At 35.3% G+C, this 278,576-nt stretch overlaps 5 protein-coding genes across 10 annotated transcripts; 1 reads left to right on the plus strand and 4 right to left on the minus strand.

The window, feature by feature from the left end:
* Window positions 1-7,769: 7,769 nt before the first annotated feature.
* Window positions 7,770-21,833, minus strand: LOC124364888 (divergent protein kinase domain 2A-like). The gene is made up of 4 exons (XM_046820686.1): window positions 21,302-21,833; window positions 12,270-12,558; window positions 9,377-9,507; window positions 7,770-7,956 (listed from the first exon to the last, which is right to left on the minus strand). Exons 1-4 carry the CDS (start codon window positions 21,320-21,322, stop codon window positions 7,789-7,791), a joined length of 609 nt encoding a protein of 202 aa, XP_046676642.1. The 5' UTR covers window positions 21,323-21,833; the 3' UTR covers window positions 7,770-7,788.
* Window positions 21,834-26,297: 4,464 nt separating this feature from the next.
* On the plus strand, window positions 26,298-35,829 carry LOC124364889 (probable signal peptidase complex subunit 2). Of its 2 annotated transcripts, XM_046820688.1 has the most exons (5): window positions 26,298-26,439; window positions 30,221-30,295; window positions 31,228-31,361; window positions 32,476-32,637; window positions 35,370-35,829. In XM_046820688.1, exons 1-5 carry the CDS (start codon window positions 26,413-26,415, stop codon window positions 35,554-35,556), a joined length of 585 nt encoding a protein of 194 aa, XP_046676644.1. In that variant the 5' UTR covers window positions 26,298-26,412; the 3' UTR covers window positions 35,557-35,829. The 2 variants fall into 2 exon arrangements, with proteins under 2 accessions (XP_046676644.1, XP_046676643.1); XM_046820687.1 differs by lacking the exons at window positions 26,298-26,439; window positions 30,221-30,295; window positions 31,228-31,361 and adding an exon at window positions 31,613-31,889.
* Window positions 35,830-42,049: 6,220 nt separating this feature from the next.
* On the minus strand, window positions 42,050-223,621 carry LOC124364890 (fibronectin type-III domain-containing protein 3a). Of its 5 annotated transcripts, none has more exons than XM_046820690.1 (19): window positions 223,448-223,621; window positions 202,224-202,537; window positions 79,377-79,546; window positions 64,244-64,376; window positions 63,563-63,700; window positions 61,491-61,639; window positions 59,844-60,016; window positions 57,105-57,458; window positions 56,733-56,979; window positions 55,332-55,536; window positions 54,534-54,752; window positions 52,532-52,704; window positions 51,837-52,103; window positions 51,338-51,585; window positions 50,073-50,276; window positions 48,633-48,805; window positions 47,006-47,133; window positions 46,457-46,648; window positions 42,050-43,788 (listed from the first exon to the last, which is right to left on the minus strand). In XM_046820690.1, exons 2-19 carry the CDS (start codon window positions 202,516-202,518, stop codon window positions 43,678-43,680), a joined length of 3,579 nt encoding a protein of 1,192 aa, XP_046676646.1. In that variant the 5' UTR covers window positions 202,519-202,537; window positions 223,448-223,621; the 3' UTR covers window positions 42,050-43,677. The 5 variants fall into 5 exon arrangements, with proteins under 5 accessions (XP_046676646.1, XP_046676645.1, XP_046676649.1 ...); XM_046820689.1 differs by having other exon boundaries at window positions 202,224-202,541; XM_046820693.1 differs by lacking the exons at window positions 202,224-202,537; window positions 223,448-223,621 and adding exons at window positions 94,155-94,311; window positions 141,710-141,792.
* An 8,110-nt stretch (window positions 223,622-231,731) lies between these two features.
* LOC124364891 (tubulin alpha-1 chain-like) lies at window positions 231,732-243,728 on the minus strand. The gene is made up of 5 exons (XM_046820695.1): window positions 243,603-243,728; window positions 241,551-241,773; window positions 238,055-238,356; window positions 236,284-236,811; window positions 231,732-232,327 (listed from the first exon to the last, which is right to left on the minus strand). Exons 1-5 carry the CDS (start codon window positions 243,603-243,605, stop codon window positions 232,034-232,036), a joined length of 1,350 nt encoding a protein of 449 aa, XP_046676651.1. The 5' UTR covers window positions 243,606-243,728; the 3' UTR covers window positions 231,732-232,033.
* A 9,630-nt stretch (window positions 243,729-253,358) lies between these two features.
* On the minus strand, window positions 253,359-273,766 carry LOC124364892 (vesicular glutamate transporter 1-like). Its single transcript, XM_046820696.1, has 10 exons — window positions 273,617-273,766; window positions 268,107-268,275; window positions 265,651-265,884; window positions 265,150-265,324; window positions 263,829-263,962; window positions 262,108-262,228; window positions 258,052-258,185; window positions 256,008-256,150; window positions 255,090-255,210; window positions 253,359-253,559 (listed from the first exon to the last, which is right to left on the minus strand). Exons 1-10 carry the CDS (start codon window positions 273,700-273,702, stop codon window positions 253,359-253,361), a joined length of 1,518 nt encoding a protein of 505 aa, XP_046676652.1. The 5' UTR covers window positions 273,703-273,766.
* Window positions 273,767-278,576: the final 4,810 nt, after the last annotated feature.

A 278,576-nucleotide genomic window follows, 5' to 3' on the forward strand; every position in this document is an offset into this window, starting at 1 on the left:
AGCGGGTCATGACGTACATCTCTACAGAGCAAGAAAATGAGATGGTAGATTTCGTGAACAAGAAAAAAAAAAAAAAAAAAAAAAAAAAAAAAAAAAAAAATACTAAAGCCTCTCCCCATTTGAAAATATAATGCATTTGTGAGTGGAGTTAATAGAGCTGATCAAATGCTCAGTTACTACCCAATGACAGAAAGTCAATGCGATGCGATGGTACAACAAAATTGTCATCCGTATTACACAAATTTGTTGTTGAATGCACATGGCTTACACAATATGTACAGACTGAAGAAGACATGAAGACATTATATGATTTTAGATTAGAAGTCATTAGATCATTAATGTCGGCACAAGTAGAACTGGTAGAATCTCCAGCACAAAAGAGACCACGTCAAACTGAGCATAAGATTAAGAAAGACACTGATCGAGACAATAGAAACCAGCTAAAAAGGAAAATATGTCGCGTATGCTGGAAAGATGGAAAAAGGGTAAATACCATACTACTGTGAGACCTGCCCTGAACAACCTAGTATGTGTGGTTAAGGGGGTTGTTAATAATATTTTGTAATATGTAGTATTTGTTATAAATGTGTGTAAAATAAACATTAATAAAGGCGGTTTTTAATAAGAAACAACAAAACTGTGACTGACACGGCAGTGGAGCGGGGTTACACACCGGCCGTTAACAAACCAAAACATCCGGTATCAAAAGAAAGACCACTGCAACTTCAAAATGGGTCCATATTCTGATTTTCAGAACATTTACAGTATGTTTTTATGATTTTGTATTTTTCCATTCTCTTTAACGTTTATTCCTGCAGCGAATGTTTTGAAGAAACCACAATTGCACTGAGAATATAATATGTTCAATGTGTTTCATAATATGAAGTAATATATCCTATTAATGTTATAAATGCAAAAGTTTTGTGAAGACACACAAAATCTAGTGGGACAGATTAAGATGAAATTTATATGTATTTGTGTTTGAATATGGGAATAGATATATTTTCATTTTAAAATAATACTTATTAGAAAAATCCAGAGAATTTGTAATGGCAAAATATCTTTTATATTTTGCTGCAAATAGTTATGACAGTAATAATATATAACTTTAACTATAGACGGCAGCAGTGATGAATCAGACTATTTTGTTTATTTTGAATAATCAAATTGGTTTCCTTTGACATTATGAGACGGCATATTTACAGTAGCCGAAGGAATAAAAATGGGGGGGCTGGATAGAAATATAATTTAATGAACCACTCGCCCTTTGACTACAATTTGATAAAACAAATGATGACAGTGAGTCTGTGACCATAGTAAATGGAATCACAAAGCAATGGACAATTTTTAATGCAGGAAACGATTTCAGGACAGTGTAAGATAAGATGTGATACTGATTAGGTATATAAAAATGTATGTAATAACTAAGACTTAACCAAGAATATAGGATGAAATAGAGAATGTAATAAATTATGTCTTTAAAATTTTAAACTTTAATTCCTTTGTATGCTTATTATTTGTTATATGTTTTTACTAAGTAATTGATTATTTTATCTTAACACAAATTGCCAGTAGCTATATTGTTACATTTACAATATAGTAAAACGTTTTGTCCACTATTTGGGAATAATTTTATTACTAAAAAAACGTTTCATGTTACATTTTTATTCCTTTTTTTGTAATAAAATTCTTTTTGTGGAGCTTTCTGAAATTATTGTTCCCTACTTATTGTAACGTTTCTGTGTTTAGAAATAAACCATTAACAAAACAAATACCTTTAACTTATTGTCACTTCCAACATTTCTATTAGTGAAACTGCGTCTCGTATTAGTATTTTGCCTTTTAGTAACATCTGCTAGCTTGTCAACTAGTTAATGAGATAAACAATGCTCATGCAGAAGAAATTTTAAAATTTACATTCATCCTCTTTCAGTTTGTCTAAAATTCTAATCAAATTCCCTATCCAGTCTATTACTAGACGGAAACAAAAACTGATACGCCGAATAAATAAGCACAACAATTTTCTTATTTATGTACTGCCTTGTCTATCTTAAATAACAGATAATGTCAGACTGAGCTTAGCAAGTATATAGAAGGTGATACAGCTGGTACAGATCACCGTAATTTCACTCGTGTAAATTAACCACATTTGGTAAATGAAATCGCACTGAGGCTGATTGCAACGCAATTTACTATAAAAGCTCTTATTTTCAAGAATGAAAATAAATTATACTTATTTTCCTAATTACTTCCTGTGCTTATAATAACTGAGGATTTTTTTTTTTAAAGGAGAAGCCGATTCCCTTTTAAGCCTTATTCTACACGTCCTCATGGGCCACTGGCCTGTGTGATGATCGTATCAAACAGAATAAGGGGAGAGTCGATACAGTACAAGGTCGATGGTACTGATAAAAAGTGCAAGGGTCACAGACAGGATTCAAACCTACGCTATCTCTAACTCAGAGTCTAAGACCAACGTCTTAGACCACTCGGCCATTGGCACTCCCAAACTTGGTTTAATCTTTCAAATTATCAATAAAAATCCTAAAATTTTTAGATAATACTCGATTACATGAAACAATAAATACATGGTAGATCAGGATGTACGTTAAGTTAACAGCCCACTGTTGGTTGCCGTATGTCATTGTTTAATTATTTGTCTCACATTGTTGATGCCATGTGTTGAAACTCGTGTGATGTATCGGATGAAGATCATGTCATTCATTTAATGCTCCAAAGGTTGATCATACCACGTAGTGATGTGTACATAACCAAAGTGTGTGTCAGTCCATATAGGCCTAGCACAACTATATTCTAGTATATTTACCACCTTTTATATATACTTTTGGTATTTTAAAAGTTATCTGCACTTGAAATTTATTCTCACACAAATAATAGGTGCATGTAGTTCAAACGCACCAGTTTTTAATTTTTTCACAAGTTACCATTTATCACAAATAGAATTCACGTACACAGTTTGTAACTTTAAATCACTACGTATTTAACAAATTTGAATTCAACTAAATCATGTGCTCTTTCCTAAAAAGACCAAGAAACGTCGTTCCTCTATGATGTCCAAACCAAGAAAGAGACCGGGCAATCTCCCGCAGGGGTCATTGACAATGCTGGAAATCATTAGTTTAGCCTCTAACCCAAACTACTACATTTGAATTTAATGTTTGTTAATACCACTTATAGATTATGATTTTTTAGTAGCTATTGCAATTAAATAATTTGAATCCATTCCAATGTAAAGTTGACATCTCTTTCTTTATTAATTATTTTAATCTTACATGTAATCAAGCATTTGTAATAGACAATTATATTTCTGCTTATTGATCTTGCCGCAAACTGTTTGAAAATTGCATTTGAATGAAACTGATCTGTTACACTCTTTATAGAATAGAATAGAATATATTTTATTGCGTTGACAATATATATTACATTGTATTGCAATAGTCAATAATACCAATTTTTTACGATATTTATCTTAAAAACTAAATCCATTCACTCGACTTTCCATACAGTTGCACGCAGGCACACATTCATACACATACAAAAAAACAAAATTCATAATTCGTGGGATCAACCCCCAGGATTGCAACACCGCCGCGAGTATCAATCCCAAGTGTGCTCCATAAACTCGCCAACTGAGTAAAAAGCACAAGACACCAGGTAGTGTTTTAATTGGGTTTTAAATTTTTTTGGATTTGTTTCTAAATTTAGTGTTTCAGGGAGATTGTTAATGAATTTGATCCCAGCTTGAGAAGGGAGGCGTTCAAATGCTGCTGTTCTATGCTGTCGGGCTCGAAAGCGCCCCCGAGCTCTTGTCTCGTATTTGTGTATATCACTGCCCTGCATCAATATACACTGTAATCGACAGTAAAATGAAGTCTCTAGAATATACAAGCTGGGTAGAGTTAGCAAGTTGAGCTCCCTGAAGGCACTTCGACATGACTCTCTGTTGTTCAATTTTGCGATGATTCGAACAGCTTTTTTCTGCAGTCTGAATACTCTTTCCAAGTTTGATATGGCACAACTGCCCCACAGAGAAATTCCGTACGACAGGTATGGAAATATTAATCCATAGTAAGCCATCATTAAGACATCAGACGTACAAAACTTTGATAAATTTCGAAGGACAAAAATTCCAGTTGCCAATTTAGCACATACACTTTCAATGTGAACTTTCCAGGTTAACCCTTTATCTAGGTGTATTCCTAGAAATTTAGCAGAATCAGTTTCTTCCAGAACAATGTTATCCATCATTACAGTTGGGGTTTCATAAGTATTCAACCCACGTAAACAGAAGTTGATGTAATTTGTCTTTTCATGATTAGTTTTGAGATTATTTACCAGAAAATTTTGAATGCAGGAATTAAGATCAATGAAGGTTTGAATCTCCAATGAAGTTAGAGAATCAGCCCGGAAACAGAGAGTCGTGTCATCTGCGTATTGAATGATTTTCCCATATAAGGCTGACGCATGGATATTATTCACATAAATCAAGAAAAGAACAGGACCCAAGATTGATCCCTGTGGGACTCCTTGGTATATTCTAATAGTACTTGATACTGCATTCTGGACCTGAACACATTGACTTCTACTGCTCAAGTATGAGTGGAGCCACTGGTGTGCTGTCCCTCGTACACCACAGCCTTCCAGCTTGTGTAGCAATATACCATGATTAACAGTATCAAACGCTTTTGAGAGATCAAGAAAGACACTGAGCGTTCTTTGGTGTGTCTCAAAGCCTTCCACAATAAAGTCTACAAGTTGTGTGATTGCTCCAAAAGTTGATCTTCCTGGTCTGAAAGCAAATTGTAGATCAGACAAAATTTTGTGTTTGTCAAGAAAATTAAGAAGTCGGTCCAGGAACAGTTTTTCTAAAATTTTGCTAAAAACAGGTAAAATTGAAATTGGTCGATAGTTATCCGCTAACTTTGGATCGCCTTTTTTGAAAACAGGTACGACTTTTACCAATTGGAGTGCGGATGGGAATGTGCCAGTTTCGAAAGAAACATTTATGATTTTTGTCAATGGGCTTAATATGTGCTGATAACATTGTTTTATAAGCCACATTGATATGCCATTTATGTCATTGGAAGTTTTAGCTGAAAAACTTCTTACAATACGTCCCACTTCATCCTCACACACAGGGGCCAGAACCATAGATGAAGCAGGGGTATGTGTGGTGACTGTATCCAGTTCCAATTCACGGTCAGCATCAAGAGAACCAGCCACTGAGGAGAAAAATCTATTAAATTCCAAAGCTATTGCATTTGGATCGGTTAATTTTATCCCATCAGCATCAAGCTGAATGGATTTTGAAGATGCTTTATTTGTTGAGTTTTTTATAATGTTCCAAGCTGTCTTAGAAAAGTTAGATGACTGTTTTAGTTTATTGTTTATTTCGTATGATTTTGCAGCAGTTATTACTTTTTTATAAATTCTTTTGTAATTTCTATAGAAGGATTTGAATCTATAATCATTAGTGTTCCTGAATATTTCATTATAGAATTTTAGTTTATTTCTAGAAATCAGAATTCCAGGTGTTATCCAAGAATTCTTCTGAACTTTACCTTTTGTTTTTATTTTCCTAAGGGGACAGCAAACATTTAAGTGGAACATGAAACAACTGTTGAAGGAGTCGAATATTGTGTCTGCAGAAGTAAAAGAATCTAAAAAAATCCAATTTTCATCTGCCAGACATTTATTTAAAAGATTTATATTATGTGGATGGACATTTCTCCTTAAAATAATGTTGTGGGATTCTTGGCTCACTGAACATCCACGGATCACCACCTCCTGTGCGTAATGGTCGGATATAGCAGTGTTCAGCACTGACATAGAACTATTGGGTACGTTTGTTATGACATTATCAATGGCAGTGCTCGATGTCGCTGTCACACGAGTTGGCGAGTTCACAGACCAGCTAAGACTAAAAGATTTGAGCAAGTCTCTAAGCTGTTGAGTTTGCTTATCATTCATATTTTAAACATTAATATTGATATCCCCCATTATAACAAAATATTTAAAATTATTGAGGAGATAGTTTAGAAGCCGCTCAAGTCTCTCGAAAAAAAACACCAAATTGGCCATTTGGTGATCTGTACAAACCAACTACAGCAATTCTCCCGAGAGAACTCAAGCAGACCTCAACTCCAGCCATCTCAAAATCTAATTCAATACCTACATTAAACCTCAGTGGCTCAGACTTGATTCGATCTCGAACTAAAATTGCTACTCCACCTCCCTTATAAAATTGACGCTGAAAGGATTGGGCCAGATCAAAGTTAATAATTTTGAAAAAATTTATTGTTTCGTTTGTAAATCCGTGTTCCGAAACTATGAAGATGTCTTGTTTTAGTTCCTCACATAGAAGAGAAAGTTCATCTAACTTATTTGTTGCAGTTTGAGCATTTTGGTGGACTATGCTGAACGTAGAATTTGTTAACAAAGTTTTATGTCTGTGTTTTACTTTTTGGAAGAGGTTTAAGTTCTGTGTTGCAACTCTGGGGGTGGAACCTGTGTCCCTAAAAAATCATCTGTACAAGTTTTGTTGTCAAGTTTTGTTATAGTTGTGGTAAACACTGGCACTGGACTGTCTCTTTCCTCATGTGACTGCAGCACTTCTGATGTAGTTGAGGTGGTGAACTCTGCTTCTCCTCCAGGTATATCAGTGATCCCTTTGACAGCATCCACGTATGTCTCATGGGGAAGTGTAATTAGTTCACTCTCAGTAGCTTGTGGAATGACGTAACCTCGTATATTTTTGGATATATGATTCTTAATTCCAAGACAAATTTGGTTTGAGAGTTTAATTTTACCGCTTGCATTAAAGTGCAGGCCATGTTTGGTATGATCATGCAAGGTATATTTAGTATTTGGAACAATGACAAAGTTGAGGTTATCAAGTTTTGAGACTGTTATGTATTCGATCAGTTTGATATTGGATCTTTTAATAGCATCATTGGTGTTGAACCCCAACTTATCAAATCTATGTGGAATTCCAGGTATAACTACATTGGTTTTACGGGCTACTTGTTTTATTAAATCAAACCGAAAATCTAAATCTGGTGTTCTATTGTTGAAATTGTTTGTTCCTGCTAAGACAATAACATAATCCCCATTCTGGTAGGATTCTGTTAGCTCTTCAATATTTTCAATTACATCATTAAAATTTGCATTGGGTTTGATTATTGAAGTAACCACAAACATTCTACCAAGTCGGTCCCTGATGTGTTCACCACAGCCTCTCCCATGACTATCTGCCAGAATAAGGATTTTATTTTTGTTTATTGTTCCAGACTCCATTGAAGGTCTCGTTGTCACATGCATATTTTGTTTAACGGTATGTGTAGCAGTATGACGTTGGTTTTTACTTTTTGTTTTATTTTGTCTTGTAGATTTAAAAAAAATTGATTTATTTTTGTTAATTTGTTTCCTGTTATATTTTATAACTCTGTAATATTTTACAACTTAAAGACCAAGATGATTTTTTGCTATTTTAAATACCAGTGGGGCATAGCCCAGAGGGATTTTTAAAATCAGAATAAACCTATATTCATACCAGGGATCCTAAGAATATTCATGTAATATTTTAATACAATCGGTGGAATAATTCATGCGTGAAAGCAAAAAAAAGGGGCCTTCGCATGTATCATATTATTACGATATATATATATATATAAATCTGAAAACAAATCTGAATTTACTCTACTGATTTTATATGAGTCAAAGGTTGAAACAAAAGAAATGAATCAATGTAAATTTTAGTTACTGATTTTATCTTACATCTAACACTTCAATTATCGACTGAGCTATATCAAATCTAGTTTTCCCTGTAGGAGGCGAGACACACTCTCTGATCATTCTTGTAATGTCTAGCATGTGCTGGGGAGGTGAATGTAAGAGTCCACCATCTAACAAGTCTGATTTCTCTGACAAGATTCCCTGGAAACAAGAAAATGCAGATTACTCAACTGACATAAAACAAGTTAATGGATGCCTTTAATGGAAGTCTAGCCAAAAACTGCTGGACAAGTTATGAATTGTGAACTGGAGGGTTTTCATATATCGTTCTATGTTATATGAGCTTCTTTCCTGATATATTCAACAACTAATCGATTTAGTTTATAATGATGGACAGAATTAACTAATACCTCAGTTAAGATTTTTAAATCCACAATTCATTGAATCTATATTCTTAACAATTAACACTTTTAGTCCCCCCCGTACTCAGTATTTCAGATGCTCAAATACCTGACTATGACAACCGTTTGCAATTAAATTTTTCCTGCCTTTTTTAGTATCATATGTTTTATCAAAATGCTCATAATATATTGATACAGAGCTAAAAAGTAGTAATCGTTTAGTTTTTATTTATCAAATAATCCAAATATAGATACACTGAAAGGTTCACAGATGTTTATCATAGTAAATCTGCTTTTACAGATGAAATTATGGATTGCGAAGTTGAAGAAAATTCGATATTCCTATCCTTATTTGATTTTGAAACACAATGTGTTCAGTTAGTTATCCACCTGAGGAAGAGATCAGTTGCAGATCTTGAAGCTTTAGTGTTACTGATTTTATTGTGTCACTGAACTATGACTAATGTTAAAAAAAGCCTGTTATCTTCACTAAATCACAGTCTAAATCCAAAATCTAGCACAAAGTTGGAAGGGAATAGTGATGTCATTTCAAAATTGTACCCGAAAAATGTGGTACTATAGTTTACTCAGCAATTCTTGTCTCAATTTTGATGATTTTAGCACAAAATGTTAATGAATAGTCAACCTTAGATAGTAATAAGACTTCACAGAGAACATACATAGCAATTCTTCTTATCTATATTTATTACTTCTTGACTTTTGTTTTAGTGCACAGTTACAATACTCACTGCTGCTACTAACAACTCAATGTATATATATTTGTGAATTAAAGTCATTACTTGATTATGTTGTTTATTGTTACATAAAAGAGGGCTTATCTTGAGTTTCAACAATTTACGTAGTTATTAATTTTGGATATATAAATAAGAAAATTGATTTTAAACTATTCCAGCTTTTCTAAAATCAGTATGTGACTCGTGTCGCAGTGAAGGTGTGGACAACATATTCTGTAGCTAGAGATGTACCATGTTTTAAAATATTGACTGCGGTGGATGCACCTTACTATTATTCGGCTATCTTAAAGTCTGTACATGACTCTTGTCACATTTAGTGAAGGTATTTAAGAGCTTATATATCTCTTAACAAGAACACAAATGTTGATAATTCAGCTATGGTGGTTGATGTGTTATCAGTTTATATGGCCTACATCCATTTCTTATTATTAATACCTCTGACACTACATGCAAGTTTAGACCTACCTGACATATTGAATATATGTTCATGTCACTTGTTTGGTGAGAGCAGATTTCTTGTGTGGAGAAGGCAAATCCGTTCACTGATTCATCATGAAAACTTTGATGCTGGACTTTCCAATTTGCTGGAGGATCTGCTGGAAAATCAAGAGTCAATTAGTAGCAATAATTCTTTAAAATCTCCTCTGTTAATTTTACAATGGAAATTACTTTGGTTCTACTAAACAGCGCAAAGACAGTGTGATATTTTACTTATGATTTTCAGAATGAAGGTGATCCTAAATTTCCTCTAACTAATTACAATAATAATACGACTATTTAATATAAAGTTGATTTTAGTGTTTACATTAGAATTATTGTGTATTAAACGCTAGTTTGGAAACTTTGAGTAACTATTAAGAAATTTACTAGGGTGCATTTCTAAAGATAAAACTTAGTATGCAGGGTGCAAGTATCCATGGGAAATATTTACAATAGGCATGTAATCAAACTATACGAGGTATGGCTATTAAATAACGGGACTGATATTGTAAAAAAATGTATTTTCATTTTAAACATAATTACTTATTATCACCTTCAATATACACCCCTTCTCTATCCCTGCAACGCTCCATGCGAATTTTCCATTGTTGGAAACAATGCTGAAAGTCATCTTCTGTCAACTCTTTCAGGAGTCTTGCCGCTTTTTCTTGAACAGCTTCTACGGATTCAAATCTCGTACCTTTACATGCAGATTTCACCTTAGGGAAAAGATAAAAGTCGCATGGTGCTAGGTCTGGCGAGTAAGGTGGATGTTCTAACACTGGGATGCTGTACTTGGTCAGGAACCGCTTGACAGATAACGCGGAATGAGCTGGCGCACTGTCTTGGTGCAAAATCCATGATTTGTCCTTCCACATTTCGGGTCGTTTTTTTCTTACTCTTTCACGTAGTTTATTAAGTACCTCAAGATAGTAATGTTGATTAATTGTTTGACCTTCAGGAACCCAGTGAAGGTACACAATCCTACGAATGTCGAAAAAAACAATCATCATTGCTTTAAATTTTGACTTGCTCATTCTTGCTTTTTTGGCTCTCGGTGAAGTTGAGGTCTTCCAATGCATGGATTGGCGCTTCGTTTCCGGATCATAAGTAAAAAACCACAATTCATCACAGGTTATTATTCTTTCCAATAAATTTGGGTCATTTTCAATGTCATTCAAAGTGTCAGTACAAACATTTTTACGAGCTGCTTGTTGATCAATCGTAAGAATTTTTGGTACCATTTTTGCATACACTTTTCACATCTTTAAATTGTCATGTAAAATTTGCCGTACACATTCTTTATCAATGCCTACAGATTCAGCAACTGCACGAATGCTTAATCGTCGGTCAGACCGAATCAAATTAGCAACTTTTTCGACATTGTCTTCCGTTTTTGATGTTGAAGGACGACCTGGCCGCAAATCATCTTCCACGTCTTGTTGACCATCTTGAAAACGTTTAAACCATTCAAAAACAAGAGTCCGCGATAAACATTCACTGACATACACTTCTTTTAGTAAATTATAGGTTTCGGTAGCGGTTTTTCCAAGTTTAACGTGAAATTTAATAACAATTCGTTGCTCTATTATTACGCTAAACATTTTTCCGGCAAAACAAAATAACAGCACTTACATAAATGAAGGTTATGACACAACAATGTTGTTTACAGAAACGAGACTAACTGCATTCTGAAGAGGAAGTCTCAAACTACACAGCTGTTGGTCATTGTTGGTTGGCGCATGCGCACTCGTTCCACTGCAGCTTCAGTCCCATTATTTAATAGCCATACCTCGTATATCGTATTAAAGGTCATGATAAGGCAGAAACAATTATGCTATAGCCTTGGAAAGTATGATAGTTCTTTAAAGTTTTTGAACATTGGATACAAAATATATCATTTCCATACCAGTAAAATAAATTCTTCAGAAACAAACATAAAAATTAATACAGATAAAGAGGACAAATCTATAAACATACGAAAAAAAATCAAGTCACAAGTGAAATTTACTACAAAGTAACCTTTTTTCCTCCAGAGTTACCACTCCTCTCTAAGCAATCAAACATAACAGTAATTTTTGAAGTCCCATTCTTGATACATAATTTATATTTCTTCATATTTTATTTGATTTTTCACATCTTGTATAAAATAATAGTCAATTTAGTATCATTGTTTTAGTAACAATATAAACAACAATCAACCGCATCGGGCGCATGACTGCCCATTACAGAAGCCCACTGTGTACCCAATCAGGTACATGACGGCAATTGTAAAAGATGGTGTGTACCTAATTAGTTTTTTTTTTTTTAATTCAGTATATTAAATACATTCAAAAATTGGATTATTGTAAATAAAATTAACTTTTTAATTTATAAATTAAAGGGTATAATTGTGATTAAATAAAATAATTTCAATTAAGGTAGTCTAATAAAACAACGCAGTAAAAATAATCATCATACAATTCTAATTGTTAGCCGTGAAGTGGGAGAAAAAACTGAATATGTGCTTAAGTTATTGGTAATGGAAGAGTTTATCTTTCTTCAACACGCAGAATAACTACCAGTAAAAGAATTAAACACTACAATTCATTCTTGCAACTATGAAAAACACTCTTTCAGTAAATGCTATTCATTGTTGTGCGACTTTTCTTGATGACGATTACAGTGTAATAGTCTGTAACCACTGTTACCATAGTTCAAGGTACGCAAGGGACATGGTTTCAGAACAGCAATAATTACATTCTGAATTAATAACTGTGGATGGTAGATTGATATTGTCTGCCATGCATGTGTATTATCACCTTCATATACCCACACATTTCTTTTATACGTTGCTTCAGTCACTTTAGGGCCAGTAAATAAAAATAAACTTACTTACCTTCTGGATATTTATCGACAACAATGACATGTTCAAGATCAACAAGTCGTACTTTGCCGTCGGAAGAGACTGCAAAATTGTCTGGAGACATGTCGGTGAAATAAAATGCAAATTGGGGGTGGCTGAAGGTAGCATTGAATGCAAACTGTAGCAGCTGTACAGCAACTGAAGACCTTGTCATCCAGTCTAGTTGAGGTATCACCCAGGTGAGAGTGTATCCACAGTATCTTGATACAGTGAAGTCTCCACAGCCGCCTAGGTACTCGGCCACTGCCCAGTCTTTGGTCACCTGTAAAAACAACTATATTTTCTATTCAGTTCGTAAGTGATTTATATCTAGTGATAAATTTAAAAAATAGAGATTACATATAAAAAAAGTAAAGGTAATGTGCAACATTATGAATCTGTCTCTAAAATTTTGTTAAACTAAGTTACAGTATTTTTAGTAGTGTTTTTAATGACAATTGAATTGAATTGAAACATCTTTATTCATATAATATACAGTGGTATACATTGAATGGCGTCGTTATGTTAAATTAAACTAGCTGCATCTAAGTAACAGTATTTACAGTTTTCTCCATAACAAATCAAACTACACCTACTACCAGGTTCAACATAAGTTAAGGATAGTTGTCAAAGTTCATCAAATTTATATAATGGGTTGTTTATCAAATAACTTTTTAATTTTTTCTTAAATGATTTAATATTGTATATACTTCTTAATTCCACAGGTAGTCTTAGTAAAAACTTTGCACCTGCATAAGATGTTTTTTTGGTATAAAATTCTAGCCTATGGGAATTAATAGCAATTTGATTTCGATTTCTTGTGAAATATGAATGACTGTCACCTAGTTTCGGAACCAATTTATTTATGCTTAGTTTTTTTTTACATGGAGTATTCAGAGTATTGATCGGAAAACATATAAACTATAAACAGTCATTATTCCTAAATCAGTAAAATGTTGACGAACAGAGTCATCAAATTTTAGATTTAACATGGTTCGTATTGCCCTCTTTTGGAGAAGGAGAATTCTATCCAAATTCTGTTTTGACGTACCCCCATATATTTCAATACCAAAACTTATTGATGATTCTATAAGAGAGAAATAAATTATTTTTAAAGTATTTAATGAGCAAATTTAGACATCCTATACAAAGCATACAATCCAGAAGTAATTTTATTAACTATGTGTTCAGTATGGAGATTCCATGTCAAATTTTCATCTAAGATTAAACCCAAAAATTTTGTGGAACTTACTTTTTCCAAAGAGTGGTTGTTTATTTTTATTCCCGGATTTACTGGATTTCCTTTTTCCTGAATTGAAAACAATAAAATTAGTTTTGCTGGTATTTAATAATAGTTTATGATTATTAGAGAAATTATTTATGTCCAATAAACTAGAAGAAACATTATTTTCCAAATTATTTAATATACTGCTACTAATTTTTAAACTTGCATCGTCAGCATACAGACAAAGTGTTTTTGTTGGACTGTTTTGAAAAGAGAGCGGAATACCTTTTACATAACAGAGAAACAGCAGTGGGCCAAGGATTGATCCTTGCGGAACACCATGCTGAATCTGTGCTAGTGAAGAATTATTGGTGACTATTTGATTCTTAATGCTACTTTTTATTTCAACAAATTGTTTTCTATTGATTAAGTATGAACTGAACCAATTTAGAGTAATGCCATTGATTCCCAGGCCTTCAATCTTGTTTAATAGAATTTTGTGTGAAACGCTATCAAAAGCTCTGCTTAGGTCCAAGAAAATACCTATTGTTTTCTCTCCTTTATCTACAGAGTCAATGACGGAATTAATGAAATCTATGCCAGCAGTAACCACAGATCGATTTGGTCTAAAGCCATGTTCTTCCTTATCATGCAAACAATGGGTTTCAAGAAAATTTACTAATTGATTATAGGCTGCTCTTTCAAAAATTTTTGAAAAAGTAGGTAGCAACGATAATGGTCTGTAGTGTGATGGGTGTTTTGAATCTCCTTTTTTCAAAATCGGGATTACTTTGGCTATTTTGAGTTTTGACGGAAAGATTCCACTAATAAAGGAAGAATTGATTAAGTGGACTAAGGGTTTAATTAGTTGATTGCCGGCTAACTTAATCACAGTCATTGGAACCTCATCATAACCAGTTGAAAACTTATTGGGAAAAGATTTCAAAATTTTTAGAATTTCACGTTCTAATACTGGACTGAATTAAAAATTTTTGTTTGTCAAATTATTAAAACAAAGCAGAGAATCATTGTCATTCTGGTGAAAGTGATATGCAGAAAAATTGTTATACATGTAGTGCTAATTTTACCAGTCAAGGATAAAGAAAAAACTACATTTTTATTCAGAACAGATATGAAAAGGGTGTAGGCACACCCTCTGTGTTCACCAAATAAACTTGTGTCCAGTATATAAAAATAAAAGCTTTTCCAGTTAAATTTTGTTTGGCTGTTGTTTAAGTGACCTTTTATTATAAAAACACTTAAATTTAATTATTTTAGTTCGTTTTAAAATATGTATATCTTAGTAAGTTATAAAAAATTAAAATTTCACTATTTTCATTAAAACAAAAAATCTATTGTATCATAAAGTAAACATGCAAACAATAAAATGATTCATTTTGCATTATATAATTGTTTATGGTTTAATTACTTGACTGTGTTTTTAGAATTGTGTAATAATAATGCAAGCTAGCAAGCTATTGTATGTTCCATTCACTTACAATATTTCTATATCTAAAGTTTTAATTAAAAAAAATTAAAATCATTCCAAAACTTTATAAGATTTCTTGTAAATGTTGAATGTTACTAATTATTTATATATATATATATATATGTTCTGGTTACATACTTAACTAAAAAGAGAAATTGTAAATATATCTCCACAAATTAATCTACAGAACAGTTTCTAAATAAAAAAGCCTTATTTCACTGTGGAGCTTCTCAATAGACCACGGCACTAAGCAGTTGGTGCTCAAAGGTGTAAGTTAACATCATCTGCCAATATTTAACCCCTAACTTACTTTGGGGGACCCCGCAGCAAGACATGACAAGGGGTGTCGAGAACCGTCCAAATATGTAAGCACAGAAGAAGTTATTAAAGGTCCATGTTGTCTACACCAAAACATCATCTTTGGAGGATACCGTAAGCCCTTTTTACAAAAGTATCCGATTTTGACCAAATTTTGTTCTGAAGAACTTGTTTTAATGTCTGTTTTCGGGAAAACCAACTGAAAATTTTACTACTTATACTTGTGCCTAAAAGTGAACCTGTACAAATATGGGTATCAGTGCGGTTCATGGTCGGAATAGCCAATAAAAAATGTATAAAAAAATGTGCACATCATAATGTTCCAAATTTTATCCACACTGAGGGATCTTGGAAACTGTAAGTGATACAGCAAAGAGTAAATGGACAAAGTTTTGCATAGTAACAAGACCAACAAATTAATGTAGTCTTTTTGATTATTGATTATGTTGTTCACTTGCTGTGCTCAAAAAACTGTTTTTGGTCCAAATTTTCAAATCAAATCAAATCATTTATTGTCAGGACACTACAAAAGTGTATAACAACGTCAACAAGTTATAACATGTGAAACTAGTTAAAGAAGCATACTATTACTAGCATTGTAAAATTCATTTACACTATATATACACTTCTTAAGCAACATGTTTTTTATGGAGGTTTCAAACCTAGGCCTAGATAATATTTTTATATGTTCAGGTAAAGCATTGTACAATTTGATTCCCAGATACCTAAAGCTACTTTGCGTGCTTATGTATTTACACTTCATCAGCAACAGATCATTCCTATTTCTCGTAAAATAGTTATGGTTATCACTAAGGCTAACAAGGTCATTCAAGTTATCTTTAACATACATCAAAACACTTAATACATAAACGGATGGCAGGGTTAAAATATTAAACTTTGCAAACCAAGCTTTACAGTGATCTCTGTTAGATACACCAGCAATCAATCTAACAGCCCTTTTTTGCAGAATAAAAAGTTTTGATGCATACTGTGTATTGCCCCATAAGGTGATTCCATAAGTGATAAAGCTATGAACATAAGCATAGTATACAAACAATAAATAATCAGTTGAAATTGTGCCCTTTAATGCCCTAATTAAGAAAACACCTTTAGCAACTCGAGAGGCCATATAGTTAATATGATCATGCCACTTGAGATTCGACTGAACATATATTCCAAGAAACTTAATACTATTTTCGCTACTTCTACTGTACAAATTAAGAGGTAGGTCTTGAACTTTTCCAATGTTTATGCAAAGTTTATTTGCAGAACACCAGTCCAAGACAGTAGAATTCTTATCGCTAAGTTTATTTACACTATCCAAGGCTGATTCAGTACTAACCAATAGCCCCAAGTCATCTGCAAAGAGATAAGTATTTACACAGCTGTCATTTAGATTTCCTGGGAGGTCATTTATATAAAGAATAAATAATGTTGGCCCCAGTATTGAGCCTTGCGGCACTCCAAAGTTAACAGGTTTAGTTACTGAATATGAGCCATTTAAATATACACATTGTAACCTATTTGTCAGATAAGAGTTAAAAAAATCTAAAACTAATTGATTAAAACCATAAAATTTCAATTTATTGACTAGAATACTATGTTCAACAGTATCAAAGGCCTTTGAAAGGTCATAACTTCTAAAATTAACAACATTTTTTTGTTCAAGGCCATCAAAACAAGCACTTACAAGAGCCTGTACCGCTTTTATGGTACTGCGATTAGAACGGAAACCAAACTGACAGTCACTGAATAACTTATTTGACTCTAAATAAGCCACAATCTGCCCATGTACCAACCGCTCAAAGACCTTCGACACAGCTGGAATAATAGAAATAGGTCTATAGTTGCAATGCTTGTCCATAGGACCTTTCTTATGAACAGGAATAACCTTACTAATCTTAAATATATCAGGATAAGTTCCACTATTAATACATTCATTAAACAAGTAAGTCAAGACCTCACAAATATGTTCGGCAGCAGCTTTTAGTACATGTGCATTGATACCAAAAACATCCAAACATGTGCTATTGCTTAGGCTAAGAATAGCTCCATAGGTTTCCTCCACCTTAATTTCCTTAAAACTAAAGTTAAAATTTATAGTCTCTGAGTTACAGGAGTTGTCAAGATAATAAAAATAATCATAGGTACTATTACCAATGTTTTTACAAGTATCTTCCACAGAAGAGACAAAAAAATCATTAAAAGTGTCAGGACTGAGAAAATGAGACTTGGGAACTGGCCTGCTGTTGACTTTGGCTGACTTTTTTTATTATGCCCCAAGCAGCTTTGCTTTTATTTTTGGATCTATCTATTACACTATTGTTATAACAAAGTTTAGCTCTGTTTATCTCACGTTTGTACACTGCTTTGAGACTTCTATATTTTGCCATTACATCCTTCTTATCCTTAATTGTATTTTGAGTAATAAAATATAACCTATCCAGCTCAGACTTAAGTTTAACAAGACCATCATGATACCATCTAGTACATGAACTTTTAGCTTTTAATTTCAAGTTTTTAATTGGAGCAGCACAATTTAAGGCCCATAAAAAAAGGTCAAGAAACATTTTAAACTTTAAATTGATACTTAAATTAAGGCTATATACATCTAATCAGTTAATTTGGCTAAGATAAGGCACAAAAAAGGATACCCCAGACAAGCTCAAAGGTCTAGTTAAGTGTTTTAATATGAGACTACTTCCCGTCGATCCATCAGTCTCGATATCCGCAACAAAGAAGATGATGTTGTGATCAGAAGCAGGATTATGGAGCACCGACGATTGTCCTCTATCAGGATGTAGGGAAGTTAGTAGGTTATCAATGCAGCTACCCGCAGTTCCACAAGAGTTGGTATTTGGCCTCGTGATACCCGACACAGTCACATTTAATCCAAAACTATCAATTAAGTTTAATAGTTCATGGGTCTCTTCATTGTCTGCCATAAAGTTTACATTGAAGTCCCCAACTACAATAATGTTCATTTTGATGCAGTATAAAAAAGCAAAAACATCATGCAACTTTTCATAAAAAGAGGCTAGACTACCTGCAGGAGATCTATAAACCGCAACAACAACCGTCTTTAACACAGGGAGCACAACAGCTGCCAACTCACAAGTCATCTCCTTCGAGAAGCCAAGAACTTGGTCCAAGATGGAGAACTCGATACCTTGCTTGACACAAATAAGCACTCCACCGTGCAAGTGATGTTCCCTTGCAAAATAGCTTGCAACACTATACTCTGGAATTACCAAATGCTGGACCTCAGAGGAAGCTGTCACAGCTCTTTTATTAGTAGCTATATTGGACTGTTTTGTACATGAAATCTACATAACATTTCTTCTAATTAATTCTATTTTAAATATAATATTGAAGAATATTTCAAAACAAGTAAGCAGGAGCTGTAGGGTTCGAGACATTTTTTTAATGCAATGAACCATTTTTTACCTAATCAGAAGAAAGTAAATTTTGTAATGATCTCAAAAATACCATACACGTTATACTTTCCTTGTGATTTATTAAATTATTTATTCATAAAAACCAGTTTTTATGGTTGTTAGAAGGGAATTTTTATTTTACTATATAGATAGTTGGTACACCTGACTGATATTTCACTGCACAGATTGTTGGAATCAGCTGTTTAGTAAAACATAGAAATTATCAGACAAGGTCAGTCTAAAAATGACTTACTGACTTTTTCGTAATTCTTATTAGCCAAATAGAATGTTAGTTTCAAATTATATCATATTTAATAATTGTGTAAAAAAATAAAAATCATCATATAAAAATAATTAAACAACCTAATTATAAGTGATTTATTCCCAAATAAAATATATGTAATCTTGCCACATCTAGTGAACATGTGGGCCAGTGGACTTTTTTTAGTAAGAGTAAAAATAAGCTGTGTTCAATTTAATTAGGTTGTTTAATTTTTTACATGAAATTTCTTCTAGTTTCTAAATGTTATAATGAAATATTTTTCCACAAGCAAGCAGGAGCTGTAGTAGGGTATGAATATTTGTTTTTATACGACCCATTTTTTTTTTGTGTGTAGGGAATTTTTATTCTACTATAAGGATAGTTGATATACACTGCACAGATTGTTGGAATAAGTTGTTTAGTAAATTATCAAAACAGGACAGCCTCTAAATTATCAGAACAGGACAGCCTCAAAATGACTGTTACTGACATTTTTGGAATTCTTGATTAGCCAAATGGCATGTTAGTTTCAAACCAAATCGTAATTTATAATTAATTAGAGGGTGGAAATCACAAATATCTTTTTTTTGTAATATTTGAAATGTAAATGTATATTTCAGTACTGTATTTCTTGTTATCTATGATTTTCAGCTTTATCTGCTCCCCTCCCGATAGCATATCTGAGTATTCTGTGGTCGGAATAGCTTAATTGAGTAACTTCAATCGTCTCGTGCAATACCTTTCACTGCCTCTTCAATAGTATCTATTATAGAATTGTAGTGTGTTAAGTCAATACAGTTAAATAGTTTTGAAAGTTATTTACGTGTTTCATTGCGGATTATGTGAGCAGTTAAAATATTAGGAAATTAATTTATTCCTTTGTAGTTAGTCATCAGTTTTTGCTGTACCTAGTGTGGGTGCATTAACTGGAAGGTATAAACCAGCCAGAAGTGAATCCTCCAGGCTAGGAGGTTGACTTATGATCATAACAAGACTGCATGATGCCAATAGAACAATGAAATGAATTACTCTGTGCGAGAAAAGTAGATCTACTTTTAATGTTCAATAACTTTGTTATCTTTCATTTTCACCCATTTAAACCTCGTATTATTTTGGTGAAGATGATAGCCAAGGCCATACTCAGCTATGGCGGACTCCGGAAAAGATATTCGGCCAGGACCCATCATGTCCTGCCACCACTTTTTGTCGACACGGCCCCATCAAATACACTTGTGGCGGGCCCACTGAAGGCCCAGGCCCTGGTATAACAGTCCAATAAAACCGGTCTGACTAAGGGTCGGATAATAGCAATAGGTTAATAACGAGAAACTTATATTTTGCTATTCCGGCTGTTAAGTTTACAATTACCCAAATATGTAAGCATTCAAGAAGTCATTAACACATTTACTGCGGGTGACGACAATTGTCATGTAATATTGGCGCACCAAGCGGATAACAACAATAGCAGACATCTGCTCGCTTGGCCACCATTGCCTCAGTGTGAGCCTAGCAGTTGCCGTGGAACGTTAAGCCGTTTTCCTTGTGTTGTGTCTGTTTCATACGTTGTTTATTCACAATTTTCATTCACTGGTTATGCTGTACTGTTTATTTTGTGTAGTCTATGGTGTCTGTGTATGTGAGTTTATTATTGTATTTAGGCAATATGGAGGACGACAATGAACTAGTGGAAGACTTTATGAGTGAACAGGATGATTCCGATTCAAGTTCAGAGAGTTCTGCCGATATGAGTTCAGCCCATGTTTATGGACTTTTCAATTTTTTACACAAAACAATTTTTTTCACTATTTGCACAATGGACAATGTCTTCCGCGAGTGACAGTGCCATTCGGGACCCAGTTCCTGCGGTACTGACTAAGCAGGGACCGGTGCAAGGTGCGGCTGATAGCAATTGTTGTCACAGTTATAACGTCACCAAATCTATCAGTAGGATTACCTGGACAACCTTTTTGGCTGCTCTGACTTCATTTTGGTTTAAGTTAAAAAAAAAAAAAATTTTCCCGCATTTACCATGACTGATCAAATTTTTTTCAGCAGCGAATGTGTTAGGTACACAAGATAACCTACCTTTGAGAAGATATCGAAATCCCTTCTTTTATAAAAGTTTTCCAATTTCAACCTTATTTGTTTTAGCACAATTATTTAAGCATTTTCACTATAAGAAAAATCAATAAATTATTGAAGTGGCTAAAGTCAATATTTCCTAAAGGAATTTTTTTTATAGAAGTTGTTATAGTAACTTAATACCCTACTTGATCTCAAATTAACATGACTTACCTGTTGAATAATTGGCTCCATGTTTGTGAGAGCTATGAAAAACAAGTTAAGATAAACTTCAGAAACATTATTTTCCTTTTTGACGACATTTTCAAAGAAATGTGTAACTAGTTTTCTGTGTGAAGAACAAAATGTAAATTTGTTATTGATATCAAGAGGTTGTTTTAAGGATGTTTGTTCTAATGACTCCAATAACACAGTAAAATCAACAATTCGAGAAAGATTTACATTATTTTGGCTATAGTTAATAGGGCGCTTCTTAACTACGATCAAGTCCTCCCCGCACTTTCCAAAAATAATATGATTTTTATGACTACATATACTTAACACATTTATTAAAAAATGATTCCAGTTCAATGTAAAGTGTTCTCTGCTTAAACAACTGCACAATTCTCTTCCAAAGCACAACGGGCAATTGTTCACTTTACTTATAGAAGGAAGATCTAAAACTATAATGTTATATACAGGAATCAATACAATGCTCACTAGTAAGATAAATAAGCTTAAAAGACCGAAAATGTTATTCTGCAACACGTACATTATGATGATTTATAAAGTTTTAACTCAAATGTTTAAGACACCACGTTACATTAATAATTATTATTGGCTGCAGCTTAGTACGCGGTCAGTAATCAGTGCAGGGTAATAAGCACAACCTTATTTTTATCAAGTGACATTCGTTTAGTGTTATTATTAAACCTTACGTAGCTAAAATAATGTATAGGTTATGAATCTGTTTGTAAACAAACACTTGTATGACAGTACAGTAACAGTAACAAGAAATGAAGCCACCTGCTACATCTTCTGTTACAGTCCAGTGCCATTAGAGAGTCATTTACATAGAGTAAAGAGTCAAAAATATAGCGTAGAAATTCATGTATGTGGACAGTCAAGAGTCCATGTTAAAAGTTGGTTCTAAAATGTGGTATTCTCAAGTTTTAGTCATCTACATGATATAGCTGTTGGTTCTTTAAAGTTTGTATTATTGAACTGCTGTATATTAATTTATTTTTATTGTCATAATTATTCATATTTTATTTTATGTATAATTACCCATGTTATTATGTTACATAAATTTGTTTGCTATAATCTCTTATCTTACAACACTATGTTACATGGCAGTGAGTAAAGGTAATCAAAAATCAATGACCAAGCAAGCAACTGATTGATTGATATGTTTTGAATCCTACAGTAACGTATATTGAAATCAAATTATCATTTTGTAAGTTCTTATTAGAAATATTACGTTGATAAATTTTCAATTCATACCATGTGAAAATCGTATACACCCGGTGAGTTTAGGAGAGGTATTCCACCACGCAATAACGCTGATAATAAAAGTTTTGGAACCAACTTTTAACATGGACTTTAAAAATAGCGGAAGTACATTCTGGAATAGTAAGCGAACGGGGCGAATCGAGGCAATGGGAACACAGTCGCCGCGTTAACGTTATTCCTAACACTTCTGAGGGCTATTGAAGTGCTTCTCTCATTTAAACTCACATAAGTGTTGATTAATACGGTTTCCTTCAATTTTTACACACATCTATCATCCAATAAGTTAGGAGTGTCGTTTGGAGGATTTCTTTAGTTTGATTAAGTTGTTTAGTGTTGGTTGTTTCAATACTACAATACTGCATAGCTTAAACAGCCAAAACTTCTTACATTTGCCTGAAAAAAGTTATTTTATTGAGAAAAGTGTATAGGAAATTATGTGCATAGTGCTAGATGCGTGCCACATAATCGAATTACATTAGCTAAAAAAATACCTCCTGTAATGTAATGGTAAAGTAATAGGATTTTAATTTTAAGAAAATATATTGTCACTGCTGACAATTCATTTGGAGGAGGGAAATTAATATAAAAAATTAATGTTCTTTTATGTTCTTTTTAAAACAATAAAAATCATATACCTGTTTAAACATTAGGTACCAGCGTAGTTGATGCCTTATATTTCATAACATAATACCTAGGTTTTAATGGATTTGTAGAGACTATAAAAATTTACTAAAGTTTCTGATAGGGGATTTGTGATTACTTAATTTGATTAAGTTACTATGAAGAAAAGGCTGTTGTTTTTGAATGGATCAAGAAAATGTACAGTTAAAAAAATAATCCAAACCTAAATAAGAGTTTTCTGAATATGATATAAATAAAACCACTCTATAAATGAGGCTAAAGTTGCTAAAAATGTTGATCACGTTCAAAGTAGAAAAAACAAATGTAAAGCTACCTGGGAGGTAATCAACAAATAAAATATAACAAATAGCAAACAACATATTTATCATATTTAGACAGGTGTGTTAAATATATTTTTCTTAAAGATTTTTAATCACAGTTTTACTTTTAATGCTTTTATAGTTTTAAGTTCTGAAAACGGTTTAATACACTTTAAGTGGTCAATAGTAACTACAAATGATATTCTAAAGACTGTCAAAGATATGAGAGGTTATGATACTTTAGACACATATAGTAGGTCTAAAAATTGACTGAAAAGTATTATTGTTGGCGTAGCTGAATCTCTGGAAAAATCTCAGGAGTATGCCCAACTTTTAATGGAGCCCTAAGGACCAACCTCAAAGCTATTGCCCAATTTCTGTAACACCTGTACTAAGTAAATTAATTGAATCATTAGTTTGTAAGCAAGTAACTCTTTCTTGGAAAGTAATAGCCTTTTAAATCCTTTACAATTTGTGTTTAGAAAGGTTAAATCAACTTTTAACGATTTAGTTCAGTTGGTTCACTCATCTTTTGATGATAAAGGCTTTGCTCAGGCTACTTTCTGTGACCTAAGCAGATCCTTTGATTGTGTAAAATTTTAATTTTTAAATTAAAATGTTAACAGTTTCCGAACCTAAACTAAATTTCCTTGAATCGTATCGCAATAATTGCAAGTAATTGGTTTACAGTAATGCTAAATGGTGGGAAGAAGCTCTTATGGAGTGTGACTTCCACAGGGCTCCGTCCTAGACCCCCACTCTTTTTAACCTATATCAGTGATTTACTGTTATCTGTTAACCCAAAAGCCATATTATATACAGATTATACTACACGTTTTAATGTCAAAGTGTGCATTATCTGGAAATGTTAGGAAACGATACATTAGAAAATGAATCAAATTGGCTGTATGCAAATGGTTTTTGTTAAATAAGGACAAAAAACTTATTTACTTTTATGCATAGTTTTAGTTCATTGGATGAAGGCTTTTCTGCCACAGAACACATTTTGGGTACCGTGCCAATCTTGATAACAATTTGTCGTGGGCAACACACATTGATTGTCTAAATTAATGTCTCTCCAGATATTTATCTTTTGAGTAGACTAAACGATATTGTACCAATAAATTACATAAAAGCCGCATATTTTGCCCTTTTTCAATCAATTTTACGACATGGGTTAGTTTTACATAGTAGGATTTAAGAAATATTACTATTACAAAACAAGGTAATTAGGGCTCTTAAACATTGACTCCAGACAGCATAAAAACCTCACTTTATAAGTTTTCGTTTCTGTAATAAATTTGTATGTATGATAATTAATTTACATACATAAAAATCCAAACTTCCTAAATTTAAAAAAATCTGGAACACAACACTCGTAATCGAAACAATGGTGAAATTGAACTTTATCGTTTATGTAAACACCATAACAAGTCCTATTGTAGTGTATTAAAAAAATATTTTTGGAGAAAACGATTTTCTTATATCCCTTAAATATTAAAATGCAAGTTCTATTCCTGTTTGTTAGAAAAACAATTTTACAATTTAAATTAACTCCACAATTATGGATTTTTAATTATTAATGATTTATTGAAGACCTTTTGTAACTACTTTCTTTTTTGTACTTTTTTACTTAGTGACGGCGATATTGATAAGCTTGTATACTATGACTTAATGACTCAAGAATGTTGTATATTTTTATGGCAAATAAAGAAAATCATTATTATTATTTCAAGGGATTCTTTTCTTTAATTTAAGAAACCTATGAAAAGCATCTAATAACCTAAGAAGATGTAAAGAAAAACTTATGTGAATGAATACTTAAGTTTGTTAAAAATTATAGATAGCATAAATATTTTAAATACCAATGTATAATATTTATTGTTGTCTATTTTGTATCCATAGGAAAACTGCGCAATGTACCAGAAGGTGCTTGTATTGTGTTAAGTTATATTATAGTGTTTTTGTGTCGGTACTCCTCATTTGTGTATATAGAACGCTCTGTTAAAAATTTCAAGAGAGTTAGTTTCTCCACATTAGTAATAATCAATTTTTTGACCGCAGTCATGCTATTAATCTAATCTAATTAAAGAATGATGTATTTTTTAAATCCATTTGTTATTTATAGGAGCAATAATAATTAACTGTTCAGTTATCTGTACTTCTCATCTGTTCACAAAAAGAAATTAATTATGTAGCATGACTAAAAATATTTGATGTATTTGGCTTGTAGTATATTAACTGTATGGTGTTGCTTATTTTTAAGTATAAATAAATAATAATAATAATAGTTTATGTCTAGGTAGGCTTTAAAGATTTATAGCTTTAATTATATTTATACCTTATATGCTTAGAGCGTTTTATATGGTATACAATTTAACAGTGAACTCATTCTATGTAAGGTTTCAATGCAGGCTAGTACGTCCACGCCACACTAGCCACTAGTGGGGACAGTCAAAGTTGGTGGTCTAGGTAGAGTATTTGCTGTCAGACAAAATTACCGCGTTGGAGTTATACTTCCAATAGTTTATATGGCCTATATGTACACCCAATTTTCGAGTGCATAATTTATCACAGAATTTGATATATATATATATGTGTGTGTGTGTGTGTGTGTGTGTGTGTGTGTGTGTGTGTATCATTTTAATTTAATTTAAATTGATTTTACTCGTATGTATCTTTGATTGTATGTGCATCATTATACACATTTAACATTAAATCTTTCTTGCCTCTTTGGACGCTGGAGTACGTGTACCTTTTCTTTGTATGACGTCTCATAGATACACGATAGCAAGCATAGCACTACGAGCCTATTGGTTGGTGAGGGCTGTGTTGTGTTATATTTGTGTCAATTGCCACAGTGGCTAGTTGTACAAAATATTATTTCTAAACATGTCAAAAAATTCTAAAGATAATGCTGTAAGTTTTCTTAGTTATATTTCTAATTATCTTTAGGGATAGTAAAATGTGTTTCATAAAAATTCAATTAGGTTGCAATTCGATATAGAGGTTAAAACCGGTAATGTGGTTAATGTGTTAAAAGTTAATTTACTGTCGGTCATAAATAATAGTTTACAATCCTACCTTATAAAAAGTCAAGTTAAGTTATTAATTTTAGTAGGAGTAGTTCTTATACATAGCATTAAATATACTTTTTTCACATTACTAATTTAAAGGATTTGTTGTTTTTCCAATGGGAAATGTTTAGAAAGAGAATAGAATAACAGAAAACAATTCAGAACAAAACCTCCAGAATTAAAAAAAAAATATTGTAAAAGGAAACTAGGCCTAGTAATTGAATTGGTGGGTAGACACACCAATAAGAATAAGCGGCCTATACACTACACACTCAATATTCTGTTGTTTTTATTGAATGGTTTGTCATTTTTAACTGAAAGAATAATTCAATATTACAATTTATTTAACTTAGCATGTAATTTAAACTTATTAGTTATAGTAATTTTAATGTAAACAATAAATAAGTAGAAGTAACTAATATTTTGAGACAAAATGGCAAAGAATATGAGGAAAATATGTGAGATATTTCACACAAGTGATGTGATTTTGTTAAGTGGTTTAAACATGTGGGTTTGGCTCTTGGTAACCCATAGGGAGAATTCTTTCCTCCATTTTTCAAAAGTGGTTACTTATTGGTATAAAGCTGGATAAGTTATAAATATTTGTAAGGTTTCTTTGATGTCTAAGTCTAGGTCATAGTTGGTTTTGTTGTTTTGTAATGTTAGTGTTAAATTTATGTTTTTAAAATTGTAATGTATGAGATTCTTGTTACGGTAATTTATTAAAACTCTTATTGTGCACGATTTTTACATATCAAAGTTGGAGGATGTATCGAATTGTTCAATAAAAATAACCGAATAACGAGTGTAGGTCGCTTATTAACCCTTTAAGGAGTGTGTCTAAATTCTATGACGTATATTCCTATAGTGGCCCAAAAGAGAACGGACTTCATATGACGTCTAGCCTCTGTATTTTTGTATTATCGTAAATGCAACGCTATTACTGATTGCCTTTAAGTATATTTGTCTGCAAAGTTGTTCCATCTATCGGCAACATACTTAACTTCAATATTTGTGCTTACATTCATTTGTAATCTGATTTTACCACCAGATCGCAGTAGCCACCTGGTAGAAGCCACTGACTCAAGGTCGTGTGGCGCGCGCATCACTTTGTTGTCAGAATATACCGCCACATTATACTAGCCATTCCTTGTATACTGCATACTGTGGCCATATTTATCTTGTGAGAGTGACTTATATTTGTTGATCAACCATCTATAAGTTACTGTTGTCCAAATGGCAGACAATATTGATCGAGTCTTTCGTAGTGAGGAAATAAGACATTTGATTTTGAAAAAGTACTGAAATATTGACTTGTGGAACATGTAGTCCTTTTTATTAAGCATTCAAATGTAAATAAACATTTTTCAAGAGATTTTAAAGTTTTATATTTTTTATTTCTTTTGGTAATTTTTTGGATTCCATCCTTTACTCATTTTAGCCTATCAAAAAAAGACGTCATATGACGTCCATACTCCTTAAAGTGTTAAAGCCTCCCCGAATAGGTTGATGGTAATGCCTCAAATTGTCAGTGAGAGATATTCTAGTCATCCTCTTGAAACAATATATTTGATTTTAGGGGTTGCTAATCACAAATAACTATGTTTTTTATTATTGTAATATAAATGGTGGGTAAAGTGTGATAAGCGGACATGGTTTGTATATCATTTATTATAATCATCAATACTTAATATTCATATATATCGAATACGAGTCTATCTATCATATCAACATATCTATAGTCATTATACCAATCCTATTTGTAATTTAAATATTTAATACTAAATACATAGTCATCTCATAAATAATAAAGGAGCTATAAAGATCCAACCCAACAATTAGAACTGAAATTAGGGAAAAATCATAAATAATAACTAAATGACAAACATTTATAACAGAATATACGAAATATATGTATACGAATATATTTATGTGTTCCTCTGGGTAGCAATGATTAACCGCTTTCAAGAAGTTATTGAAAACATCCTCTCTAGAAAACCGCACTTCTCTTTTGTACAAATAATCACATAGATTACTTGTAAGTAGGTTGGCTGATATGCCACTTTTAAAACTTCGTTTCACAGTCCTTCACGAGCTTTTGACTGTGTTATTGTCTATAAAAGACAATACATGAATTGAGACAAGACAATGAAAAAGTTGATACAAGTTAGTTATTGTGCAAAAGTCATTTTCGGACCATTGTATCGATAGTTATACTTAAATAATATCGTTTTTCAATATCAATATAAAAATCGGATCCACTTATTGTACTCTAGCCTAAATGGTTAATGTTGTTATATTTGTGTACTAGGCTTGTTGTTATCTGTGATTTTCAACATTAGCCTATCTGCTCCCGATAGCTTATGTTCTGTGGTCAGAATAATAATTTAGGCTGCAATATAATAAGCTACCTCAACCACAATAAAATCGTGATTATCAATTCGAAATATGGAAACATTTGACCTATAGATATTCATAATTAATCATTGCCAGCTGTTTTTATCTCATTTACGTACTCAGTTGGGAAGGGATGTCTCAGTAGGGATGTCGGCAAGAACAATTGTGATAAACTGGCAATTATTGTTTCAAAATGTATTTTTAGACATTGAACAATGTTTTAAATGGTTACAACATAATGACCTTGCTTCTTTAAATCCTAAGTACCATTTTGTATTGAGGAGGTGAAATCTAGAAATAAAGGTGGAAATCAAATAGTGTTTCACTGCAAGAAAAATTAGAACAAACACAATGTTTTTGCACATGAGAAGACTTTTCTTCTCAAATTTAAAATGTTCAAATTCTAAATTTGATATTACGAATATATTGAAAATCATGTAATATTTTAGTTGGAACTAAAAACAAACTATAACTTTTTAATTAATGAATGTAGTTGTGACGGCTTCAGTACCTGCAGAAATACCATTTCAAATTAGCAAAAGTAATTGTAAGTACTACGCTACTCAAATATAGTTTAAATAAGGTTTAGTTATTTTAAACGACAGTTTTTTTTAACATTCAATGATTGTGGTAGTGGCCGCTTATTAAACATGCATAAACCAACAAAAAATATAACTATACTAAAAAAATTTCTATTTGAAGTGGTGGGACTGCATTTGGCAGTGTGATGATATAATAAATATTAGAATCTGAGATAGCCAATTTATTCTTCATTTTATCTAGTTTCAAAATTATATAGTAGTATCTCGTCTCAAAGTACAGAAAAATAATATTTTAGGACAGTTATTTTAATCTCCCAGCATTATGTTAGTGGGTGATTTTGTGCATAGTTCTGTTGTTATGAAATGTTGTATATGTACATTATGGTAAAAACAAGTAATAAAACAATATTTTTACTTCTATTTTTAACTCAATATTTGTTGGTACTAAACAATGTTCGAACTCATGTATTGTCAAAAATAAAATGACCCTGTAACTAAGTTGAAATTTAATGCTGTTTTTCTGTAACTTTCCTGTGCAGACTAAGTATCAAATGGTCTTAAGCAAATAGAATATTTTTTTCTAAAAACATATAGGTATATTTTGTCATGTGTATAGTTGAAAGTAATATTTTTCAATTATTTAAAATCGTTAAATTTTTATTATATACTTGTAATTTGTTACAGGATAATAAACCAATTAAAATTAACAAGTGGGATGGAGCAGCAGTCAAAAATGCATTGGATGATGCCGTTAAAGAGGTTTGATAAATTTATTAATTTGCAATATTTACAAAATGTTACTGTATTACTTACTATGTCCATTCACTGGATGAACAGGAAGCAATTTAATCATAGCCACATGATTTGATGTAATGGTTAAGGAGTATAAAATATATTAATTGGGGTAGCATTTCATTTGGTTAATGAAATTACAGAGTTTTTGATTTTATAAAAAAAAATGTTGGTGATGATACTAAAAATTATATTTCTTTAATTATTTTAATCCAGTTTATTAATGAAATTCACTTTTTTATACAATATATATATTAGTATTTCCCTTGCTTTCAAGCTTTTTCAGTCCAGGAGCCTGGAGCTGATTCATATTGTATAAACACAACCTAGTTTCTTTGTGAAATAGAAGAATGACCGCTATGGAAGAAAATTGGTTGACAGACAAATATTCTCCAAGAGATTTAAAATACTCATAGGTCATATTATGTACTGTATAGAGTCCTATATTCTTGCACATCTAATTATAATCTTAGTTATAAATATGATTGTAATTTTGTAAACCTAATTTTAAATAGAATAGGTTATTTACTTTGTTATTTTCAATAAACAACTAAATTTTATGATCTTTGAAATAAAGGATGGAATTAGGGGGGATCATAATATTGTCCCCTTTACTTTCAGCTATATTGTCCGTCTTCCATAAACTACTGCAGGTTTGGTGGTCATTGTAATTAATAATTTTTTTTAGTAAATTTCTGTAATTATCAATCTTTTCACAATGTGACAAGTATTAATGTGGTAACTTTTATTAATTATATTGAATTATAAATGTACTTTTCAATTGCTGTACACCATAAGATAAAAATTTAGGAAGAGTATTTAATTTTAACTTTTTTAAATTTTTTTATGATATGGCTATATTAATTTGTGCTTGCATTGCTAATTTATTTTCATCTCAGGTACTAACTAAGAAGTTCAACTATGTGGAGAACTTTGCTCTGATGGACGGTCGCCTGGTGTTGTGTGGGCTGGCTGTCTCTGTAGCGATGTTTGCTCTGCTGTGGGACTGGCTCTATCCCTTCCCTCTCTCCAGGTAGACCTACTAGACGTAATGGTAACACTAGAAGTAGCATCTCAGGTACTAACTAAGAAGTTCAACTATGTGGAGAACTTTTACGGTCGCCTGGTGTTGTGTGGGCTGGCTGTCTCTGTAGCGATGTTTGCTCTGCTGTGGGACTGGCTCTATCCCTTCCCTCTCTCCAGGTAGACCTACTAGACGTAATGGTAACACTAGAAGTAGCATCTCAGGTACTAACTAAGAAGTTCAACTATGTGAAGAACTTTGCTCTGATGGACGGTCGCCTGGTGTTGTGTGGGCTGGCTGTCTCTGTAGCGATGTTTGCTCTGCTGTGGGACTGGCTCTATCCCTTCCCTCTCTCCAGGTAGACCTACTAGACGTAATGGTAACACTAGAAGTAGCATCTCAGGTACTAACTAAGAAGTTCAACTATGTGGAGAACTTTGCTCTGATGGATGGTCGCCTGGTGTTGTGTGGGCTGGCTGTCTCTGTAGCGATGTTTGCTCTGCTGTGGGACTGGCTCTATCCCTTCCCTCTCTCCAGGTAACACTAGAAGTAGCATAGCCACATACTGATTGTATTCGTACGGTTCATATTATTATCTCACTTTAAAGATGTAAATAACATTTGATTTCGGTCAAACTCAAATGGTTGCAAAGTGGAAAAATCAAAGTTTAAAAAAAATCAGTAATATCTGGGCTTGTAGGGTTTTCTTTAATTTTTAGTTTCCTCCATTGTCCATGTGTCAGCTGACAGACAACAGCTGCCACAGGTAGATCCTTAGAAGTGATTATTTTGGGATTGATTTCGGTGAATATACCCTTGATTGTGAATATAACCTAAATATAGCCTTGATTATGAAGCCTCAATTCTTTCATTTCTATGTATTAAATCTTTGCCTGCCTTTTTTTGTACTATTATCCCATTTTTTTTACATTGTTAGAAAGAAGTAACTAAAATACGTTATGGCAATGTTATCCCTCTTATTTACCGTCTGATGTGGGGTTAATAACGAAATACTGTATTCTAGTTACAGTTTGTATTTTTTTTTAAGATCGCAATATTGCTAAATGTTTTTTTTTCTGAGCCTAATTCTCAAAATACTATTGATGTTTCAATTGTGTTCCAGACCAGTTCTAATAATCTGTGTTAGCTTATATTTCATCATCATGGGTTTGCTCACTCTCTACACCACGTATAAGGAAAAGGGGATATTTGTTGTCTCTATTCAGAAGGACCCTACTGGATTCTCCCCTGACAAGACATGGGAAGCGAGTTCTTACCTGAAAAAGTAAGTACATTTGTAGATACTCTTTGTGCATACTCTAATACATAAAAATTTTTAATTTTACTAAGCCAGCATTTGATTGTCAAAGCATTTTACTCAATGTAAGAGTTTGTGGAGCTATAGTCATCCATAAATTTCCAGCCCAGATTTAGACTCTATATATTTGAAAATAGAAAGGTAAAATTTTATCAGAATTTCAGGTTACTAGAATTCAGTTTCCTATACAAAGTTTCCTAGCTTTACTTCAGTCCTGCTCACATCTTAATAAAGTGCTATGCAATAAGAAGGATAAGTGTGGATGTCATGCAACTCGAAAAGTCTTATTCCAAGATACACTCTAACCTCTAATCATGATCTTCAAGTGGCTGCATTACTGGACTAGGCTGCTGCTTCCAGATATGAATATTTTTTTCCAAGAGGGGCTGGTCTCTTTTTCCTTATTCGTCCTGTCCTCATGGATCATCGACTGTCAATGAGAATCTCATCAAACAAAATAAGGGAGAGTTCAGTCAGTGCAGATAAAGGTTTGTTGAGAGTTCTAATTAAACATTCAATAGACGGGATTTGAATCTGCACTGTCTCTAAGTCAGGCCCAAAGTCGGAAGCTTAGACTACAAAGCCGTTGTTTTACCAGTGTATCATTGGTCCTGACTTTTTCTACTTGTTAAGCTAACTTTTCTAAAGTCACAATATATGTTTCGGCAGTAGGCAATTGTACTGTGTTATATGTACCAGCTACATTACTTTTACTTCTCAATTTAGCTTTATTTGACTTTAGAATAATAAAGGCACTGTAACCTTTCATGCCATCTTTTTGTTGCATCATGTTGGTTTTGCCATTAAAACGGGAAGCAACTAGGAATTTTTTTGGCACATCAGTTACACACTAAAACAATAATCTAGGCAATGAAGGGTCTCTTTATATTCTTCTTTGCAAGCAACATAAACCAAAACGCATTTGTTTCTACCCCACACAAAAAATCACATGTGTTTACATTCTTCATTTAGAAAGTATTGGAAATACAGTAGTCCCTCAATAATCCAACCAGACATTGTCAGCCTTATCCACAAGTGTTTACATTCTTCATTTAGAAAGTATTGGAAATACAGTAGTCCCTCAATAATCCAACCAGACATTGTCAGCCTTATCCACAAGTGTTTTTTTTTTTAGGTAAAAGCCTCCAAAAAGTCCACTTTCGTCGGCATTGGACCAAGTCGTCCAATCTGGTCCGGACCAAGTTTCAAATCACTGACTACTTATAGAAAGTTTTGTTCATAAGGCTGAACTTCTGATTAATAAAAATATAGTAATAAAATGCTGATTCCAATATCAGATATTATTTCAAACCACAAATAAAGTCTCAGTACAGTACAACCTCACTGTGTACTATCATTAAATGTACAGTACAAAATTTATCAACTTTAACACACTACAAATACTAACCATCATAAATTCTAACGACACAATGAGCAAAAAAAATTCATCAAAATATCTCACAAACTTCCTCCACTATATGTACAATATTCAAAAACAGAAAACCAGTGCTGTTAAATACACTGTCGCTATGAGCTGGGATCTCAAATTGACAGCTATGATGACATCCTGCCTTTGTTTACTGGCCGGATTACTGGGGGGCCGGACTATAGATGGACTACTGTAGAAGAGAAAAGTAGTGATGGAAGAGATACTGACACTCACAATACTGACTTACACATTTGGGATGGAATGAAGGCCAGCTTAATTTCCCTTCTGCAACTGGCAGCTTGTTTCATCTGGATGCCTCAAAAATCTTCTTAAGAAATCTGAATGCTGTGGCGTGGTGTGGAAAAAACAATGTGTTAACACAGTACCTTTGTGACAGTCAGCCTGAATGGCTTATAATTGGTTACTTTTGTGACGTTTTTACTCTCAGTGAAAAAGCTGCACTCAATAATCCCTCATCAGAATGGAACAACTGCTCTTATTCTACAATCCAGTCCACACTGGTTAACCCTTTCAGTGTGAAGACTTTCTAAATTATTAATCAAAAGTGCCTAAGATATTATAAGAGGTTTGATCCAAAAATGCCATATCATTTTTAGCAACTCAGGTTCACTTATTAAATATGTGATAATTTTATTATTCATTGGGCAATTTTTATATACATTTGTTCAAAACTGTTTTTTACTTTTTGATTCAAAAATCTTGTAAAATTTGAGGGAAATAAAAAACGGCAAAAAGATTCTGACCATGGTTTTAGTTGTCATTTCATGAAATTGTTATTCTCATTACCCAAAGAACTACACAAAAAAGTCCCAAATTCAGTGAAACAAGCACACTAAAAGAAAACTTTATTTGAAAAATATTTACCTTTTTATAAAATTATCACCAACAAAATTTGAGTTTTTAACATTTCTGGCCATGTTGTTGTTGACTCTCTGCACTGCTTCTGATTGATAAAAATGTGTATGTTAGCCTAAATTGATATTGTGAGTAAAAATTATAAAATATTTTTTATGTCCAGAAAACCGAATATTGGTAGTGAAAGCCATCACCATTTTGTCATGTACAACATTATAACACTATTGCAATCATCATGCGTTCTCACTCTGTATTATTACATACGCAACCGTTCGTAATACTATAGGATAGCAGGTTGAGTGAAATGAGTCAGTTATACTACAAAATGGTGTTCTAACTTGCATGTGAAGTACCAATATTTGGTAGAATTATGCTTGACTGTCGAATGTTGCAGGTATGATGACAAGTATAACCTGGTGCTGAGCTGCCGAGATAGCAAGACAGGAGCTGTACGTGAGTCTCAGTTCCTCAAATCTGTGGCTTGCTTCATCGACGAGAACGGTGTCATTGTTTATGACTTAATAGAACCGGAAGTCAGCAAATTACACAACAGTATTTCTCAAGACCGTAAAGATAAATGATTTGTTACAAAATAGTGTTAATTTTAAGAGAACTTGACATTTGTGCTGCATTTTGTAACTTATTATTTTTTTTTTTACTGAGAGAAAACTACTGGATTTATTTTCATTCCAATAGAAAAGCACACCCTGAGAAAACTGTTAATTCTGTTGCTTATGTTTAAGCACTTATTTTGAGAGGCTGGGTAATGGTAGTCCTTTTTGTAAACTGCTCTGAAAGGTTAATTTTGTTATTTGTTAGTTTACAGATTATTTCAATAAATATTTACAAAACAGCGTTGTTTTTGTTTAATTTGCCTTTACTTTGTTTAATACTTTACACAATCAATATTTTAATGGCTATTTATCATATAAATACAGGGTGGCCACCTGACCAGAAATGAGTTGGGAATCTGTAGAACCAGGAATATCTCAAAAATAATTTTTCTGTTTCTAAGAACTTATGAAATCAAGAAATAATTTTAGTCCTTGAATCAGGACCTGATTAATCTAAAAACATTCTATTTTACATGGTGTGGTCCAGACATATGTTTGCGAGCCTCATTTGACGCCGTTTGGCCCCCCTAGTGAAGTGGAATTATTCTTGGTTAGTTCTTCCCCTGTGTAACAATCCCTTGCGCCCAAACACAGCAATCCATTGGAATTAAATTCAGCCGACCGATCGTCTCGGGCCTCAGCCACTATGCGAGCGGTAGCTGTAAGCAGCAAGGAGGTAATGGACGCAATACAAATGGTAGTTTAGTTTTATTCAGTCACCGAAATGCGTCTCCGAACGAAGTTGTCTAACTCTTATCCTTGAGTGAAAATAGCATTTTCAAAGATGTTTCTTAGATAGATTGCACATTCCTAAAATGTGTACAGTGTTCACACAAAAAACAGACTGGTTTGGTTCAGTGAATATTATCATCTGTTTGGTGGTTGATAAGAGATGCAATCCGGTTTTTTTAGTACACCAGTATATGAGTTGAATTGTTATTATACTGATAAAACACTTTTTGAAGAATAAAATAGTGGATTTTCGACTACAAGTAAACCCAAGAGGGGGGCTTTAGACCTGACATGATGCACAGCAATGAAAGAATGAGCTAAGAGCTGAGTGGCAGGAGAAGAATTTAATGTCTGGAATTGGTGGCGGATCAGCGGCACAGTGGTACTGCCATGCTGTTCACTTCTGTTGTGGCCAGTATTGAACGTTCTGTAAAAGTGCAATTCAAATATTAAACTTTGTTACCCCTCTCGGCCACCGCTTAAGCTTGTATTTGGCAGAGGCCTCAGTTGGTCTATGGACGATTGCTTCTCACACACACGTTCAGATTGTATGTCATATTATATAGATTTAAACAAAGAAAGTGATGTTATGTTTTGATATCACGGTTGCATACAAACCCTGAGTAAACTATCTGCATTTACACTAGCAAAAAGATTTATGTCCGAAAGTAATAATCGCCAGTCCAAACGGGCACACGAGCTCTCGCAACTGTTGCAGCAACAAGTGTCAGACAGCTGTTTGCAAGAACTGGACAGCATTGTCGCCATCAAAATTCCAATTATTAACATTGCCAGACATCACTGCCATGTGTGAACAGACTTTGTATCGATTCCTACAACAACCAGAAATACACCCACAGCAAGTACACTCAACATTTCTCGTGAGTAAAATTGATTATCCTGTTCACATTATGCAACAGTACTTGCACATACTCTCTCGCAACTTAACTTGCCAGTCTGTAGCTGGCCGAATCTACCACGCACGTCAGTTTTTGTTGTCACAGTGGCATTGCCTGGCCGACAGCTGTTAGAAATGCTATCAGTTCTCCTATCAATTATTCATCTGAATAACTTCCCCGCAAACGTGAGGATCAGTCGGACAGTATTCATTCTGTACAACCTATATGAGGTATTTCATTGAAGGAGGAGCTCTTCTTATTGGATAAACAATGACTATAATCTAACGAACACGTGACTTGACCACAGTCTTTCTTGTTTTTATTTACTTTGTAGATAGGGTGATTCTATTCTTGTATTATCTTAAAGGGCAAACTCAAATATACGAGATTTAAGATCCTGTAAATGAAAACATTAATTGTGCTCGTAATCTGGCAGGTATGGAAGGTTCTGTTCTGTACTGGTGTCTACTTATTCAACATATTGGAAATTACTACAATTCGGTAATTTCTATAGCAGATAATTTTCTGATGCATTCTTCATATATTGGCCTGCAGTGGTATATATCTGTAACCACGATACTTTCGTGGGACTGTAATCAGGGCTGCCACCAATAATTATAATTTGGAAAAACTTGAATTATACATAAATTTCGGGCTCCGGGTAACATGTGTAAATTTTTATAATGTCCCTCGAATCTTTACTAGGGACAAATTGATTCTGATACTTAATACCTCAGCTCTTTTCACATGATTCTGATACAAACAGAAGTGCTTAAAATATGTTTCGGAAAATTACGATTTCACAATATTACAACTAGTGATGTGTGGGAACTGAATCTCAAATCCAAATACTGTAAATCTATTTGCGGACGACAGCTGATCGGCAGGTAAGCTACAGAACTTCACACTGCATTAAAACTTCACAGCAACTCCCTGAGTTTTCTGCTGAATTTACAATTTACTTTTAAAATCTTTGAACTGCCACCATTTTGTATTGCATAAATAAAGCTTTGGAAGAGTGGTTTGCAGCATATTTCTTTGGTTGACTAGCCTTTAAAATTATATGGATATCAACATATGCTTACAGTAACAATTTTCTACTGACTCCTCGAGGACTGTTTCCATAGAAGAATAGCAGGACACTGAATACATCTTAAAATAGGTGTTAGTTCATCTTAGAAATCATGTGTGAAGTTTTGTAGCTTCATCTGAAACGGTTACAATAACATTAAGCCATTCTCTTGCGCATAAGATGTAAGAAACTTTCGAGCATTACATTTTGTTTAGGATTACCTCTTGAGGTCTAATTTGCGGCATGATTTTCTATTAATTAAAATCTTTAATATGGTATGCACATCGGACCTATGTTTCTAGTTAAGATTTTCCACCGACTCCTTAAGGGCCATGCCCCTGAGGTGGTGAAAAGCTACTGAGAGCATCAAGAAGTTCAATTTTATACTCTATGTCACTGTACAAAGTTTTATTTTTTTTGTACGTTTATGAGTACAGAAGATATTAGGCGTTTCAAGACTTTTCAGCACCCCTGTTTGTATAAAAAAGAGAGGCCAATCCCCTTTTAAGTCTTGTTCTGTCCATCCTTATGGGCCACTGGTCTGTGTAAGAATATTATCAAACAGAATAAGGTGGAGAGTCGATACACACAAGGGTGAGGGTACTGATAAAATGTGTCAAGGTCACAGACAGGATTTGAACCTTCACTATCTCTAGCTCAGATCCAAAGTACGACGACATTCTTGATCGCTCTGCCAAATTACATGGCACTCTCATTCTAAATTGATTTTTACTCACCTTTGTCTTAATTTCTCAATAAACAAAGAGCTCTGAATTCAGTAATCGCATCATATTGTCAGATAAAGAGTACGTCATAATCAGTATAATTGGAACAGAAAGGGTTATACCACAGTATTTTATTTTCATTAATGCTTCTCCACACTTTTATTCCATACACAGGGTGTTATGTCTGGAAACAATATTTTTTTAATCATAGCATCTTAACTATTTTTTGTGTGTAACAAAGCCATCAGATGCCTACAGTTGGTGGGATGGCCAATAAATTTGATTGTTTTATTAGAGTTCATTACAAGGTATTTTGTTTAGCAGTAGTTCAAGGTTATAGTCTGGGATATAGTTGCAATGTCATGAAGATCATTAATAATAGTCTGACTTTTGGGGGTATTGAAAATGTGTAGTATTTTCATCCGGATTGATTAAGACTGGAAGTAATACGGATAAACCGAGAATACAGTAAAAACAGTAGAATTTAGATATTCAAGAATGTATTTGTTACAAATATAACAGTAAAAAGAGCCAATTTTTATTTTATTTATAGGGATAATTATAAAGGAAATAAACAAGAAATTTTTACTTTGTAGTATAAAAGTATAAGTATGTTATTTCAAGACATAATTTTTGTTTAGTCAGACTGTCGCTTTAAATAAATCATCAGTCAGTCTAACTGCACCTAGGCATCAGAATGAATCATGACGTCTTCTGATTCTTCATCATCAAAATAGTTTCCACTGTCCTTTGTTACTGTAGGTAACAAGCTGCTGATAAATGTTGAGCATATCGATCATCAAATCAATGCTATTATTAATCAAATTATTTACACGTTCTAAATTTACAGTTGTTGGCATACTACAGTACAAAATTGTTAATAGTGCAGTCTAGACCAGCTTAGTTTAGACCGTCATGAGACAAGTTACGTTTACCCTAATGATGAGTCATAGCAATATTGATCATGATCAGAACAAGAAGAACTGTAGGTTATGTTTGGTTCATACAGTTGGTCGAATGGCTAATGGTGCAATTCTACTATAAGTGACATTATGCCTAATTAACAAAATTACTTGAATAGGACATTTGCCCCTTGTGGCGGTTTGAGCACAAGTCCAAGGTCACCACATCGACAGCTCAGTTGATTATGATCATGTCCATGTACTGTTATATGGCTTAACCTAGGTTGACGTCAGAACTCAGAATGGTTCTGTCTGGTGTATGAGTGTTGTTATACAGTATTCTGAACAGAAAACAAATTACACTGGAAATTAAACAAAAATAGTTTATTCCTAAAATATTTTGACAAGAAATTGTTACATTATGAGTAAATTTAAGGAGCAAGCCTCGTGGTAGATATACAAAGCATACTCGGATGCTTGTTTTGTACAAATTTGTATTCACCGTTTTGACCAGATATAGCTGATCCCTCATCGAAGTCATTTCTTTTTAAGCTAATCAAGTTTAACTCATAACTGTTAGTAATTGTTTAGTGCTAAGGCTTTGCCTGGTAGCTCAGTCAGTACTCAAATACAAATTGTGCTCCTTATATAATGTTTCCAATTTCCATAGCAACAAAGCGAACACACAAATACTGTTACTATTTCTGTAACAATATTAGATAAAATGATTCCATTTTGTAACAAAGACGATAGAAATTTGATTTTTCAATATCCATCCAACTTGTCAACTAATAATCTCTTTGAACCTAAATCTCAAAAGTGCTCTGAAATTTTCTCCATTTTTCTGTGTACATACAGAAATAGGTTCAGTACTTCCAGCACCTGTTGTAACATCTCAAAGCAAGCTTTTGCCAACCACTAATATGATGGCTTTAATTACAGGTGTGAAGTTGTATATGAACATTGTTTCACTGTATGCACTCTCAACATAATTCTAGATACCAGATCCAAAGATCTATTTTTCTGATTCTGAAATCTACAGAAAGCTCCCTCTTCTTTTCCAAAATAAACTAGACATGGACATTTACTGCCACTCTGTCTCCACCCACCAGAATCACACATTGTCTTCTACCCAGCCAGTGGTGTGTGAATTGAATAGCCAAAAGCATACACAAGCATGCAAAACCTCATTTTTGGCTCACAAAAATTATTGTGATTTCTTGCTTTTTTAAATTACATTAAAGTTATTATTACGTTTTATTAGCTGAACGTGCTATGTACAAACAATAAACTTTTTTTAAATTTTTCTAGTTTATTCTCGACAATTATAATTTTTTCGGATAATAAGTGGCCTTAGGGGGATGATTGACCATCTCAATTAATTTTACAACTAAAAACAACTAAGTATATTTTGGAACACTAAAAACAATACAGAACATTAATGGATCTAAAGACCGAATCAGTCAAACTTGCTTTCCTAGGTTTATAGTAAATGACAGTCTGTATGTAAATGAGGTTATAAGGTATGTAGTTAAAAATACTGAACTCTCTAAATCAGGATCAATTACCCATGACTATAATAGTCATAAAAAAGTAATAATTGAAACAACACAATCAAATTTTTTTCAGTTCAAATATATATATTAAATTCATCCAGTGTAAAAACTCGCAATAATTTGTTTAATTTTAAAATATTTCAACCTCATATTAATTATTTCTTCCTTTCATATTATTAGTTTCATATTCATATTCAACCTTTATTTATTTGTATGGCTTGGCTCTGATAATCAATTCTGTCCAACTGGTGCTAATGTCCATTACAACTAAGGAGAGGAAAAGGAAGTCCTGTACTTTCTTATTAAAGAAAGGCCAATTTTCCACAAAGCATTGTGACTTTAATATATGTATCAACTCTACATTGATTCAGGTCATATATCTGAAACAGGAAAAGAGAGCGTATGTAAAAACATCCAATGCCAGATATATGGTAATAAATAATCCACACATAGAAATGTCCTAACCTTAAAAAAGTCTATGACTTACATAAGTGTGCAGTTCCCTGTGAAAAGGTGGCCTCGATTTAACAAGAAAGTATAAAAAACACCAGGTACCATTTGAAATAATAGCACGTTTTCGGTTTTAGTGGAAATTGTATTCATTGTGATGATCCACATACATAAAATATAACATATCACTATTTTATATGTATTTATATATATATATTTATTTATTTGTAATAACTTTTTCATATATCTAGTAGAATATTTATAATATATCTCTTGTCATTTACCTGCTTTATAATAACAGCAATGATAAATAAACCTTGCTTTATTAACTGTTATTATAATTACAACAGTAACAATAATAATTCATTTTATTACACCTTGGAAAAAATAAAAATGCACCAATAACAACACTCAAAATACCATAGTGAATATAGTTTTAATTTAATCTATTTTTACAGGAATGGATGGACACGGGGCGTGTCCAGTACAAGTCTCGCTCCACACCCCGAAGTAGTGCTGCGGAAGATCGGTAACTATATAGTATTGCACCTCTTTAAGGCTTACTTCCATTCGCACTTTAGACCCTTTTCTCTTAAACAACGATAAATAATTATAATAATGCACACATTTCGGCAGCTCTGAACATTTAGGCCAACAATAGCACCGAATAATTAAATTACTGCAATTGTAGTAAAGCTACATACTTGTGGTTGAGCGACACACAGTATACAGTCCATAATACATGTTCACATCAAATTAAAATATCATTGGTGTTTTGGTTTTATTTACAATAATATTTAATACAACATTTAGAAAATAAATAAAAATTAAACTGGCTACAAAGTATGCACATATAATAAAATAAACAATTTATAGTATTTATTTGATATATAATCAAAACAATAATATATAAACATCTGATATCATGCATACGAAACAATACCATTTGCTATAATTTATAAATAGTTAAAAACACATAATTTACTAGCAGTTTTTCATTTTGTCACTTGTTTTGTTAATTACTGCAGTTACCATTATAAACTTTTCTTAGACAATTTGTGCTGTTCAATTATAAATAATTTCATGACTTGGAAATGCTGTATAAAAGGAATTTATGAAACTATCTGTAATCGAACTGTTACATAGAAACGTTTTATAAAGGCAACTGAGAATAATAAAGGTGATATGAGAAATAAATACTTCAAGCAACTATCATTCTCATGATTATTTTATAGTGACAATTACAGTACTTATTTAGTTGTAAAATTAAAACATTATTTTATTGGAATTTAATTAGGGTTAGCACATTCATTAATTGATATAATTAAATACTACAATAAATTAACAAAATTACAAAAGCACACACTGCCGAGAACAGAATCAGTCAAGCTAAATACAACAGTCACATTCACATGTAGTAATGTTAACACTTATAGCAGCAGAGACAATGTTCAGAACTGCCAGTGGAGCCAACTGTAGCGGACAAAACATGGAATAGCACCAGCAGATCTCGACTCCGCATCAACATTTAAATAAAAAAAACAAACATTGGTATATTTAACAATTTACAAAACAGCCAGGCATCAGAACAAAAAATTGGAAAAAAAGTGTACAGAAAGTGCACAATACAAAAAGCTGCCTGGGGTTATGTGGAAGACTACAATCACGTACAGTCAGATGTTATCCCAAATCCTACAGTTAAACGTGACAATCAGAAATAAATTACATGGAGCAGAGTGAAGAGAGAGGGGGCTAGTACATGAAGAGCTGCACGATGAACGCAAAGAGAAACGCAAGTATGGCAAAAGCTACCAGGAGTATCAGTGCCCACTGGGTGTCCGTTAGCGGCTTGTGCGTTGTGGCCTGCAAACAGATAAACACGTCACAAGAGTAGATCCATAACAAATGGATAGAGCAATTATAGCTACCAGAAGTAACAGTGGCCATATTGATAAAAGAAACAGAAGTTGTATTGATCAATACAATTTATCAGAAGTAAAATTTATAAAGATATTTGGTGCACTTCTTAAATTTTTTAGAGTTTGTTATTGAAGCTGAATCTCTTATGAATGATTAATTTTGGGGGACACATATTGGTAGTGATTAATGTAATGTTTTTATTGTGATTTCTATATTATGAGAACAAAAATGTCAACACCCGATTTCAATAACTCATCTGCCATAGCCTTCTCCTTGAAAGATATCCTGTCCTCCGTGGATTCTGGTGAATACACATATGGTTTATTTTTTGACAAAGCACAGCTTTTGATGTAGTTGATCATAATATATTGCTAACGAAGCTTTAACAAAATTGTATTAGGGGAATAACCCAGACTGGTTTAAATCTTATTTGATTGGCAGTATCCAGTGCATTGGAAGTCCACAACAATGGCAACATTATCAATCAGATTTTTCAGTATTTGAGACAGGCGTACCTCAGTGCTCAGGGTTGGGACAACTTTTGTTTCTACTTTATATAAATGACCTTCATAATTTTATTTATAACACAATATAATAATGAAGCACTTTCCGTAACCTTCTTTGCAGATGACATCAGTTTATCCCAATACCTAGTTTCCGTAACCTTCTTTGCAGATGACATCAGTTTATCCCAATACCTAGCCCTCCACTTTTGACTTAATTTCGTCCCACCTCCGGGAGTGGTTCAAAACAAATAAACTATTCTTAATATCTCAAAAACTAATTTCATAGAATTTCACTCCCAAAAAACTCTAAATATGCCGAATTACTTTACTTTGAACACTCTCACCCATAACAGGTCATTCTGTACTATTTTTTCAAGGGGTTCATTTAGATTTCAATCTAAAATGGGATTCTCATCTAAACATGTAGGTTAAACATATTGTGTAACATATTGAGGTTAAACATCTCAACAGCAACCTTTGCCTCTAGGGAGACTCAGACTGGGTTACAATGGCTTGTTTGAGTCAAAGATTAGTTACTGTATTTATTTTCTGGAGCTTCTGTAGTGCAAATTTCTTTAACAGAATCTTCTGCATCCAGAAGAGGGCAATGAGGATCGTCTGGGGATTGTACGAGCGGGACAGTTATGACAAGCTCTTTCAATCAAGTTGCACATTCACTCTTGCCCTGCTTGCTAGTTTAACACACAGTAATTGTTGCCTTTCAAAATAAATATGTTTTCATTTCTTGGACACAATTACAATACGAGAGACAAAGAAAATCTTGTAGTGGACAGATATTGACTGTCGTTAACTCTGCAATCAGTTTTCTTTTTTGGACCTACATTATTAGATAAATGCTGTTTTTTTATTTATTTATTTTTCCACTGCTATAAATATGATTCTTAGTAATCCAACTATATTTGAGACTTAAAAAAGAAATCTGTTCAAAGTTCTATTGTGTAAATCTAAAGTGATGTTTATCAATAAATGACAGCAAACAAAATTAAAATACTACAAGTAAAAATGTTAAAATAGTCCAAGTTATGATGATTAATTATTATTATGTAACTTAAGTTTTGTCTTATTTTGTTATAAAGATTTATTCTATATGTCATTTGATGCTATTGTATAATGCGCAAAAGAAGTGTTCCATCCTTAAAACAATAGCATTTATATACAGTTTGGTACTTACAATTTTACGTAGTTTCGTTATTTTTATAAATATAGGAGATCGATCTCTCCTAGAAAAATGGCCCAGCCTGTGATGATGACAATGGGTTGGTAGTTGGTTAGTGTTGGTTTTTTCCTTTTTCTTCCAAATGAAGGAAGAAAATTTCTCCTTTCTATTGTTGTTTTTTTAGTATAAAAATGTATCATGTTGTATTTAGGCATTAACATGTAATATACTCCCAGAATCAAAATTGAGTTTGTGATGGTAAATAATTAAAATAATTGAAAGTCAAGATCAGAAGTTTGCAATAAATGAACAAACAAAAATAAAGTAAAAGATAAATATTACACATTTATAAATATTGAATATTTTTCTATACTAAAAAATTAGCAATATCACATCAGGAGAATTTAGTTTCTTCCTTTGCCACGTGAAATTTAAACCTATCCCCTTCACCAGTGTCTCCGTAGGCAGCACCTGCAATCACATGTACTAGCATCTCATTGTACCAGGACATGTTGCTTAGGACCTTTGTACCATGATAACACAAACCATGATAGTTGTCTTTGTAGTAATAAGACAACTTAAGAATGTAAATATTAAATGAGTACATGGAGTTAAGTTCAAAGCAACTTTGCCTTTGTGTAGAGAACACATAAAGAAATTAAGGTAATAAACAAAAGTCATGCAATCTGAGTGCTTTCTTGGATCAATAGTTAACATGACAGACTGATAACTGATGAGTCTGGAGTTCAGTCTTCAAAATACTTTCTCGTATCAAATAAACTTGCAATTTTCTATAACTGATCAGGTGGGATGAAAACAAAATTTAAATTATACTAGAGGTAAACAATATCACAAGTGCATCAACAAATTGAAATTCTCTGTCGGTCAAGAAACTACGGTATATTTCTGTGTTAAGATTCATACTGACCTGTACTTGGTGAGACTTGGTAGTGTGGGTGGGGGTAGAGTGTGGGGCAGGTGTGGCGAAGGTGGCAGTGGGCGAGAACGCTCCAGCCAGTTCTCCCACCCCCGTCTGACGCACTGCACACACTCTCACACAGTAGTCTGCGCCAGGTTCCAGGTCATGTAGTTGGGTCTTGGTGTCACCTCCTCGGTACACCTACAACAGATACCTCGTCAAGCTTACTAATGAGGGTAAATCTAAAAATAAACACTTTGATTCTGGGAGCCACATAATTCTTCCACTTCCCTCGCCATTATCATGCTGACCACCACAATAGTCCACGTGAACTTTACACTAACAGCGTGTATTAAAAGTCTTATAGGTTTTAAGTCTTTTATAGGTGGAGATAAAATAAAAACTCTCAAATTCCTTGTACTATTGATATGATCAATCTGACCCCTTCATTGTTTAACTGAGTAAAGAAATTAATAGAGAAAGGGATTGTCTAAAAGATTTTAAGATTTAAACACCATTATAAGAAAATCCTAGAATAAATTAAGTGTAATGGCTGACCTGCTTGTAGATCTGGTCACGTAGCCTGGATAGCTGCAGGCAGTACAGCACAGGATCTGAGGCCAGAGGCTTGCAGGGTGGCCATTCTACTGAACATCCCTTGGTGCTGACTTCTGACACTCGAGGTGCTGCAACATGTCACAATAATCTAAAACCCTAATCTTAAAACTTGTCAAAATATTGCATAACTATTTTTATAAATTACTTTTTTACTGTACAACATGATGTTAAAGTTAATATTTCATAAAGTAAAAATGGGTCAGACCATAACAACAACAATAATAATAATAAGTATTTAAATTTTGAGTCAGTGTTAACTAACCATATACAGCAGATCCTTAACCCTTACCGAGCCAATGATGTTACTAGACGTCATGCCTAAACTAACGCTAAAAGCCAACGACGTCCACTGACGCAAAATCAATTTTCTATTTTAATATTATTTAAAAGCATTTCTGGGTAACAAACTTAGTAAAAACTGTCAAACAAGGTTTATCTAAATAAGAGACAATCGTTCGTGTCTATTTTGAACGGCTCTTGTTCGACAAAATAGTGGGTGGCCAGATGTTCATAGTCTCCCACAGAGCCAACGACGTCTACTGATGGGCGCTCAGTCCGCCTGTAGCCTTGCGTAAGGTTAGATGTTTATTCGCCTTTCCATTTTCGATCCGCGTATTTATCTTTTCAATTTTGATGTTAATCAATATTTTTAATCAATTTGCAGTGTAGTTTATGTATTATTATTTTGATGTAGGGCTTTATTGTCAAGTTTTTTTTTAGTTCATTGATTTTATTTAATTTGTTTATATATAAATTTTTACTATATTCTTTATATTTTCTCTAAATACAAATTACTATATGCTTGTTTTTTGTAAAATATAACAATAATTGTGTTCAACTATTGTTAATTTTATATGTGAACACATAGAATGTGAAAATTAAATTTTTTCAGTGAAATTATGATTTTACCATTTTTTGGCTGTAAATTAACAATAAAAAGTGAAAAAAAAAATATTTTGTCGTTTTTTTTTTATCTGTTACGTTATAAGAATTAATAAAAAAACTTGGTTTTGGTATGTGCGAATTTTTTTATTTTTAAGGTGTATGGCTCTTAGGAGTAGTTCTGGTTATTTATTTGTGGCTCGCTAAGGGTTAAAGTGGTAACTTTCCGACAAGTTATCTGACATTGATATAACTTAACTGTTATTTAAGTGTCTAATGGAAGATTTAAGTGAACCAAACTAGGAAAAATATAAACTTAGAAAAAATTGTCATTTAATATTTTTAACCCTTTTGGTACCCTTCCATTTCAACCTTTACTAAAATAAGCATGGCTGGTGATCAATTTCGTTCTTAGAAAAAAATTAATCTATTTTTTGTGTGCTTATACAGCACAAACTGGCTCTCTGGTCCTGGACTATGAGGAGGTAACTTGTCTGTTACAAGAGCTTGTCAGCTTTTTGTTTTGAAAAAAAAAAACTTAATTAGTCAAAAGCTGTTATGTGGTTACTTAAATAGCTTTGTTGTAATAATTTTAGATGATGGGGTACAGTACAGCAACATTGTTTTTTTCAGTAACTGTATACAGAGACGATAACTGGGAAAGTGCTATCAGTTTTTAGATTACCTTTAAGAGATGGTGGAGGAGCGATAGTTGTGGAGAACTCATAGAAGGACGAATCTGGTCCCTGCCCGGCATCGTTGGCAGCTGATATACAGAACCTGTACACTGTCTGCTCCTGTAACCTGTTCACCTTACAACAGTGACTTGTTCCTTGGTACACCACCTGTAGTCCATTCCTGCAGGCAAACACCATTTAGATAATCTTACAGACATGTTACTCTTGATTTTAGTGCAGTAGAACAATGTTTTTAATATTCAATCAACTTTTACAACTATAACTAATAATACTTTGTGGGTTTTCAAACTGCACTATTTAACCTGTTGCGGATAAAGTTGTATGAGCGTACGTGGCTAATCAGATACAAATTTTTCGTCACGGTACAGCGGCTGAAGCGTAAAGTCCGAGTAGCACCACTTCCAGTCTACTCAAAAATACCTTTAAAATTAAATAAATTTTAAACTTGTACCTTTATATTGTAAACTTAAATAAATGTTCATGTATATATGAATACAAATAGAACTAATACACAGATAATATTATAAGCTGAACTAAGCGCTATTCACCTTGAACATAACACTAGTGTGATATGCCTTTGTGTGTATGATCTGTGTGTAACAGTACGCTGTGACGAACTGAGTAAGGCCCGGCCACTGCATGACGAGATATCCACAATGGGTTAAAGTTATGTCTGAAGTATATAATACCTGTATTACATAACTTAGCAGTTTAACTGCCTTCTGAGTGTTGTAAAATGTGAATAGATATTTTTATAGTCAAGCATCTTAATTTAAAACATATTTTGAAAATATTTTGGTTGAACAAAAGAAATTTTATCACAAATATAAAAATAATTTTAGACGAGTAAAAGATAAACCTTTATGGAAACTCACACAATTCTGTGAGAAAGAAATAGTTCAAAACTGTTCTTATATAGCAAAACTCAAGATGGCCACCAGTGCATTTAAACGTCAAAATGTGGTAGTTAAATAATATATCAATAACAGTAACAGAGAATTAATAATAAGTTTACAAAATAAATACTACAAAACAACAATCAAAGACAAATAAATATTCAGTAAATAAAATAGAGGAATGATGGTATTTTAATTATTTTAAATAATAAGTTAAATATGAATGTATGTGTACAAGTAATAATGGTACACAAAAATTACCCCAATAATAATTAATGTGATAGCTACAATAAAGAGAAGACAAACTAAATTGATTACTACACTTTTAATAAGAAAGACTATTCTATGGAACAGCTTGAATGAGCACTTGTTTTGCTAAAATTAGCAGTTCTTCATTGACATCTGAATTTAAGGTTGTGTAATAATGTGCCAAAGAATAAAAAAGTATCACTAAACTCTGGGAACCAATCAATATCGTAGAGTTTTATAATCTCAACTTGCAGTATAGTATTTCAATCTACTTCAACTCACTCGGCAAGCCTGGGGTTTTCCATCTGCACAGTGTACTGTGTGAACTGGGGGTTCTTGCCATCACCCCACTTCAGTTTGAGATAGTTGTGTCCAGCATTGGGGCAAGAGAGCAGGGGTGGAGCGGGAGGAAGGGGGAGGGTGCTGGCTTTCACTGCAGCAGACAATGGTCCAGCACCAACACTGTTCACAGCCTTCAACCGCACCCTGAAAAACCATCACGTCATGAAGATTAACTACTTCTTATTTGGACCAATTCCAATTCTATCCCGACCAATTCTATCTCTAGCAGTAGATAGATCACTTATTTAAAAAGAGGATCTGCAAGATATTTTCATGAAATTTTTAGTAAACATTTTTATAGTATATTTTAAATTAGTAAATACATGAAAAACATGTTTATTTACTTATTATTAGGAACATTATGTATAAATAATTCAGTATGCCAAATTAATTCAAAATAAATATATTTTATTCCTTAGAAGAACACAAAGGATTTCTGTTGTGTTGAGGGAAAGTATAGGTCCTTCACTTCCAATTCCTGTGGAGATAAATCACCAAAACGTTACAAATATCTGAAGCTGATAACGAAACAAAAGTTCCCTGGAATGTGATAAATACTGAAAGGAAGCAAACAATAGAAAACCCATCCTGGAAGCAAAAAAAAAAAAAAATATTGCAGATCCCAAGAAAACAGGTCTTAACACATTATTTAATATTGTAAACACCATCAAAAAAAGTGGACAACAAAGCAAGAATTATGAATATTTCAATACTTTTTAAAAGCTACTAACAGCCATGATATAAAAATAAAATTATCAGCTCCTTAAAATGAAAACTCATAGTAGGATGTGTTGGGATATTCTCTAAATTATTACACATTTGAACAACAACAAAAAACTGATAACTCACTAGGAGATAAGCAATAAATTATATTGTCTTGAGCATGTTCCAGAAGCAGCATAAATTTGCTAAAATCAATAAAACATGTAAACATAGAACACCAAATTTAGCATAAAATTACTGGACCAATATCACTCATATCAATTTTTTCAAAAGTGATTGATAAACAAGTAATATTCAGAATACTTCAATACCTAACAATCAATAATCTTTTACAGCATTGCCAAAAATAAACTTCAAAGTATAGACTTTTGTTATTACTTTCAATGAATTAATTGTGCATTGATTTGAACAAGAACAGAAAAGACTTGAATACCTTTGTTTTATACAAAAAGGTCATTATTTTATGAGTGAAAAGAACTCACTTGTATGTTGTGGCTGGAGCCAGGTTGTCGACTACACAGGATTGTTCCTCGGTGACGATGGAGCGGTCGGCTACCTCGACACAATAATGTGTGACTGGGGAGCCATGGTCAGGGGCACTGCCCCAGCTGAGCTTGAGACTGTTGGGGGTGGCGGTATAGCGGGGAGCGGGCGGTGGGCCGGGCACTGCTGGAGGGGACACCAGCGACGTCACAGGCGAGAAGTCGCTCCACCCCGCCACATTACAAGCCTGGAATTATTATAAAATTTATTCAATATTATTATGGACATACTTTTGGAAAAGTTTTGATGCTTCCTAATCAATTCCTTTGTTTTGCAAATCTATTCTAGAAAGGCACTATCCTCACCCTACCATCCTTTTACCCCGTGTTACTGTAAGAGGAATCATGACTCAAATATTTTTAGAGGATATGTTACTATTTCCAAATAACAATGCAGGACAATAAAATACTGTTTGTTATATTGGTAGACCCGACTGACCTGAAGCCTGAACAGACAGAGGGAGGCAGGAGGAATGGACCGCACATCACAGCTAGTTTGAGCACCCTGGTAGACAGTGGTGAAGGCAGGAGTGGTCCCATGCCCCATCTCCAGGCGGTAGTCAGTAATGGAGGCCCCGTTACAGCGGGGCTCGGGCCAGCAGCACGACACCACATGACCAGGGCGGGGGGTACACTGGGGCGCGGCAGGGGTGTCTGGTGGGGCGTTTCCACTGCGCACCTCCAACGGCTCTGACCATGCCCCTGCCTAAAAACAAATCACTCATTAAATTGGTTTGAGAAATGTACATCTCATTTATTTTTATTCACACCATTAAACTATTTAAACATTTTTTATCAAGTCAAAAGTAGTTCATATTTATTTATCTAAAGAAAATAAAATTATTTATTATGTAAACCACAAATCAAAACTTTTTCAGAATTAGTATTTTTTGGGTTTTGAAACTATGTAAGGGTGTTGTTTGTCTTGTAGTGTTGTATATAAAACAATAAAATGGTTTGTAATGAAAAATTAATATTCTAGATGTAAAATTCAATTATGCTAATTTTTGGTACTGATATTTTTTAGATAATGGTAAGCTTTCTCAGACAGCCATCAGCATAAAAATACGTGAGCATAAAAATGTTTACGATGTTTGATAGCCAAAAATCAATTACAAAACAAAGTTTACTCACCCCTACTCTGTTGTTGGCTCGGAGCAGGAATGTGTAGGAGTGTCCAGGGCTGAGTGAGGACACTGTACACTCAGTGTCCTTGCCCCGGTACGCTATTCTGTCCTCTACGTTTTGTGTTCGGACCAATATCTCGCACTCGCTCACCGGTGCTCCTCCGTCCACCTCTGGATAGTCTGTTAGAAAAATCGCTCACATTAACATACAAAGTTAAAGTAGCAAATTGTTATAGAGGTATCATCCTTGATTCAGACAAAAGATTATTATTGGCTAAGTGATAGCAAAGAGCCCATTCCACAAATTGATAGAAATAGTTATTATTTCCTTTGTTTATAGTCGTATCCATACAATATATGAATCAAACCTTTATTTTGTAAGCATCTCAACACTAATTATTTAATATTTAATAAAACGAGTCAAATATAATCACGCTTTAGAAAAAAGTTTCATTGTTTTTTAGGAATAAAATTGACCCTCTGACAGACAAATCTGATATTACTATAACAATAAAGGAGCAATTATACAATAGTCCTTCTAGTGCAGTGGAAGAAGTAAGTACATTTTGAGACTACAGAAATATTAATAATTTATTTCTTATACATTTTTACATGTAATCAATATCTCAAAACCGTTTGAAATACCAAAAAATTTGTTAATTACAAAAAGTTTAGAAAAAGTTACAAGCATTCCAGAACACTTTTTATTTTTTTTATCTGGACCATAAATAACCATATTGTGAGTATTTTAAAAGTTAAAATGATTGTTATATTGGAATGAAATTGCCAACAAATTTAGCCAAGATATTTATAAGATCAATTTTTACAATAAGTTCCTATTTTTTTAGGCTTTTTTTGGGAGGGAGTCAGTTATCGTTTCTATGAGCAGTGTTATATAACATATATATATATATATAAATTGTAGCACTTAAGGAAACTTTCACATAACTCCATCAAACAAACCCCCAGAGACCCAAAACTAAGGCCCATTCCAAAATATAAATATATCTTGAAAATAAGGAATGCAATGTCCTCTTTGTATAAAGAACAAAGTGATGTAAAATATCGCTGGAAGTAGTTCAAACTAATCCCGTTAGATTGCAAATGCTTATAGTCTGCACTAAACCGTGGCGTTCACGTGAGATCACTGCAGTCAACCTCGTTCGTCGGCCATGACTGTCTCACAAAATCACTTTAAAGGTTAAAAGGATATTAGTCATTATCATTGGAATTTGATTAATAATTTTGAAACCAAGTTACACAAGACAAGAAACAACAAAAGGTACCTTACCTACGAGTTCATCATTTAACTAGAACCTCAACCTCAAATAATAAAGTTTATTCTATACGTACAGGAGATACCAACTGAACCACAATAAATTTCTAGGTTTCAGTCTTTCCAATAATAATCTAAATAAATAAAATTGTATGAAAATAATTAAAAAAATATAATGTAAAACTCCTGCGAGGAAGAAAATGGAGTAGCAAATTTTGAACTAGTGATCGATATGTTAGGATCAACGTTCCTTTTATGTTCTCAGATTATGTTGTGGTCTGAAATGTAATACTCGGTAAATGTGATTTTCAGTAATCAACAGTGTTTAGTGTAAAAATGTTTGAGATTAAAACTTTGATCTTAACTTGTTCTTGAAAAAAATAAAAATTTTAATTCTTAGGCTTATGTGTCTGGTTGCTATCAGTAATCAACAGTGTTTAGTGTAAAAATGTTTGAGATTAAAACTTTGATCTTAACTTGTTCTTGAAAAAAAATAAAAATTTTAATTCTTAGGCTTATGTGTCTGGTGCTATAACTACCTAACATTAAAAGTTTTCCAGTTCACTATGTATAAAAAATCGCTTACAAAATTAAATTTCCTTAATGATTTGGTTTTCAAGAATTTAATTGTGTAAGCAGATCTGATTTGAGAATTGATCAAACGAAGTCAACTGTAGAGCTTAGTTGGGTAAGTTTACTGTGATTAAACAAGTAAAACTAGAGCGACACTTACTCCACCGGAGAGATACGCTGTATGGCCTGGGCTTGCCATGAAGGCGGGGTGGCGCACACTGCCCAGGACATGTGGCCTCGGTGGGCACGATGAGGGAGTCCGAGTACTCACTGACCCCGCCAGCGCCCTCGCAGCAGACCCGCACCTCGTAAACGGTCCCAGGACTTAGGCGGTCCAGCACACACTCGGTCTCCAGTCCACCGTACACACTCACAAACTCTATAGACATGGAACAAAAGTTACAGATTAGGATTCGAGGACCAAAATTCTTTGGAGGTTGCTTCTTAAAAATAGAAAAATATCATGCTGGCTTAACTCTGTGAATACGTGTCTGGCTGATAGCCTAAGCCAGTCAGTTTTGCCATATTTCCTGGTTTTTACAATGCCTCACCGAGTGCAAAAAACTGTCTGGATTGTAATGACAGTTACAGCATTGGGGGTATTTGGACAATGCAAGTGAGTGAAAAAGCATTTTTGGTTTGATCAAAATTCTGATGTTTTAAAATAACTCTTTTGATAGTAACTTTTCTAAAAAAAAATTAGGTCAAACTGAATATTTATGTACTATTTTATTTATAGATGTATAAATAGGCCAATCACCTACCAACTGGCTAAATATTACTGCTACAAATTTGTCAGCCAGTGCAAGAAATCTTAATTTTGGTATCGTACTTTATCAATTTTGTTACTTTGTTTTAGATCAAATTGTTAACTCACAAATAAATTTATTGGAGTCACAGGTTTTACAACCAGTGGTTGTTTATACTATCAAAACAAAACGGTTATCATCCTAATTACCTCCATTTTTCTTGAGCTGGACTGTGTACGCCGTGATGTCCGTGCCTCCTCGGTCTGTAGGTGGCTCCCATTTGACTTTGAAGTAATGGGCATGGACACGGCCCTTGACGAAAGGGCGGGAGGGTGGAGCAGGCCTCCCAGGCAATGTTCGGTAACTCACTTCCTCGCTCCACTGTGACGATCCCTCTTCGTTTTGTGCTCTCAGCTATTGGACAAATATACAAATCTCATCTATTATTCATTTATCTATGCTAGAATATTTTTAAGTGGCCTGGATTTGAACCCAGGTTCTGGGAATGATACCCTAAACTATGTAGTAGTTAACTTATCAGCTACCATGAACTGACCTCTCAACTGAATATTCCACATTAGTATTGAAACTATTTTTCAGTTAATAACATAGCTTAAACAAATGAAATGTCCTAAAGCATTAGCGAAATTCTCAACCACATATCTACTTTTTTGTTTGTTTGTTGATAATAAAACCTGGTTAGTACACAGTAAGGTGATTCATTACAAAAGTTTTATTTCTCATCTGGTTATTAGTGCCAGGAGTTTCCTCCATGAGGGCATTTACATTTCAGCCTAATTGGACAATATCTTCTGTCAGAATCTCAAGCATAAAATTTTGAGTTTTAGACTAATTATGGCTTCAAAAAAAAAAAAATGTTCAGTAATTTTACTTGTCATAGAATTTTGTTTAGATCCGGCCACGAAGTCTGAAATATGTTAGCCCAATTTGACAATATTTACTGCCAAAACTGTACGCTGTTTTTTGAGTCCAAGTTTGAAAACTCATAAATATTGAATGACTAAGCAATTGTAAGGTGGTGTAACTTGAAAAAGTATTTAGTGTTCTCTTAACAGAATATTTCAGCTCAATTAACAAAATATTCATATACAAATATCATCCCCACATTAAATAGTTGTTGAGATTGAGATTTTAACCCGAAAAAAATCTTAATTCAGATCAAATTGGGGTAAGATGAATTTACCCATGGTGGACGTTTTAATAACACTACTTCAAGACTAAAAAAATCACAGGATACCTGCAATTAAAGTTATATTTCCAGTATTTGACTAAAACTGAAAACTTAAAGCTCATATTTCCAACAGAAGATCAAATTGGTTCCCAATTGGTCAAACTTTACGTAGGTAAATTTCCTGTATGTGGTACCTCTTACAGTAGGTATCAATGATTCAAAGTTACAAATTACACAAGTATATAAGACAGTGCAGGAAATCTACAACACATACATTATTAATCTCAATTTCTCTTTCAATTGACATTTCAAGATTTGGAGGGAAAACTGCCAATGAAACTTGAATAACACAATTGTAGAATCCAACAAGTGACATACACGTGATGCTAACAAAAAAATACAATATTAAAACCCTTACCCGGAATTTGTAGGCTGTATGCCTGCGCAGATCATTGCAGACGTGACTCAGATCTTTGCCGTTGTATACTGGTAGGAAACCATGGCCTGTGTCACGGTCGTCCATCTGCAGAGTGAACTCGTCGTCGACCGGCCGCTGTTCCCAGCCGAGGGTGAGGGACGTAACACCAGCCTCTTGCAGTACAGGGGGTGCTGGTGCAGTGGGTGGGCTGTCACTTGTGCAGAACACCACCTCGTCCGACCAATCACTGCCGGTAGTTAAGAAACCAATTATTATGTTTGGATGAGATACTGACAAACTTGCCCTAGGAATATGAACTGGATTCATATAAAATCAAATTCAGTATAATTTATTGAGCATCTATTGACTGACCTCTGGCCACACTCGTTGACTGCGGCCAACCGGAACTTGTAGGTTGTAGCTGGCTGCAGCTTGGAGAGGTTGCTCTGCTTACCCTTGCCGCGGTAAACTTCCACCCACTCTTTCGAACTCTCCTGCCAACTTTGCAGCAGGTAGTGAGTGATCGGACTGCCATTGTCAGCCACGGCGTTCCATCGCAACTGCAGCGATGTGCGAGTGCGGGATACCAGTTTCAGTTTGACCGGAGTGTCAGGCTCGCACGGAGGTGTTCGGAACAGGCTTGGCTCACTCGCACTGCCCATTAGTCCCTCTAACCACCCCGTCACACACACACTGTACTCCACACCGGGCTTCAGGTCCTGGATCCTGCACATTGTGTCACATACTTACTCACTCCCCTGATATTCGTTACAATCACTTTATGAGTATGTTGTAATAATAACATATTTATTGAAGTAATGGTTTAAAAAAATATATTCATCAATTATACAATTTTTACAATCACGCTCTCATATTTTCATAATTTTCAAGTCAAAATTCTCAATATGTAATTTTTCACTCTTAATAAACCAAAAATTAAAAACAACCAGTACAAACACAATTTTAATTAGACTTACGCGGCAAGTGTCATGATTATCATCACGGCTTTCCGTGATGATAGAAACATTGCTGTTACAAATCATATCACTACGCATTTCAGTTTCACTGTGAAGAGCAATCTTCAGTCAATAAGTGTTAGATGAAAACCTGACTTGTGACAGTTTTCGTTTTACTGCAGTTTGAAACAAAAAACCTTGGTGTATCAAGGTTGATATACTACACCAACTTTGATTCATATGCGTATTTAAGGAATTTTTAAACTATTCATCAAATTAATGCGTATTTACACAGTCAAAATATTTTACAGAAACCAGCATTATAATTCAAGCGTCAAAAATATTGTAAAAATTTAAAGAATTATAAAAAACAGAACAGCAAAAATATTATTTTTTAGCATTAAGGCCCGTATTAGACTTGGTCACTTGGCGATGTCACCGGTTGCGTCACCGGTGACTGTACGGGCAGCCAGCCACGACACCAGGAGAGTCACCAGTAGTGAGGCCAACTCCACTCAGTGCTGTCATCTCATCCGGGTAGGACATGCACTGTTTTGTTATCCGTTAACCTTTGACTAAAATGTCTAGCCAACAAGTGAAATGTAAAACGAGTAAAATGTCTAGTGGCGAAAAAGATAAGAAAGGGAAAAAACAAGATGATTCTGTTGAGTCCCAGTCTAGTGCGATGGTTGTCGGAGACAAAAGTTGTGGAAGTGGTATTACAGAGAAAGGAAATAAACAAACTGATAATGCGAATGAATGCCAGTTGCTATTAGAAAAAAAAGTGAACACGGAAGATTTTATTACTGCTGTTGAAGGCCATCCCTCAATTTGGGATGTAAGTTGCGATGATTATAGCAATAAACATGTCAAGTTGAATGCATAGGACGAGATCATTACTTCTTTCATTGAGGATTTTGATGAACGACCTTTGGCCGAAAAGAACACTCTAAGTAAGTAACTCGATTTAAGTTTTTAATTTAATTTTTTAGACCTATTGCCCCCTATCGAGACGTTCTAGAATAGTGAGTCTTTGTTACAGTGTAACGAGTGCAACTGACCCAGTATAAAATCGCCCGGCAACTAAACAGACTTATCGTTTGTTTGTTTACGTCTACGGCCGGATACTAAACATTCAAGTTGAATCCTGCCGCAGGTCATTCGCCGGCAGCGGATGTGACTCATCCTTATCCTTACCAACTGTAGAATAAGTTTGTAATGTTTTACTACAAGAGAAATGTTACTACAGTGTTACAGAATATTTGGATGGCAATTTATAAAGTTCTTTTAATATTTTTTATCAAAAAGTATTATTATATTTTATACTTCAAATCTATGTAAGTTACCAGGTGGCATGGAAGCTAAAGTAATACATTATTGATGTAAAAAACAGGTATTTATTTCCAAAATAAATAAATATTCATAACACTCTTGGAATTCTGAAAATGTCTCGACTTATTCCAATTACAATCAGGACGTATGTAATTATATTCTTCATAAACATTTTATGCTGCAAATATAAAATATTACCTTTTGGGATTCCTAATAACCTATACATTGGTAATCTTGAACAACTTTCATTATAGTTATTTCAAATTTGATAAAGTAAAAAAAAACTAAGGAATTCAGGGCCTATATACAAAGTTTCATTACAAAAATATTAACTGTGCAAACCTCACTTAAAGTTCTTGTCACTCTGGAGGTTTTGATATAAATGGTTAATGCGATGTTACATCCTCCAGTATCTGCCTCAACACGCCCAGTGGTGACGCAACAGCGGTGACTGTGTGTAATAGGTGCCATTTGATTCAATACCCAGCGATAATTCTTGGTCACCAGTGGTGACTCGTCTGGTCACGGGGCAGAGTCACCGGTCAGTCACCAAACGCTGGTGACGCAACCGGTGACCCTAGTGTAATAAGCGCCGTAAGAACTAATGCCCACCGACTAGTCAGGCAACCGGTGACGTCGCCAAGTGACCAAGTCTAATACGGGCCTAATAGTCAACAAAATAGCTGACATATGCACTAGTAAAAAGTAAATGGAAGCCATTTCGAGGATAAACTGTGACCCTTTCATTGCTATATCTGGAAATCAATTATTTCAAGATAGAGGAAAGGATAAAACTGTTTCATGTATGTCATGCATGTTGTACCTGCAAGAGAGCGCTGAGCCACTATAGATGGACTTGTACTTTCCCTCCTTCCCCTTGTCACTTAGCAGCACCTCATAGCTTATGCTGGCCTCGGACACCTCCAGCTCGGGAGTAGTCTTACAGTCCGGAGGCCACCACTGCAGCAGAGCACTGCGACAGTTCAACTCTGTCACCTACAATCACGCACAAAGCTACAGGATAATGCCTGAGACCACAACACGATAGTCTAGTATTGGAGATAGAGCTATTGAGGCCATCACTGCAGCAGAGCACTGCGACAGTTCAACTCTGTCACCTGAAATCACGCCTAAAGCTACATGATAATGCCTGAGAACACAACATGGTAGTCTAGTATTGCAGATAGAGCTATTGAGGCCATCACTGTAGCAGAGCACTGCGACAGTTCAACTCTGTCACCTGCAACCACGCATAAACCTACAGGATAATGCCTGAGAACACAACATCGTAGTCTAGTATTGCAAATAGAGCTATTGAGGCCATCACTGTAGCAGAGCACTGCGACAGTTCAACTCTGTCACCTGCAATCACGCCTAAAACTGCAGGATAATGCCTGAGAACACAACACGATAGTCTAGTATTGCAGATAGAGCTATTGAGGCCATCACAGTAGCAGAGCACTGTGAAATTCCAGTATGGTGACAGAAGTATGTGGACAGCTAAAATGTATATATTTAGAACTACAGTTAGTCTTAAAAGAATCTTAATTACATTCAATTCGCTCATTGCGTCAAATGCTTTACAGTGAAGGAGTTGGGTGTCTGTTCGGTCTCACTCAGTAAAGACCATCAATAAAAGTATTAATAAATGATTAATACACAACACAACTAATTTAAGTTTTATTAACATTTATTGACATAATAGTTCTATTGTTCAATTACCGGAGGAAAATATACCATGATTACTAATTTTGAAATTAATTATTTGAGCAATGAAGTTTCAATCTCAAATATATTGTGCTTATAGTAATTTATCTATATTGAAACTAGATAAAAGATAATAGCACTAAAATTACAATTCACCACATGGGAAATATAATCCTTTAAAGTTACAAAATCTCTTGAACAATAATTTTTCGTTTGATTTGAAAACCGCAATATTATTAATATTATTTAATGTGATACAACTAAACTAAAGGGGTGATACACTGTCGGAGGCTGTGGCTATTTTCTAACAGTGTGTGCTGGAGCTGAAGTTTTAATACACTGAACCTGTTACTTTTTTTGTAAGTAAATAAAAGCTTAATATTATTATTATATATTATTTACTGGACAGTAATATTACCTACAATGACTATACGTAAAGGAAAATGCTCATATTAATTTTATAACAAGAAACCAGTAATAATAGTTGCAACAGATAATTTAATATGATAATATCATACTGCTTTCCAGCTTTACAAATAAACAATGATCTTTGATTATAACTGAATAATCATGACAGACTATAAAGATGTTACTGTACTCTAAATTATACATGTTCTGAGGTATAAGTTCATTTGAACATTTACGCAGCAGTTAAACTACCGTTTCTTGTTGGTGGATGTTAGTCTACCTTTAATGATGGCACTGCAGGAAAACTATTATATCAACTCATACGTTATTTATTTTATATACAATCATACATCACCTGAGGAGCCTTAATAGTGGATAGTAAGTCAATGATGAGGTTGACTTCCTCATCCTCATCCTGGACACTACTGCTCTCCTCCCCGTCCTCTGAAGTGCCGACACTGCTCATGCCACCTTTCTTGCCTCCCCGCGTCCCATTCACCAGGTCTGCCAAATATACAACATCAGTTCTGGTCAATTCCTCTAACTCAATTGTGGTTTTGTCTACATCCCCGATCCTCTTGGACTTAGAACTTGGGTAAGGTAATTTCATCATAAACGGTATCGTTCAACAAGTACTATTAGTATTGCTGTTAGTAAATATCAGCCATTAAAAGAACCTATGGACAGGTTCTGACATAAAAAAAACATTTAAGTACCAACTGCTGGTAACTCACACTGACTAAAGTAATAATGTTGTTTAATTTTTGTTGAATTATATAGACCACTGTATGTTTTGTCACAAAAATACAGATTTTTAAACAAAATTAAATGTTTACAACCATTTACAAAAACAATATTAGCCCATCCTGTCTCAGAAGTGTTACTCTTAAATGGGTTGTTAGACAAGAGAAAATTCTTAATCATTCATTAGCTTTGTGGCAGAGATGGACTGATGACCTATTATCAGTCAGTTGAACGACTGAAGGAAGGAATTACCAAAATAAATTGATACCTACTTCAAAACAACATGAAACTATCAAATATTCATTTTGTAACAACTCAAGAACATAATGACTTTTAAAAGTCTGATGTAATATTTTGCTACATAGAATTTATACAGAGTGTCCCATAGTTATTACTGCAAATTAAAACAAAGTAATAAGAGCCGATATATATCCCATGCAGCTTTCTTTATCATGTGTCCGTCTGATTGTATATTTACCTAACAACAAAAGTCACAAATGGCACTTTGTAAGGTAGGATTATAGAACTGAGTAAAAAAAAAAAAAAACATATCTACACTATCTTTTAAATGGTAGCTGATACTTTTGGATGAAATTTTAAATAAAGAACCTTTAGAAATAAAATTTAAAAAATCGAAATTGTTTGACACTTTATTTCTTGTCTGAATAATAACATATTATAACAATTATTTGCAAGAAAGTTAACATTGGGGTATATGTTTATTTAATAAAAGTACATAACTTATGATATATTTTTCAACTGATTAAATATTAAGGTAGCCTTATTTGGACTAATGTTTTATGTGTTGAATGGACATATCAGTCTACGAACATTTTAATGACAATATTTTTAAATAGCTACCTACCTCTGGAAATATTTTGTACTTTCAATTAGAAGTTCTTTCCCAAAGAAAGTTTAAAAACCTCTGAGGTTGACATATGGTTAGCTTTATATTTTCATAAATGCTCTTTACGACCTTAAAACAGTACCTCAGTAATAATATAGATCTTTACATATATATATAATATTAAATTTGTAGCTTTGATTGTGTTTAAGTTTCTTTTTCTTACTCTTTGTTTTACAAATAAGTTTTATTTCTAATTTTGTACTTTGGAGAAAAGCGAATATTAGTTTTATTAGTACTAATTAATAAGAAATGAACCAATTTCAGGAAAACAGTTGTATTCATAAAAGCAAAACTTTATTTTTATAACATTAAAGTAAAGTTCATGTTATGGCCTATTTGGATATATCTAAAAAGGATTTAAATTTATCTACAACTTGTTAATTACATCCTAACTAATATGGAAATTGTGAGAACTAAAGTATTAATTTTGTTTGAAACATACTTATACTTTTGAACAATTTCAGTTACAAAAAACCATTTCTAGACAGTGTAATAGGGAAATACTTAGTATTTCAAGCATTACATGACATTAGTACAGATATCAGGTCACCAACTTCACAAAGTATGGAGAGTCAATAAATCAGTATTGAAACCAGTATTTGTACTTGGTATTGCCGAAAAACAGTACCTATCAAAAGTATCGGGTACAGCTCCCTACTGATTTAACCCACCTCTATCATTATATAGTAATAATGTAGTTCTACAAATCCTACAGTTGTAAAATATACACAATAATAAACCTATGTTCATGCTTTTTTAAACATAAACACAAATACCTTTCCTAGGAGAAACAGGAGGTGTCCTCTGCTCGTTCAGCTGTAGGCCGAGCTGTTTTTGTTCCAGTTTCTTCTTCAGCTTGATATACTGCTTTTGTGTCCTTTCATCTTTGTGAAAATTGGGCGGCGGAGAATGACCTGGGGGCATTAAATGATTTTAATTAATTTTGTAAAAAATGTAATGATATTAGAGGATAGTCTAGGATTTCAAATACATTTAAAAATATATACTAATATAATACACATAAGCTTTCAGGCATAAATAATGTGATAATCAGATTATAAAAATGTTCAATTATATTGCTTTGGAAAATAATTTTCTTTTATAATATATAGCATGTACAAAAATAATTACACACTTACACAAACACATATATTGCAATTTATGTCAATTAGAGTAAATGTGTAGATCTAAAAAATATCTTTTACTTGGTAATATCCAGAAAACTAAAGATACAATATTCCAAATGGTTGACTAAACTCTTCTCTATTATAGAAGCGTGTTTGAAGTATTGCAAACTTTATATGAACTCAATTCCTACTAAGAAACATATTCATAGTGTAATAATGTTTTACTAAATACTTTGGTACTTTCAATTTAACTATTTTGCTTTTAATCTACAAATATATCTGTATGTGTTTGAATTGTCTGAAAGAATTAACAGAACTGTAACAGCATACCTTGTTGAGGAGGAACATGGCCCAGCATCCCGGGTTGGAGAGGGTTGCCGAATGGTGGGTAGCCTGGGGGTAGGCCCTGAGGGGTGAAAAAGGGTTGAGGGGGTTGATTGGAGCCCGCGGCAGGTCCTGGCCCCTGGACATACAAATTAAAGGTCAACACTACTTCTAACTCTGGTCAAGAATTGGGGAACAACATTACAATTTTAATGTTTCACTAAAAAGACATCAAAGTTCTGTATCACATTCACAAAATGTCTTCGCATATTCACAAAAGTAACTTATAAATCAGGTCCATTGTTATAACAAAGCTGCATTGTCCAAATAGCTGACAGATCATTGTGCCATAAGTATTATATAATACAACAACAAAATTTGACAATATAACAATGCTAAACTACATCATATAAACACTGTACAAAATAAGACACATTTTAATGATTTAGGGACTTATTAATGATTACATGGAATAGAATTATCTGTATCAACTGAAGTGTATACCAAAAACTTTAATTACTTGGAGATAGTCAGCAAACTGTCAGATGTCTCAGGTCAGATTTTGTGGGTCTGCTGAAAGTAAACGATCAGAAATATCAGATTTGTAACTCTGTAGTCCTAACGAGGCTCATGAGTATGAGCATATTAAGTGTTCTAGCAATCATCAGACATCTAATAAATGCTTGTATTAGAAGTCTCACATCTAGAAATCTGCAGTTCTGATAAGGCTCAGGAGTATGAGCATATTAAGTGTTCTAGCAATCATCAGACATCTAATACATGCTTGTATTAGAAGTCTCACATCTAGAAATCTGCAGTTCTGATAAGGCTCAGGAGTATGAGCATATTAAGTGTTCTAGCAATCATCAGACATCTAATACATGCTTGTATTAGAAGTCTCACATCTAGAAATCTGCAGTTCTGATAAGGCTCAGGAGTATGAGCGTTTAAAGTGTTCTAGACATCTACTACATACTTTTTATTAGAATTCCTGAACTTAGAAATCTGCACCTTTGATGAGGCTGAGGAGTAAGAGGATATAAAGTGACCTAACAAGTATCGGACATCTATCACTACACACTGTATTGCTGTTATTATTCAATTTATATTGTCATCATATATTCTTGAATGTAAGCATATACAGTTACCTAGTTATGAATAATTGTATTTAATAAGCTGTGATTATAGTTGTTAGCTGAAACAACTGAGTTGACACAGTATTAAGTAAATATATCACTAATTATGAACAAACCTTTTGATTAGCATAAAAGAAATATAGTTTTTTCAAATAGGATTTTGTCTGTATGATTTGGTCTGAAACTAACTAATTATAAATATATCTAACTGTACCTTTAATGTTATTTTAAAATTTTTTACATTTATTAAAACAAAAGCCAATATTTGAATTATTATCCCTAAAAATAATTCAAAAAACATTATTATTGTTTTATTTGAATTATTATTCAATAAAAGTTTCACATTGTGTTTACATTCTTTAGCAGAGCTAAAATGAAAATGTGAATTGTCACAGTCAAAACAACAAATAAAACGAATGAGAAATCAAAAGTACAAATTACACTTTTGCTCAAAAAACTTACTTAAGGCAAATTAGAAATATAAATAGGTAAATGAAGTATTTAAGTACTCTTCAACAGAGTAAAGTGCCCGGTTTATGAAGTAGCATTTTAAAGAATTTTTAAATGTTTGAATTTAATATAAACCTCTTGCCTGAGACACTTTTGGTTTGCTGCTTTCACACAATTCTAACTTCATAAAAAAGTTAATTTCTAAACTTATAAATGAAATAATGAAAAGGTGTACTAACACAAGCGAACCCTTGTATCACAGCATTAATGTTTTTAGTATCCTCTTAGTCTCAAAATGTTTTCAGTACAACATTTCCTAACACCTGGCTTGATTATATCAACCTGTGTAATAAACAATAACAAACTACATTTGTGGCTTTGATGGCTAAGTCAACTGGATTAATGCCAACTAATGAATCAATTGAAATTAAAATTAATAATCCTCACTGACATACTTTGTATGTATGCATCGATGTAACTTAATCACATTTTTAAGAGTAAGATTAAATTTATGATTTAACTACAACAAAAATATAATTAGCACTTATTTTCTACCCAAAGGTAATTAACTATGAGATAAACCTCTTTTACTAGATAAAAATAAATGTTTAAATTATTTAGACATTACTTACAAAATCAATTTGCAACTGACATTAAACAATGAAGTTGGAACTTCCACAATGATTGTTGACTAATGTTAATGATAATAACCATGTCTATAAATGTCTGCTAATTTCTACTACAATTTCCACTGTATGAAGAAGGGGGCTGAGGGTTGTGGAGGGGGATGAGCTCCTCCAAGAACGAGCGCTTTATTTCAAAATAATCAATTGCCTAATAGTCTATTTTCGACTAAAAACAACATTTATGTTGGAAATATGAAATAAACCACAATAAAATATATAAATTCAAACCTTATAACTATTTTAATTGACGAATACATCGCACTGTACATATAAAAATTCAATTTTGTTCAAAACCCTAAATATTAGAATTTCACAGTCACGCCCCAACTACGAAAGTGAGGTTAGTTCTTATGACGAGCATTTCTATTGGCTTCTACCTGTACCCGGTACCTTCGGTAACCGAGTACAAAATGTAGCCTACTCGTCATGATTTAGATTACATCTAAACCAGTCTGAGTACTTTGTACCAGAGACGGCGGTAAGCGTATACGATATCTGTATCGTAAAAATATCTATCCTATAACAGTAACCTGTAGGGTTACCCCCAACGAGGGGCGCGCAGCGGCTGACAGTGCAGCAACATTCGACTGCATTGTTTTTCAACAAGTGCCACAGTACATATGTACTGCAATAACAGGCTGCCACCAAACATAAAAAATGAGACAGGTGCTTACACTTTTAAAAGTGCTTTATACAAGACATGTAAAATGTTTTTAAATCTTATTCTTACTTTGATGTGTTCAATCGTATTCAAATTAAACAATAAAGTATTACTATTACTGTACCGGGTACTTTCGGTTTGCGGTAACTGTGTACACACGAGTAACCGGTACAAAAAGTATCTTTTGCAGTAGTCCCGGCGTGATCAGTTGTCACAGTAGTTAATGAGTTGCCGAGCTCTGAACAGTTCTGTACTTGGTTGTCATTTGTTGTAACTACGAGGCAACATCGCCCAGGACACACCGGCTATTGAGCGTTAAAACAAATAGTTACCTGTTACGGTTAATTAACAAAACATGTTCAATTTAATCTGTGTTAAAAATTAAACTTTTTAATTAGTGATTCATAAAATTACTCGCTAGACGACTATGACTCCAGAATGTGACCAATGCCGAATTTTGTGGACCACACAGTCAAGAATAAAAGTTAAGATTGTAATTTAGTAACAAAGTTTTTCATGCTGTTCTTAAATTTATCTAGCACAATTATAATTATAATTACGTGTGTGTGTGTGTGTGTAATTACAGCACACGTGTAATATTGTGTATAGACGTTTGGTCTTTATCGGATGACAAGTTTCCGAGTTATGAATTTTCAAAGTTGGAGTTTGGTTGAAATCGCCGAACTCCAGTATTTTGTTAAAATGTATGATTCAATTTTTTAGTTAAATACACTTCATATAAACTGTACTAGTTACAGTAGATTTTAATTATCCCTGTATAAGTTTCTCCTGGTGATTGGTAGTAAAGTAAATTTTATGTTATTCTATGTTATATTATTGCATCAAACAATATATAACATAAATGCAAATATGGGTTTCAGACAACACAACTGCAACAAAACATAATACAAGTAAATAAATATTAATTTGTATGTACTAAAATTCATAATAGCAATTGTACTCAGTGTATCATGCCTTAATATCAGACAAAAGTCCTCTTCATTGTAATATGCCATTATATGTAATATATAGCTTGTTCAAGAGTTTTGTACTGAATATTAAAATAAAGCTAGTGCATATTAGGATAGCATAATAGTTTCGGATTTGGATATTAAAAATGAAATGTTTGAATAATATTTGGTTTCACTGATAATTTGAGAGCCCTATACATACGTAATATTACGTATAAACAGACAAGTCTCTAACTTTTTGACGAATCTGTCCTTAAACAATTTTATGTGCTGAACACAGACAAACAGACATATGGAAACATGTTTAAGACATCAGTCTATATGAAATGTTTTACTGTATTCAGACGTAAATGAAATTCTCGTAGAAATTTCCAATTACTCATTCAGAATTTCCGGTTCCTGTTTGTTAATAAAAGCAAAACATGACAGCTTCAATAAATTAAATGAACTTGAAATAACTAGTGATAAGCTGTATGGGGTAAACAACTAAACTAAGTTTTAAATTACAAGTCTGAATGAAAGACTTGTATAGTTAATAAAGACCAAACAAGTTGTGTTCGATTAATTACATAAATAATCATAGCTTGTAAGAAAGTAATTTTAATGCGATATAAACTAATGGCGATTGCTTACAGATAACACGTTTTAGAAAGTATACTTTGTGGTGTATTGTTAAAAGTGGTGTCCAGTAAGATAAACATTGACGAAAACAATAAAATTATTGAAATGTAATGTTGAAGCGTGGCACATTCCAACAAGTTTGTTGGTTTCGTGGCATGATAGGTTATAGAATATGCTATGGTTGGCAGTAGGTACTTGATAATGCCACGTATAATGGAATCTCAAGGCCATATGGTATTGCTGACGTGAGATGGAGCGGTACGTTCTGCAAATTTGTCTCTCCTGATGCATGCAGGCACAGGAATAATTTTGTTGTTTGTATCTAACAGAGATTCACTACAATTAAATTATAACGATTGGTGAAGCAAGTACACAATTGGTGATTGACACAAAACTAAACACTCAATTACAAAACTTGCGGGGTTTCTTTCTTACCTCTGGCTCCCCACTTCCATCGTTGTCTTCCTTTTCCGACATAAACCGCGGGAAAACACGATCCTGTTTGTTTTGGAAGAGAGCGCGACGACAAAACCACAAAAGTGCTACCAGCAAACAAAAACAAGTTGGCCGAACAGAACAGCTGACGTGACACTAGTTCCACTAGCATCCGCTAACAGCGCTACTGACTACTGACAGCTTCTTATCAACTACTACCACACTCTCATAACAGTCAGAACTGTGTTGGAACGCTCCGTTTCCGTGGCTACCATTAAATGAATACTTATCGATCCACGTGGCAGATATCAGTATGTGGCAATACAGTGCTACTGAATTGTTAAGTTGTATTCTCCGGGCATTATTATATTACTGTGGGATCATGGGACTATCACAAATTACCCAAGCTGGTCTTTCCGAGTTCCCTTGTTTCTTTGGTCTCGACTTTCAGAGAATACATAACGTCAACACAAATTCGGATCCATGAAGATAATCACTTTAGTTTGACATATTAAAAAATGCATTTTAAAATAATATTAATATTCCAAGGTGTAGGCCACTTTTCATTATTGAGCCTCCAGAATCTATCAACATAAATTGTTCAGGATGTCTAACTCGGTTTTCGAGACAGCAATTATTAAGTACTTTTAAAAATTACGAATATAGTAGAAATTACAATATAGAAGCATTGGAAATAATTAGGTGATTCTAATAAAATTTACTACGATTATGTTAGAGTTTTATTGGGTAACATTCTTAATTTCATTTTTATATAGATTTGTTGTTAGAAACTTACTTTTTATATTATGTTATATTCATTAGTTTTAGCATTATGTACGAATGCATATGCCTGTGTGCGTTTGTTTGTTTATATTTGGCTTTAAAGTTATTTTCTTGTTACTTTGTGATAACTAGAAGTGTGTATTGTTGTACACAGTTATAAAACAAGTATTTACAATATGTTAGCTAAAATGAAATAAAATAAACAGAGAGAGACTGGCCCACGAAGTAGGGTAGGTGCCCACTAGCTACCAACAATAAGAGTTACCAGCGTCAGCGGAATGTCCATTCTTCCAAATGGCTGAAACCCCGCCTTGCTTTTCATGGAATATCTCCTTGAACTTTTCCAATATTAAAGTAACTACCACAAGGGTGACAACTGAAAAGATACCCGAGAAAAGCTAAAGAATTCAATGCTGGATTTTAACATACTACGGTAAAATATCTTGTAAAATCAGGTATTCAAAGGTGTACAATTTGGAAGTCACGTCGCTTCAGCCAGAATCCACCATCAAAGCAAAGTTACGTCAACCAAATAAACAACAATCCTGACCAACTAAGTGATAGCAGAAATAAGGTAAAGCAACTCAGTGAGCACAAGAGATATACTAACCATTCAAGCAACATTTCTGACCCACAATGACATACACAAATTTAATACTTAAGGTTGTACAAGACTTGGAAATCGCGCCAGTTTCGACCAGTATCCACCATCAAAGGAACGTCAGCAGTCGGAGATTAGGGAGTCATTTGAGCCCGAGCTTGCCGCTCCTGCACCAGAGGACCGGAAGAGGGAGTGCCAAGTCTGGAATGCCACAAAATGCCCATGTCCGTTGCCCATCACGTCCACCAACCACGAGATGCAATTAATTTACATGCTATAACCACAGATGTATATGCTATAATCCAGTACACGAGAAATGGCAATAATACCTTATGAAGCGTTTGTTTTAACGAAAGAAATTTAAGCTAAGGAGGTGAATTTAACACAATAGTAAACTGTCAATACAGAATTTCCCTGTAGATGATGTTGTTTTGGCCCATCAAGTTATGTTGTGATATTCTGTGGTTACCGGAGTTTAATAGGTAAATCTGTCAATAATAATCTCGGCGTGCAATGACAAAGACCGCTGAAAAATAGTGTCTGAAGTGAACAAGTTGTTATGCGGGACTTTCGTTATCTGACAAAGACTGACGAATTGACCCTTCTGATAAAACGTATGAATTGTCGCGCGTTGGTGATCTTCACACTATATAATAGCCGCTGTTTCACCAATGCCTAAGTTATACTTAAAATCGGCTAATTATTCCCTTAACAAAATTATGACATACTACAGGTCTACGTGGTATACTGTACGGCAGAGCTGTCAGTCATTTCGCTATTCTCGCTACGTGAATATTATTTAAGATCTACACCTTTACCTATTCCTTTCTGACTAAGATTGTAGCTATATTTAATACCAGTCCCGGTAAATTTCGCGAAATAATTATCTCCATTTAAACAAATTCTATTGCTATGGTGTTAAATGTGATTGAATTATTAGTGTATTTATTTTCGCAGTTGTTCTATCAACAGATTTAATGATCTCCACCGAGCTAGTGAAGGTCAGGGGCGTACTTAGAATATTACATGGGGGAGTCAACTGCACAGACGGATTTAAAGTCACTATTATTCATAGTATAGCCTATAGTGTAATTTCCAATTATTACGATTGTAAACTTTTCAGAGGGGGAGAGGCGGTTAATATCCCAAATGCCGCACTGAAAACTTGTATAGTGCATGGGAATCTGTTAAATATAACTATTTCTGTTGAGGGCTCGCACGCAAGGAAGTACATCTACAATCACGGCCACCTGCAGTGTTCGGTGGTTCAATGCCAGTTATACCGTGACTTCTTAACGAATACTCTGTGACTATTTCAGTGTATTATACCTTGTTTGGTATAATATTTAAATTTTTCTTATTATGATGATATCAGACGTATACAACGAGCACCGATCGTTTTTTTTTTTAGAAAATAAACTGTTTCTACAGGTTCTCGTACATTGTAATGAAGTGAGGAGGTAGAGAGACAGACGGCCGAGAATGTGAGTGGCGGCCACCTCGACTGATAACGGCTATCAAGGACTGTGTGGGCTGTGGAGTGCTAGCCACTACTCGTACCACGCTTGCAAGGTGAAAGATGACCCTCATTCCGATAACCGAAACATTGTCTGGGATGATGAAGTGGGGAGGTAGAGAGACAGACGGCCGAGAATGTGAGTGGCGGCCACCTCGACTGATAACGGCTATCAAGGACTGTGTGGGCTGTGGAGTGCTAGCCACTACTCGTACCACGCTTGCAAGGTGAAAGATGACCCTCATTCCGATAACCGAAACATTGTCTGGGATGATGAAGTGGGGAGGTAGAGAGACAGACGGCCGAGAATGTGAGTGGCGGCCACCTCGACTGATAACGGCTATCAAGGACTGTGTGGGCTGTGGAGTGCTAGCCACTACTCGTACCACGCTTGCAAGGTGAAAGATGACCCTCATTCCGATAACCGAAACATTGTCTGGGATGATGAAGTGGGGAGGTAGAGAGACAGACGGCCGAGAATGTGAGTGGCGGCCACCTCGACTGATAACGGCTATCAAGGACTGTGTGGGCTGTGGAGTGCTAGCCACTACTCGTACCACGCTTGCAAGGTGAAAGATGACCCTCATTCCGATAACAGAAACATTATCTGGGATGATGAAGTGGGGAGGTAGAGAGAGACAGACGGCCTAGAATGTGAATGGCGGCCACCTCGACTGATAACAGCTATCAAGGACTGTGGAGTGCTAGCCACTACTCGTACCACGCTTGCAAGGTGAAAGATGACCCTCATTCCGATAACAGAAATAGGTTCATTTATAAGGCGAAAACTGTATGCCAGAACCGGTCTCTACTGAACCCTCCTCGCCGGAAGACACTATTGCAGTGTTGTTGACCCTGTTTTTTAGGGTTAAAATGGAGTGATCTGGCTGTCGAGATAAGTCCTATTGCAGCTACCTTGGGATTAGAAAATTCAATTCAATTTGACATTTACATCCAGGGAATATGTTTGTAGGGTGGTTATTTAGTCTGAATTTTGGGGCTCAGGCAAATGCGATTTAAAAGTAATGTCCAGATTGACGAAATTAAAATGTCTCTTATTAACCCCGCCATACCGCAACTATTATTCAATGCGATATCATAGCAGCGCTTACTTTGAGAACCACTATGTGGGCGAATATTTCGAAAATTCTATTAAAACGTTTCTAAAAACTAATTAAAAGCAATTTATGTATAAATTACATCTATTTGTCTTTGAGTTGGCGAAATCTATAACTCCTTACAATCATAAAGTACCTGTAAACAGTTATTAGCTATTTATTCCTACTGTCAAAATGTGCTCTTGTGGTTGTTCCTGTACTCCGTGCCTTGTTCGGTGTACCAAACTGCCATAACTTGTCGAGATTCAATCATGCTCCATACATTACCGGTTGAGCAAGTAAAGTTTTGATTCATATTACATTAGGTTATCGCTTTTTATACGAACTGGAATAACGTATATAAAATTAAACTGCCAGCACAACCATACGGGTTTTGAGAATCTTCCCATAACATTACTTTGCTAGCAAATGTGCAGACAGGAACTATACAAATGTCAAGCTCCTTGAGTTTCTTTGGTGAACATTTAATGAAAATTTAAGGTTTCAACTATTACGAGTATATTGAAGGTACTCAAATTTGAGAATTGTACGAGCAGATTGCTCTCGAGTTTGAAACAAAACAAAACAGCTTATGTGTCAAAAATAAGTTTTATTACATTTATAAATAGTTGATCATGTTTCTCAGTCCATCAAAACTCTGCAAAGGCAAAGAAGCGTAACATCCCATACGTTTTGGGATACGTTTCTATCTTATCAATTGAACTTCAAGACGATTTATTGTAGATTTTATATTACATGCAGAAATTACATGATTCCATTTCAAACTGGAATTCGCAGCGTTTTCACCGTCGGCACAGGAGAGAGCGGGTGGAAGATCTGGCAGAGAGATGCGGTGCAAGATGGCAGACTGGCAGAGTTGCCTGCACTGAGCGACCGGGTCGTTCACCTGAGAGCGCTCTCCTGCCTCTACTATCTATCCGACGTGGCGTGGCTAGGTTCCCAACACGGACCAGTTCTTGTCTAATTAGGGCCAACCGTAGGCACTTATCAGTTTCCATGAAGTTCTGAAGAATATTATGTACCTTCAGTGGGATTCGGGGCGGTAACAGCCGGTGAGAGCACTTCGATCTGACTAATCGAAAAATAAATAAGAGTTGTCACCTCGTAAATGAAAAACTGTAAGAGATTGTATTCTACGGGAGAGATTAAATTTGGTTTTTTTGTCCGCAAAACTTGTCATTGATCATTCGAAAGAGGCTTGAAAGAAGTATGTCTATTTCCGAAAATGCTGAGACTGACGTCTCTCCTATGAACTGATAACGACGAAAGAAAAACATCCCTAGAGATCGTGCCATCACGTCACGTAAAAATTCCAGGAGGTCTGATTACGAATAATAATAAAGTCGCCTGAGTTCGTAGAAAAGGTTTTAGGGGCAAACAACAAAACATTTACTTGTAAAAATAAATCTAAAAAAATGTTTTGTTGTGGAAGTAGTATCCCTAAGAAATACTAAAATATAGTTTCTCTTTATACAAAAAAAGTAATGAATGAAATAACCAAATATTCCGAAGGTTGTTTTATATTCATTATAATTAGATTCTGGCCGTAACAAATCTTACCCATTACCAGAGTATTCTGTGCGGGCTACATGATTGGAAGCATCCTATTGATACGCTTGTCTTCACGCAAGAACGTAGCCAGGAAAAACATTTGGGGGACAACTGATATTTTCCAGTAGTAGACAGAGAGTATGGCCCCATTTTGTTCCTAAAAAGCTCTTGACCCATTTCATTGTTGAGAACAATTTAGCAGTACATGTAATACCAAATTATTTGAATAATAATAATAATCGTTTACTAAAAAAGTAATTTAATATATATTATATTTATTACGAAAAAGTAATAGAGGAAAATTTTAGGAGGACCCGTTGGATGCCCTCGCTGCTACGTCCTTGTCTTCACGAGATAACAAGATACCGGATATGGATGCTTCTACATTCATGATAAAATAGAAAGAATAATAATACAGAGTATAGAATAATGAAGAGTAATATGTCTCAAAATTGTAAAGATCCATTACAAACTTAAGTAACGAAATGAAAAATGTCTTTAAAAGTTAGGACTTTGCCTCTACAATAATCTTTGACGGTTAGGCTCCGTTATCTTCCATCAAAACTTTAACTTGTATCTAGGATTTGGATGAGATTAGTATCTTACGTGATAGATTATCTGGAGGGACATTTTTCTTCGTCGCTATCGCCAGTGCAAGCCCAAATATGAGCTATGATAAGATAAGATAACATTTCTTAGACAATAGTTAAAAAAAATCCTAATCAAACAAATAAACAGACTGTTTGTCTTTGCATTTCTACGTCAGAAGTTGACGTAGCACAGAAAAAGGTTTTGGGACAGACAGCGGAATTTAGCCTCACTGAATAATCGAATGGAATAATCGGTAATTTCAAGATGACTGTTTAATTTAGTTTACAGCCAAGAGAAAACTAGAAAAGTCAGAAGTTTCTTTTACAACCGTCAGCTCTTCGCCGGTGCTAAAATTACTGTAGTTGTCGATTCAGTGGCAAGTGTGCAGTCTGGCGAACTCTCGCGACAATTCACACAACGATGCACCGGACTGCAGGAGCACGTCTGACATAGAACCGCTAACTCGGTGAATAGTCTGGTATTTGTTTACTAAGATGTTTCGCAGCACGTATGTCCATTACTTTTGACGACAGCATTGAAACGTGTAGTTGTACTACTTCAGGCTAAGGTCAAATAATTGTTATTGAACCGGATTTGGAATCCGGGTTCCCCAGGTGATAAACTGAGACAATAACAGCGAGCGGCAAATCTGCCATCTAAGAAGGGGGGGGAGGGAGGGGTTGCTTGCATACACTTACAGAATATAACGGAAAGATATTCGCCGACGTGAAACTGGCCATAGATTCCATCCATAGAAGGAACGAGTACCCGGACCTACCTAGTTCCTGACTGAATCCTAACCTAGTTCATCAACTTAACCCATACAAAATATAAGTTACATTAATTTAATAACGCCAAGATAAACACTAAAAATAGAGATTTTAAACAAACAAAGGCTACTTTTATGATAATAATCGCCACTGATAGCGGCTATTTTCGGGACTATACTCATTTAACAAGATAAGTTCCGAGAAACCCTATACATGATCCTGTACCTCAAACACATACGAGCCGATTTTGATAAAATTTTTGCATACACATCCATATATTTGTTTTTTCAGCACATAGCCTGTAAAATCGGTGTGGCTCTGAAAATAGGTCTGGCCTAAGAATGAGGGTAGTAATATAATACGGTAGACCGTGTACTGAATGTGTGTAGACAGTTTTATATAAATCCACTCGTACGTTTTTGAGGTACGGTCATTTATAAATTAGGTTTTTTTCTGCATTTGGCCAGTGAAATTGAATTTACTTTGTTCATGAAACCCGGTATTTGTAGTTTTAGAATACCAGTTAAGTAGATTCTACATATTTTGTTTTGTATTTGTTCTTTTTGTCTTCGAATAATAAAATTAATTTAGTTTTGTTAATTGAACTGGTTCAGGAACTAGGTCAGGAGTAGTTCATGAACCAGGTTAGAATTCGTGTCAGAAGATAAGTTCTTTCTGGAATCTATGGGCAGTTTCACACTGCTAGATACAGCGCCGCTTCAAGTCAAGTTCACATTATTTTGTTAAACAAAAATCTTTTTCACTTATACGTTGTAATTATTTCTTGTACGCTTTGGACAAGAAGCCGAGGAAACCTCTCGCTGAAATTCATCTTATGATTTCTTCGAGTAACTGAAAATTTAAGGGTGGGGATAGCGACCGTCTATGTCGAGATCCCATAGTACACCCATTATAAGGAAGCCTACTGGGCAATATTGCACCACCTAGGAAGTAGGGAAAGCTATTTCAGCTTCTACCATTCAAAGTGGACAGGGGAGAACTCTCCCTAGTTTACGTTTGAAACCCCTTTTACCATTGAGGAAACTCCACCAACTCCAATACTCAGTAAACAAAACCTGTAAGTCAACTCTGTCTTAACCCATTGTATATATTTGCCAAGTATTATTTACTCAGGATAAATAATGAAAAGGTGGTGGAATCACGCATAACTTAATGGTACTTTGTGGAAATTTGACTTGAGAAAGGCGTTTCCCCAATATTTTCCATCAATTACACAAATAAACAACATTAACCAACCACCACTTCCCCTATAATCGTATTTACATACAACGAACGCTGCTAGCCGACATTGCTGTTTTGTGGGAATCTATGATGTTGTGTCTTTAAACATGTTTATTACGGTTCAGTATATGTCACTGCAATATTTTGGTCTAAGATGATATCTTTCCCTTTTTATATAATACGAAAACATACACGAAATACGGTCAGTACCAGTTTACCACTGTAAGTTAATTTGCTTGATTGAAAAATCGTGTTACTTTAGACAATTTGAAAATTAACAAAAATGAAGCGCATGAAGAAAAAACTTCAAGAATCAAAGATACGAGCGGTTCGCTGTAAAATTATCGCTAGCCACAGTGGCATGTCAACTGCTGACTGCAGATATTCCGCTTGTTCATGTTATCGCCGAGTGTGCAAGTAAACGCCCCTAGAAACAATGAACCACTGTGAGTGGCGACGGTAGACTCGCCGAGGTGGCAGAAACCATATCGCGTTCTTCTCGTGAAGACTACATACATTTGCTATCACTTCTCAGAAATTGTTGACTGTGTTCTCTAAGACGTCTAAGCTACTTCTGCTGGCATAGCACATCCTTACGTTTCCGAGAAAGGAATTCGTGACAAACTTGTCTTGCTCTTTCTCGCTAGGGCTTTACTTTCCTGAATGAATTAATGCTGCTAAGTGAACTAAAGAAGGATGATGACAAGAGAATCCCGCATCAAAAAATAAGGGTAGATATTTTATCACGTTTCTGAGGGTTGTATAATGGAGCGTGTCGAGATTTGTATTTGAAGTTTCATTCAAGATTTGATTGGGCAAATTTAATTTGAACAAATCCAACCCAAGTTCCATAGCAAGGAAAGAAGAGTGACGTTTGGCTCGAAAGGGTCGTATATACTAACTCTGTTATGTTATTGAGAGGGAATTGCGCTTATCGTACAGAGTCTTTGCCATATCATGAGTCATGAGCCTCTACACGAGAACTCGCTATCCGAAAATCGAGATAAACCCATAATAGCGAGGCGTTGCAATCCTCCGACTAGTTAAAGGATAGATTTTGAGAACGGTTCAAAGACGCATAAGGGGGAACACTCAAGCCCAATCCAGATTTTGAAAGGTGAATATTAAAATCACACTCAATATCGGCAATGACAATTACCAAACAAATCAGCGCTCGTTGATCTCAATAGGCAGGCTTCCTGATTACAGCATTGATATCAGCATCTGATATTTCTGTTAAAAGTCGATTATTTAAAATCTTTTTCATAAATCCAGAAAAACGTAGTTTGTCCCTGCAGTATTTTAGGGGGGAAATGTGTACATTACAAAGACATCCAGATATAAGCAAGAGCTAACGATTTTCTCTCTCTTAAGTGTAGCAGTAGAAAAAGCTAAAAAGCTAAAAACGTAAAGTCGCAAATTTATGTTCATTTCAGATGTATTTGATTGTCACACAGTGCCAAAATAAGGTTCTCGTGGTTATGACTTTAACCAATAGCACAAGTGGTGTTATCACCGTTGATCAACTAGACAATTATTACGAAACAGTCGATCTTTGTAAGAAAGATCTATCTTAAAAGTAAAGTAAAGATGTCTTAATTTACCAGGCGAAAGTTAGGGCTAAGAAGCCCTCTCTAACACTTAACCTGGGGTCCAACGGCTTAAAGGTGACTTCCGAATCACCACCAATGGTCGGCCTGGCGTGCTGCTTACAAGAACAGGATCGCTCAGCGGTCACCAATCCAAGCAGCAACCACGCTCGACGTTGCTTGATCCGGTTATCTTGAGATAACCACTGTACTCGCTACACTATGCCATTGGCATCAAAATCTATCTTACTTCTTGATTTGACGCCATTCTTCGGTCACATAACACATTTATACAGTATTGTAAGCATTTCAAGATAATAATAATAAGTTTTATAACAAACTTAAAAGAATTCAAGAACATACTTTTGTTTTTAAGGCATACTTTGGTAACTATCTCAGCCAAGTGGTGACTACTCACAAAGTGCGTGGGCATGGGCACGATGGGCGGGTGCTGGGGCGACAGGATCACATGCCTCAGTGTACCACTCTCGTCCACGATCTGCTGTACCACGTGACCGTGAGGCACCTGGACCGGCATGGCGATGGGTGGCGAGGAGTTGGTCGATACCATGGGCACAGTCACTGGACCTGGGGACAACAAAAAGTGTCAATCATCTACATCAAGAATCTTTGACAGTTTGGTCTTCGGTCTTTGAAAGTAAACCAGGAGTGAAGTAGATCTATATTCAGCTTCTTAAGGATTTCGCTTTTGATAGTTGGTTGATATTCTAAATAAAATTATGTGGAAAAATCAAAAGCTGCTGCTGCTACTACGAAGTCCTTACCCGGATGAAAACACATCTGCTGAAAATTATAAAAGTTCATAATTTCATAGATTGAACTTTCAAAGTAACTAATATTTTCGCTGTCATCACCGTCTCAGCCATACTGGCAATAAGTAATAAGTACATTATTACGGCGAGTAGAAGAAACTGTATTTTACTGAAATAAATTCAATTACAATCAATAATAATTACTTAACCCACAGTAAAATAGTTGTAACTACTGTAGAAAATTACGTTATAATTGCTTTTTGAGTAATATAAAACGTAAGATATTAAATAACGTTTAACTAAATAAGTTTTAACTCAACGTTTGTTCGATAAACGACGAACAGTTTACACATCTGTACTTTATCCTTGAGACACGCATTCCATATGAGCTCTTGTTAAAAATGTTCTCTAACAGAGAAACTAAGCTTAAATTGATTAGCGCGATCCGACGGCCAAGTCTAGTATTACAAATGACGGGACCTAGTGTAACACTAGTAAATAGACTAGTCTTAGTTATCAACCTCAGTGAGGCAGATTAGGATCATACCTGGTTGACTATCGTTCCCTTTTCTAGCTATGGGCGATTTTAGGTACTACTACGAAAATATCAGTAGCAAAGATACCTTGTTTTTGATAGGTCGAGGGTTAATACCGACATACACTTTCACATTAAACAAAAATTGTTTACCTTAGATTTTGTATCGAATTAATATAATTTTTATAATCATGTACGGTAATAAACAAAACTGCAGCCGAAACAGTTTGAGCGAAACGTCTGTGAGCCAAAATTACAGAAAAACTTGTGATAGAACCAACTATTCAAATTCAGCGCCACTACGTAGCAGATACTACCGTCCCCGTAGATAGGGAAGGTAGCAAGCGCAAGAGTGCGTGGTAGTCGAATTTAGACATATTTTTAGCATGGATTTTTTTTCTTTATTATATGGTTTGAATCGTCTCTATCAGTGATGCCAGTCATCGGCGTAATTAATCCTTGGAACAACGAAAACTTGAATTTCAATGAAGGGACTCTCATCCAGAAATGAGAAAAAGAACAAACTTTAACAATAAAAAAACTCAGTGTTAATTAAACTACAACTTATGTGCGAAAGGGTAAAATGCAAAAAAAAAATATATTCCGGTTCACAGACACAGACTCCAGGAACCATCTTTGGATATTTCACGACATCGTGGTTGGATGAGGAATACTAAATTCAACTAAAATCATCTACTATTGCAACCTGCGTTATATTTCTTCATTGACGAGATCATTGCTATTTTTACGATCGGCAACTCATATTGAGGCTGCTCCTACGTGATAAGGATCACTTGTGAAAAGCTCGCTGAGCCCTGAACATTCCTGGCTCTATCTGCTAGTAACTGCCGCCTTGTCCTGCCATGTCCTCGTACTGCCGCCTGACATCCCCAGACACAATGTCCTCACATCAGCACGCCAGAACACTTTCACTTCCCTTCCCTTCACTTCGGGTCGCCGCCACGCCGCACAGCGCTGCACCGCTACAGCGACTCCAATCTTGCTAACATTTTGCACTGACTTTCTATGAGTTGCATAACGGTAGAAGGTGGTACAGCTTTGCAGAAATTGTGAGCCAATCGTCAGTGTTCGCGGTTGGTGGCAAAAACATATCGTGAATTATGCAGCGGCACTCATCATTTCCTTAGGGTAGTGGTGATAAGCGCAGTGTGGGTAAAATCAACAGACAACCAAAGACTACTTATGGAGCAAATGGATTCTGCGCCGTCTACGAAGACAGAGGGACTCACAGAAGACATACAACAGAAGTCTCACGGGAACACAATTCACAGCGCGATCCAACGGCCAGGCCTAATAACTGGATATAGGCCAACACTAGCGAATTCTGTTGACTGGTCCTGGGTTTGCATTGGTGGCTAAGTAATTCACTTCTTTCTATAAGGAAACGATTTCTACACAACCATTTGCAATATGGATTTTAAAGGCGAATGCGAGTTCAGCTCCAGTTCACCTTTCTCTTGGCGCAACGTCTGGAATCCGACGCTGTCACAGAATTAACTCCTGGAATCTGGAGTCATGTTCGTATGAACGGATAAATAAGAAGTCAAGTCTGTGACAGCTTCGTATCTTAGACGGTGTGCTAAGAGGAAGGTGAACTGGAGCTGAACTCAACATTCACATTGAATCAACCCTTCCTACCACAGTAGGGCCTATTGATGTAGTAGTCGGGCAAAAAATTTCACTAGTTACCTGCAGTGGTTTGGACGCACCAGGGCGTTTGCAACATTTTAAGAGCGTTCGAATTGAAAAAGAAAGCGATTCGAATAATCACAAAAATAAAGTTCAGAGAATCCTGCAAACAAGCTTCCAAAAAATTGCAACTGTTGACTCTGTCGAGTCTCTAGATTTTACAAACAATTTTGTTCCGTAAGTCAAGATGTGCCCTGATAAGGGGCCGAGACATACATGAGTATGAGACTAGAGGCAGAGACAGCTACCGAACTGAAAGACACAGAACGGTTGCTTATGAGCACTTGCCCTCACAGGCTGGTGTTTATTTAATCAACAGATTGCCACATTCCATCAAAAGTGCCCCAACGCCTAAAGCGTTAAAAATTCGCCTCAAACGCTTTTTAGCGTCAAAGGTATTTTATAATGTCGGCGAATTTATGGCACACAACTGGGAGAGCGACTATTTACAAGACTGAACCCGACGTTGGAAGTGGATAGAAATGGCGTATAAATGAGACTGATAGAATGCAAAAACTGTATGTAAGAATGGATATTGCGGGATAAATGACAAAATTATTTTAATTTTAATCTCTAGACGTTTTTTATACATGTTAACATGTTTTCGCAATAAACAATTTGACTTTGACTTAAGGTACATTTATTATTCAAATGTATACAGATAAAAAGTTATGTACCGTTCAAAAAGGCACACCTAACATTTTCATTGAACAGAAAAAATTTGTCGTAGTAAATTAGGGAAGAATCAGTTTGAAAGGATACATCAGTAGTATAATGTATAACAATTTTTCCGTGTCTGTTAAAAGCATATCGTTAGGTTGCAGAATTAGCCAGAACACGGCATTACCCGGCAGTAAGAGCGCCCGAGCGACAGATCTGGCGGTTATGAAGTGCATCCTCCGATTTCAGACCTGCCCTAAACTGCAGGTATGGAGTGAAAGGAGCGGGCCAATAAGCTGTTAATGGCTTATGACATCATTCTATCAACGGTGATATAACGTGTTGCGCAACGCCTCGGCCGGACCTGGAGGTTGCGTAGGGTCACACAATTTGTGCAGATAACACGCGAGACTGGCGCTGGGCAGCTCGTAAACAGATTTGGCTCACCAACAGGCTCTCCATCAACCCAGATTCCGGAGTTGACAGATGACGCCGGCCGGGTGTCAGGGATTGTTTTTGTTCTAGGCCATAATGAGGGTTACCACGGTCATAATACGGGCATTTACTCTATAAATACCACAGACGAATTCTTATATTAACTAATAAATAACTACAAATTAAAAATTAATTACTACTTAAAATATAGGAATTATAAGCCGACTCAACGGAGTCAAAATCAAGTTTTGACGTTTGACCCCAAAATCAATAAAGTTCTTTCTTGGACCAAGATGAACGAATCTATGTATACCTGTGTACGGTACAAAATTTTAAGTCTCTAGGATCGTCCTATTAAGGGTTCTCGCACAGACGTATAAACAAAAACACGATTTTAAAAATGATCATATCTCCCACAATCTGTCTTAAAAAATTAAAAAGGTATACATTATACAGTCCAGCCCTAATTCTGAGAGCATATTGTTACTGAATTGATTTTAAGAAATTGTTTTCTTTAAAACGTTTAAAAACGTCTATATACCAGTAATGATTAATCTGGGATTCTTTAAAACGTTTTTATACCATTAAAGATTAATCTGGAAGATCTGCGAGTGTGTGGAGTGCTCACGTTCGTATCTCCCTTATCTTCGGTCGATAATTATTGATAACACGTTCAGTGTTTTTACTTTGCTATCGATACTAAAGGTTAAAGGACTTATTTCAATTTTAAATACAAGATGATAGTTTTAATTGTAAAAAATCTTGTAATACGATGCGAAATAATAATTCTTCACAGTTAGAGAACTTTAAATATACTTTACTCCTCAATTATTCGTTTTTTTTGTGGGCATGTCCTTAAAATTTCACTGGAATAAATAAACTCCAAAACTCTTTAAAATGTTGAAGGCTTAGGCAAAATTTAATTGACGTTAACAACGATATTGTTCTTAGGTTTTGAGGGAGCCTAGTCTGGTGTTATGCGGATACCACTCTGTCCCTATGTATTAAAAGTTGTTAGGCGATATATTTATGTTATTATACATAAGTTACTGTCAGTACCATTGTTAAATTTAACCTTTACGAGCTCTCAGCTGGTCAGATCTTGAATTTGGATACTATCTCCAGGGATGTTTTGCATTTTCGTCGGAAGTGCGAGAACACCAAAGCCCGCACTAATGGGGCAATTCCGATCTGTACTTTCCCAACCTCAGATCATCCAACGTCATCTGACGTCAGGAAAGAATCCATCGAAAATGTCAGCTCGCACTTGTATCGAAAAGAAAAATATCCTTCGAGAACCTAAATTTAAACTCAGATCGCATGAGCGCTCAATGGTTAACTTTAACTATTTCCATTAACAAAACATAAGTATGACGGTATTAACATACTTAAATCGTACAATACCAAGTAGTAGACATTGACGTAGTGGCCTTCATATTTTAAGTATCAGGAGAGTAAACGATTTTTACAAACAATCTATTTAATCGCCAACACCTGACTTTTTTGCACTATTAAGGAAGGACGCAAGTTTAATCCAGCAAGATGAGATTTCACATTAAAAGCATGGTTCACTGTTAACTGTTTTGTTAACACTGTTTTGAGACGAGGGTGTCCAGTGGCCATGGTGGTAGCATTGCATTAGGTTCTAGAACATTGTACCAAACCTGTTTCTTTTATTTTTTTAAAGAGAAAGACGTATTAATGGTTTATTTAGAACTCCTTATTTTTAACATTTGTAAACACAAATTAGAGTATGGTTTATGGTATTTTTCGTTTGGAAGGGGGTTTATATATTTCAATTCTCAATTAGACTTTTTTAATTTACTAAGACAAACAAATTATGATTTATTTAAAACTCCATACGTGTTGAAAAGTTGAATAGAGTTATATAGATTTCAATGAAATCGTAACTTATGCTATATATAATAGAAGAATGTGTCTTTGTTACGTTTTTGCACACAACAAACCAACCAACCAACCAACTCTACTGAAATTTTATATGGTCATTTTTAGGGTCCCTAATTAACATATAGGCCTATTCTTATTTAAAATATCCCTCCGGGTTACTCCCCATTGTTTTCTAAAGTTGTATTACAGGAAACAAATATTGTTAATATTTATTTTCTTTGTCTGGTTTGTTGTTATTGGAATGTTAATAAACTACAGTAAAATGCCATAGTTTATTACATCATAAGTGTGTTAACTGAAAATCTAAGGACTTCGACCTCGGTCTCCTTGGCTTAAAATTGTCACTGAAATCATTGGAGCTAATCTATAAACTATGACATATTGGGAAGGAATTTGAGAAATTTCAGACGTGCTTATAAAAAGCAGTTTCGTTACACGACTTCAGGAGCCCATCTTTAAACTTAAAATGGATCAAGAGAATGGAATATTTTTCAGTAACTATCACTTGTCTCAGGATTGTTTTGTTTGGAATGTCATTAAACAAGAATGTGTCCATGGTGGGTAACTGCTAGTAATAAAAATATTTTTACCATTTTGATTCACAATATTGAAAATTAATGGGGTTTCTAGTCATTTATATCTGGGTGCAACCATTATTTATGCCTTAAATTGAGCTAATTACTTGGCTCTAGTTTTTATTATGAAATGGTAATGGGTAGAAATACCAGCCATCTTTTACGTTTTCTTTGCGTTTTTAAATAACGTTCGTAATACATATTCTTCCAATCTTCTACACATTTTCTTAAACTGTTATTACTTTTACGAGTGTGGTTTTAAATATCTCGTTGTTAACGTACCTCCATTACGTTCCGATAGATCCTATATGTTCTAAATTCGGCAGATTCGCTCTACAAACTCAATGCAGTATTTCAGGGAAAGTTGGGTAGCAGAGAGGATCAGCAGCCGTCATTCCATCTCCTGTATTTATTGTCGTATGCCAAACATCTGCCCCTGAAATGTACTAAGGCTAGCTCTCGCCTGAAAGGTCAACAAGCGCAGGAACACGCTCATGCAATCTCGGGTTATCGGGTCTAGCTGGCAAGGCGGCTCGGGTCGCATGTTTTCCAGCCCACAGTAAACCGGTGGCGGGCGCCGCCAGAGAGTGAGTGCCATCTCAAGGTCAGTCAATCCACCGCTCTTGCTTCACAATTTCCCACTTACTCTGTGTTACAGTTACAAACTACAATTTTGCAACAATATTTACGCATACATTGTTAATATGGTTGGAATCCATGGTAAAGAAAAACCGAATACACGCTGTAAGTATACAGAAATCAAAAATTGTACAAGCAAATAAATGTTTAAACTGATCATGATTCATTTCCAACTGTCATTCCGTTTTTGTTACATAAATCACAAAAAACAAGTATTTTGTATGAATTTGAAACACAACTGCATTCATATGGTTTAAGAATATATCGGATGACTTCGATAAAAGTGCGAGGGTTGCAACAGTGTTTGTTCCCTTTGAGATTCGGCAAGTAAAACTCGAAGTTAATTGACGTCACTACAACACGCGGCGTATCTACAAAAAGTGTCTCTCTTAACAAAAAATCAGTTTTAAATACAGTGGAGTTTAGTAAACTAAACTTAAAGCTATTATAAAAAGAAAAAAAAACAACAATGTTTGTTCAGAAAACACTGATTGGCTCATGTCTGAACAATCTACATACGCCCATGTGCGGGTCAATTATTTTTTAGCGACACAATATTTACTGACAAGCCCCACAATGGTAAATACCCGCAAACGCCTGGTGATGACATGACACGCGTTGTGTAGTCCACGGCACGCAACTTCGCCGGCGCTGGACTACAGCTAACAACACAATGTTTACTGACAAGCCCCACGTACGCCAGGTGTGAAAGCCTCTCAAACGCGTGGTGATGACGTGGGACGTATTGTGTAGTCCACGGCACAGAACTTCGTCAGCGCTGGACTACAGCTAAAAACACAATATTTACTGACAAGCCTCACATACGCCAGGTGTGAAAGCCTCTCAAACGCGTGGTGATGACGTGGCACGTGTTGTGTAGTCCACGGTATAAAATTTCGTCAGCACTGGACTACAGCTAGCGACACAATATTTACTTACAAGCCTCACGTACGCCAGGTGTGAATGCCCGCGAACCCCTGGTGATGACGTGGCACGTGTTGTGTAGTCCACGGTATAAAATTTCGTCAGCACTGGACTACAGCTAGCGACACAATATTTACTGACAAGCCTCACGTACGCCAGGTTTGAGTGCCCGCGAACCCCTGGTGATGACGTGGCACGTGTTGTGTATTCCACGGTATAAAATTTCGTCAGCACTGGACTACAGCTAGCGACACAATATTTACTTACAAGCCTCACGTACGCCAGGTGTGAATGCCCGCGAACCCCTGGTGATGACGTGGCACGTGTTGTGTAGTCCACGGTATAACAATTTCGTCAGCACTGGACTACAGCTAGCGACACAATATTTACTGACAAGCCTCACGTACGCCAGGTTTGAGTGCCCGCGAACCCCTGGTGATGACGTGGCACGTGTTGTGTAGTCCACGGTATAAAATTTCGTCAGCACTGGACTACAGCTAGCGACACAATATTTACTTACAAGCCTCACGTACGCCAGGTGTGAATGCCCGCGAACCCCTCGTGATGACGTGGCACGTGTTGTGTAGTCCACGGTATAAAATTTCGTCAGCACTGGACTACAGCTAGCGACACAATATTTACTGACAAGCCTCACGTACGCCAGGTTTGAGTGCCCGCGAACCCCTGGTGATGATGTGGCACGTGTTGTGTATTCCACGGTATACAAAATTTCGTCAGCACTGGACTACAGCTAGCGACACAATATTTACTGACAAGCCTCACGTACGCCAGGTTTGAGTGCCCGCGAACCCCTGGTGATGATGTGGCACGTGTTGTGTATTCCACGATACAAAATTTCGTCAGCACTGGACTACAGCTAGCGACACAATATTTACTTACAAGTCTCACGTACGCCAGGTGTGAATGCCCGCGAACCCCTGATGATGACGTGGCACGTGTTGTGTAGTCCACGCCACAGCAAGGTCGCCAGCGCGGCGTCTCTTGGACTACGGCCAGCTCTCGCACATTTGGCCTGGCCGACCTACCTACAGGCCGGAGACAATGCGACTAGCACAATTATATGACCGACTGTTAGAACTGGGAACAAAGTTTATTTTCGCTAAGGTTTTGAATGTTGTACTTATTACCCCATACATCAATGCAATCATAAATACTAACTTGTTGGACTGTTTTCACGGGTTAGTGAATACGACTATATATATATATATATATATATATATATATATATATATATATATATATATATATATATATATATATGGCAGACCATTTTGTCTAAACTAGATGGTGTTGTAATTTCAAAAATAAAATTGTTGCCTTTGTTTATTATTCTTTCCAACCAAATAAGATTTACTTTCTACTAATCCGAAGCTCAAAGTTGAAAATTACATATATCCTCAACGAAACCTCTGTCTTTATCTTTTTCTGACCGACCATAGGGGCTAGCCGAAACTCACCAGAAGATATGAAGGTATACGGTGCGAACTGGCGCCGACCGTACCAAAGTATACAATTTTACTTTGTACAAGTAGTGAGGGTTTCAGTTTTTTAGTTACTCGTGTACTTTAAATTCGATTACAAATGAACCCTATTTCAAATTAAGAATAAGAATAACAGAAGGTCGCTGACTTTATTCTAATTGGAACTGATAACAGAGCCACAACATTCACACGACAACTATCACAAAACAACAGGGTTACTACACAAGTACACACTTGCGCCGCTGGTATGGCCAGTAATCGTTTTGTCAATTCAAAAATACAGGTGAAAATAAGAATAAATCCGAACGGAATTCAAACGAGACTAATTAGTTTAAGACTTTCTGTGAGTTTGAACTACAAAATTTCCAGGCATTTCGAACGAACTATCTTTCATGTGGCTACTAGTATTTTCTTTGATGGTAGAGGCAAAATATAATTGCAATTTTTTGTTCTTAACATCTTCTGTTCTTGTTCTTTTACTGTTTGAATGGGTTTTTGGTTCAGTCAACTGTTTCTAGTTAAAATACTGTATAGTGGCTCCAAAAACAAAATAGTACCTTTATACTAATATTGACGACACAAGCAGTTTGGGTTAACATTTTTTGGATGAAGATGAATCTCCACAGCGAGAATGTGCCAAGATTTGAACGTAAAGGCGTGATTCGGAAAATACAGATGATGACACCTACCGTGTGAGCCTAAAATTTAATCATCCTCAAAGGCATGATGATATACACATTTAAATATATACAAATGTGTGGGTGGGGCCTATCATCATCAGCTTGTACCACAAAACCGTGTGTCTTTCCAAAATCTGCACAGAATGATCGAAAAGTCAGATCAATACTCTCAACTAATTTCTGAATGACAATAAAATGTCAATCCCTCCTTGGCGGTTTATTTGGCCTTATCACTCTTATGGATCAAATCGTTTCAATTTGAATTTGAATCAGAATACATAATTTTAAAATCTTACGAAGTAGGTGATTTGTAACCAAATGTCGAATTGCAACGCATTTTGTAATGATTAACAGCACCGGACTTCCCGTTTCAATACTTGTAATCACGGTAATACATATGTATGCGCTGTAACGGGAACATAAATCGCACTATTTGTAGGCAGGTTACTTGCGAAAGGTTGGAACATGTAAAAGAGTAACTCATGTAAACCTTGATATATAAATCCAGTTTGACACGGGTTTAACATATCGACGGCCAGCTACACGCATATTAGTTACGGTGCGAGCACAATTGAGTTTTATCTTATAATACAAATTGATAAGATGAACATTTCACAGCTTTACAAAAGAACAAAGCCAATTATCAGCAATACTGAATCCAATCAAAATCCCGTTCAATAATGTTTGTGTTTGAGTTCCATTGGTAACATATTTGATCAACGTTTCTGAAAACTCGAGTAATGTTAATAAAATCTGAATTTATAAATGTGTCGCTTTACGTTCCTGAATTTCTGCCAGTCACTTTACATTAAATGTTATACTCCATTTAATACATTTAGGCATATTCGATAAAGCATTTATACAAAAATAAACGTTTACTTTTGTATTTATTCAGACCAATCGACAATTATATAATATAAATAAGAACTGTATAACAACCATAACAGAAACAACAGCTAACGTATAATAACAATAAGTATTAATTAATTATTAAACTATTATCCAGACTTAATGGCAAAAACACTGAAAGATAATCCGTTGATACAATAATGAGCAGCAAAGTGGTTAACATCAACACACCGATGTTGGCTAACCTCAACGTCCTGGTGTTGACAAACATCGATATGTCGATATTTGCTAATATCGACTTGTATACCGATGATTGGTAACTGCTGCAATACAATTTGCATTACAAGAGGGAAATAGAAGGAAATAGGCGCAACTAATAAATACATAGCAGTAGCAGGGAGTAAAAAGCACAATACTCATCTACACGATTAAGTTCATCGAAAATGTTGAATACTCTTAAAATAATATTGAATTTCTAAAACTAAGAAGAGAAGCATATTGGATACCGTTATTTACTCCCTTAACACTTTTTTAGAACCAGTCTACTGTTATATGTTATCACTCACTATAGAACTTCGGTATTTGTACGTAAAATGTACTTTTGAGGTATGTCTTCTGTACATAGTTCCCTGGCTACGTTCTTGACGCAAGGTGTGCTTGGGTCCGAGGGATAATTTCAGTTAGTTTTGACGCTAGGGCTGCACCACATAACTTTGATTGTTATTTACTGTTCAAATATTTGCAAACTGACCTCTCATTCCACAGATGGCAGTCCAAGCGCTCACTTATCCCGTCCCTCGAGTTAAAGCATTTGATGAGTTATCTCTTAATTAAGTAATACAATCAAAGGTAACAACTATGTTGCCTCCCGCAATGATGACATTGGTGTCAAACCGATATGATCTACGATTCGATAGTATAAAATCAGAAACTGGAAATACTTTCTAATCTTGGTTAAATAACAATAATAATAATTCTGTTTATCTAGATTTTCATTGCCATCCTAGTTGTTAAAATATCGTATATTCAGTGAAAGGAATTTTGCCGAGTAGCAAAATTATCCGCAAAAAATATATATTTACAAAATCCCATTGATTGTGTGTATGCAATATAGAAACTATATGTATGTAGCTATAAACTTATCAATGCTGTGTCTAGACAATTTTGTGCATCATTAAGACGAGAATGCTGATTACAGAGTTAATTTCAATTATTTTTGGATCTTTCTAGAAAAGATATTTAAGTTTTGTGTAGATTCTAGATTTTACAAATTTCATTAAAAGTTACACAAACATTAAATCTTAAATATTCGTCTAGTAGCTGGTGTAGAGGTCCAGAATGACCAGCTGTTTTTGACCTGTAACTATTCAAACCACAGCCTACCGGTACTACTAACGATAAGGTAATGTTAGTAAGCGATAAAGTAGTAAGGAGACAAAACCATTTACCAATATATACGGAACTGCTAAAAACTACGATTCACTGTAGTTTGGAACACCAAAGGACATATTGGAGCACTTTCCAAACGTCGCAAAATTTACTCAACTCGGCGTTCCTCATTTCAAACCTCTAATTTATTTTTATCGTTTGTGTTCCTTCAAAAAAATAATGTATTCTATGCAATCACACGATTTGCTGAGAAAGCACAATTAGAGAAAATACATTAGTTCTATGCTGAACTTTATAAATGGACACAAATAAGTCCATTATATATTTCTTTATTTCATTGTGCATCATCAAAAGACGTACAGTCACGATCAGCGCTCAGTACGAACTAGTTTGAACACTTTACTGTGTCCGTGATCCATTTTAATACATATAATAATAATAAACACGGTAATGAATGAAACAACTGAGACGTTCAACAGAAACCTGACCTAGGAGACCCTGACGTACAGCTTGTGTTCCTCATTGTTTGTATTTATCCAACATAATGTACTCATAGACCAAATTTTAAAAGTTCTCGTTCAGATTTCATCATGCATTGAGACAGGCATTGTTACATAGAATTTTGCAATCGAAGACGTTTCACTGGAAATACAAAGGGATGTTACACAAGTTGAATAGTGTAAACCAAGCAAGATGAATGAACGCGATTGGAAACACTGTGTTTTGTGTAATTCATACGTGTGGGTTATCGGTTGGTGGCAATGAACTTGAAACAACAGCTGACACTAGGGCGATAATGACATTAGCATTGTCTAATGCAAATGATCGGTTGTCATAGAGTGCTTCAAAATCGTGTCTTCAAACTATTATCTAATCAAAACAAGCACAAGTCTATTAATATTTATAATAAAGTACTATACAACTTGAATTTTTATACATTTCGGACAACATAATAAACACAATGGTTGTTACTAGAACGTTGAACCATGTTAAAACAACTTAAGACGGGCTATTATAGAGTAGCCCAAAGGTTTCCAAAAGGTTTCTGACTTAAGAGTACAATTGCTAAAAGCGAAAACTAATGATCCAGAATTTAAGATAAATTTAAAACTGTCTGCAAGATTGTAAATAGCACGACGGAAACTGACACTTTTTAGAATTGTAATACATTCTTTACCATCATTAAGGATTCAATACATAAAGGCAAAACTATTACTATCAGTTACCAACAAAACCACAGACCAAGGGTCAGGAAAAATTGCAAATACACGAAATAACAATTCTTTAGGAGTTTTTGATAAACTAATCTTTCAAGATTGCCAAAACACTTCAGCGTTAACACAATTCTTGATATACTTCAACCTCACTACACAACGGCATTTCCGATCAATAGATGTTAAACCGAAAATGCCGATAACTCACAGCCGCCTGCCTACACAGGTGAGTTGAAAGGGCCGGAGCTGTTATTTTGGTTGGCTATAGATTAACTAATCAACGACCAATTTAAAAGCCGTGATCAACATGGCTTGTATGCCAGGGATTTGATAAGCTACCTTCTTTGTGGAAGTTATTATCTTTCTTGATTGTTTCCATGGTTTCTCTCATTATCCTTGGATAGTAATATCGATTTTTCACCCAAGTTTGGTTTGGAACCGTATTTTGCTATTGCTATTCGTTTCTGTACTTTCTGTGTTGTGTGCCTAATATGGCCATTAACTCGTAAATAATAAACGGTTATTATTCCCAAAGTAGACCAGGCAAACGTGGTGGAATTGACCTTTGCTGGTCTCGAATAAAAACAAAACCTGTATTTCTTACATAGTTGTTGAATTTCGTTATCTGCTCCCAAAATGTTTACGGTTTGTTTAGGGACAACGAAATTATTATTCGTATTCAGATCCTCTAAAATTAGAATATATTACGTAATGGGTTAGTACGAAAATCACCTCAAGAACTATCTCGAGAGCTGCTGCAGCACTTTACGCTTCTGCGTTTCCATTCCTATTTCAGTAGCTAAAGTAGTACAGAATAAAAAAAAATTCGGGGACAGATAACGGAATTTAACCGATGTCTTCATCTCCAGCGTTTTCAAGACGTTATAAAAATAGAGCAAGTTGTATTATAAACTGTGGGTTTCCTCTGACCATACGTAACTTATGGTGGGATATTTCACAACGACAACATTGATGAGACATCAGGTTTCGTCAATGAATAATATACTTGCAACTGGATTTATGTTCGACTACAGCAAGGCTGTCTGGGACAAGGTATATATTACAATATTTGACATCTAATCGAACGTTCTTTGTTTAACCAACTACACCTTCCCAGGACGTTTAGGATTATAAACATCTCAAATCGATCGCCAATCGAGAAAAGGAAATGTGTGCCTCCAAGGAAACCCATGAAGAAATAAACGGCGATGTTGAAATCTCTGTACTTAATTAAGGTACCTGATTATTACACATCGTTTATACTCGTACATGATTGATTGGTCACAATTAGTTTTAGAAAATGTGAAGCACATAACAACGGTGTTCCATGACCATTACCGACGCAGAAGGAGGTATTCACGATAAGTTTCCCCGGATCCTCTGAGGACTAGACCGAGACCTACCATAGTCGTAGACGAGATCAGGGCTGCCCTGGCCCGGATAGTGCTGGTAGTCTGGAGGATAGTAGTCGTAGTACATGGTCTCATCGTTGTTAGTCTCCAGAGCCTGTTGTCCACCGGCAACCATGGTTTCTATCATCACTCACAGAGCATGCCACACCTGCAAACAGAACAGTCATCAGATTCGCCATTCATCATCAGAGTTAGGCCTACTCATATCACTAGTATGGAAGATGAAGAGCTCAAATAAGGCCAATTCAGCAAAACTGCTCGAACAAGATTGTTTTAGGAAGCAATTGATCTCACACACTAAATATCAGTATTAAAATAAATTTGCTGGCGATTTTGGAGTACATTTTCTAACCCTAATTATTGAATGTAATATCAATTACAATTACAACTGATAAGAACAAAAAGGAAAAATAATATGGAGTTAGGTTTCGATCAATGTTATTTTTTAGAACCTGCTTAACCATATCCATTATACACTAGGTCTATTTAACTTATGATATAGGCTTTGCATACGGAAATATAAAATTAAACTAGCACTGAATTACTTATACTATGTATGGCAATTGATTATATTCAAGACCAGATTGTGATTCGGTCGTATATCATATCAAACAGAAAGAATTGAGGAAAGGAAATACTCTAAGGTGGAAATTCAATTAAGGAAATCAAATCACTCTCTATATTGTATTTCCATCCAGATGTAAGCCTGGCGGTGGAAGAAGAGAGATTGGTTGTGTTTAATCTTGATATAGTTTATACTTGAGTAAAATCTTGTGAAGTGTGAAGTTTCAATCGATGTCGGCCACCGCCTTCGGGTAACCTTTCACGTATTGCCGCCCCCGCCCCCGCCACCGCCTCACCCCGCCCGATCTCACTGCCACCTCTGCCCTTTGCCCTTTCCTTTCGCGTCTGCTACAATTTCCGAATTGAATTGAATCGGTGGCTTTCACCCAGGCTATCCCTGAGTTACTTCAAAAGGGAATTTTGTAACGAAATTCCGTATCACTCGTACTTTCTTCACATACTGTAGTTCGTATTTTTGAACACATGTAGTTAGAGTAAACCTCTACTGCGATCACTGAAAATGTTTTTGACTTAGTGAAGTTTAACAATTTAAAACCACAACCAGTGGGATTCACACTTTCAGATTTTTCCACGATTCTGACCACAAGAAATGTAGGGATGAACTCTACACAAAAAATATTTAATAATTTAAGTTATTGAAACATAATTACCTCCTAATTAGGTTTCTTTGTATAAATCAGTGATTAAAATCAACCATTATTGGTAAATTCGTAAAATAATGTTATTATAGCCTAATGAAGAAGACAGAATAGTTGCACAATTTAGAAACACATCCAAATTAAATTCAACGAAATAATATAACTCATCCAAATCACTTTGGGATTCTTGCAAATGTAGTTTTTCGAAATTTTACCGTTTTATATATGTTTTTTTTATTCCTTCCTTTAATAAATAGCCATATTAACAGATGACAAGACGAGTGCACAAATACTTGACAAAAAAAAGCTATTTTGTATAACTAGTATTGTTACTGGAGTAAAAGAAAATCAAAATCGCTGCCACTAACCTTGAATATACGATATAATATGAATATACATTATACAAGTATGTGTTTTTGAAAAGGAAATTGTCTTTACTTCTCTAATCTTTTCTTTATACTTTTCTCATCTTTTAAATACTCTTTAAAGCAACGCCCACTCTCGCGTGTATTTATGAGTGCATGAGTCCAAAAACGTACTCAACTTGAAGTGAACAGACCAAAATTCTACATTTTTATAGACATGTAAGCCTACTACTTTCTTCTTTGGATGAGAAAAACTTCCTAACATCGCGTCCTTGATAAAATTTTAGTTTTAAAATATAACTTTCAGTAGCGTGTGAGTGTGTTATTTAAAAATATTATTTTTCTGGATAAATAACAAAGAATATTATTTAAAAACATTTGATACGCTAAAAAACTATCTCATGTAAGGCAATACGTAGGAAATACGTTATATTATTTATCAATGAATTACCTATTTTGTAAGATACACACTCAAGGTCACATCAGTCCAGCCGGAACTGACTGTAGATTTGAGGATTAGACCATAGATTGGAATTAAAATAATCCGCAGTTATTTTTTTATTTTCATTTGGCTTCTGAAAACAATTTTCCTGTCTATTCTTAAAAACAACTATAATTAGCTAGATAATTTTCATTTATTTGATACTTCAGTTAACGAATCGTTAAACACAAGAAAGCAGTACCTATATTAAATTCACATGTGTCAAGTTTTTAGCGCCATGAAACCCTAAACCGTTGCGATAAGGGGTAAGAAACGCCATACGACGTTTCGTATTTCTGAAACGTCAGATAAAGAAGACCTCATGAACAATATTGAACATGCTTGAGCAACAGCTGATCAGAGATCGACAGATCGACAAACGTGGCAGTGGCTGTGCCGCTAGTCGCCTACTCGGTGGCAGTGGTTAGTGGGGGGGGGAGGGAAGGGGCTCCGTTATATTCACATTCCTCGTCTATGACGTCACAAACCGCGGCCTGCCGTGCCGCCAAACTGCTGAGCCGCCACGCCGCCGCCGTTGTTGCACAAATGGCAAGGCAACTGACACACCCCTCGCTTCAACACTACCCCTACCACTACGGCAACTCACCTCACCCCCTTTCCATCCGCTATAATGATAATGATCCACCACAAGTACGTCTACAATAGTATGTCGCAATTAATAATAGTTAAGAAACAAAAACCATATCACTTCCTTATTTTACCACAATTTCGTGAAACACCCCATTTTAAGGGCATTTTTTTTAAACATGCGTTTAAATGATGAATTTTTGATATACACAAGAACTTTGTCTTACATGGTATGGTGCAGGAAGTTAAAATAAAATATTTCGTAATTAGCTTTTGTGAAATAAAATCTCAATATGTTATGCCAATATCAAATTACAAAATAAAAATAGACAACTCCAAAAGTTAAATATAGAAATCTTTTAGACATAAAGAGAAGTCAGAATTCTCTTTGGTAGAAGCACAACCAAAACTAATACACACGTTTAAAAGTAATTTATACTTTAAATTCCAACGAGTACACACTATGTAGGAGCAATGGTTTACAATGTAAAAAATAATTAAAATTAAGTGTTGCAACAATATTTTCACGACAATCGTCTAAGTTTTCCGGTTTCACAAAACAGTTTTAAGGAACTTGAGATATTTTGAACTAGCTTAAAAAATGTGTTTTTGTTCAGTTATGGTAAACCACAATAAAAATGCATACTTCAAAAGTATATTGACTTACAATGATGTCTTTATCAATAAACAGCACTAATTCCAAAATGCCTGTTTTAACACCTATACTGAGGACGAGGTAGTGCTCTTCTATTAAAATTCCAATTCTGTGCATACTATTCCATGCGCCTTTTCGCAATCGCTCCATTCTCGTAGAGACTGATGCAAATAGCCCTGTCCTTAATTTAAACGTCATCATCTCAGGTTTCCAAAAATTATTTTTTCCCACGTTCCATTTTAGTCTTGGGTTTCGACCGGTCCATTTTAGGTGCCCAGTGTGTGTTCCTAATTTGGACCACCAGCGCCGATCACAGTTTTCGTTTCAGTGCTCCCGTTCAAAGGCAGTGCAAAAAGGTTGCACTCATTACAGCCACCAAATGTTGCGCATGGTTAATCTGACAACGGCAATTATCTTCATTAGTCATAACGCTCTAAATGTACACCTACTTAGTGTTATAACTGGCATAACTCCAGAATCAAGTAATAAATATCCTTAAACTGAGAAATGTTGATCGTGGGAAAGCTTTTTGGGATAACAAATTTCATAAAGTGTTGGTGTTTTAGAATTTTTGTAATAAATACTGGCCGCATGTTTTTTTTTTTTTTAATTCTGACAATGGTATAAAATAGAAATTTTGTTTATATACTGATACAATGAAAGAAAACATTGCTCACACCAAAGATTGTGCAACAATTTAATTGAAATATGGCCTCCTTCCAACAGATATAAACCAGGGATAAATTAATAAAGATCGATCATCATTATTCATATTGCACAGTTAATGAAGATGATCTCACGGACTTTCCTGAAGAACTATTTTATTAAATCAAAGCTCTCCAAGGAATTTTCAGTAGAGGAGTCACATCTGCTATTGAAGAAATAGAATTATGTTGTCCCACCGGAGTCCTTAGCTAACGTCTATCTTATGTCTCGTCTTATTCCAAATTACATTAGATGTCTATTCCACGCTTGAATTCATAAGCGTCTATCCTCTACAAATACTCCCACTTCATTCTAATCACATACAAAGTATAAAATGCATTTTTAGTACAAAATTATCTAACACATACTCATAAATTTTAGCTCGAAGGGATTTTGCCATGGGCGATTATGAATATGCTTACACGCATATAAAATCTGGTTATTGTGGATATGACTATCACTAAAACACAGGTAGTCAAAATAATAATCAAAGAAATATTAATACTTAAAAAGTATTTTATACAGTAATTAGAACGTAGAATATCTGTAGCTAACTCAAAAATACTAGTTAAACATAAAAAATATAAATAAAATTTACAGCAGTCCTTCGGTTAAAACAAAGACATATTTATTTTTAACCTGAATTTCCGTATTTGCAGTTTAATTTTTTAAATGAAGTGCCTTGCGAAGTTTTAGTGTATTTCAAACAAATTCTAATAAAAAATAAAAAAAGCACATTGATAGCAATATTTTATTATTCGTTTACTTCCATAATAGTCATTTAATAACATAGCGCAATATAGAGCATGAGTAGGAATTCAATTACTAAACGTCATATATAAACAAAGAGCATGCATGTAACAACTATCTTCAATTATTCTGTTTAAATCGACGTGTCAACCTTTTTGTTACGTTGCATAAACTTTTATAAGTAGATCATAAAAATGTGACAATCTTAAAATCCAGTATTTTTGTTTTTAAACTTATACGCAACTTTGATTGTTATCTTCGAAATATTTTAAACCTGAGATACCTTAGCATCTCACTCCACAGATGGCAGTCCGAGCATTCAATCGTGCCGTGCCTCAATTTTTAGCATTGGATGAGTTATCTCTTGTGTAACCAATAAAGTCGCAGCTATTATAAAACCATTTCAAGTATTTTCTTCACGGTGTATGCAGCAACTTCAAAAAACACTGTCTCAAAGTCACAGAAATAAAAAATTTAACGGAACATGTTCTTCTCTTGGTTTATACGTTTAGGTAGGAAAAATCAAATCTACAGAGAGGTTAAAAATTTACCTAAAAATAAGAAAATATAAAACAACAAATTTAAGTCTGTGTTGATTGGAAGCCGATAAGTGTTAATGCTCGTCCTCGAGGCCGGGAAATAAATTACATTTGTATTTACATTTCTTATATTTATCGCACATATTGGACAAATATTTACCCAATGTATCGCTCTACGACAGATGAAAGCCCATAGCAAACACAAACTGTTCTGCGTAAAGGTCAACGCGATGTTACCATCTTTATTGGAGGCAATAGGAGCAATATTTCATGGTGATAACCTTTTATCATTATGTAATATAAAAGTAAAATATAATAAATAACGAGTAAATAAACACAGAAGCGCTCGTGATAAAAGTTTCTTTCAACATCAACACGGTAATTTCTATTTTTTGCTCTAAGCTAAGCACAAGTTGTGAATGAAGCAGTAACAAATCCAATATTTAAGTTTCAGGGGCTGGAAAAATTTAATATATGACTGGCTGCCTGCACGATATCTCGAAAACGAACCGACCAATATATTTCAAATTTGAAAATTCTATGTAAGCAAAATCGGATTCGATGATGGTGCTTCTCACTACACGGGATTTGGCGGAGCACTAACAAAATGCATATGTCATTTTAACAAATATATGCCACAGTAACATATGCTCAAATAATAAAATTAGCTGTAGAGAAACTTTTATACGTTACTTTGGTATTGCGTACTCCTAAATTGTACTAAAGATAAAGTTTTACGTTAAAACTAAAAAAGTACGAAGTGTAATTTTGGTTTAAAACTCGAGTTTTTAGTAAAAGTACGATTAACTAGAGGACTTTAATGTTTTAATCGGATGATTGGGGAGGGGGAGGCAGATCCTCCTGGTCCCAGAGTCAATCTAAAGAATGATACACAAGCACAAATGAGTGCGCTAAGATGGATAACTTAAGACAGAAATAGTTAGAAATCTAATAGCAAAACACCTGGCTTATTCAGCATCCGTCATCCTTGAATGCCACGCGTGTGGGTGGCGATGCATGCAGTACTGATAACTTTAGTAGATTTATAGCAATATAAACATTACTGTCAGAAATAATTTAATATCTGCTATTGTTGTTGACACGGTCTATGGAAAACAAATACCATTTCACGAATTTATTGTGTTATCGATTGTTCTTAGTTCACACAACAGGTACGTCTTTATCAATTAAACCCACGTAACAATACAGACTAGAGTATTAATAAAATACGGAATTTTATTTATTCATTTAAATAGGTAAAACGCATTCTACAAGAAAAAACAGAATGGCGGGTTGTTATAATATATAACAATAGTTGTATATAAAATACACGATCAATGTTAGTATTGGGGGATATGCGTCTTATTTTTTTTATACCGCTTTTAAATAAGATGAAAACTCTTTTAGGATTATTGCTAGTTTCTTTATAGGAATAGAATCCTTCAAATTCATATTAAGTCAACCTGTCTACTACAATACACACAGTGGTTTCTTTGATTAAAGTTTGTTATTGACGAAGGTTTGAAAGGATAACAGGATTTCGGACATTTGCCGTCGTTATAGGTTATAAAAGGTATAACACAACGTTTCGGGGATTGGAATCTATCCTCTTCGTCAGATGGGGGAGTAATTAATACATACAGAAAAAAGTAAAGTGGGGAAATAAAAGGGTTCAAACATGCCCAAAAGCTGCTTGGAGTCCAGTCCAGGCGTTGTCACTGCACAGGATGCAAGTCCCAAGAACAAATCGAAAGTACGAGGATAACAATCACACACCACACTGTGCTCGGGACTAGCATTCTGTGCAGTAACAACGCTTGGACTGGACTCCAAGCAGCTTTTGGGCATGTTTGAAGCCCTGTATTTCCCTTCTTTACTTCTTTCTGTTCGTTATTTTTGTATGTAGTCTATAAATACCCCACCTGACGAAGAGGATAGATTTCAATCCTCGAAACGTTGTGTTATACCTTTTATAATCTATAACAATGGAAAATTTCCGAAATCCTGCTATCCTTACACACATTAGGTAACAGCCAAATAAACTAAAAACAAAACAGAAATTCAGTAAGGTATATCAAGATAGATATACTTTACAGTAGTAAGCATGGTCGATGATTTGTTAATATGTGTTATTTCCTCAAGCCCCTATGCCCATGCGGTGGAGAATATCACCGGAACAGGAATGCAGAAATCGCGTGTGGGTAGGCCTATACATGATCCGGTCAGCTCACTACCAGAGAAGCAGCGCGTCGTGTTGCGTGATGACCTATTTGTACTTCCGGTATAATTCAGCCTACTCCTACTGCATACCTGCCTGCATGCTATGGTGTGTCTGCGAAGGCACAGTAGCAATTTTAGTTCACACCGCATCGAAATATTATTCACACAATTAAATTGTTGAAATATGTCGTCATCACTGTGGATGGGTTATCATATGTTGATCCGAAACTAGTAATAATATACATCCACCTGTATAGGTAAATACAAAACTGTATTCAGTCAGACTAAAACTGTATCAACAGACCAAGATCTGAATGATAAGGTTCCACTGTACACGCATGGAGTCTTCAATATTCCACGTACAGTGGTTGTGACTCAGACTACATTGGAACATAGTTACAAATCGAAAACGAAACTGATTAAAAACACGAAAAAACAAAAACAAATACTTGCAAAAATATTCCCTACTGCCATAAAAGAATAATAAGAAACATTTGAGAATTAATTAAGAAGGAAAATAAATGGACAGCCGGTGATAAACAAGTCGCTTTGGTCGTTAGTTGGTTAAGCTCCAGCCAATCACGAACACCTCATTCAATTGGTATTGGCGGATGTATATTATTGATAGTTTTCAGTCTAAAATCTGTTCACCCTCTTCAGGCCTCAATATTTCAACAGTTTAACTGTATAAGCAATGTTCCAACACAGTACGAGCTGAAAAACTTACATGTTAGTTTTAAGACTGCACCAATACCCTCTGAGATCTTAATTTATATTTGCTAAATTAATCCTAATTACAAGTAAAGTACGTTATTCAAAAATTAAATACGTCGATACGATACGTTAGTGCATTTCCTTGTCTTTTTCTTCCTAAAAGTGTTTTGACGTAAGTATTTCCTATTCGTTATAAGCTAGCGGAAGAATACTTTCATCGTTAAATGAATTGACCTATTTGTTTCCTATTGGAAGAAACAAATACGACATGCCATGTCGAATGTTTACGAGACATGGTACCAAATAGACATATTTCATATTCTTTGTAGCCTGTAAGGAAAACTTTTTAATTTCATCTAAGATGATAATGAATTATCAAATTCCACACTCTTTATATAATAGAAAAGAAATGTTTGAACCTCATTATAAATGGTGCCCAATTTATAAATTCCACATTAAACAGCGTTTCAGACAGTTCATTGTCGGAAGTGAAGAACAGTACACTATGAACAGTAAAGCCGAACCTTTATCAAGATCAAGCTGACAAGAAGTCATGGAATCAGTAGATAAGTGTAGTAAAAGTCTATTATCTCAGTATTGTGGAGAGAGTCTCTTGTGGTTTGGACGAAAGCTATCCTGTTCATGGACTAAACACCTTCAGAGATCAGTAATTTGTAATACTGTACAAACCAGAAACCCTTTCATGCACAAAACATAATGTTCTTGTGCACGGTTACTTAAAAATAGTTGCATACCAAAACTATAGAAGTTAAAAGTTTCGGTTCAAGGATGAATCCGATGACTTTGTTCCAGATATCCAGGTCACGTGACTGGCGGTGAAGTCATTGAGGCAAATCAGCGGGAGGCTATAGGTTATGTTTCATCATCGGAAGGCGACAGAGACGACTCAATTGAGTTGTCCAGTCAGCCTGTCCGGGACAGAGCTCGTGAGCTGCCAGCAGGCCGAGGCCAGGGCCCCATCAATACTGGCGGAAGGACATCGTTGAGTCATAGGCACCGTTGCGGCCGCGGTCGCCGTCACGCCCTTGACAGCGCAGGCCACATGGACAGGTTTAGACGACGAAGAAGGATAAGCTAAATTATTGCTTATATACGGCATTTCAGACGTAGCTTTAGAAACGAATCCGCATTTCGCTGTCAATGCCATCATCACAAAGCCATCTTTCGGTAATCCGACACATGCAGTTTTTAGTAGCATTAACCAAAAAAAGCGAATCATTTTCATAATTGGAGATACACACGAGTGAAACGGGTGATTTATGAACAATGTAATAATCTTGGATTTCGATTAAATTCGGAAGGCTGAATGTTTCGCACTATAGGAGAAATAAGGAACGGTGTGACTTAATGTTCAATTATTCCCAAATTTTAGGAGAAATTGATAGAGAATCAAATGAAGATGTTCAAATATCCCCCCATTATAGAGAAGGACGATTAAGAAAACGTGTCAATATATCGTAGATTTGTCAACTATTGTCATTTTTTAAGAATATTCTGTGAAGGTGCAATGTTCATTTCCAGCCAAAGACAAAATACAACTGTATGATAACCACCACTCACACAAAACTTGAATAACAATCCCACATTAGTAATTAAAACATCCCCAATCTCATCTCTTCCAACACTGGCAGTTTGTCAGAGGGTTGGAAGAGACGGGAGATCACCTCGGTAAAAGAGATAGCCGAGGTAGAATGTACATTATTAGCTTAAAGTTTGTTATTGGCGGTGGATAATTTGGATGGATAGTATGGTTTCGAATATTTGCCATCGTTATATGTTAAAAAAAGTATACAACTACGTTTCGAGGATTGAAATCTACCTTCTTCTTTAGGTGTTAAACCCCTAATATATTTATCTTATTTATTAAAACAACTTATAAATTAATAAATGCGGCAATGGACTTACAGGCACAACAACGTGCTCTTGGCCACTGTGCAGTGACAGCGCTTGTGTTTATTCTCTTCAGTCTGGATGGATTTCACCTTTGGGTGATATTCAATTGCCATACTTTTTAATTTATAAGTTTTTTATATTAGGCATTTCTAAACCTGAATAATATGCCAAATCTAAATTATAGATCTAAACGTAGAATGTATTTTTTCTTTAAACTTTATTTAATTTTGAATTTAAATTTTTATTTTTTTTGTTAACCACAAATATTGCTTTGCGTCAAATCCACAATGATAGTCTCCCGGAATTGTGGATGCTCGATTGAGTTAGGTGTCGGTATAGTACTAATGTGATTTAACAATACTGTGTTCATTGCGAATTGCAAAATATCAGAAAGAAGGATTGGTTAAAAATACGACGTGTGCCTTCCGGAGAGCAATCCGTAGATGGTGACATGAAACAAAGCCAGGAAAACAATCAGGTCCTTAGTATGAGATATGGGGGCACTCCCTTGCATTTATGATCACTAAGGAAAATGCGCTAGTTTAATACTTTGTACGGATCAGCAGATTTTAAATTTTGTAACAATGCTACATATGATATCCAATCACTCGAAGGGATGCCGAACAGCTAAAAAATGAACTAAAATCATCTTGGAGTTTTTTCATGGGTGAGAAAATAAGAATACTACAAAGTGCCTAAAACAACCACAAAACATTTCTTAATCAAATTCAACTACAGTGACCGTAAAGAACACAAATTAATTTTGGAATCAGACCAAAACAAACACAGGTGCCTTGGTATGAAAGTTGACATCTATAAATAAGACACAGTTTTCGCTTTTACGAAGGTCTGGCGAAAGTGGGAGAGGGATGAAAGCGAAGGGGGGAAAGTAATAACCCCAGCCCTTACATTTTCATTCACGCCCATATCACTCTCGCTGTTTGGCTTCTACTCAGCAATCTGTAGAGTCCATTTTCTAGGACGATAGTGTTTTAGGGTCTCTCAGGACGATCTTGTGGGTAATACAAAACTATGAAAAGAATGTGTAGAGTAAGTATCAAATGATAATTTCCGCTTATACTGCCGGTCAAGTGATAGGCGTATACACTGATGGGAACTCTCTATTCGTCTTCACAAATAGGGGTGAGGGGGCTAAAGTAACGAAGAATGTGACTCGATATTTGCTGTGGTGGTTGTTTATTATACTGATTTTACGAAGAACCCAGAAAGATTTTTTGTGTTTATCCAACTGATGCGGCGAGGTAGAACTTTCCAGCTTTAATACACGTTTCAGAGTATTTATTACAGGGTGTTTGAAAAGTATGGGTACGGCTTAATATTTTAAAAACCATAGGAGATAACAGCTATAAACTTTGCACAGTGTCATATGGCTATGTAAACTATTTTTCCTTACTATTACCATGACATGCCAACCATGGGGGGTCGGCCCACAGAGGAAAACATGGAAATCTTAAATTGAAGCATGGGTCGAGTGATACCTCATTTGAAAGAGCTCACTTAGTAGAGTTGAATGCCGCAAACCGCATCTTAAAAGGTTTATCCAATCAGAAATGGCGGGTTGTTTTAGGTACACATTGTGAAGTACATTATGCGCTGCCATTTCTGACTGGATCGTCGTATTCTGATGCGGTTGGCGGCGTTTCACTCTACTAACCAATGTGTTTTCACTGACTTTTTTTAATTAGCAAATTATGTCATAAATTTATAACACAATAAATAAAACACAATAAATACCGATTTTTTTTAGTTTTATTTATAATGTTATATATAATAGTGTTTATATATGTATATAAAATACACAAAGAGATGTTTTAATCACAATGTCGAGTATAAATGAGTAAACTCGAACTCCATAATTATTTTCGGCCGTCTGCCTAGTAGTAGTGAAGGCAATCGAGAGATTAGAATACCCTTCGTCAAGCAAAATACTACCATTCTTTACTTTTTTTTTTCAATTAATCGATCACATAATTTTTGTCAAGCGTTTATTTATTTTTAACTTTAAAAGAATTTTGTGAGCGGGAATATTGAAGGTGTCGTAGGACACATTTCGTTAAATCTTCGCAGGACCGTCGGATCATCAGACTTCGCAGACTATCCCTTTCTCACTCCTTCCTCGCACCATCCGTACTACAGGTCTGGCGCATGTTGACAACACGATCCCCAATTTTTAAATGAAAAACTGTTGGTACTTTCGTATTATACATAGGCCACTATTACACTAAGGTGGATAAGTTAAATTAGGTTGTCAAAAGAGTATACTAGTATTACAAAGGTTAACGTTATCTTTACGAATCTTCAGTGATCTGAGCGAGGGATGTTTCCCCTCACTCCTTCAAAAGGCGCCACCGAAGCCCGTACCGATCGTCTAGGGCATTTCCGACCGATACTATCCCGACATCAGATCACGTACCAGATCGTCCAACGTGATCTGACGACGAAAAAGAACCGATCGGAAATGCCCCTGGCCATCAGTGCGGGCATCGGTTTGGCGCCACCTCGCACTTCTTCGATGGAGGAAAAACATTGCTCGAGATAGTACCTAAATTAAAGCTCAGATCACGTGAACACTCGTAAAGGTTATCTTTAACTTTTTCTATTTACAATACGTACCTAAGTATGTACCTAGATATATCACGTAATAATGAGAAGTATATCGGGCAAGAGTATAATAGTAGCCTCCTGTAGATTGCAGAAACAACACCATAGATTGCATGCGTCTTGGCGAGGCCTCCGATGCTGATTGAACTATTCTAGTATTTGTATGACACTGATGATTGGTTTTAAAAAGTAACATTCTGTGTGTGGTTGATACGAGAGGTGAGAAGGGTGCCAGTGCTGGGTGTACAGGCTCTGGGAGAGGATGGCTTCAGCACCATCGTCCACTCACCGTGTAGGATTATTTACCGTCGTATCTAGTGGTTTCAAATCATCGTCCTCTTTCTAGGTTCGGTCTAAATCTTAAACAATTCGAGGAATCGAAACTGCGATGTTACCATAAAAATCTTGGTAATTAAAAATCAGACCTATCACGAGGGCTGCAGGAGCTGCACACCAATCGAGCCATCATTGTAAACTAGCGTCTATCCCATAAATCCTTTCCTCTTTTAACAATTATTATTTTATTTTACATTGTGTATAATATATACATAGTGTTTTCCGAGGGGTTGACACAAACTTCCAGGAAATTATGGCAGACACAAGCAAAAAATTCATATATGAACGTAAGTCCTATGTACCTTCGATTCATTGTACAAATATATCCCACTGCGTAACAAAGATTAATCTCAAAAACTTGTGTAAGTCCTGTGTACCTTCGATTCATTGTACAAGTATATCCCACTGCGTAACAAAGATTAATCTCAAAAACTTGTGTAAGTCCTGTGTACCTTCGATTCATTGTACAAGTATATCCCACTGCGTAACAAAGATTAATCTCAAAAAACTTGTGTAAGTCCTGTGTACCTTCGATTCATTGTACAAGTATATCCCACTGCGTAACAAAGATTAATCTCAAAAACTTGTGTAAGTCCTATGTACCTTCGATTCATTGTACAAGTATATCCCACTGCGTAACAAAGATTAATCTCAAAAACTTGTGTAAGTCCTATGTACCTTCGATTCATTGTACAAGTATATCCCACTGCGTAACAAAGATTAATCTCAAAAACTTGTGTAAGTCCTATGTACCTTCGATTCATTGTACAAGTATATCCCACTGCGTAACAAAGATTAATCTCAAAAACGGCTGTATGGAATGAATATTTTCTAAATAACAGTGCATTGACAAAAAAGTAAATAAATCCAACCAATTTCATAATGATGACATTAATATATTTTCAACATCAAATATCTAGAAAAGTGTTGATTCCATAATAAAAAAGCAAGAATAATATTTTATTTGAAGTTTAATGAATCCTACAGTATCATATTTGTTTAAATTACGAAATAACAGAATTTCGGTTCAGCTGTAGGGTGTCCAAGCTATCTTATGTATAAAAAAACAATATAAGGTGCAATTGATAAACTTTTTTGATTATTGGCCTTTGTGTCTTTAATATAGATTTTTAATTGAACATACTATTTCTATTTACAGTATATGGAAATAATTGCCGTAACTATTTCATTTTTGACCAATTTACACAATAAGGTACTCTTTGTTTTCTATTTAATTTCCAACAAAACGTTATTCTTGCAATTATTTTGTATAATTAACGCTCTTCAATATATTTAATTGTGGGAACATGTAAATGCCGTAAATGCCGAAGAGGAAGGTGATATGTATTGCTTTAATGCCTCACCACATATGCTAAGTTTCGAGTTATTCACTATACTCAAAATATTTTTTATACTCAGATTCACTTGATACTCTAAACATTTTTGGAGATGTTGGTTTTTAAAATATAAAGAAACATATTTGGACATATACACATTAAATAAACAGGAACATTATATACATTATCCATATGGACCTGTTTGTTTTACTGTGTACTATTTTGAAGCCACGTAAATCTTTAGCGAAACACCCCGTATACTGATGGAAATGACGATGTTAAAATTATAAAACGCGTCATTAACTTTTAGTAGACTAATTGGATTAATTTGTGTCACTACAGTATTGAGTGTTCTTGATGGAATCGATATCGTTATTAAGAGGCCTGGACGATGAGGGCATACTTAACAGTATCAAGCGGCTAATTGCAGGTGTACCACCTTACTGCAACTAATAGTCCCAAATGCTGCCACATTTACAACATGAATATAACACAGGTACAACAAGAACATGAGTGTAATTTAGTTGTATGCGTTCTTTTTTGAATATTTTAACTGCGCATTTCATCCTACACTAAATTCGTTTTTCAACAACAAACCTGCATTTAATACGGAATTAAACAGCATGATTGAACATTGTTACGGATTGAACTTGAAATTCGGTTGTTGCGCCAACAGCAGAGTTGTTTAGACGTGGCTGAGCGTTTCCTCTAAACTTGTTGACGGCAGCTGTAAGATAGTTTACAACAACGGTGACTGCTGCGTAACTGCCTTCATAGACGGTAGTTAACTTTTTAAACTGCCGCGCCATCACGATATCAGCGCTTGTCCTCTGAGAACTGTTACATCCACGACTGTTACCATTTAGTACTGTTTAAATAATACTTATTGCCTCCAGCTCCGCATTGTTTAAGCGTGTTTTGCTCTGAATGTTTTTTAATTTTAAGATTTGTGCTCAATTTTACTTGGTGGTCCCTAGCTTAAACAAAATGTATACCCTTGTACCAGAAAAATTAAGTAACTTACTATAGCAACTACCATTGAAGAGGGAAGTTAAATGTTTTGATATTAGTGATCGGGATATTAGCTCTTCGTGAAACATATGACTTATTATAAATCTTGTAAAGCCTTTAAAAGTTCTTTAAGTTATCTACAGCATTATCAAAAATGTATGATGTCACTATTTGTGTGTGTTTTACTCAATCAAGTAATAATTACTCGACCTATTATACTGAAAGTTTACATGGTTATTCTTAGGGCCTCTGGGTAAGATATAAACTTATTTCCATTTCGAATATACGCTCCACTGAAAACTATGAATTTGGCTTGATCAGCATAATAGTAAATGTGTTTTAATCACCTGTCAAAGTCAAGAATAATAGGTAGAATAATTTATACAAATTGAAAAAAAAAATACTAGTAAAATGTTTGTTGTGATTCATTTGTCAGTTGCACTCCAAATGTTGTGACTTCGAGTTCCGTCTCCCTGTAAAGTACGGGTTTCTCTCCACTGATCTAAAAAAGTTCGTGTCATTAACATCTTTCAAGCTATTAAAACAGACTATTTTAGAAACATTCGAGAAATTTCAGAGGTACTTATAATAGCCGGTGTATTCTCCACTTCAGGGCCCCCCTCTTTATACTTAAATGTAAAAAGGATCGAGATTGCAATATCTTTCAGTGACTACCTCATTCTCAAGATTATTTGGAATGCCATTTAAAAAGAATATGCTCGTAGTGTCCTTGTTTTTTTTTAAAGTGGAGTTGCGTGCGAATCCGCGGAAATTGCTAGTTGTTTTATAAACCATGATTAGCTGCAGGTGGAGCATAGAGTAAAGTATAAGGTTAATAAATTGATTTTCAATATTTAGATCAGTAATTTAAATCTTTTCTCTTTATATTCAAGTTAAGTTACAAATTAGGGGTTCGATACGTAATCAGTAAGGTTCGATCACGTAAGTGTCGAGATTGAGCATTTAAACATAGCTAGATCCAAGATGGCTTCAATTACTGTAGTGACATTTCCGAAAAAGTTTTAAACACGAATATTCGAGATCATAATATTTGAAACTTGGTAATTTAGATTAGGTGACGTGATTATGTACTACCAGTAGTACTTAAGTTAAAGTCAACCTTCACGAGCTCTCACGTAAATTTCTGAGCTCGGATTTTATACTATCTCGAGGGTTGTTTTTCGTTTTCTACTAGATCTAGAAGTGCGATAAGGCGCCACCGAAGCACGCACTGATGGCCAGGGCATTTCCGATCGGTACTTTCCCGACCTCAGATCACGTCTCATATCGTCCAACGTGATCTGACGTCGGAAAGGTTAAACGATCTGGGAAGTTATCTGAGATCGGAAATGTAACGATCGGAAATGCCCTGGCCATCAGTGCGGCCGTCTATGGTCCGGCATTTCTGGCAAAAAAAAGGAAAACATCCCTAGAAATAACATCCAATTCCAAGCTAAAATTACGTGAACGCTTGTATAGGTTAACTTTAACTGTTTCTACGTACGTATATATTTATAAATATTAATAATATAGATTAATAAAAAAGTAGATAGCGACAGAGTAGCCTCCTAATAATACTTAAGTGCCAAAATTAACGAAATTCATTTGAAGCTAGCTGCGATTGCGTGGCATCCGCACGCGCGCTCGCATATACGCGCAGGTCCCCAAGAGACGTGATTTTGTACCCTGGATATGGCCCAAATTGTACGTTCAGTTCGAGGGCTCAAGAACATAATATGTACAGTATTAGCAAATAGGGAGTATGGCTGAAGGGCCAGAAGGTAGCCTCAAACGCACGCACCCCTACACTCACGAGTGCGGAAGGTTGAGGTTTCCGTCCCGGGTTATTCAGTTATATCTTAGACTCATTACAAAGCAATATTCAACGTATTACACGTTGTTTAGTATAGTTTTTCTCATAATGATATTTACAATCTATACCCACCAATCACTATAGGATCAAATGAATAGGTTGAAATGTAAAAAACCTGGGTTTGATTGGTGAAGTGATCTAGGTCAATAGTGGGGCGGAAATGTGGTCGGCTATACTACCCTGTGGGGGGAATCTCCCTGGGTCTAGCCGCACTCACTATTTGTAATACTAATTTGCTGATAGGCACATGTAGATTTGGCGGCAGTTCGGGCCGCGGCGGAGCGGGGGTGTCGTTAGGCGCGTGCCCCAACCACCCATCCTCAGACAACATTGATAACGATCGAGTCCGTGTGGGGTGGTAGTAGTAGTATACTGTAGTAGGGTAGTACACACCGCTGTGAACCCGGGTAATCTGTGGTGGTGGGGGGGGGGAAGTCGCGCCGCATCGATTGACTTTGCCCCCCCCCCACTACTCCACCCTTACACATAACCACCCCATAACTATTACAACATCATCATAAAACACTCCATCAACCCATTTACTATACGGCCCTTTCGCGGGCACGCCACTGCTACATTACAACAATACATTGTGTTTAGTGTCAAGATTTACCCCAACGGTGATCGTGTTTTTATACGGAGAATAAATAATATCACACTGGAAAATGTGTTTACACTGTTCACCAGCCTGCAGTATTGATGCAAACCTCAATATTTCTGTGATACATACACTGTCAGCAATTGTGATTATTATTACAGATTAATCTATTTTGCATCTCCATTCCAACATAATTTACTCTAGAAGCACAGAGTGATCTGTATTGCACAAATAATGTATTGTAATTATTAAAAGAAAACCAAAACAACACATATTTTTCTGCTGATTGCAAATATTTTTATTACGCTTACGCATTATTTACTCTCTGCAGACATTTTTAGAAGGGACGCATAATGTTATTACAATTGGGAAATATAATGAATACGCAAGGCATTCATATTTTCTCACTTGGTAATCGATAAATATTGATCAATTACGTTCAAGAAACAAAATCAAACTAACTTTATGTATCCAACATAATTTACTCTAGAAGCACAGAGTGATCTGTATTGCACAAATAATGTATTGTAATTATTAAAAGAAAACCAAAACAACACATATTTTTCTGCTGATTGCAAATATTTTTATTACGCTTACGCATTATTTACTCTCTGCAGACATTGTTAAAAGGGACGCATAATGTTATTACAATCGGGAAAATATAATGAATACGCAAGGCATTCATATTTTCTCACTTGGTAATCGATAAATATTGATCAATTACGTTCAAGAAACAAAATCCAACTAACTTTATGTATCAAACACTGTAAACGCATTTCCAACTTAAACGTAATGGTTAAAAGGGGAAACGTTTGATGCGACAACTGCAGGTTAGTTCTAACTTGTCACTTCAACCACTACACTTGTATTAACTTGTCATGACAAGTATTGGAGGTGAGTTAGCCAAACATATCGCGGTTTGCACTGGAGTTTCGACCGATTGCAGTCAAATACGAATTTAGTTTATAAATGTCAAAAAAGAATAATTCGCGCTCAAGGTTATATTCAACGTGTCTAGTGAAACGTCCCGAAAACAAGTGGATACAGTAAACAAGTAATTTGTCAGGCGCACGTAAACACAGGGACAAGACGTACTGGGCGATAGTATGAGGCCATTTCCGATGCATGAATTCAGCGAAGGTGCGGTTTTAAATTGCAAAACGTTTGGCTCCCAACTGACGGTAACCAGGAAGGCAAAAGTGGCATTTCTGGAAGGACTTTCAGGTGAAATCTTCGACTTTTCCACGTATTAAGGAGTGCATGAATAACTTTGCCACAGACACAATACAGAAATATACTTATGTTTGAATGAAACATTTTTTAACAGAAACTCCTCTTGGTTGGGAACAACAAGTGTTTTTCATTAAAATAAAAATGTATACATTTTTATCAATTTTGGTCATAATTCATAAAATAAAGTTTCACATTATTTTGATGTTTAAGAAAACATTCTTGTGTTTGGTTTTGAAGAGTCCAGGATTTTTTTACCTATTGCTCCAAAAACAGGGTACTGCACTACACCTAGTCATTTTCGGTATTGTATTTACCAGGAAGAAATTTCAAGATAGACGTTTGCTGAAGGCCACAGTCGAGTAGCCAGCGGCCAGCGGAGACCAGGCGTGGGCCGGGGGCAAGGTCGGTGCGTATTTGCGGCAGGAAATTGAGCACTTCCGGTCTGATAAGACGGTGACTCCATTCAAGAGTCGCCCACAGGACGGAGTACAACACAGCCCCCCCCCCACCCACCAAACGTCATCTGCCCCACCATCTGTGCGTGAGCCATGAGCCACTGCCACATGTATCACGTTTGTCACCATGAACCACAAGATATCTTGGGGAAACTGAACCGGTAAAAGATTTGCGATTCGGACGTGTCGGTAAGAATACTAAACTACAACAAGAATAAAGACTAAACAATGTTTACCGCTCAACATTGATCTCCTGGAGCTAAAATAAATATGGCAGCCAGTATAGCTATGGTCAAGGCACTTCTACATTCATTTGTGTTGGGAACTCTTTATGGATTGATCTGCAAGATATTATCCATTTTCAGCTATAAAATATTTCCGTTTCGTTCAAAATTATTGATACATATGTCTCTATGATTCAATTGCAAAGAGTACATGTAAAAAAGAATTACATAACAAAACAAAGAATTGCTACGAACTAAATAGATATATAGTTTAGGTTTTGAATAAAATGTGAAATTACTTAATTCCCTGACGTTTTATAGCAAAGGGCACACACAAGTAACCCCAAGCAGGAAATCTACTCGTAACAGGAATACTAATACAGGAAATGCATAAAACCGCGTGAGTAGATAAGGAATAACTTCCGTAACATTCTTTACATAAATCCATTCGCAATTGATAAATAGTTCCTGTACGCCTGGAAGTTCGATAAGATATGCTATCTTGTTTGTTGCTGCAACGTGGACTGATAACTCGGGCAAACAATAGGCGCCAATAAATTACAGCTGTTCAGCCATCTGCAGAAGCTGCACTAAACCAAAAGCAATGAACACAACTTTCTTGAGTTTACTTCAAACATTCACAGTATGCAAGTCCTCGTAACTTTGAAAATATAAGAAAGAATCGGTGAAAAATTTGAATCATTATTGTGTATGTATTGTGTTTATATTTAATCTTTTTTGATGTCACATTTAGGAGGTAAAGATAAAAAGTCATCAGATGTGTATTTTAAACTTTGAGTAATTTTTAAGTGGCACAGAAGTTTGTCGAGGTTTTTGTGTTGATTTGTTTGTACATGTTGGCGGAGACCCCAACACAGGTAATGCTTATGGGGTCCCTATTTTATTTCGTTTTTGTAGTTTTTGCTTTGATGTTATGTTATAACTTTGATATAATTTGTAAACATTTTGTGTATTTTTTTAAAACTCTATATATCTTTGGCGAAATAAAGATTTGTTTGAATTTATTTGATTTTAAGGAACTTAAACCTTCTTATAAAGGCTGTCTTGAAATATTCATCCCACCAACCCAAATATTACAAAATTCCTTTTCTAATGTACGGGGTATATGACAGTGCACAATTTCTGTAGTTTTTAATTTTACACGGATACTTCTAAACTGATTAATTTTTAAAAAAATTTAGTACAAGGGCTTACAAAGGTAACGTCGGACCAGTTTAAAATGGTGGCATATTAAAATATTTTAATTCTTGTAACTCAAAATCGGCTGGAAACACAAACATATACAAGTGTACAATGTTCCACTTGTGTCATCCCAATTTTATTGACAATTTTTTAAATTCTTTTATATTTATATTTTCTAGATTTTGACCTTTCTGTCCCTTCAAAATGCTTTGTTTCTGGGCGTCATCTCTGTGGAAGAGACAGTCTATTCATACATATTCAGTGAGAGGCTACGATTGCACTGCATCGAACTACTGTAATTCTACTTTAAAATTTGTTCATCCTGGAACACTACGAGGAAGGGCCACACAGTCCGAACAAGAATGAGATGGAATCTGTGGTTGAGGTTGGAGCAAAGACGGAACAGAACAGAAGCGATACCGAAGCCCATGTAGGTACACTCACTGGCGCTAAGCTATTCTCGGACATTGCAGACAATATCCAGACCTGCACCACCGCACCGGACATTACTGTATCGGGCGCGTTCGTCAAGAAATCTTTAGCAGTAGGTACACTACTGCACAGGTTTCCGACCGCCAGTGTGTTTGCATTAACGCATTGTCTCAGCGAGTTTGCATGAATCAGTGTTCAAAAATCCATAGTGATGGTTTAATAATTTTGAGATTGTCGAATGATCTGTAAGTTTTTAACATCAAGATCATTGAGGCATGTTTCTGAGACAAGGGAAAACCCTCGTTTCTTAGCGAACACATAAAAACGTAAAAGTTGTGTTGTGTTTTATATTACGTTAACATGCTAGTCTTTTGAGTTATGATCCATTAAATCTTCAATAGCAATCTCATATAGAATATTAAAATTTTAAATATTGGGTATTTTTCAATCTAATCAGAGTATACTCAAAATAATAACAGGTTTAATATTTGCCTGCACTAAAAATCACTGTTCCTTTCGTTTGCCACTACCAAACACGTAACCGATATATTTTAATATTGGGTGAAAAGTCTCCTCATAAGAGTGTTACATAACCAAATATATCAGAAATAAAACTCATAAAATAATTGAAAAATCCATGGAATATGCCTCCCGATGCAAGGCGATGCCTCCTTCCACGAATTAAGTATACGAGGAAAACGTAGCGCAACAACCTCAGCTTCCACGGAGATTATATATTATTACGAGATGTTATATCGCTCGAGGCGTGTAGAAGGTCGCCGAGAAGGAAGTACACTATCATAAGCAAATGGTATCATTATGTAAGATTTTATTCTCGGAATTCTCTGATGCAGTTTTATTATTTTGGATCACTTCTTCCAGGAATTAGATAATAATCAGGACGCTTCACTGTAAAATTTAATCTGTAAACAATTACAGCCTCAACGTTTCATTGTACGCTTTTCCTCCTTAAACGAAAGACTGCAAATTCAAGATTTCTGAGACCAACTTAGGTGGACAACATTTCTGTATATCAAATATAAAATAAAAAGGCTGCTTTACAGGATTCAAGCATCGAGGCGTCAAATCAATAATTTAATTTTCCACAAACGACATTCTATATGTTAACACAACAAAATGTATCCCCACAGCGTTATTAAAATAAAACAGTGTAATACAACTGTACTATTAAAACCATAATTATTATAGGCACAAATTGTGTGAAAATTCTCGCACAATTACAAATCTACCATAGCTTGTTTACTCGCATCGATCGATTTGGAGGTATTCATAGAAGACAACGTATATAATATTAACAAAATACACGATGTTAAAGATGAAAATAGCCACATTTTCTATCATTATTGTTATTAAAAATTGTAATTGTTACATATTCCTCCGATTTCTTGTGCTCACGATTATATCTCGAACTCCATCCGGCACATCCTGAAAGGGAATATCCAGGGAGATTCCATCCAGGCAATATGAAACAATCTGACTCGCGAGTATCCCACGGAGTGAAGGCTGCTTTCACATTCTAATATTCGTTCGCAAACATCACACCGGCAGTTCAACAGAAATAATACAAAGTCGGTATTTCCTTTTTAGCATTCCAAAGAGAAAATATTTTATCGTACACAGTATTAATATAAAACGGTGTTTGAGATTTCGGGACATCTGGTGTAAAACCAATTTGAGTCAGACGGCGAAACTGTTTAATTGCTGCAATTCTGTAATGAATTCCATGTTAACTGAAGTTTGAGGAAGATGCAGGAACGGTTCTCGTACTGCAGCAAACTTGTTGAGCAACTTTTCACATTATGTTTAACGTAACGAAACAGGCCTGGCTAGACAATCCAACTCAGGGCCGTAGCCATGGCGATCTGAAAACAGGAGCATTTCGGGCTCAAATTAAAAAGGTTTGGTTAGAGTAGAAGGGACCACGCCATCCCCTTCAATACCAACAGGCTGGTGATTATCTAGCTTTTTCAGAGCATCTTGATTCCAAGTCTTGGAGTATATGTGGTGTTTGTTAAAAAGAGCATTTCACACGGATATCAAATAATCAAATACCTATTTTCAAACCTTGTTCCAAGTCGAAAAAATCTCAAAGAAGAATTACTGGAAGAGAGAAAAGAAATAACCCCCCTCCCCCCAGGACATTCTCCGGGCACCCGTATCGATAGTTACGGCCCTGGTGTAGCCAGTGCTCTATCATACTTCCAGTTCCAGCACCTCACAATGAGATGACGCACTCTCGGTGGAAAGTAGCTCTTGTACCGCCAGAGAGAGCTGTCTGAGAGCTCACCTGTAGAAACGCCAACTGGTGTTTACTGGCATGAGTTTCTTTCACCTCAAGGTAACTATGGCTGTGTTATATGGATACACGAATATTGTTACTGATTCTTGTTTAGAGTTGGCTCCAAAAAAGATAATAAACTTGTGAAGAAGCAAGTTGCAAAACCACGACGACGCGAGTTGGAAAAAAGAGAAATTATAAAAGCGCTACATTACAGGAGTCATACACAACTTCCATTCCAGAGTTGTTCATCCTACTGTATTCCAATTAACGGATACAATGGAATAAAGAGGGATTATACGGAACGAGTCTTAACCGAACTGACTATAATGTTTTCTCGGACTAAAGTCAAATAGTTTGCTGACCTTAGACCTTCTGACCCCGAGAACTCGTTAAAGTTAATAGGTTTCTTGCTTGGACCGAGGAAACTATATAGACTACTACGTTTCAATTCTGTAGGATCTTCTATCGTACGGAAGGACAGACAACGATAAGAACCAGTCCGGACTTTTTTCAGAACATAATTTTGAATTTTAAGAAGTACGTTCTAATGTACACTTTAATAAACAACAGTTAATTCACTGTAATCGCAGTACAGTATTATGCTCTCGGCGGAAAATAATTCCCCGAAGATGTGACGATAAAAAACAAACAGACTGTTTTCATGAACTTGCTGCAAGAAAGAAAATCTGGCACGTGTGTTCCCAGAAGCCGCTCCATATCTCAGTATTGAAGTGACGGGAATGCCGATCTCTCCGTGGTTCCACGAAACAAACGCAAGGAGATAGACGTGTTTCCCCACCGACCTGTACCGCTCCGTTGTTGGTTCAAAGTGCAACAGAAATAATCTCCGAGTTGTGTTTGACAATAGAGGATAACACCAACTACTAAACCCGTGTAACCACCGACACGTGTTGTGTGTACAAACAGCTCATATTCTTGGAGAAAATTGTTATGTACATTCTCGATTAAAATATGAAACACAGTAATTACATTTAAATAAACAGAAGCATGTATTTAAGCTGAATTTTGCGGTACTAACGTTGAACAAGTAATAAATTCCGTCTTCTTATAAGTCTGCGAAAATATACTTTTTTTACATAAAGAGATTGTTTTAGGGATTCTGATCCTTGATTGGTAATACAGGATATAACAAAACTCTCTACGCAAGCTTTAAGATGTTTTGCATGACCCAAGAGGAGCAAATAATTAAATGCAACCAATGGTATATCTTCTTTAGTTTACCATCTGTCTCTATGTGTTTTGTAGATTTTATTTTTATATTTCAGAAATAAGTTAGATAGAAAACTAAAATTTGGAACAATTAGTTCTTGCAGTATCAAATCAATAGAAAAATTAATATCATATCACGTTTCAAGATTGAGGACAGTTTAAATGTTTAATGCTTCTTAATACTGAAAAAACCCATTACACAACGAACATTTTTTAAAGTTGCTATATCTAATTACAAACATTTTTACACCCAAAACATAAAAATAGTCAAAATAATGTAGATGTAACCTTATTACCGTTGTAATGCAGTGCAAAAACATTATCGTTAACACGTTTACGACATCATTAATCGTGCATTACAGCCGTTAAAAGGTCACAACTACTTTATTTATTGACCAATCGTTACAATCAAGCTGTCAAAATGTTTGTAATTAGATGTATCAACTTCAATTATCCTTTAAAAAGAGTCATTGTGTTATTATATCTTCTTATATTATGCTTTAAAAACGTATGCCATCTTGAAACGTGATAAGATAACAAAATATAGTTTGCCCTTTAATAATAATTTCAGTTTTATATCCTTTCTGGTTTGTGAAATAAAAACTAAAAACACACATATACAGACAAGACCGTAAACGAACGTAGTAGATATATCATTGGTTGTATTTGTTTTTAGCTCTTTTTAGTCCATGGCACAATATCTTAAAGTACGTGTAATTTTGTTACACCCAGTTTGTATAGAAGCTAAGTGGCAGGAAGATCGAACCGATTAAAAAAACCGTTATTCGTCAACTATTCCAAAAACTCAATTATTATTATTTATTACTATCACACCAGCTTCAACATACATTCGATGGTGTTACAGACAAATACGAATTTACGATTAGTTTAACGTAGGAATTTGAAGGTTAAATCGATTGTTTCTTATAATTTCTTTGTGGCAATAAAAAGTACCGCCTTGGTTAGATTGTTACCCTGTTTACATCCAGATTTCAGTCAAATTCCGTCGTCTAAACTTACTTTGTGGATCGCCACTACGGGGTGCCTTGAACACTTTACAAGGCTTTAAGCAATCGAAGGACATCGTGGGGACTTGGAGTGACTCACTAAGCAAATTCAACCCTCATTCACCTTAGTATGAAACCGTCCCCAAAATCGAAACTCCCGAGTCGGTGAACCACGTCCACAGTTATTGCTGCCAGCTGATCATATCGGAGCCTATTTCATTGCCAAGAAGAAGGGTTTAATATCACATCTGGTTCAGATAGTAGGTCTTATGATAATGAACGACTCTCCTAAGAGTGAGGCTGGAGTGGCAGATGACAGAGCCGACCAATAGGGTCAACTATCGTCTAGCTCCTCGAGTTGACCGTATCAAGAGGGGCCGGCAGAGGCCGAGGACACTCGAACGATTGACGCATGAACTCGGAAGTTAAGACACTGGTTTGAATTTGACCTTTGATGTGATGCCACTGTCCATGTCAGACTGCCATCTCCCGCCTTTCACTTCCAAGACTCTTATCTCCGTTCCCCGCATCGCCAGACTCTTGCGCAACACAGTTATTTAGATCGTCTGCCCATTCTAGAACTGACAGGTTGACGTGAACTTGTGCAGTCCAGTCTATTCTCGTTCATATACGTACATCAATAATTCTTTACTTCTTAATAAGCATCTTTAGGACATAATATACCGACATTTATCAAAATATTTCTGATAAGCAATAAGTCTGTAGAAATTGTTGGTTTTGAATAGTTACTTGATTCACATAGTTCGATTGCTGAAAAAGCTTTCCTAATTTATTCATAGATGAGTTTTCCTAATTGCCTTTATTGCGTGTGCAGGTGTTATCGATATTATTTCTGCAGTTGTGTACAAAATATTAGAGTATAATATACCACAACGAAAGGAACAAAAATAACTGAGCGTCGAAGATGAAAAATTAAAAAACGTATTATTGAAAGAGTTAAGCATACTTTAATATGTATTGAAAACGGCAGCAAATCAAAATCCCAATCGGTCAGAATGAAATCGTCTGGAACTAACGATCTCAGTCAGTTTTACATCGTTAGACGAGAGCAGTTTAACGATGGACACGACACGATGCGATAAATTATGTCTGGGAGGAAAGCACAACCCGGGCTATAGAGCCCGATTATCGCAAGAGAACGTGTGAAGCGGCCGCTCGAGTTCTTCACATGACGTAAGCCGCGAGCCGTTGTCCCACAGGCCGGGGTCTGCTATTGTTCTGCTTGTAATGAAGAATTCTGCGACAAGGCTGTCCGAGATAGCTGACTGACTCACCGGTGATTCACCGTAGAAGTACGACTCGATGTCCAGGGTGCAGCGCGGGTGTGGCGTCTAGGTCAAGCCGCCAAGGTGCGTCCTAGTGTTTGAGGTGTAACGGTTACTTTCCCCACACAATCCTTCGTTCTGCTGAAGTGTTTAAAAGTAATAAGTCTACGGTTAGTTTCCAACCGTTTACCCTTTTTCTACGTACAATTTGTAACTTCTAATAAAGTCAAATTTAAGATGTCTAAGAGTATATTCTTGTGACTTGGCCTACTCTGATGTCTAAATGATAAACTCCAAACATCTGGAGGCAATGTAATTTTGGGAAATTTCAGATATACAAGTTTCACTGCCATGTTTTCGTACTGAATGTGGATGGACGTTCGGGTGCCGATTCAATTCAAGCTACCCAATACAGAGAAGTGTGTATCTCCAGATTCGCTAGGACTTCGTCGAGGCTGATAAATCCAGCAACAATACAATACCAGCCAAAGAGAAAATTAAGAGTACAATCTGTGAATCCGACATATAGCAAAGTGTTTTGGAGCACGCACAAAGTTCATTTATCCTTTCTAAGGACCACCTAGCCTTATACAGAAAGAACTAACTACACAGAGCATTCTATAGATAATCTCGTATCCATCCATGATTTGATGTCCATAAGTGGTGAGGAAAGGTTGGTTTTGACTGTTATTATCTTACTACAGTCATTCCGAAACAATTCTTCACTTCAAGAAAACCTGACCATGGCCGATGGAGGAGAGGAGAAACCCACTGAGAACTGAATATGGAAATGAAACCTAGATATGGCTGTACATCTATTTATATTTTGAGTTTGTATAAGTTGCAAATTTACTGAAGAACGAGCCATACAGAGCATTCCAAAACATAAATGGAACTGACTATAATATGACATTATTACACATGGTATATTGATAGGACATATCTGCTCTTGTCCAATAACTCTAATTTTCATTCCTTTGAATATTCTTTAGAACATATAAGATAGGTAAAATGTAGAGCCCGAGTGGTGGGTAGGTAGTGACCGATTGACCGGCAAAGAGGCCAGCTAGTTGAGGCCGCGGCCGCTAGGGTCTGCTGCCAAGGTCGTTGTCGCATTCCAGAAACTTCCAGCCGCGCCGTGCGACTCGCCAACTGGAGACTCCAGGCTGGAGCTGGAGACAGATAATGGTAGGGAGAGGGGGGCAACTCTGTTCTTATATTATGCCAGCTGAGTTGAATCAGGCCTAATCTAATAAGGTTTCACACACTTTGTAGAAACTGGTGCTTTTCTAGGTTATCTCCCTGTACCTCTATTGTCCATGGGAAGTTGAGACTACGTAGTCTGTTAAGGAACCAAGCTGTCACTAATCCATACCATCAGTTTAGTGGTTTATTTTAACCTTAAATCCTTTCTTCTTTCTTTATTCAAATGAGTAAAGAGGTATTTAACAGTAATCCTATCCATGTTAGTTATGATAGAACAAAATATTATCAGGCAAAGAACATTAACGTTTGTTTTCCTGAAGAAGAACACTAAAATGAAACGAATTTGTAAAAACGTTTTCGTCATTTCTCTGAAACAAGTGAGTCTTAAAGGAGTAATGAACAAACCAGATGATAAACAAGCACACATCACTAATAAATGTAAAATTTGAACTGGTGATTACTTATCAAATCAAACCTACGGGAGAAGGCAAATTTCATGCTATCTGATTATCCGTTAGTAAGTTCAGCAATTCAGATTAATCAAAAATAAAAATTCGGATAAATAATGAATATTGTGTACGTAATCTGAAAAAATTAAATAATATTTTTGTATCACCACTAAGAAAAAGTAGACATCGAAGGTACTTAAACTCCTTCAAAACCTCGATGTAACATTAATTACAGAATCGTGACGCTTTTTCAGAGAACGTTCTGTGTGAACCAATTTCCACCTTAAAGACAGATAAAAACACGACCTTGACGAATAGCTTACATTTAGTTTACAAATTTTTCTCCTCAATAAATTTATATCTGTAGTTTAACGGATTAGGAGTAATAAGGTTACGTCCAAGAGAACGAAACAGGTCGGGCCAGAAAATTAAAAAGCCTATTTGCATAGATGACAAAATTCATGATACGTACTTCAATTTCAAAACAGACTTGGTAAATCGTGATCCTCGATCTCTTTGTGGAACAGCAGCGTTATCCGTTACGGAAAACAGGGTATTTGGGCATTTACCTCTGAACAATTGACTTTTATCGAACCAGGAATCTGGGCTGGGGAATTCGTTCCGACTTTCTTCGCATCCCTTTCCTTTCCATCGGTTTCCGGCGATTCATCCCAGTTTCGAATCACTAATGGATATGTAAATTAGTCATCAGTAGGAAACAAGACGCGAAGCAGCTTTCCAAAGGAAAAACTGGTACGAATTTGAATTACAGGATTGAAAACGAGAACATAATACAAAGCAAGAAACTTTAAGTCAAAAATACTTTGTATAGGAAATCGATTAAGCCATATCCTCAAGTGATCGTTTGCGGTTGTTGAAATTTGTAATTCACATACAACTATTATTCTGTTCTGAATGTTTCCTCGTCCATTGTGACAATGGAAAAGCATCGATTACAAAATAATGTAAACTGCATTGCCGACGTGCGCTTGCGTATTGCGGATACAGTGACGCTTGTAACTCACGTAGTCTACCTGCACGAGCAATGTTCCAGGGAATATTGCTCAAGAGTAACGGTTCTGCAACGATTGCGTCTCGGCCAGAAACTACGGACCGATACAGACCGAGACTGACGAGTAAGGTCACTGCGCGGTCATTTATCACGAACTAAAGTTCTTGTTTGGGGCTAAAGTTACGAAAATAAGCATGGTAATGTTATTGCAGCTTCTAATGCCCATGGTAATTCTAGATCCGGGTACGATTTTCATCAGGTTTCAACAAATCCATACTTTACGTGGAATACTGGCCTGATCAAGGTATGCAGAATTATTTATAAAACAGTTCAATGTTTAAAAATAAAAGTTAAGGCTGTAGTAAATTATCTTCTTGTGAAAAATTTCAAAAAGTCTACACTTTAGCAACTAAGTTAATCTGAAAATACGGTTACAAACTAAAATAATTAAATTGGGATCGATCAGTTAATGTTTTAAGTAACCTTTAGAAAAATCGGGGACGCAAAGATGTAGGACAATAAATACCCTTCTAAAGACAAGAAGATTTTTAGATCATCGTGTCGTTTTATCGTTTTAACAATCAGACATCGCTGATATTTTATACAACTTATCCAGGGACAGTTAGATATCGAGAACTTTTAAAACATTCCGACTCGAGGTTATAAAAACAAGGGCTGACTAAATGTTAAGGCTGGTCATAAATGTTCAGCAGACTATGAAGCCCATCTCTTGGCATTCACACCGATTATTCAAGGAACAATGAAAGGTCAATGACGAGGCAGAACTGTTAGAAAGGCAAATTTATTGGCAGTACCGGTTCGTACCATATATATTTCCGTGCAGGATTGCGAAACTAGATAGAATGTTGACGTGGCGAGAGAGGAAAAGTGCGACATGGGCGCGATGATGACTCCTGCAGTTAAGGTTATAGAGTATTGTGTTTGATACGCTACATGGCTACAATTATAGGCGGCACCAGACTGCGACTGGTCGAAGGTCAATCTGGGCACCACAGTCGGGGTAGACCACCAACTTGACATTGACTGTGCAAGTCTTGGACAGTCTGCTCATTTGTACACGTCAGAGCACACTGGCACTCTTGTGCCGAGAACAAAGTGGGCAGAAAATACATGATTTAGATGTAGTTTCCATAATCCCCGCCTTATTCGCTGACTTCAAATTGATCACGCAATGTTAAATTTGATGGTCAGTATTTAGAATTTGATGTACTACTCAAACTATGATCTAATTTAAGATTTCCTTCTGACTCCTCGCGGACCACCCCCTGACATGACAAAAAATGGTATTCGTTAAGGCAAAAGTTAGATTTATAAGTGCAGTAATGATGTACCAAGTTTTTTGCTTTGCCTGTAATCGTTCGGGAATTATCAAGCCAGTGCGGGACTTTTTTAACCCTGTATATTCAAGGTTTGTTACATTGATTCAGGTAATGTAAATGTAACGCAACCGTTAAGTCCTACCACGAAGTATTATGCATTTAAAGTATTATTTTCATCAAGATTATTGAAGCGGTTCAAAGCGACTGGACCGATTCAGAGGCGGTAAGAAACCACAGACAGTTTCATATTATATAATACTCTGGCTGGGACTTGTAGTTCACAGAAATAATTAATATCTAAAATTTAATACAAAACCATAAATATTGTGTGTAGCGTACTAGTAAATTACGAAATTAATCAATTGTATTGTTTGAAAACAATTTAAGTCACTTATTCGTCCGTGTGGACGAACACACATGTACTACACATTATTGTTTATCTTAAGGATCCGACAGATCCTTCTTAAAATCGTATCATTGTCTGTATAGACGTCTATGCTATAACCATTGATAGAAAGCTTCTAGGGTCTTAAAACTTGGCACGAAGGTTCTCCTTGGTCCGAGGTAGACTTTAAATGCTATTATGTTAAAAAAGTATGTAATTTTCGTTGCAATTTTTAATTGCCGCTATAAATATTAATATTATTTCTAATACTCTACAACAAATTTAACACACTTTGATTGTATAATGTGAAAATATTTCACACAGAATGCAATAGCTTCGCTATAAAATACGTGTTGCATTGAAAATAGTTTAATCGTGAAAGTTTCCATAGCGCAATTAGTGTTCAGGAAACTTTACTAGAATAAATCGTTTAATGTAAAATTAACTTAAGGATGTGTGAGTAAACCATGGTGAGTAGCATATTTCAAGTACAAGATTATGAATGAATCCAAGCCGTAGGCACACGAGCAGCACGAGCTAGACTTACTTAGAATGCTAAATGAAACAAACAAAGGAAACGGGTTGCAGATAGAGCTATCGTGTTTGTTAACTCGGCCAGTTCACGATTAGACAGTCGAGGCTGGCTCGTGCAGTCTGATAAACTCGGGATTAGATCTATATACTTGGACCAAATATTTTGTCTTATCACCGGGCGGTCGTAAATTATCAAGCGAAATTCATAAACATTTTGTAGGGCTCAGTCTGGGCGGAGATGAAGTATGGTGGGGCGCCCGACCATGAGCATGACACTGCCTTCTGCGGTACAAAACTCTATTGACGCTGGAAGACCATCTAGATACTGTATTTGAAATAAAAGACCTGTAGTAAAAGGCATTTTAAATTTATAAGAGTTTGTCTAGTGGCAACATCCATAGTATAGGCAACATAGTATAGGTCGAGAGCCAATTTGCATGTTATAAGCACACAGCCTTGGTTTTCTTGAAATCGATTGAGATAAAACTCCTTTCAGGAATGAAATCGACCATTTTGGTGGATGACGGAATGGAAGTGTATCAAAATGGGTTAAAGTACGAAATAATAATTTTTCTCAGATCGTTTAACTTGACATACTTATAACTATCAGCCACGGAAATAAATGTTACATTACCGTCCTAAAATGGTAACTTCTAGTCGCTTTATCTAGTTGTGTGATGGTTCGGGCATCAAACTAGAAAAAAATACAATCTGAGAAAATTTCATGTTTAGAACTCATTTAATATCCTCCCAAATATGTCCTAAACCAAAACTTCTTGGAGAATACCCCCTATCAATTTCAAGTAAATCCAAGTTGTGTGCTAATATAGTGTAAAATTGGTTCCCGGCTCCCACTAGGTTTTAATGGTTATAATTTTTTTTAATTATAAGATACAGTTTTTGTTATTGTTATTTTTTATTTAGCCGATGCTCTACGGCTTTTCAAAAACTGAGAAATATACCTGTACTGAGGAAAATGATCTTAGAACGACTGCTTTCGCCAAATTTTTGAGCGGCTCATAACGCTGTCTATTTTCGACTAGGAAGCATACTGTAAAGGTATCCTGTCCGGTGTACTACGTAATGGGAGGGAAGGATTGTCGACAACTGGAGTGTGCGATGGAGGGGGCGGCACCCTTGCCATTATCGTCAAACAATCGGGAATTCTCCTGTCCTGAGGGTTGTGTGTATTGACCTAGTGAGCGTGACATTGTTCTGTAGGGTAAACAATGAGAGTGGGACCGATCTGGACTTAGATAGATGGTATGCAATATGCTACAATATTTAATCATACATCCCAGGTGATTTTCTCATGGTCTCGCAAACCGTTAGAGAAAAATACATTACATTATGTGGCAAGAGTGAGCTTTCACTAATATCTAAATAACTAAATTAAACTGTACATTTCAAAACAATACCTAAGTTTTATGGGAATATAAAATGATATCGTATAAAGCAATGTCCTGCTCTGATTTATGTCCAATAAATTTGCATTGCTCATTACCAGCCTGACAAAATATTTATTTAAAGAAAACAATCCGTGATCTATTAAATTACACACTCTAGCACTTAAAGTTATAGGTAGAGAGTTAGGAAATGGCGTAGCTCTTTATAAGTTATTTATTACGTAAGTTCTTCTCTGCTACTTCATCTCTGAAAACGGGTATACTACACGCAATAATAAGGCAAACAATTTTACCGTTTTTTGAACCTGTCTCAGGTGCTAATATTTTTTAAATTTATTGTAAAAAAGTTAGGGTTTGAGACTGAAATATATAAATCTTGTCCGAGAGCGGACACTTATTATCATAGCTGTCAAATATTACAGCAATTACCTAAATTCTTAAATTGTTTTGGTTGATAAGAAAAGAATTACCGCATTGCAACATATCGGAGCCCACAGAACAGGGGTAAACGGAAGTCTCTGTTTCTAAAACTGTAATTTTGGCTGAAAACAAAGCCTTTATTTTTTCATCATTTCTATATCATGTATTATACTGATCACTTTACCACTTATTCTTCGACTGAAGCTGCCGTTACTAACGTAATTAGACTACTACAAACTGCTAATTTCCGGCAGGTAGTCTTCGATATTGAATCATTTTTTGAGGATCGTTTCGTTCATCTACAATACGGCACATACGTGTGAATGTGAGTACGCCGTGTAGTCTTGTTACAGTCCAATGGTGACTGGGCCTCGAAACACTCCCTGATCGTCCATGCTAGATACGGACGAGGAAGCGGCCTCCAGTATGGACGTAGCGCCATGATAAATTACTGTCCATTAGCCACAACAAGGAATAGCCATCACAATTTGTACTCGGCAGAAAACTCGCTCGTCTCGAAGGCCGTTCAATACGCGATAGTGAAGAGGAAACATCCGCACTTATTAGCCTAGGGGAATTGCGATTTTGCTTGGGGGAACTCATGCCTCACTTCCCCCCCCCCCAAAAAAAAAAAAAAAAAAACTCACTTCAAAGCGAAACTTGATAAGAACACAGGCTTTGTATTGTCATACTTGGGTCCATTTAAATTCTTTCAGTTGTGTATTAAATTAACTGAAAAAGAGCTTTCCACCCCAAAAATGTTACTTGTTATAAACTAATTACCAATATAACTTTAGAGAGGCCTGATATAACGAGATTTTTTTAAATTATATGAGCACATGTAGCCTAAAAGGTACTTTTGAAGGAACTCCAGAAGCTAGTAGGAAATGTAAGTTAACACGTTCGAGATGTGGAATCCAGAAAATTTAATTTTAATGACAATCGAACTCAACTTAGGAGTTTCCAAGGATTCCCCTAAGTTGTTTTGGAATTATTTCTGTGCATACCGGACAAGCGGTCTAGAGTTTTGCCAAGTGACGGATCCACACAGAGGACTTATCCTGTGCGGTAAAATAATAGAGAATAATTACTCCTGTGACATCTTTGTCGTATAAATATTCACTTCAGGGACGTCCTTTGAGGAAGAATCTGCCAACACAGCTAACTAAACCACTTTGGTTGTGGGAATCGGGAAAATAGAACGTTCATCGGGTAATGGTGGATCCAGGATTTGATTTTGGGGAGGTGGCAAACCCGTTATCTTATCCCAAATCTCAACCGAGGGTGCCCAAGAAAATGGTTAGTTTGAGGTGCACATGACGTCTTTATTAATTCTCGTATTGTACATTAAGAAACTTGTTGTTTGGAAATGGTGGACTAACTAATATTTTGATAGACAGCTGAATAGATCAAACGCCCTTTCCAACAATATTGATGTATCTATCTTGCTTTGCTTAGCGTATGCACTGTGTAGTGGTGACTTAATCCCATCAATGCCACATTTACTCGCTTAACTCTTAGGAGTTGCACCCTCTTTTGTAACTCCTCCTTCCCAACTGTTGTGTAGTTCCATAAAAGTTCATAGACCTAAACGTGCCAAGATGTATTAACAAGCTGGCAATAGATTGTAATAACAAGTTATCACTCATTTACTTTTACAGATTAGCATGTTATGCTAACAAATGCGTTTGTAACAGCAAGAAAGGGGGGTTCGATTAAATATTTAAGTGTAAATAAATTGGAAATTGTCTCACACAAGTATCCACAACTGAAGTACGAGTAAGCATTCAGTTTATACCTACCAGTTGAACCCACCACTGGGCACAGCAAAAACCGATGTGCCACTTCAATCTGGGCAACCTTATGGATGTCCAGTAGCGGCACATCACTAACCGCAAATGTTGAGATTCTGGGGTTCATGGGCAATTCAATAGGTCTAGTCTACTGTGGAAGATGGCTGTTGGAGTTGGTGGGGTTTGTTCCCTTACCTCAGAGGCTCTTGTTAACCTCAACAAGGGTGTGCCCCCCCCCCTGCCTACTTTGACTGGAGAGGCTGGTTCACAGCTGGCCTCCCTTCTTCCGGGATGACTTTGAGATGTAGTGCCCTAATTCTTCCTCATGGATCTCGATAGGAGGCGGTCCCTACTCCCTAACCTTACCCATCCTGAATATCCTATCACTCCGGAAGCAGCGCAAAGGTCCTTACAGGACTAAGTGCAATTTATAAGCCTCTTGTCCTAAGAGAACAAAAAAAACATTCAAGTGCTACCATTCTTAAATCAACACATTCTTAAAACTTAACAGCATGAAAAACGAACAATTTTTTAAAAATGTACTAAGAAAGCACCCTTTTCAAACAAACCAACGTTTAGGGAGTATAAAGCAACTTCCCGGGATCCATCCTGAATACTCCGCCCGTTTCAAGAGGTGAATCGGATTTGGAGATATGGAAAATTCAGGATAAACACATTCAGGAAAGGCTAACAATTCATTGTTTTGTTGCATTATTCCATGAATCATGATGAGTCATAGAAGTTCCAGCAAGCTATATATATATATACACACAACAACCGATGAATGTAAGCTCCAAAACCAAGACTGTCTTGTAAACACAGTCTGGATGCAATAATGACCAATCCCCAATTCAGACCAATAGAACTGGCATGCCATCTTTTTATAAAACACATTTCCATGGAGAGTTATAAACCAACTAATTCATAAAGGTTTTAATCTTGACTTACTTTACAGCCTTTATGCTTTGAAATCTGTTATGATTTAATCAAATGCTTTACACGAATATTTTTTTAATTACATTTAGTTATAGCTTTTACAGTCGACACCTGGACTGTGAAATATTCCTTTTCTTCACTTTACATTTGCTCCAATAATAAACTTGAGGGAAGGATATGATACCGGTCATTGATTAAATGTAAATCTGTATTTATGTAACTTCTATCCCATGATTGTTATTAAGGATCAACAAGGTATTTCTTAAATTGTGTCATTGACTGTATGTCCAACTATGCAATAATAACACCCACAAAACATTGTTCACTTTTGTTCACGGGTCTATTCTTTAGAATACAAAAGAATCTGAAATCAAAATTATAGAAATTACAAGTTTTAACATTATTTCTTTGGCCTTATGGGTAGCATGATGGAAACGATAAAATCATAGAATAAATTAATTTGTACACATATTGAGTAGAATCATACATGTTGTCATGCAAAACCAGTGATGGAGACACAATATTGCACAAGACATGAGTTATGTTATGTCCTGATCCTTTGGCAGTCGTTGTATCCGCTTATCATTAATACATCTCGCAAGTCTGCAACGCTGACCTTGTACTCGTATTGACTTGCATGTGCAGTGCCACATAGCAGACACTTTGCCACGTGTTGAGCTACACATACTCCAACCACGACCGCAGAACTTCCTTGCAGTGTTCATAAGACCTACAACCTCACTTACAGATACTCGCTAGTCTGCAACGCTGACCTTGTACTCGTATTGACTTGCATGTGCAGTGCCACATAGCAGACACTTTACAACGTGTTGAGCTAAACATACTCCAACCACGACCGCAGAACTTCCTTGCAGTGTTCATAAGACCTACAACCTCACTTGCAGATACTCGCTAGTCTGCAACGCTGACCTTGTACTCGTATTGACTTGCATGTGCAGTGCCACATAGCAGACACTTTACAACGTGTTGAGCTAAACATACTCCAACCACGACCGCAGAACTTACTTGCAGTGTTCATTAGACCTACAACCTCACTTGCAGATACTCGCTAGTCTGCAACGCTGACCTTGTACTCGTATTGACTTGCATGTGCAGTGCCACATAGCAGACACTTTACAACGTGTTGAGCTAAACATACTCCAACCACGACCGCAGAACTTACTTGCAGTGTTCATTAGACCTACAACCTCACTTGCAGATACTCGCTAGACTGCAACGCTGACCTTGTACTCGTATTGACTTGCATGTGCAGTGCCACATAGCAGACACTTTGCCACGTGTTGAGCTAAACATACTCCAACCACGACCGCAGAACTTACTTGCAGTGTTCATTAGACCTACAACCTCACTTGCAGATACTCGCTAGTCTGCAACGCTGACCTTGTACTCGTATTGACTTGCATGTGCAGTGCCCCATAGCAGACACTTTGCCACGTGTTGAGCTAAACATACTCCAACCACGACCGCAGAACTTCCTTGCAGTGTTCATAAGACCTACAACCTCACTTGCAGATACTCTCTAGTCTGCAACGCTGACCTTGTACTCGTATTGACTTGCATGTGCAGTGCCACATAGCAGACACTTTGCCACGTGTTGAGCTAAACATACTCCAACCACGACCGCAGAACTTCCTTGCAGTGTTCATAAGACCTACAACCTCACTTGCAGATACTCGCTAGTCTGCAACGCTGACCTTGTACTCGTATTGACTTGCATGTGCAGTGCCACATAACAGACACTTTGCCACGTGTTGAGCTAAACATACTCCAACCACGACCGCAGAACTTCCTTGCAGTGTTCATAAGACCTACAACCTCACTTGCAGATACTCGCTAGTCTGCAACGCTGACCTTGTACTCGTATTGACTTGCATGTGCAGTGCCACATAGCAGACACTTTACAACGTGTTGAGCTAAACATACTCCAACCACGACCGCAGAACTTCCTTGCAGTGTTCATAAGACCTACAACCTCACTTGCAGATACTCTCTAGTCTGCAACGCTGACCTTGTACTCGTATTGACTTGCATGTGCAGTGCCACATAGCAGACACTTTGCCACGTGTTGAGCTAAACATACTCCAACCACGACCGCAGAACTTACTTGCAGTGTTCATAAGACCTACAACCTCACTTGCAGATACTCGCTAGTCTGCAGACTGACCTTGAACTCGTATTGACTTGCATGTGCAGTGCCACATAGCAGACACTTTGCCACGCATAGAGTTGAACATACTACAAACCACGACCGCGAAACTTTGCAGCGTCCTTAAGAGTCAGAACCTTACTTGCAGATCCTATTCCATGTAGATATAAATTCAAACCGAAATTCATAGATTTTAACGCAAAGAAGGACATACTTAACTACATATAACAACAGTGGAAAATATTAATTATCAGATACAAATAATTAACTCTCGAATACCTACTAATGTATACAATTTGTATGATCTACCATTCAAAATAATATACATATAATTGATTTGGTTGCGTTTCCAAATTAATTATAAACCCAAAGGAAAAAGTCCTAATACTGCAGATAACACTGGTTACAAACTATTGTAATAACTTAATAAATCAGCAAAGTATTTTATTGGTTCCTCTCTTTTCATAATAATAATATATAAATTTGTATTTAGACCATAAACACTACTGTTGATGCAATATTTATTTACAACCTTCGTGGATCTCTAAACAGCCATAACAATTGCATTATAACATACAAATTAAATAATGTTGGAGTTACTGGCATTGCTAATAATTTAATGTCAAACATGGGCGTGTTTTTTTTAGATTCCACTTCATTGTTAATATCTTATAAAGATAGAACATTATTAGTAAATCAATACATATATTGATACATGTTTTTTTTTTTGAACGCGTTGATATTTAATGATAGTGAATTAAAAATAAAGGGCACGAAATAGAATAATAAATCAAAAATAAATTTTGAATCGCGTATTCCAACTAGTTCAGACGAAACTAACTAAAGGGATTTGTTGTTTTTATGATTATCCAGTTTTGTGAGACAAGTCCTGCTAATAACAGCGCATGATAGATTAACAGTTCTAAATATTTTATATGATGTAATGATTTGGGAACATATATAAAACAAATATTTCCATTACAAAAACTGTAGTTACAATTTCATTATTGCAGAATCTAGGATTCATTCACTCAAGTATCTGTTTTAAAATAACAAAGTGTTGACATTTTTCTCAATATACATAAATATACGTAATTTAGAACCAAAAATTAAATAATTTTCTACATCACCATACAAATATATTCTTCACCGCCATACAAATATTAGAGACATTGCACACAAACCTGTAAACTTGAAAACACCAACTCTATAAAGTAATAAAATAGCGCAGCAAAATTCCAGAAACAGCAATTAAAGAATTTAAATATTCTCAATAAATTTAAAGTAAAATAAAAATTATTAGAGTAAACAGTAAATCATTGAAGAATTTATATTACAATGAACATTAATATTATTCAAGAATATAATATTTAGACAATTTGTAATGTATGTAATATGTATAATAAGCCTTCACAATGTATAAAAGCATGGCATTCGAATTGATTTGATTTGATTATTTATAAAACAGGTCTTCTGATGGGGAAGGATTTGAATGTGCAATGTCTTTATCCCAACTTATGTCGAGACGCCATATTTAAATATAAGTTTCCTTTTGGAAAATACTGAGATTGGAACGACAATACTGTAACCCTTGTTAGCAATTCATAAGTTTTAATCGTTGTAAACAATTTTTCTTCTGTAATAACCAATGGGTTTCTCCCATGATAAGAATGTTGATGTGCATGTAACCAATAACAACTGCCACGACATTGTCTTCTGACCGTAAAAATAATGTATCCATAAATGCCCTTTACTTGATAAAATATTGTATTATTTATTGGTCTTATTTTTATCTTGTAGTAAGTTACGATATTATTATTAGAATTTGGCAAGTTAGGAGTAAATAGGCTAGATCTAATTGCTTAAGAAAATATTACAAACTTAAAAGTACATACAGTCGTAGTATATTTAAGTTCGATTAGAAAACAAATTTCAAAAAGGAATTCAAACACGCTGATTTATACAGTAAATATAAAATAAGTTAACTGTATTGAAAATAGCAATATAATTTATTAAATTTTACTGATTTATTTAAATACCATTATTACGGCTCCTTTCATCTAATATTAAATTTGACACCCTTTACTTATAATTACTTACAATTATTTATATTAAAGTAAAGTAACTGACGATTTAGAATCTGTCAAACTAAGAAATTTGACTCACAGTCAAACGAAATAAAGCAGATTTTTTTAACTGCAAATTAAATCTTTAGGCAAGGAAACGCTGTAAAACTGTATATATTTAAAACCGGTTATATTTAAACTATTTTAAGTGTAAAATCATAATTGTTTATAAAATTAAATTAATGAAGGTAGTTGGTTAATCTCAATGTTTAAATTAAGGTTTAAAATTTAATGTTGTATGTTCGAGTAAATAAAGTTCTATCGCTTATAAAAATTCCGTTTTTGACGTGTATCATAAAAAGTTTAATAAATTTATGTCTAGAAAAAAGTTATTTCTAAATTAATATTCTCACGTATTTCCCATTAAAAATATGTAAATACATGCATGCAAAGTAGAGAACTAGTTTTAACTTCATATACATTTTAATCCAACTTAATTTACATTTCATTTCGACATTGTGCCACATCACTTGTTGTGGATACCACAATTATAATTTTTAAATATACTTAAGTTGCACTTAGTGGTTATCATGACAGTTTTGTCGTAAGAGGTTATCTAAACTGTCAACGGTGGCTGTTAACGACACCGGAGCAAAGTGCTCTTTAAAGATAAGAAGACTCAATTAATTTCAGTATTGACATGTTCAGTCAAACTAGTCTTCGTGAAAATAAACTAACACCATTTTTCTCCATTCTTAGTTGCAACTCATAACTGGTTTCAATAAGCAGTCAATTCTGGTTAATTAATCTCTTGGCGAGTTACAAATTTATTGAAGCAATGGAATGTAATTAGTAACGTCTTGCTAAATTACTAGTCTGACATACTTACGTTCAGTCGGTAAACAGATAAGAAATCCGAAACTGTTACAATCACTCAACTCTGAATTTGACGTGACAGGCGCACAGCTTGCGCAAAAAGTTCGTATCGCACAAGTTTAATGAACTTTACTTAGAACTCTTTTAAAAGGCTTTGCAAACAAAATCCAACTGGCAAAGTTCGCGGGTACGGTCCGCGGCTCGACTGAGATGGTCGGGTGCCCGAGCTTTGACGTGGCGAGCCGAGCGGTGACGGAGATAACCGAGTCCAGCCGAGAGGGGAAGGTCGGAATCCGAGTCAATGAACCGCTCGCCATCCGCCTCGCACCCCATGAATGGGTCCCTCACTTCCCCCGTGCCTTCTGGGCACACACACACCCTCGCCGCCCTCTAAATTATATTGCGGACAACCGATACGATACCATTCAGTCCTAATAGCGGACAGGTAACAGTGGAAGCTTTCAGGGCGTATGCTTACGCAGCGGCATTCCTTTCCCTTTTGGGACGTTCTTTGGCCAATTTAGAGCGGGCAGTGCATTTATTCGTACAGTAAATATTCGTATAATAAAGTTGAACAGTAAATAAATAAAATATATGAAGAATTGGGTGGGTATAAAATATATTGTTACATGTATGAAGTCAGTATTTATCATTAGGTCAGAGTCTACAGGCTGCAGAGTCCCAAGATAGCTGCGAAATAGAAAATTAAATCAAATCATTATTTCAGACAAAAGTACGAGAAATTGCAAAAGTGATCTCTGACATAAAATTTGACATACACTAGTGGGAATTCAAAATACATAGTTTGGCTATTCATAAAATAACGCATAAGTGCATTAAAGTCAATAAAAATATCTTTAATACCAATAATGGATTTACATAGGTACCATGGAAAAGTTTACTCAATGCGAATGTCCACCTTCCGCTTGGTGCAAAGTCTGTAACAGTTTCAGATCTGTGACGTTATACTGTGTACAATATATTTTTATGCCGTCGTACGAGTTTTCAACATTTATATCTTTGTGTAGGGGAACACTGCAATCAGAAAATGGAGCCCTTTAAAAGCTCGAAAGAGGCAACATTGCGAAATGTGATAACTGTACGGGACTTTAACGCCAGTGAAACGGTGGTATGAAGTCATGGAGTCGGAGTTAGACGCAGTTTTCAAAGGGTGTCACGCGTTCAGTTGAACCAAAAAGAACACTACGCAATAATGATCAGTTTATGGTACAGTCACGCCAGGCCGAGAGTGGTGCCTTGTATGTACCGACTCTGCTGACTTCAGCGCAGGGAACGATCTGTTTGTTTAAACTCAAATCATTTTGATAATCAAAGCTGTTTGTACCAATCAAGCTGTTAGTTTTGTGGCATTATTTATGAATGAACCAAAACCTCATCACAAGATTTGCTTGTGGGTACGCGGACAGGATATGTTGGTAGGTCTAACCAAACTGTGAAATGAAAATTTATTTTACTGTTTAAAATATGAGTTGTGATAAAACATTACTGACGTTGGAGATAAATAAATTTCAATCATATTTCCTTGTATTTTAGTGAGCAATTAGTACTTTAGATTTAGATAACAATTATTACACAATAGTAAGACATCGGAATCGTTTCAAGTTACCGTATTTATTTCTCGAGAGCCAAAATTCTAAAGGTGTTGTTTGAAAGGTATTGTGAAGTAAGCTAGAGCAGGGCAGTAGAATTGACCATCATACATACGCCTTGATATACGACACACATTATGCTGACTACTGTTTAATAGTGCGTTACCTAAAGTGTTATATAATTATGGCTAAATAAGAAAGTATAACACTATAATAGAGAAATCGTTCATAAAACTATTCATAAAATTAAATCGTTCGATAATAGAAGGACAATCAAGAATATTGTATACACCATAGTTAGTAAAAGAGATACAATCCCAAAGCGATGAGGAAAAAACACTTTATTACTTGCATTACACGTGAGTATTTTGCTGCTATTCTATTCTCCACAATTGTCCGTCCACGTTTCGATAACCGACAACTTCTAAAAAGCAACAGTATTCAATTTTTGTCTTACAACTTGAGCGTATTTGATTTTTTTTAAATTTTACAAGCGCTTCCGTAATTTAAGTCAATAAAATGTAAAAATAAAAGAGTCCGTTTTTTATTATTAATAATATTTAATGAATGTATAACCTATTGACTGCATTTTATATCGAGCAATTAATAGACGGATTATTTCAGTTAGTGTATAACTTGAAATATTGAGAGATAATATATTCTAGGTGAATAAGTGTGTTTGATTGAAAAGTGACCACTAATGGGAAAAAATTCTGACCAACGCATCGGTACGGCTAAGGTTGATAGTTTTTAAACTCAAGCCCTGTAACGTTCTATTCTGCATGTTCTTGAATATTGAACCAACTCCATTTTCATTTTATCGGAACTTCCACTAGGGTCTGTGGAGCCAAGCTCTGAGATTCGACACCAGAACCGTTTTCGCGGAGTGACTGCAATTGACTGGAAGGAATGTATTAAAAAACGCGTTTCTAGGTGTTCAGGTTTGACCAGGCACTTATTTGAGTTTTCCAATTATGCGAATTTTAAACGATTAGAATTAATTGTACTGTTATTAATTGTTACCATCATATGTTGCATGAATTACAACGAATGTAGCCTATGCATTTAATAAAAACGAGAGCAACGAAGGAGTAGAAAATTTCACAAGTTATTGATTGATTAATCTTAATAATGCCCCACTGGTATTTATAGTATAAAAAAAATCATATCTTGGTCTCTAAAGTTGCGAATATTATTTGAAAGTGCCTGTTGAATTTAATTAACTGTTCCGTGTAAACACTGTTTTGTGACAGAACAATCCAATTTTTAATAAATTTAACCACTAGTTTACATTTTATGGTGTGTAAATTCTCTAAGGAGTAACCAAAGTGTTTTCACACTGTAGATTTCAGTGATTAGTACAACATCAGATGAAGCAGTCGGGAAGGATTATGCTGGATTAAAGTTCGATGCACTTCTTTTGAACTAAATTAGAAGTTCCACCTCTAAATATTCTAAAGTATTACAAATATTTTACAGTTTATATAGAAAGAAACGTGTAAATAGTGTCATAGTATTAATGTACTATAAACTGTACAGTTTTAGCAAATTAAAAATAAAAGATAAAGTTACTATCTAACTTTTACTATAGATTTGAAGGCTGCCATAAAACCCATCTTGGTTGACTTTTGACAGAAGTAGGCTTCTCTGATCTGTGAATCAAGATCAAAATCAACTATGGAAGAAAAAATACTACGAACAAAGTAAATTGTAATAGTTATAAATATACACTTTTGACATATTTTCTTGATCGTGGTAACGAGGCAAACTCAACATTGGCGTCGGAAATATAATCCACTCCAACCAACAATGCTCATACACGTTGCAAAGCCTACGAAATTGCGGGCGATGCCGCGGGTAACTGCTAGTGTTATTCTATTTTCAATGTGACGAATATGGAACCTATAGGCGTTAACCATCTGTATCAAAATTATAGAGGTATAAAGTGGCATCAAATCATAAATACTACTAAGGAAAGGTGCAGTCATGCAGATAAATGGTCATTTCACAGATATTCTTTGTCTTGTAATAGCAACATTGGTGATTGGAGTTTATAAATCATTAACAGTAGAGAGATAAGTGGTAGCATATCAACGAGCGAGTAAGCAAGGGAACTGGGAAGAGAAGGGAATGTGGGGGTTCTGGCGCAACATACTTGTGCAATAAGCACCAGTCTCTGCACCATGCAGCCAGCGTAACCGTCAGCCCCGTCTACACTGTCACATGGCATACCAGACTAACTCTTAGTGGTTCAAACCCCACGTTAATTCTGTCAACATAGACGGAAACAAGCAAGGACAAGAATGGTGGGAGGAAGACAGGGAAACGTGTACTGGGAAGGTTACCACAATGTTGAGATACTTTTTCATTTTCGTAGGAGATTATTTATACTCCAACAGCATTTTTCATGAGTATTCTGAAGGGTATTTTAGGAGAAAACGGACCAAATCCCATTCAAACATTGTATTAGCTTCCTTCCGAGAATTGAATCTGTGTTTTAAACTTCTTTCCTCAAAATGTTGCTTCCATCCACTAGGAAAAAGTCAAATTAAGACGTTCCTACAATTTAAAATAGGAGGCCTAGTGAAGAGAAAGTAGATTCTTTTAATAACATGTCAAATCCAATTTTCATGGAACAATCCCTGAATTAAAAAAGTAAAAACAAAAGATTATTTAATACTTTTAACAATATGAGGTGGAATAGCGGTATGGCATGAGCAATACTTCAAAGGAAGCACCGCGAATCACAATATCCTATGTATATATATATTGTGTGAGTTTAAAAATATGGCAAAACCTTGAGTAGTAAACGAGACCTACAATAAGTATTTTAACCGTATTCCTTTCCCAAAGAACAAGAAACAGTACGGACAATTTTGTTTTGTGTCTTTCAATTAGAAAACCGAGAAAACTAGAGAACGCCATACATTCCCCTTACGACAAGAAATACTGAGAAAAATCTTACAAATAAATTTATTCCGTTTAGAAAACTATGTGAACCTATTTTTCGCCAACAAGAAACAGTGAGGAAAATCTTCATTAGTATTTTCATAACTTATAAACCCAAACTCATACATGATATATGCAGTAAAATAATAAATAGCCTTGCAATACAGAGGGCACGAAAAACCTAAGGTACCATAAAATTCGACTGACGAAAATGTCGAATATAACATGGGTTTTGTGGTAAACCAGTTCTAAGCTTTTTTAGTCCTAAACAATTTGATAGATTACCTAAAATTTTCAAAATGGAGTCCATACATTTATCAAATTCGGCATCAATGTCTCTAGTAATTGCTGTAATGCTGCAATTTGTAAATGTTCTTAACTTTTAGCCCTTAGGTTATAATAAACCAACCGATCGTTTTTAATTATAATGATGTAACTTTATTAACTTACGAGTTTGGATCTAAAGCACACAAACAATATATACATTACAAACCAACTGATACATATTAAACGGCTACAGATAAATTCATAGTGCTTTAGTATCGCACCCTAATCTTCGGAATCTTAATTTTATTACGATGTATCTATTATTATTTGGTTATGGAGATACTATGAACACATCGCGGTGAAACAGTGAAATTCCTTTCGTAGCTTTTTGTTATGCAATAGAGAGGAATGGAAAAGTAAGTCTGACACAAAAACTATCTCTGCAAGTAAGTATGCTTATAAGCCACTTTAGTAATTTTATTAAAAGTCTACCCTGACTTAATGTATCTAAATATGTTTCAGTTTTAAGGCAGTATATTACTATAACTAAGACATGAGTTCACATGATGCTGAAATAATTTTCACCGAGTAACTATTGTGTACATATATTAACACATCACTCAAAATCAAAATTGTTAATGAAAATGAATTAATAATAAGACGTAACACAATTGTAGCGTGCTACTGTAGTGAGACTCTTGGTTAATGGATGGTCCACGGCACTATGATCGGAAATGTAAAAGACAATTGTGTTTCAGTTCACTCTTGTATGACTACAGAATGTAATTATCTAAAAACTAGGAAGACCAATGAGAGACGCAACTCACTGTGAATTTCGCCCGACTTTGACGCGTGCCTTCAGAAGTCAACAGAGTCGATAGAAGTGTGTTAAGACAACGGAGACTATATCAGTATAATAGGCCATTTAGTTGGTATGCAACAATATGTTGTCTTGATAACGCTACTTACGTTACATAATTAATCCAACCATCATTACAGATGAGAATCCGATTGTCTTTCACTTTGCAGAAAAAAACATCACCCCACTAAAGTTTTGACATAATAAACGGTAATTTTTTAACACTTCAAAGATGTTTTGCTGACGAATCACTCAATTTTACAAGCCATTTTTGTTAAAATAAGCATTATTAAGGATCCGATCGGACTTCTAAAAGTCATGTTGTTGTAAGGCCGCTTGTCCGCGTGTGTGCGATAATTTGATAAAAAGTTCCTACAGACTTCAACATTGGAAGATACGTCCCGATTGGTCCAAAGAAGATCTTCATTGATTTTGGAGTCAAAAGGTGAAAAGGCAGTCCATGTCCATTCTTCTATCTGCCAAAAACATGATAACTCTTTGTAGAAAGGTTTTAGGCACTTAAAAGTTGGCATAGGAGGAGTTGGTCTAAGGAAGAACTAATTGGTTTTGGTGGCTAAAGGTGAAAAGGCAGTCCGTTCTTCTATCTGACACTAGCATGATAACTCTTTGTAGAAAGGTTTTAGGCACTTAAAAGTTGGCATAGGAGGAATTGGTCTAAGGAAGAACAAATTGATTTTGGTGGCTAAAGGTGAAAAGGCAGTCCATGTCCATTCTTCTATCTGCCAATAACATGATAACTCTGTAGAAAGGTTTTAGACACTTAAAAGTTGGCATAGGAGGAGCTGGTCTAAGGAAGAACTAATTGCTTTTGGTGGCTAAAGGTGAAAAGGCAGTCCGTTTTTCTATCTGTCACTAGCATGATAACTCTTGATATGAAGGCTTTAGACACTTGAAAGTTGGCATAGGTTCCTGTTAATCGAAAGAAGAACAAATTGATTGTGGTGGCTACAGGTGAAAAGGCAGTCAGTTCTTTTATATGTCACTAGCATGATAACTCTTGATATGAAGGCTTTAGACACTTGAAAGTTGGCATAGGTTCCTGTTGGTCGAAGGAAGAACAAATTGATTGTGGTGGCTAAAGGCGAAAAGGCAGTCAGTTCTTCTATCTAACACTAGCATGATAACTCTTGATAGAAAGGTTTTAGACACTTGAAAGTTAGTATATACGTTCTTGTTGGTGCAAGGAAGAACTTAATTGATTAACTGATGGCTGAACACACAATATGCAGTCAGTACTACTATTATATTAAGACATGTCATAGTGTAGGCTACACCTGCCAAATTTGGTTAAAATCCTTGTAATAGAAAGTTGCCCAGGACTCTCCGACCATGTTTACCCGTATTCGTATCTTGGTTGTAAGGGACTCTTCATAAGCAAAGTTCCCAAAACAGTGTTGTCGACAATTGTTGTCACCCCGAGGCTCTGCCCCTTAGACACCAAACGAGTATCACTCTTGGGTTAAGACAAATGCTTGGAACGTTCATACCAAATTTGGATAACCTCCGTCCAATAACCAAGGATCCCAATAGATCGGCTGTTTCACTAACCCTAGTGGAAGTCATACTCGATTGATATCTGTCCTTGATCTTGGAATAACTACAGAATCTCAATGTAAATTTTAGTTAAGATATAATTATAGGAATTGGTGAGTATTCTTTTTATAACACGGCTCTAATATTCTCGATCCTATTGAACTGAATAATGAAACTAAATTTAACTTTTTTCAAGGAAAATATTGCTCTAAATTTGGTACAAAAATACAGCCTCTGTAGTGTTTTAAGACAGACAGACAAACATATTATTGTCTGTAAGAGTGTTGTGCTTCAGTACGATTAGTCATACAGGTTTCAAACCTACGGCTACCGGCGATGTTTTGGACTACTCGGTGTTTTCCTCTTCCAGTCCTGATAGTGGAAAGGAAGGAACCTGAGTCATCAGTGTATCTCACAACATTCCGGACGTGTGTGGTCCTCGGGCACATTCCAGGACATGCGGCTCCTCAGGTAGACTTCGGTAAATAACACAAGGTCTTCCGTCACGCCTGTGAGCGATTGACAACCTCCAGGAAACTATAAACGTTGTATCGGGGTGAATTGTTCTCTCCTGGGCCACTCCTGGGCCACGAGGCCTCTACGAATTGAACAATTTATTGCCGTGAAGAGGGCGATGCGACGCGACGTTACAATCCAATTCTCTGTTCTGCCCAAACTTCTGATTCTTTATTAGTAAATATCCTAAGAAACAATAAAATAGTACCATTGTTTCTTAATATTAAAAAAGTTCCTCCATATCCTACTCTCCTATACATTTATTTATATATTAGTATTTAATAAATGAAAAACCTATTATAGATCAATATATGTTATAATGGACTATTATAATTTCTATCGTAGTCATTGGTGCAACCAGTGAAAGCGTTTGCAAGAAAATGAAACGTTTTTGTAAATATGTTTCCCAACAATGTATTGGATTAATAATTGGTGGAGTTGCCGTAAAATGGTGGATTTCCAGCATTTTTTTTGATTAATTGATGTACTGCCATAAAAAGGTGTATCCCCATCAACGTATTGGATTAATTGGTGTATAAATATCGATCAAGGTTTATAGAAGTAATTAATAATTTATTTCTCTAAAAGAAGAATTTATCATTTCGCGAAACGTCCTGCACCAAAACCTTTTACATTGGGTATCAATTAATAAATTAGTTTTAAATATTTTTTATAAACTTGTTGCGTTTGGTTGATGTTGCTGTAAGATATAGGTAACTATTCTTAAATGTGTCTAATTGAAAATAATTTTGTGCAACTCAAAGTGTTGGTCGCCGAACTTGTGGTGTGTTCTAGTGATCAGTTCATATATATCCAGCCTGCCCATGGGTGTTGTTGCCACTTGTTCGAGTGACTCATTTCCCTCATTTTCCTTATAAGAAGTCCATAATAAAACTACTAAAATGTGTCGAACATAAACCTGATAGTAACATGTGTATTTTTCCATTCGCAACAACATCTCATATTTAAAAAACTCATACAATTAATTTACTAATTAAATACACTAGCAAGTCCTATATCACTTGATGAGTACGTGTATATTGATATTACGAAATTCATAAGTACAAGCTGGTAGAATAAGCTTTCAATTTTGTACCGCTATCAATCACAAAACTGTCTGCACAAAACTTTAGACAGCAAATTTAGAAAATCTTTCGAGTACAGAGACATCCTTGTGAAAGTTTAACGACTGAAAGGTATTGGACAGGGATCTTTGTAGATGATCTTCATTCACTTAGTTAGGGACTAACAGAGTAACGAGAGCTGATTATATGGTTGTGTAAACATGGTGAAGGATCTGTCACTCACCATGATAAACCGCAAGTGAATGAAGTAGTGAAGCATGTCTCAGGAAGCGACTGCACCTTACTTGCAGTTCCGGCTTTCACTTGTGCAGCATTTCCCCCTGTAGATCATCGTCAGCACCACGTCGTCCAGCCAGTCTGCAGACCAACAGCTACGGGGCAGATCGACCGATATCTTTGATACCATCGACAGCTTTGCTAACTTCATCTTTCCCACACTCTTTGATAAACACAGTGAAGGGGACTGTATGCTTTATAAAGAATATCGAAATATTTTAATATTTTGAGCATACTATTCATCTATTGTAAACTATCAACGGATTTATCATCTTAAAAAGTGCTTCACGTAAAATTAGATACCAATCGTTTACATTGAAATATTCGATATCCCTACGTACGTTTTTAGAAAATTAGTTATATTTTCAACGATAATGGTCGATAACTCGGACAAGAATAGGGTACTCTGATTGTTGGTATAAACATTCGATAATTTCAACTTAAGTAGAGAGAGATTAGATATCTTTTATGTAAATTTTGAGAAATTAAATACCTTAACGTGTTTCCTTTAAATACTTGATACTCTTACCGTGTTTACAGAGATATTCAACAGCTTCAATGGCCATTTTGAGAGATACGATATCTGTATAATGATCACTGGAAATTTTGACATCTACAAAGAGAGATTTGATGCATTTAACTTTTTAAAGACTTGACACTCTTAGTGATGTTCTTAATAGATTAGAAATCTTCATCACAATAAATAGACTATTTCAACATAAATCATGAAATCAGGTACATTCAACATGAGTTTTAGAGTAGGACGACCACAGATGAAATCTAAAAAGAGATATTTAATTGTGTATCTAATGAGAAAATGGATAAAATACTTGGAAAAAAATGCCTATACATAACAGTTTTCTTCTTGAAAATACTATTTTCATATCGGAGGACCCAGCATCTTTACATCACGAACAATGAGTTATTTTATTACATACTATTATACATTAAGAGATTTTTAAGAGCTGCAGACATATTTGTAATCTATGGGGTTGCCTTTCAAATTCCACCATGTGATCGCTTCTCGGTGAACAGCTGAACCAGGATTTGCCCGACCGGTAACCAACTCCTGGCAGTAGGTTGTGCTGTGGTCGGGCAAGAGGCAGGACGGCGGCGGCGGAATGTGAAAGGTTTCACCTTCAGCAAGAGAAAGTCGGTCCGCTCGGCACAGACAACAACAATAATTGCACTGGAGTAGAAAGGAGATCAGGCTGCTATTGGAATAACAGTGCGGCTGGGCTGGCTTCAGCTGCGGCGACCCACTACCTTATCGCATCCGGGCAGTTCAGCCGCCCTCGCAGCCCTGGGCGAGCGGCCTTGGAGCCGCTTGTGTTCACAATACAATAGTTCCACTGTATCCAGAGAACATCCAAACAGGCATGAAATAGCAGAATGACAGAAATAGCTTAACAAAAGCTACTCTGCTACTTACAGTCAAGAAAGTTACTATAAACCTTAATCTCTGCAGTAGAAAATCACCAACGAGAATACTTGAATCATCACAAATAATGATTTCTGTTGTTGAAGTTCTCCATAAGAAATATCTTCTGTAATTCAAAGCCATCACAATCTGTACCTCCTCTGATGTGGAATTTCACCACAAAGAATAGTCACTGTAGCTTAAAGCCATCACAATCTGTACCTTATATTGCTGAAAGCTACAATAAACTGGCTCCTCTGATGTTGATATTCACAACAAAGAATAGTCTCTGTTACTGAAAGCCATCACGATCTGTACCTCATACTGCTGAAAGCTGCAATAAACTGGCTCCTCTGATGTTGATATTCACAACAAAGAATAGTCTCTGTTACTGAAAGCCATCACGATCTGTACCTCATACTGCTGAAAGCTGCAATAAACTGGCTCCTCTGATGTTGATATTCACAACAAAGAATAGTCTCTGTAGCTGAAAGCCATCACAACCTGTACCGTATACTGCTGTAAAATACAATAAACTGGCTCCTCTGATGTTGATATCCACCACAACAGAATAGTCTCTATAACTGATAGCCATCACAACCTGTTCCGTATACTGCTGTAAACTACAATAAACTGGCTCCTCTGATGTTGATATCCACCACACAGAATAGTCTCTGTAACTGATAGCCATCACAACCTACTGTACCGTATATATTGTACCGTATACTGCTGTAAACTACAATAAAACTGGCTCCTCTGATGTTGATATCCACCACACAGAATAGTCTCTGTAACTGAAAGCCATCACAACCTGTACCTTATATTGCTGAAAGCTACAATAAACTGGCTCCTCTGATGTTGATATCCACCACACAGAATAGTCTCTGTAACTGATAGCCATCACAACCTGTACCTTATACTGCTGAAAGCTACAATAAACTGGCTCCTCTGATGTTGATATCCACCACACAGAATAGTCTCTGTAGCTGATAGCCATCACAATCTGTACCGTATACTGCTGAAAGCTACAATAAACTGGCTCCTCTGATGTTGATATCCACCACACAGAATAGTCTCTGTAACTGATAGCCATCACAACCTGTACCTTATATTGCTGAAAGCTACAATAAACTGGCTCCTCTGATGTTGATATCCACCACACAGAATAGTCTCTGTAGCTGAAAGCCATCACAATCTGTATCTTGTATTACTGAAAGCTACAATAAACTAGTCCTTCTCTTTGTTGATATTCACTACAAAGAATAAATTTTAATAGTCTCTGTTGCTGAAAGCCGTCACAAAGTTGAAAGTCTACGATGAATTGTTACTGAGATTCAGGTATATTTTCTAGTGAGCTGTTCTCTCCTGATCCATCACAATTTTCTTTTTACAATGGTTTCTGGCGTTTAAAGACCACGAGAAATTAAATAATCGGGTTTTAAAAGTGTACTGTTAAAAGTACGGTTATCATAAAATGTTAAAAAACTGTAAAAAAGATTATTACACGTCTCATTCGAAACTGTTTAAAAAATTCATTGACTCTAAGGTTAATACTGAAAATCTGAAAACACAAATGTTCTCTCTCGTTTTGGAATAATTGAATGACAATCAAACTTCACTTCTCATCTTATTGAAATTTCAATTCACTCATCAAGCGCTGAAACATTTATTACAATCTGAAAGGTTTGGATACGTTTTTACTATTGCATAAAAAGGTGAAGACTAGAAAATTATTAGCAAAAACAAATTATTCTACATATTTAATCTGGAATGAATTCGCAATATAACTAAGGTATTTTTGCGATGAAAATATTAATTTAGTAGCAAAAAAGGAAGATTTACGGGTCTGCGCGGAACTCGAATTGCTATATTGTACATCTCAATGCAATTTTCGTCTTAGTTAGGTACTGGGTAATGAAACGCGCCATTCTATCGCCCTTTGGGTTTTAAGGGAGCATTCCAAATCGAACACAGTGCGATGGTGTTAAATATAGAGTACATAATTTAAACAAGAACACACTTCAATGACTTCATCCTCTTAACATGTTCTTCAAAATGTGTTCATCCAAATTCCTACACATTTCAAATAATAGATGCTTTAGAGTGTTTTCTAAACAAATCCAATACATTTTGCAAACTATTTGTGGATAACACTTTTCTATTCATTTAGAAATAAAAAAAACAAACAATAAAATCATGCAGTATTTAAAGTTTTTAACATTTCAAACCATCCACCAATATATGGCCGTGTATATTACGAATTTTGAATTTATTAGGAAAGTGGAATAAATATAACTTTGATTACCTCCCCTTCCCGAGCAGTCATCATACCCATTTCTGAGTAATTTTATGTAAACAACTTGGAGGACACCAACATGCCTGTTGATTTGTTTTCAAGTATGCAAAATCTAATCTAGTTTCATTTATTATTTAAGACTTACAAGTCCCACCGTATTTTCATATTAACTGATGACGTCATCTCTAATGACGATTAACTACATGTAATAATCACAACTGTTTTTAATTCTTTTTTAGTATTGTTATTTTTAGCGGTAACATTTATTTTATATGTTCAAAACTTAATTTAATTCAAAGTTGTATTGGATTACTTAAAAAGATATTGCGAAATTAATACAGATAATTTAAGTTATCACTAAAAAACACTGTCTGTGAATACACGCGTAGTTTACAGATCCTTCCCTTTCTACGGACATTTGTTGCCTTTCTCTTGTTAACTAGAGTTGCCAAAAACATCTTGTTATTTCCTTACACAAAGACAGCTATGGATAATTTAAAGCTTCTAACGCTATCGTTTTGCTGTTATCGTGTGCACATGGGGTCACAGAACCACAGAAACATGCACTTATAACACAAACAACGAAGAACCAGAAACAGAAACCACAGAAGCATGCACTTACCTATAACACAAACAACGAAGAACCAGAAACAGAACCACAGAAACATGCACTTATAACACAAACAACGAAGAACCAGAAACAGAACCACAGAAGCATGCACTTATAACACAAACAACGAAGAACCAGAAACAGAACCACAGAAGCATGCACTTATAACACAAACAACGAAGAACCAGAAACAGAACCACAGAAGCATGCACTTATAACACAAACAACGAAGAACCAGAAACAGAAACCACAGAAACATGCACTTATAACACAAACAACGAAGAACCAGAAACAGAAACACAGAAAGCATGCACTTATAACACAAACAACGAAGAACCAGAAACAGAACCACAGAAAGCATGCACTTATAACACAAACAACGAAGAACCAGAAACAGAACCACAGAAGCATGCACTTATAACACAAACAACGAAGAACCAGAAACAGAACCACAGAAGCATGCACTTATAACACAAACAACGAAGAACCAGAAACAGAACCACAGAAGCATGCACTTATAACACAAACAACGAAGAATCAGAAACAGAACCACAGAAGCATGCACTTATAACACAAACAACGAAGAACCAGAAACAGAACCACAGAAGCATGCACTTATAACACAAACAACGAAGAACCAGACACAGAAACACAGAATTGTCACCGGTTTCCGACAAACCTAGGGCAAAGAAAGCTTTTCACTAACGCTCAGTCATCCATTAAATCCACTAAAATAAAACGCAAATTGGAACTTAAGAGAATAAAATGAACGTTATTTTGGGTGTTTAGCTCAGCAGTAGCTGAATATATAAAGTACAAAACCATTTGAGGTATGTTTAAATAATATGGAATCAACTTTATAGATTTCAAAGTTTTGGGCCAAACTGAAGTCTGAAATTTATCTTGTCACTGTAACCAATAATAAGTCTAATAATAATGTAGAGTCGATCGCACTAATGATTGAATGTCATAATTATTTCACACCCCATATTCCCGCAAATAAGATGTAGAGTACGCGGCCGTCGTCGTCGTATCTTAGAGATCCTGACCTTTTTTGTCACTTCAATCAATACAAGAAGAGGAAATAACCAATGATCATTATTTTTGCTATATATACATTAGATTCAAACTTAATGCAGAACCAATTATAATGGGATAAACACTGTTGAATATAAAGTTATTAGATTAAGTACAACTTCCTTATCGTAAAATAACTTAAATTTATGGTCAATCATCCCGGTATAAATCACACCTTGGATGCAATAGTTTACTGTTGAATATATAAAATCTTAACTGAATTCCGTCACCATGACCGGGTGAGGACATAACTAAAATTGACTAGGTACTCAATAAAATCGAACTCGACTAATGGGATTTTAATTTGAATCGACGAAGATAAAGAAACGGATGAAGGACAAGTATGCGGTTATGTAAGTATCTGCTGGCTGCGGAGTTTCCAGAGAGCGGATCGAGGTAATGGGGCTCGCGAGGAGGTGAATGACACAGTCTCGCAACCTGCTCACGGCCTGACCCAACCTCTACTCTGGCAGAAGGTTCAGACTTGGGGTACTCCGTAGCATAGTCCTGTGCAGTGTTCTGGCGACCGATGCGTGGCAACCTTGTAAATATCCGAAGCCACTCACTCACTCATCACTGATTTCTTCAACCCTTAAAGGTCCTGGCTATTTTTTACCTGCTTGATAAAAACAGCTTTTTGAACGAATATAAGTAATTAGATTTGTAAATACGAAAAGCCGTTACTCTTTGTGAACTTCAAAGACTACTGCTAGCTTGGCTTATACTTTGCTGCCTTCATGATGACTCTTTCAGGCGCAGATGTTCTTTTGTTTGATTTGTCTTGTGGTATTAATAATGTTAGTCTAAGCTATTAGAGTTAAACATTTCGGGGTTGCCACATCCTTGAATATTATTTTACAAGTCCAGATAATCCAGTTGTTTCTGATATGGAAGGAAGTCTTAAAAAAGTCTAACTTGCGTGTGAAGAACATCACTTGTTACAAAGATACCAACTTTCTATTTCTACATGAGAACAATATGAATGTTAATGATGTAAAGATTAAATTTGCAGTTAATTCTCTATGCCATTTTTTTATGTTTGCTTATCCTCTAAGAATTATATTGTTTTAAACTGTTCATCTTATTTCAACCGTCTTGCAATTATTTTAAACACCTGAACTCATACAGGTTCTAACAATCCTACATCACTCAACATTTACTTTCCACCTACGAGTCCTGACCTTGGGTTGCAACACCAAGTCAGCTCAGCTAGCCTGCTATAGTTGCCTCACCGTCTATAAGCCGCTCCATTTAATAGCCCTGACCTTCTGAATCATTCTTGAGAAGGATCTGGTTACTCAGAAGCAAGCCGGAGATGAATATGTGAGCTTTTAGGCAAAAAGCAAAACTAAAGCCTAAGCCCTTCTAAGACCACCTCAAATAAGGTAGTCTGCTGCAATGCCTCATCGCCAAAAAGACCACTGCATACACTGCTCCTCTACTTCCACAGCAAGCCCAAACGTAATGTGGAAGTTTTCCGTTGGTCCCAAACTTTGCGCTCTGGGACGAATACGTTCTGCTATGAACAATAGTGTACGACAAATGGACCATGCTATTAAAGCCAATATTGCACATACAAGACTGAGCAAACATCATAGCCGTGAAAACCATTTAGCGTTCTGACTACTAAGGTCACAGCACATAGATCTAAGGATATCACGAACTCAAGAGACGAGACGCGACTGATGTAACCACCCGGGAAGATGATTTAGAAGCAACTGCCAATCATCAAAGTAAAGGTGGTGAAAGTCAGAGTGGAAACCCCAGTAGTACTTCAGCCACTGCCATTGATGAAATAAAACACGGACGTAACGATCCAACTATAAAGCATAAAGTTCAATGGGTAAGAAGCGCAATAGTTTTTAGTGCTGCTGATACTTCAAAGGGGCCTTCGTTATCCGATCAATATATAGGTAAATGGCCTCAAAAACTTTCTTAGACCTCCACTCCACGTTGAAGTAACACCGTTCTACGGGAGCTGACACCTGGGGAATAAACACGCCTGTTTCTAAGATGAACAAAGATGTGTTTTTAAGTCTGCCGGCCACAACTAGAGATCAAGCCGGATTAAAAGCAGGTCCATGTGCCGCAGCAGATAACTGCTTCAGATGTTACAGACTTCTCTGAAGACCCTGCTTTTATTCATCAGTGACAACAATCAAAAAGAGAAGTTCTAGCAGTAAATCAAACTACCTTAGACAATGGTCAACGTGATAAACTTGCGAATCCTTGTGTGGCACTACAAACAGTCAGTTTAGAGTAGTCACGGCTGCTGAAAACAAAAACGAATATATTCGGGACGCTTTCATTAGGGGATTAACTTTCTGGCAAAGATTTTTGGCAAACTTAAACCTCACCCTTGATGTAGCATATAAAATCAGCAGTTACTTTGGAGGCTGCTGATAATCAAAATCTTTCTTACCACTCAATACTTTGCAATTCTCTCTATCTAAACGGACAACTAAATAGGTTGGAATCAACGATAAATGAATATGAATCGGTGACTGATTTGTCTTCCCATCAAGTGTCCTCACTTAAGAAGAATAAATGTTATTTCTGTGAAAGACCTAGGCATCACGAAACAGAAATCCGCTGAGGATTCGATTTGCAATATTTGTGAAGAAAGGGGGCATTGGGCCACAGTGTGTTCTACAAAGCAATCTGGCAAGAACGACAAACGCTTTCAAAGCAAAAGGACAGAAATAAACTCCGCGACATCATCCACATTGGCTGCATCTCAAAATGTGTTTCCTAAGCAACAGTTCCCCTGGTTATCAATGGAAATCAAGCCGAAGCCTAATCGACACAGGGAGCTCTGATAGTTTTATATCTGATACTGCTGTTAGAAGATACAACACTCATAAATATCCAATGAAGCATCGAACATCTATGAAATCAACCAGTCATGAGTCTTCTACAATCGACCATTGTATTGTTGACATGGAATATAACGGCCATCCATACCCGCAAGCAAAACTCCTAATTCTACCTGATTTATGCGCTGATGTTATGATAGGACCTGATATTATTCACCAACATTCAACTGTAGAGTTAAAGTTTGGTGGAGGACGCCCACCCTTGAATGTATGTAACCTTCTCAGTGCCAAAGTCCAGCCACCGCTACTATTCAGTAATCTATCCAATGGTGTAAAAGAGACATTTCGTGAATGGACGGCGATTCAAATTGATTACAGACTTCGTACACGTTTAACCAAAAGCATAATGGCAAAGTAAAGAATAACAAAATCCTGAAGTGGCTACTGGAGTTGGCACCATACTCTTGTAATATTGTCAACCGATCTGGCAAAGTAAATGATGTAGCAAATGTTTTTTTCTCGCGTTTCTTCTTCTTTTTCAACTTGGGAATCTGAAAATCTTTATCAGGTGCACACAGATATTAAACATCCGGGTATTGTGCAAATGTTTCACTTCTTTAAAAGCAAGAAACTTCCCTACTCTATACTTGGTGTGCGTAGGATGACTGCTACATGCTCCGTATGCGCAGAAATCAAGCCAAGAACTTATCTCGCAAACCTACCAATACATAAGTTAACGCTCTTGGACCTTTTGAGAGACTGAATATTAAATACAAAGGACCGATCCCTCAGTTACACGACAAATACATTCTACCAGCGTCGATGAGTTTTCAAGACATCAATGTGCTAGTCCTTGTTCAGATACATCAGCATCTTCAGTAATCAAAGCTTTGTCGTCGATCTTACCATGTTTGGAATGTCTGCATACATTCATTCAGATCAAGGTTCTGCCTTCATGTCCAGAGAAATAAAGGATGTCTTACATTCAAAAGGAATTGCCACAAGGCGCTCATCACCCTACAATCCCCAGGGTAATTCTCAAGTAGAGCGCTACTACGTAATCATTTGGATAACGATTTCACTTATCCTGAAAAGTAAAGGAATGAAGACAGAACAGTGGGAATATGTTGTTCTAGAAGCTTTGCACTGTTGTTCGTTCCTTATTATGTACAGCCACAAACGAAACTGCACACGAACGCCTTTTTGAATATCTAAGAAGGTCTTTTTATGGGACAATACAACCGCAGTGGCTGATGAATCCTGATCCGATACTGGTCAGAAGACAAGTGCAAAGTAACAAATACGAATCTCTGTTTGAACAGGCACAACTTGTTGAAGTTAACCCGGACTACATTCGTATAAAGTACAACGATGGAAGAGAAGCAGTTATATCAACCCGTCACCTTGCAGCGCTACCAGAAGCTATTCCACAAAATGAGTGACTTTCGATCATACCAGCAACTTCAGTCTCATATGTTGCATCCACAAACACAAATCAAGATTGTAACTCACCTCAAACAAGGAGATTGAGTAGTCATGAATTGAATAATAATCAGCAAGAGGAGGCATCTATTGAAGCTTATGATACTTGACACGTCCTCTGAAACCCCTCTTGAATCTGTAAAAACGTTAGCAATGACAAAGAAATGCAGAACGTCAAACATCTGCAAATGCAGCTTGGCTGACGAAATTGTGACAGTATATGCTTAATTGCAATTGCAGTGGTGCTATGGGTCGAACGTCAACAGGCTGCGCAGAATAGCGACGGAATAGTCCAACAACAAGAATGTTCAGAGAAACCATTAGACCTGGATTAGATGCTGGAACCGAATTCTTTTGGCTACAAGTAAAGCCACCAAGTCCAGGTGCAAATACAAGAGGATCTTAGTAGTGGAGACTATCTAAGTCACCGGATCTCATAGGAAGTACAAACCACTCCAAGATACCGGATAAACCCGCTGGAAGAAAGAGTGGTGGTTAGCGGACAAAGTCTGCTGAATAATAAAGTTTCTCGGAAAACAAACACAAGATGAATGTGGGGACATGCCAACCAACGGAACCCGTTGCTTTGAGTATAGCCGGTTGCAAAACCTACCATCTCGACTTATCTAGCCTGATTTGTTGTTTCATTGTCGGCCAACAGCTCGGTCGACTTTACTGCATGAATTTTATATTCCTAGCCGAAACATTATCTAAAGTTACTCAAGAAGAAGCCCGATGTGAATACCTGGACTTACCAAGTAACAGAGCAAGACTTAAGAGTGTAGAGAGTTGCAACACTAGCTCGACTCAGCTCAGCTAGTCTGTTGCAGTTGCCTCACCGTCAGTTGGCCGCATGGACACGATTCCGTGACAAGACGTCTGGGTCTACGCTCTCCCAGCACCACCACTAGCGATTTTACCTTCGCAACAGACTCTTATTAATATTGTCTTTGTTTCTTTGACGTTGGGTAGTTTCTCTGATGAGAATAACTTATTGAGCTTTTTATTTGTATGAGTACAGTTAATAGATAACTTCCTTTGATCTAACTTTAAAACAAAATTTCTAAAGGTAATTATTAGAATCGTGCTCTGATATAACATTTACATCAAAATTCCGTTCTTTAAACTTGAAAATTCAACACGTTATACATCCACTAAAAAATATGTCTTACAATATTTTGTTATGAACTAGAGAGCGATTGCATTAATAAGTTTTTAATTTTATTGTTCAATAATGCATAATTTACATGCAGTAGCCATTAAGTTTTATTAACTACTTTTTGGTTTTAATTAGCTGTTAAAAACCCTCCGTGGTGGCCATGAAGCAAAGTTTTAAATGATTATGGTTGGTCCCTTTTCATGTAGACCATTCTTTCAAAAGTATAGACTAGAATTGTTGTCCAGGAGGTAGAAATATGGGTTAAAATCGACCAACTGACACTGCAGATGCGTTATTCTTTAACTTTTACTGACAAATCCTTGCCTTGGGAGGTGGAAGATACTAGTGGAAGATCGGGGTGTTTGTTTTTGGAACAACGTGTTATAACTTCTCCAAGGGAAAAAGTATTGTTGGAGATAACAAACTCAACATCATCCCACTGAGGATGTACATGTCCGAACTTCTCTCAACCTTCTGCAGTACAATTTTGCCGTATTAGAAGAAATTTTCTGTATGAAAAGGTATTAACCATTGAAAGTTAGAAGCGCCCCTTGGTTTCTTCACTGTCATCTTTACTTGCTGTACACAAGTTGCCCAAGAGACTCTATTCACGTATGCGAGCAAAAACGTTGAAATTTATATGCTAACAAGTTTGCCAACTGTAGCGTAGGTCGTAATTTATTTAAATATCAGCTAACAAGTTGAGACGCCTGTATACCCCACGTACGTATCTGAAGGCAAATTTGAATGGTAGGTAAATGAGTTTAAATGGGTAGTCTTGTATTTATACGACCACAAGACTCTTACACATTCGCGCGCCCACACGCACACGCACACGTAACATACTTTTTTTCTCTGATCGTACTTTTTTTTAGCTTGACATGATAGGAAATAACCGTCAGACTGGTAAATAAATGTAAAATCATTGACAACTAGCAATATACATACTCTTACAGTGGCGCTTTCAGACTCTATCTAAATATATGACGGTGATGTAATTATTATCTATGTATATGACGATCGGTTTTAAGGGTATAAAAAGAAAGATACGAAAAATTGAATTTGAGAAAAAACTACAGTTTCATATTTTAATGCTGTATATGCCTCAAACATCGACCTCCACCAAAACTAGCGTGGCGGACGATCAATTTCTTTCTTAAGAAAGATTCCTCAACCGATTAAAAATACTTGGTTACGTGCTTTTACAGTGGAAATTGACTATCGCTCCTAGACTCTAAAATGATATTAGGTCACAGTTTTCAAATCAAACATTTGACCCATATCTACAGTAAATACACAAATCAACAATATTGACTCGTAAACTGATCTTCCATTTAAAATATAACACTAAATTAACAAGATCTCAAACAAAATAAGAAATTACTTTACCTTACACTTTCCCGCCAGTGCAAGCCGCACCCACCATACCACCGCACCGACCGCTTACATCATATAATAGATAGATATTATGTTTCAGAATCACCACAAACCGTTCACGGCTCGTAATGGATTGGTGGCGTAGAAGGGGGGGGAGGGAGTTCTATAACCGACGAACCGTTATGTGAAAAAATAACAAATAGTGCAGTCCTTATCTTGCACTTTATTTGGATAGACATTAATAACCATCAGTGAAATGTTTTTGAATGTTAAATGAAGTAGTTTTTGAATATTTGTGTGAATCTTTTCTCCACTCAAACACATGAATAACTATAGTATGATATACCGTAATGTGCTGCTTCCATCTTAACATCGTAATGTATGTAACAGTTTTGACTATTTTAGAGCTTACAGCAACTGTCACATCAATAGTTACAGAGTTTCAATAATCGAATGGCAGAAGAGCAAGAGATTGAGCTGTGTTTTTAACTAATAACCCAATAATGGCAAGCAATGGAGTCCTGGTTGGAAACGGGATCCGAACCATGACTGAATTACTAATTGTTAAATCTCTTCCAAAGCCAAATTTCATTTGTTTCACCTTTCATCCGATAGCCGAGCTCCTCCGAAAGTATTATTGTAGACGAAAGAAACTCTCGATTTAAACACACTCTTGCCCTAAAATCCTAAAAAAGCGACCATAAATAGTTAGTATTAATGAGTTACAAGAATCCGTAACAAGTCCCATACTGCGGACATAGTATAAGGAAGTTACAACTACTACACATCCTAGTAACATAAAAATTTGTTACATTATTTCACACATTAGTAAATAAGTTTTACATCTGCTAGGCGCCAAATTTCAGATTTCACAGTTTCTAACATGTATTAGTAAAATGCAAGAACTAATTTGTATTCAAGAATTCCTTGCCGATTTATCACGGATAGATCAAACCCTGTTACCTGTCCTATCCTATACTTTTCTCCTACTTATACAGACCCTACTTTTCCAGAAGGTCTTACTTAAGATCCGTTTGATCCTGACGCTGATTAGTGGATGGAATCTTTAGAGTTACACCGAATGAAAAGTACTAATTAAGCTAATTAAAGTAAGAAACAGACCAGAGTCTTAAATAAAATGAGATTGAATACATCCTGCAGGCACGTCTTTTTCTTATACGTTTCCTTTAACTTCGAAGCAATCGTTTTCATTTCTTATGACAAGTTTTTATAGGAGGAGACTATTAAAATCTTGTTACTTTTAATACAACTAATTCTAATTTGTAAGAATATAATGACCAGATAAAGTGGCATTGTCATAAAAGTTTTTATTTCGCCAAATTAAGTATTCCCAAAGAAATATTCAATCATGTGTGTGTGTGTGTGTGCGCGCGTGCGCGCGTGTATATACATATGATTGAATTAAAAAATTATAAATGATTATATTCTTTGAGATATAATAAAATATATGTTTTACTGAGAGCAAAAAAGGAAGATGATGAAAATAAAATATATTTTTACTAATTTATAAACAACGAGCGTTCTACATAGAACACCACTGTCGATTTTCATGGCGTAATATACTAACAAAATTCACTAAGAAACGCTAGAAATAGTATTTGTTAAAAGAGGGAAAAAAATGAAAAGATGGATTTTCACTGGAATAATCTGAATAATTAGATCACGAGTTTCCGAATTATCCACTTTCAAAATTGCAGTAGTTGAAAAGCGCGAAAACCCGGTACCAGTTTTCGTTGTTATTGACATAAAGTCTGTAAGTCATTGTTTGTAAAATATTTTTTTTAATATCCATAAACGCACAAATAAACCAGCTAAAGTTTAATATAACTCCCGTTCTATAATTCTCCTAGTTGATTTTGGTAACTTTCAAATTCTGGTTTTTAAGTCACGCAATTTTTGTTATTCTCATCGAAAACATTTAACAATGTGTGTTGTTTGAATGAAAAAAGTCGAGGTTAATACTTATAAAGACCATCGTATAAAAACCAGTAACATGGTTCTCAGTATAAAAAACGCTCTTAAAACTTTACGAGGGTATTTCTACAGTAAATATGTTTAGTACGTACACTTTTTTTAATCATGAAAAATAACATTTTACTGATATAAATGTTACATTTTATGGTGTGTTTACTGGACCGAAGAGGCAGTCATTAATCAATCCCTTGATAGTTTCCAAACACTTTTGACATTATAAATTAATAATATATTACCTCTACAGCATCAAACCAGCTTCTAAATCTTTTTTCAATGTAATTTAAAATATTGAAGTATTTTGAGAAAAACGAGGAAGAAAGGCGAATTGTGTCGTTCGAAAAGAATCCGTGTGTATGTCCGGGACACATCTGGACCACACAGCTGAATGTCCTGATAAGGATGGAGGCGGCTACTTATCACTTCCGTTTCCCGTGAGGATCATACAGTAGTCGACCCACCACCGACCTGACACAGGGCGACGTAAAGTTCGCAAAACTAAATCAGAGTGCTGTCACTTCAGAATATTCTACATTCTACAATAGCGGGTTTAACTTTGACACTAGTCCTACCAGACAAGGTTAGTTGATTAGTTGATCAACCTTACTTTTAGTTGATTTCCATTCTAGGCTAAAATTTCTTTATCCCCTTCTAATGCATTGTTTCGTAAACTCGATAGAGAAAGTTTTCCTAGGAAATCGTTACAAGAGGTAGTTTTGGTTGGGTATGAGAGCACCATAAGATCATATTCACTGGTTATAGTTCTTTTTTTTAATTAGAAACACAAATTAATCTCATAGATGCAAATAAAAGTTATTATAGTGCAAACTCTCGGAGAAATAACATCCCCTTTGCCAAATTTTAGACGAGTCAGTGATTCGTAAAACTTTCCGATTCTGTCATCCACCTAGCCAATACGGCATACGAGTAATTTTTACGACTATTATACAAGTAACCTTTGTCGGAAACAAGACCTTGAGATATTTTGGGGTTTTAATGAGTTTTCAAAGTGATATCAGTTACAAGATGTTTGATGAGCGAGTGCGGTGTAGACTTTTATAGACTGTGTACTGTTTCTTTGCAAGTAGCTAAAATTAGTAACTCAATAACTCAATAACCAATAGCAACCAAGTTTTTCAGTTTTATGTGGAGTAGGAACCACTAAGTTTCTGGGTATATAGGTATAGGAACGAAATTCACCTTTCATTATGAAATTCCACGCCTTCTTCACCCAAAGGTGAAATGGATGCAGTATTTATTCCAAGGCTCAATGTGAGACAGAGGTGACAGGACCTAAAAGTAGCTAGATTACAGGACAAAGCCGTTAGTCATTGCCTAGGGGTTTCTCAATACCACGTCTAAGTAATAGCAAGACAACCAGAACCGTATTAATCATACTAATTGTACAGTAATGTAAACATATACTAACACTAATTGTTCTTGTCCAAATTAGTGTGAACAACGGCAATCATGTAGTCTCTGATAAGCGCTCGCGATTTCATCAGCCATACCACGCAATGATTACAAAAAAAACCACACAATGTCGATTGTGAATTGGGAATTGCTCGGTTCTCAGACATATGGTTTACTGATTAAACCTTAATTACTTATTGGTCTACTATATTACTCTGCGGCCACCACACCCACCACAACAATATCAGTAATGACCTACTTCTAACAGTTCAACTTCATGCACCACTGTTTATCAGTTTTCAATGTTATCTTCAAAGCTGTTTCAATCTTATCTGATCTGTAAATCCTTGCAGTTATCCATCCAGATTTAGTTCTACCTTTATAGATTGTACTAGCTTTCAAAACTAGCTATGATATTGTTATTTACAATTGTTTCGGATACACGACTGTCCAGTGTTTTATCGCTTATCGATATATTTATTCGTGTTCGTGTCCGTGCTTCCTAGAATACAGAAAATGTTTTTCATGCAGGATTATACAAGACTTTGAAATCTGTAGTTTTAAAGTTCGACTTTGCAAATTGACGTAATGTTTAGACTGCGTCTTACTCCATCTTTTTAATCTTAACTACAGTTTTTTTTACTGTTTATTCACAAAGCGTTTCGCTGAAGTTTTCGATTTTGTGATTTCTGGTAAATAATTATTGTATTTTGCTTTACACGAAGCGTTGCAAAAATTCTTAGATACTAAAAGAATTTACCAGCACCAACGGTAATCTATTTATCTTGCGCTGTTGTCCATGCATGTATTCGTAAACAAGGTAATGTGAATCGAACTAGGCCTACTTTTAAGAGTTTAGGATTCGTCTATATAGCAATCTATGTTGTGTCTTTAACACTAGGAAACTGCACAGTACAAAACATATCCGCTTCGCAGGTCGACCACAGTCTCGACTCGCTGTGCTCGCTTCATTCCCAGGTCGGCACTTATCATAAACATCTGGTAAAGCCGATCATTACTCAAGAAGTTAATTTGGTACTAAACACATTCAATGTAACTGTGTTAACTGGGGTATTTCGATATTAATCGTATACAGTAACCTTTAAACTTTGTATATATACTTATTACGTAACGATTAATTGTTTTACTTCCCGAGGTCATCTTCATAAACGGATTTTCCAATTAGTTATGTATCCACTTTTTAAAAATGGATTGTTACATCAGCAAGTGAAGTAAATATTAAATCGTTTAAATGCTAATACGAATTTTTGTTGTTGCTGAATGAAATTTTTATTTCATAATTCTGGCATTGACAATGATTGGCGAATATAAACCCTTTTAACGTGCATTGTAACGATATAAAGCCTGAAATTCACAAGTCTCTTAATGAAATTTTAAAACCTCTCTAAATAAATAAAACTATTACATAGGACTTCGTTTCAGCTGCATACAGCGCATAAAGTGTCAAAATTATAAAATTAAACCTACTATAAGTTACATTACTTTTCATAAAACATGGTCTATGGCCGAACAAGAAACATTTGTTTTTAATTACAACAAATAATAATAATGTCGCATTAACTGTTACTGCTTTTTATTAAAATAAGTGGTGGTGGATTAATTAGCGTGTTATTGTTGACGTGTTATTTTTATGACATTTTACGATTTAAGGTAGCAGTTTCGGTATTTTGATATACTGAATAGACTCCAGGTGAACGTTACTGAAATCGTCAAAACTCTCTCAAAAGAAAAGTTTACATTTTTGAAAACACACATATATTTGTGTTTTGAAAAATCTAAACTTATATATGTAAATATATCAGTAGAAATCGATGTTTATTAAGTTTTAAAATCAGTAAAGTTAATAGTTAAAAAATGCGGGTACGAAGTATTCACAAGATAATCTATATAGTACCAACATATCAGGCGTACACAGAGAACTTTGGTGATAACGAGATATCGACTAAGAATTTATAGAGTAATTTAGAGTAAAAAAAGAAAAATCGTATAATGCAGTATTGCTGTATGATCCCTCTGTGAGAGCAGCATCTCGGGATGATACGTAGGATTCTGAGGTTGGATAGTTGACGGATGCCCTACTCTCTCTAGAAATCGGAAAAGGAATACTCCTTGAGAAAAAAATTAATCATTGAAGTGGATTAAACATGTTAAACTCTGATTTCTCATATCAAATGATTGCAGCTTAACACGTAGTCAGATACATAAATAATAATTATATCAGCATAAGGCGAGGAGTATCTACATGTTGAATTTCATTAATTTATTACCAGTCTCTTATTATCAACTGAAGGTTTTCCGTAAGACTACCCCTTATAGTTGTAGAATTTATGTTTCAACATAAATCTGCCCTGACCTTACAACTTTTATTTCTACACAAAGTAAAGAGAAAGGACGTAGCGTCGGTTATATGTTTATAGCCTTCAGGATGACCACCGTGTAGCGGGTCTCTAATTATACCAGCACAATCACACGTTTTTGCTAAGTCTGCGCTTCTATGAAATGTCATTTAAAAATTCATGCTTGGTTACTAATACATTATTTGTATTTTCTTAAGTAGTTTACTTATGTATAGGATGGAAACAGGATCACGCTCACCACATCCATTCAAAGAATACAAGTTTGTAATATCGTGATTTTGAACTACGTTTGTGAAATTGATCGGCACTAAATAAAAATCATTGTATTGTACGGGTATGACTTCAAGATGACAAAAAGGAGAGATTACGATGTCAATCAGGTCAGTTCACTCAAATGGCGCAAATTGATCCACAAGGCTCTTTGTTGAATTTGTGCTGGCGATGGAATCTCAGTTACCATTTGTATTTCACCGAAAATGACCATCAAATATCAAAACTGTAGTTATCAATTCAACACCTGCAATGTTGGTCCGACTCACCAACTAGAATTTAAATATCAAATTTTTCAAACACGATTTTACGTTGAACTTTTGTTTGCAAATGATAGGTAATTTACCTTTTAATGCTAATCTCATATCTTTTCGAAATTAAACATGTCCTATCATTCTATTGCAAGTAAGTGTGTTCATACCTACTAAAAAAATTCCAAAGCACTAAACAAACTAAAAACACCACGACCTACTTTGCCTTGAATTGTTGCTATTATACACAAATTGTAAAATATGTGTATCACTAGAACAGATTACAAAATTAGATTTGTAGGGTGTTCATTAGGGTATGTACTTTATTTTTTATTACGTGTTGTAAAATCAAGTTAATTGTTTGGTTAATATTATGACTGACGATATTTACGTTCATACTGTTAACACGTTAATATTGTCCCACTATACAAATAACATTAATAATACGGAAAGAATATGTTTTATATCTTAAAATTATTGATAAAAATAGTTTAATTATTAAAAGGTTTTAAAATAGCTTAAATATTAGTTTGGGGATTATTTAAATTACAATACTCAAATTATTATTTGATTACTTAGTGTTATCAATTGTTATAATTTATTATTTTGAATAAAATTATAGCTCTATTTTAATGATCATAATTAAATTAGGTTTCTTTCCAACATACGAGTTTTCCAGTACATTTGTATTGTTTATTGTAGATCTTAACGAGTTGTTCTGGACAAGTCCTGGGATGGCTTACGATGTTTTAGTGCAGGCTGAAAAGTGATCGTGTCCTCGTCAACATATTAATTATACATATAAAACTATCTGAGTTTTTAATTTATGAATGTCATATAATTATCCACTGATTCCCTAGCGATACCCTCCGGCGAGGTGAAAATTTATGGTGACAACCAAGTAGTTTAGGACTCCAGTTGGAGCAGGTTTGATGACCGTGTATGGGAGATTTACTTTTTTTTATTCTCATATAGGGACGCCACTATCCGGAATGTGGCTATCCGAAATTCCCGGTTATCCGGTGTACATTATAATAATTTGTGCTAATAGACTTTGTGCTGTATACACTATTACACTATCAGCTTGCTTTCCGTTAGGACTGATTACATTTTAAATATGTAAATAGGGAATACCGACCAGTGGTATAAGCGGGAAAGTGTGGGCTTGGTGCTCAGATTTTAGGTAACTGTATATATCAGTCGGAAAGATGATTTTAATACCACATCGCCTTACCTAAAATATTGTGATTATTCGAAATAACCATCACTTCGGATAATCGCGTTCCGTGTATTAGGAATTTATTGTTTTTGGTAGTTTATTGTTCATATCCAACCAAGGAGTCCGCACAAAGCCTTGACGATTTCCTCGACATTTGTGTATTCTCAGAAGTTCTGTATTGCGAGTGGCTACGGACGAGTAAGCATAAACAGTGACAGCCAATACGTTATTAATTCTCAGAATCTGGCATTATCAGCCAACTACCGGAATTTTCAGCAGCAAATAACGAGCTTTTATCAGCGCCATCTCATAATAGCATACCGAGCGATCTGGTAATTGGATTCCTGGAACTCTTTTGCAACACTTCTTTCATAGCAGGAGCACAATAACTATTCTGTTTGAACCTCGCTGCAGGGACGTATACGTAAGGGGGGCATTTGGGGACACTTAAGCTGAGAATGTAACAAAGTGGGGCGAGGTTACAGATCAAATCTTCTTTCAGTAGAAGAGAATATATTGTAATTTTCTCTAGATTCCCCGATTTAAAAAACAACCGATTTTGAGAAATATCTGATCACAGTCACGTTCGTATGGTTGACTACGTACTAGGTTACTAGTTTTACAAAACAAATGAACTGGTTTTTATGCAAATTGTATTTATTGTTCGCTTGAATTTGATTAATATCTCGATAGTTATTTTTATATTTTAGAATTGATAAATGATCATTGCTTCAGGAGGTTTCACAGCACTTACCACAGCTGTACTTCTTTACTTATTATACTCTTCGGTACGGTTATACAAGTTACAGTTTTGTCAATGTAAGCAAATAAATCTGTTAAGTACAGACATACACTTACTACATCTGACATTTTGTCTCACATTATAATCTTGAACAAAGTTGCTTACTTCGTGTACAGATATTTTTGACAATAGAAGGATTGTGAAGGCAACATTATTGTTTCCTAAATATACCCTCACTCAGTGACAGAAGAAATACAAATAGCAATACGTTTCGAGATTTTCAATTATCACTATTCCTCAGGTTCATAACCATCCAAGTACATATCTGAAATATAGGTTACAATAACACGGTGTGATTTTTTTTATTTTACTCTAAACTGTAGTTACGTATAATGTTCATTACGTTGTTATGTATTATTTACGATGAAAGATGTCGGACTATAAGTGAACTGTTATAGTTAAAATATCAAAACAAATAAAAACAAAACTGAACTATGATACATGCTTGACTACGAGTATACTTTCAGTTTTCCGCAAGTTAAAATATACCTTGAATATTTGCATCTATTGGAGAGGGGGAATCCCCAGCCCCCCCCTCGATACGTCTATGTCCATATCCCCTATACAACTGATCGTAGATAATTAAGATCCATTTAAAAATATGGTAGATTACAGTGGAGAGGTGAGGCTAGGCTACATTTTTCATCAGTTCCATTTATCCGCGTAAATATTGTGGCTATATTCTATATTTATACAGCCTTACATCAGTTGTATACGCATGGAGAGACGGACAACTGCAGATCCGTCTGAATGTATTGCATTGGATTAGTCAACCATTGTGGTTGATATTCCCACGTCCAGCTCTGATAGTGATGACTATGTACGATGAATATCGTGTCGATGATGAATATCGTCGGTGAGTCATTTTGTTTTGAGTTTTATTGCTAACATAGTTAACAAATCTTTTACATTTCACCAAGGTAGCATAATTCATCAATGAAAAAAAAAAACGATCAATATCAAGTACAAACCCATCTAATTTCAACGTTGATTTTTATGTCAAAGATATCATAAACTAAAGTTAAGTCATTTCTAGAAATATAGTTTCTTAGAAAAAAAACGGCTGCTAAAAATTTACAATCTGTGTTAAAAAGAATGTACACGCGATGTGTTGTTTTAAGCTGATCTGTTTGAGACAGATGTAACACATTCGTTACATTCGATTCAAACATACTATTTAATTTTATATTTTGAGTTAGTGGAATTATTTAGGTTATATCTTTTTTGTTAGTATTAAATTAGGAACGTCACGGAATTCACCCTCAGAGAAGCAAAAGGAGTTCCACAAGGAAGCTGCTTAGGACCTATCCTGATCATACTGTACGTATTTGATATTTCCTACTACCTACAGTATTGCAATCCTAATGTATATTCAGATGATTTGCAGTTGCATTTGTCTTTAGAATTTAAAGTAATTTGTGTTGCGATTTCTAAAATAAACCTTTCTAACATTTCTAATTAGTCAATAAGTAAAAAGTTTAGTAATTCTTTCTAAAAGTAGATGTTAACAAGTATACTTTTCTGTAGATAGTGCCTGTTTACATACGACAACTGGAAAAAGTAACAGCGTGGATAGGTAAAAGAGTTTTATCGTGTGTACAGAAACTGTGTATGTAAAAATCACGTGACATATGATTGTGCAATGTCTGGGTAGATTTAGATTGAGGTTTATGTAGATACAGGTTCAGGTTATGATTGTCAGAAACTGCAAAGGTATAAATGCAGTGACCCATCATTCTGTCGGTATGCTGAACCTATGATAATGCAAGAAAAAGACAGAAGGCTAAACAAAAAAGCAAAATAATAAATGTTATTGCCATGTATCCAGCTGTGGGGTTGATAAATGTCTAATGCCTACTAACATACCCAGTACAGTTTGTACCCATTGAACTGATGTCTGGTTCAACAGTTCTCTCTACCAGAAGCCAACAGCGTGTTGTACTAAATGATTCCCTCTCCGAGAGGAGTTGTTGGAATATGACACAGCAGAACAAAACTATTGTCGTTCCAAGGATTTATATGGAAATTGATAAAGATATCAGTTACTTCAAGCCACGGTTTAACTATAACCTCCCTTCTAATTGAAAACATTGCGAAAATACCTTCTGGGAATAAGAAACACCTATTAATATGACATATTAGCGATGCAAAACCACAAACAGCCTTATAACAATAGCATTGCTAGATTACTATTGCCATAACCAGCCTTATAGCTTGGCAACATAATGACAACTAACCTCATAGTGATGCCTCTGCTGCATGAAAGGCGACACAACAATGGTGAAATCGCTGAAATCACAATGGCAAATCTCACACCGATCGCAATTTTGTTTAATATCGTTGTAACAAACTTTACAACGATCACTCTGGTGGCTGAATACCAATGTAATCAGGCTGACAGAACTGAATAACGTTACAAATAGACGACGATACTGCTGGATGAACAAACGTCATAATCAGCTTACTATAACAATGCCATTGTCGGGTGAAAATAACCACAACTATTGTCAAAGAGATTGCACTACTGGATATAAATCGCCATAACAACGTCATAGAGATGACACTGTTTGCTGAAATAAACATGAGCAACCTCATACTGATCGCAATGTTGTTTAATATTACTCTAAGCAATTTTACAGAGATGGCTCTGATAGCTGCATACCAATGTAATCAGGCTCACAGCATGGTAGCTGCTGTCAGAATATCATCATCGGCAGACACAAAGTCGATGCCTTGCGATTGTCTGCCCTAATAAGTATCGATTGTTAACGCTCCAGCACTGGTAGCGAACACATATCAGCGCTGGTGCTGATGTCTCCGTGACTAGTAGGTAGAAGTGCTATAGAGTTATAAACACTACTTTATAGTGATGGTTCTAACAGCTGATCAACGGTGTACTCAGTTCCAAAGCACGGTAGCTGCTGTCAGAATATCATCATCGACAGACACAAAGTCGATGCCTTGCGATTGTCTGCCCTAATAAGTATCGATTGTTAACGCTCCAGCACTGGTAGCGAACATATCAGCGCTGGTGCTGATGTCTCCGTGACTAGTAGGTAGAGGTGCTGTAGAGTGTTATAAACACTACTTTACAGTGATGGTTCTGACAGCTGATCAACGATGTATTCAGCTCCAAAGCACGGTAGCTGCTGTCAGAATATCATCATCGACAGACACAAAGTCGATGCCTTGCGATTGTCTGCCCTAATAAGTATCGATTGTTAACGCTCCAGCACTGGTAGCGAACACATATCAGCGCTGGTGCTAATGTCTCCGTGACTAGTAGGTAGAGGTACTGTAGAGTTATAAACAGTATTTTACAGTGATGGTTCTAACAGCTGATCAACGGTGTACTCAGTTCCAAAGCACGGTAGCTGCTGTCAGAATATCATCATCGACAGACACAAGGTCGATGCCTTGCGATTGTCTGCCCTGATAATTACCGATCGATTGTTAACGCTCCAGCATTGGTAGCGAACATATCAGCGCTGGCGCTGATGTCTCCGTGACTAGTAGGATAGAGGTGCTATAGAGTTATAAACACTACCTTATAGTGATGGTTCTAACAGCTGATCAACGATGTATTCACCTCCAAAGCACGATAGCTGTTGTCAGAATATTATCATCGACAGACACAAGGTCGATGCCTTGCGATTGTCTGCCCTGATAAGTATCGATTGTTAACGCTCCAGCACTGGTAGCGAACATATCAGCGCTGGTGCTGATGTCTCCGTGACTAGTAGGTAGAGGTACTGTAGAGTTATAAACACTACTTTATAGTGATGGTTCTAACAGCTGATCAACGGTGTACTCAGTTCCAAAGCACGGTAGCTGCTGTCAGAATATCATCATCGACAGACACAAGGTCGATGCCTTGCGATTGTCTGCCCTTAATAAGTACCGATCGATTGTTAACGCTCCAGCACTGGTAGCGAACATATCAGCGCTGGTCCTGATGTCTCCGTGACTAGTAGATAGAGGTGCTATAGAATTATAAACACTACCTTATAGTGATGGTTCTAACAGCTGATCAACGGTGTATTCAGCTCCAAAGCACGATAGCTGCTGTCAGAATATCATCATCGACAGACACAAAGTCGATGCCTTGCGATTGTCTGCCCTAATAAGTATCGATTGTTAACGCTCCAGCACTGGTAGCGAACATATCAGCGCTGGTGCTGATGTCTCCGTGACTAGTAGGTAGAGGTACTGTAGAGTTATAAACACTACTTTATAGTGATAGTTCTAACAGCTGATCAACGGTGTACTCAGTTCCAAAGCACGGTAGCTGCTGTCAGAATATCATCATCGCCAGACACAAGGTCGATACCTTGCGATTGTCTGGCTTAATAATTACCGGTCGATTGTTAACACTCCCGCATTGGTAGCGAACACATCGGCGCTGGCGCTGTTGTCTCCGTGACTAGTAGGTAGAGGTGCTGTAGAGTTATAAACACTACTTTACAGTGATGGTTCTAACAGCTGATCAACGATGTATTCACCTCCAAAGCACGGTAGCTGCTGTCAGAATATCATCATCGACAGACACAAGGTCGATGCCTTGCTATTGTCTGGCCTAACAATTATCTAATTGTTAGCTTCCGCCACGGCTCCAGCATTGATAGCGATATCATCGGGGCTGGCGCCGTTGTCTTTGTGACTTGTAGGTAGAGGGAGCTGTAGAGTTAGTTAGGTACAATATTTTACTGATAAAACCGAAAACGAAAAATGATTTTGAGAGGGAACGATAGACAGGGGGAGGCTAATAAACGGTAAATTTTTAACTGGATTTAGAGACCAACGGAGTCTTATTTACATAAGTTGATTTACATTATTTATAACGAAATTCCTTGACTTATTATTCCAAACTCATATGAGCTTATTCATTATCCAAATCTATTACGCAGAATAAGTTCATAAATAAATGAGTTACTTTTCAAGAAACACCGTAAAATATAGTTTCCAGATTATCTTTACTCAGAACAAATTAACGCATAGTATTAACATACAATTTCCAATATCACTCAAACAATAATTTTTAAATATTATATTTGCTAACATTTAATAAAACCAATTAATTTACTACTGACTCAGTGTTTAATACTGGCACCAGTAATAATTCTGTGTAAGCCAAACTATTAAAATGTTAGTAGTATACACGTACTAATTCCGTAAGGACACTATGTGATTATGAAGCACTAGGAATAGGATGTACAGTAGATTAATGGTTATCAGTATTTTCCGCAATACTTAACATTGTTACAGTAACGCAAATGTGATATAATTGTTACTCTAACCCACTATTAAACTCAAGGAAGCTCTATAGAATAAATCTATGATATGTAGTTTACATTTATTCAGTGAATTATATATAACTTTAAAGTAATAAACATCCATGGGGCGAGCGGGTAAGAGGGAGGCTACTTTATTGAATTGAACTAGACCAATACTCTGGCTATGAGTGACCACCGGAAGACGGCAATAATGGTCTGAACATGTTTTGGAAATTTACTCATCTTTGAGTCAGCAACCTGGTATGTTTATATTTTGTGGCTTAACATCCTTAAACGAAGGAGGGAGTGTGAGGTACTTGGGGAAGTTGTGCTTTAGATACATGATGAACGTCATTGTTTTATTTCGTAATTTCCATTATATTACTTATTGCCACTAAAAAATGTATGTCATTTTAAAATAAAACGAATGTCAATACAAGATTACTGAATTATCAATGGTAATCCCTATCCTATAGATAGAATAGTAGATTCAGTTCCGACAAATGCTATAAGAAAAAAAAAATACATAACCTAACCTAACCTGATGTAACAAACACGCGTTCGGTTCAATGGATTCCGGATAATAGTTCAACAACTCGAAGATAAGATAAGGAGATCAATTATTATGAAGTTTTTATCGATCGTTCTTTTATCAAGGGCGAGCTGTTACTGACAACGTTATATATTATGAAGTGTGATTTGACTGTTGTGTTCTATAGATATTAGAACTACAAATTACGAAGAATAACACAATAGAGATTTCCACGCGTCTACTACTACCGACTATTGCTTAATTGTGGGATAATAGTTATGAGGAAAAACTAATTCCTACATCAGCAGATTTGAATAGAACAATAGAAGGCGTAGACCACAACTGGTTTCTACCACTTTTACTTTAAAAATTCCAAATATTTTTATATTATATTGCGGCTTCATCGTGACAAGTAGCCTACTGTGTTTAGCTTACTTATGTTCCACCTCATTCTGATACAGTTGCATTACCACTTCTATTATTAATACGGCACTCGACATACAGATCTTGACGAGGTTGTGCTTACCATTAATGATTGATGATACAAATCTAATACTAATACAAATCTAATACTAATACAAATCCAAAGCATTCTAGTGTAGGATTCTAGCTGCTTTATTTTTTATTGTACAGTACAATGCAGGATGACTATAAAGTATCTCTTTAGTTAAAAGCAATTGCTGATAGCAAAATGAAACTCGCAGATATTTCTAGGTGTAGCTTCCAACCTTGACGGTATACAAACGTGAACCTGCTATTTCTTTATGTACCCGAATTTACTAATAAAAATTTTTAAAAGAAAAGACATAGCCTACCTATATTCTAAAAGTTACAATAAGGTGTCACAAATAGACGGTAGAACGGTGGAGCTTCCATAAAGCAATAAATACAACTTCCTACTTATATTAAAAATAGTTTTGTTTTGATGTATTCTGTTGGTGATATTTTGTGTTTTATTTTCGAATTGTAGATAACTTTATTTCCATTATGTAGGGATATATGGCTAGTTAGTTTGCCAAAGTATTTGTTATCTCTATTTTGATTGAAATTACGGGTTTTCGTATTCTTGCGTGCAAGTATAACTTTTTTCGTCCTTGACTCCTTCTCTTTACATACAGCATATTTGTTACTTTCGAGGCCAAAACGTGCCCCTTAAAAAACAATGCAAATGTATTGTAGTAAAAGAAAATGCACAGTTGTTCAATACTTTTTAAGTTATTTCACGAGGCCTATTAACAGCAATGATACGGCATCTTACTCCAAGTTTCAGGGACTTACGTTTATAATCACATTGACAAAGTTATTGTTTTCAACAGGCATTGTGAATTTTATATTTGACATTTCAACAGGATTAAAAAAATGTACAACGAAACCCACCCGGTTTTGATATTCAATGTTCAATCGAATGTTCAATGTATAATGTTATTTTGTATTTTACTTTCGATGGTAAATATCAATAAATTATTTTAGTTTGATATTCGATTGTGTTAGTGACCCGATAAGGAATTATTGCAGAAGCTCTATTTGGCCTAGACGTTTATTTGGCACTGTTGAAGACTACAATTATGTATTTAGTCAAACACGTTTTGAAACAAAATGTTATAACAGTAATAATATCACAAATTCTATAGTAAAAATTTATACATTCAAAATGTGTTACCTCCTGTGAAAGCCCTTCCGGCCAAGTGATATTTAACTTTAGCACTGGGTTTTATTAATTTGATATTGATTTTCCATTAGATAGGAGTAAATTAAAAATAGTGTTGGTCGAACTGAAGTTGAAATAAATCAAGTTGAAATAACTATAATCAAAAAAACTATTTATGAAGATGTACATACAAGGCGACTGTAATTTCTACCTGATTATTCTTCTGTGCCAGAGGAAAGTCCATAGCCACAGGATTGCATATAGCATGATGATGTTTGATGTACAACCATGGATAGCTTACAACTCTGTATCCCGTCTTTGGCACATGGTCCGGCACTCGACATGTAAATGTACATACAAGGCGACTGTAATTTCTACCTGATTATCCTTCTGTGCCAGAGGAAAGTCCATAGCCACAGTACTGCATATAGCATGATGATGTTTGATGTACAACCATGGATAGCTTACAACTCTGTATCCCGTCTTTGGCACATGGTCCGGCACTCGACATGTAAATGTACATACAAGGCGACTGTAATTTCTACCTGATTATCCTTCTGTGCCAGAGGAAAGTCCATAGCCACAGGATTGCATATAGCATGATGATGTTTGATGTACAACCATGGATAGCTTACAACTCTGTATCCCGTCTTTGGCACATGGTCCGGCACTCGACATGTAAATGTACATACAAGGCGACTGTAATTTCTACCTGATTATCCTTCTGTGCCAGAGGAAAGTCCATAGCCACAGGATTGCATATAGCATGATGATGTTTGATGTACAACCATGGATAGCTTACAACTCTGTATCCCGTCTTTGGCACATGGTCCGGCACTCGACATGTAAATGTACATACAAGGCGACTGTAATTTCTACCTGATTATTCTTCTGTGCCAGAGGAAAGTCCATAGCCACAGGATTGCATATAGCATGATGATGTTTGATGTACAACCATGGATAGCTTACAACTCTGTATCCCGTCTTTGGCACATGGTCCGGCACTCGACATGTAAATGTACATACAAGGCGACTGTAATTTCTACCTGATTATCCTTCTGTGCCAGAGGAAAGTCCATAGCCACAGGATTGCATATAGCATGATGATGTTTGATGTACAACCATGGATAGCTTACAACTCTGTATCCCGTCTTTGGCACATGGTCCGGCACTCGACATGTAAATGTCGGCTCTTCTCAGTAGCGTAGCCAGAAATTTCGTTCGGGGGGGTCCGAAACCGGGGGATCCGGGGGACGTTTTTGTGTTATTTGCCAATGAATTCACTGGTAAAAGGTAAATACCAAAAATATGGAGCTTTAGTAACTACGCCTTATAGAAAGTGGAAAGAAGTAATAGGCAAATTCAACTCTCCAGCAACTCTAGTACCACACATTGTCTTGTATAGCTACAGAAACTTTACGAAGTTCGATTCTGGCCGAGTAGAAGGCACCAAAGTGATGTTGGATTCAACTGGATAAGAAATAAAAAGAAAAAGAACAAAAACAGAGCTTCACTCAAGCGTATAATTGACTCAACTATATTCTGTGGAGAAAATGAAATACTCCTTCGGGGACATTGGGCCACTGACGGCCGAAAAACCCTTTAGAAAAGAAGGGCGATTTTCGAGCGTTGCTCGGGTACAGATCAAACTAACGGTCGGAAAATGCACCGGAAAAACTCTTACTGATTAGAAGTTCGGCCACTTTGGATTTCACTGATTGGGGTATTTATGAATGAGTTATAATGACGATTTTTTGTATCATTACACTGTAGACGAGTATATAATTATCGGAAAAATCACTTTCGGTCGGAAATAAAATACACCTGAAAAAACTCTAATGATTAGAACTTCAACTACTTCGGACTTCGGTTATTGAGGTAAACGTGGTATTATTTTGATTGAGTTAGGATGACGATATTTTTGTTATCATTAAACTGTACTCGGACTACCTATATAATTATCGAGAAAAAAATCACTTCCGGTCGGTAAATATAAAAGAAAAGCTCTTTACTGATTCGTTTTGACGATTTTGGATTTCACTGGTTGAGGTAAAAGTAGTACTTATAATTATGTTAGGACATTGAATTTAGAGATTAGTTCAACGCCGACTAATAAATAATAATTATCGAGAAAAAAAAAAAAACAAAAATAATCACTTCCAATCGGAATTATACTAAGGAAAATGAAATAATACCTCAGTCAGTGAAATCCAAAGTAGACGGAACTTCTTATCAGTAGAGTCTTTCCGGTGTATTATCTGACCGGAAGCGATTTTTTTCAATTTTTCTTTGATAATTATATAGATATTAGTCGGCGTTCAATTGATACCTAAAATTAATGTTCTAACATAATTCTAAGTACCACTTTTATCTCAACGACTCAACCAGTGAAACCCAAAATCGTCAAAATCTGAATCAGTAGAGCTTTTCCTCGGTATATTCCGACCGGAGGTAATAATAATACTTTTTATTGTGTCAACAATAATAAAAATTGCATACAATCGTCAAATTAAATTATTTAGAAACATGTATATACTATTTTTAAATTGCCCTCATTCTACCCGTTCATAAACAGTCCACACTCATTCCTAAGGACTGATACATACTTACAGCCATACGTTTTTTAAAATCTTCTAAATTTCACCACCAGAAATAGAGGATGATCGAAATTACTTTAAATTTCATCCCAGCGGCTCATCTTAAACTCTTCCACTGAATAAAACACCCTCGACACCAAAAGTGTCTCAATCGAGCTTTAAATTTTGTTGGTTCATTCAAATTTTTTATTTCATCAGGGAGCTTGTTGATCAGCTTAACACCAACCTCGGATGGCAAACGTTTAAATGCGGGCTGTTCTGTTGCGGATGTAACCGAAGGTTGTCCCTGCCTCTTGTCCCGTATTGATATACGTCCCTGCCCCGGACGAACTCGCACTTAAATCGGCAGTACAGAGGGCGACATCGAGGATGTAGAGGACAGGGCAAAGTTAGCAATCCAAGCTCCCTAAAGGCATCTCTGCATGAATTTCGGGATTTCAATTTTGAAATTGATGCGGGACAGCTTTCTTTTGACTTCTAAATAGTCGCTCAAATTTGTATTTAGAACAGCTGCCCCATAGCCTCACTCGTACATTAGATGGGGGTGTACAGGGCCGAAGTAGGCCATTTTTAGTACATCCCGGGGAGCAAAATTTTGAAAGGTTCCGTAGAGCATAAATGCCTGAAGAAACCGTTGAGCAGGCACTTTCAATGTGATTGTCTCAAGTCAGACTTCGATTAAGGTACATTCCGAGGAACTTGGTGGAATCAGTTTCCTCTATGAGGACATCGTCCGCCATCACAGCAGCGCGATCCTCAATCTCTCTTTGCCGTAAACAGAAATTTAGTGCATTTGATTTGGAGTTTGTTGGTCCTCAGATTTAATTTAGAAAAAAACTGAATACATGAATTCTGTTCTAAAAAGGAAATGATTTCTAATTCATGTTTTATTGGAGCTTCAATGCAGAGCGTTGTATCGTCAACATACTGGACCATTTTCCCTCTCAGGAGCGATGAGTTCCGCCTGCTGATGTACACAAGGAACAAGACTGGTCCAAGTATAGATCCCTGTGGGACTCCATAGGAAGAAAAGTCGCTAATTTAAAAGGATTTAATTGTTTTTTTTCTCGATAATTATATATGTATTAGTCGGCGTTGAATTCATACCTAAAATCACCGTCCTAACATAATCCTAAGTACCACTTTTAACTCAACCACTCAACCAATGAAATCCAAAATCGGCAAAACTTGAATCTGTTAGAGAGCTTTTCTTCGGTATTTACCGACCGGAAGTGATTTTTTTTCTCGATAATTATATAGGTACGATGTACAGTTTAATGATAACAAAAATCGTCGCCTAACTCAATCGAAAACCCCACGTTTACCTCAAACATTGAAGTCCAAATTAGTTGAAGTTCTAATCAGTAGAGTTTTTTTAAAATGTATTTTCCAAACGAAAGTGATTTTTTCGATAATTATACACACGTTTACAGTTTAATGACACCTAAAATCAACGTCTTAACTTAATTGTATGTAGTCACTTTACGTCCCCACGACGAATTTTTGAACGAAGTGGTCGCTAATTTAAACTGTTCGCCGTGTTACGGTTCAGGTTACTTTGCGACGTCACGTGACCGCGCCCTATAGAAATACCGTGATTACACTACACTATCCGAAAGGCCGAGCCCAAAAGTATCGTTTAATACTTTATGATTTTAAACGAAAGGACAGTTATATTTTTAACAACGGTCACTTCAATCAGTGAAATCAATCAAATTAATGTTTGTAGACAAGAGTAATGATAACTGTCCTTTTTTCTCCTGCTCCATGCTTTATTTTTTAATATGCCTTAAAATTTCGGGGGGGGGGGGGGGGGGGTCCAGGGGGTCCTTCGCTACGCCACTGGCTCTTCTTGTAGAACGTATTAATTCTTGTTGGGAGACAGGTAATTCGCACGTGAACTAACTGAACATACCTCTGATCCTGGACTCCAGGAGCCGCAGAATTCACTAATGCAGTTGCAACATTCTAAGACCAAATCCGTTTGTCGAACTTTGATAAAGATGGAGATAACATATCTTAAAAAAAGACCCATTTTGTTATTTTGAGTAAAAATTGAAAATCTCTGATATTATTTTGGTTCTATTAAAGTTTCCGGTTTCAAAAAACTAAAAAACGAATGTTTTTAGAATAAAAAAAAAATCCAAACCTGATAAAATCACCACAAAAATTGACTCCTAGCTCTTGTCTTTGTTAGATATGCCGCCGATGACAGCGTACTGATTAAGCTTTATGGATCTACAAGACCACACACAAATGGGCGATTTATTTGTCGGTCTGCAGCCAGTCATCTATCTTTGTCACGCCCAACCCTGACTGCCGCAATGTGCACAGTGCAGTGCTGACTAGAGCGGTCATTGTCACGTACACGGCGACTCCATTCTGTGCCACATAAATTTCGCCGATGGCACTGCACTGATGCCCTTGGGCAGGCATTTGTGTACTGACAGGACATGATCTCATCTTTTATTGTTACATCGACATTGTAAACTCCGCCAATTGAGAAACTGTCAAGCTACAATTCTGAAAGTTATTTATTTTCAAACTTAATAAACATGCGTGTCAACGGATAAATTAAATTTTCCTTGTATCCGATTAAAGTACATTTTTCATGAGATTGAGAATTTCTTTTCTCAGATTTATATAATAGAATTTGTTAATATAAAATGCAGCACGTTTTGCTGCCTGGTTTCGGGTAAACACTGAATTCGGGCATCGATTGTCTCTCTTTCCCGAAGAGCAGGAATAACCAAGAAACATTCACTTTTTTTTGTTCCAAACAGGGAATTTCTTTAATCATTTTGTTAATTCATATTCTAAAACCACCCCATTGTTGAATATATACTCAATAATATCAATGGGACTTTTTTGTAAGCTAGCGTTGACAGGATTTGACACACAGACAACAATAGAGCAAGTGCGCGCTTTCAGACAGGAAACACAAAAACGAATGAACTGATGTCCGCCATCTTACTTGAGGCAAAACACCAACGCGACGCTATTGGGAAAATTAATGATCTATGATAAACAGTTTATTACAATTTATTTTAAGTTTTTTTACAAACCTTTTCCTATGCTCCTAACTTTAATTTTGTAAGAATAGGATCTAATTATCTACTACTGTATTTTCTAAGCTTTTATACCAAACTTTATTTATTATTATTATTTAGATACTATTAGATGGAATTCAGTCCTAAACACTAAATGTGTATCTAACAGATCACGTACCAAACTCTAATTGGAGGGGAAAATTACGCAAACCGGTGAATCCATTTTGTGGTATGATAATCACCGTGGTGTTACTGTACAAATGCAGTTTAGAGATTTTACGTAACGTGTAACATGCAATACTTCACGCAATCCAACTTTCACGTATTTAAACATTAAACACTGCCTTTTTGTTTCCTAATAAAAATTGTTGAAGTTACGATCAAAATATAAGCTGACCTTTATTGATCAATATCTAGATTATTTATTACCGACACTTTAGAATAACCTACTTTAACAATGGACAATAAATACAGCTTAATATTTTTGTCAATATATTAGAGACATTAAGGTTAATCTGTTGATCTAAATTGTACATAAACTTAACTTATTGAGCCATTACTGCTCACGTGTGGTAATTGAGATCACTTATGTTGGGTATAGCAAAGGATGTTTTACATGTGACATAACACGTTAATGCTAGTGCCGTTACTACAACCTTTTGCAAGCAGGTGTCATTATGCAACTGTTGCGTAAAAGCAACATCATTGTGGCATTAACATTTTCACTGTCGTAACTATAGCTGAAATACGGAGTCTAAGATGCAACACCCAGGATTGATGGTGTATTTGATAAATGTTGACTGATGTTGACGGTCACTCTCAATACTGACAGTGCGATTGATCGTCTAGTATTCGGTTGTATCTTCGACTACATCATACATAATTCTCAATGTCTCAAGTCTTTGCTATCCGTGAACATCGGAGACGATCCACGCGGCGCGACGCGACGGTATCTCCAGCTCCGTTAAGGCCGAAGCTACAAAGAGCACACAACCGCACTGGCAATGCTACTGGGTGCAAAAAGTTACAGTCTGCAATAAAGATGCTTATGAAACACAGAGAAAGGTGAGAGGCATTCGCAGAAACATCAATAATGGCAACCCTGCCACCGCTGTGCTGGAGCGCCGAGCCGCCATGCCGTGAAAGTCGGCCGCCGCGCCGCTTGCGTAAGGATTCTGCGGTAATGATCCTTCCTTATCGTCCGTTTTGGACCAAATTATAGACCTGTACGAGTTTTCCGTTAAAACACGGGGTTTACAAGGGTTATTACTGGGATTAGGGCCGGTTGCGATGGATTTTAGTGTCTCATTTTGGCGCGAGTTTGTGATTAAATAAATTCAAACTGCGTCAAATCCAGTGCATTTGGTACCTCAGTGTGCAATGCTGCCAGACCGCCCGGAGAGAGCAGCCGGTCTACAGCTGTGGAGGATCCCGTTTTGGCTGAGCGTTAGAGAAGCCTATTACTCGAGGGGCTTAATAATTTTGTTTCTACCTGTCTGTACGATATCTCGAAAACGAACTAACCTACAAATTTGAAATTGTGCACGAGCTTCAAATTTGATATGAGGTCAATTCTGACGTCGACGATAGTGCGGATCACTCCATGGAATATCTATCGTTGAACGTTAGCAAAAAATATTTTTACATTGGCAATAGCTGAATAAATAAATTTGTAAACGAAATCAGTACACCGGTAAGAGGTTAATATGTGAGATATTAACACGTGTAGTCTAACTATCCCAACACGTACAACATCATGTTGTGGTGTCTTATTGGCACATTGATATGGAACCCAGTTTAATAAAAAAGTGAAAGTATCATGAGGCAGATGTCTGGAGAAAGATTTCATTTGCAGACTTGAAATTTTGCGAGAAATTTCATTTCTACTTAGACAAGAATGAGTTCTATGATGTTTCATCTCCGACCATGATTTTGACTGAGCATCGTTGATGCCAATCACTCAGTATGCTGACGAAATTTCAATTTTGTTTGCCGAGGGATATAACGATTTCTTCTCCGTATGATTGTCTGTCGTTCTATCTGTCAGTGATGAAATGAGCTATAGACTTGAACTTTTGCACTGAGCCTCAGCGTAGCCTGCTACGCGAAACGTAGTGTGGCGTACTCCTACCGGGTAGTACTGGTGTCTTACCAACCCTCAGCTTTACGTACAAATATTGATGACGACCATTGATGATGCTTAACACATTTTTCTAATTGAGTAAACCTCAAAATATAATATTTTAAATAGGCACATTTACTTTCTTAAAGGCAATATAAGAAGGATATTCCATCCACTGTTGAGTCAGCAGTGGATTGGATTGTCTGTGTTGATACAGGAGATAGATGTTAAATGAGTTCACACTGATTTGAGCCCCCCACCACTCAGCCTGAGAGGGGGGAGCCTTACCCGCTGATCCATCCCTTGATGGTTACTGTTGAACTTAATGTTCCTTGATAAAAAAATATTTAAAAATCTGTTCAAATTGTATGAGCCTCTCTGTTCAAACATTCGACAACATGGTTTCTGGCGTCATTGTACTGCGGTAGAGGTGGCAGCCAGAAGTCTTGCAGTAAAGTTTATACATATTTCTTGTAGGATTTGAAAATAGGGAGGAAGAATAGAAACCAATTAATAGAGTTTCTATTGCTATATTTTTATCTTTACTTTGTGTGACAGTGATTCGCCCCTTCACCCCTTGAGGTGAAATTGGCGAACGGAGATTTGTCGCCACACAAAGTACTTCAACAATCCATCCTGAGGTTGCAATTCTGGGCCTCTCTCTTATTCATTAGTGGACCCTCTATCATCAAGGGGTGATTCCAATGTTTCAGATCTTGTTAGCTCAGTGTGTTTCCGGCACAGTCGGAAGAAAAAAGTATATATATATATATATATATATATATATATATATATATATATATATATATATATTATGTTCACAGACACAACACCCTCTAAAAAAGGCCCAAGTGTGTCATTAACCCCCGGTAATATTAATATTAACCCCCCCCCCGGGGATTTCCTGGTATGACCTGATAACCTCCTGAGTACATTCAACCCCCTGATGTGTTAACCCCCCCTGGTAACATTAAACCCCCCCAGGGAATTTCCTGGCATGACCTCATGTCCGAATTTGACCAGTCACCAAATCTCTTAACCCCCCCTGGGAAGTTCCTGGTATGACCAGATAACCCCCCGGAGTCTTATCCCCCGGTAACGTTAACCCCCCTGGGAATTTGTTCATATGACCAGACAATATCCTGACGAATTTAAACCCCCTTAACATTAATCACCCCCCCCGGGAATTTCTCGCCTTGACTAGATAGTCTCCTGGTGACATTAAACCCCCTGTTCCACTTAAAATACTGCCTTAAGGTCGGTTTTTATTATGTTTATACTAAACAATTCAAGATAGCTGACCCGTGCAGACTTTTCTCCCGAGCTCATTCCTGGCTAAACCATAGGTCGTAGATCAAATCTGAGGGCACAATCGAAAGACAAAATTAAATTTCCGACAAGAAAGGTCCAGTCACTTTTTCTAGGCCCAAGTGTGTCATTAACCCCCGGTAATATTAACCCCCCCCCCCCCGGGGATTTCCTGGTATGACCTGATAACCTCCTGAGTACATTCAACCCCCTGATGTGTTAACCCCCCCTGGTAACATTAAACCCCCCCAGGGAATTTCCTGGCATGACCTCATGTCCGAATTTGACCAGTCACCAAATCTCTTAACCCCCCCTGGGAAGTTCCTGGTATGACCAGATAACCCCCCGGAGTCTTATCCCCCGGTAACGTTAACCCCCCCTGGGAATTTGTTCATATGACCAGACAATATCCTGACGAATTTAAACCCCCTTAACATTAATCACCCCCCCCCCGGGAATTTCTCGCCTTGACTAGATAGTCTCCTGGTGACATTAAACCCCCTGTTCCACTTAAAATACTGCCTTAAGGTCGGTTTTTATTATGTTTATACTAAACAATTCAAGATAGCTGACCCGTGCAGACTTTTCTCCCGAGCTCATTCCTGGCTAAACCATAGGTCGTAGATCAAATCTGAGGGCACAATCGAAAGACAAAATTAAATTTCCGACAAGAAAGGTCCAGTCACTTTTTCTCGTATCTCTAACGGTTAAGCAGTAAAATGCCATTAAAGTCAAAAATTTGATTAATAAATAAAATTTCAATAAATTAGGCCTAATTTAAACTCCCATACCCTAGTATAATTCTCAGATATAACCCGACACTGAATTCCGCTTATCCCCGAAATTGGCCAACACCCAAATGGGGGCCTGGGGGCGTAGCCCCCAGCGAGCCGAAGGCGAGTATATATATATATATATATATATATATATATATATATATATATTTCGTGACTGCACTTTGAAATATCAAATTTAAAATGCATAAATGGTTTTATACAACTTTTTGACACCTTTCATATAATGATTCTTAAAATCTGGAAGCACACAAATGAGACCTTAAAACTGAAATCGTTAAATAACAAAGTGACGTCTTTATTTTTGTTCTATATGGTGTAATTGCCTAAAAAGGTCTAAAGAATCTGAAATATTACATTGCCTGAAACTTCAATTATCTTTTCTTCATAGAAAAAAGGAAAATCTGTTTCCAAGTTATCGTATTCTCAAAATTCCTTATATACCAGGTAGTTGGAGTTTCGCACACGTATGCCTCATAACTTAAATAGAAAAATTACAGCATTGTCATGAAGATCAAACATCTATAAGGGTTGAAATGGGATTGCATAATAACAACTATATTTTGTTTGTTTACTTCTTGATGTCCTAGGAAAAGTAAATTTGACACAAAATTGTGTTACATTCTAAAAACACAAATAAAAAATTTGTATGCATATTAACAACCTATATGGGTTGAATTGATTTTTTTTACTACAGTAGGTTTCTGAGATTGAGTGTGTTATTTTTTTATCGTGGAATCAAAGGAAACTCCACTATGACGTGTGTTTAATATAATTGATTCCTTAAATATATTTTATAATTGATAATATTGGGCTTCATTATATCACATCGTAAGTGCTTCCAGTAAGATTATTACGGACAGTATTCCTGTAATCTGATATTAAAAATTTTGATTTTAAAAAAGTGTTACTGAAATTGTTGGGGCTATTCATTTATAATAATCTTGCAGACAAAACCTTCTAAAAATTACTTTTTAAACTTTAATTTCATTTATCCTGAAAGTGATCGGGAAATGATTAGAATATCTTACACTGATAATAAGACGTACCTGTTATTCTATAGGAAAACACCCGCAAAGCCACGGGCAACTGCTAAACAATCTAATACAGGGGATATGTTTGAATATTAAGGATGAATTAATTCTTTGATAGTTTCGTGACGAAACACAACAAAACATTATCTCGAAATTACGTGCGTGTGTCAGCCACTCTAATTGAAAGCTGCTTATCTTTTTCATTATATAAGTAGACTGAAAGTTAAGCAATATGTTTATGCAAACTCTCTATTTAAAATTGTATAATATCCGCACCAGAAAGAAACAATATTATATAATATTATTCCTGTGTGTCCCTGCGCTCCAATGCAACCTGTATGCCAGACATCACGATACTCCAGGCCAGACTGCACGTGTGTCATGCGCGAAGATGATTACAATGTTCACACTCTTACGCAGTTCTTTCGGAATTCGTGTAGCCCCAAAGTAAGTACCATTTATATTTTCAAGCTGCACGACATCAAATTACTAGAGAGAAAATCCAATCTCACTCTCCCCCCCCCCAACACCCACACAAATCAACAAGGAGTTCATAGAGTCGAGGAAACTCCGATATCGCTCTACTTTGAAACATTGTGATTGCGTAAACTGGTGTTCACGGGGTTTCTGGAAGCTTTTATGTTTCTAAAAATACGAAACATCAAAATTTGTTCAGTTCAAAAGCTCTCTTTTTTCTGCATGGACTGAAGAGGTAAGCTAATAGTATACTGCAAATGATAATCAGGGTTACTATAGACTGGACATCACATCTGCTTTCACAAGTGTGTATCCACCCTCCTCGCACAAAAAGGTTTAAGTTAATCGTAATTTTTCACTCACCACTCCAAAATATAGATTTTCCTAAATTGCCAGGACTTGATTATTATTTTTACAAAATCTTAACTTGAAGATCTTAACTTTTACTTACACGATTCTGTTTGGCTTTCTAAGTCCTAAATGCGCACGTACCTTATTATTTTAAATTATATTAAGTTGGGTTTAAAAAAGGGTTTCACAAGATTATTTTATATTTGTGGCAAATATCGAGCTAAGACAATGCATAAAAGTAATTTTTCCCGCTTTCATTTTTTTTTTTTTTTTACGAAGGAGAAAGGGACTATAATTTGTAATAGGCTAACGAGCAGTTCATTCAACGCAGGTGCTGAAACGCTGGCCCGCGGAACGAGCCCAGCTACCCCATTTCCAAAAACGAGGCCTAGTAAACGAGAGCGTAACGAGCCAAGTTGGTCCAGAGTTCTTTACACCCGTGGCCCACACGTCTGTTTAACCGTACTTTATAATATATGCAATTATTGCAGGAGTTTAGAAATGGCTGTTCTAATTTCTTAATCTGAATCAATGTATAGTGAAATCCATATACTGGAAAAAATTTTAAATTTAGTATAATGGTTATTAGCAAACGATTTATTCAGTCACTCAACATATTTTAGGTTAATTTTAGAAAGAATTTGAAAAACTATACGGAATAAAAATATATGTTTAATAGTTTTCAAATATGTTTCAAAATTTGTGTTCACAAGGCTCTCACAGTGGCACGATCGACATCGAATGTTGAAACTGGCTAAACAATTACTGCTGACAAACAATTGCTGACGAAACTTCCCTTATAGAATCAAATAATTTACCTAAAATAACTAAGTTCACTGAGGGGAATATTTGTACATAAAAAACTGTTAATACTTTTCTTTCAAGTTAAATAACTTTGAATATTCACATCAATTATGTACAGTTTTATTTATATCTTCATATCTCTCTTATACACTGTGTTGATAAATGTTGGAATTTTGGATCTGATTAGTCATGTAAAATTAAGATAGCAAAACTGTTTCCATAAATATTTTTTCTGGAACAATAATTATTATGGCCATAAGTACTTGGTTTTTAAGATGTGGCTCTCTATCTAACTGCTGAAGTCAAAAAGAGGAGGGAGAGAAGTTGCACGATATTGATGTTAAATAAAATAAAGTAGGAGTGCCGATGGCCGGTCTAAGGTAGAGACAGCACAAGTCAAATCATTCTGTGACCATTGCACTTTTCAGTACTATCGATCTTGTTCTGAGCCGACTTTCCTCCTTATTGTATTACAATAGGATCCTCGCACAAGGACATTGGCCGAAGAGGACGGTGAATAATGATTAAAAATCGATCGGCTTCTCCTTTGCAAAAAAATTGACTTATCTTAGCGTCCCAAATATTTTAGTGCTAGCCACCTTCAACAAGTTCCTTCGTTTAACATTCTACAGAATTGAAAAGTACAGTATAAAATGACTAACCTAAATATCAGCGCCCCTCCCAAAATTTGTTGAATATAAAAATAAAACACTTATTCTAAAGTGACCACAAAGATATTTATTTTGTTACAAGATATAAGTTAAGTATGTTAAATTAAAATGGCACTCATTATAAGACCATTGTTAATTATTGGTATCCGAACTCCGACGTGGATCCTCATAGAAATTAATATTCCTTAGTTCTTAAAGACAAAGACAACAAAAAGCGCAGAAAACATAGAACACAGTAGTCTCACTGGAAAAGTGTTCACAGCGCGATCAGACGACCGATCTAGGAACTACTTTAAATTTGAGGGCCATAACGCATAACGAGCGGATTCTAGCAACTGGTGTAAGATCGTGTTAGGTCGTCCTCTTCAATTGGTTTCTGGCCATTAAACAAATTGTATAGTCTTAATCCTTTTTATATCTTGTATGAAAGCGTATATATTATATCTTTTATTCGTCTGTTGCGATCCATCCTTAAAATGCTCCAACCAAGTGTCATTGACGGGACTGGTCTCTTCCATGGCACTGTCTCCAGTGAGTGAGGAGGAGGTGTCCCGTCTGATACAAAGATGCAAACCAAAACAATCATGTAACATTAACGGCATGTCTATGTGGCTGCTCAAACGCTGCTTTAAGCATATTTTGACTCCACTGAAAAAAATGATCAACGTGTCTTTCGCTCAAGGCATTTATCCTTCCACCCTGAAAACAGCGAAAGTCGCGCCAAATTTGAAGAAGACGATCAAGCAACTATCGTCCTATTTTAATTCTTCCAGTCATGAGAAAAATTTTGGAAACTTTTTTTGTCAAAATTCTTTGAACGTTTTGATTTTTTTTATTCTCATCAACTCGGCTTCAGAAAAAACAAATCCACTATCGATGCCGTCACAAATTTAATCGAAACCGTTGTCGATGGCCTGGAGAGACGGGAACTTGTGCTAGGCATATTCCTCGATTTGTCTAAAGCATTCGAGTGTACATCATCAGACATTGTTGTGCCAGTTACAGACATGTGGTGTTCGAGGTCTGCTACTCGAACTGCTTTCGTCTTATCTCAGTGATAGAAGCCAGTGTGTGCAGATTGCGAATTCGCTGTCAGAAAAAGTAAAAATGGCCTATGCTGTCCCACAGTGATCTGTCCTTGCACCAGTCCTATTTCTTGTGTACGTAAACAGATTAAACTCGTCGCTCTTGACAGGGAAAATGGTTCAATACACTGACGATACAACGCTCTGTTTCAAAGCCAAAACAAAAAACCAATCAGAAATCCTTTTTTAGAACTGAATTTAAGTATTCAGTATTTATCAACATTGAACCAGAGAGCAAAAAGTTCCGAATCAAATGTGACTTCAGCAAAATAAGCCCGAGGATTGCGCTGTCGTGATGGTAGATGGATGATGTCCTCCTACAGGAAAAGGATTCTCCTAAGTTCCTTCACCAATAATGGGACTAGGGGCCGGGACAACTTCCGTACTCAACAGCACAGAACTTCCACGATCGAACCATCCGAGGTTGGCGTTAGGTTAACAAATAAGCTCCCTGATGAGATAAAAAATTTAAAGATCCAAAAAATTCAAAGTTCGATTGAGAAACCTATTGGCGTTGAGAGTGTTCTACGCTGTTGAAGAATTTATGATGAGCCGCTGGGATAAAATTTGAAATTAATTCGTTCAATCCTTTAGTTATGTTTTACACTGCATGTATTTTGACGATTGTATACAATTTTTCTTTAAGTGTGAAAGATTTATTATTATTATCAAACAAGAAAAACAAAAATAAAAATTGTTGTCACTCCAAAAGATGTGTAGAATTTGAAATAGCCTTTTTAGCCATTTTCAAATGAGGCCCAAGAAAAAAGGCATGTAAAATTATAAGGATTTCAGGATAAGTATCTCAACTTGTTTTACAATATACGCATGAAATATTCCACTTGAGTGATTGGCGCACTTTTTATATAAAACTGCACGTGTTAATTTTTCCACCAAAGATACATATATATATTTCTTTTAATAAAAATTATGCCTGTGTTTGATGAATAAATATAATTTAATTTTCTGTAAAAAATCTCCTTATTCTGTTCTGGTTTTGTTTATTAAATTTAAAAACTAAAATATTTTAGCATCCTAGTCTTTGAAGCAAGCCTCGACTTTGTGCACAGTTTCATTTATTATTACTTATTTAAAATATAGCAGCTATAAAAAAATAAATACCAATTCATATAACAATGTTTAGTAAACCCAGTAATTTTATTTATAATGAAATGCGTTGGTGATATCCTTTAGCATGGGTAAATCTTAAATCTAGTAATTGTGAATTGAGCATTTAATACTTTCAAGTACTTTTTATTTACAAAAACGTTGGACTATATTACAACCTCATTACCGTGTTTTGTTTCTTATACGTGTTTTCAAAATTGTAAGTTTTAAAAAAATGTACGCTATCTCAAGTTTGTGTACAATTTCCTGTAAACATAATTCAACTAAATTCTCAACTCAATTCATTTATTGTCAAAAAACATAAAATGCATGGACAATCGTCAAAATACATGTATATACGATGTAGTATATAAAAGTAATCAATACAGAGTTACCCATGAAACCTAAAATAAGGTACACTAATTATGGAGGTCTACATCTTTCTCTCTTCTAGGTATTCTCAAACACAGTATTATTTTAAAATAAGAAACTTTTTAAATTTATTCAGGAATTCCCTGTCGTCAGCAACACTTTTCAAGTAAAGAAGCAAAGAGTTAAAAAGACTAATGCAGGCATAAAAGCACTGATTTTCAAATAATTTCGTTTTGTGACGAGGTAAGATAAGGTCATTTCTAATCCTTAAATGGTAATTATGATTGACAATTTTTAATTGTTGGTGACAGTGAAGTATTGTGGATACTTTTTGTAAAAGGAAAGACGTTGAAAAATGTAAATAGACGGGAAATTCAGAATATTGTTTTGGCGAAATACATTTTTACAGGACTGCGCACGACTTAATTTGAAAATGATCCTTATAGCTCTTTTTTGCTGGCGGAAGATGTATTAAGTTTTGTACTCTCAGTTCCCCATATAGGCAATCCATAGTTAAGATAAGGATAAAAACATCCATAATAGGTGAGTAAAAGAATTTTCTCACTAGCAAAACGAGACAGTCTGTGACATTAAAAACAAGCAGTTACTTAATTTCTTTGAAACTTTGTCAATATGATCAAAAAAGTTTAATTTAGGATCACTAATTGAAACTATCTTTCAGTGGGATACATAAAGGTGTCCACAATGTGAACACTTTAAATAGTCGCCTAAGCATATGACAATTGTTTAATTTTTCAAATTAAATTTGGAATATCAAAAGGAAAAACAGATTTACATAAACACTGTGTTCACAGCTCAGAGCTGGCCTCAGAAACACCGAGAGACTCCACTTCCAGCGGAGGCGACCGAGAGCTGCCCAGTCTGGCCGTGGAGTTTTATTACCTTGTTTCGAAAGACTGCTGGAAATCCCGTTGACGGGTTTCCTAACATATTCCCGAGTCACGTGATAGGTGACCTTGAGATACCTTGTGTAGATCCCGCGGAGGCAGGCTGCAGGCTATAGCCAGACTGTATTGTTCTGAGGAAGGCCACAGCCCGCTACGGTCTTAGCGCTTACTCGAATATTGCTCCTGCCATTATTTGATTTTTTGTGGCTGTTTCTATTATTTCACATTCTTCACACAAGATGGCACTGATGTGTTCAGCAAAGTTCACTAAATTCATTGCAGCAATAATTGTAATCTGTGACACCTATACCTGAACAATTGCCTTAACCTTGTTTAGACTTCTTACCAAGTTGTCTTCATAGGTTTTGATATGATAAGACTCTACTGTAAATTAAGTTGCACAATTTCCAATAAAGTTCCTTCTAATTGTTACAGTAAATGGACTGTATCACAGGAATCTGACGTAAAAGGTGTTGAAGCACTCAAATTGATCCATCAATCAAAAATTGGAAAGTAAAAAATCGATGATCACATGGGTTTTAAAACTTGCTATATACTCGAGTTATACGTAAGGGTGTTCATAGGGTTTAAATCAGCTGTATAAAAATAGCGAGGGAATAATAAAAATGGCAGTCGTTAACTGTATGATAAACATTATTATAGAAACCCAAGAAACTTTGATTAACCCACAAAACATAGTTAAGAAATTAAAAATAACTTTCACCAGAGGAACGCTATCTAAGATCTACGGAGCCTACAAGTGCACTTGTAACTCTTTTACCCACGCTTGTGGTGGAGAGTTTACTTAATCAGTAATTTAATTTGTAAATCCAGATGCTTCATTTAAAAGGAATAAACTATAACTTATTTTTATTTTCGCCTTTACTATAGGATATTTCCAGACCGACATACTCGTAGTATAACACTCTAATTGTCGGGCTATTCTGAGTAATAAGACCAAAGTCGGTTTGAGTCTACACCGATTCATCACAACCGACTCATCACAGATTCTTTGTTTGAAGTTTGTTTTTGACGATTGAAGGATTGTGAAGGAAACAAGATATTTTCCGGGCATTTGCCATCGTTCAGTGATTGTATTATATCACTGAACGATGGCAAATGTCTGGAAAATATCCTGTTTCCTTCTCATCACAGATATCATGGATCATATTTATCCTACTGGAGAAAGGAATTAATTGATAAGGGCCTCCTACACAAATGGCCTTAAAAGAATTCTGACAAAATAATGTACACTTATAAAATACTTGCTATGGTATAAGGAGATGACATAACCGACGCCTTTTGGAAATATCAGTCTATAATCACTGTAACATTTATACTGAATATTATAAAATAAAGTTGCACCTATTTCAATAATATTGAAAGAAAGAAGTACGAGTTTTGAATAATGAAGCTAACAGACACATCAATATTAATATCAATGTTAAATGAGACATTAACAAAAACCTCAACGCTCGAGAACCAGACCAAAGCAGAGTATACTGATGAGGCACAGTCGTACTTCCAGCCGCAATAAGGATGTGCTCTCTTATAATCGCTCACTTATCGTATCATACTAATCGGTATCCATCTGGCCCCTCACCACTTCCGCACAGGTCTCACTGCTCACTGACCTTTACTCAACACACTGATGAGGCACAGTCGTACTTCCAGCCGCAATAAGGATGTGCTCTCTTATAATCGCTCACTTATCGTATCATACTAATCGGTATCCATCTGGCCCCTCACCACTTCCGCACAGGTCTCACTGCTCACTGACCTTTACTCAACACACTGATGAGGCACAGCCGTACTTCCAGCCGCAATAAGGATGTGCTCTCTTATAATCGCTCACTTATCGTATCATACTAATCGGTATCCATCTGGCCCCTCACCACTTCCGCACAGGTCTCACTGCTCACTGACCTTTACTCAACACACTGATGAGGCACAGTCGTACTTCCAGCCGCAATAAGGATGTGCTCTCTTATAATCGCTCACTTATCGTATCATACTAATCGGTATCCATCTGGCCCCTCACCACTTCCGCACAGGTCTCACTGCTCACTGACCTTTACTCAACACACTGATGAGGCACAGTCGTACTTCCAGCCGCAATAAGGATGTGCTCTCTTATAATCGCTCACTTATCGTATCATACTAATCGGTATCCATCTGGCCCCTCACCACTTCCGCACAGGTCTCACTGCTCACTGACCTTTTCTCAACACACTGATGTACTTCCAACCGCAATAAGGATGTGCTCTCATCGCTCACTAATCGTATCATACTAATCGGTATCCAGCCCCTCACCACTTGCACAGGCACTGACCTTTCTCAACACACTGATGAGGCACAGCAGCCGCAATAATGCACTGATGAGACACAGTCATACTTCCAGCCGCAATAAGGATGTGCTCTCTTATAATCGCTCACTTATCGTATCATACTAATCGGTATCCATCTGGCCCCTCACCACTTCCGCACAGGTCTCACTGCTCACTGACCTTTACTCAACACACTGATGAGGCACAGCCGTACTTCCAGCCGCAATAAGGATGTGCTCTCTTATAATCGCTCACTTATCGTATCATACTAATCGGTATCCATCTGGCCCCTCACCACTTCCGCACAGGTCTCACTGCTCACTGACCTTTACTCAACACACTGATGAGGCACAGCCGTACTTCCAGCCGCAATAAGGATGTGCTCTCTTATAATCGCTCACTTATCGTATCATACTAATCGGTATCCATCTGGCCCCTCACCACTTCCGCACAGGTCTCACTGCTCACTGACCTTTTCTCAACACACTGATGAGGCACAGTCATACTTCCAGCCGCAATAAGGATGTGCTCTCTTATAATCGCTCACTAATCGTATCAAACTAATCGGACTCCCTCTGGTCCCTACATCACCTCCACAAAGGTCTCGATGCTCACTGACATTCTATCAACACACTGATGAGACACAGTCATACTTCCAGCCGCAATAAGGATGTGCTCTCTTATAATCGCTCACTTATCGTATCATTCTAATCGGCATTCTTCTGGTCCCTACATCACTTCCACAAAGGTCTTACTGATCAATGATCTTCTCTCAACACACTGATGAGGCACAGTCATAGTTCCAGCTGCAATAAGGATGTGCTCTTATACAGGGTGATTCATGAAGTTCTCCCCCCACTTCTACAGCACATTGTACTAGTAAAAATAATGAAAAAATGTTATATAATCATAGGTCCGAAAACGCTTCGTTAGGGAGTTACAGCTAGCGAAATATTTCGCCTGAATTCCTGGGTAAAGAGTAAAATAAAGCCATACTGAACTTTTGGAAAGGTTAATTAAGTAAGAAATTTTATCATGGATTCTTATGTATTTTTACCTGATAAAGCTAATAAAATAGGTTTCAGAACTGTACCTGTAGTAGTATTTGAGGGATTCAGGGTTAAATGCAAAAAATTGGGGCACGAAACAATGTTTTTTTAAGTTTGATGTACAATAACTTTGTTAAATTGGTAATAAATACATAAAATCAACAAACATTAATTGTAGAGTTTTTAATTCCGAGAAAATCGATATAACCAAAGTCTAAAATAAAACAGAATAAGTACCAAAAAATCGATTGTATTCAGTATAATACATTACTTGCTATAAAGAAATACCGTACGGTATTTAGTTAAAATAAAACAAAAACAAAATGTTTGTTCCTTAATGATGAGATAAATTGAGAAAACAAGATTAACTGTTTAAAATAAATTTGTTTGTAAATAAAAATATCATGTTTTATTACGTTGTATTTTTTTTAAATAAAAATTTACATCAAATGTTCGAAAATAAATGAAGCAAACATTTTCCCATTTATTGTTTTACTAATCATCGAAATGCAGTTTTTTCTTTTATTAATTTCTAAGTTGGTAACGCACGAATAACAGCTGATCAACAATGGTATTCTGTACTGTTACGTTAGAACTGTGTATTAGTGGTGTTTTGCAAGCTACAGCAGGAGATCGGGTTCTGTGAATCGTGTTATTTAAATGCAATTTTTCTGTGAGTTATAATTCGATTGTTTATTCAGCGAAAAAAATGCCTTACTTATTTACATCAGAGGAATACGCTGATATGGTTTTTATTTTGGGTTACTGTAATGGTAATGCTAGAACTGCTGTAGAAGAATATGAACTACGTTACCCTAATAGGAGGATTCAGATACCAAAACAATTTCAGGAACTTTTCGTACTCTTCGGGAAACAGGATCACTACCAAGTACTAGAACCAATTATGAACGAGCTGTCCAACTTGATGATGATATTGTTATTAATGCTGTTCATCGCAGTCCAGGTGTAGTACACGACGTATTTCTAGGCGGATAGGAGTTTCGCAGTCAACGATGTGGAGGTCCACTTAATCGAAACAAATTTTTATCCGTTTCATAAACAAAAGGTTCAACATCTACAGCTAGGGGATGGTCCGCTTCGCTTGGAGTTTTGCAACTTTTTGAATATTAATAATCAAACTCTACAAGCGTATTTTGTTTACGGATGAGGCACAATTCACTCGGGATGGTGTCAATAACTTGCACAATGAACACTCATGGGCAGAAGAAAATCCACATGAGGTAGTGGAACAGAACTTTCAACACCGATTTAGCGTCAATGTCTGGTGTAGCCTTTTGCACAATCGGCTGATTGGACCTTTCATATTACCTGGACGCCTGAGTTCTATTTGCATTTCCTTTAAGAAGAGTTGCCGCAGCTGTTAGAGAATGTTCCTTTACATCTCAGACAAAATTTGTACTTCCAGCATGACGGAGCACCTCCCCACTTTTCACGTGCCGTTTCTGCTTACTTAAAATCATCAATTTCCTGGACACTGGATTGGTCGTGGAGGGCCTCACCCTTGGCCACCAAGTTCACCAGATCTAATCTCCATTGGATTATTGCATCTGGGGATGGACGAAAGACATTGTATACAAGACAAAAGTGAATTCTCGTGATGAATTAATTGCCCGTATTATGGATTCGGCTGTGCAGATACAGGAAGTCCTGAAAAATTAAGAAACGCAACAAAAGCAATACACAAACGTGCTGCAAAATGTATTGATAATGATGGCCTAATTTTCGAACATCTATTATAAAAAGGTGCGTACGGTTGGCCCAACCTGATTAATTTTGCTTAAAACTAGTAATGTATTATACTGAATAAAACCGAATTTTTGGTACTTATTTCTGTTTTATTTTAGACTTTGATTATATAAATTTTCTCAGAATTAAATTCTCTACAATTAATGTTTGTTGATTTTATGTATTTATTACCAATTTAACAAAGTTATTGTACATCAAACTTAAAAAAACATTGTTTCGTGCCCCAATTTTTTGCATTTAACCCTGAATCCGCTCAAAAACTACTACAGGTACAGTTCTGAAACCTATTTTATTAGCTTTATCAGGTAAAAAATACATAAGAATCCATGATATTTCTTACTTAATTAACCTTTCCAAAAGTTCAGTATGGCTTTATTTTACTCTTTACCCAGGAATTCAGGCGAAATATTTCGCTAGCTGTAACTCGCTAACGAAGCGTTTTCGGACCTATGTTTGTATAACGGTTTTTCATTATTTTTACTAGTACAATGTGCTGTAGAAGTGGGGGGAGAACTGCATGAATTACCCTGTATATTGCAATTACTTTTCCTGTGATTTGTAGTTATGATTCAATGTGACTCGACTGATTAGTTTATATTATGTGTTTCATAATGATTGAACTGCTTTTGTACGTTTTTTATTTGGTAAGATTTTAATAAACTGTTAGCTCACACAGTTAATCGAATTCATTCAAAAAGTACAGATCCCGGGAACACTAAATTCAATTTGAAGATAGAATATGTTTCTTAGAATTTCACAGTTTAATTGTTTAAAGTTAGACAAATTTATTCTTCACTTTGAATAAACTTCGTATAGTCCTTTCCATAAAGTATTTCAATGTTAGTTCTAGGAATAAAGTTCCCACAGCACTATAAATTAAGGTTTGGTTTACAGGTGTCACTGTGGTGTATCTTTAATACTAGTAGTTACAATAGCTTTGTCACAAAAAACTCGTGTTGTTGTAGGGGTAACAGTACTGTAAAGTTAGATTTACAGGTGTCACTATGTTGTCCCTTTGTCACTAGCAGGGATATACTTCCCTTATAGTCTTAGTTACAATAGCTTTGTCACAAAAAACTCGTGTTGTTGCAGGGGTAACAGTACTGTAAAGTTAGATTTACAGGTGTCACTATGTTGTCCCTTTGACACTAGCAGGGATATACTTCCCTTATAGTCTTAGTTACAATAGCTTTGTCACATAAAACTCGTGTTGTTGCAGGGGTAACAGTACTGTAAAGTTAGATTTACAGGTGTCACTATGTTGTCCCTTTGACACTAGCAGGGATATACTTCCCTTATAGTCTTAGTTACAATAGCTTTGTCACAAAAAACTCGTGTTGTTGCAGGGGTAACAGTACTGTAAAGTTAGATTTACAGGTGTCACTATGTTGTCCCTTTGACACTAGCAGGGATATACTTCCCTTATAGTCTTAGTTACAATAGCTTTGTCACAAAAAACTCGTGTTGTTGCAGGGGTAACAGTACTGTAAAGTTAGATTTACAGGTGTCACTATGTTGTCCCTTTGATACTAGCAGGGATATACTTCCCTTATAGTCTTAGTTACAATAGCTTTGTCACAAAAAACTCGTGTTGTTGAAGGGGTAACAGTACTGTAAAGTTAGATTTACAGGTGTCACTATGTTGTCCCTTTGATACTAGCAGGGATATACTTCCCTTATAGTCTTAGTTACAATAGCTTTGTCACAAAAAACTCGTGTTGTTGCAGGGGTAACAGTACTGTAAAGTTAGATTTACAGGTGTCACTATGTTGTCCCTTTGATACTAGCAGGGATATACTTCCCTTATAGTCTTAGTTACAACAGCTTCGTCACAAAAACTCGTGTTGTTGCAGGGGTAACAGTACTGTAAAGTTAGATTTACAGGTGTCACTATGTTGTCCCTTTGATTCTAGCAGAAATATACTTCCCTCATCGTCTTAGTTACAACAGCTTCGTCACAAAAAACTCGTGTTGCTGCAGAGTTAACAGCACTGTAAAGTTAGATTTACAGGTGTTACTGCGTATGTCAGTTTGATACCAGCCTACTTATCTGCCGCAGGTTCTACGATTATGTGTCTATGTGCGATTGCTGTGTGAGGGCGCCCGCATCGGGGCATAGCCATCACTTGTTTCCAAACACCTAGATTCACGTATTCGACACGATAGCACGAGCCGCTTACAACAAACGGTGCAGGTCGAGTGCGGAGGGACTGGTCGGGTCTCTTAAATCTTCTGAGATCAAAACAGGTTAAGTTGACAATGAAATTGCTTGAAAGCTAATTGACTGAAATCCAACGGTGACGTGACCCCATCGTGAGTGATGCCTTTTTATACAAACGATGCTGATGACACATACGAGATGACGGACGGTGGAGACTGTTTGTCGGTCTGTACACTGTATATACAAACATAACGGTCTAGATGACGCAGAGAGGCAGTATTTGACACCACTTGTCAACACTGAAGAGATGTCCTAAATAAAACAGTTTTTCTTAGTATCGGACGACACAGCCTGCTTCGATATTTCAATCTGAGAAGCGGACGTGCATGATTCACTTAATTATGTTCGTTACTTCGTATATAAGCTTGTGATATATATATATATATATATAATTATTAACATATATATATATATATATATATATATATATATATATATATATTGTATGCAGAAAATAAATGCGCAGAGGCTTCTTTAAACAATAAAAGAAAAAGACTTCACACAAATCCTTTAATATTTCGACTAATATTGTCGTTTTCAAAAAGGATACAAAAGTGTATATAAGCTAATAGTTAAAAGTGAACAAATACATTTTTAGAATCAGCTGAAATGTGTAATTTTATAAAGTCCTTGGTATATTATAATAAAAGGGCTTTATATAAAAATTAATCTAAATTCATTTTAGAATAATAAATTTAGAATTCCTAATAATTTAGAATTTATAATAAATTTAGAATTAATCTAAATTTTTTCTAAATTTGTTCTTATGGTTAACCCTACTCCCAATTTTACTACTGTTTATCAAACATTTATTCTTCATGTACTGCTCTTATAACAAAACATTGGGTAGGATAAACTTGAATATCGGTGATGTTCAGCAAACATACTACTATATATCTCCAATTCTAAGACAAAAAACCAAGGTCGTTTAACTTCAGTCAGCTCTTAATCACATATTTACAAAAAATACAGGTTATATTTCACTCAATGGCCTGGATTGTAATGACATTTTGTCAGACATTATTGATACCAAGTATACGGCAAAAATTGTCCTAAAATAATTAATTAACATATTTAACATGGCGTGTGCGTGTTTATTAACATTGCGTTTACGTTTATAACGTTAACTAAATTAATATGACCAGATGATCCCAAGCGCTTGCATAATACATGCATGAAACTGCTAGCGCAACCAACGGTTAAACAAATAACTACACGCAATTTGAGGAAAAATTTTGATGTTTTAGAAATGTAGACGTAGGCTACACAAGGTGATTACAGAAAGCGGACATTTTCGAAACATTTTGACGAAGAAAAATTTTCAGGAATAAACAAGTACTCCAATATGTAATACCACTTACTTATCAATAAAATATGTCTAACTTTCGACCAATCATTGATTAAGAATCACCATTTTATTACCACAGAACATGCTAGTGACATTTAGGTCTTACTGCATGGCGCTACGAAGAGGATACAGAGAAAGTCCGTGTTTTATAGTCCTCTAGTTCCGGACTTAGTCACAGAACTGACGTCAGCAAGGTAGTTTAAATTCCTACTCTCTCTCTATCTCTGTTGTTGAGTTGTTGCTGACACATCAGCGTTTGTGATCATCGATTGGAGTTGTGATGAAACTTCACGCTGAAATGCGAGTAGGTCTGTCCTGTTGTGATGATGGTTGCCATTTTAAAAAGATGCTCATTTGGCTAAATCTAAACATACTTCTATTACACAAAGTGCTTTGAAAGACTCAAAGTGTAGTAATATTCTGTAAAAGAATGATGCGTCACTAATAAATTTGCCCTTCCGGGGGCAGTAACGTTATGCAAACTCTGCATAGTCGGTATGTTAATGACCATGTAACACGTAATATGTTAATAATGTAACATGTTGGCATGCTAATAATGTAACATGTAATAATAAACACTAGAATCAATGAAGAGTTGATAATTATTATTATAATCACTTCCATCTAATAATTTTTTCCAAAAGAGACTGCATTTATGACGCTCCTGTATACGTGAATACCAATCCAATTTACTAATGAGCTTCTTGCAAACATATTTTCACATTTATGTACAATGTACTGAAGGAGTAAACTTTTAGTTTTTGAGTGCGAACAAAAACATAATCTGTTAGTACACCGAAATACTCAAGCTGTTTTCACGAGGAAGTTCAAGCTGTAAATATTTTCCGTTGTTATTTAACGGAGCAAAAATAACACACAGAGAGGAATTATCACCCGGCTAATTAATTGAGAGACGAGCGGAAAAAGTGCGTCCCTGGAATGAGCCGAGCCATGGTGACGTCAAGTCCAGCTGCTAATCAGTTTTATAGGGTGTGGGAGGAGTGAGTCACTCCCACTGACTCGCTGACTCTACAGTGCAGATGTTAATAATTGTCTTACTGCTTCTTGTTGCTCCAGCGCGCCACTACACTGCGTAATCAACGATCTAAATATAGAATTAACTGGTTTCGCGTGAAATTAGAAAAAAGGTAAACAAACACATGATTGAATTATCGACCCATTTCAGACTGACAGGATTTTCCAAAGTTTACTACAGACAAGTTTTATTAAATAACTGTAAAAATAAATTTTAAATCTCTCACGAAATTCAAACAGGAACGGGTCTAAAAATATCTCTAAAAATAATTAAGATCCTCCCCCATCGACAATCTGGGAATATTATTATAAAAAATGTATAAATATTAATGTAATACTGAGATAAATTGGAAATTCCAGCTAGATTAATTCATAATAAAAAAAATTATGGTTGCCTGTAAAGTCGGTTTTACGGGCGAAGATTTTACGTGACAACGTCTTTTTCTCGGTAGAATATTTATTGATATGAATATTATTAAATTGCACAATAGGAACAAGGAATTGAATGAAAATAAGAATTGCACAAATTTTAACTATAGAAATATATTTTGTTTACTAAAACATTGTACATAATTTGAAATTAATTAAAATTTGTTATTGTAAATGGTAAAGTTGAATAAAACATTTACTAAAATTGGAATTTGAAATTCTTGCTAAACACAGTTAAATTCTAACTCCGCGCGTGGTGATTGGTCGGTTTAGTTCGTTTGTTTGGTCGCACTGTTATGACAGGTTAGAGGTTATAATTTGTTATTTTAAATGTTTGACTAGCAATACGCGCCTGTTTCTTCTCAATCGACTGAATTACGATTGATTGCAGAGTGATTTAAACTAATAATTTACTTAACACTATCAACATTTGTCAATAGTATGACATAACCTATAAACTTAGTTTCTCATATTTTGTGTCAATCTAACAATTAATCAATCAATCATAGTTTACGATAATGAAATATCAGTGTACAATTATTTACCTTTATTGTTGTAGTTGTTGTAAATGACGAATCTAAGCACTCCACATTTTCACGAATAAACATAGTTATCTGCTTTATCCCGTGCGGCGGACCCACAGTTATCTGCTTTATCCCGTGCGGATCCCGTGCGGCGGACCCACTGGACGGGCATCGTAACGTTACCGGGCGTTACACTTTTTCATGAGTGACTCCGAGCCGCAACCTAATTTAAGACGTTGTCACGTCAAAAAAAATCTTTCATGAAAAATCCATGTTAACATTAATATAATAACTAGCAACCCTTAAATGGAGACATTTATCAATGCTTCAATGCTGAGGTTACTTTCCCGACGTATTTTAGATAACTCAATGATCCGAAATCAACAAAGCGCTATTATGACCACTTTACAAGATTTAAGTTAATCGATATTCGTAATTATCTCAGAGAGCTTTCGATGTAATGTGTTAAAAATAGTTATACCTAGACAATTACACTTTTAGAACAACAAACATGGTTGAAAAGATCCTCTGCGATTGAAAGTGTATTTTTAAATACCTCATTGAAACATATATGAGAGTTCAGAAGCCCCAGCAACGTTCTGGAGATTTCTTGCTGCCTCACAGAAATTGCGGGCAGATCATTAGTTCAGTAAAGCTGTTTTTGTAATTTGTGAACTGAAGTATAACAGCAACAAACCCAATCAAAATTCAACATTTTAAAGTACATTTTATTATAATCAATTGCCATTTTGTACATACACTTAGGCTAATTAGCAAAATTGATTCTCTTACCTTGATTTCATCCTAATTTTCTGGAAACGAAGAAACTTTCAAAACAGGGTAGAGGCAATTTGTAGATAGAAGAACACCGATATACGCAAACTCATGAAATCACTGACTTATTGCGTCACAATCTCCAGTCGCAAGGTAATGTAATTTAATTGCGTAAAACGGGTACATTAAAGATTTTAATATCTGAACACTCTAAAACCACTTTGCAAATCAAATTAATTTCCAATTAAAAATCAGAACAAATATTAGATATAATTAAAGTTGGTAGAATGCTGGCCACCTTAATTACATCCATTATTGGAAAGAGATAATCTTACATCACCATACGACCAGCTCAGTAACGCCGTAGTAGACTTGTTGCAGACGTGGAAACTTTCGCAGTGGAAAGAATTCGCAACCCGATCCCAGAGGAACGCAGAACACTTACGCCACATACGAGATTCGTTTCAGTCAACTATTTTTTATTCTTTCCATTTCACGCCACATTAACATTATCAGGATTTCACCTTGTTTAAGTACAGTTCAAACAATAACCATAAAACAGAGAGAAAGTTTAGTAGCCTTGAGCTAGCACATTGTATGTTGTCAGTGTAAAAGAAGAGATGTGTAAAGAGTACACTTTACAGCGTGTAGCTGCTTAACCTTCTGAGGGCAGCGATAGTAGTCTAGTCACGATTGGAAGGAGAGAAATTCAGTCGATGATTTACACGATTTATTGCTTTTCGTTGGAGGGTAGCAATATCTCCAGTTATCATCGAATTGAAATTTTATGGGAACAAAAACCAATAAATATGAGAGAAATCACTTTGTACAGTAAATGATATTACAGCAGCATGCAGAGGGGGAAATGCGGAGGGTTCCTACCTTTAATGACCTGGACGTTGTCACCCGTCTGGAAGCTGACCGTGACTCCGGGGTTGACATGGAAGTAGACGACGTGCTGCTGAGGGGAGGTCTGCGGCTCGAACCCCGGCCCGAAGTGGAAGGTGGCGGGTGTGGGAGTGGAGCCGGTGGAAGGGTAGGACCAATGGTAATGGAAATGAGGGGTGGCTACATTACTTGTGCCGGCCGCGGGCACCTTGGAGGGACCATGGGACGAGCGGCGATTAGGAGTCGCCACCTGTCCGGTCCGGGGCTCCTCGTCCTGCACCTTCACCATCACTCCGCACTGTCACCGTCTGTCTGCAACACGGGAGTACTTAGGAGACATATACAACAGGTGCGAGCTTCCTTCCATGCTATCTCTACCCAAAGGCTTTCAAAACAGAAAATGAAAGAATACACATTTTCATACATTTCCACTTCAATGCGTAATATTTTATTAAGTAAGGCCCTCCTCACTTTTTCTTGAACTCTAACCAAGTTTACATCGTTAATCATATAACTGGTCAATGGTATTCGACAAGAAGATATCTCGAAGATTCAAATGTTCCACCTTCGAGATATGAGCCTACAACATTTGAAGAGAAGATTCTTCTTAAAAGCGTTTTTGCAAAGTATGTACTCCTTTAGGGGAGCCGTTGGCCGATTGTCTAAGATGTCAGACCTAGGATCTGAGTTAGATACACGGCATATTCAAATCCTGCCTGTGACCCTTGCCCTTTTTATCAGTCTTATCACTGTACATCTTCTATTTCTTATTCTGTTTGATAAAATCCTCGCACAGGCCGGAAGGAGGCCAGAGGCCCATCATGACAGGCAGCACGAGACTCTCCTCTACTTCAAATACGAGTAAATCTATCAGGTCATGACCTTTAGGATCGTATTGAAGGTATACCCTAGAACACTTAGACCTATAATTTTGTAGGTATATCGTAACCAAACATTGCCAGCCATCGAAGAGCAGCTGAACAATAAGGAATGCGAAGCTTCTCTCCCACATTCACTCCAGCAGTTCTGGAAATGTCCAGGTCACCGTAAAATAATTTCCTATACACAGTTTCGACTACAAGTCTGTGTAATAATGTAATGATTGTAAGTCTGTTGAGTAGTAAAACGAGGAGTGTATTGTTTCGAGAAACAGCACATAAACTATGTTTATTGGCAGTAAAAACCTGATTGGGGTATACAACCTAAATTTTTCACATTAAGTGGATTATCGAACTTCTAAGAAACAGTCTCTGAAATCATAATTTGTTACGCTTGATTCGGTGGTATCTAGTGTTGCAGATCGTCGCACCCACATCACAGCAATACAATCTATAAAGTTGTGACCCTGACTTGCATTAATTATGTAAAAAATTACGTTACAATGTTTATTTATTTTCTATCACAATAACATTTTTCCAGAATCATGAAAACAGATAAATTATTATAAAAATTCGGCTGAAAGGTATCCTCGGAAAAGCAACTGCTGAGAAATGGTAGCTATGGTGGGAAGGGTTGAGTAAATGTTAATGTTAAGTTTAACTCCCGTTCACCTTCCCCTTGGTGTAGCATCTGAAATGTGACGCTGTTACTCATGAAATCTGGAGTCATGTTCGTCTGAAGAGATTCAGAAAAATCGATGACGGAAAAGCTCAAAAGGAACTCGTTGCATCGTTGCGACATTAGAGACACTCACACTGCAAAACATAGTGTATAGTAGCCTATATAGCACAATAAGATGTTTTAGATCTCTAAGCACGGAAGAGCAACCGCGTTTTCTACACATTTCTAATGTAGCTATGGTGGAAAAGGTTGAATCAGTGTGAATGTTGATTTAAGCTCGAGTTCACCTTCCTCTTAGTGCACTGTTTGAAATCTAAATCTAACGTATTCAGTTGTGAACCTGATGAGACAATGAGAATACCTCTTCACCTAGATTACACTATATTTTTTAGTCTGGGTGGGTATCTCCGTAACGATGTAACGAGTTCGTTTTAAGCTTCTCGTCAACGACTTTCTTTATCTCATCAAACTATAATGACTAATATAATAGTTACAAACACAGGGATTGGATTTTGAAGCTCTTCTTATCACATAAATTTGTTGTAAAAATCAATGGGAAACGTTTAAAAAAAGGACGATAAACTGGAGAGTGGTTCACAAGTATATATTTAGAATCACCTTTGTATATAGCCAATGGCGTAATGTAGCGGGTACAACGGTTACCGCAAGATAACCTGATCAAGGAACGTTGAACGTGGCTGTTGCTTGGATGGGTGACCGCTGAGATATCCTGTCCTTTCAAGCAGTCCGCCTGCCCGGCCGTTGGTGTTGACCGTTCGGAAGTCACCTTCAAACCGTTGGTCTCCAGGTTAAGTTTTAGAGAGGGCTTCTTAGCCGTAACTTCGCCTCGTAAAATAAGATATCTTTACTTTCCTTTTTTATATATCGCACAGGCACAGATCCTTCTTAAAAACGTGTCCAGGCGTATGATAACTGTTAGAAGGAAGGTCCTAGAAGTTGAATCTTGGTAATTTAGTCCTTCTTGGTATCAACCAAAAGTAAAAAACATACAATATAATTTTACATGGCTTTTATAAGTAACCATGATGGAGACGAGAAAACAATTTTTTAAATGAACTGGATATAACGATAAGACTTTTTATAATTTATCAACACATACGATGAAGTTACAGTTCTGGTAATTTAGTCCTTCTTGGTCTAAGAAAGAACTCTAATGATTTTGGTGTCAATCAAAAGTAAAAAAAAAACTATATAATTTTACATGGCTTTTATAAAGTAACCATGATGGAGACGAGAAAACAATTTTTTAAATGAACTGGATATAATTATATGACTTTTTTATAACTTATCAACACACATGATTAAGTTACATTTCTGGTAGTTTAGTCCTTCTTGGTCCAAGAAAGAACTTTAATGATTTTGGGGTCAATCAAAAGTAAAAAAAAAACTAAATAATTTTACATGGCTTTTATAAAGTAACCATGATGGAGACGAGAAAACAATTTCTTAAACAAACTAAATATAATGATATGACTTTTTTATCATTTATCAACACATATGATGAAGTTAAAATTCTTTTTGGATTGTGTAATATGACTTAAATTACCTCCTGTCGGACTCTACATGCTCTCATATCAATATTTTTCAATTCAAGTTCAACAATCAACAGAGAGGTTTCTTTAAGGCAAAGTTGTGTATCTGAACACGATCCAAACTTTTCATAATTGAAAGTTCGATGCCATGATCATTTTTATGACACTGTAAACAATTTTGATATAAGTTTGAGGTAAATGGTACAATTCGGCGCACAGCTCTTTACAGTTTCGTCCCACTCCATTGTCAGAGTTGTTTCCCAGCATAATCAGTCTGCCCACACGGATTCTCGCACTTGCTACCCAATTACTGCTGATTAAAACTTCAATAAAGCTTATATACCAAGTCACTTTACGACACGATTATTCGAAAATTGAAACGTTTCGTAAACGTTGGAAGTAATGTAATTTTGTTATCACAGCAATACTAACAACTTGTTCCATTCTGTTCTTGTAAATGTAAGAATTTTTTATATTGTAGACCTTGTTAATCCTTATCTAAAATTGTAAAACCATAACTGCAAAAAGTTTAAACTCTAAGTGTAATACATACAAATTTCTATTAAATACGATTTGAAAATGGATAATTTATTCATGAAAATTGCCTGTTTCGAGACTGAGGAATTATACATACAACACGGAAGAGGAGATATTGTCTAATAGATTATTTTTAATGTGGTGGGTTTTTTTCCAAGAAATAATACGCTAACATTTCTACGTATTTATAAAGAATAATGACTAATGTCTACTTCACTATCGTATAGCCAAGATAGTAACATAAGATCGACATCATAGAAACCTTCAGTGAATTACGTCCCTTTTATGGTTTATGTTAAAACAGTGTACAAACCTATGTTACATTGACGAAAACGTTGGTAGGAAGAGAACACAATTTAATCCCATTTTAATAATACTTAGTCACTTATACTATTTACGGCCAAATACGAGTTTTCGGATTCCCTTTCATCCGACCAAAATCCGGATATTTATGCAGCCAAAATAAACAATAAAATACAAATTACGTTAAATTTTATTTATATATTACAAGGTTATACAAGATATTCATACATTAGTTGAAGAATGAGTCACACACACTAAATTCCCAAAAGAGGTATTTTGGACTTACGACGATAAAAAAATTTAAATCAAACCAGCACATAAATACACCTGAACAACAGCAATTGGCATTTATTTACTGAAAGACATTCATCCTTTTTTACATACAAAATAATGTATATCTATTTTACGCACAGGATCTACGTTATACAATAAATTACCAAATAATAAGAATAACACTTCTAAAAATTTAGATCTAAATTAAAGTAATACTTAACAAAAATATATTGGTTCAGTTTAAGAATATATTAAAAATCAATAGTAAGATTAATTGTAAATGAAACACTAAAGTCCGCGGATTATATATAACAGTTTGTAATATTTAACATTTCAAAATTTGTTACGCATATGCAAATATTATTTGTTGAGGCTAATAAGTACTAGATACGTATATAATTTCTTGACATCAGTAAAAGATACAGCATACACGGCTGAGCGATTTCGATAAAAAGATAATTACGTGTCATAACAGTGCAAGTAGGTCATAAAGACAAAAGCGACAGTGGAAATGATTAGGCACGAGTCCAGAGTGATAAGGGTCCAGTACGTGGCAGCGCTACTGTATCTACATGCACATGCACTGTACGTGGCACTACTACCGTATATACATGCACATACACTGTACGTGGCACTACTACCGTATATACATGCACATGCACTGTACGTGGCACTGCTACCGTATATACATGCACATGCACTGTACGTGGCAGCGCTACTGTATCTACATGCACATGCACTGTACGTGGCACTACTACCGTATATACATGCACATGCACTGTACGTGGCACTAATACCGTATATACATGCACATCCACTGTACGTGGCACTGCTACCGTGTCTACATGCACTGTACGTGGCACTGCTACTGTATATACATGCACATGCACTGTACGTGGCACTGCTACCGTATCTACATGCACACGAACTGTACGTGGCACTGCTACCATATCTCCATGCACACGTACTGTACGTGGTACTGCTACCGTATATACATGCACACGCACCGTACGTGGCACTGCTACTGTATCTACATACACATGCACTGTACGTGGCACTGCTACCGTATCTCCATGCACACGTACTGTACGTGGCACTGCTACTGTATCTACATGCACATGCACTGTAAGTGGCACTGCTACTGTATATAAATGCAGATGCACTGTAAGTGGCACTGCTACTGTATATAAATGCGCACGCACTGTACGTGGCACTGCTACCGTATCTACATGCACATGCACTGTACGTGGCAGCGCTACTGTATCTACATGCACATGCACTGTACGTGGCAGCGCTACTGTATCTACATGCACATGCACTGTACGTGGCACTACTACCGTATATACATGCACATGCACTGTACGTGGCACTGCTACCGTGTCTACATGCACTGTACGTGGCACTGCTACTGTATATAAATGCGCACGCACTGTACGTGGCACTGCTACCGTATCTACATGCACATGCACTGTAAGTGGCACTGCTACTGTATATAAATGCAGATGCACTGTACGTGGCACTGCTACCGTATCTACATGCACATGCACTGTAAGTGGCACTGCTACTGTATATAAATGCGCACGCACTGTACGTGGCACTGCTACCGTATCTACATGCACATGCACTGTAAGTGGCACTGCTACTGTATATAAATGCAGATGCACTGTACGTGGCACTGCTACTGTATCTACATGCACATGCACTGTAAGTGGCACTGCTACTGTATATAAATGCAGATGCACTGTACGTGGCACTGCTACCGTATCTACATGCACATGCACTGTAAGTGGCACTGCTACTGTATATAAATGCGCACGCACTGTAACGTGGCACTGCTACTGTATCTACATGCACATGCACTGTAAGTGGCACTGCACTGTATAAAGCTAGTAGACTGCTACTGTATATAAATGCAGATGCACTGTACGTGGCACTGCTACCGTATCTACATGCACATGCACTGTAAGTGGCACTGCTACTGTATATAAATGCAGATGCACTGTACGTGGCACTGCTACCGTATCTACATGCACATGCACTGTAAGTGGCACTGCTACTGTATATAAATGCAGATGCACTGTACGTGGCACTGCTACCGTATCTACATGCACATGCACTGTAAGTGGCACTGCTACTGTATATAAATGCGCACGCACTGTACGTGGCACTGCTACCGTATCTACATGCACATGCACTGTAAGTGGCACTGCTACTGTATATAAATGCGCACGCACTGTACGTGGCACTGCTACCGTATCTACATGCACATGGTTGGATGGCCGTTAGAAGACTGCTCTTGGTAGCACAATGTGTCTGTATACACAACATTTAATTTCGAAATTAAATTAATCCCGATATTATTAGAACGAGGTTTTAATGCAGCTTGACATGTACGTATGCCAACGTCATTTTTTCATGCATTATCCCAAGTCTAACTATTCGAACTCATACAGTCACGTTCAAACTAACATACGACCATCCATGACATCAGATCCAGTTGGGCTGATGTTTTAACATCAAAGCCGATTAGATTTCTAATTGGTTTTCCAATAAATGGTAGATCGGCTACTAGAAAACGTTTTAGTTGAGCCCGAAGATGGTTTGGATTTTGTTTCAGTAATTCAAGCCTCCTAATTTCTCCCCGTTCCGGCCTGCTCTCTTTTGGAGTATCTCTCATATTTATCACATGCACCAATTCAGAAGATCGAAATTAAAACAATTATATTTATGTACAAGACGGATAAGCATTCAATATATCGCCACGTCTGAGACGCGGTTCAATAAACCTACACACAATTTAATGTTCAGGAAGTGAAAAACCATAGATTTATAATTAAACTTTCCTTGAATACTTGTTTTGAAATTTCGTTCCTGTGTCAGTCGTGACGTAGCATAACCCAACCCTATGATGGAACGCCAAGTATTTGAAAGATTTGATGATCTATGTGTGATATAGGTATGGGCTATCTGGGCATTGCTAGAGAAATAAACCCAATTTATACGGTGGTTAGGTTCCATATATAGATTTCAAGCATGAGAGAACACCACTTTCAATCAGTGAAAAAAAACCAACCCATCTGAATAGTTGGAGCCCTTTTTTAGTATCAGGTACATAAACGGAATCTGTCGGTTAACAGGATGGAAAAAGAGAAGGAATGATCCTAGGTATTAACTCAAAATTTCATTCTGTATATAATTTACTTCATATAGAGTTTGGGCAGTTTGATTTCAGAATAAATGTTGAGTTAAACAATCTCCGTATTAAATGTATGAACTTCTTCTGTATGTATGACTAGAGATACGTAAACGAAACATTACTTTTTAAAACATTACTCGGTGGCTATCCAAATCTAGTTTCACCAAAGGCACTCTCCACATTTACAATTTCTACTCAAAGCACTACAGATACTGGGTATAAAAGCTATTTTATATTGTTTACCACCGACAATTTATTAAGGCTAGATAGTGTTGAAAGTTTGTTCTCTGTGTGTTTTAGAACTCACAATTAACTCTTTTACGAAAGGAACTTTACAGAGGTTCAGGTCACTATCAAACATTGGGTAACGCAGAGATGTAATTTGGGGTTGGTATATGCAACCGGATTTCGGAGAATGTAAACAAAGCCAAAACAAGAATCTCTGATGGGTAAGACATAATTAAACCTGTATAGCTCTATTAGTTGTAATTTATTGATGGGTTATTAATATTTAAAAAAATCTATAATACAGTTGACTCAGTAACAGTTGTCCCTCACACCCATTCCACTTCGCATTCACCACAACACGTCTTAGGATATTCAGGATATTTAGCAATGTTGGTAATTTGTAACTGCATTGTGGCTCATCTGTGAAAACACGCATGAGTAAGCCACCAACGTCACTCACTTATAATGCCCAGCAAGGCGGGGGGGGGGGGGGCAAACGAGCAGGTTGCGAGGTGTTAACAGATTTACCGTGGACAACGGAATATTTAGGGGCAATGATGATATATCCCGAAGGTATCCGCACGGCACAACACCGCACGCTGGGGCCCGGTCTGGGAGTTCTGTGCTACTAACGGTACATCTTCCTGCCATGTAGCCGCAGCGTCGTCGCTCTCACGCTCGTACCCACGCTCGTACCGGCCGGGCTGCACGAATCATCAAGGTAACTCAAGTTGTGTCAGAGTAAGTTCTAGGGTCGTCTGTGGCGATCGTTCTAAAAAGTCATCTAACCTTAGAAATAAATTCTATTTCTTTATTTACATCAAGGTGCGAGGTCCAAAACAGCAAACCCGTTATTGTTATGAGGAATTTAACTATCAAAGTCCTTTTAGAGGAGGATTGTGTAAGGTTGAAGAAGGTACAAGAAAAGTGAGAACAAATTAGTGTACAATAAAAAAATGCAAAGTTGTTATTAGCATCAAATGGTCTAAACTGACCAGCTAGACGACTAGAAAAAATCATTTCGTAAGAAGCCCTTTAGTCGAATTCCCCATTACGAAGACTAGGTGAAAGAATGGCATTGTGATTTTTAAATTGTATAATCAAAGTACCAACACCAAATTATTGTCGGCGCTGCGAATAGCTTGAAAGATAGCACACAACATTTTACTTTCGATACGCATCAAACTGACACGTACTTGGAGAGAACGATCAAAGTATACAGTTTATTCTCACCAGCGATGTCTTAGGGTTATCAGAAATATCGCAGAAACTTCATATTTAGAACAGAATCAGCCATTGGAATAGTCTCCAAATGTGCTGTGGTCTATGATGTTCTCGGTTCGCTGGACTTGGTCAGTGAGGGCCATAATGTAGAAGGTGACATAGCGGCAGAATCGTGAGAAAGAAACGAAGTGTTAATCGTGTCTAAAATATCTAGGGTAAGGTTCACGCAGACGAAGGTGCCTTAGCATTTTCAATGGTCATAGCGAAGGAGGCTTGACCGGTAACTAGAGTTGGGTGAGCAAGTAGCCCCATAGCCTGCTTGAATATGAACGCAGGAATGCTCACTTCGCTGCTGAATAACTTTCCATTGCTGATGACGATTTGCCTCGCAAAAGCGTGGTCGAACACCTCTGTGATGAGGTTACAGGTTCCGTTTCGTAGATAGTCGGAGACCTTCGGACTGTGCACCACGACAATGATGGCATCAGCTGCGATTTCATCAGCTGCTGAGTGAAGAAGTCAGCGAAATCCAGCGAGATATTCCGTCAAAAGATAAAAGTGTAACCGAGACGGTTTTTGAAGTCATTTCGAAGCTCGTGTTCGATTTGGAGTCACTGAAAGTCCTCGAGATGATTGTGTATGCTGGCTTGGACTTTGAACGTACACAAAAACAAAAGCACTCTTCTTCATAGCTTCAAATTCTTTAGAAAAAAAGGGCTGAAGGAAGACCTCTCCTGAGATGTTAGCTGAGAACTTGATCAATTGGTTATCGCTGGAAGAGTAATGTTCTTTTTGATAATTTGCTCAATTAAATCTATTTTGTCGACGATGGTTATGGTTCTCAGTGGGATTGCTCAGATCTGATTTACGAGGATACAGTAGCAAGCACGGTTAGTTACTATTTGCTGAGATCTACGTAAGTAGGATCACAGAGAAAGAATTATGGACCTTACAGATACGATGTTAATGTTACGGTTAAGATATGAGTGACACAAGTCAACAGACTAATCCTCTCGGGAGCCGCACACATTCTGTTCTTCCACATACGATGATGTGTGGTTGAATCTTGGAGGCTTTAGTTTTAAATGCCAGCAGGCGGAATTCGGAGGCCATGTTTGCCAACGTTTGCTAGAGATGTGGACTAGAGACCACCATGTTTGTTCACCAGGGGGTATTACTCAGCAATGTTGTAATCAAAGCAGTGTTGTGGGCCTTGTATTTGAGACTGATCAATATAATCAAACCAATACTTCCAATGCACATCCACTTGTAGACTGCCAATTTAACTGCTCACTGGGATATTATAAAAGCCAACCCAACCTTGCATAAGATTACGAAAAAAGGACTATGCTGGACATCAACACTAATTCTAGACAACATTTATGTGTATTATTTAAATATAAATAAGGCTTATTGAGGAACAAATACTTATCCGAGAAAGAAAAGGACAGTGAAAATGAAAATAAATCTCAATTGTTAAGAACTATTTAGTTTCAAGAAAGACATTTTTTATAAAATATTCTCATTTTGAATTGTATTCTGCAGAAAAAGTTCACATTTCGGCTTGGAAGAATATGCCCAGCCCATGCTTGAATTCCATTTCCTACGAGCATTACTAAAAGTGATTTCAACGCTGCTGTTGTAATCGTCTGACAAAAACTCCTTTATTATGTCTTCGTACTTTATTTTTGTCCTTAATGTACAGCAATCTACCACAAAGCCTCAAGTCAGATTAAAGTTATCAACAGCTATTTATGGCAAGTCTGACGTGTTAAAGTGCCCGAGCTGACCACGACGCGACACTATGGGGGCGTATGACGCACTTGCGCGTTGTATCATGTACAGCCCAGATTGCACGACAATCACGTATCGATTGGTCTATCTTTGTCGTATCGGTCCGCACTGAGCCGACCTTGCAATAATAGCTACCAGGGCCAGGGGCGGCTCTAGAGTCCAAGCTGGTGTTAAAAAGGTATTCCTTCATTTGTGGACGAGAAGCCAAGTGGTGTGCAAAGACATTTTTATGGGGTCCAAGAAGTCAGTGGGTTCTCCAAACTGTTAAAATCGCGAACAAACCGAAGCCAACAAGCAATTTCACGGTGGCTAGCCAGGCATTTGGAATCAATCTGATTAAAAACGTTTTCATGTTGTGTCTTCTACGCTCGCACTTTGGGTTTAAGATATTGAATGAACTTCTCCTTGATAGCTCTGATCTAGAAAGGCCTTTATTAAGATTAAAGCATATATAGTTGTTAAATTACTAAACTTATAAAAATAAGAAATAAACTGTAATCTGCCATAACATTGAATTGTATTTTCAGAACCACATTTTTAAAACATAAACAAAAAAAACATCTGATGGATTAATTATAAAAGGCAAAATTAAATCAATCATATGTATCAATTCTCCCCCCCTAAACTTCACATTTTAATAGCTGGTCAACATGCCTCCTCCAAACACTTCCATCGTCCATTTTAACTTTGTACAGTAGCGAACTTTCTTTTTCCATAATTGTTCCAAAACTCCCACTTGTATCTTGAGTTGGTGTAAATCTCGAGCCTGTACTCTGTCTCCCACCTGAAATTGTCTGCGTACGATTCGTGTAACTTCTTGTGCATTTTTGCTATCTGGTAGTAATAGGCTCAAGTGAGTTCGAACACTTCTTCCAAACATTAAGTTGTATGAGTTTGAGCCAGTTGTGTTTGGAGATTGTCGAAGTTGCATCAAAAGCCTATATAATTTTAGCTCAATCTTTCCCCCCTCATCTTCCATTGCCCTCAGTGATTTTTTTACTGTTTGGACATAACGCTCAGCTTGTCCATTAGACGAAGGATGGTAGGGAGCTGTAGTTTTGTGTACAACACCATTAGCAGATAAGAACTGGCGAAATATTGTAGATGTAAATTGGCTTCCATTGTCTGAAACTAAGACCAAAGGAAGCCGAATGTAGAAAACATTTTTCTTAGCTCCTTCATACACCATTCTGCTGACGTGTTTTTAGTAGGGATTACTTCAACCCACTTGGTAAAGGCGTCCACAACAATGAAATACCACTGACCTTGTATCGGGCCAGCAAAAATCTATGTGTTAATCTCTCCCATGGTCCTTGAGGGGTCAGCCATGGATGATTCGGTCCTTTTGCAGGTTGATTTTGTTTTAGTCGACATTGTTTACATGTACGTACCATTTGCTCAATATCTCTGTCAATACTTTTCCACGTGCAAAAACTTCTAGCAAGGATTTTTCATCTTCTCCATGCCTAGATGTCCAACATGTAGTTCATTTAAAACACTGAGTGTTGTAAAGCTTCTGGAATCATTATCCTGTAGCCCTTGAATATGCAACCATTTTGTAGTGTTAGTCTCGTTGTCGTGGAAACCAAAAGGTTCGACCGTCTCTCCTGTTTCAAGGGCATGTAGTACTGGTTGTAAATATTTATCTTGAGCAGTTGTTCTGGATATAAGCATACTGTCAAGCATAATGAATCAAGTTGATTAAGTTGAAAAAAGGCTGCAATCGTCCACAAAGTTTGTAGTGCTATGTTCAGTAGGAAAACGAGACAAAAAGTCAACGTTGGCATGGTCAGAGGTTCTTTCTATATTCAATTGAGTAGTCAAAACCTGATAAAAAGTGTGCATAATTGAACAGTCTTGTAGCAGATATTGTTGGAAGGGTTTTGGTGGGACTGAATATTGACACTAACGTTTATGGTCAGTCACTAAAATGAACTTTCGCCCGTAGCAGTAAGGGAAAAATTTCTTGAGTCCCCAGTAAATACCTGTTGCTTCCTTATCAATTTGACTGTATTTTTGTTCACATTTGGTCAAAGTGCGTGAGGCAAAACTAATTGGCCTCTCACTTCCATCGCTGTATCGATGTGAAAGACAGGCTCCAAGGCCCACTGGAGACGCATCGGTTGCAAGCACTAATGGGAGTTCTGGATTGTAGTGGATAAGTACATTGTTACTGGTTATTGCCGACTTAACCTTCTGAAAGCCTTCTTCACATTTTGAAGTCCACATATAACGGTTGCCTTTCTTCAGTAAAATTATTGAGTGGGTGGAGGATTGTTGCTAAATCTTTGATGAACTTGTTGTAATAGTTTGCCAGACCGAGAAATGTTCTAAGTTCACTTATGTTTTCCGGTCTTTTGCTCCTCATCATGATAGACAAGACTTTGTCTTTGGTTTTGTGAAGTCCTTGAGCATCAATGACATGCCCAAGATATTGGATACTCGTTTGAAAAAACTTGCATTTATCTCGGTTCATCTTTAAGTTATTGTTTCTTAATCGTTCTAGAACTTTACGCAATCTAGCCAATAATTCTTCAGCTGTTTTACCCTGAACGATAATATCGTCAAAGAAACATTGTACACCAGAAAGTCCCCTGCAAGGTTTTGTCCATGAATTGTTGCCAGAGAGATGGTGCTACCCTTCACCCCAAACATCAAACGATTTACTTTGTACATACCTTTATGGGTGCTGAGTGTCTGCATGTGTGCACTTTCTTCGTCCATTTTCATGTGGAGGTAAGCATTAGAAAATATCCAAGGTACAAAATAACTTTCCTCCGTTCATTTGAGAGAAGATTTCTTCAATCCTGGGTAATGGATGGTTTTTCGTCTTTGATCACTTTGTTTAAAGTCACTTTATAGTCAGCACAAATCCGTGTTTGGACCGTTCGGCTTGACAACAGGTACGATGGGTGTTCCCCAGTCTGAATGATCTACTTTTGTTATGATTCCACATTCTTCTAGTCTCGTCATCAGCTCTTTGATTCTTTAGTTGTAAAAAACACTTCTAATCTTCTCACAAAATTTGAAATGGTTTCATCAGGGTGGTAGGGATTGAAATTTATATTCCCTGAAGTGTAGTTTGAAACCGTACAAACAGCTTCACTTGGAGATGAAGTAGATGTAATGTTTGTGTCTTTGAGATTGTGTACCATTTCTTGTAATTTTGTTGTAAGGTTTAAATACTCAATCCTCCACATTACATCTGTATTCTATTTCATGTTCTAAATAGTTTTCATCTGTCAAACAATCAATGCCATTCTGAACCTGCTTGTAACGTTCCCAGTATTCAGTCACAGCCTTGATTTTTATATTTAGTTCGGTTAATGTAGGGTTACCTTCAGCAAGTCTTTTGCCCTTTGAAAATTGGCCCTTAATAATAGATCGAGCTTTTTTTAGTTTTTGTAACTCTTCTTCTTCTTTAGTCATTTCTCCTTCTTTTTACCTCGTCGCCACTGTTAAATTACTAAACTTATAAAAATAAGAAATAAAACTGTAATCTGCCATAACATTGAATTGTATTTTCAGAAACCACATTTTTAAAAACATAAACAAAAAAACATCTGATGGATTAATTATAAAAGGCAAAATTAAATCAATCATATGTATCAATAGTGTACAAGTTCCAAGAAATTCACGAATTTATACCACTATTACGTGAAAGCGACGTTTTCTGTAGCGCATGAATGATGCGACCTTTGGTCCATTGTGGTGGTTGTGTGTACAATATCAACTGCATGTACTACTGATACCTCTAATCTTGCTTGCCTACAAACATTTTGTCTTGATACATCTCAACATTGTCGGCTAGTGTTGAGATCATTGTTGAGATTTGTCGCGGGGCTCGCCACTTTAATATGCGTTACATCACAAGACCACATCGAACTTCATAAGATTCGCTTCGAAAGGAGTTTTTACTCTTATCTATTCTACGCCACCTTTGTGACGACCACGAGCATCGTTTTTAGTGTTTACTTTATCCTATATATTTGTAATAATATATGTTGTATTATAATTCGTTGTTCTTTTAATTTTGAATGATATATCCGTCAGTATGTGAGTCTGCACGTATAAGTTCGGATGTGTTCAAGGTACGGCCAATATCAATCGAACTGACCGATTTTGTCTTACCGAAGTTAGTCAGCACGTCTGACGGGTTTTATTATATGTTAATTATATAAAGTCTTTCTAATACGTATAAAAATAACTCTTTAAATATTAAAAAAGCTCTGAATTTTCACTTTTTTTACTAAAACTAAACGTGAAAATCGTGCTAAAGACCACAAAGACGGTCTGATTTGCACGGTATTCACTTGAAAGTTTAATTTATAAAAATATTCTGAAAGTATGTCCAGTGTTGTCCGATAAATCATTATTTCATATATAAATCTCTTATTTGGTATGAAACACAATTTGTTTCACTTCCAGTGAATACATTGTTCCTAACTGTTACGGAAAGTGACAAAGTACGTCATTTAGTACGCAAAGGAAGAAAAATTATTTTGTATTTAGCTACTATCTTTACTTCTAACTGCACTAAGTTGAAACCACACGGAATCCGAACCCGCCATTTCTCGGTTCGCCGGAGGAGGATGAGAATAGTTGGAAGGAAAGTAACCACGGACAGAGAGCACATGTCTGGGGGAGGGCGCGGCGCGGCTACAGCAAGGGTTGTAGGCGTCTGTCCTCCCCTCCGCCACCCGCACCTACTACAGTTGTACAACAACCCAGCTGGTGCAACATTATGATTACTTTTCAGGCCACCTGCAATAATCCTTTCGAACATGCCATGTGTAACGCTACCTGCAATACTTGCCAACTTGTCATGTGCAATACTTGTCAACTTGTCATGTGCAATACTTGCCAACTTGTCATGTGCAATACTTGTCAACTTGTCATGTGCAATACTTGTCAACTTGCCATATGCAATACGATAGATCAGCCATTCAAGATTCCTTTTCTGAATAGAAGAAAAATATAAAAATCTGTTTTTCTCTTTCAAGCGGAATCGTAGCCGCTTAAATCTACATGATATAATCAGAGTTAAAGAAAAGGAAACACATATTATTGTATCCGAATCTTTTACAGTAAATATGAAAGGTAACTGAAGGGAATAAAATGTATTTTATTTAAATAATACGTAATCCTTAGTGTTTATAAACAATCAAGTAATTTCATTACATTATATTTAATTAAAATTTAATTTCCTTAATAGGAAGTTGTAATGGCGGCCGTCTTAATTTTAACACCACAAGAACAATGTTATTCCCAAACAATTTTAAGCCCGTCCTATGATGTTAATCATAGTATTTTGAGAGATGTCTTGTTTTGATAACAGTATTAAGACGCATGTAAATGCTATTTAGTTTATTATATTTCCTTGCAAAAATATCTAAAATATTTTTGCACATCACCGTTTAAATATTAAAAAATAAAAAATTTACAACAAAAAGTAAACGTATTTGGATACTTATTTATTACGTGTAAACTGAGACACTATCGCTCTACGACAAAAAGTACGAGTGTGAAAAAAGGTGTTTGGGATTATTGTTTGCATGTAGCAAAACTCAAGGTCAACTCACTACAAACAGCTTTTAAGTCATAGACCATTAAAACACATGTCAATCCCTGCAGCCACAACTCATGTATGTATACTGCAAAAATTTAACGTTTTTATCTATAGCAGTTTTATTTGGCCCTGGAAACAAAATTGCTTAACTTAAGTTTAACTTTAAATGCATGTAATTCCTCATGGAGTAACCAACAAAATGTATACTCTTTTTGTCTTCGAGAAAGTATATATGTATATATATATATATATATATATATATATATATATATATATATATATATATATATAAATGTTTCGAACCAATTATATACCGTGGTTTATTTGTTAGAAAAGAATAACCTGTTTCTGTTAATATATATATATAATTTCAATAAACATTGAATAACAAACAGTTCTTGCTCCGCCGGGACTCGAACCCGGATCTGTCACTTGCTGGGCGAGTACGCTACCACCACAGAGCCCTTACTACGTTTTACCACAGAGTAATAAGATTCTCTGTGGTTTTACGATTCAGTTATTTTGTATTTGGTCGTTTCTGTTACATATGTGTTTAAATAACAAAACTAGCATATGATCGGAAGACCAAATACCTCACAAACGGCTGTTATTTACTTCAATGCACTATTTAATTAATGTACACGAAGACAGTTATAGTTACATTCTGGTCGTTCTATGAACATATGCCACTCTGCAATTCTAAAAATCAACCTAAATAAAAACCAATTGAGCCCCTTTAAAAATAATATTATCAAAACTGAAAATTCTTGCCCAAAATATTTTATACTTTTTATCTCTTAATGGAAGTTTTATTAAGGGCTTTAAAATAAAAAAAAATATTCTCACCAACAACCGCCTTAATGTTTTGTTATTATACTCGTATATTTAAATTTTATGAGTATTTTGAGGTGATTTTTATACAGAGTTGAAAGCGAAATAATTCTAATATAGAAATAAAACGCCTGGAACAAGTTCTACGCACACATGAGTACGTTATTACACCTTGTAACAAAATAGAGAAAATGGGCGATGACACCTGTATTTAGTTGTAGTTAAATAACTGATGTTGCCATGGATTATTTACATGATAACGTGTACATTATATTACACAGTATGGAAAAATTATGTTTAATTATTTGTAATTGCGGTGGTTTATTATAATTGCACTATCTAAGCACAGGTGGTATTGTTACTTGTTTGAACAGCCTTGTTCCATGCAACGAGAAATAGCGGCATAATACTTAATGGGCTAATCATTTCTAATAGCTTTTATTGTTGATTTTCAACTTTGTTGCTGATGATTTACTATTCATATTATATACTTTACTTTAGTATACGGGGTGAATAATCATTCTAACTACGTTTTCTTTTTTTATGAATGAAAATTCTTGGAGGATTGTACATATATTAATTATTTATAATTTGTTCGATATTTTTTCAAATTTTTATACCGTCTGCCATTTTGGAAGTACCGTATTCACTTCGTTATTTCCAACTCATAATTTTGCTTCACTCTTTCATACTAAAAAACTTGGGTACTTTGGTATTATAAGCAGGCCACTCTGCCCTATTCCACTACTTATTATTACGCGATATAAGTAGGTTTAGATTAGGTTATCATAAATATGTTACTAGTAGTATCGAAGTTAAAATTAACCTTTACAAGCGCTCACGTGATGTGACCTTGAATTTAGGTACTATCTCGAGAGATGTTTTTCATTTTTTCGTCAGAAGCAAGGGCCACCGAAGCACGCACTGATGGCCAGGGGCATTTCCGATCGGTACTCTACCGACCTCAGATCACTAGCTAGATCGTCCAACGTGATCGGAAATGCCCGAAGCGATCAGAGCTGGCTTCTGTGTCGCCTTCTGACGAAAGTAAAAAAACATCCCTTGAGATAGCACCCAAATTGAAACTCATGTCACGTGAGCACTAGCAAAGGTTAACTTTACCTTTTTCTATTCATAATACGTACGTATGTATTTGTACATACTTATATCGCGTAATTACGAATCGTAGATAGGGACATAGTGGCTTCCTTACAGTACCAAAGTTGCCATTTCATTTATATACTTTTTATTTTCCTCATATGAAAACTGCAAGGTCTAAAATAGCATTAGATTTTAAAGTGAATTTAAAAAATTAATTTATGCGATAATAATAAATAAGATTTCGCAAAAAGTTTTGATTATTTTACCTTATTAAACTGCTAATTAAACGTCATCACCAAACGCATGAAGTACATACATGATGTGTGTTAAAAAAAGATCTTTTACTTTATGAAGAAACTGACTGCACACACGAAATAATATATACCAGTCTGGTTTAAAAATTGTTGAATAAAAAAATCCTATCTTCAGAATCCAGGTGGGAATTGGGACAATGATCGGGAATCTTGCAACATGACAAGTAATTTTTACAAAACTTGGGGAACTCCGGTGAGACTTGAAGTTCTGTACCAGACGATCCTTTCTCAAGAGCTTGAAATATTGCTGAAGTTAGCAACTGATTTGTTCAGTGCACGCGAGGCCCAAGGGACATTCTTAAGAAATATAATGTGTGAAAACGTCACAGATAGAAATTTAACATAACTTACAAGGCATTTACTGCCATGTTTATGTACTAAATTACAAGTTTTTTAAATAATAATTTACAAATTACCCCAGGTCCATGAAAGTCAGATAACGAACACACTTTGGTATTGTTTCAGTACAAGTGAATATCAGCTGTTTTTGATACGTAAAACTGACAGTATGATCATGAATACAAAAATGTATTAAAACGTGTAAGTACTTTTATTCTTAATGATAGAATTTGCTTTTATGTTTGATGTAATTAGCAATACGATCATGAATTTATTTTGTCTACATTAAAAGTACCAGCTATTGGATACTCTGAACAAGATTTGGATATTTATTTGCACGTAATATGTTCACGGATATTGTCCAATAGCAACTTGGCTGGGCTTAATACAAATAATGTAAAGAGATATTGGCAACAACTGTCATGACAACTAAAGTGTTTAAATCTAAAGGAAAAATAAAACATTATTACATTCGTAGAATCTTGGAGCATTGGAAAAACGGTTTATTGTAGTATCACTAGTATAAAGGAATACGGTATAACATTTTCCAATATCACTTTTTATTTTGTGCTGTTGGATAAATAAAATAAAATAAAAAGTGATATTGGAAAATTTTGTATTCCTTTATACTAGTAATACTACAATTATTACATTTATTCCACATTTTTAAAATGTTAACTGGGTTGGATTTTTATTGAAATTGTCAAATTCTTCTGATTAAATGCAATCTCTACAGCCCATTAGGAAGTTATTAGTTTTTCTCCAAAATGTTCTTTTTAAGAAAGTACACAGCTTTAAATGTAACAATACTAAACTGAACTACCCTGAATAATTATTTTTAAGGTGTTTAACATAACGGAACATAAGTGTTATTTTATAGCGTTTTTGTTTTAAAAACAGCGTATTAAAGAGAATGCGTTATTGCGATACATTTCCTTTCATGCTAATGTTTAATAAAATGTTATATACAAAATATTAAGTAATTCACAGCTGGCAGTTTTTATTGCAGCCAAATGTACATAAATTATAAATCACTACTATTCCTACCGAACCAAATTACACCCAGGTAACATTCGCTATGAAACATATGTTTCGTCCAAAACTTTTTTACACTACACTAACTTTGTAACTCCACTTTTTGTCAGTAAAATAGCCCTTTTGGTGCTCAAACCCATATCAACATATTATTAATCAGTATAGGCTATATTAAATATGGTTTTCATAATGAGACTTTAATATAAATCTAGTTGTACACATTAAAAATATTACTAATTTCCTGTATGGTGCTATTTTAGAGTTACAAGGTTAGCTGGGTTCCGATTAGTTTATAAAAACACACTAAACTAAACACAAAATGATGTAGTCTACGATTTATCGATAACCAGACCTTACATCAGCCACGAGTTACAATGTGTTGCATACAACGACACGATTTCTGCAGTCTGCAACGTTGACGTCCATCAACCAGCTGGTATTATCTTTAGGCTATTTACAGTGTAGCGACTTGGCGGTCAACATGTCAGAATTAATGGTTTATAGTACTAAACTCGATAACAGACATTACGTTTGGCAGATTTCAAGTTTAGTCCTTTGACGAAAATACATTACCGTAAACGTCATCAATGTGGAAAGTTATTGCATGTGCGTTTCCGCCAAGTCACGTTTAAAACTTCTAAACGAGCAACGAGATTCATTATATTTACTAACAATGACTAGCACTTATTAACATTTATTAAGGGTCACACTACAATATGAATGAATGAAAAACTATGGTTGAGTTATGTGTACTCACAATACACGTTTTTCTAATTTGAGTATACGTCGGAAATGTTTATCTTAGCGGTACAATACCAACGCGAATCAAATCATTTTACAAATAAATATGAATGCAACATGGCTACAGGTTGTTAGTAATTAGTAAAAAAGAGAGAGGAAATTACACTGAAATGTATTGGACACTACGGTATAAATAAAACAATTAGACTATAATTTTACATTTTAGTTTAAATTGATACAGTTGTGTTATTAATCACCAGTTATTAAGAAAATGTAAGTTCAATTTAATTTGGAAATATACCATGCATACTCATTTATAGATATAACTCATTTTAAGTTATTACAATTATATGTAAACGATGATTAAAAATAACATAACTCACGAAAAATTTATAAATTTTAGGATATTAATTAATTTAAAGTATTAAAATAATTATTGACGTAAATGTACAGGTTTAAGGAATTGCAATATTAGATTATGTTGAGTACACATGATTACTAATATAAAAACATTCAGAATGGATATTTACTACAGTATGTTGGGAAAAACGTAAAAATAACATAAGGTAAACACAGTTTGACAGAAACGCCCACATGCATATCAGCCGACGTACACTTACAATGTCGAGGCGCAGAACAAAAGATTGGGCTGTCGGCTTCAATCACTCGCGGAAAACTCTAGATGTTTTATCAATTCCGACTTATACTTTGATGTATCACAACTGTTTGCTATAGTTATCACTGAAATACACTACACAGATTCACTGACTCACAAGCACACGTCGCCATCATTGTTTATTGATTTTATAAACTCTCACAGGAACGCGCATTGACGACAGCAGCGACACTGCTGCTACCTTGTAGAGAAATAGCAAACTGTCTTGTCTGAATGCTAAGGACAGAAACGCTGCAATTGCTAATTTGTTATCAATGAAAATCTTGTTTTTGCACAAAATTCGTATTTATTCTTGCCGTTTCTTTGTTCGTGTGAAAACAAATACATTCAAAATGTGGGTCTACAATACGTCACAGAATCGTTTAATTTACTAATAATATGTTCACCATATTTTTTTAATTACACAGTTTTTTATTTATCAATAAATAGACAGATACGTTTAGCCCAAGCTCACCCGTATACGTAGCCTTTGACATTCCAGAGAAAAGGCGTTGCTTCCATATGGGGATTTTTTGGCAGAGACAAACGTCTAGTTCTATTCTCTAAAGCAAAGATAGCGCCACTATACTGAAGTTTTTATTCAGAGTTTTAATGCTTTTTTTATTTTATAGTAATTACCTGATTTTTATGAATAAATTAGTGAAAGTGATGAGTATTTTTTATTATTTTTAGATTCTATTTAATATAAAATGTGGTTAATAGTTATCTGTAATATATTTAAAATAGCCGTTTCATTTATCTGCCGCTAGACACAGCACAACTACAACGTTTCATGTAGTAACAGATTTTTAACCATTGGATGCTATCTTCTCGTAGACTGACACATCAACAAAAACGTAACGGCATTTTATTGGTCAATGGGTAATACGGCAGCCTACCTCAAGCAGTTGTAGCCTTTAGCCATAAACGTTCACCGAAAATCTGTTAGAAAAGCGCGCGAAATCCAACTGAGAATTTCCGTGAAAATTTGTGGATTTTTCAACCACTTTTTCGCAACAATTTTGAAAAACAAAAACACAAACGGATACAACGATGGAAAATTAATGAAAACCACTAACCCTTTAGCTTTTTTTATTAGTTCAAGATTCCGGAAAGTGTTTAAATATCCTTCAACGTTGCGTAAATATTCGTGTTACCTGTAGGAGTTCTCTAAGAAACGAGCTTGCTCTCCAATCTCAAGGTTCTCCTAACTGACCTTTAGCGTCAAACATTACTTCATTCTGAGGAACTTGTGACTATAATGCCGTGACATTTACACACATTCATATCACTCTGTAAGAAATTATTATACTCTTCGGTTTCAGAATTCCGTTCCACCGGCCCTAACCTTCCAGTTGTAGCCTACACTATGGCATTAGAAATGTCAGAGGTTCGTCGAGTGTCACCTTTGGTCTTCAAATACTCCTTTCGCTTAGTTCGTTATTACGAACTTTATTCAAATAAGGATTTAGGGTAATATCTATGTTTGAGTCTACGAGTTCTAAGCCTCTTGGACTACGTTCAGAATATAATGGTATGCATAGGCGTATCCAGGCGGGGATTTTTGGGGTTATAATCCCCCTCCCCCTATTGATACAAATATTCAAGGTATATTTTAACTTGCATCAAACTGAAAGTATAATTGTAGTTGAAAAATGTAACATAGTTCAGTTTTGTTTGATATTTTAACTATAACAACTGACATATAGTAAACCACAAGACTCGTGGTTCGTAAGACCATAATCAAAGTAAAGAATTAACGTGGCTTAATTAAATATTACCTGGCTTGAAGTTTGTTATTTTTTATGTTTTCTTTTACGCATTATAACTCGTTTTGTTTACATAAATTTCAGGAATAAAATATAAATAATAATAATAATAATACAATAGAATTGGTAATAATTTTCTAGGTTGCCAACAAAGAAGCCCCGGCATGGTCAAATTGTACTATAGCAATAAGTTTGATGTTCAAACTTCTTAAATTTATAATAACTATAAATTCTGGTGTGCCATTTATATGTAAAATATAAACATTTTGAAGTTCTCGTCTGTTAATTTCTAATTTTCTGATTAAGAAACTTTTTCTATAAATAATTAATGATTTGTCTTTCAACACCTCTTTCATTGATTGCGTTATTAGAATTTTCATATGGCAATGTTTGTCGATACTTTTCATACTAAAAATTATCAGTTTTATTTTTTTAGATTAACGTACTTGCTTGTAAGAAACTGGTAAATAAAAGCCAAATTTGTTATATGAAATATTAACAAAATTCTCATATACCGCGCCTCCCCTGTCAGATCTCAGGTTGATCCTGTAATAGTTTGTCTAAAACTGTAACCTAAAAGAATGTCGAATATGGCAATAGAGTCCTTGTTATCACTAGTATGATGGCATTAAAAATCGCAAAAAATTTATCTTCCGTCGATTCATATTCGTGTACGTTCAGTATATATAACAATAATTACAAACATACCGTTATAACGTGTTCCTGTCACACTTTGTATACAATCCCAAAATTACACAACCAAAATAACGAAATATCGTGCTTTTAAAATTATACTTAACTTGAAATTCATATTTTGTATGTCTATATTTGTTCATCGCCGAGCGTTAACTGCCTCTATGAGCAATACACGTAGCGGACGTCAACCGCGCAACCGCGGTAAAAAAACACACAATTAATAATTTCATTGTCTCGAAATTTCTGTAGTTGTATACACAGTAAATATTTCATCTATAAAATGCACGTCAATTTATATTCCAAAATTTTTATTGGGGATGACATGGTTTAAAATTAAAAATATTTAAATATCAAATACATATTATATAAGTAATCAAATATAAAGACATATTTGCAAGTAATATATATGTAAACGATGTGTATCTTGAAAGTCCATATTAGAACGTATACATTCTAGGTAAAAGGTGAAGGGCATCTTTTAGTTCTTTAGATATAGCCATTTTCCCAAGCCTCTGTTATAAAAAAAGTAAAGATGTCTTATTTTACCAAGCGAAGTTAGAGATAAGAAGACCTCTCTAACGCTTCACCTTATTATAGTCATTAATGTAATTTTCTTTAAATTCTTTTGCTATCGGGCAGTCTGAAAAAGAGTATATTTTCGCTTATGTTATAGCCGTTCTTGTAGAGCTTAAAATAAGAATAATAATGATGCTCTCTGACGGTTGTCAAACTTACAACAGTTAATATTATTAGTATTTAACATATTCCGGGTGGGGGTGAGGGCTTCAGTTCCCCAGCTTGCCTGGGAGGTACGGAAAATTTCTAGCGGAAGTCATTCTAGATACGCCCATGATGGTATGTTAGAGTACGAAGGTGAGAACATTGATCATCATTGATTAAGGAATCGAGGAATCGTTGGTCAATTCTTGGCACCTGTATAAGAATGCCCGATGATGCTTGTTTGAGCCGCAATAGGCGGCGGCGTCGCACGGAAGACGGTTCAAGCATCGACGCAATTGCTGACACATCCATAGGTGCCGACTACTAGGGGCTTGAGCCCCCCTCCCCCAATACTGCCAAGGTGGGGACTCAGCCCCCCAAAACAGCTCGGCGCCATTTTGTACGGGGCGCGTTGTACGATTTCGTCTTTTTTAATTCAAAACAAGACTTCATTTAAATTACACTTTTCAATTATGATAATTATGTTAACAGTGCATATACATTTAATGGATAGAAATTCAGTAGAACATAAAAAATATCAAAAGTAGATCAGTCCCTCACACCATAGTCATTGGATTTTTCAACTACTTCTTTTTAACATTTCAATAAGAACAACTTCAATTAAACTTTTCAATTGGATGAGTTTTTGGTCAAAAGCGCTAGCCTCATTAATATAATTAAAAAAAGCATTTGTGGATTGACAACAACCTTGTTTTCGAATTCGGGTACAAGAGACGATTTATAGCAGGAGTTGGCACTACCTGACACAGACAGAGCTTCCTCACTCTTCACCACCACCGCAGTCAATTATCAGTTCAGTGGTCCTGTGGTCTGTGGTGCTGCCTTTGCCAGTGATACGTGATACGCCAAACCGCTCATCAACGTAGGCGATTATTTAGCTCGGATATTTGTCTTTGATATATTGTGTTTCGAGAACAACTTGTGTTCATGTAACATAAAATCGATACAATGGATAGATTTGTTGTGAAAAATTGAGACTAGACTCCAGCGGCACGTCATCGCTACCGACAATACCTTTAGCTAACCTCACTTCTACCGCTTGCTTCACCTACTGCGCCTCCGACATCGCTCACTTCTTCTTGTTATGGTGAGAAAACAATAATCTTCAGGTTAAGGGGAGAACTTTCCAAAATTCTTGGTTAAGTCTTTGAGTGGATTGAATGGGACGCTCCAACTGATAAGGTGTTAAGAAAAATATGTATGGAGGCAAATTCCAAGGGGTTAGTTCAATTTGGTAAGAAAAATGAGAATGATTTTATCCATATCGGGTTTTGTAACTGGAAAAAAGGCATCGAAAAGCTTAAAGCCCATGAACATTCTGAAACTCGCAAAGAAGGTATCTCGAAACTGGTCTCCTTCTCTAGTCCGAATGTAGTTGTGCAGTTAAATTAACAAATGATTACCGATATGAAGAAGGGACGCTCTTGTCTTATGGCTATTTTTACTTCGTTAAGGTTCTTATGCCGCCAAGGTCTAGAAAATTCGTGGACATGAAGAGCTTAGGTCTAACTTCGGCAACTACTCGATTTAGACAAAATGATTCGACCACTTTGTCCAACAAGGTGACAATGAGACCAAGTAGGATTCGCAGAATAATAAAGCACTACAGCAACATTTTGATGTTTTTGGGTTTCCCAAGAAGAAAATTCAGTTTCCGCTTCAAAATGCTCTAGGTTTCTTGACAATATGCTTAACTTCAAGACGTTTTTCTTCCTTTCACTGTTTTGTCATGTGATGGATCCTGTAGAAGAAGTCAACATCAGTATCCAATGACCGAAGACTGGTGTTACAGAGGTGGAATATCAAAACTAGAGTGCCTACTTAAAACCCTTGGATAAAAGCATGCTGAGTTTGAATGATTCTGAAATGATTGCCAAAACAAAAAGCCTGACAGTGTTAAAGAGCCTGAACTACCTGACCATGATTCATACCAAAGAAGCCTCAAAAACTTCACAGCTCACAACCCCACGAGTTCAAAACTCCTGTGGGTTATTTCCAAAGAATTTAAATCTAAATAAACGACACTATAAAAAATTGTGTTAATGAGAGGTTTTAATCTACTGGACTACATAAAATATTAATGGTGGAGAAAGAGTGTGTCTGAGCTGTCAATGATAGGGGTGTAAATACCGTCAAACAAGTAAGCGCAGGAATTCTTCGCAAATGACTCGAATCTTGACAGACTGCAACTCCATCTCTCAATGTCAGGGGACATTGCCAGACAGAGGAATGAATCATTAAATACAATGAATGATATTCGTAACTTATGGTCGGTGACGAATCAGTGCATGTACTTCTTCAAGAAGTCTACTCAGCTTTGAAGCTTCTACGAGTTATGCCGCTGACGACTGCATCATCCAAAAGGTTATTCAGTGCACTTCGTACACACATACCTGCAGTAAACAATGGGGTACAAGAGACTCAACAATATTTCAGTTCTTAATGCCCATCAAACTGTATTGGACAACTTGGATCTGAGGCTAATGATAAACGCTAATATTCTACATATATTAAACCTAAATATGTAAATCCAAAAATTAACTGTTCAACTTTGTTAGTTTATATGTTCATCAAAAATCCTGTTAATATTATTTTGTAGTTTTTACCCTCAACACAAGCCTGGAATGAGCTACGTTGATTATGAAACGTTTTCTGAGGAGGTCCAGACGACCTTTTTTCTAGTATAAAAAATTGACAATTTACAACATTTTTGACATAAGTTAAAATTAAACAAATAAATTTTAATTATACATTCATTTGATCCTTTTTACAATCAAACGGTTAAGCTTATTTGTACACTAGCTTATTATGACATTTTTTGGATAGAGGAAGTAAAAATTGCATGAATGCTTGACTGTATTGTAACGAAGCATATGTGGGTGTTTTTTTTTACAGATTAGACCCTGTAGTCCACCCACAGAGAACTTCTTGAGCTAGCCTGTAAATAATATTCCTAATATTTGTCTGTCCGTGCTTTTCCTAGAACGTTCTGTTATGTTTTCTCTTCTCTGTACTATCTCTCCACAATATTGGACTTTTCACCTTTTATTTGATACTTTCCTATTTCATTTCTTGGAAGAACACCTATTTGTTCAACAAAAATTCAACATGTCTCTTTCCTGTGATTAAACCCATGTGAACTGTAGTTAGGGAAGTAACATATTCCAAACTAGAAAACACACCTACTCCCTTGGACAAGCAAAATATTGTGATGTGAGTATGTAGTTGAAAGTCTTGTGAACCTTTATAGTGCCAATGTGAATGATTGTCTGTGAGAATAAAGAGGAGAAAGAACAACTGGATCTGCAAGTTTACCTACGGTTGTAGGGGAACTTTTAATGATTCTGATAATTATTGGTGATCCATAATTGCTTATCGTTGGATGTTGTCTCATGTGTGGCTCGAAAACGCATGTGAATCAGTGAACAAGTATTATTTTAGTGTATGGTTAAAACAAATATATTAAAATTAGAGAACTCAAGTGTTTTAGATGAAAGGAAACAGACTGAACAATTTGCAAACAAAAATGCAGAGGTGTTTTGACTAGTACAAAAAAATAAGGTGATCACCACCTAGTTTATGTAAACTTTTGTTGGAGAAGATTCAGAAAAGGAGAGATGAAATACATAAAGCAGAGGAGATGCTGTTGACAATTAAGTGCTTGGGAAAATGGCTAAAAATGTTACCACATAAGAAGGGCGCTTATAGCACTGAACCGAGATACATTAATTTGACAGTATTGTCAACAGATATTACAGTGAATATGTGAAATCACTAAAATAAAAAGAATATGTCATCAAAAGAAATGAACGTTGTCTTGATAATATATGATACCATCAACATGATAACCAAGAAGTATAACCACAGTTGCTTGCACTGTGTAAAGTTTCAGATGAAAGAAGAGGAAATCTAATGGAGTAATCCAGCTCACATAGGACGTACATATCTCTAACACCTGGAGGTGATCAAATGCTATTCAGTACAGAAGGAAGAAAGCCAAAGCAGAAGAAATCAAATCAGATTGAGAGTGGAGGTGATAGTTTCTCCCGGGAAACTCCCACAGTGACTTACTTTCGTAGATCTGGTGAAATTTATGAATGACTGAATTACCCAGCAGGACAGGAGGGCCAACAATTATTACTAGTAGCTGAGGTGCAGCGGGAGGGTCAGCAATAATTCTCTAGCCTATTACAAAAAATAAGAAAGAGGGTTATAAAAATTATTAAAAATATTTAATATTTTATAATATCTCGTTTTTTTATCTGATACACCTAAAACTAACAGCCAGTCACATAAAACTGAAATCAACTTCAGCCAACCATATGAAAACCAAATGTTTGGCTGAAAACGGTGATTTTTATTCTCTCTATCTCTTTGGCTAACACTGGTATAACCCAACTATTACGTGCCTGACAGATAAGTACATAAAGCTAAAAAATTTGATCAATTGAGTCAATTAAGTGGCCAATTGAAATCTGATCAACATCAAAAAATTCGCCACACAAGACTCTGTACCATTTATTCAACTACAATGGTGTTGAGGAATGGGAGATAAATTTAGTATACTATCGAAACCTTTCAAAAGAAAAAAAGATATATATATATATATGCATAAATACATATACATATATATATATATATATATATATATATACAGTATATATATGCACTTATATTTACATTATATTTAATGTACATATATATATATATGTGTATGTATGTATATGTATATATACATTAATATAATAATAAGCTATATATATCTAAAACTAATAAAATAAAAAAATATATAGCCAAAAGTAATGCTCACATATTTATTTATTTGATATTATTTATGGGCATTAAAAAAAGACTATGTATTTATCTGCCTAGTTCATCATTTTTAATTTACTATAGTGGAATTCATTTTTTTAGAAATATTAGTCTTTGTTGTGCACATTTATGAGTCAAATAAAAGAATGAAAAATAATTTAAGGTAATAATATGATACATCAACTATTTTCTATGTAATTAAATAGGTTTCATATGAACATAAATACTGTGTACAAAAAGAAACAATTTTAATTTTGTCTTGTCACCAAACAATAATTATTTATGTAAAATAAGTTCTTGAAAAAATACAATAAAACAATTATTAATAATCATTACTGGACAAATAATTACAAGATTTTTGAATGAAAAATAGTTAAATGATTCTAGGAATCTACATCTAAAAAATAGAAAAAGAATAAAGTCTCATTCCAAAGGCAACTGATAATGAAAAAAAATCAGCCTTTTAAGATGAGTAGAAGAAACAATAAAATTTAAAAAAATATGATTTACAACAAGCAGAATGTTCAAACAATTTAGTCTTCGCCCCCTTCACCCTCTGCCTCAGTGGAATCAAGGCCAACTTCCTCATAGTCCTTCTCCAGAGCTGCAAGGTCCTCGCGAGCCTCACTGAACTCCCCCTCCTCCATACCCTCACCGACGTACCAGTGGACAAAGGCGCGTTTAGCGTACATCAGGTCAAACTTGTGGTCCAGCCGTGCCCATGCCTCTGAGATAGCTGTTGTATTGGACAGCATACACACAGCTCGTTGCACCTTTGCCAAATCTCCACCAGGCACCACTGTCGGGGGTTGGTAATTGATACCGACCTGATGGAACATGATCATTTGGTTAACAGTAGTACAATTATGTACCTATGTGGCTTGTTTTTTTTATTAAAGATACAGATACAGATACAGAAATATTTATTTGCTATCATCAAAATAGAAACAGGTGTCATGTAGATTAAATGGAGAGAGAAAAAACAAACAAACCAGTTAGTTAACTAAGTCAATGACAGTTCATTCTATGCGTAATTTGGAAAACAGTGCCTATTTATTTGCCAATTGTCATGGTCACTCTTTCCAGGTTAAAAGCACATTGACACTATAAAAGGGTCTATCTGCCAACCAAGGTTTTAATTTCTTCTTTAATACTTTCAGCTCCAAGACCTTCAAGGATGCAGGCAAGGCATTGAAAACTTTGCTCCTGCGTAGGACGGTTTTGCTTTGAAGAGCTTCAAGCGATGGGCCGGCAAGTTAAAGTCTGTTCCATGTCTGGTGAAATGTGTGTGAACACCCTGGTGTCGCTTATTGATTCTCAGAAAACCTGGTAGTGTTATAGACTTGAGGATATAGATATTTATTATTGTTAATACTTTCAGACTTTTGAAGACTGGCTGGCAAATATCTTGAATTTTCATTCCTTTCATGGTTCAGATCTGTATGATTAGAAATAGATCTCATTGCAATTTACCAGCAGAAGAGCGTGGTAGGCTGTTAAAGTTGTCTCCTCTGTGCTGACAGATACTGTTCTTGTAATGGTGAAGACGGTTGTGGAAAGCTTATGACAGAGCATATTTATGTGCTCATTCCAGTTAAGATCTTCATCCAAGTGTAATCTTACATGTTTAGTTGAAATTACAGCATTTGAGGTTTGAAACTTCACCCCTTTTGCTGCCAAAGGTTTGCTTAGTCTTGGAAGCATTGAACACAAAATCATGCATCATACAGTAGTCTAACGCCAAGTTCAAGCCAATGTAAGTGTCTATCTCGAGGCTGAGTAGGACAGTATCATCCACGTACATGATAGCCCTACAATAAAGCTCCATCACTGCAGGTAGGTCAGTAGTGGACAGCACAAACAAGAGTGGGCCTAAGACCGAGCCCTGAGAAATACCCATAACTATGGGCTGAGAATCTGATATGGTTGTGGACCTGATGCCTTTTATGGACTGGGCTATTTCAATCACTTGGTTTCTGTTAGTAAGATAGATCGAAACCAACGCAGTGCCATATCTTGGATACCAAGGTTGTGTAATTTTAGCATGATAATGTTGTGGCTTAAACAATCAAAGGCTTTGCTCATGTCAACAAAAACACCCAGAACACTATCTCTGTTAGTAAGAAGATTGTTGATATTTAGGTGTTCGAGGATTCTAGACAATACAATCTTCTCAAGGATCTTAGAGATCGTAGGGATTATAAGATGGGCTTGTAATTTCCTATTTCATCTTTACTGCCTTTTTTACTTAACCTTTAGGAGGTTAAGTGGTAGAGAGGACTTTTAAGTCCTAACTTCGCCTCTGTAAATAAAGACATTTTTCATTTCATTTTTTGTGGAGAAGAAAACTTTGAAGGTCTTTAGCTTTTGTGCAAACACGCTCTGAGCAAACAACAGCAGAACAACATAAAGCAACGGTAGTAAAAGTTCATGTTTGGCTATTTTCAGTATCTTGGCTGAGATTTAGGTTTAATGAATCGATTGTATTTGCAATCTCTTCAATTGTCACAGGTTTCAAGATATGCATGAAAAGGGTTCTCTCAGACAGGGGCTGAAAGTTGTCGACATTAATATCACCTATTACAAGTACTTTGCCCTTGTCTGATGATGGAAATAAGCCTAGTATATTTGAGAGCAACTAAAGTGCTTGAATTATAGTTTCTTGGCGTTTTATAGAAGGGTGATATACTCCTAGTATGTACAGAACCTCCTTACTACTCAACTTGATGGATACTCATGCCAACTCACAAATTAATGTTAATCTTTTACGTTCAATATTCAAATTGGCAATTTCGTTTTCTAGGGTATTTTTTTTTGTAGATCGCGACACCTCCTTTTTGACGATTTCTTCCCCTAAAGGCAGATACCAAACTATAGCCAAATAATTTGGTGTTAGGTATTATGTTGTACCTTGTACATGTTCAGTAATCTCTGTGATATCTGGTGTTAAATTACGTTAAAAATGGTATCTCTCCGTTGTGCTGGTAAATATAATTCACATACAGTCAATTCCAACACAATGTCATCTGTGTCAGAAAAAGACCCATGAGCTTGGTGTCAGTCAAGTGCTCTGCAGTAGGAATGTTTTTTATTTGATTTCTTTTCAATTATGGTTCTATATTTCTTTCATTAAAGACTTCAAGAGATTCTTTTTTATTCATGGAAACGACAAACATCAGGGGTTTATTTCCTAGTTTCAAAGCTGATTGTAGCGTTTTAAGATCTGATATAACATCCAATCTGAAAGTAATTTGCTATTTACAATTGAGCTTTTAATTATGTTTGATTTTTTAGTTTCAAGCTTTCCTATTAAAATAATGAAATTCTTCTTTATATATATTTAGCTGCTTGTAAAGAAATGCTGAAAACATTCTTTTTGTTTCTTGAGCTTGCTTTTTTGTTTTGCTAGTTTCAAATTAGGCAATGCAGCTATTTCTGAATTAGACAATGTGCTAGAGAATTGATTAATTTTTGTGTCTGCTTTAGGGGTTTGTAGTTTGTTTTGTAGAGTTTCAATTACATTTTCAATCCTGTCCTGCCTTAATTTCATTTTGGTCATTTTGAGGAGCAGAGAGGAGTTAGAACCTGAAGCTGAAAATTCAGTATTGTCTGTGTATCAGTACTTCTGAGGGAGTTTTATCTGTTAAAGTAGGAGTTAATTCAGCACCCTTTATGAATTTAAGTGATTTATTCTCTTTTATCAGTTCCTTTACTTTTCCTTTAACTTTGATTATAAGCTCCTCTTTTTTTGCCATAGTCTACAAAATTTGCAGACAGTTCCAGTTGTAAGTTAGTTGCTTTTTTTCTAGATGTGCTTCTACTTCATGTAAAGTTTCTGTGAGAGATTTATTACTGAAGATAAGAAGAGGTCTATACCTTTCCAGTTCTGAAATTTATTGTCCAGTCATCTTTTATTCATACAGAGTGAGACAGACGACCAGTGTGGTATATATAGCTGTCCACACAAACTAACTAATTTCTTGCTTCTCATTTCCCCCTAATTTGACCTCACAATAAAATTATTTTCAACTGTGTAAAATATCCCAAAAGGCCCCAATTAGAAGTGTATGTGTACTTTTTGGAGAACAATCAAATGTAAACATGGATTGTGTGATACTTCAATTTAAAGGTCTAATGTACACTGAAAATGTTGGCGCAAACATAAGTTATCCCAAATTGTTGAGTGTAAATAGACCTTTAAATCAATGTATCACACAACTCAAGTTTACATGTGAAGATTCTTCAAAAGGTATCCATACCCTGCCCCCCAAATTGGGCATTTTACAAAGTTTAATAGTTTTATACATTATGTGAGGTTGAATTAAGGAGCATGGGAAATAAAAAGTGTTAAAATCAGTTTTTGTGACTGATTTAGTATATCAGTGTGTCTGTGTAGCCCTGTATACTTTTGAAAATTCATATCCTTATCTTCAGACATTTGAGCCTGACTATAAGATATCCTATAATTCTACTTAAATACCTACCGCTCGTGAAGTCATAACAAGGTGTCTGTTTTCCTGTCTGAAATGTTTTTTAAAGGGCAGTGATTAATATGTTGTTTAAAAATTGAAGAAAATTACATCCTAAATTATTATTTTATATTAGTGCATGGATTATTTATATTCAAGTATTTCTATTAATTAGTTTGTAGTCGGGCACCTTGTGGCAAGCCCTGTGGGTAAAATTCTTGGAACAACTTATTCTGATCGTCTTCACCCCTTACAGGTCAAGATTATATTTTGGTACTAATGTTTATGAAACTTGTGATTATGTATAAAAATACCTTAAAGCCAGTAGGACACCAATCCACAAACTGGATTGTTCTCTTGGTCTTGATTGTGGCGATAGCAGCGTTGACGTCTTTAGGCACAACATCACCACGGTAGAGGACACAGCAGGCCATATACTTGCCATGGCGGGGATCACACTTCACCATCTGGTTGGCCGGTTCAAAACAGGCGTTGGTAATCTCCCCCACCGAAAGCTGCTCATGGTACGCCTTCTCCGCCGATATCACCGGGGCGTAGGTCACTAATGGGAAATGGATCCTGGGGTAGGGAACCAGATTGGTTTGGAACTCTGTCAAGTCGACATTGAGTGCTCCGTCAAATCGGAGTGAAGCTGTAATTGATGAGACAATCTGTCCCAGCAGCCTGTTCAGGTTTGTGTACGTCGGACGTTCAATGTCCAAGTTCCTTCTGCAGATGTCATAGATGGCCTCATTGTCAGCCATGAAGGCACAGTCTGAGTGTTCTAGAGTAGTGTGAGTTGTCAGTATAGAGTTGTATGGCTCTACCACTGCTGTGGAAACCTAAAAATAAAAATAAATAACTCAACACTCTAAATTTTAATGATGTAGTTTTTAAAAATACATAAAATAATTAATTTTTCTAAAGCTTGTACTAACAAACAATGGTATGCATTTATCCACAATTACGTATACCAGTGTGTTTTATTGAAAATTAAATAATACAGGTACATGTTAAAATTAAATGGCTGAGATTTTCTTTTAATTTTCAAAATTTTCGAGGTGAACACTTTACAATATTATGGTTTCCAATTTTAAAACAAATAAAAATTATTTAGACTTCAAATTTAACAAACTATACACATGAATATTTATGCTCTATCTTTAAATGTTGTTAACATTAATATTTGGTTCTTTACATTTGTTGTGTTAAACAATAATACTACTAATTTTAATATTTTGAAATTATTCTTACATGAGCGTGTGGTTGAGAAAATCATAATTATGAAACATGAAAGCCGAGAGAAAGATTATGTCATTTATAGTAAATAAAAAAAGAAAACAATTATTATCTATGTATTTCTAGCTTCCTAACCTAAAAAACACCCACTCCCAGAGTTCAGAGTCACTGTGAAAAATTTGTATTATTTTCAAAGGGTTTTAAAATCTGAGTAAAAGTTAAAAAAGGTTCATTATATACATCTGACATTTTTATCAAATAATCTAGCAGATTTGTATTACAAAGAACAACTTTTATTGAAAACCTTTTTCTTTAAAGCTTGTTTGCTCCTAATGAAATATTTGTGTTGCAGGACTTTGGTTTGTCTTCTATATTGTAACCAATATTAATAATAAACTCATTTTTACAATCAATTCAAGATTATTACAACTCCACAAAATGAAACAAACATTTATTGTGTAGGGATTTAATAATCTATTCCTTCTGCTTTTAATATCAGAATTAACTTCAAATTATTGAATTGTACTACATTATGTTGGAAAAAAAGGCTGGCTAAAACAAAATGTTTTTTTACTTCTTAACATTTGTTGATACAAAATAATTTGAATTGATTTTGAATTTGTATTGCCTCTTATAATTGAGAGATGAAGAAATCTAATAAAATTATTCCAAAGCTGATTTTATTCGAAAGTTCATAATTAAATATCAATATGTTCCTTGATTTTAGTGACTAGCAATAGATTTGAGTATATAAAAAACAGTGATATTTGTAACCACTTTAACCTCTTTGCAAAACTAACATACTGCTTTTTAAATTTCTTAATTAAGAAGGAAGCTCATAAGTACCTGAGGTGCAGGATAAATGGCATATTCCAGTTTACTTTTTTTGCCATAGTCCACAGAAAGTCTTTCCATAAGGAGAGAAGCAAACCCAGAGCCTGTGCCTCCTCCAAACGAGTGGAAAATAAGGAACCCCTGTAGGCCTGTGCACTGGTCCGCCAGCTTCCTGATCCTGTCCAGCACCAAGTCCACAATCTCCTTGCCGATGGTGTAGTGGCCCCGCGCATAATTGTTGGCCGCATCCTCCTTGCCTGTGATCAACTGCTCAGGGTGGAACAACTGCCTGTATGTGCCGGTCCTTACTTCATCTGGACAATGTGTAAAATACCAATTTGAAAGATTGCTTTCTGTGTAAACTTGTATCTGTATTATCAATGACATCTTCAGTAAAATATATTAGTGATCTGGGAAAAAAATGCAGTGGGTTTTCAAGTAGAACTCATGACAATTGAAGTATGTGCCAGAGGCCTAACTAAGAAATTTGCCAATCGTTATTATTATATATTTTTTAAGCTACTCTAAGGCATTAGTAGACTTCACTTCTTAATTAACCCTAGAATGGTAACGCCTATTTGCCACACATAAATGGTAACGCGTAGTCTCTCAGACTACTTTAGGGAAAATGAATAAAAATGTATAAAAATATAATTTAAATTAAATTTATTTACAAATGACGTTATTTACATCTTAGAGGTCATGTTTCCTGATTTTTGTTGATTTCAGTCTTTATTGGAACACTTTACACACAGCATTCCTCGGTGCTCCCAGCAAATATGCTTATAACATTTTGTGCACTGGAATCGGGTCATTCTCCTTTTTATCGCTGGGCAAACTGCACAAATCTTCCTTGTTCCTGCTTCTTCAATAACATTTTGAGCCTCAGATGTTGATGGGCCAACGACATCTTCAATGTTTCGTTTGAGATTCCTTGATAAATTTGGCAGTTTTTTGTCTTCCCTGAATGTGCGGAGTTATTAGTTCAACACATATTTCTTTAGCAAATGCCCTTCTTGTCATAGGTTTAATTTTTGTTGACAATGCCTGATGGACATAAATAACAAATGAGTTGATCAAAAACCCGTTTCATCATGATCACTTTCTTGTTCATCACAATCACTTCGTTCAAGTTCAGATATTATTTCTCTTATTTCAAAACTAGTGTTCAGTGGATCAGCCATGGTTACTTGACCATCCACGGTAAAAATTATCAGAAAAACTAACACTACATTCGCACAAAATAACTTTTCATATATTTACTCAGGAACAAAAAAGTAACATAAACGGTAACGCGTAGTCTACCAGACGACTATGGGCTCACTGAAATGAACTGAGTGAATGAAACAAAATGGAACCCTATCCAGCATTAACCTTGGCTGGCAGGGGGAAGGTATTGGTGATGGGGGGTTGGTCACGTCATGCACATGCCACCTGGACCGGTTTTTGTAGCTTGCGTCGTCTGAGAGACTACGCGTTACCATTCTAGGGTTAAGAGAATCCAAGAATACCTTAATGAAATTAAAACAAACAAAGAGACCTTTAAAGGGTGCTAGGCATGGAGGTGAGCACACTTTCAAAAGTTAGGACACCCTTGCAAATACAGCCGGGAAGAGAATTATTGTGGAACCAGAACCGGAGATTTGAGTTTTTGTCTCAATAGTAACGTTCTGGTTTCCATTGGAAAAGAAAGTCCATGATATGGACCTTAGCTTAAACAGCAGAAAATGTTTTTCCAATCCAGATGGTTTTATATTTCAGTAAAACAATACTTGGCCAGTAGTTAGTAAGCTAACAGAACATTGACCTCTGTTTGAGATTTCAAAAACGTTTAAAGGAGACAGAAGATGGGACTGCGCCAAATATTAAGAGTATGTGTATACGATGATTCAGAGAAACATATGGTTATAAATTTAATTATTTCTAGCATCATAAAAGGACACACATATGTTGCTGTTTTTGAACACAAAAGAGTAAAGAATTGTAACAGTAAAGAATTTTGAGAATATAATTTGTTTTTAGGTTCATATTTGATTAGTAACTAAAGGAAATAAAAGCATTGTAAAATAAATTTACACTAAAGTACATTCTTATAACTCCTCACTGTGAAAACAATGTGCAAACTCCTTTAGGTAGTTTTGATATTTTATTTATTTTCTTCAGAAGTTATTGTGCTATGATTTTTATTCATAACATTCTTTAAATTGATTTTTTGGATGTGAATGAACCAAATTTTACATATTTATAACAGATTTTGAAAGAGATTTAAGGTGACATATTGAGCAGCACTATATTATTTTATACAGCAAGTCATTTTCTGGCAGATATATTTGTTTCTTCTGCATTATTTAAAACAGCTTGTTGATAAATGCTCTAGAGTTACCTAAATATTGAAAAGTCTGACTTGTTTTATTTAGTACAATATAGAATCAGATTAATTAATCAGTACTTTACTTAAGAATGTAATTACAATCATGTATCTGATGAGGATACAAAGCTGAAGTTGCTAGATCAACAAGGTCCAGAAAACCAGAAGAAACAACCAGCTTAAAAAATATAAATTCAGTCGTTTCAAAAATATTGATTGCTAAACTACAATAAAATATTCAGTCAGACAAAATTTAAATTTTACTCAGACTTAGATATGGGAAGTCCTTGTGTGAATGAATCTGAGGTGAAACTTTATTTTTCCCTGGCCCATTGAGGATAGTAGCAAATTACTTGAGTCTGAAAGTATTTAATGTATTTAACTTGTGCTAGAAGTAGCAATAGTTTTCTGAGCCTGAGAATCAAATTAAATTTTGAATACACTAGCCCTGCCTTGTTAACATGTTCACAACGATCGTAGTTTTATTGATTTTTTAATATGTCACATGTATTTCGCACTACATAAATCAAAGGCCATCAAAATGTTACGCCATTCTAAAATGCTGTAATATAAATTTGATAACATCAAATTTATTTGCAAATATGGATGGGTTAAACTCACTATACAAATAAAAATTACTGGGCTGAGGAAATGGTGTGCCATGGGTCTCTAGATCGTGAACATGTTAATCAAAATACTGGTTGAATATAGAAACAAGACATATATAGATACATTGGTTGTTTGAGCCCCAAATGTGTTATTTTGTTTGTCTTGGAAAAACATTGCCTGAATCTGAGAAAGCTTTCAATGCTGCTTTTCAGCAGGAAAAACATTGGCTTTGGAGCCTGAGGAGAAAATTAAATACCACTCATTCAAACTTTGGGAGAAATATTGATCTTGACTGTTAAATCCAGAAGAAACTATTAATTCAGGCCCAAATAGAAAATTCTTTCCAGGATTTAAGAAAAAACCAATAATGAACTTTAATATTATTTGATATTTAAAACAATTGTTTGTCTAGATCAAAGAAAGACTTTGACTTACATTTAGTAATGAATTACATAATCTAGCAATTCTTACTCATTCTACACAAAATCAATTTTATATTTGCCCATGATTTGACACTTAAGATCTCCGTACCAACAACTGTAGGTTCCAAATCAACAAAAACTGCTCTTGGTACATGTTTGCCTGCACCAGTTTCACTGAAGAAGGTGTTAAAACTGTCGTCTCCTCCTCCTGTTGTCTTGTCGGAAGGCATCTGTCCATCGGGTTGAATCCCATGCTCAAGGCAATACAATTCCCAGCATGCATTGCCAATCTGGACTCCTGCCTGGCCAGTATGCACTGATATGCACTCACGCTATAAAAAGTAAACTAAGTAAACAAATGAGTTTTGATAAAATTCTGCAAGGATCATCATAGTTCCCTATTATTATACCACTTATTTTAATAATATTATTTTATAATTCTTACTTCAAGAGTGTAACCTTGACATTTCCATTATGTAAAATAAAATAAATGTTTTCTCTCTAGCAAACAATCATTTTATATTTTGCCTGATGTTAAAAAAAAAAAAACACACGTTAAATGCTGTAGTTCAATGTTTATAAACAGTTTCAAACAGAAAATATTCTCCCTATATAATTGTAAAAATACATGTAAAGTTGCTTTTTTCTAAGTAGGTGCTATATGAGCAATCAAAACAACATTTCAAATAACATAGTGCCTTTGTTTTTTTGTTTTCATGCATAAACTATTGAACCAATTGTAGGCTACTGAAATTTTATATCAACATTTTAGGGTCCCAAGGATGAATATGAATATGAACTAAAATTATGACAACTTTTACTTTTGATTTATATCAAAAAATCATTGTGACTCATAAAAGATTAACAAACTGAGAGCCACAATCTTAAAACTGTTATTCACTTCCATGTTATGTTCATGGTTAGAAGAGTTAGAGTTTTGGTTAGAATTAGTTTAGAGTTATAATAGTTAAAATGTTGTCAATTGTGTTATTTTGTATAAATTAATATAAACCATTTTGAATAGATGGCAGTCTTAACGTTATGATTGGTGACAACATAATTAATGAACCTGATTAGAATTGTTTATTAGAGCAAGTACAATGTTAGATTTTAAAAACTCACAATAAATTTGTCAAAATACTCAGTTTTTTAGTTTGATAAAATAAAGAAAAAAACAAATATTGAAATATATGCATATTATATAATCTCTATCTTACGTATTCAAACATATCATAAATAAAACAAAAAGTATATCAATAATTTCTTAAAAAGTTTCTAGATTTAGTTAAGTGTAAAAATACTATTATACTTTTGGCCTTTGGAACATTATTTTGTTTAAAGAGTTGTAGAATTATATAGAAAAATTAGAATATTCATAGCATGTTATACTCTAGAAGAACCATCAACTTAAACTATTTCAACGTTCAGTCTTTTCCTCAGAGTATTTTTAGTTTAACTTAGTCTATGAATTTAGGCTGCTCAATAATATTATAGTTCAAGAATGGGACTATATATGAATAACAAAATAAGGAGAATAATATTATTAGCCTGTTGCTGCAATAAAATTGGAAGAGCCATCAACATTTAAAAGGAACATGTTTTAAACCAAAGTACTTCTTAGAGTTTAGAAGAAGAAACTTGGGAATCAAGTCAGGAAAATTATGGTTTTTCTGTTCTCTAACTCCAATGAGTAGGAAATATATAACCATTTGCATTCTCTTTGATATTTGGGTAGTCAGTTTTCTAACAAATTCCAACATACAGCTTTAATATAGAAAAACTTTAGTTCAAACTAAGCTTCTCTCTGATTGATCTCAAAATTTTAGTATACAAAAATTAGAACTTGGCTGTGTAATTCTTGATTTATACACCCTTTCTCTTTCACATCTGGTAATAGTGAGTTATTGTAACTTTCTGAATCCACCATCAACTTGGACACTGTTACTAACGTTAAGAATGAATGCCCCTTCCCTGCCATCATAGCAGCTTAAAATGTTTTCAAGTTAAAATTTATTTTTGTCTTATTAGACTAGTGTTTGTTTATAAATCTAACTTTTTCGATGTGTATTATTTATTTAGACTCTTGCAATGATCTAATGGTTTATATAAAGTTCACCATAATCACAGTATAGTAATGAAAATATTTCTCTCGGTTACTTACCATAGTGGATAATCTTGAATATTTTCAATGTAATATTAAATTCAGAAAATATGTAGAAGTATCAGTGACCTTTCACCACAATATTAGACCTTTCAACAATTGAGATCAATATGATTTTAAAATTACACAATTTCCATATGTTAATTTCTTTAGTAATTGCATCTTGAAGTTGTAAATAACTTACTTCAGTGGCTTAAGTGTTATTTATATGGAGATAAAAAGTAGATATTTTATATATAACCGAGCAAAGTATCAGGAGCCCAAAGATAATTTCAGTAAAAGATTTTTATTTAAGGAATCAAAAATATTAACAACTTATCAGAATATTAATACTAATATATTCAAGATTCAATCATTCTTTATTTGCCAGAATGTACAATTGTTTAAAGAACCTTACTATAAAACTACAACTTACACATTAACAATAACAGGTTAAGTGTTGAATTATTACAAGTAATGGTTACAGGATGTAAAAAATAAAATTACAATTTTGAAATTTGTTTTTTACGGTACAAGAATTGTTAAGGAAATAGGATTTTTCTGGACATTTGCCTTCATTCCGTGAAACTCAAAATCAGGAACACTATGTTTTGAGATATATAATCTGATCTCTTCCTCAGGTGAATAACTAACCCTAAGACATAATTTCAATCTACGTTATAACGTTATAATACGTTATAGTACGTTATAATAAACAAATTGTACCAGTGCATTGTGACACACATAGGTAAGGAATCTCTAACTTACTGTGTATCAACTTCATGTACATCAACTTTAAATACGCACTTAAAAAACAAAATACAACACTAGTTATTTAAACTGAACTACATAATACAGGTCACAATAGATCTGCACTCATGTTACAAAGATTTTTACCTTGGTCAAAAGTTCTTTATTTACAACAACACAAATACGTGTAATGGCATCAGAAGTTAAAGTTAATTAAAATTGGTCTCTTGCTGATCTCTTGCTTTACAATATGAAAGAGTTTACTGAATCGAAGTATTCTACAAGGTGTAGAAAGATCTCTCTACAAGCCAGTCTTGAAGGCTTTTTTGAATTCATCTTCTCCAAGTTTCTTTTTTATTTGTGGCAGGGTATTGTAGATTTTTTCTCTTATAAGATGGTTTCTTGCTGTATTGGGTAGTGTTGTGTCTACGAAATTGGTAGTCAGATGCTCTTCAGATGTTGTGTGAATGAGAGTTCTTAGCTCTTGGTAGTTCCATTTGAACTGTCTGGACAACTACAGAGTAAATGTATAGTCTATAAATGTATAGTGCTGTAACAGTCATAAGCTGTGAAGGCTTAAAAGCTTCTCTACAACTCTATATTGGCCCTAGATCTGCAAGTATTCTTATTGCCTTTTTTTGGAACTCCAAGGTTTTATTAAGATTATGCCGAGATGTTCATGCCCATACTGATATGCCATATTTGATATGGGGTTCAACAGCAATATGGAAGGTTTTTTTTCGCTGCTTCCAGTCCACTTAATTATTTTCACTGCATAGATTCCAGATTCAAGTTTTTTGTTAGGCTGTTTATATAATCAGTCCAGTTAAGATCTCTACCAATTGTTATGTGATTTTTTGGATGTTAAGAGTTTGTTCATGTCTTCCGCTAAAATTGATTTGTGTGGTCTTTGATGGTTTTTTTTTCTTCTTCTTCTTCTTAGGGCAAGAAGCTTACAAATTGCACTTAGTCCTGTAAGAACCTTTGCACTGCTTCCGGAGTGACAGGATATTCAGGATGGGTAAGGTTAGGGAGTACGGACCGCCTCCTATCAAGATCCATGAGGAAGAATTAGGGCACTACATCTCAAAGTCATCCCGGAAGAAGGGGAGGCCAGCTCTGAACCAGCCTCTCCAGTCAAAGTAGGCAGGGGGTGGCACACCCTTGTTGAGGTTAACAAGAACCTCTGAGGTTAGGGAACAAACTCCACCAACTCCAACAGTCATCTCCCACAGTAGACTAGACCTATCGAATTACCCATGAACCCCAGAATCTTAACATTTGCGGTTAGTGATGTGCTTCTACTGGACATCCATAAGAATGCCCAGATTGAAGTGGCACATCAGTTTTTGCTGTGCCCAGTGGTGGGTTCAACTGGTTGGTATAAACCAGCCAGAAGTGATCCCTGCTGGGTACTTTGATGGGTTTATTGCTAGATAATTTTGCAAGGCAATATTGCAGAGTTTTATTTGTTGATGTAATATTGTGTCCATATGCAGGCTAAGTGCAGTGTCATTTTTTATAAGAAGGGTTGTGTCATATGCATACATTATAGTTTTTCCATTGTCAGAACATATGTAATGTGGAAAATCGTTAGTAAAAAGGAAAACCAAGAATGACGTCAAGATAGCTAGCTACCCAATTTCTTGCTTTCCCTTGAACTCCCAGTGCTGATAGTTTCCTTAGAATCAGCTCATGCTCTAAACAGTCGAAGGGCTTTTAAAAGGACAGGTGACATATAACGATTATTTTCAATTTAGTCGATGACATATTCAACTACGCTTGTAATGGTACTGTTCGTAGAGTTTTCTTTGAGTTAACCATGATGACTTTTTGTTATAAGATCATAGTGGTCCAGGTGAGTTAGTGTTTTTGAAACTACAATCTTCTCTAAGACTTTTGAAAAGGTAAGGATCAGTAAGATATCTATATATATATATATATATATATATATATATATATATATAGACATTCATTTATATATATATATATATAATATATATATATATATATAAAACATTCATTTATATATATAATATATATATATATATATATATATAAAACATTCATTTATATATCTATATATATAAAAATGAATGTTTGTATGTTTGTCCTTTATGGAATCGTAAACTATTTGGACCGATCATTATGAAAATTTCTATGTATATGTATTTTTACACGGAGAAGGTTTATATGCTCTTCCCATTGATGTAACTCGCCACTGGGCGGCGCTGCAAAAATGTGTTTTCAAAGCGCCTGCACATTCCAAATGCAATTACGAGACAGTTATGTATGTTAAATAGCCAAACACTATTTGAAGGCGCTACGTTGTGATGTATATTTGTTTTTAAGATAAATTTCTGGTTGAACTTAAACCTTAAGTATTAGACCACTTTATAGTACTGTAAAGTACATGTACGTGTACAATGGCTATAGACATACACAGATTTTCTTGATCATGGCAACAAGGCAAACTCTACATCGGCGTTGGAAATATAATTGACTTGAACTAGAAGTGCACATACGACGGGCAAAGCTTAGAAAAGCATGCGAAGCCACGGGAAACAGCTAGTATTTGATATATTTCTGCTTTAGTTGTGGAGCCTTTCTTGTGTTTTGGAAAAATTTTGGAGTTTTTTTCATTTATTTATTTATTATACTCAAAAGTGGTGCTGCTAATAGTGTTGCACAGTGTTTTACTAACTTTGATGGAATTTCATCAACACTACATGAGAGTTTGGTTTTCAAAGATTGTATGACTTAGTATTTCTCTGGAAGCAGTAGGAGTTAGATAACGGTTCATTTGATATAAAGGAAAGACATTATTAGTGAAGGAGTGTGTTTTGTTTTGTACCTTGTTACAGGGTTTTCAAGTGTTGTATCTACAATCTGTGAGAAAAATGGTTTAGATGTTGAGCAATAAGATATGAATTGTCTTCTATCTTGCCATCTATTTCTAAACTTGAGAATAGAATCTAGCGCTGCTAGATAGCTTGTTTAGTTTTCCTGAATTGCTAATATCCCAAAGAGCTTTGGGGTCTATATGTTCAGCAGCACTGTTGCATTTAAGGTTTCTAAGTTTCATGGTGCATGCTTTCTTTTTTGTAATAATTTCCATCCTGCTGTTTTCAATACCCATTATTGTATACTTTTAGTGTGCTCTCAGGAAGTCATCTATCATTAACATCAATTTTCTATCATATCTAATCTTAAGTATAGAGTACCTTAGTTCATCTCAATATTAGATACATATTTTACATTATCTACATGACATTCATAAGCTCATTCAAGTGTTTCTGATGCTATTACAGACACAATTCTCAGAAGAGCATGTTTTTCATCATATATGAAGTAACATAGCTATGGTGAGAAAGGTTTGATTGTGCACCTGATGACACAGTGAGAGCAACTCTTCATCAGGATTGCACTTGATTTAGTAATCTGAGTGTTTGGTGTTGAAATTATGCAAAGAGTTTGTTTTGAGCTTCTTCGTCATCAAGTGTTTTGGATGTCTTCAGACAGATTTGAAATCCATATTGCAGAAGTCCAGTTTGTGCCAGTATTTAGAGCTCTTTATGTATTTATTATCACACTAACCCACCCACAGCATCACTTACAATATCCTGTTCAATAATTGTGTAGCATCCTTTTTAAAAAGTAACAAAGGAATCCTGAGATAAGTCGATGTTCACTGGAAGATATTCTTCTGATACACTTTAGCTTAAAGGAGAGTGTTTGGGGCCTTGGAGTCTGTGAGTGAAACAATTTTTATAAGCTCCAAAAAAACTTGAATTTTGATGCACCAATTCATGATATTTGATTTAATAGCTCCATAGATTTCAGAGACACTTAGTTTAGGCAAGTGGGAGAAATCCTAAAGTTGGAGTCCATAGTTTTACTTTGTGAGAGCTCTTATGATGTAATAATGGAGCTCTGTGATTATTTTGAAATGGAAGTAGGGGTATTTAAGGTACCTATTTAATCATACTAAAGTTCAACACAATCATACTTTTGTGTGAGAGAATCACGAACATCCAAACTGTCACATATAATATTTACAACTATGTTAAACCTCTAAAAGGACAAATCTCCCAACTATGAATTTAGCTTACTGTCCTCATTTGAACCCTCAGTTTTCGTTTTCTGAAATATGAATATATTAAACCCAAGAACGTAGTCAGGACAAAATTTGGAGGGTCCAGACAACTGATATTTTCCCATAGTGGATAGAAAGTAAGGACCCATTTTGATCTTAAAAATGTCTTAAGCCGTTTCTTTGTTGAGAATGTTCTTTCAGCAGGACATGTCAATAATACTGAATTATTTAAATAATAATAATAATCGTTTACTAAAAAAGTAATTGAAAACATTCAAAATTTGGGGCCGTATCCCGACTCCTTGGACCTTGGACCCCCTTGATGGCTACATCCTTGATTAAACCTAATACTATAAAGTGTATGTCCTAGATTTCTGATCTATGTTCACCATATCATCCATTATCCTAGGTTCAGTCTAAGAATTAATAAATTTTGTTAGATGGTAGGCTACTATTGTCATTGCTAGAATTTACAGTTTGCATGGGTACTCAGAACTATATACAGGTAACTGAACTCTCTCACTTCTATTATCCCCTCTCTTGACATTTTTATGTCAATGTGCACCAATCCTGATTGATATCACCTTATGAGGAGTTGTTTATGTTAAACCCGTCAAGGCTATTTCTTGTACAACTAACTATACAGTAGATTATATTTTTAATAAATATTTATATTTTATATTTTGCCCGTTACAGCAGGCATTGGTTGATGATGGCATTAATTCAGATGAATACTCGTAATTGTTGTTTGTGTCTTCTGATGTTGGTAAGCTTATGTGCAAATTACAAGGCAAGAATTTTAGAAGATATTAAGAAAATGTTAGAAGATAAACAGATACATTTTAAAAAAGTAAATTGAAAAATAATGTTGAAGAGAACAAAAACATTATAGAAAATAAATTAGAAGAGAACAAAACCATTTTAGAAATAAATTACAATATAAATACAAAGAGATCAGAAACTTTTTAGAAATTAAATTATTAGAAAATAAGAAAATGTTAGATAGTTTAGTTATCAATCTAGATACTAAAGATTACGAATTAGAAAACGACCTTAGTAACCTGGAAGAGAGGCTCAGATGCTTAGAGAGTGGAGAGAATAGTTCAGAACCGAAACAGCGGGCTTACCAACAAAATAGAACCTTCAAGCGATAGAGACCCGGGACCCATGGTGTTATCCGCACCACCTGTTATTTCCTCGGTACTCGTGGAACCTTTTATGGAGTCTGAAAACAAAACCAAAAAACCCCAGCAGATTTTTATCTGGAACATTTGGAGCAGGCAGTTGCATCTGGCAACCTGGCTTTGGATATCTCTGTCTGTTCATCACGCCCAACTACCATCGACGATGACTTAGCAGTTGGTGTTGTAGATGCGGAGGTTGAATCCATGGACACAGACTCTGAAGCATATGAACTGGATTACAACTTCAAGCACCCCTTCAAATTGAGCAAGCAGTAGACGATGGAGCAAAAGAAGGCTTATTGCACTTGGCTTCCGAATAATGAATGGAGGAGGCAAAGGGGAAAGAAATTAGCCAATGAAAGAAAGAGACTGAGGAAGTGGAGGAAGTCAGCACCAGGTGGAATTATAGGAGCTGACTCTATTCCGACTGGGAAGAGAGGGAAAAGCCCCTGCTGAAGAGACGCCCAACCACATCTCCAGTGCAGACAGGCGGTCAAACCGCTCCCTCAACAGAGGAGGGAGTGGGAGATACATTTAACTTTCCCGAAAGGCGCTTCTTGGAGGAGGAGGCCTCAGAGCTGCAGAGGCACATCCTTGATAAGGTTCTTTCAGCAGAGGATGTGTGTCTGCAGTTCAAGAGGTGCTTTCCTGAAAGGGGAGCTCTTGTCATGTTGTGTGGCAATGACGAGACTAGGGATTGGCTACAGTGTCTGACTTCGGGACTGGGAGTTGGTGTCTCTGAGGGGATTCGTGTTGTCTGTGGGGACTGTAGAGACCTCATAAGATCTATCAAAGTCTTCCTCAGGTTCAACGGTCCTGTGGCTGCGAAGGACTTTGCAACCATCCTTAGGGCCATTGGCAAACAAACAGAATACTGGAATTTTTGAGTCTGACTGGAAGGTTTTTGGAGATGTCCACAAGGGACGTTCCAAGATGATGGTGATGTTAGTTGATAAACAGTCTGTGGTGAATCTTACAGTGAGGAACTGGAGGGTTTTCATTGGTGTAGAACAGGTCCAGCTGTGCTACGGGAGTCTAGGTCCTTTAGGTCAATCTGCAGCACAATAAAGCGGCTTCAGCTGTGTTCTTTTCAGTGGAAGATTTTCACGTGGCCCTGTTACAGGATCCCTGGATTTGTAAGGGTAAATATCAGGGCTTTCCATGACAGGGGTCAAAATTGTTAGTGCCCAGGTTAATAAAGCCAGAACTTGTATTCTTGTTAGCAACAAGGTGAACAGCTTTCCTGTTCTGGAGATTTGATGCAGGGATCTCGCCACAGTCAGGCTGATAGGGGCTGGGACTGGACGAACCCTGTTGTTTTCAGTATTGCACCTTCCGTATGATGATGTGGATTCTACGCCCTAGAGAGAGATGGCTGCCCTGGTGGACCGTGTTGGGAGGAGCAGCTTGGAGTTGGTGGTTGGATGCGACGCCAATTTGTACAATGAGGCGTGGGTCAGCATCAACTCAAACATCAGGGGTAAGTTGCTTCTGGAGTATATAATGTCCTATAGTCTAGTAATTGCAGATATGGGTAATGTACCTATGTTTAGCACGTGGATGCATAGGCAGGTGATAAATGTGACCATGATGATGGAGGGTATGGTTTATCGGAAACGTGGCTGGCATGTGTCTGACAAGCCCTCCCTCTCCGATCATGCTCACATCTACTTTAAAATCGGAGAATCGTACTTGAAAAAGTTCATTATAGGAATCCGAGAAACACAGACAGGGTATCATATAAGAAAAAACTCAGGGCACAACTAGAATCTGACTGTAGTAATCGGAAACGGATTCACAACACAGTGCAGCTTGACGAATCTACCGACAGTTTGACTTCTGAAATTGTGGGCTCTTTTGATCTCAGATGTTCTGTTATCAACAGGAGAAGATCTAAAGTAGCCTGGTGGAGCTCTGAACTGGGGGCTCGAGTCAGAGCTTTATTCAGGAGAGCTAAAACTTGGGGTACTTGGGAGACCTACCACGAGGCTATAGCAAGGTCTGGACGATTATGAAGAATCATGAAAAGTACAGATAAGTTTATATATAATTTAAGCACGGTATAATTTATTCATGCAGCAAAATAAATTTAGCTTATAATTATATTAATGATTTAATCATTATAAACTTTATAAAAGACAACTTAAAATCAAAATTCAAATTTTAGTCAGTTGAAGATATTTGGCTTACAGTTGAAATTTCAATTTCAACTTCAATAAAAGTTAGAAATAATTTATTTATATAAAACAATTTGAATTTTATATTTACAAAATTAAACATAAAAAACTATTAAAATCAAATCTATTCATATGTCATGTGATGTTAAAACCAAATAGAACAATTACTTAAATTTCTAAACAAAACTAATAAATATTGTGGATTTATGGATGACATAAATAATATAACGAATATTGTTTTCAAATATTGACTATGAATTGGCTTCTAAGAAACCACAAAATAGCAAATAGAAAACAAAATTGAACTATTACAAACTGATAAAGTATGTGAACCAGATAACACTACAATTAAACTAGTGAAATGTATATATGTATATAAGTGCACCATTAGGAGATATTGTAACTTAAGTAGTCTATTCTAACAGGAACCTTTCCTTATGAACTTAAAATTGCAACAATATGTGCAATTTACAAAAAACGAATGACGTTTATCAGATGCATATAATTTTCGTCCAATTAGTCTTTGACCAATTATTGGAAAGATCCTTGAGAAGTGTTTGAATGAAAATTTATATCGTTTTGTTTTGGAAAAATACAGTCTGTTCTCAAGGAAGCAATTTGTTCTTAGAATTAATAAAAATACAGCAGAGCCAATAATTTTAGTCAAAAATAATATTTATCAAAATGCACTAACTCTGGAGTATTTTAATATTAATTTATGAACTAAAAAAATGTTAGAGTATAAACTTTAGACTTATTTAGCTGCTATCTTGATATCAGGTTCTGTAATGAAAAAATTGGTAATGAAATTTCTAACTTAGAAATAATTGCTTTTTTAGTTCAACAAGTTAGTTATCTTGGTTCTCTTTTATTTTTAATTTACATAAACAGTTCAGTATTAAAAATATAAATTTAAGTGGTGAATCAGTAATTTCCGAAGATTGAAAAAAAAATTATTTTAAATTTACAGAAAACAGAATATAATAGGTTCTTTAAAAATAGATGATCAATTACCTATTAGAACGGTTGAATCTTACAGGTTTTTAGGCTGTATTATAGCCTGGATTACATTTAGGCAATTTTAAAAATTGTATGTGAAACCACGGGAAACTTTGTTATAATATAAATTCATCAGTGATTTTTATTACAATTTCATAATTTATAATAAATTTAATAGTGTAAATGGTATATATCACAAGTGCCTAAAAATATTTGTTAAAGACCCAAAATTAATCCGGATGACAAAGACGTTTCAATGACAAATATATTATTTAGATAGACTTTTACATACTTTTAGTATGAACTAATCACACATAAATTAATTACCATAATTAATGAAATTCCAGTATTTTTAAAGAGATAACGTTCATGCCATATATTGGTACTATTTGTTTTACTAAACGAAATCAAAATCCGAGTGATCATGTAAAATATTTAGTATTTGTGACAGATAAACATGCAATAACTACATCAAACTTTTATGATAAGCTCATATAAAATAAGCATTAAGTCATTCAAATTCATTAATGTAATGGTTTAAAGGGTCTTATTTGAAAAACTTAACAGGAGATCACAATCTGTTTTTAATATGATCCTCTTTTTCAACAGACACACGGTTATTTTCAGGGTCTTTACTTTCAGTGCCTGGTGGTAAAGTTCCATTTTTTGCCCAAGGTTGTAGTTCGCCAGATGAAAATAAACCGTAAAATACACCTCCAAACACGTACAAGCCACTAGCTATGTAGAAGACGATCATCCATTGTTCTTTGCTCTGAAAAATAAAATCTGCACAGTAATAAAAGTAAAATACTGTTAAGAAAATATAAGAAAAATCTGATCCAAATCAGCAAATTTAAATATTCAAATTGGATGCGTATATGTATATTTTAACACACACTCCTTAACGTGGATCAGATTTTAAGTTATAAAAATTGATAATCTTTGTTTTATCCGGCATACTAACTTTAATTGACAAAGTTCAAATAAATTTTAAATATAAAAATGCAGAAATACAGTATTCGATCACATATTTGAGTTTTAAAATGTCACTTCGGTACCACACTAGTCAACATGTTAAAGTTGACTTCAAATTGATAAATTTATTCATTATAATTTAAAACTCAACAAAGTTCACCATTAAAGCAAATTTCAAAGCAAAAGTTCAAAATAATATTAAAGTTCAATCATATTAGTGAATTTTTTTTTAGATGTGACTTTTATAATTCACTGAAGTAAATTCACATGATAAGATTAAATAAATTTAATGGCTTTGTCATGTTATAGATTTTTAGGTTAAACAGGTAAATAACATTTTAATATACTAGTTTTATTGCTCAATTTATTAAAAGGTCTTTGTTTTTAAAGTTAAATAATTAAATAAATAAAAAGATTCCTAGTTTTAATTTTTTTAAATATTAAAAGTCTTGATAAAATGGACAATATTTTAGACTTGACAACATGGGTAATTTTTGTATAACTCGATCAAGAGAGGCAAGAAACTATATCAACATCGGTGAGTTGGTATGTATCCTTATTACATGCACCTTCCACTATCTAATGCTAAACACTGTTCTTCCATCTCCGTTATCCATTTTAATTTTATTTGTGATCTCTCAAACTTAATGTTTTGGCCTCCGAACCGGATTTTCTGTCTTTCTATGTCATAATAAACAGAGAGAATGTATTCCCTGTACTTAGGATACTGTACAGATGAAAATGCCTAACCTGTAAAACAATCTATCAAGAAATCTTAAAATAGAATTTTCACGTCTCAAAGAAAGTGTTATTATTTCTAGTGTTAGAGAAAACTGGTGTTAGAGAAAAAGAGCAGCAAATGGTGATAAAGTCAGGCACTAAAGAAGCTATGTCAAACTCTCCCCCCCCACAAACCTGTCAGCAAATTTTGATTTAGAAGCTATTTTATACTGCCCCCTCACATTTGCCACATAAATAATTTTATATTTGTGTTTCGTTTTTGTTGTCACGTTGTTTTGCCAGTATTTTACAAAAGGAAACTAGCAAGTTGGAGCTAAGGAAGGATTTTGTTTTTTATGAAAGAACAGGTAATAGAGGGCAGTAGCTTCATGTTGCTCAAATATGTTACAAAAATTGTGGACCTGCTTGTCATTATTTTCAGACTGCCGTTAGGGACAAAATTGAAATTCAATTGTAGTCGCTGTGAACATTTGCGTTGAACATTCATCTTTTTATTTAAACTACCCAATTTAGTAGATTTTCGTATTTTTTTATCTCAAAACCTATGGATCCTAACACAGATCCTTAGTTACAGTTTGTTTCTCACCCTGTTAGTGACAATAAAACCTGAGAGAAGAGGGCTGAGGATGCCCGGTAGACAACCCAATGTGCAGCTGAGCCCAAATATTACACTGGCATGCTGAGGTGCCATGTCTAAACCATTTGAACTGAAACAGACAATATCATTACATACTTCTATACAAATATTTCAAATTTAATATTTTATTCACTTTTTAAAAGTGTTTAATAAGATTGTTTTGGAATATTTTAAAATAATATATTTCTTATTTTGATTTTGTAAATCTTATACTACTAGAGTTTTTTTTTTTTAAGATATTAATAGAATTTAAATCATGGATAAAAATATCTAAATTAACTTGTGTATTCTTTCTCAACCAAACTAAGTTACAAACAATTGGCCATTTCAAATTAGAAGAAATTTAGTTCAGAATATACTTTGCCAAACCTGTGAGACTTTACATTAAATTGTGTCAGTTTATACTTGTTAACTATAATGTGTTGAATCACATATAATAAAGATCAGAGTTAGTGCTTATCACGCAATAACTAAAACTATTGACAAGTATTGAAAGTATGGAGGTTATTCACTAACAAATGTTGATGTGATGATATACAGCTTGAAACACAGATCTAAAACACAGATTTTGAAAATTTGATATTTTTTTAGAGTAGAAGCCATGGATCCTACTATTTGTGATATTGTATATCCATCAAACCAATGTGAGTGTCCTCTCAGAATTAATTTTCTATACCACATAGCTATTAGACATTCCATTTGTATTTCACCATTACTACAGTAGCCAATCAAAGCTTGTTAACATATTAATTATTACGGTTGACTTTATAGTTTAAAAGTGAGTTACTACCTGATAATTATTTCATATAATACTATATATTTATATTCCATATTCTAGTTTAGGTTGTATAAATTTAGTTGTATTACGGTAAGACAGTTATTGCGAATGATTCCAATCCAACAAGGGTGATGATACACAATATGACCAATGTAGCTGACTGTAATTTAGTAGAAAGCATGAGGATAGCTGCTTGGAGAAAGAATGTTCCACATCCAAAGGTTTTACGGACCTGCAAAAGTCATCAATACTATTTATTAAAATATGAGATAAAAGATTTTCATATTATATTTCACTAAGATAATAAATAAACTACTAGATAAGAAAGAAGAAAACTATAATAAGTTATTAAATAATTTCAACAAAGAAGACATCAGATTATCAAAAAGCTGGCAATCTGCAATGAAGAGGTCATGCTGATTGCTGATACAGCTCAGTCATTTATGATGAACCGGTGAGAACTGGTGTCGTCTAGACCCACAGTGTTTGTTTTAATTTGTAAAAGGTGTCAGATGAATCAATGTAATACTGTTATATGAAGCCACACATTGTTAGTCGTCAATATGAATGGAATCGAAGTTGAATTATTCCATGTTGATGGATGCCAATACGTATTAATGTTGGTTGTGTCGGAAGTATTTTTGTAGATGTAGAAGCCTCACAAAATATTTAGTTTTGTCTAAATATAGAAGTTCAAATTATTTTCTGCCCAACAAAAATATTTTCAGTACAATACATTCAAGTTGCTTGTATAGAGATGAATGTTGTTAATAAAAAGTCTCAACTGATACTGGATAACATGTCTCTATGTCATGATACATGAACACTAATGATAATGTGTTTCACTGTGATGTTAATTAATTTGTGTTTCACTTTGATATTGATGATATCAAGTTGAATTCTAAGTACATTATTCAGCTCAAAGTTCTAGTGCAAAATTTGTATACTTGATTAGAGTTTAGTTACTCATATTTTGTATATTCACCTAAAAAATATTGCAGCTTATTTAGATATTCAATTTTCTGAAAAATTAATTTGGATTAAATGATTGTTTCATTCTTCTTTGAATGAATTTTGAGGGCACTAAAACCCTCATATAGTTTGATAAAATAAACACTTTTATTTGCACTCAACTCATAATTTCAGGATTAGTATCACTATCAAATATCAGCCTAATAACTTAAGTCTCAGCGTACTTAAAATTAGTCAACACGAGGTTGCTCAATTTTCACTAATATTACATCAGTTCACATTTAAAATACTACTGTTTCAAAATTAATTTGCTTATCACACAATGTTAGATAAAATATACACACTTTTGTTCTTTACTTCACAAAGACCTAATAAATATTAAACAAATACTATGATTTTCATGAGCTTCCAGTACTAGGTGTTAACTGTTAAGATGTCAATCAAGAAAGGAAAAAGATGTAGGTTGAGAGAGGGGAACAACGGAAGAAGGCCCCTTCCACTTTTAAACTCGGACCCACGCCATTATTCTTAAAATACAATATCTTTGCTTATAGTTTTTACAAAACACAAATTGATTTTGTAATTATAATTTAATCATTTGAGTTTCTTCCAATATAAAGTTATATTGTCTTTTCCATATTAAATTTATTTTAATACTTACTCGTGGAGAATAACACTGGTAGCAACAAAGTTATATTGTGCAACTAAAGTGGACTGGATCCACCTACCAATTGGCCAAATGACCACCCACTTTTTTAATTTGTTTTGCTTATTACCGTTCTGTCACAATGGTACAGCTTTATCCGCCTTCAATAAGCTATTCAAGCTCATGTACATTACCGGCTGACTCTGCCAGTTTCAGCTTAATATATTTTGACTGTATATAGATTTTTACATGGAGGCTGATATAGTTCATGATTTAAATTGTGATAGCAATGCTTTTACACATGTGCTTGTACACTGGCCACACAAACTAAGCTCCATTCCACTCCATACCTCACCACACCATTCAATTTTATATATTGCTTACATAAAATGTGGTGAAGTAGCTCTGTTTAAGTACAGTTTACATTTTATTATTTACATTATTTTTATATTCTAAATAATTCTTATCTATGTACTTTATTGTATTATTGTATCATATATTTTTATAGAACATACCTGTGTCATTGTAAGAATCTTTTCGTTCTTAAGCCAATCAGCTAGTCTGCCAGTAAACTGTGTAGCAATACCCAGTACTATGTAAGGCAATGATGTTATCAAGCCCGATTTTGACAGCCGAAAGCCGTAAACATCTGGAAGAGGTGAATTCACGCTATGATATAGTTTATATTTAAATTATAATACTAATATATATATATATATACAGGGTGTATATTATGTCTGGAAACACCCAAATATATCCTTTAATAATTTAAATATAAATTTGAAACCTCTTACAATCGTGATAGAGATTGGGCATCTACTTTTTTTGGAACAATGTTTTGTTATGTCACACCAACGGGGGACGTCCCTGCCGAGGGTATCGTGAATATACTTAATGGAAGCCTATACCTTTGTGATACCTAATTTTAAAGGTAATAGCTTACTGAATTGAATGCCACAAACCGCATCTCAAAGGAATTATTCTATCAGAAAATAGAGCATCTTTTTAGTATTGAAAATTTACTGATGTTCAACAATGTAATTTTAACATGGTTCTTTTCTTGCCACAAAATGTGTTACACTAATTTTTTAGCATTTTTTAAATGTTCAATTAAAATAAAATAAACAATTTTATTTTTAAGCTGATGTGTTTCATTAGTACAAATTTACCAGTTTTTATTACAATGAATAAAACTTATGAGTCACTTTCTCTGATTACTTATGAATCTGTACTTGGTGTTTTTCCAGTCAGCAAGGGAAGGTTTAAAGAGACAAAGGTCACTAGCCTATGAGAAACATTATTGTGTTATTAATCATCTGGTCTGTAGGTTTCAGTTTGTTGAGCATGGAGCTTTCACTAGACAGGTCTAAGCTTGGGAATTACAAATGGACCCAAAGGTCATAATCATTCCTGTCGAGTTAATCAGTGTCTCTGAAGCATTGCTGTCAACAAGTTATCTAATTACAGTAGTTCAGTTTTTAATTTGGCATTTTAATGGAATTGTCTGACAGAGAACGAATTACTCTGTTGATGATGCTGAGGATATGGCGATCGTCAAAGATCTTATCGGGAAGTTTGTAATTTGTTTTAATGACACTTTCCCAGAAAGGAAAATCCCATAAGTGTTTCAACAATATCAAAAACTATTGAGCGTTTTGAAATGACAGGGAGTGTACGTAATCCGGCCAAAGTCGGGTAGAGATACAATCTGCAACAGCAATGAAGAACATGCACTAGATGTTTTGCAAACATTTATTGAAGACCCACATTACATCGCTCAGAAAAGCTGCACAGCAAAACATGATATGCACCCTATGTCTGTGAGTAAGATTTTTGAAAATTAATAAATACAAACCATTTAAAGTTCATTTAGTCCAACAGTTAAGTGAGGATGATTACGACAGAAAGAGAAAGTTGAGTTTTTTGTGAACTTGTGATGCGCAAATGTGATGACAATAGAGATTTTCTGACCACATACTACGTATTTTCTGATGAGGCAACTTTTTTCCTAAATGGCAATGTTAACAGGCACAATTGCCGTTACTGGGGCTAGTGAAAACCCACATTGGATTACTGGAGTCCCATTCACAGCAACCACACAAAACTGAACGTATGGTGTGGAATTTTAGGTAACAAAAATTGTTGGACCCTTTTTCATCAATGGAAATTTAAATGCCGAACTTTACTACAATATGCTCCAAAATGAAATAATCCCACCCTATTCAAATTGCATCAGGAGAATACTTTGATAATGTATGGTTTCAGCAGGATGGTGCTCCCACCCCATTATGGGGGACAGGTAAGAGAGTATTTGGATTTAAGGTTTCCTCATAAATGGATTGGCCGAAGAGGAGAAATCGAATGGCCTCCAAAATCTCCGGATTTGTCACCAATCGATTATTCTTTTTTTTTCCTCAATGGGGTCATTTAAAATCCAATGTTTATAGAAGAAAGCCTCATAATTTGGAAGACCTAAGAAACAGGATTATAGAGGAGATTGCTTTGATAACTGAAAAAATGTTAGGCAACTCTGTCGAATCATTTTACCACAAGATTGGCTCATTGTCAAACCGTAGAAGGAACACAGTTCGAACAATTGCTTTGACACCAAAATGCAGGTAAAACGTTTGTTGTAAGACTTTTCTAACAGCATACATTATTTTTTATTTGTAATAAGAAATCAATAACATAAGTATTTTCCATAATTGTACTGTAATCAAAAAACTGGCAAAATTTGTGCTAATAGAACCAGCTTAAAATGAAATTTTTGTTTTATTTAATTGAACATTTAAAAAAATGCTAAAAAATTAGTGTAACACATTTTGTGGCAAGAACCATGTTTAAAAATTACATTGTTGAACATCAGTAAATTTTCAATACTAAAAATGCTCTATTTTTCTGATAGAATAATTCCTTTGAGATGCGGGGTTTGTGGCATTCAATTCAGTGAGCTATTTACCTTAAAATTATGTTATCACAAGGTATAGGCTTCCATTAAGAATATTCACGATACCCTCGGCAGGACGTCCTCCCGTTGGTGTGACATAACAAAACATTGTTCCAAAAAGTAGATGCCCAATCTCTATCACGATTGTAAGAGGTTTCAAATTTATATTTAAATTATTAAAGGATATATTTGGGTGTTTCCCCAGACATAATATACACCCTGTAATATATACACACACACAACACACACACACAATATATCTGTGTTACTGCTAAGATTAAATAGTTTTAAATTTATCTTGAATCTTGTGTATGGTAAAAACTAAGGTTTGGAACTTGGAAAAAATGGCCATAACTATCCAATACTGTGAAAACTTCAAAATTCATAATAGAACACATGTATTTGATTTTTTTAACACAATACTGTACTTGATTTTTTAACACAATATTTTAAGACATTTTTGACTTAGAATATTTGTAGAAGCCTTATATACGCTATGCAAGCCTTAAATTTTAAAAATGATTCAGCATTCTTGGTGAATAAATAAATGCTTATAACTATATTTATTTTGTAACTATAAAAACACTGCCCACAAATTATTAACTAACAACTTTCAGAGATAAATTATGTTCCATAAAATGTTAATGCCTGAACCTATATCTTTTATAGATTGCTTATGGCATGAATTGTGGAGGTATTCAATTCATACTCAAATACATAAAGATGTGCTGTAATACCATTATGTGGTAATTGTTAACCATGGTGTGTTTACTACATCGTAAAGGAGCACTTTTTTAAACGCAATTCTCCACACGTGTATACTTATGCTCTCATGTGGAATGGTGAGAAAAGGTGACTTGTGTACCTGCAATGGGCATAGTTCGAAGTAGATGGTTTGATCTCTACAACTTTATGGATTAAGAGCCAACAACCAAACATGTTGGAAACATGAACATTTAGAATACTGATACATTACAGTCAAGGGGGAAATCACATCAAAGAACTTTTCTTTATTAACGTGAATATGTCATTGGATTTTGAAATGATTATTTTTAGTAGGATAAGGTCTAAAGAGAAAAAAATTGTTGTTAAAATAAATATCCCTGAAGAGAATCTGAGAGTGATAACAAACTGAATGTATGAGTGTTTTCTTAGTGATTAATAGAAAAATCATCATTCTTAATCTGAATATTAACTTCAATTTTTAAATATGCCACTAAAGTCCAAAAGCCATAATAAGTGTAGCATTTTGGAAACATATAAATATTTTTTAATTATATCTATAATGTATATTACATTTAAGTAGTGATCTTCATGAATCCGAATACACTTTTGGATTATTTAACGGATAAAGTATGTATTTGGCATCATTAGTTACTGTATTAAGCTACATATTAACCGAATACATATGTTGTCAATGATGAAGAAATGAAGACAGCAAAATAGAGTAGAAACTAAAAAGAGGAACTTGAAATATCTGATATAGGATAGTATGGACTGATATGTTCAGAAAGCAGAATGGCAATGAAAGAAACAAGCACAGCAAACCAGGGTTGAGTCAAGAAGGGAGAAGAGGTGATGCACAGGTAGTTTTAAATAACACTGATAGAAACTAGAATGCAACCTGTCATGAATGCAGGCAGTTGAGTGATGAATGTTATGTGTCCCCAGTTCTCACAGATTATGCCGACAACCATAGCCCACACTGGTGTCGAGGTAAAGAACTTTTTCCATGGGTGTTTGATCTGAAAAAATATCATCTTTATTGTCTTTTAATGTATCAAAATGTTTACTATTAAAGGTGAATTTGTGCACAGCAAAATGATACTGTCTGCATTTTATTTCTTTAACTTGATAACAACTGTTTTGATCATAATTTCCTAAGTGTATCTCTAATATTTTATTTTTTTTCTTAATAAAGGCAGGGCTCCCACTCATCCTTATACGTTGTGGCTCACCCACTGAAAAAAGGATGTAAAGGGACCCATTGAGAAACAGGAGACCAGAGACAATAGAACAGTTGAAGACTTTAATATGGTTGATCAGAGGGATTTTGGGATTGAACTTATTAATTGTAATGGACAAAAAGTCAAAAATGATCATCCATCAAACTCAGTTAAGGTTATTTATTAATATTACATTTTTAAATAAATTAAATTATTAAACAAAAAAATTCCACAATGACACATTGATTGCCTAACAGAATTTACTTTTACTATCAAAGAAGTTAACCCTCTTTTCTCACTGGTTAGCAAATTTACCAAACCAGATAACTGTACCAGGGTAACAAACACCAGTAGATCCCCAAACAAATACTGTTCAGGATCGCGAAGGAACTCTGAAGCCAACATCAAATTTGAGATATGAGATTCCATGGAGTATTTTGTGTAAATTATAATGGACACAATTTACACTTAGCATTATAATGGACGTAAAATTAGAGATCACAACTTATAGTACAGTATTAGACAGTGATAGATCCAGGGAAAAGAGGCCATAAAGCTAAGTTGCCTCCTCCAAGATTTTGAAAAAGATGTATTTTTTAAAATTAAATAATTTTTATAATTATAAAATACCACAAACGTAAAATTAACTTATAGTAAGAGTAAATTTGTTCATAAGCGTTAACTTTCTGCTGTATCCAAATGCATAATCTGTTAGAGTAAAAATAATCCAAGATGGCCCCCCTTCACCTCCACGCCAATAAAAGTACTGGATTCGCCCTTACTATTAGACAATATTGTGAGACTTTACAATACTTTAAATACAAAAACTTTTTTAGATTGGCAAGGACAACAATTAACAATTAATATAAAACTAAATTCGAATATTGGTCACTTTACAAAAATCATACATATGCATTAAATTTCAAGCACAACAAGCAAATAATCCAAATTTTATTTGGTTTGTACCAACATAAGTATGAAATTTAAAATGAGATACCATACATATGTTTTTAATAATTTTAGAATTGAGATTGAAATTGTAGGGGAGAGAGGGAATATTTTATACTACAAAAATGCTTTTTAGTCCTGCCTAAGACTGGGAAACACAATCGCTTAAACATTTTTATGAAACCTGATAATTAACTCATGTAAGATATTGAATACAATACAATTTTAAATAAACCCCTATAGTCTGCAAGAAGGATGTTGCTTCAAATAACCACAAAAATAAACTTTACAGTCGGTTGCTTACATGAATCCTTTTCAATACTTTAAGGTCTTTTAACTATTGAGATCTTTTATAACAATTATATATTTATAATTATAACTAGCTTACTCAAAAATTCATTAGATTTATACTAAGGCAATAGTTGTCAATTTGTTCTCTAGTAATACTTACATGTTTATTCCCAGTATTGACCTCCAAAGAATCCTTGATATATTTCAACTCTTCAGAAGATATGTTTAAATCGTACTCAGGTCGATCTTTCACCACCAACAGCCACACAATGCTCCACAAAATCCCAAGGGTACCTACAAAACTAAGAAGTTTTACAATAATTGGATCCATATTATAACAAGATTAATATTAACAGCAGAGAGGGGTTTGACTACAACTGCTTTACAGTTTTCACTTTCAGAGGAGCCTGGAAAGAATGGGACGGCATTTATTATTCCCATTCCTCTCATATCCACAGCAAAAGTGACACTTGAAACCGTTTTGTACAATATTTGAATGGAGACATTGATATTTATTCAGCTTGAATAGACGTAGTTTCCGAATTTGTCCCGCAAGTAACAATTATTTCAACAATAAACCAAAATTGTAAATCAGAGAGTTACACCACAATTTAAATAGGTCTGGCCTCTAGTTCCGTATTGGTTGGCGTTGTAACCCCGAACTGGTCACAGTTGATTGGGCAGTAATCACGACATCAACAATATAGAGGCTAGATATAATCAGAAATCCAAGTTCTAAAAATGCTACTTGGTATCACACTGGTTTAATTTGGGTGTGATTGTGACCTCTTTCTTTTGTGTTCTACATGCTCTAGTAATTTTTTATTTAGAGTAGCCATCCTATAATCTCAAACTTTGTTAAATATGGACATATTATACCAATTTACGCTTTTCTCAATACATCCAACAAGGAAAATTTTGACTGATTGCGTAAGATATAAATGCTTGAGGCAACTTCAGGATCCTATTGATGAGATTATTTGTAGTTAGTACTCGATCAAGGTGTATTCTAAGCAACTTAATATGTTCTTTTTCTAATATATGTAGCTAAATCCATCGCCACAATCAGTTGCCTTTCATTTCCAAGTTGTCAAAGACAGAAATTGACTTTTGAATAATTATTTTCCAAACTAGTATTTAAAAGGTGTTCAGTTCTTCAAAGTCTTGATTTAGAGATCTGGCTTTGTTTTTTTTTTTTATTTATGCAGGTCATACCATCAACATGCTAAATCACCATGACATCAGGGATTAATAAATATATAATCTGTCGATGTAGATGAAAAAAAAATGATCCCTGGAGTACACCATACAGCACTTCAACTTAAATAAATTAACTGGCTAAATTAAACCTTGTGGAAGTATAACAATTGTGTTCAATTTAAAACCCTTATAACTTCCACCAAAGTTTAATACAGAAAACTTATGTGACTGAGGCAGAGAGTAGAGTAGAGATTTTGAAATGAATGAAAGACTGATCTTACCTGTGATGTAGAATATAAAGGCCCAGCCGAGATAGTCAGCTATAAGTCCACCTAACAGCAAGCCCGCTACAATCCCAATAGGCATTCCAGACATGGCTAAGTTCATCAAATTCAGCCTTTCCTGTGAAGGGATCCACTTTGACCATATTTCCAGTAAACATGGATATGTCACTCCCTGGCAACATATTTCTCAACTTTGTAACACACATGTTTAGAATGGCTAAGAGATACATCTTACCTGCAGACTTTGTTTTTAATTTTGTGAACTTTTAGAACACTAGTATGATATCAAATTTTGGTACTCTACTAAAATATAAGAAGAGAATTTAGAATTTAAATAATGTTTTACGAAAGAAACATACCATGAGTTCCTAAGATGTAACATATAAGAGTGTCTTAAAATATTTTTAAACTTTAGCTAAATAAATTTCATTTACATCCTTAATATTTTAGGATTTGTGTTGTTGAAAAGATTCATATTGACCTGATTTAAAAACCCACCTCAAAGAAGCCTGTCAAAGCTCGTGTGATCAGTAGAAGGTAGAAATTGGCATATACTATGGGTGGAGTTATCACTGTCATGACAGAAGTGACACCCAAGGCCCACCCAAATAGTCGAGCACCACCCACCCGAGCAGCAAGCCACCCACCTAACAGCTGAGAGCCGACCTGCCCGTAAAAATATGAGCTGAGGAAGGTGCCCAGCATTTTTGAATCCCAGTTAAAGTCTTGTGCCTAAAATCAAAACCACTAATGAATGTATTTATACAATTATGCACAACAGGAGTTCGCTCACTAACACAACAGGTCAAATTCATATAATGTTCACCACAGACCATTAATATTTAAATTATGTAAATATAGTTAAACAGAGAGTTATGGCTCTTAATATACACAGCTTTTAAATAATGTTTTTAAATAAATGTGTTAAAATCCTCTTATGATTATTTTCATCATGGGTGGTAGGTTATGGTAATCATAGGCTACTCAAGTGCTATATAGTTCGTTATAGCATCATAACCTTTTTCCAAGTGGATCGAAAAACGAATGGTTTAGGTTAAAAATGTTCTTACTCATGACAATGGAGAAATGAAATGAAAATTAATTTTATTAAATACAAAGTTAGGACTAAAATGAATCAATAAATTAATTTAGAATAATTTTTTAACGTTCGGAGGACCAGTCGGGGTCTCCAGCTTCTGACGAAAGGAGATAATTTTAAGATATGAAATTTTGTGGAATGTGCCACAGAAGTCATTCAGAGGTTCACATCGACGGATAGTCCACTTTCGTGTGATAACATACACTTTAGCAGGGACGACGGGATAAATAAAGGATAAACAAGGTATAACAAAATAGGTAAAATCATAAAGGTCAATGGTGAGCTAGAGAGCTCGCTCATTGGTTAAATGTAGTACGCTTAATTAAATACAAATACTACTAAATATCATTAAAACTAAATACGTTTATTGTGTCAGTAAGCATAACATAAAATGGATTGGTTAATTATTTGTACTTGGTAAATAATAATTCAACGAATTATTATTTATACCTCTTTTATTAAGGCCCAAACGGTCTCTCTGTTTTTTCGCACGTGCGATAAGAGAAAGGTCATGGAGACTTGAAACTTCTTGAATATGTTTTTCTTTTTTGTATTCAAGGAAGAACTGTAATGATTTTGGGGTTTAGGTCCAAGGACAGTTCGTCTGTCTGTTCGTATGTTCAATAACTCTTGATAGAACGGTTCTAGAGACTTGAAAATTGGTACATAGGCTCATCTTGGTCCATGGAAGAACTCTATTGATACTCGGTAGAATGTTGCCGAATGTCAAATTTATTATAAATGTATTTGTACTCGAATTATGTGATAAAATATTTATCAACAATTATGCCCACTTTGAACAGTTTAATAGTTAGGGTTAGTTCTAGAATGTATATTTTTATTTTAGCACGATTATGGTTATGATAATTCATAACCGTTAATAGATAACTAGTATAACGTTATAACTTATTATCACCGCATAAAAAAAAAAAAAAAACATTTAGCCACACTTCTGTGCTGGGCAGGCAGAATGTGCAGGTTGAGACAAAGACTGAAGCCGTTCATGCTGGACAATGATGAGCGCAACTTTCCTGAACTCTCTTGAACTGGATTGTTACTATGGACATTTTGCTTTCATACTAATATCAATTATGGTTATTGTTTCTGAAGATATCATACAAATAATGGAAGTTTCTCTTAAACGTGGGATCCATTAATAGTATTCGAGGTTTACCTCACTTTTGGTGTAAACTTTGATGGATTTTACGTATATTAACGAGTATCTGTGTGGGAGTGCCGATGACCGAGCGGTCTAAGTCGTTGAACTTTGGGTCTGAGTTAGAGATAACGCAGTTTCAAATCCTGTCAGTGACCATTGCACTTTTTATCAGTACCATTGACCTTGTACTGTATCGACTCTCCCCCTTATTCTGTTTGATAAGATCCTCGCACAGGCCAGTGGTCCTCGAGGGCGGACAGAATAAGGCTTAAAAGGGTATCGGCCTCTCCTTAAAAAAAAAAAAACTAGCAACGTAAAAACATAGAGGACTAATTATATCATTTAACAAAGGCTTTCCAGTGCAGTATATGGCCTTATAATACCATTAATAGAATATATTACATGAGAATAGTATTTCATACTTACAAATACACTCTGAGGACAATACGAGATATACAAATGTGAAGTGAAGAATACATCAGCATTGACGAAATCGTTTTAACATAAAATATGAATAATTGTAAAGAAGGGCTTAACTAAAACTTTCGTTAATGTTACTAGACGATGCAACAGGTTAGATCTAACAGGAGTGCACATCACGATGTGCCGTAATCTAGGCAGGTCCTTAATCTGTAAGGCACATCGAATTTTCAAAACTGTTTGAAAAAAAATAAACAGCAGAACTACTGTACTAACCTCCACGACAGTGCCGTTATCCAAGGTAGTGTGATAGGGTGAGGTCATCGCGACAGCAGCTACACTCACGCTCGACCTCAGGGTGTACACTTTCATGAAGCCAAAGAGTGTAAGAAGTGTCACTAAGTAGCGTTTCCTTCTCCAGAACATCCATGAATGCTTCTGGTGGCTGCAAAACCAGTAGGAAAATAAAATATCAGATACACATACTGTTTTATAAAATTATTCCACGCACTGCTCTTAAGCATCTTAAAAAACCTTAAATGCAACTCGAGTCTACGAACAGGTCATTAAGAACCATGTAAGCTCTTTTCCTATGTTTTCTTAACTATACAGAAATTAAGTCAGCAAATTAATCCTAATCATAAATGCTGTTTTCACTAAATAATTAAAAAATGCAATTATCTCTCTTTAATTAGATATATGGATTTACTTATTTTTTTATATACAGTTTTTATTTATTTATAATTAAATTATTTCATTTTAACTATATGGAATTATTATGTTACAATTTTTTAACCAACCGCTATGTTGGTTTTCATCCTTACATAAAGTATAACGTCCGCATGTTCAGTGATTTGTGGAAATTAATGTGTTTTGATTTTATTTGATTTTTAATATTTTTCTATGTAAACAGTATTAACAAATATTCTACACACAGATGATGTAAACTTGTTATTTATAGCGTTTATTAGTTAAAATTACTATTTTGATTATGTTATTAGCTGAGCCTGTGAAAGGAAAAGTGGTGTAAGTTAGTTTTTTTTAATTTTCAGTTTTAACCTGATATGAACACCTTAAGGGTCATTACATTTGATGGAATAGTGAAGCAAGTCAAAACTCCATTCTTTATACTGTTTATTGGTCTTTGAAAAAATTGTATTTAACAGAATATTAGTTTTGTTTGAAGGAATAGTGGTGTAAGTCTGACTTGCTTCACTGTTCCACACTGTGTTAAACAGAACAGCTGATCCATTAGATGGAAGAGTGGTGTATGTCTGACTTATTCCACTGTTCCTTGTGATTCCTTCAGTTTGCTTATATAACTGGTCTTTGCAAGGTAACCATGCCTAGTACACATAGAATAAGAGATGGTTCTCGAGGAAACAAAGGCAAATCTGTGAAGTATCATCTTCAGTTGCCAAATGCTAATGTAGTAGTTTGTAAAAGGTTTTTTTTACAAACTTTTCAGATGGAAGGACTTTTAGAGCCTTACAAAAAATTAGTCAAGGACAAGTACCTGGGTCTGATATGAGGGGTAAGCAACCATGTACATACAAAATAGACGATGAACGTTTGAGACTCAGCTATTAGTTTGAGTGCTGTTTGTTTCTTTTATTAATCAGTGTGATTTAGATGAAGGGCTCTGGGAACCCAAATATTAAAACATGAACACTAATAAGGAATTTTACTTTGTTATATCGCTTAGTGGGCGGAAAAGAATAACTTAATGTGGTTGTATGAAGGGTTGCTCTTTATTTCATGATACTTTTCATGGCAGGAATCCAGTCTCAAAAAATATGTTGATTTGCATGTTGTAAAATTGTGCAAAACTACTCAACTATCCATTTGTGGCAGCATGCCTTTTTTATTAAAAAAAGTAAATGCAGTTTAAATAAATCAAAGTTGTCGTCAAGTACTGGCTGCAGTGTAAACAAAATACATTTGTATAGCAAAAGATCCAAAAATTTGGATATAGGAAGACCACAACGAGCTCCCATTTACACATGAATTTGAACACCCATTCTCAGAGCATCCCACTTCCTTCGGGAGTAAGCATTGTTATTATGAGGTTTATAATGATTATATACCAGAAACTCTTTTACATTATGGGCTAAACAACGTTTTAAACCAGTTTTGATCGCGTTGAGGTGAATGCGTTAGGCAATATGTTAATAAAATGAATCACTGCCTTTGAATGCAAGCGTTCATAAACTACCGTCCTGTGTCTTCCACTGAGGTGGTTACAAGCATCTCTGCCACTAGTCAAATACGAATTAATGTCACAGTCCGTAGTCAAAGCATACTTAGACATACAGTACAGCGTTGTTTACAAAATGTAAAGGCTATGCAGAGTCAACAGTTTCAACCTTTTTAAAAAGCCCCACACACTACCGGACCAGACCTTCAGACCAGACCGTCTGGTCTGGTGTCAGGCACTTGTCGTATCGTGTGTGGGGCTGTTTAATTTTCATATGGCGTGGATCGCTGAATAGGTCATGAAGAAGCACAGTCATGTAACCTCTACAGAAGAGAAAAGCACCTACAACATGTTAAATTGTTTGGTTTGTAAACTATATGGCTTTTAAAAATTCTTCTCAAAATACGATTTTTAAGCAATAGAATTAAGGCAATGTGATAACATATTTGTATTGTAAACTATAATTGTATTTGAGTGCTTCATAAATATAATGAGCATGGAAAAAAACCACGAATGAATTTCAGGGTGTTATTGAGTAATATACTGTTAACAACTCCTGACTGCATTATCTAAAACTGTATTACCATAGATATATAACATATTACGTATTGTAATCTATAACAAAATTTACTTTAATGACTCTACGTTATCGATTGCTTTTACAATGAGAAACGAGGAAAAAGGTCATGTAAAAACTTCACAATATCAATTATTCCATGTTTAAATTTCTTTTGTAAAATAAAAAATATGTTTTAAAACATAAAAAAACTTAACATCAAGTAATAACAATGTTTGTCATATACTTATACTGAAGTATTTTAACTACGTCTATTACGTCGTAGTTAAAATACTATAAAACACACACACACACACACACACACACACACACACACACACACACACACACACACACACACACACACACACACACACACACACACACACATATATATATTATAAAAATAATTTCAAGATTTGTATATAGTAGAATTAAGTATCTGAAACTATTTAATATCTGGTAACTACAGATATATTATATCAATCGAAAGCTCTTACACTTTATCTCTATACACTATATACACAGCTCTTAGAAGCCTACTTTTGTCAAAAGACGACTTAGATAGGTTTCATAACAGTCTTCAAATATATACTAAAAGTTAAGACTATACTGTCTCTTATTGTTTCTGTACTGCTAACATTTATTTGCTGCTTTGTATGCAATTTAGTAGGAGTTGCACGTTTGTGCCACTGCTGGTTCGATTGAATATTTCCTACGCCAATGTTGAGTTTGCCTTTTTGCCACGATCAAGAAAATACGTCAAAAAGGTTTATAATTATGGCCATTGTAATTTACTTTCTTCTTAGTATGTTTTGTCCCATAGTTAATGTGGTACTTTGGGATTATACCGACCACACCAAGACATGAATCGTTATTTGACATTTTGCTTCTACTGATTACTAGATTAGCGTAGATAAATATTTCGTCAATATAAAACAGGAATTGTCTTATCGTAAACCCCCCCCCATCCTAAGACAGAGGTCAAAGTCGAGCGGTCTAGTAGATAACGTGATTGCAGAGTCTCGCCGCCCGTTCAGCTGGTGCGTCGCTTTGTTGTACTTCCGTGTTTTACCCCTACATTTCTCCAAACACAAAAATTCAACAAAAACAAAACTACCAATCAAAAACTAAACTCTTTATGGAAAAAAAACACTCAAAACTTGTTTTTATTCTTGATCACACTCCGCCACCCAAAATGCGAGTGCCTCCGGCCATCAGCGCGGGCTTCGGCACCGGGTGCTGCCGAAGCCCGCGCTGATGTCAACGTAAGAAAAACATCCCTCCAGATAGTACCTATCAGTAAAATATCAAATTCTAGAGGGGCTGATCAGAAATATAAATTGAATTGTAATGGAAAGGCAATTATGTACCGTATAAAAAACTTAATCATGTGATGCCTTGCGGCCTGCCGTAATCGGGATTCTCGAGAAAGATAAGATAAAAGCGACAACAACACCGATCACAATACCTGGAAATGCTTTTAAGTTTGTAATTTTGTAATTAAAGAGTTGTTTTTTCGTCTATCATGTTTGTTTCTATAAATTTATATTTTTGTGTTGTTCATACTGGTGTGGTCGGTATAATCCCAAAGTACCGTTAATGTTTCCCGATCAAGAAAATATAGATCACAGATCAGAGAAGCCTACTTCTGTCAAAAGAGAACTACGATGGGTTTTATATCAGTCTAAATTTGTAGTAAAACTTTTTAAAATATTTTAGAACATTTAGAGCTGTAATTGATTGTAGGAAAATTAGTTCAAAAGGAAAGTCCAGCAAATGTTTATCTAGCATAGTTCCTGTCCACTGCTTCAAATGGAGTCATTCGGAGAGAAATTCTGGTCTTCTTATGTTTTGGGACTTTTTCAGAGATTAGTAATTCCCTAATCGCTGAAATGTAAAGCAGCGTGAAACATTACGGTTTCTCTTCAGACGATCTACTTACTATAAATGTAAACAAATTAAAAATAATAAACAATGTTTCCTCAGAACACTTGATTAGGCCTACATTTTACAGGCTCATTCAATTGATGTTACACAACTTTAAAGACCAAGATAAGATTTTTAGCCACTTTAAAGACCAGTGAGGTGTAACCCATAGGGATTTTCTAAATAAGAAAAGGTCTATATTCATCCCAGGAACCAAAAGAATGTCCATATAAAATTGTATTCGATTGAGTAGTTTACGCGTGAAAACAAAACAAACAGAGGCACTTTCTCATTTACAATATTATTATAATATTGTTTAGTTTAAAACAGTTGGTATGAAAATTAGTTTTGTACTAAAAACACTCGGGTTGCTCTGGAAGTTATTCTTCATTCACTGACCAACTTAATATTAGCTGATTGATTATAATAATTGAATGAGCTTTGAACTTTGAGCTTTTCTATGGGAAAAAAGCTGAATAAAATGCAGGCGAATGCATGTAGACCCCGCTGCAGTCGAGCGATCTTTTGGTTACCAGCGGCGTCAAATTCGTATGTGGCTTAAGAGTGAACCGATCGCCCGCTTTCAATTTTGCCAACTGTTAGCCACAACACCAGTCCAATGTAAAACTAAGACTATTTGTATGACACGTCAAGTAGGCCAACTGTTCGACTGAGGCCAACGTTCAAAAATAATATTTCAAACAACTCGGCCGACATCCTGTGAAATTAAACATAATTTTTACGTTAAAAATACTTTTGAAATAGTTTGATTACACTTTTTTTAATATTTTGAAATATAACGCAAAAAGACCACTTGAAGATCTGCTTGAGACTTGTGTGTGCATTTTTGCAACCCCAAAGTGATTTGACCAATAGTATCTTATAAAACAATTTACTCAGCGTTTCAGTGAAACCAGAATACAGACAATACAGTTGTATTAAAAAAATATAATATAAAGAACGGAAATTTGGACAGGAGCACAAATGAAAAGCAATAATTAATTTTATGTCCAAAAATCATCTACAAAAGTCTGTAGCTATGGGCTTTCACAAACAATTTAGTATACTTAACTCATATAATCTCTAATTAATTCAAATACTCACGGAGATTCCCGATTCTTTCCCCGAAGAGGAACAAGAACTTCGGCGACTTCAGAGTCCTTCCCTGCCTTCCCGTAATCGCTGTCCATGTTTACTGATGTCTTTAGGAACCGCTGAATCGAGGAACTGTTTTTGTCACGTGCGTATATTGATGGGCATTTCGCTAATCAGGTCTGCGCATCCCTTTATTCTGCCAATTAACGGATAAACGATAGTCATTGGTAATTGCCGCTGGCCATTATCACATACAAAACTCGTTATTACCTAAAGTATTACAGAGATAAACAGCGCGAACACCGAACATTCTTTTAGTGATAAATAAGAATGTTAGTCTATATCAGAGAATGAATAATATTATGTGGAGAGGCCACAGCTTTATCGCATTGGCCGTGGCGACAGTCAGGGTGATCTGATGTTGGAAATTTGTTTTATATAATTGTCGGGCATTTATATATAATCGATTTATCAGCTGAAATTTGTTATGGTAAGTCGAGATGGTATAAAGACATATATAATGGAGCAATAAGGTAGCCTACGTGACAGAATATAACTGTCGTAATTTGTTAGTTACAGAATAGCTATTAGGAACGGTGTTTCTCACTTATATTGAAGTAAAAAACTGTTTTAACTATATTCGCTTGATCGGTATACTATAGTAGAAACAACTTTGTAATAAGCAGTATATAAATTAAATTAATGATAAAATAAAATTGTCAGAATTTTCAATGAATATTGATCCTTTAGTATCCTTTTTTAGACTTTAAAACTAGACTTTATAACTACATAAGAGTTACTTCCTCAGAACTTAATTACGACTAACCTTTGCGATAAATGAAGCTTAAGGTCAAACTTTTAAAAATTGTATATTTTGGGAAATCCAGTAATATGACAATATTTACACAATAAAACATTGTTTACTAATAAGTACTCTTGTTATTCTAACATAATACTTATTAATATTTCATTGAGAAGATTAAAATTTTTTTTGTATTTAAGTTAAATTTGTAGCAATGAAAAGCAGCAAATGCCAGTAGTAGGCCCTATCAATATAATGGCTTACTATACTGCTTTTTGCACATTGATCCTAATACTCTTACACGAACACATCAATAAACAGTAACATACGAAATGTTTACATCAACTTTTATTCACACCGGCTGACGTATTAAAATAGATTATTAATAAAAACAATGAATTTCTTATGGAGATTTCTTCAAGGTTATAGGTCTGTAAACAGAGCCCGGGTAATTTCGTCATATCGGGTATTTTTGCCACCGATATTGGTACTCAAGCTTTAAAATGAGTCTTGTAAAGCTATATTATCTTCTTCCCATCTCAAGAAATTTTCCAAAGACAAATTAGCTTACGGAATTAAATATACATCTTGAAAGTCTTTTGAAACTCCAGCAGTGCTTGTATATTTCGCGCTTAATGCTCCTTCTCCGTCGTTATCACAGTTTTGAGCGTGGTAAAGTTTGTTTTGTGACATCCATCCAAAGATGTGATAAGGTTTCACAGGTATGTAAACCATATCGTCGTGCATGTTCACTAGTAAACCATGCGTTAAAAACTGTAAATGTCATATTTGGAAAGTGTTGTATCATATATGCGGCTTCGCAGAAAGGCTGGAAGACTGCAAAATTACAAAAAAAAAAAAAAACTGTCTTTACGTACTAAAAAAATCTCTGAGAAGGCCGCAATTTTAGAATACTAATTTTTTAATATATCTTTTAATTTTTGTATATATCATCATCAACCTCTTCCTAAGGTTAACAATGATGTCATCTTCCACGAGTTTGATTTGTTCCCTTTAACCCATTTGTACACAACAATATTTACAGAAGTTGTCTATGATCGCGTGTGTTTTTTTGTATGCTACAGCAAGCCAACTTTGTATACATTAAATTTTAACTTGACATTAATAATAGCTCAGATGCTACTACAACATGCTCGTAATAAAACTGTTTAAAAAGTGTCTACTGTATGTGTACCAGTGTGCAATAAATATTCTGAATAATCCTCCACTAAAAGCATTAGTTTATTTTTGATCTGAACTAAAACACATAACATAGCTAATGTAAGAAGGGCTGAATGTTAAATCTAGCTCCATTTCCGTTTCCGCTTAGGGCAGGGTCTGAAATCTGACACTGTCTTAATTACTGGAGCCTGGGACCACGTCTGCCTAAATTATCCAAAAACCAAACAAAGGTTTTTTGTAATCTATGTGTCACTTATGTAAACGATTCAGGGAATTCGTTTTGAACGTCTTTGTCGCCGACGTGTATTGGATCTCTTCAGACGAAAATGGAATCCAGATTCCAGGAATCAAGTCTGTGACTGTGACTGTGTTTCAGACGCTACACTAAGTAAAAGGCGAAATAGAGCTAAATTTAACATTCCCATTTAACTAAAAAGTTGGTAACAATTGGCATCAAACTTCATGTTCCACATTAGATGTCCTACTTTTCTCCAACATCTTCTGTTTAAATATTACCACTCAATTTTCTTTGGAAAGACATTTCATTGACAAGCTAAACCGAATATGGTATTGTATAAAAGTTACGAACGTATAAGTTAATTAGCGTACTATAAATTCGTTTGTAATAAACGCATTTTATTTATTCATCGGCATATCTAGGATGACTCCCAGTCAAGCTGGGGTACGGGAGTATCTCCACGGAATATGGTATAACCTAATAATATAAAAACTTGTAAGTTTGATAGCCGTCTGAGAACAGTATTATTATTATTATATTATGCTATACAAAAACGGCTACAACATAAGCAAAAATTTAACGTTTTGGAGACCACCTGAAAACACAAAAAAATTTCATGAAAACGAAGCTGTATTAAAGAATGGAAAATGGTTATATCCTAAGAACTAAAAGACACATCCTCTACACCAGGGGTGCCCAACCTTTTTTACCCAAAGGCCACATTGTAAAGCCTTTATGGCCAGGCGGGCCAACATCCCAGGGAATTTGGAACCCCAAACAAAACGTATTGCCCGGGTTTGTTCCAGAAATCTTGTGCAAAATATGAGTTTTAAGGTTATTTGGTCCTTGTTTCCTGATTATTGTAATTTCTTATTATTTATTAGTTGTTAGGTAAAGGTTTATAATATACTAGCGGGCCCGGCGCGCTTTGCTGCGCATTTCAATAATTTTTTTGCAAAAGTTGCCCGCGGCTTCGCACGCAATTTCCCGTTGAAAACAGTACACTATATTCACTTATTCTTTTTCTATCACATTCTAAACATTGCTGAGATAATTGATAGTCGTTCCATCGTGAGCCTCTTGGGCGTATTATGAAGGTATGTACCATATTCCTGCCTCTATCTAGCTGTTACCCACGGCTTCGCACGCAAATCTTAAGAACCGAAGTCCTTATATTACTTAGTAAATTTTTTTTTTTACTATAATAAATTTTAGATTAAATTAGTTATATCTCCGATGCCACGATTGAGCTTGCTTTGTTGTCTCGATCGAGAGAATATGTACACACGGAGTTTTGAGAACCATACTTCTGTCAAAAAAAAACAACTAAGGTTGATTTTATAACATTCTTTATATTTTGTAGCCAACGTAAGATAGTAATTATGATATCTGCATTACTCTTCTGATCAAGCATGAGCATGGTTTATATTAAATAAATATTGCAGTTAAAGGTGAATTTTTACGTCAAATTTGAATTGTATTATCTGGATAGTAAAGTCTATGTTTAACAGTGATTGCAAAAACAGTTTAAACAAAATTTGTCGTTTTCTCTTAAGCTTACTCTATGCTTTAAAACTATAAGTGTAATATATGTTTACAAAGAACAGCTGATTAAAAATTTGAAAAGACGTTAACATATGTTTGCTGCAATGCATTTCTTATGGGTATTTCTGTAACCAGTGGGGGCGGAATACTGAATCGGGAAAGGGATGGGCATAGCTTATAAACCTTCTCCGTGGAAAAATACATATACGTACAAATTTTCATCATGATCGGTCCAATAGTTCACGATTCCATAAAGGACAAACATACAAACATTCATTTTTATATATATAGATTATGTGTTTAGGTACTTTTAGTAGAAATAAATATAAACCCAGACTTTTGGATGTTTGCTCTAATTCTGAGGGAACAATAAAAAAGTCACCAATAAATTGAATACATTGATTTTAATTAATCCTACTAGGATACTAGGACATACAAATTACGTGGCGAGTGGTGACCTTGAGTTGGGTAGGGGTTACGTCGCCGCACCGCGCGCTGTGCTGTGCTTTACGCGCGCTCTATTCGCCAGCCGGCAGCCACCACCGTAGTCAGTGAAATCTATCTGCAACTACTTTACTTCTTTCAACACTCATACTCCACCAAATGAATATACGGCTCGTTCTACGTGAAATCGGCTGGACTGCTTGGTTCTCAAAATTTGTATTTATTTAATATTTCAAATGCTTATAAACAAATTTGGTTGTTTTGGCAACAAGGCGGGCCACATAAAACTGACTAGCGGGCCGGATTCGGCCCGCGGGCCGTAGGTTGGGCAGCCCTGCTCTACACCTTACCTACAAAATATACATTCTAAAATGGGTTTCTAGGATACAAATCTTTATCTCTTATCAAAAATGGGATATAAATCGAATGTAGCCTATTTTTTAAGAGGATATATTTACTGTGTATACAACTGCACACATTTTGAGATATGAAATTAGAAAAATAGTTTTTTACTTGCTGAGCAGTAACAACAGCAGTTTTCCACTGCGGGCATTGTGCATGGATGTGGCAAACGCTCGGTGATAAACAAATGGATATAAACATATACATTTTGAACTTCAAGATAAATATAATTTACAAAGCAAATATTTCGTTATTTTTGTTGCCTAATTTTGTGTTTTCATACACAAAGTGTGACATAATCACGTTATAGCGATCGCTTAATAACTATCGTAATAATTATTAATGAACGTAGTCGA

Source organism: Homalodisca vitripennis, chromosome 6 (genome assembly GCF_021130785.1).
Source record: "Homalodisca vitripennis isolate AUS2020 chromosome 6, UT_GWSS_2.1, whole genome shotgun sequence".
Taxonomy (NCBI): Eukaryota; Metazoa; Arthropoda; class Insecta; order Hemiptera; family Cicadellidae; genus Homalodisca; species Homalodisca vitripennis.

Bases quoted from the DNA above. Each gene is read 5' to 3' on its own strand.
- LOC124364888 (XM_046820686.1), bottom strand. From the start codon at position 21,322: ATGGAGCCAATTATTCAACAG. The intron at 9,508-12,269 runs GTAAGTAAGTTT...TTGATTTTCCAG, and splicing joins TGTCGATAAATATCCAGAAG to CAGATCCTCCAGCAAATTGG. The intron at 7,957-9,376 runs GTAGGTCTAAAC...TCTTGTTTCCAG, and splicing joins ACATATATTCAATATGTCAG to GGAATCTTGTCAGAGAAATC.
- LOC124364889 (XM_046820688.1), top strand. From the start codon at position 26,413: ATGTCAAAAAATTCTAAAGATAATGCT. The intron at 26,440-30,220 runs GTAAGTTTTCTT...AATTTGTTACAG, and splicing joins AAAATTCTAAAGATAATGCT to GATAATAAACCAATTAAAAT. The intron at 32,638-35,369 runs GTAAGTACATTT...CGAATGTTGCAG, and splicing joins GCGAGTTCTTACCTGAAAAA to GTATGATGACAAGTATAACC.
- LOC124364890 (XM_046820690.1), bottom strand. From the start codon at position 202,518: ATGGTGAAGGTGCAGGACGAGGAGCCCCGGACCGGACAGGTGGCGACT. The intron at 52,104-52,531 runs GTGAGTAAACTT...ATTTGTTTTTAG, and splicing joins GAGCCAACAACAGAGTAGGG to GCAGGGGCATGGTCAGAGCC. The intron at 47,134-48,632 runs GTAATCTAAAAA...GACATGTTGCAG, and splicing joins TCCTCCACCATCTCTTAAAG to CACCTCGAGTGTCAGAAGTC.
- LOC124364891 (XM_046820695.1), bottom strand. The intron at 238,357-241,550 runs GTACGGAGATCT...CACATTGTCCAG, and splicing joins TTTGGAACCTACAGTTGTTG to ATGAAGTAAGGACCGGCACA. The intron at 232,328-236,283 runs GTATTTTTATAC...ATGTTCCATCAG, and splicing joins GGTGTCCTACTGGCTTTAAG to GTCGGTATCAATTACCAACC.
- LOC124364892 (XM_046820696.1), bottom strand. From the start codon at position 273,702: ATGGACAGCGATTACGGGAAGGCAGGGAAGGACTCTGAAGTCGCCGAA. The intron at 263,963-265,149 runs GTAAGATCAGTC...TTAGTTTTGTAG, and splicing joins CTTTATATTCTACATCACAG to GTACCCTTGGGATTTTGTGG. The intron at 258,186-262,107 runs GTTGCATTCTAG...CACCTCTTCCAG, and splicing joins ACTGCCTGCATTCATGACAG to ATGTTTACGGCTTTCGGCTG.